Below are 246,569 nucleotides of genomic sequence, written 5' to 3' on the forward strand. Positions count from 1 at the left end.
CTTAGTGGCACACATGCACCCGATACATATAGAAAATGTTGAAATCATTTGTTTCGTTTGAGTTTGTGTTTTGTGTGGTTTTATTTTTTATACTTGTGAACCCGTGTGTGCTCCCCCCACCCCCACCTCGGTAGCTGCCAGTGTGAAAGATGACGACACAGCCAGAAGAGAAGATGAAAGAGAAAACGACGATAGAAACAGTGTTGGGGTCCTCATTTGTTGTTGAGCAAGAAAGTGCATTGTGGTAAATGCACAAAAGAGGGAAGGAAAGGGGGAATAATGAGAGCGAGGAAGAAGGAAGAGGAGAAAATTCGGAAGAGTAACTGAGAATAAAAGAAGGTGTGAGAGAGAGAGAGAGAAAGAGGGAAGAAAAAGAGAAAGTAGAAACGAAAAAGAAAAATGTTTACGAAAAAGAGAGAAGATAATTGAAAGAGAGAGTGGGAGGAAGAGAGAGAGGGAGAGAGGGAGAGAGATAATAAAACAAAGGGTGAGAGTGAGAAAAGGGGGAGAGTAGAAACGAAAAGGCGAAAATATGAACGACAGAGAGAATAAGAGAAAGAAAGATAGGGATTGTGAGAGAGGTGTGGCTAAAAAAAAGTGGAAGAAATGAGTAGAAAAAAGGGGAAAATATTATTGCCAATCTTAGTTGAATGTGAAAATGAGAAGATAATTTGTCTTTTGAACACAATTCCGATGCTGTAACACACGTAGAATATGTCAAATATTCCCGATAAGCTCAACTGAGCCCACAACCTGTTGTTGTTGTTGTCTATCATCGCATAAGAAACCTGATCGCCCGATTGACCATTAACAGAATTGAATTGATGTAGAATGAGCACGGGTAACGGATCACACAATCGGCACAAATATTAATAACAATGAAAACTCTTGGATTACCTTAAGGAATATTATAAAGGTCAATAAACTACTCCAATTCTCTCCCTTGCCCCCATCTCTCTCTCTCTCTCTCTCTCTCTCTCTCTCTCACTCTCTCTCTCTTGTTCATATCACCCTCTCCCTATTTTTTTCTCTTTCTCCTCACTTTCTCTCTCTTACATTGTTCATCTCATCCTCTCCCTCCCCTTCTCTCTCTCTTTCAGACGCATTGTTCATATCACCTTCTCCCTATTTTCCTCTCTTTCTCTTCTCTTTCTCTCTCTCTTACATTGTTCACATCAACCTTTCTCTATTTCTATCTCTCTCCCCCCTCTCTCTCTCTTTCATACACGTTGTTCATATCATCCTTTCCCTATTTTTCTCTCTTTCACCTCTCTTTCTCTCTCTTACGTTGTTCATATCACCCTCTCCCTATTTTTAACTCTTCCCCCCCTCTCTCTCTCTCTTACACATTGTTAACTTTATTATAATTTTATATAATCTTGCCTACGATCGTATGAAATTATGGGAACACAAAACCTTTACAATTGTAATGTTTTGGCATTTTCTGAACTCTCAAAGCGCCGCCCTACAGAGCAGTTTCAAAACTAAATCTTTAGACATTAAGGATCCCAGACCAAAGAAGATAGATTCAATGATGCAATAAAAATAAAAAAATAAAAACATTCGTTTATTTTCTTAATATTAAGTTTGTGCAACTATTTAATGCTACATAGAGAAATCAACATCGCAATAATTAATTCTGAGTAAGTTTTAATTTTAACATTTATGAAAATCCTTTTCAACCGCCAAGTTTACAAAGCCTATATTTGAAACTAAAGCGAATACTGGCAAATGGAGGTTGTAGTCCGAAAATTGCCGCGAAGTTCGTTGGAGCAGACTAAAATAAAGGGGATTCACTAACGACACAAAAAAACAGGATATAGAAAAAAATATTAATTATTAAAACAATAAAATTTACAAGTTTTGCAAAACTTATTGTGTTTGCGGCTTTAGAGAAAGTCCAACTATAAAGTTCTTTTACGTCCAAAGAATTAGACGGCTCTTGTAATGTTCGTATAGGCACAAAATTTTAGGAAAGGAATTTTCCTACCTGTTGCTTCATGGACGAGCTGTGGTTAAAAGAGGAAGAGACTATTGTTCTAAAAGCGAACCCGATAAACGGGGGTCCTTGATTGGTTAATTAGACAGACCCTATTTTTAGATTGTTAGTGTATTAAGGGGAGGTAAGTGAGAATGATAACCCCCTTTTTTTTATAAAACACCAGAAAAATAAAAATGTTTATAGTACAACACATGTCTGGATAAAATAGTTGAGTGAATACTAGTCCCAAGTCAAAATATTCATAGAGTTAATATACGCATATTTGAGTATTTGACAATGTGACATTGTGTATGTGTGTGCGTTTACCTTTATTCCTGTTAGTGCATGTATAAATGTGTGCAAGTTAATAACTTAATAAAGCTGGATATGTGAGTCACTGAGTTCTTACATATTGCCGCCCTGGCCCTAAAAGGCACAGAGTGGTTTATAAAGAATACAATCTTTGATTGCTTTTGTTTGGCCAGCTGGTAAAGTCTGTTCTATTCTGACTATTTGCCTCCTCGCTTTATATGAGTTTCCAGCTCTGCACCAGCTTATTATTTTAACATGTAGGTGTTACTTTTTAGGGTGTGGAAAGATTTCCATTGGTTGAAAATATTTTTGAGTTCACAAATCCAATGTCAAGACTTCCTTGCTTTGAGAAGTGAGGAGAAAAACGAATTCCAACAAAATGAAGAAGGAAAGAGTATAAGCATTTGCATTTTAACGTTCGTGGGAATCACTTCACGATTAAGTTCTCACAAGATGTCCTGCTGGTTTGATAAGCTGACAACGATATGAGGATATGACATGAGTCTTGTTTTCGAGTGAGAGGAACGATGGTTTTTCAAATCAGTCTCCCCATTGAAGTTAGGTGAACGGGACACACAAAAATTATCTGAGCTGAATGTTTGCGATGCCTCTGTCCATCTGTATGTAAACTCATTTCTCAAGTTAGAAAACTAAGTAAGTAAATAATTAATTAATCATACAGTCTCTCTCTCCTAAGTTCATTCTCTCAAATAACACCTTGAAGAAAACTTAGAAGGTATTCCTTGTGTCATTTATGAATGAAAAGTTTATTTCGCCTAAGTTAAACAGAAGACGGTCACAGCAATTCATTCAGCAACACAGCAACAATAACAATGGAAGAAGCGATGATGTAGAGAATAGGTATGTATTAAATTATTATAAAAAAGACTTTATTCTATTCAGGTACTTGATTGCTCATCGGTGAGAAAAGTAACATCATAATTATTGTTTGATGGAAACACAGGATGAGCAATTTCCTGTTTATAAAAATGTAACATGTACGATCTTCGCATTTGTTACAATATTTTTGACATTATACAAAAGTATGTCCCCATAAATTTGGGCGATTCTAGTTATGATTATAACCAATCAGATGTAAAACAACTTTATAAAATAGAGAAAATCTTGAATTCTGAAGTGATATCTTTTCATCTGAAAACGAGAAGACCACTATGTTTTCTGCTGATCACGACTCGAGTAATTCTTTGCCTCAAATTTAAGCTGCCATTCCTTTTTGGGTGGAACTACATTTTTCAGATGCAAGAACAATTTTATAAAATAGAGTGAATCACTAATTCTGAAGTGATATTTTCCAAGAATAATTTTACACTCAAGAGCATTAATGAAAATATAAATGACTGGCAGGCCGCCCAGCGTTGCCCAGTCATAAAATTCATGTAAATATGATATTTTGATTTATGCAGATTTCATATTTATTATTAAAGAGTCAATTCTCTATTGATTATTATATTGTACCTAATATATAATAGTGATTTAAAAAGTTAAAAAAAAGTTTTTTTAAATATGATTTCAATGCCATCAGTTAGAATCAATATCAAAACATAAGTGCTCCAACCTGAGTCATTAACGATTGAGCCTTTTGTCAGATGGATAAGAAATCGTTAAAAATGAACCGACTTTAACATATAAATGTATATATTTGCGCATGCATAGATAAGCACTTTAAGTTGACTTACGTCTGTCAAGTCGCAGTTTTTTTTTTTTTCAATTTTAACCCCTTAGCAGCAATTTTTACAAATTGAATTTGTTCCACAGGCTCATATTCCATCTATATCAAGTTTCAAGTCTGTAGACTAAAAAGTGAAAGAGGAGTTTGGTAGAGACCGTTCATCGGATAGACAAACACGATCATATATATATATATATATATATATATATATATATAGTCATCCACATACAGTACTGTTTCGCTGTTTCACAGCTCATCAGTGTGGCTAGACAGGCAACTACCTCAAGTCAGGATTGAAACTCAATCGTCTGTATGGCAGTCAAGGCTCCTAACCATTACACTATTGGCGACTGCTGAACGAGTAGTGAATTTAACGATGTTTTGATATCGTCCGAAATACCTCCGCTCGATTTGTTTACACAAAGAGCGTCGCTTATAAGCTAATGGTAATTCGTGTATCACTTCTCAATATGCTCAACTCAAGGTGAGGAGCATTATAGTCATCCACATACAGTACTGTTTCGCTGTTTCACAGCTCATCAGTGTGGCTAGACAGACAACTACCTCAAGCCAGGATATATATATATATATATATATATATATATATATATATATATATATATGATCGTGTCTGTCTGTCTGATGAACGATCTCTACCTAACTCCTCTTTCAATTATATATATATATATATATATATATATATATATATATATATATATATATATATATATATATCTTATTAATATTTTTAACCCAAAAATTTTAATATATTAAAATATATTAAAATTCAGTAATGTTGATATATACTAATAAAAATTAAAGTCAGTTAATCGCCTCAATTATATAAGCTTCATGATTATCGGTTTGTATAATCGAGTATGCAGATATCATTTTAAAAAATCAAGGGATTAAAATTTTAAAAATGAGAACATCATATTATGTATTTTCATTTTGTTACAATTGTTTCATGACCATTCGGACAATTTCAAACATTATGTCATTCAAATATATTCCAAAACAGTCACTCTTCAGACGGCGAAATACACTATAATATTTTCACAAAATCTAAATCAAAATTGTCCGAATGGTCATGAAACAATTGTAACAAATATGAAAATACACAATATGATACTCTCATTTTTTATTTTTATTGTCTTGATATATATATATATATATATATATATATATATATATATATATATATATACTGGTTTTATTAATTGGGTTCCTAGATGTAAATCCAATGAAACTCACATGATTACTAAAAAGTGCTGAAGGCAGGACAGAGCTGGCCTATAGTCTGTTTATTATGCCAACATTATTGGTTACATATATGCATACATGTTTCAGTGGAGTCCCATTTCAGGGACAACACTTGATCAGACCAAAACCAGCAAATTCTCGCATTGCTACAAATATAATTTGCTTATTTCTTTCTATCCTCTGATGAGAAGAATGGCAAGAATAGCATTCTTTGAAACTCCGTGGAATAAGGACTTTGGAAATTGTTTTTTTTTTTTAGTATTCAGTCGAACAATAAATTTAATTGTAAATTTCTACTTACAGTTTAAATTTTTTTTACTCTTATAATAAGCTGTACTCCTGACACTGAGATAAGCCGACCTCTTAGCTGCAGAATTCTTGTCTGATATCCAGGCCCTGTGCAAAGAGTGCATCCGGTCTAAAATACCCTGAATTTCAATGTCATTTTCGTCGAACCAATCCTGATGTTTCCTCTTGGAAAGTCCTAGTACTTCACTTGAACATCCATAGATGGCATCCCGCAATTTCTTCCAGGACTCTTCAATATCATTGTTTATCACAATTTCGTTTAACTTCGCATCTAACTTAGAAGATAATTCTTCTTTCTTTTCAGTGTTCAGTTCTTCCATATTCAATGGCTTTGGCATCTTAATTGTATACCTTCTGCCCTTAGGTTATAGTTTCAGTGATGTCTTGCATCGAATCAGGGTGTGATCCGACAGCCAACATGAAATGAACGACTCAAAAGAATATCTCTCCTGTTTCTTTTCCGGGTTATAACAAAGTCAATAAGATGTCAATGTTTGGACCTTGGGTGCATCCATGTGCTTTTACAACGATTTGGCTGCTGAAACATAGTATTTGTAATGAAGAGTCAATGTTCACTACAAAATGACAACAAGCGAATTCCATTGTCATTTATTTTTCCCATACCATGAGCCCCAATCACATTTCCCCATGTCTCCCTGTCCGAGCCTACCCTGGCATTGAAATCTCCCATCAGTAAGATCTTGTCATGAAAGCTTACGTTTCTTATTATGTCACCAAGCTTTTCGTAGAAGTTTGTGGCTTCTACCTCTTCTGCATTCAGAGTTGGTGCAGAGCAACTTACCAGTGTCAGTCCCGTTCCAGCTGTGAGTATCATTCTAAGGGTCATTAAACGATCGTCACTGCTCCGAGGAAGAGCCTTCAGAGAGTAAGCAATATTTGATTTTATTGCAAAGCCAACACCGGAACTATGCCTCTCCCCCTCTTTCTGACCTGACCAAAAGAACGTGTAACCTGCGCCAATTTCTTTCAATTCACCTAATCCAAAAAGATGTGTTTTAGACAAGGCAGCAATGTCAATGTTGTATTGTTTCAGTACTTTTGCAACTAGCGCCATCTTCCTATCGAAAGAATCATCACTATCAAGCAATGTTCTTACATTCCGCGTTCCAAAATTGAACGCATACTTTGTATTTTGAATTGAGTTTCTGTTTCGACTGCACAATTGGATAGCCAGTCAACGGCAGCAAGATGACAAGCTTTTGTGTGAACAAGCTTTTTTTAGGGCTCTTTTTATCACCCCCTCCCTATCTAGGGAAAGCAGTGCTACATCTAGAAAAGATCTGCTTTGCCACATAGTAGAGAACACGAACTGTGCAATTGTTCACAAATTTTTACACAAGAACGGCCATCACCTACTATGCCGCCAACTGTGCAAAGTACCGACTAAAGGCCTCCAGTGCTATCCTCCACCTGCCTCTACTACCAGCACCCCATCGCCAGTGGACTTCGCCTGATGGAACTTTTTGCTTACCTTTTTGGATGTTGTAAGAAAGCAGAGTGAGCAAACTCATGGCTACCCACACAATGATTTGATTTAAGTGGTAATGGCTTGTGTAGAACCATTCACACTTTTTGAAACAGCCGATAACATCAGTTGGTGCAAAATATACCATTGAACTAATAAACAGCTCCATCTCCGGCTTTGTAATAGAGTTTTCGATTACTTAGGTAAACTGTGAACCAGACTTAAGAACCACTACCTGCCCATGAAGTGAGATATTGTGCACCAGACACCAACCTGGATGCACATATATATGTATATACACACATACACATACACACACATACACATATATACACATGCATATAAGTGCATGTGAAGCTAGTTGGCCGTTGACCCTAGGAGGGTTCATCCGCCCTTTGTAAGGTCTTGTTTTTGATCCTTCTGGGAGACTAGCCACCCTCCTCACCAGGCAAGCTAGTGGGAGAACCAGTTTAGTCGCCGGTTACCCGACCATGCAGCAGGTAGTACTGAGTTACATGGTACCAGTAGCACATTACGTGACCTGACAGATTACATTATATATATATATATATATATATATATATATATATATATGAATACTGGTATTTATATTAGATTAAAGTTTACCATTACTTATATCAGGTAAACACTGCATCTCCTTTGATTTCATTATTCTATATATATATATATATATATATATATATATTAGTAGAAATAGGATAGCTAGAAGTGTTATACATCGCGTTTGTTGATTAAAATATGGGATAATATTTCTTTTTTTTACTTTTATAAACAAAGCATATTGTCACTGAAGTGTAAAGACTACTGTGATAGAAGACAGATTTAATGGTGGCAACGTAGCTGGGGAATTCAGCAGCAAGATGTTTGTTTACATTTTAACTTAGGCATGCTGATATTGTCATGGAAACAGAAAACAGAAAAAGAAATTCCAAAAGCAAGTGGTCTGAAAAATGAGGCTGTCAAAATAGCAAGTTTATCTGGGGACTTCTACAGTGAAACGGTGAGATTTTGCTGCTTGTTGCGTGGTTCAGGAGTATTTTCATTACAAGTACATTAAGTTCATCAGAGTATATTCTGTGAAAGTACTTGAAAAAGAAGTTCAGTAATGCAACTCTATGGCGAGGCGACAGGGCTTGGAGCTTGGCATACAGTGTGGGGGGTCTATTCGATAAAACATTATTTGTTGAGAAAGAAAAGCTGGAGGTTGGTTCACCAGCTCAGATGTGGTAACAATACTTGATATATGGGCGAATTGTGGCTTTATATCTATACTAGCAGAGAGACCTGACATTGCCCAGGATTGAATGATGATCAATGAATGCTTTACCCTCCAATATTTTTATTGTCATCGAAACCGGTAAAATCGCCAATTTTTAAATCAAATCGATTGATTGCTTGCTTTAGTTGGGAACCCATCTGCAGTGACCTAGTCCAAAATATATTGTAGTCTACATTGCACTGTAGAGAGCCCACTGTTAATTTTATAAAATTATTTTTATACAAAACGGCTGGAATTAAAGTTTAAAATGCAAAAATCATGGTTCAGTTGTGCTCTAAACAGAAACATTTATTTCAAACATGCCCCTGTCATATAAAAAAAAACCCTATTAATTTTATATGCTTGGCCTTTCTGCATGTGCAGTGATAATGGCTGGAATTTAAGTTTTAAATGCAAAAGTCAAGTATCATGGTTCAGTTGTGCTTTAAACAAAAACATTAATTTTGAACGCACCCCTGACATATCTAAGAACCTACTATTAATTTTATATGCTGGGCGTTTCTGCTTGTGTGGTAATAAAACTTCTTAAATCCACTTGTGATGTTAGGCTCTATAAGTTGTTAGCTTTGGTCAAAATCGGTTGTTCTTTCTTTCATCGGATTTTTTTCAACTATCGATTATCGATACTTATCGAAGACATTCTGATACAAAACTTATATAAAAACACTGCCAGATACATAAAGTATATTTGTGTGAACTTTCATAAAAATCAGCCCAGCCATCCTTGAGTCTATAGGAGTCAAACACACACACACACACACACACACACACACACACACACACACACACACACACACACACACACAGTTCCTTTTATATTATAGTAGAGGTAGGATATTGGCCAATGTGAGAAGTTTTCTAGCATGGTTGAGGGAGCTCACTTTTATTCTTTGCAGCAGACTTGGCAGTATTTTCTATGCATTTGTTCCAATTCATGTCAAGGAGCTAGAATATTTGACTCTTGGGCAGGGTGCTATTAACCATGGTAATTGGCAGTTGAAAAAATATCTTATAGTTTTTAAAGGAAAGCAGTTTTATCTTAGTAGCATTAAATGTTACTATCAATTAATATTCCATTCAACTAGAGACTGGAGGTCATTTCCTAATGATTCGGTGATTGCCTTGAATATGTGTATGTTCCTTTTACTCACATGTCGAGAATAAAGCATAGCGTCATCAAAAATATACCATCTAAGTATAGGAACTAGCAGAGAGACCCAACATTGTCTGAGATTAGATGAGGATCAACGAATGTTCCACACTTCCTAATCTTCAAAATCAGTGAAATCGCCCATTTTTCAAACAAATCGATTGATAGCCTGCTCTAGTTACAGTGAAATGGGAGGAAACGTCACATGCCTCCCCACAGTGACTTAGTTCCCAATACATTGTAGTCTAGATTGCACTGTAGAGAATCTACTGTTGATTTTATAAAATTGTTTTTATATAATCGTTTGACTTAAAGTTTAAAATGCAAAAGTCAAATATAGTGTTCATTTGTACTCTAAACCGAAACATTTATTTCAAACCAGCCCCTGTCATATCAAAGAACCTACTGTTGATTTTCTATGCCAGTCTCTTCTGATTGTGCGGTCATAAAACTTTTCAAATGCACTTTGGATGTTAGGCTGTATAGCACTGTTAACTTTGGTCAAAATTGGACTATTCCTTCTTTAATCAAATTTTTTGCTTATTGATGTTTGATTCTCATTGGAGGCATTTCCATAGAAAACCTATCGAAGAACACTCCCATATACATGAAGTATATTTGTGTGATATATATAAAAATCAGCCAAGCCGTCTTGGAGTCCATAAGGAAAGAACTTACACACGCACAGATATACACATAGACATACACACACAAAGTGGCTTTTATATATAAGTAGAGAGATACACTGAATAGGGAAAGAGAGCAACACAGAAAATGAGTGTATCCTTTCATCTATCAAAGCATTAGGTAGCAGGTATTTCTACCCTTTTCTATTATGTGTCTTTCTGACATTCTCTTTTGCCTCACTACTTTTATTATATTCTATCTATATAATTATAAAACTCAAATGATCTTGTAACGATGTATGTAACCCACTTTCCGGTTTACGACATCCGGTTGCGCATGTGCGCATGACCTGCACACTGAAATATTAACATTATTATTTTGAAATTATTATTTAACATGGGAAGAGTGGGGTTTAAAATAACTTAAACGTAATACAGAAATGAACGATGTAAAAAAAAAAAAAAGAAGCAGATATATCAAAATTTGAATTTAACTATAATAAGTATTATGGTATCTGTTCAGTGCACATTTACCTATAAGTATGGCAAACCACTTATAATTCAGTGACTGTAAATTTTTTTTTTTAAATAATCAATTATAATAAACAGAACGACTCATAGAAATCTTTCTATATTCTTTTTTCATTTTAATATACTTTCATAGAAATGTTTCTGTTATGTCGAAAAAAAAAATACAATTTTCTTTACGTCACAAGTGTCACGCTCATGCATGAATTCCATAGCTAATATAACATACTGACCCAACGGGTCACGGGTAGTCTAGTACTATAAAATATATTTCCTATCCATTGTGACATTTATGCATCCTAAAATCAGCTGTTTGCTCCTAAACTCAAAGTTTTATACATTGGGACCCTACCCCAGAAAGTAGAGATTATATTAACTCGGATAAATTTTGATGAGGGTCACATTAGTACATATTAGGACAATGATGATGTTTGACCATCGCTTGCGAAAGTGACCATGTTCATGTAATTGTTCTGTAGCTTCAAAGATGGCTTGTTAGACTGATTTGAAGTATTTCCCGCATGTTCTACACTTGTGAGATGATTCTGTATCAGAGGTGCTGACTGCTCTGTCTTTTCTAATGTTACCTCTTGTGTTCTTTATTACGTACAGATTCAGCAATTGTAGCCCCTTTGTTGTGGCATGCCAGGAACATCTGTCTTGGGTTAGTTTTTCCCATGACTTAGAATACAAACCGAACTGTTGGAGGGAGACTTTCAGATTGTCCTTGAACCGTTTCTACTGTCCTCCTGCGGGTCTTTTTCCTTTGGACACTTCACTGTAAAGGAGCTGTTTTAAAAGCCTTGAACAAGGCATGCAGCATATATGACCTGCCCAATGCACCTGGCACTTCTGTGACATGGTGTGTACTTACAGAAGATTTGACCGGGCTTAAACCATCTGTGTCTGGTATCTTGTCTTGCCACTTGATTTTCAACAGTCTACGGAGGCAAGTCATATGGAAATGGTTCAGTTTCTTGGCATGTTTGGCATATACAGTCCAAGTTTCACAAGCGTACATGAAGATGGTAAGAATAATGCTCTTCCTTTTACGTTTCTGAATTTTTGAGATGATGGTTGAGTTTTTGTATTATTTGGATTTTCTGAATACTGTTCTCATTTTTAGTGTTATTTTCACAAAAATGAAGCAAAAATCATTACATGCAGAATTAAAAAAAAAACAACGTTACTACAATGAAACAAAAAGTATTAAGTTAAAATTTTAGTTTTAAACTCCTCCTCATCCTCCTCATCCTCATTGTCAAACTTCGGAATCTTTCTGTCAAACTTAATAATCTTTCTGTCAAACTCGATAATCATTCCGTCAAACTCAGGAATTTTTCTGTCAAATTGGATAATCTTTCTGTCAAATTGGATAACCTTTCTGTCAAATTCGGAAATCTTTCTGTCAAACTCAATAATGTTTCTGACAAATTCGATAATCTTTCTGTCAAACTCAATAATGTTTCTGACAAATTCGATAATCTTTGTCAAACTCGGGAATCTTTCTGTAAAACTCAATAATCTTTCTATCAAATTCGATAATCTTTCTATCAAATTCGATAATCTTTCTGTTAAAATCAGGAATTTTTCTGTAAAACTGGGGAATCTTTCTGCCAAACTCGATAATCTTTCTGTCAAACTCGGGAATCTTTCTGCCACATTCGATAATCTTTATATCAAACCCGATCATATTTCTGTCAAACGAGAATATTTCTGTAAATCTCGAGACCCTTTCTGTCAAACTCGATCATCTTTCCGTAAAACTCGATAATCTTTTTGTCAAGCTCGGGAATTTTCTGTCAAACGCGGGAATCTCTCTGTCAAACTCGCTAATCTTTCTGTCAAATTTGAGAATCTTTCTGTAAAACTTGATAATCTTTCTGTCAAACTCGATAATCTTTTTGTTAAGCTCGATAATCTTTCTGTCAATCTCGGGAATTTTTCTGTCAAACTCGATAATCTTTCTGCCAAACTCTAGAATCTTTCTGTTTAACTCGAGAATCTTTCTATTAAACTCGGCAATCTTTCTATCAAAGTCGATAATCTTTCTGTCAAACTCGGGAAATCTTTATGTCAAACTCGAAAATCTTTTAATCAAACTCATGAATTTTTCTGTCAAACTCGATAATCTTTCTGTCAAACTCGATAATCTTTTTTTCAAACTCGGGAATCATTCTGTTAAACTCGATAATCTTTTTAAGCTAGATAATCTTTCTATCAAACTCAGGAATTTTTCTGTCAAACTCGATAATCTTTCTATCAAGATCGATAATATTTCTGTCAAACTTTGGAATCGTTTTAGTTGAATACAGAAATCTGCATAGAATGGAATCTTTTTTTTAAATTTGCTTTTGTTTCGTGACTGGGTAGAAATTCTAAGTAATTAATTGTATTTTGCATGTCGCCCGCACTGAGGATTGGACCTCCAACCTCTAAAAGAGTGTAACTTTACAAATGGATTTTACCAAGTACTTTATCCGCTATGCCACCAGCCTTTGCTTCCTTTTGTTTAAATGTTTAAAATGTTCTGACAAGGATTAAACTATCTTTTACTTCCCTTGTACCAGATTAAGCTGGCCCAAATGTCGGTTATTTTATTGGACATTTTTTATCATGTTAGGCTGGCAAATGACCATTCATTAGTTTTTTACATCATCCGACGAATAATTGAATTCAAAATTAGAATCAGTTTATTTATCAATACAATTCTGTGAGTTGCTTACCAATTTCGCATCTCCTGTTGCGCCATGGCAGAGCAAAATCGAAACATCCTTGCTCTAAATATAGTCCAAAGCTTTTTTTTTTTGTTTTTATTCCAAACTCGAAATTGCTGTGATGCAAATGAATACAAAGTGTAATCAATGAAATAAAGCGGTACACGCCAAGGACGAAAATGATTTTCTTTTGTTTTGGCAGGGTAGGAAAAGAAGGTCCATAAAACTCTGCTTACTGCAGCAGAACTTATAGATCCAAAATTGATCTTAACGTGACTTCCCACCCCGCAACCCATATACGCTGCGGACAACTATTTACTTTATTCTCTTAGAATATTAAAACAAAAAATCATTATATGCAGAATTCCCAAGATTAAATAACGTGGCTACAACCAGGCAACAAGTGTTACGCTCAAATTCTGGTTTTAAACTCCTCCTCCTCCTCCCTGTTGTAAAACTCGGGAATCTTTCTGTCAAACTCGGGAATCTTTCTGTTGAACCCTGGAATCTTTGTACTGAATTCAGGAATCTGCACAGAATTTCGGCCGGAACCCTTTATTTAAATATCTTCGGGGGGGGGGGGGTAGCATGCTCTCGTTTCCATCAGCCATGACTGGGTAGAAGTCCTAAGCAATTTGTAATCGCATTTTGAGTGTTTCAAGATTGAATCTTCCACCTTGTGCAGATTCCCGAGTTTGACAGAAAGATTTTTAGATTTTGATAAGATACACCTGAAGAAGGTCGGAGGTTACATCGGTCGAAACGTTGTGGAAATAACATTCAAGATGAGAACAGTAGTCTGAAAAAGTCTAACTTTTTAATCTCAAAATGTTAGCAGAAGTGAAAAAGAAAGAAAGAAAACGTCTCAAACTGGAAGGTTTAAAAAAAAAAGAAAACAGAAAGAAAAATTATAAATCCAGAAGCAGAAAAGAAAAATAAGAAAAGAAAGTGTTCCATTATGCAAATAAATTCGTGTCTTCCCTTTTTATATTCATCAGCAGACTTTGTATGATGGGACAGATATATATTTACAAATGAATGCACGTTGATCCTTATTATAGAGTGGAGGACATAGGGAAAGAACGCACGTGCTGTAATTTCCCACACTGTCTGCCAACCTCATATCCCTGTGATATCACCGCAGTGTTGAATCCTTTTTACAAGTACTTCCATAGAATGTGATTTGACGAACTTTCTACACTTCTACCCCTTTCCTTAATGAAAATACCACCCCTTCTTTGTAGCGGTCCGTAGCTGTCGGAAAATTTTCTACTGTAATAGCTTCTTTTCTTGTACTATTCGTCTTTGGAATTCTCTTCCTGCTTCCTGTTTCTCTGGTCATACCAACATGCAAAAAATTTGAATACAATTTGAACAAGCATCTTGCTGCACAACTTCTCACTACACTCCAGTCCTCTTTCATAAATCTCACTCCCATAACAATGGCTCCTTACTCTTATATATTGGGATCCTATGCCAGTAAGTATAGATTATGTTAACTAGTATGAATTTTGGTAAGCGTTACATAAGTACATGCCAGGATAACCTAGCGAGAAACAGAAATTAATCACTTGTAGTTAGTGTGATTGAGACGCGGTTCAATAATCAGCTTCCTAGACAAAACACGCCAGAAATGCAGGTGGCGAATGATATGATATAGAGATTACGCCATGTGTTCGAGGAATAGAACAGAATTTCTAGCAGTTAGACTCAGGAAGTGAGAAAGATGACATGCATTCTGAAAATGTAAAGAGAATTTTAGTGAATATTGCCTCAAAACTGTCTGTACGTCGATCATTTTAAGACTTAATAAATAAGAAAATTGTGCGAATTTGCTTTTTTCCATCTTGTATTCAACGTTCTGAGAAGAAAACATAATTGTTTTAAAACGATTGTAATTTAAACGATTAGGTAGAGCGGAAAACGCTCTTTAAAATGATATATAAAGTAAAGGTATTATAATGAAAACTTATTCTAAAATACATCATTTGAAATCGAAATTTTAAATTCTGCAAGAACTTTCTTCTCAACCTAATAAAAAAAACATCAAAACCCAGGGACAACATTTAGTAGACGTGTCCATGGTGTAAACGCGGTATTGTGGTGATTGGAACTAGTTTAATAGAATAGACCGACAGGATAACGCGTGACTTCCATCCCACCCAATTTGGCCTTGTGCCATATTCGTTGTGTAAGTTTTTTCAATATTTTTGTGTAAAATTGTTTGTAATTATTACGCACGAATAAAAAAATAAAATCATTGATTTGTTTGTATCATCCTTCTGCTCAGTACAGGCAGTGGAAGAAGTGAAAGAAAGAAAGAAGTGAAAGAAAGAAAGAGAGAAGTGAAAGAAAGAAAGAAAGAAGGAAAGAAAGAGAAAAGAGGAAGCTAACTAAACGGAAAAAGAAAGGGAGTAGCTTATACGTTAGTAACTTTTTTACATTCGTTCATATTGCATCTTTACTTCAACTACAACAGTATTACCAGCCTTAGCTATTGTGTGGCCTTATGCACAACAGATTGCGCAGGGCCCTGCGTGGGTAGGGATAGAAATAATGACTGAAAATTAAGATTAAAAAAAAAAAAGAATGAGCGCAGGCCCTATGAAAGCGTGGGGCCACTGTGGCCGCATAGGTTGCAGTGGTCTAAGGTCAGCCTTGAGTATTACATTTTGTATAAAATGTTTTTAGCTCAAACAGATTTTGAGGAACATAAGTATTTTAAATGTCAACTAAAGATGATGCTCACGTAATACAACGAAGCTATGAAAACGGCCAAGAGTGCTGCCAATCCCAGATGTATTCTTGTTGACCTTGGGCAGTCCACTCTGTCCAAGGTTGACAAGAATACATTCTATGTAACATTTTAATATTCAACAAGCAGTTTGAATAGTGTCGTTTACTGAACTCCAATCTATGACCCCCCCTTTGCCAAACTTTCGCAAAAAAAAAACACTCGACTAGTTACAACCACTATATATGACTTACCCACCCTCTATCTGTGCCTAAATCTAATCGCAGATTTCTTGAACAAAGCTTCTTTCCCAGAAATGTCTGCCTGTGGAACACTATTCCATTGGCCTGCTTTCCAGTTGAATACAATATGGTCCCCTTCAAATCCAATGTAAACAAGTTCTTGTTGAACCGTCCCCATAAATAATCAAATTCTACCCAATTTACACCATTAACGATACTACACGACCACCTTAAATTCTTTAACTCTTATCCTCAAATGGCTTTCTGACCTTGATAAGTGGTGACTCCCAAGTAAAAGAAAAAATAAACGTAAATGCGTACGTTTCGCCAATGAACAATAAAGTAAGTTAGGTGCATGCTTGCTGGTCTTCCATTGTTTTGATTATTGCTTTTCTATGTGCAAACTGTGATCCCCTCATTGTTGTTGACCCTTGGCCTCCTCTGTTTAGCTAGACGAAAACAACGACTTGTGAATGGAAACACAATTGAGATTCACTGAGGTTTCAAAGGTTCTATTAGAGAGACAGAGAGAGAGAGTTTTTTCACAAGGGAGAGAGACCACTATCTAAATATAACTTGTTTTTCTTAGTCTTAATGATGGTGCCACACGTGCAAAATCTTGAGATAACATTTACGTAGTTTTCTACATCGTTAGGAGCATCTCGTCGGTACTGCTCCTAACGATGGACTGACTAGAAAAGTTATCTCTATGTCATATCAGTTCACACCTGAATTTCTAGTGCGCTTTGTCTGGGGAGCTAACCTTTGACCCTCTGTTTCAATCATGCCACAAACAGCTGGTATATTTCCATTTGCCGCCAGGTTATCCTGACATATATTAATGTAACCCTCACCAAAATGCATACTAGTTAACATAGTCACTACTTACTGCCCTAGGGTCTCAATATATAGTAGGTCCCAGTATATAACATCTGGACTTCTATTACAACTAACATGGAACAGACAGCTGACATAGAAGATTTTAGAAAACTGTAGCTACTTCTGTAATCTTTCACCAGTGGAATAATTAAGAGTAGGTCACAAATGTGACTGAGAAACCTCAAATTAATCAAGCCTGATCTGCATCGCTACAGAACTTTCTTATCAAATTGATGGCAGTCATCTCAACACATACAAAGGTGACAGTCATTAAAATAGTTAGTTATAAGTTATCTCCCTTTCTTAGAAGTCTACAACTGATGTTAGCTCAGAAATAGAAACGATAATTGTCAACGATTTCCCCCACTCTCTATCTGTGCCTAAATCTAAACACAAATTGATGAGTAACATTGGAAGATTATTTTTTTTTAATAAATTTTACCCTCTGAAAAGCAACTGTAGAAATGAAGAAGACGAGAGTCTCATTCTAACATTTAAAAACAGCTTTATTGGTCATCTTCGTTAGTAAGAATAAGGAAACGGGTTAGTTGTTAAAATAGTTTCTGTGTAGAAGCGTTGATGATTATACAGACCTGTTGAAAGAGAAGAGTGTTCAGTGGATATGTGTTGAAGTTATGGTTCATAGCCATGATAGATTATATGTCTCCTAGAAGTTAGTAGTAGAAGCGTGCGTCATGAAAGATTAGAGACAGAATGAGCTTGTGTGCATACTGTATATGGCGATAGCCATGTTGGTTTGTTTGTATTCATGCAAGCCCGAGATCAAAGGGCCCGGGTGAAGTCATGCTAACAGATTGGTGTACTGTCAGCAAGAGCCGAAAAGAGAGAGAGAGAGAGAGAGAGAGAGAGAGAGAGAGAGAGAGAGAGAGAGAGAGAGAGATAGTGTTGTCGGTTTAACATTTTATAAACTCGGTCACGTGACTGAGAGCTAGCTTCTGATTGGACAAGCCAGGAAGAAAGTGTATTTCAAAATCTCCAGCCACGAAAATTTGCTCCGGCTTGTGTTTGTTGCAATTTCGACTGCTACACAACTTCTAAAATATGCAAGATACGAAATATTTAGTAGAGAATTGCTCTACATCAAATTTTAAGTTATATTATGCAATAAAATTTTAATGAAACCTGTGTACATATCCCTGAGTATCAATAATATGTATTTGGTAATTTCCTAAACTAATGAACTTATTATAAATTGTAGAATACATATTCTGGCCAAGATGGTGAGTAGCATAGACACATTATTTTTATTTTTTATTTTTTTGTAAACTTTACAATTCAGGGAGTGGACAACTCCGACCCCCCTTAAAATAAAAAACATTCCTATATATATATTGCTTATACCTGCTGTGGGACAAGTATTGCCTTAGTTTCTTATAAAATACATAATTTATTGAAAAAATGCTGAAAATTTTATTTACACTAAATATTTTCTGCATTTTTATGAATTAAAAAAAAATGTTCAAATTAGCTTTTCAAGATTAGTTTCCAGATTGCTCAACACAAGTCAAAAGCATTCAATAAACACTCTACACCTCCTTTTCACCCAAAAAAGCTGAAGGGGATATCAGCGCTCTAGAGGCCACCTTAGTTGGGTGTTTTTTTATTATTTCATTAAGAAGTTTACAGTGTAACTTATGATGGCAATAACTAGGGCTATGACAACAGAATATTCTTTTCGTTCTTATGACGCTTGAGTATATATCTGACACAGTTAGACACAGTTAATCAACTGAGAACCACATCATTCTATATAAAAGCATGTATGTAATCTTTCACCAGTGGAATAATTAAGAGTAGGTCACAAATGTGACTGAGAAACCTCAAATTAATCAAGCCTGATCTGCATCGCTACAGAAAAGATATCAACGGATACACACTCGAGAGTCAAAACAATGAATATGCTGTTGTCCTAGCCCTAGTAATAACATTTGATTTTAAAATTATTATGCATACACATTAATCTGGTTCAAAGTTAAATTAACTGATTTTAAATTTGAAAACTTGTATTCCTATAAAATACGTCATTTTATTTCTGTACTTTTGAGATAATGATTGGTTATTTGTATTATTTATATTCTTTGGACTACTGCTCTCATCTTGAGTATTATTTTCACAATGTTTTGGCTGATGTAAGCTCCGACCATCTTCAGATGTATCTTGTGGAACTCGAGAATCTTTCTGTTGAACTTAGAAACCTGCACAGAATTTCAAATGGGATCCTTTATTTAATCCACGGGGGTAGCATACTCTCATTCTGGTATCCATGTCCTATGTAATTTCCATCTTGTCGAACTCGGGAATCTTTCTGTGAAACTTGGGAGTTTACATAGAATTTTGAATAGAACTCCTTATTTAATCCAACTGAATTTTACCAAGTACTTTATCCACTATGCCAAGGACCCATAGCATAGTGGATAATGTACTTGGTAAAATTCAGTTGTAAGCTACATTCTTCTGGAAGTTGAATCTTGAGTCGGGCGACCTTAAAAGAAAATTGCAAATTACTTAGGACTTCTACCCATTCATGGCCAACAGAACAAAAGCATGCTATCCTCATGGATTAAATAAAGGGTTCTGTGCGAAATTCCATGCAGATTCATGAGTTTGGCAGAAAGATTTCCGAGTTTGACAGAAAGATTTCCAAGTTCGCCAAGATATATCTGAAGAAGGTTGGAGGTTACATCAACCGAAACGTCATAAAGATAACACTCAAGATGAGAATAGTAGTCTGAAGAATCCAAATAATATAAATTATTCAATAAATGTTAACAATTTTATTAAAATTTCATAATTATTTAATTTTTGGTAATTAAAAAAAAACTGTTTGTTTATAAAGAGTATTCTCCCTTGGTAACATAGTTTTGGGGAGAGTTCAAGAGCCTCTAGCGCCATTTTTTAATCTTAATAGGAGTGGTATTTTGAACTCATCCATGAGGAACTCATTTTATGAATGCACAAAAGTTGTCCAAACAAAACTTATTGATAAAGAGACATAAACAAAGAATTTATATGAACAAGAAAGCTTGAAAATTGTATGTTAAAGAAACGGTCTGGCTCTTTGAGTTTTGGATCTGATGTAGTTGAATTGATATTTTCTGGCTGAGAAATTATGACTCATCATATTGATTGCAATAAGCAACTGAAACGTACAAGGAAAACAGTTGAGTTTCATGAAAGCCGACATCTTGTCAATATTTATATTCTTAAGCATTGTATTTTTTTTGGGGGGGGGTCGTTTTTTTTTTATATGAAACTCATTGGATAATAAACATGGGTGTGAAACAATTGAAATACATTGTTCGGGCAATTAGTTGAGAGATACCAAATTTATTGACTTTTTGTGTAACAATAGTCATTATGATATTCATTGTTAAATGCCGTCATTTTGAAAGGATCTGGGAAGAGATGTGGCTATAAAAAATTGTTTGCTTATGTAAATCTATACTTACAGAACAATGAAGTAAAAACAAAATGCAGAGTATTTAGGTTGCTGTTGCTGCGGCTGCTGTTTGCTTACAGCTGATATTTCATCATCATCATCATCATCATCATCATCATCATCATCATCATCATCATCAGTTTAATGTACGTTTTACATGCTGGCATGTGTTGGGTGGTTTTAAGCATCTGACTTCTAAACTGAACTATTGCTAGTCAGATTTACAATATCCCTCTTTCTCTTAAATCCATTTTTATCACTTCCCCCTCATGCCTTCCTCGGCCTTCCCCTGTGAACTGAACCTGTTATCTTAACTGTTCTACATCTCCCATCCATTCTTTGATTCATATCATCAAAGTGTCCTGTTCTGTACACATTTCTTTACACTGTCTACATTTTATCGTACTTTTAAAGTCATCAAAATTAAGCCTCTTTAAGACTCACATTAGATGTCTATGGTATCATTCTCATATTATTTCCTCCATGCAACGCATGTCCTCAACCCTCACTGGTCAGATTTCAGTTGCATACGTCATCACACTGCATAAAAATGCCTGAGAGACTTATACATAGGTTATGGCCAGTTTTTAATTATGTTAAATAAAATTTCTCTATTTTTAATTAAATATTTTCTTCTAACACTGCATGCATTTGACAAATTTCAGAGCAAATTTCAATCAAGCAAAACTTCAGTTAAACAAAAAAATGAGCACTCTCACGTAAAATCTTTCTATATCAACGTTCAGTTCTCATCATTATACTCGAATTCTGGTTTAAACCCCCCCCCCCTCATCATCATCATGATCATCTGTTTAATGTCTGTTTTACCTTCTAGCATTTACAGATTGACTTCCAAACAAACATATCATTATCCCTCTTTCTCTCAAATCCATAATTATCATTTTCTTCCATGATTCGTTCAATGTGACCAAACCAACAAAATCTCCTATACTGCACACATCTCCTTATATTGTCAATATTTAATCTATAGGATATACCAGTCCTCTATGTATTAATTGATCAGCAGTGTGTGTGAAAACGCACAAGCCCCAAAATTATATCTAAAAAAAAAAATTATATTTTTCTTATAAAACCGTCTCCACCAGAAATACAAAAATGTAAAAAATAGTGGTCATATTATTCTGCTTTCAACTACGTCCGCCGTTCATCAAAAGCACTTGAAGTCACCTTTGGTGCCCAAAGTTTTAAAAAAAAATCACTGTTTTTGAGCTTTTACTAAGTAGTTACAGACCAGGATTTTTAACAGTCAACCAATTTAACAAACAAACAAAAAATGGACAGTGCTTACTATTATGTTCAACTTCTGGGGCCTTTCAAGCTAACCACAATGATAACCTCACACACAACTGTGCCGGTTGTTGTTGTTGTGTTTGTTGTTGTTTACTTCAAGCTGATGCTTCATCATCATCATCATCATCATCATCATCATCATCATCATCATCATCATCAGCTTAATGTCCATTTTACATGATAGCGTGTTGGGCGGTTTTAAACAATTTAAAACACTGACAGAAAATAAATAATAACACTTTTAACCCTCATAACTTTTCTTAATGTAAACTTTCTACAATGAGGACTAAAAAAAAAACAATTACTCATATAAGATAAGTTGACTGCTTTCATGTGTTCTTTATATAGACGTAAGGGGCAGGTAACTCACTGGTACTTCCTGTATTGACCTTGATAACCCTTATCCTCGAAATGCTTTTGATAGATAACTCCTGGGTACTATTTCGACATGGAACTAGATAACTGTTTTATGGTTTACCTATACAAGTATGAAAAAGTGATTGAACTAGATGTGCCGTGTGAGTTAAAAGGGAGAATTGTGTGTGTGTGTGTGGTGGGGTGTTGTGATCTTAAAGAGCTGAAACGAAATAAGACAACAAAGAGATAGTTAACAAGACTATGTATTTACAGAAAATACAAAAGTAATGGTCATTTGTGCAGTTTACGAACCATGCTGAAATAATAACATCATTATTTGGAAATCCATTCTTAACATGGAGAAAAAGGCTTTGTTAACTGTTGTGTACTTTCACTTAACAATTTAATAAACAAAAAATACTGTAAAAACTGAATTTTATCTTAAAAATCCTATCTAAAAAATAGCACGGTTCATAAGCTGCATAAGTACCATTTGATATGTTGCTAGAGACTGCTTCTATGTTTTCATAGGGACTCCTGTGATTAAAAATTAGTACAAACCTGATTTTTGTACAGTATACAGTGTACGCATCGAGCAAGAAGATTAAAGAAAAACAAAAATGGCTGTTGCGTTTACTTATAGGCTGGCGATGCATATGAAAGGCAGACAGTTTCAATAAAAAAAAGCCTGTTGATCAGAGAAGGGCATTCCTTTTGGCAGAAGTGTTTTGTTAGATGTGTATTAAAATTTTATACCAAAAATTGTGAAGAAGAAGAATAGTTAACATAAATTGTTGGGATACCGCAGAATATTTTACTGCAATTTCTAGTGTCTGGAAGAGTTCATGTAGGGGTGATGCACCATAACAGGTGTGAACAGCATATCAATCCTATGTGGGTTTATTTAGTGTTGAAACAGTACACTTATTGTTGATTTCTAATTGTATATGACTAATAGAACACAAGTTGCTATTTTTCCCAGAGCTGGCGGGGGAAATTGCCGTCTATCAGCAGTTTAGTGCATAAGTCACGTGGATTGGGGATTATTTGGAGATTTGGAGGAGGAATTATTTTGAGTACAAAATCGAATTCACGATCAAGTGGGAAATGACCTCTTTTCTTTCCTACAGCTATTATTTCAGAGAATAGACGTTGTTAGTCTTTCTCTACTCTATTGTTATTTCCATAGTAAGTGCTCGACTGAGCTCCAATATCTGTAAAACATTCCTAGCAAGAACTCATCTAGCTACCACCACTACAAAAACTATTCCATTCTCCTTCAGCGTGCCTAAAATCAAACAGAATTTCCATGAACAGAGTTTCTTTTCAAGAAATTCTCGCCTGTTGAACACATTACAACTGGACTGCTTTCCTGCAGGCTACAACATGGTCGCCTTCTAATCCAATGTCAACAAATACTTGTCAAGCTGTCTTTTCATAAAGTAAAATTTAATCCATTCCATCAATCCTTTTCAATCTCATTAGCCTTTATCCTCGAGTGGCTTTTGGCCTTGGTAAGTGTTGACTCATTAGTATAAAGAAAACAACAAAAACTAACTTGAAGTAACAGTTTTCACTAATTCACATTATTTGGATCTTTCGAATCGCACGGACCCATGATGTAACGGATAAAGTACTTGGTAAAATGCAGTCGTAAGTGACACTCTTCCAGAAGTTAAAGCTTCATTTCTCAGTGTAGGCTATATGAAGAATACAATTGCAAATTACTGCTGGAACTTGAGCATGCTACCCCTGTGGACTAAATAAAGCGTTTTGCTTGAAATTCCATAGATTCCCGAGTTTGACAGAAAGATTCCAAAGTTTAATAAAATACACCTGAAGAAACGTTGTGAAAATAACAAGATGAGAACAGTAGTCTAAATAATTCAAATTATCAATCCCCATCTCAAAAATTCAGAAACAATTTTTACCTAAGTGACCAGATTCGGTATTAAATAACCTAAAAACAGTTGATATGCTATATAAAAAGAAATACATTTATATTATATGTAATACTAGCCTGGGTGCCCAGCGTTGCCCGGGTGCTTGTAGGTGTGTGTTGAACAAAAAAAAAAAAAAAAAAGAAAGAAAGAAAAGAAAAAGTTGTAGTAGGCAGGCAGGCAGGCTCGAACCTGTGACGCGAAGGCGGAAAAGAAAGTGGGGGTGTGTGTAAGGATGTTGGTTGAGCAACAAAAAAAAAAATGAAGAAAAAAGAAGTAGTAGACGGCCAGGCTCGAACCCATACCGTGAAGGAGGAAAAGAAAGTGAAAAAAAAAAACGTGACGCGTTAGCTGTTGCACCCATCGCAAAACCAGAAGTGACGTCGCTTTAAATTAAGGCTAGACAATGGAAAAGAGGCGATGACTTTCGAAAATATCGGCGAAAAAAGTGACCCTTCTCTGTAGAAAAGTGCCCAGTTAAGGGTGAAGGAATTAATGTTTTTAATCAATTTTTCGATATTTGTTGTCCGAAGGGTCGAGTTTCAAACTGATACAGATCTTGTGAAAATCCGTCGCCTCTGTCGAAAGTTTTTGAGAGACAGGCAAACATACATACATTTAAACAGACAGGTGCGATTTATATTATAGACTAGCGAGGGGTACCCGGCGTTGCCCGGGTGTTTGGAGGTGTGTGGGGGGGGGGTTAAAAAAAAAGTAAGTATAAGGATCGAACCCGAACCGTTGAGGCAAAGTTGTAAATTAAAGTGTGAAAAAAAAAACATGCGACGTTAACCATTGCCCCACTGCGAGATGCTAATGGAAACACGTTTGAATTTATTTAATTACTTGGATTTGGCAGGTTCCCGTTTTCATGAGTTAATGAGGTCAAGTTTGACTGCGGGATAGTATTCATTTACTGCGGAACGCTTTTTTTATTTTTATTTTCCCAAGATGTTATAGGAAAAAGACTAACACATATGCGGCGAGTGACAAATGTTGAATATTTATCTTCCCGAAATCGAGCAAATTAAATAGACAGGCGTGCTTCGTTGTTAACTGTGAGATATTACGATTTATATGTGATATAAAAAGTTTTTAAAAGTTGTGAAGCGACCGACCGCTTCTCTGAAAAAGCCTTTTGTAGACATACAGAAAAAGCGAACACACATACATACATACATACATACATTTTCGCTTTTATATTTATAGATAAGCATATTCTATTCATATATTTAGCCTGGTGATTTACTGTAGGAATGAAACATGGACATTTCTGTGTAGTTTGTTTCATATTATTATTGAGCACTGTTGTACTGTGAAAATATATACAAAGTATATTATGTCACTTGATAATATTATGTGTATATACCTGAAATAGCAATGGATATAGGATTTGTATTAATTCCTGACCACAGACAAAACATTTCTTTCAAATTTTAAATGCATTTCTGTCAACATTAAATTAAAATTGCTTTCATACTGCAGAAAAATGTAAGCCGACAAGCGCTATCGTAACTGAAATAAATAAAAATACACACACACACACACACACACACACACAAAATAAAACGATTCAATTTTATAACGTCAAGAGGTTTACGAAAGGAAAATACTATATCAAGTGATTGTGCAACTTGACCTCAACTAAATGCTAACCACATACACACATCAGTCGATTGAAGAGGTTACCTGCCCTTTACAAAGGTGACCTTTCTTTCTTTTTTTCGTCAACACACCAGACGCTGGCTTGTACAAGAATGAAAGACTTTAAACAGACATAACATATTATATCCAGGAATGTGCCAAATATATGTAGCACAATCAGGTTGATACACCGGTTCTTATTAGATGACCGAAGTTAAGCAGTGTTGAGCCTAATCAGTGTTAGGTGGGTGACCATTCGGAAAACCAGGTGCTGTATGTATACCACCTCCCTACAATAACTGCACAAACCTAACGTTGCCATCTTCCCTGACGGGGATATACAAGTGATTAGGAAGCACTTGTGAATTTCGTATACCCATGATACTTCCTCCTTCGGAGAAAGCTAATTCAACCCACCCAGGGTGAGTGCCGCTGTTATACCCAGGAATGGATTACAATTCAAAAGTATAACTTTTATTTTAATTATACATGAACGGGGCTAGGAGGTGAGGGGGATCTTTTTGGGGGTGGGGGGATTTATTTGGCTTTAGTTTTGTATGTCTGTTTAACAGCATATCAATCCTATGTGTGTTTATTTAGTGTTGAAGCAGTATATTTATTGTCGATTATTAATTGTATATGATTAATAGAACACAAGTTGCTATTTTGCCCACAGCTGGAAGGGGAAATTGCCGTTTGTCAACAGTTTAGTACATAAGACCTCAATAGACTTGAAAAGATTTGAAGTTGATCAACCAATTCTATACACTGTGATGACACCAAATAAGCAAATCATAAAAAGCGGCATCTTCTTATACACTGATGATGCAAAGTGATGCTGGTGGATCAATTGTTACATAATCATCGACAAAATTCCATTCTGAGTGTTGTGTCCACCTTACAGATAATAATAAACTCTTCCACTTATTATAAAGACCAGGAGAATATGTGGAGCAACTTTACTATAGTATGCCGTCCAAACCAATCGTGTATTTTCGAACAAAGGCATTTCAGGTAAAAACATTATTACGTACTTATGTGCTATGGCAAAATCCAAAAATTATGAAAAATAGTAGAAGATATGCTAGAGATGATTTTTGGAAAACAAAAAAAAAACGTGCAGTATATTGAGAAGAAGCAAGATGACGACATGAAAAACAGTGTCATCGGATTCTGTGCAAAGCAACTTAAACGATAGAATGCAGTTATCACCCCCTGATTTTGATCTTCTAAAAGGTTAATTTACAGTGAAAAATCACAAATTTTGTTTTTACTTATAATTATTTTTCTACTGGAGCATTTTTCGTAATTTTTAAAATTTATACTAATTTCGATATGACATGTAAGTATGCAATAATATTTTTCTCTGAAATGCGTTTTTTGAAGACACACCGTAGTAAAGTTGCACTGAATATATCTCTTGGCATTAGCACTCAAATCATGCCGCTTTTATTTTTTTTAGATCATGAGGAAGTTACTTTGAAATACAAACAAGTGATTGAAACTTTTAAGAAAAGGCAAAAACCAATGACAAACTGAACCACAAGTAGAATTCGCAAATATGAAGTTGGTCCGAATACACCAGCTTCTATTAGGTTGGTGCAAAAAATGTTGTTTTCTATGTTCAACTACATATAAAAAACAACATTATTTTTGCACCAACCTAATAACATTTCAGTTTCTTTGTTCGTAGTCCATTGTGTTTGAAGAAGACTTTTCGTTTTGGCAACTCATCTGGGTTTTTGCAGGTAGCTACTCAACCCCAGGCTGGAAGCCCAGGATCTGGCACAGTAGGGGCACTAAAAGTCTGTAGTTTGTATCACTCTTGTTGATGCTCTGTGGTGCTGACCTTTGGCAGCAACGAACTTCTGGTGACAAACATTCTCAAAGGTGACAGTAGTTTTGTGGACAATGGTTACCAGTTTGATCGGTCACTGTCACAGTCTTCCAATTCTTTTGGTCCAAGTTCACACAAGTGTAAATTGGTTTTGTGTCCTTGTAGCATTTTGTTAGCTGACTATAGGTTCTCTTTCCTTTCTGCAGATCTTTGTACAACAAGCGTCTTCCATAGCATTAAGCCCCTAGAGGGGCATAGGCCATCCACAACGTTTATAGATTATTTTATAGCATGGAGTTCTTTTTTGGGGGTGAGAGTGCTGGCCCCACGCCTAACTTTCTCAGAAGGTACATACAAATGGCCACCCATTTGGTACTGGCCAGGCTCAATATTGCTTAACTTTGGTGATCTGGCGAGAACCGGTGTGTCAACGTGATTGTACCGTACAACAAGCATCTTGGCATGCGGTATTCTTCCATATGGATAACATGACCTACCCACCGTAGTTGGGCCCTGGTGAACATACACTCTATGTTTGATGATTTGGCTTGGTCTAGAACCTGAAGATTAGTAATGTGATCCGGCCAGCAGATTCTAAAGACAGAACGTAGAGCATGCATGTGGGATTTCTCCAATTTTTTTTATGTATTTATGGTACAGCTGTCGGAAATTTATCTTACTTCCAGATAAATTCGACGCGAAAGTAACTAGCCTGAAAAAAATAAAAATAAAAGCATGGAATAAAAAGGGGGAGGGTAAAGAATAAAATATAAAGGTCTTGTTTTAAAACGAAAAAGAGATTTTATTCACAATAAAATTAGTTGCAAATTTTTCCCTTTGCGGGCATTAAATTAAAAAAACGCCAAGGTGACATATAATGAAAAAAAATAACACTAGTTCTTATAATGAAGATGTCGTATCCATGAATGAATACAATAATAAGATTCAAAATAGTAGTTCCTAATCTCACTCATATGTAATAAATTTTAGGAGCGTACTCACAAATTGAAAGCTAGTCAGGAACGTGCCTTTTTCTTTTTTTTTTTTTCGTTTAAAGTCCTTTTAGAATTTTCTCTCCTCCACTTGCGAGCAAACCGCAGACAAGCAGATGGATTTCAGAAGCATGCCGCGTCGCATGTCCAGGGTATTCTTGCCGGGTTTTCTGTAGATAGTTTTCAGAAGCATGCCTCATCGCATGCCCGGTGTATTCTTGCCGGGTTTTCTTCTTTGAAAGAGGCTCCAAAATTCCTTGTTTGCGCCGGGCAATGAACACGCATCCACTCTCCACGCCGCTGGAACCAAAAAAAAGACCGAAATTCGTGCTGGGCTCATGACGTCATCAAGGACCTAGCATTTCCCTTTTCTTCAAATTAAAGGGAGTTTCATACAAACCCAAAATGTACGAAACTTAAGACTCATAAAAGATACGGAATACAAAACATCAAATACAAGAACCAGATAAAAAATAATAAATGTAAACGGGGGGGGGGTACACTATTATTGATACAAAAAAAAATTCCAACACAGCATCCAAATCTCACATTCATAGGAGAGGGAGAGAAGGACAACTGCATTGTACACTTTCAGTTTCTTTTATTCTACCCAATGCTTATAAGTACAATAAAAAAAAGGAAATTGAGCAGTGTTCAACTCTTTTTCCACAAACTGAGCAACTTTTTTTCCAATTCCTTTGGTCCAAGTTCATACCACTGTAAATTGGTCTTGTGTCCTTGTAGCGTTCTTGTTTGGCTGATCATGGTTTCTCTTTCCTTTCTGAAGTTCTCCATACAACAAGTGCCTTGGCATGCACTATTCTTCCATGTTTGATGATTTGGCTTGGAATTTCCTGGCATGAACGCCTAAATAGTAATACCAAATTAACTGATAAACGAAATGGAATTAGGATGCTATTCAGAAACTAATGGATGATATTACTAAGGAAACACAGACCTTAAATCTAATTGTAAAAGATTGGAATAAAGATTGTTCTATGACGTCCACAGCCTCAAGCGGAAGTTTCCAAACCTTATTGCGATAAACTCTAGGAGTAAACGATTCTCAGACCCCTATGGAGTTAAGGTTTGGGAGGGAAATGTTTTGATGCCACCCTAAAGATAACAATAGACTCTTCCACTTGCTATAAATACTGGGAGAATATATCTATAGCAGACGAAAATTGCAGAGGCGAAACCTCTTACTTATTACTACTGACTACAACATGTGTACACTGAACTATTCTCTTCTGCAACAAGCCTGTGTAAGATTCAAGAACACTCTAAGCTACTAATCCGTTTCTCTCATATATTCTTATACACATTACTAACAAAGATGACAAATGAAGTTGCTTTTAAATGTTAAAATAAGACATCCTTTCTTTGTCTTCATATTTAACTAAATATCTCTCAGCGCTAGCTCCAGTTATGCACGAATTATGCACACTTGACAGTCGGACTGATGTATACCCACATGCTTTGTTTGTTGTATTTGCTTTTTTGTTCAAAATATTTTGTTTCCACTAATTCAGTAATTAGTTATGTCTTTCTTCCGGACCCTTACAGGACCACAACAGTAATGTGTTTTATAGGCGGGAAGCGCTTGCAAAGATGGAACTTTAGTCTAATGTCAGGCATTCAGAGAAAGAAAGGATTTTTTTTTCTCATTGAGGTAAAAAATGATTTCTCACTGTGAATGTCTTATGAAGATGAACCAAAAATTAGAGCTCAATTGAGCAACTTCCATGGTAATAATATAGAATAGAGAGAGACTCGCAACATATTTCTTTGCATTCTGTTAATATCAAATGCTTCAAATTAAACATTCAGTTCAAAATGGGGAAATTCATAAAAATACCCACAGCACTAATTTCTTGTGCAAAAAAAAAAAAAAAAAAAAATAGAAAGAACGTTGGAAACTGCAAAAGAATGTCAAAGAAATTAATGACAAAATATACTAAACCTACCTGGATAATCAATTTTCATTGATCTGTCACACTTAAGTTTGAAATAGTATTTTCGCTAGTCTGTCATACTTGCATATGTAATGACATTTTCGTTGGTCTGTCACACTTAAATTTGAAATAGCATTTCCATTAGTCTGTCCCACTTAAATTTGAAATAGCATTTTCGCTGGTTAGTCACACTTTAGTTTGTAATAGCATTTTCGTTAATCTGTTACACTTCAGTTTGAAATAGCATTTTCGTTAGTCTGTCACACTTAAATTTGTAATAGCATTTTTGTTAGTCTGCTACACTTAAATTTGTAATAGCATTTTTGTTAGTCTGTTACACTTAAATTTGTAATAGCATTTTTGTTAGTCTGTTACACTTAAATTTGTAATAGCATTTTTGTTAGTCTGTTACACCTAAATTTGTAATAGCATTTTCGTTAGTCTGTTACACTTAAATTTGTAATAGCATTTTTGTTAGTCTGTTACACTTAAATTTGTAATCGCATTTTTGTTTGTCGGTTACACTTCAGTTTGAAATAGCATTTTCGTTAGTCTGTCACACTTAAATTTGTAATAACATTTTCGTTAGTCTGTTACACTTAAGTTTGAAATAGCATTCTCACTAATCTTTCACACTTAAGTCCGTTACGCTTAAGATTTTAAAAAGATTTGTCTTGGTCTATCACCCTTAAGTTTGCATTAGCCTCTTTATTGCTAAACAGCAGACTTAATGGACAAATCTTAAGAAGGTTTCTGTTCATAGCTAAAATACCCTTGAAAATAAAAGAATCCACTCATTGAAGACGATTTTGACGAAATTCTTCTTCTTCTTCTTCTTCTTCTTCTTCTTCTCTCTCGCTCTCTCTCTCTCTCTCTCTCTCTCTCTCTCTTTTCCTCTCTTGTTCTCTCTCTCAAGCGTGTTGTTTTCTATGGTTATCTGAGAATAAATGTCCTTCGTGCTGTCCTGATGGGAATGACGACGCTTAAAAGGATTCCTGTGAGAGACATTTGATAACATTTGCCAGAGATGAAAATATAAAAACAAGTATGACACAAAAATGACACAATCAAGCCGAATGCTCATAAAAACATAACTGCAGAGTCAATCTCTCCTGAAGAATACAATGCAATGCTCCAGACAAATCATGAGGCCACTTGATGTAAGGAGCCCCCCCCCCCCAAAAAAAAAGAATATTACTTCAAGGTCAAAAACTTGCCAATGATCAGTGTTAGATGGATAAATTCCGACCTAGAAAACAACAGTTCTTCCCCCTTTGTCAGAAAAATCGCTCATGGAATATGAAAACTAAAAGACAAAATAAAAGAAGCGAGAATTAGAAGGGTGTCGAAAATAAATCCAAGGTTCACTTTCTACTTTCCTGGAATGTGATTATTGGTGAGAAAACAGAGGTGAACAATTTTCTTTCATGCAGTCAAAATCTAATTTATAAAACTCACTATGTCTGCCTGTCTGTCACCATTTTTTTCAAACTGCATCTCCTCCGAGATACAAAGTCGCAGAGTGGCATAAGGTGGATCAAATAATGGCATTCTTGTGGACTGTTTTTATGGTTTTTTAGCCAATAAAAATAACTGTTAAGGAGTCAAAATTAAAGGAAATTGAAGCTTGGCAGGCATAAGTTGACTGGAAGTTCTCTTGTATGCATGCACAAATATATAGTTATATGTTAGTTCATTTTTAGCTGTTTCTTCTCCAACTGATGATAGCTCAAATGGTAATGACTAAGGCCGGAGTGCTATATGTTTGCGTTTCGGTTTCGATTCTAGCTGATGGTGTTGGGGGTAGGACGGTCTGCCGTGTGTTAGACGATCCCGACCCCATGTATATATGGTGAATGGATGTATTTAATGGTAGAGGAATTGAAAAGACTAAAGGTCGCATAATGAAGACGAAAATATGCTGTTAAATATCAACGAAACAAATGCAATTTATTTGCATAAATATACAGTGATAGGAAGTGATAGGAGTGATAGGAAGATGAGTAACGTTACTTGCGGTTGACTGGCTAGTCAGGACGCGGTGGTGGTTCATGGCTCCACCGGAGAGGTGTTTGTCACATGTTGACTGTTTGAGCGTTCAGCAGAAAAGAGGGTGAAATATGAGAAACAGGAAGTGACGTAGCTAGGTCGCTCTTCTGAGTTAAAGGGTGACGATAATCGAGTTAGGCTGAGAGTGTTCAACTCCCACAATACTCCCTTCCTAGTTAGCTGGAAGCTAGAGAAAAGAAAATTGGAGAAAAAGCATGCATATATATGTTTGCGTGTGTGTCCACTGTATAGAGAACGAGGAAGAATTTTTTTATTTATTAAGTAGAAGGGTGTAAAGATAGAGTTGCGACGTTAAAGAATATCAGGAAAAAAGTGTTCAAACTTGTACAACTGTGGAATCGGGATCGTCTAACACACGGCAGACCGTCCTACCCCCAACAAGTGGTAGACTCCCAACGTGATCTTTCTTCAAATGGTGACTTAACGAACATTCTCATAAAAGTTTAACAATCAACGTTCCAAAAACATTTTTAAAACATCCTCACTGTCGCAATGAAACATACCGTTATATCGTTGAATAATCAGCGAAATATACTCAAAAAAGAAAGAAAAAACAAAACAAAAAACACAATTTAAAAAAAAAGGAGAAAAAACTTTTTCGTTGCATTTTCAATGTTATCGTCTAAAACACTGCAGACCCTGTCCCCAACAATGGTATCAAAGTCATATATTTATTTTTACTTTTGAAATTACTATTATATGTTAGGTACAATATAATATGTAATAATCGATAGAGAAATGACTATAATAATAAATACGAAATCTGCATGAATTAAAATATCATATTAAAGCATATTTTATGACCGGGCAACGCCAGCTGCCTCCTTCTAGGTGGTCATCAAGCAACAGAGATAGCTTGCAACATAAACCAAGCATTATTTTCTTCCGAAACTACTAAAAAAATAATTTGATAATTGTCATAGCTACTAATTGTTGTGCATTGCAAATAAGTCCCTTGCTAAAAAGCAAGAAAATAAATAAATAAATAAAATAAATGAATAAATAAAAAAATAAAAAGCATAAGATACCGATGTAAGAATAGTGACTGCACTGATGAACTTGGTATTTTCATTGTTCTTTATTCATATTTTTATGGATAAAAAAGACAACTTACTAATTGCTATAGTTACTAATTGGTAGGTTTTGCCACGAAGGCAATTACATAAACAGATAGTGATAAAAGGATGTGTTTGCAACATTAATAAACTTATTTTTCTTGCCTTTATTCGACTCAGTCTGTGACCATCTATATTTTAATTCAATAAGCCAGATATCTCTCAGGACAGCACACATGGTCAGAGTGATAGTCAGTGAGATAGTAACAACGTTACAAGGAGAAAAAAAAAAAGCAAAAATATCAGCAGTCATGTCAAATTGTCTCTCTAAAGTCGTGGTTCCCAACCAGTGAGCCGGGAAACATTCATGTGCCACCGAATGATTACTGGTGTACCGTGAAGAGATGATAGCTAGAAGCGATTTAGTTTTATTTTGTTTAATAAATATATTTAATTTCTTAATCATGATGACACCATTGAATTTAAAATTATAAATTTCTGGATTTTTTTTTTTTTTTTTTTTTTTACAAAGGAGGCATCACTTATCAAGGTTCAAACACCACTCGAGGATACGGTTAATGAGTGTACAGTAATCAATGGGACAATATCATAGTAATCGTTAGTAGTGGAAATTTGGTAACTTAGATTACTTAAGGGGACGGCTCATCAAGAACTTGTTTACATTGGACTTGAAGACGACCATATTGAAGTCAGCTGGAAAGCAGACAAATGGAAGAGAGTGTGCAGTTCTAAGAAAGTAGCTTTGTTTGTAGAATCCATGTTTTAGGTTTAGGCACAGATGAAGTGTGGGGGAAATTATTAATAGTGGTTTCAGAAAGACAAGTGTTTTGGGGAAAGTTTAGCAAGGGGAGACCATAGAGTGGAGCTCAGTCGAGCACGTTACATTAATCTAAACATTTTAGCGCATACTAATTGATCAGATTTTTTATGGTTTATATTTTTTTATTATGTGAGATGGACATGTGCCCCTGTAGTTGCAGCAAGAGACTTTTAAGCTGGTGTTGAGATGGCGGGGTTTTGTTAATCTCATGACAGACGAAATGAACAGTTAGAAAAAAACAAGAAGCATGTTTGGAAAGTAATGGAAATAAATGCCTTTTGCTAAAATAGAAAGACAAATCGAGTTGGATTTGTTCGAACATATTTTTTTCCTCACATACACACACCCACATGTACGCACGCACATATGCACAGAGACGTACATATATTCACGTTCATGTATATACACTCACATTCATGTGCATGCACACACACGCTAACATACACATGTATGCACACATATGCACACATGTACACACACATGGGAAATGTCACTGCCCCTGAAAGGAAATCCAGACATGCGTAGTCAGAACACTGACCTCGGTATAAAAGTCAACAACACCATTCAACATCCACTTTTTTTTCCCTTTTACTTTGGTTCATCAACCAAACAAGTTCGCGTCCACAGCTCTTGGCTTGAAGACTTTTCCACGTGGCCGAGTACTACCATGTATGCGTGGCTTTACTGCAGTCAACCCCCTCTCTCTTTCTTTTTCTACATGCTGGACTGCCATTTCTTGTTCCTCTACTTCATTCCTTTTTTTCCACGCGTGTAGTTGTCAACGACTGAATGAACACGCGTTCCACCTAAACCCTTTATTTTCGACAGAAAATAAACAACATGTTTATTTTATTCAGCAATTGAGTTTTTTTTCCTTCTTTCCATTCATTTCATTATTTTCTTTTGTAGCGAGTTAGGATTATTATATCCTGGTCCGCAACAGATTTTAATTTATTTCCTTCTTTTCTTTGTTTGTAGCTGTGACGGTACCCACGTTACAGAATTACTGATTAGCCTATTGTTCACCACAAATTCCCCCAAATCACCAAACACAACTAGTATAGTGTAATTGGTGTTACGTGTTAATACACACATCCTTGTCCCTTTCCTTACTACATCCCCTTGTCTGTGTAACTCTCCTCATAGGAAGAAGTTCACTTTCTGTATGACGAGTTAATAAAGATAGTCAATACTAGCTCCACATCGTTTTCATTCCATAATGACATCTACACAAGTAACAACTGGGATGTTCTTCATGCTCACACACATACACACACACACACACGCACACACACACACACACACACTTCGTTTATGGAACTACTAGTCATATTTCTGTGGTCGCAGTGGTGATGTGTCAGCCAAATTTTCTATCTCCTTCTCTCTGTTATTATAAACCTTCTTCCCATTTTCAATAACCGTTTGTAAACTTTGTTAATAAACAAAAGCACAACCAACTCTCTTCGGAGATTTTATTTTTCCTTATAGTACGATGGCCATTCCAAAAGTAATGCCTCCTATTTTTTATTTTGCCCGAATGGATCAGAAGGGATTACAAATTTCATTGTTAAGATGACTGAACTTATGCATTCATGACTTGAATGTTTCACCTTTCTTTTTTTCCCGAACACATCCTGTATTTTTCTCTCCTTTCTTTTCCTTCTTCTCACGCACAATTCCTAATTTTCATACGCGCGTTTTTCAGCTACTGCTGCTGCTAATCGCCCTGCAAACCAGCCATCCTGCGCTGCCGCCGACATCTTCCCATGCGTTCTTATCCACTATGTTACATGACAACTACCAAGATTTATAATTGTCGTCCACCAAAACGGGTTTCACCTCTTTATATGGTTTTGCAACCAAACCAGAATAGAAACCATTAAATAAAACTTTACTTTAATAATTAATAAAAATAATACTTTACTTTAATAATTCATAAAAATAAAACTTTACTTTAATAATTCATAAAAATAATACTTTACTTTAATAATTCATAAAAATAAAACTTTAATTTAGTAATTCATAAAAATAAAACTTTACTTTAATAATAATAATTCATAAAAATAAAAATAATAGTTTACTTTAATAATTCATAAAATAAAACTTTACTTTAATAATTCATAAAAATAAAACTTTAATTTAGTAATTCATAAAAATAAAACTTTACTTTAATAATAATAATTCATAAAAATAAAAATAATAGTTTACTTTAATAATTCATAAAATAAAACTTTACTTTAATAATTCATAAAAATAAAACTTTAGCATTTCATAAAAGTAAAACTTTACTTTAATAATTCATAAAAATAAAACTTTACTTAAATAATTCATAAAAATAATACTCTACTTTACTAATTCATAAAAATAAAACTTTACTTTAGTAATTCATAAAAGTAAAACTGAAAATAAATATATGAAATCGGGATATGCATTTTTTTTTTAACAAAAGCATTTATTATCACTTATTTTTCTGTCTCAACACACTTAAAAGTCTCTCGCCATCTTCTATCTTTCCATTTATACACTTTTATTCTCTGGCCTCATGCCAGCTGTAGCCAGCCATTTCTTGCCTTCGTTTTACACGTCCATTTTATTCAATGTCACACTTTGCTTCTCCACCGATTTTTTTTCTTTCCCGAACACATCCTGTATTTTTCTCTCCTTTCTTTTCCTTCTTCTCACGCACAATTCCTAATTTTCATACGCGCGTTTTTCAGCGACTGCTGCTGCTAATCGCCCTGCAAACCAGCCATCCTGCGCTGCCGCCGACATCTTCCCATGCATTCTTATCCACTATGTTACATGACAACTACCAAGATTTATAATTGTCGTCCGCCAAAATGAGTTTCACCTCTTTATATGGTTTTGCAACCAAACCAGAATAGAAACCATTAAGAATGATCAACCACATTTCATATTTTTACTTTTGTGCAAGCCTTTTCTAATCTCACACAAAAACATGCATTCACATCTCAAGCTATATTACTTGTCATATACATACGCACACACAAACATACGCACCCACACCCACACACATACATATATTCACGTTCGCGTACATACACTCACATTCATGTGTATACACACACACATTAACATACACACATGTACTCACATACACGCATGCATGGACAACGTCACTTTCCGTTTCAAAGAAGAGCATTGCCAAGGCTGCTGCAAGGAAGGTTGGCTCCCTCTACCGTGCTAGAAAACTACTTACGCCTGCCAGTATCCTATACCTCTATAAGGCAACCATTCGCCCATGTATGGAGTACTGTTGTCACATCTGGGCTGGTGCATCTGCTGCTTGTCTCTCGCTCCTGGACAGGGTTCAAAAAAGAGTCGCAAACCTGATAGGTCCTGAACTGTCATCTGGGCTTCAACCTCTGTCCCATCGACGAGATGTTGCATCCCTCTGCCTGTTCTACAAATACTTTAATGGTGAATGCTCTGACGAACTGCAAACACTTGTACCTCCCCGACGTAACTACCCCCGACAAACCCGACAAGCTACTAAGTCTCATCCCTTTACAGTGGAGATCCCTAGGTGCAAGAAAGCCTTTTACTCCAATAGTTTCTTCCCCAGAACTGCGGGTCTTTGGAACTCCCTTCCGGGATTCTGCTTTCCCAACTGCAATGATATGCAGAAGTTCAAGTGTAATGTTAACAAACATCTTTCTACTCTTCTCCCTTCATAATGACCCCGCTAATTAATTCCCTAATAGTAGCCCCCTGCTTCAAAGTGGCACTGTGCCTTGTTTGGGGTGAAAATTGAATAAAAAAAAAAAAAAAAAAAAAAAAAAAGGAAATCCACACATGTGAAAAAGACCACCGGAAACACCTATAAAAGCAAGCTGTTTCCAGCCCTTTTTTCCAACTCGCTTTCCCATGTGAGTGGTCGGCGCACCAGTCACCGCCGTTTCAGCAGACGCACGTGCATGCCTCACGCCACTTGCTACTATGTGGGACAAAAAGCCAACAGACAGTACGTACACCTTATACGCTTTCTCTCTCCATAAACTGGATTGACATTCTCACTCTTTCTCTCTCTATCTACTACTTGCGCCAGAGAACACAACCGCGTAGCTGACTGCTAACATGGCGCACAGTTTAACTGATGTCAACCCTCTATCTTTTTCTTTGTCTACACGCTGGACTATCATTCCCATTTTCCACTACATCACTCACTTCTCTTCCCACACGCAAACAAACGATAGTGACCTGAACGTGAGATGAACACACATTTCCTTTTTCCTTCTATACTACCAATCCCGCAACAAACGATGGTTACACCCGCACGGACATGTTATATCTAAAACACATGTTATATCGAAAACATTCATTCTTTCAACAGTAAATAAACGACACGTTTATCTATTGCAGCAATTGAGTCTTTGTTTCCTTTATTCCATTCGTTTCATTATTTTTCTTTTGTAACGGGATTAGGATTTATATATCCTAGTCCTCTACAAACAATGATGACCCCGTTATTTTAAAATGAAATGGATGAATTTGAACGAAACACTCATACACACACAGACTCTCTCTCTCTACAACAATAAACTTTCCCTCTCACCAGTTAACAGCGAGAGACGCACGCCAAACTGAACACGTGTTGTACCCTTTTCTTTTACTTGTTTCTTCACAAAATAAATCCTAGTTCGTTTAATTCAATTTAACACATACTTTGTCTCTTTCTCAATTCAATTCGTTTTCCCTATTTTTCACCACCACCACAAATTGGTGACACCCAAACGCGAGAGGAACACACATTTCCTTCTATACCCTAGACTGCTACAAAATGGTGACACTCGAACGCCAGAGGAACACGCATTTCCTCCTATGCCACAAGTCTCACAACAAACTGGCAACCACGACAAGATGTGAAACGAACAAGCATGGCGACCCTACCTTTTTGAAATTAATTGTTTTGAGCGAGACGCGCGTTTTATTTGATAAAGAAAAAAACGAACATTTCAACAAAGAAAAAGAACCTCAACGAACTACAATGATGAAACCCCTCGTCAGACTCGGAAGAAAAATAAACATGGAGCTGTCGACTTCATACAGAATTTAAAAAAAAAATTCGAGCTTGACAAACATTTTTCACGGTTTCCTGATATTACCCTGCAACAAACGCGAGGAGCTAAATCACATAGGCGTATACAAATTCTCTCCTGCACATCAGACACAACAACAAAGAAACAATTACAGGACATCCCTATCAACACATAGGAAGAAGTTGAATCAACAATACGCGTTGAGATGCACCACGCACACTGATAAACTCACAACTTGGAAGTTTCGTTGATAGCCGGCAACCGGACACTATCGTTCAACACGAACGAATGCACAACAAACGCTCGTACAGACAATGTACACACACTACCGCAGACTCACGTGTGAAGACAACGGAAACTGGAAACCCGTTCGACATTAACGAATGTGCAACTAGCGCTCGTCCAAACAATGTATACACACTCTACCGCAGATTCACTTGCGAAGATACTGTCAACTTGACACACGATGTCAATAACGAAACAAAAATTTTCCTTCCAAACGAACAATTGACTTCACTATCCAAGCAACTCGTTGCACATGTCAACACAACAAAAACCAAACAAACAAATATCACCCTAAAAAAAGAGTAAATGCCTTTCCATGCGTAAGTAAATACTTTTTTTACGAACACACTCCGTTTTTGACGTTTTGTTTTAAACAACCACATCAACAGCAAAAAACAGGACGAAAAGTCAATTGCCGAAAACATTACTTACAAAGATATATATATATATATATATATATATATATATATATATATACACTGCATATATTTTATTTTCCTAAGAAGGGGAGTATTGCGCGAGCCTTTTCTAGTCTCACACAAAAACATGCATTCACATCTCAAGCTATATTACTTGTCATATACATACGCACACACAAACATACGCGCCCATGTCCACACACGTACATATATTCACGTTTGTGTACATACACTCACATTCATGTGTATACACACGCACGCTAACGTACACACATGAACTCACATACATGCACGCATGGACAACGTCACTTCCCCTTTCAAAGGAAATCCACACATGCACAAAAGACCACCGGAAACACCTATAAAAGCAAGAGACAAGCTGTTTCCAGCTCTTTTTTCCAACTCGCTTTCCCATGTGAGTGGTCGGCGCACCAGCCACCGCCGTTTCGCCAGGCGCAGGGACGCGCGTGCCTCACACCACTTGCTACTATGTGGGACAAAAAGCTAACAGATCGTACGTACATTTTATATGCTTTCTCTCTCCATGAACTGGATTGACATTCTCATTCTTTCTCTCTCTATCTACTACTTGCGCCAGAGAACACAACCGCGTAGCTGACTGCTAACATGGCGCACAGTTTAACTGATGTCAACCCTCCATCTTTTTCTTTGTCTACACGCTGGACTATCATTCCCATTTTCCACTACATCACTCACTTCTCTTCCCACGCGCAAACAAACGATAGTGACCTGAACGTGAGATGAACACATATTTCCTTTTTCCTTCTATACTACCAATCCCGCAACAAACGATGGTTACACCCGCACGGACATGTTATATCTAAAACACATGTTATGTCTAAAACATTCATTCTTTCAACAGTAAATAAACGACACGTTTATCTATTGCAGCAATTGAGTCTTTGTTTCCTTCATTCAATTTCGTTTCATTATTTTTCTTTTGTAACGGGATTAGGATTTATATATCCTAGTCCTCTACACTCTCCATCGGATTGGCAAAGAACTGAAGAAACATGCAATAGAGGCAGTCATATTATTCATCGGTCTCTGCAAGGTTTTTGACTCCATCAAACTTGATAGAATTATAGAAATATTTCTGGCCTATGGAATTCCGCTTGATGTTGTAAATGCAATCCATGTGATGTTTTTATTTTTATTTTTTTACAAGGAAGTCACCACTTATCAAGGCCCGGAGGCCACTCAGGGATAAGGGTTATTGCGTGTACAGTAATCAATGGGATAATATCATAGTAATCGTTAGTAATGGAGATTTGATAAAGTGTCTTACTTAAGGGGGCAGTTTATCAGGAATTTGCTTATGTTGGACTTGAAGACTTTCTTAGAACTGCACGCCTGTGGAACTCTGTTCCGTCTGCCTGCTTCCAACCGGACTACAACTTGGATGTCTTCAAGTCCAATGTTAACAAATTCCTAATGAACCGCCCCCTTAAGTAAACACTTCATCAAATCTCTACACTAACGTAATGTACTTGCAATAACCCTTATCCCTGAGTGGCTTCCGGGCCTTGATAAGTGGTGATCACTGTGTAAAAAAAAAAAAAAAAGTTATAGTCAGGTGGGAAGCAGGCAAATGGAAGAGAGTTCCACAGGCGTGCACTTCTAAGAAAGAAGCTTTGTTCATGGAATCTACGTTTTGATTTAGGCACAGATAAAGAGTGGGGAAAATTACTGGCAGTGGTTTCAGCTAGACAGGTATTTTTTGTGAAAGATTGCTGAGGGGGATCAGAGATTGGAGCTCAGACGAGAACTTCCCATGGAAATAACGATAAAACAACGACAGGCTCGCAATGTCCCTTTTGTGGGAGAGAGGTTGCAGGGAAGAGAAAGAGCATTCCACACTAGGCTACGAAGTCTATTTTGTACTCTGTCAAGGCAGGATAGGCTGTTTTTAGCAGCTTCTGCCCAGATATGGCAGCAGTACTCCATCTTTTATATAGGTAGAGAATTGCATCAGCAGTGAGATATGATATCTACTGGAGTGGTAGAAGGGTCCCACCATTTTTCCTTGGCAACAGATTTGATGTACGTGTTCCATTTCAGATCAGGAGTAAAGGTCAATCCCAGAAGCTTGTCAAAACATGAGGCCTCCCCAAGACGAGAGCCATCCATTTCAATTGATGCCAGATGGGGATCAGAGCGTTGATGATGTACAGCAATATTTCTGCTGTAGTTATTTTAACAGTGTTGTTACTTTTCAAATGGATCGAGCTTTGTGTGTAGAGACTCGTAAATTAATCAAAACTTTGATACAAACTTTTTTAGGTAAAAGAAAAAATTGTTTGTTTCATACAGTTTTACATGCAATTCGCATTTGTCAATCTTTAGCTTTTTCAAATTTCAGCTCTTCAAGTCTTTTAGCTACAATCCGCTGAGTTACCGTAATTCTTCTCTAAGATCAACAGGTCGGCCGGCTCGCTTCCGAAGGGGTAGGAGGAGAAGGCATTGGGTTGCCAGTTGAGTGTAACTTTTGAATTGCCACAATTTTTTCTTTTTCCTTTTCTTTTCCTCCTCCCTTTTCCTTTGATCTGGATGTATTTCATTCTGTGACATCACACTCACACCTAAATACTGACGCGACATTCGCTTGGCACGTGAGTCATCAATATGATGGAGCCCGCAATTATGTTACATTATCCCTCTGCCTGTTCTACAAGTATTTCAATGGTGAATGCTCTGACGAACTACAAGCACTTGTACCCCCTCAACGTAAATACCTCCGACAAACCTGACAAGCAACTGAATCCCACCCCTACACAGTAGAGATCCCTAGGTATAAGAAACCCTTCTACTCCAATAGCTTTTTTCCCCAGAACTGCTAGACTTTGGAACTCTCTCCCAGGATTCTGCTTTCCCAACTATACTGACATGCAGAAGTTTAAGTGCAATGTGAACAGACATCTTGCTGCTCATTTCCCTGCAACTTATGTCCCTGATAGTAGCCCCCTACTTCAAAGTGACACTGTGCCTTGTTTGGGGTGAAAATTGAATAAAAGAAAAAAGAGACTGATGCGTCCAAGATTATTAATGTTCTTTTAAAGAGATCCTTTTGCACTGTTTCTATTCATCATTGTACTTGATTATTGCACTTTCCATGCGAATCTGCAGTAATGATGCTCATACACTCAAACGTTGTCATAGCAGTTGACTTCCTGCTGAGGTTCTGGTCGATTTGGATTAAGCTGATGACATCGCGTTGCTTAAAGATTTCATTAATTCTGCTTAAGATCTGAACCGAGTGAAAAAGGCCTGTCAAGATGTAAAACTTTTTCTGAACGCACTGAAAACAAAATATATGCACCCGTTTACCTCCTTTGAGTGACGTCCTCGACTTTGGTCGTTCCTGAGTTCTGCAGTCTCTGACCACAAAATGCAGCCGATTATATTGTGTCAAGAATTCAGCAAGGCAATCTGGCACTGCCCCGTCCTCTCTCACTCACTCTCTCTATGTTTCAGTTCTCTCCTCTCCCTGTATCCAATTATTACATTATCTGTCTGTCTGTCTGTCTGTCTGTCTGTCTGTCATTAAAATGGAATTTGTTTTAGTGCCCACAATCCATGTGCGCAGCTTGTCCAACCAAAGACCTACCTTTAAAATGTTGACTTTTAAGAATATATAGGGGAAATCCGGCCCACTACGAACGAATATCACCTTTAAATTTATTATCGATAAGTAATTTTTTTAGTATTGATGCATTCAGTGTGCAATGTTATTTTCTAATATTTTGAATTGTCCACCATGTTCATTAAAAAGGAAGTTGTTTATGATGCGTGCGCAAATGCTGTTTGAGTTTTGCAGCAGACGACAAATGCACTATTTTTACTGAATACCTGTAATTGAAGAAAGTTCCCTCAAAAAGAATTCAACTAGCTTGCTCTTAACATTTTTTTATTTCTCTTGAAGAAGAAACATTTTTTTTAATTTGTTGAAGAAGGAAATATTTTTTTTTATTGAAGAAGAAAGTATCGTCCCTGAATTTATTCCGTATTCAAAAAGTTTTATTTTATTTTATTTTTCCATTAGCACATGCGTACAACCTGCAGTTTCTCTTAGCTGCTAAAGTAAGAAGAAAAAAAATGTCTGTAAGGCAAAACTACTACAGGAAAACATGAGATAATGAATTTTGTTGTATCTTTCAAACTAGTTGCTGGTGATAAATTTAAAGGCGATATTCGTTCATAGTGGGCTGGATTACCTCTACATATCCTTAAAAGTCAACATTCTAAAGGTAGGTCTTTGGTTGGACAAGTAGCACACATTGACCGTTTTCACAAACTCTGGATAAAATGTCAGTCAACGTTGTCTTCTTACCCCAGGTGACCTATACCAGTTTCAACGTCAGTTATCTTGCTTGTTAATCGAATTTCTTTATTCATATGACTAGCGGGGGTGGTGGGCGCCTGGCTTTGCCCAGCCATAAAAAACGCTTAAATATGATATTTTAATTTGTTCAGATTTCGTATATATTATTATAGAATCGTGATTTTAAAAGAAAAAGAAAAAAAAGTAGAATTGCAATTGAAAGCAAAACTGTAGCATTCAAAGGTGGTGACGTTACCACTGTAACGACGTGACATGTATATGAACTGATTATAAATAATATAATGATTTTCAATTTTGACCCCTTTTTTTTTCCTTAAAAACTATTTTAATCGGCTAAAGACCAATAAAAGAATGGTCCATAAAAATCCAATCATTTGAGGCCCCTAGCGCCGCTCTGCAACTTTTAGTTTCAGAAGAGATAGAGTTTGAAAATATGGAGACAGACAGACAGACAGACAGACAGACAGACAGTGAGTTTTATAAATTAGATGAGAAAAAATAATTATTTTCATTCGCACTTGAGTTAGCTTTTTGCCAATTAAATTACAAGTTTAACATCAACACCTTTTTCAATTTTGCATTTCATTGATAGTGTCATGTATATTTCATTAATAGTGTCATGTATATTTCATTAATAGTGTCATGTATATTTCATTAATAGTGTCATGTATATGCATCTTAATTTATTTAAAGAGACAAAGTTGTTTTCATTTAGATGTCTCTGGAATCGAATGCGTTGCAGGGTATGATTACAAAAAATTTGAAGGTTCTATTTATAGACAGGGGTGATAACTGATCAATCAAATGGAGCCGTGCTCTGCTAATAACCAATCAGAAACACAAATCACTCCATAAAACATACCTGATATTTTAGCATTCCGGCACATATTTTTTCATTTTCACGTGAGAAAGAACTTTGCTCTTCATCTAAAGACTTCTTCGAATTGGTTACCTACTGGAAACACTATTCTTTGTCTGCAAGCTTTTACAATTCAAAGCTTCCTTGGGTTGAATGACTGCCATTTTGTTTAGAACAACATTTCTATTCGCTTCTAAATCTAAAATGGTTCATCACTGCAAAATGTGGAAGCTTCTAGTTAAGGATTAAACCAAAACAAAAGTCTTCTGTATTACACACCACATTTTGTTTCTGAATTTTTGAGATGAGGATTGGTTATTTGTATTATTTGGATTCTTCAAACTATTGTTGATGTAACCTCTGACCTTCTTCAGGTGTATTTTGTCGAACTTGAGAATCTATCTGTTAAACTTTAGAATCTATTCAGAATTTTGAACGACAGATTCCCAAAGTCAACAGAAAGATTCCCAAGTCTGCAGCTTACTTAGGACTTCAACCCCATCCTGATTAATGGTACAAGAGCATGCTACCCGCGTGGATAAAATAAAGGGTTCCATTTGAAATTCTATGCAAATTCCTGAGTTTGACAGAAAGATTTCCGAAATTGGCAAGACATACCCGAAGAAGGTGGGAGTTTACATCAACCAAAACGTTGTGAAAATAACACTCAAGATGAGAACAGAAATCCAAATAATACGAATAATCAATCCTCATCTAAAAATTCAGAAACACAATGCAGTGTGTAGAAAATGGCTAGATGGTACATATATCAGAATGTAGTTTATAACATCTCTTGGAAAAGTCATCCCAGAAGCAAGTCAATGTATGATACCTTACCTTGTGGTTCAGCAGTTTTGAGGAGGAGACAATTAGCGCTTACATGATATGATACCCATCATGATGAATTTGTAGTAAGATTCCTACTCTCGTCTCCAGATGAAAACATAGCAAGAGAGGAACTGGTTTGTCAGGAACTGATTTGCTGTTGACAATGGCCAATCAAGAATATGTCTGCTGGCATTGGATGACTCAAGAAGAAAATATGTTAGACAGCTTTAAGAAACTGACTTCCAAATTACCCTATCTTTGAACAGGTCTTTACCCCTCTTTCTCTCAAGTTCATTTTTTATCACTTTCTCCTATTCCTTGGCCTTTCCATCGGGACTAGATCTGCTACCTCAACTGTTCTACATCTACTAACCCAAGAACTCTCATCCAACCCATTCTTTCTTTCTTACTGATAGAATGTTCGGATGGATTGATGGTGGAGTTATCCCCTACCAATTACAATAATGGAAAAAGCATTAACCTCAACACCACTAAAGAGACCAACTCCCTTATGAGCTGACCCTGCTATCTCAACTGTTCTACATCTACTAACCCAAGAACTCTCATTCATTCTTCCAATATGGTCAGACAATCGAATACACTTCTCCCTATACTGTCCAAATTTAGTCTTCCTCTGAAGTCATAAAAACTCTTGTCACACGTCCATCATTCTCATGTCATTGCTCCATGCACCACATGTCCTCAACTCTCACTGGCCAGGTTTCATTTCCATACATCATCACACTATTACACATACCTGATAGACTCTTCCCTTGATCGACAGATGTAACGCTCTGCTGGTTAGTAATGACAAAAGTTCCCTGAAATTGCTTCCTCTATTCTTAACTCTTGCAATCACACCAGGACCTGTTCCTCTCTGTGCTTGAATGGTGCCACCAAAGTAACAAAACTTCTGAAAAACCTCAAGAATTTTTCCATCTAGATATGCTTTTTCCATATATGAATTCTCATCTCCATTGCCATCGTCTTACACTTCTTGTATTATTCTCTCTTAACCTACCAGTAATGCCACTGCACTTTTTATGTATAAAAACAGTATCACAAAAGAAATGAGCACTAACTACCTATGCACAAACTTTCCCAGTCCTGGATATGACCTTAAACTATATCCGATGGTGAGGCCCCAGCTTGTGGGCTTTGGGGAGTGTGGAGCCACCCTTTAATTGTCATTTCTCCCAGGTCCACTCTGATCTGTGGTAGTACCTGTTAGGTTCCCAACTATGGGTTAAATGGAAACCGACTTAAAAAAAACAAATATACTTTATTAAAAAATTGTTCTTCAAAATCACTGGATTCGGCATTAAATAACCTGAAAAGGGTTGATATGCCGTAAAACAAAAATAAACAAACTTTCCTCTTCAATACTAAAACCATTGATCATCACTTTCATAGTTTCATATGTTTACTTCCTGTAACTCCAAGGTTTTAACTTAAAAAGTTGATCTTCTATTGTTTCATAGGCAAGTACTAAATCAGCACACACGCACACACACACACACACACACACACACACACACACGCGCGCACACACGCACACAGTATCTTTTCTAGACAACCTGTACGAAACTCCCCAGACAAAAACAAAAAAATAACTTTAACATAATTTAAAATTTCTGCGTTTCTTCAAACGCAAAAAAACTTTTCTTGCTTGAGTTCAAACACAATTTTGTGTTTCCCAATCAGCCGTTAACAGAGAATGGGAAAAATGGTCCATGATTGATTGGTTAGGTTTTATTTACTGCTCAAGTGGTTAAATGCAGGGTGAGCGGCATTTCTGGAGAGCCAGTAAGAATTTCTGAGCAGCCCTGTTGGCATTCACCAGTAGAGAATGCCTCAGGCGATTAGTAAAAATCTAACATCTTCTTCAAAATTAATTTATTATTATTATTATTATTATTATTATTATTATTATTATTATTATTATTATTATTTATAAATTTGCCACTGATCTAGAATCTGATCCACAATTGTGTCCTCATTTTTTTGGAGTAAATGATAAGCTGATGGAAAAGTAGACAGAAAACCCAATGCAATTAGCCAGTCAGTAATCAGCTGTCAGCAAATGACAAAGTTGTTTTCATTAATAGGAAAAAAAAGATACTTTTTACTATTCTTAAAAAAAAATGTTTTTGATCATAGTTGTTTCCATGTTTTCGTCTTAAAAAATAAAACTTATTTCTTTCAGACATTTGTTGAAAAAAATATTTTTTTTAGATTTTTCAGATTACTGTTTTCATCTTGAATGTCATTTTCACAACGTTTCGATCGATGTAACCTCCAACCTTCTTCAAAGATTCTTGAAGGTTCAATTCTCAGTGTTGGAGACCAAAAAGTACAATTGCAAATTACTTAGGACCTTTATCCAGTCATGGCTGATGGAACGAGTGCATTCTAACTCCATGAAGTAAATAAAGGGTTTCATTCGAAATTCCATCCAGATTCCGACAGAAACATTCCTGAGTTCGTCAAAATACACCTGAAGAAGGTTAGAGGTTACATCGATCGAAACGTTGTGAAAATAACACTCAACGTTAGAACAGTAGTGTCATGAATCCAAATAATACAAGTAACCAATCATCGTCTCAAAAATTCAGAAACAAAAATGAAAATATTTTTCATAGAATTAAACTTATGGTAAATATTATCTTCTTGTGTTAAAGTTTTGTTTTCAGCATTTGGAATTAATCGTCTGCCAATATTCATGCCGGCTTTTTCCAGATGTTTGCCATAAACTAACAGAAGATTTCAGCACGACCTTGAATCAGGTTCTCGATCAGTAATCTAAATGGTAAAGATTCAGAGAACAAAAGAGTGAATGGGTGATAAGTGTTGGCTTAATGAATTCCATTGTAATTTATAGAATTGACAATGCCAAATTCAAATCCTACTGAATTTTGTACGGTTATTTTTGCATCATTATTTATGTCAATTTTGGGCATCTCAATTTTAAATTAACTTCTCACTTAAACCTTCAAAAAACTAAAAACCTTTCTTTATTTTTGCACAGAAAATTTACACTCTTATTATAACTCGCAAAAATATGCGAGCAGGGATCACATATTTTTTTGTTAGTATATCATTATCAGCTCCCTAAAAAAGGTAGAAAGTAATCCCTGGGAAGATGGTATCGTGATAATAAAACAGATACTACACTACCTTTAACCCTCCCCTAAAAACCAGGAAGAGGTAATGCATGGAAGGATGGTAACATGATGAAAGAACATATACAACATTACACCCCAAAAGAAGAGGTAATCCTTAGAAAAATGGTATCATTATAAAAGGACACACCCAACACTATACCCACACCAATAAAAAAAAAAAACAGGAGAAGGTAATCCCTAGGATAGTACCAGGATTAATGAATATATATTACACTGTTTTCCTCACCTACTCAAAGGAGGAAGTAATGCTTGAGATCATAACAATAGAATAGATACTACACTGTATCTCCTTCAAAAAAGATGAGGTAATGCTTAGGAGGATGGCATTATGACAATAGAACCTCCCCACACACACACACTGAATTAAGCAATAAAAAATAGTGCAATAAAATGAATAGTATAGTTTTAGATTTCAGACAGATATAAAATCTCTACCATCAAAACCTAAAGACAGTGAGAAATCAAAACCTAAAGACAGTAAGTCAAATACGATAACCATTTGGCCAATGAGACACACTCTTTAAAAGTGTTGTCAAACCGACTTATACTTAACATAAGGAATATGTAATGTGAACCATTCACTATTGTGCAATCGTGAAATAGTTAGCTAATAGAGAAAAATCCGACGACACCCAGGTACTAATTTTTCAATTTTGATCCCTTAGCAGCCGTTTTTCCAGATGAAAACCTATTGAAAAGTTTTCCACGTGTATGAATAACCTAGACACCAAATTTCAAGTCTGTAGATTAAAATTCGTTGAGTATATAGGTTGAGAAGTGTTCTCACACACACACACACACGCACACACACACACACATACATTTTCACTTTTATAGATATAAAGATTAATCAGATTCTGTTTTCATTTATTTTTAACTCACCAGTCACCACTAAAAGCAACTCGAGGATAAGGATTCCCATTGGGAAAGGTATGAATCCTTCTCTCACATATGGGGAAAATGTGCTCAATACATAATGCACATTGAATTGTTTCATATGCATCCTCTTTTTTAGCATTAGTTCGCCTCAGAAGGGTTGATATGCCGTAACACAGACATACTAAAAAAAGTGGCCTAAAGAAAGAAAGAAAGAAAGAAGAAGGAGAAGAAGAAGAAGAAGAAGAAGAAGAAGAAGAAGAAGAAGAAGAAGAAGAAGTAGTGAAAAAAAACGACGGCAATAAAATGGAACGCTAATCATAAGAATGCATGGAAAAAAAGGAAGACATTTCATTATACGACGTATGACTATCGTTTAGACTATCATTCAGAAGAAATGAAAAAAAAAATGCAAAAGAAATAAATAAAAAGTATCATAGTTTGACACAAGAAAAGGCTGTGGTAGTGATGGGAGGGGGGGTAGAGGGATTGTTCTCATATTCCAAGATCAAACATGGAGGATCCACACACTCTTTTACATTTATTCAATAATCAATCTTTTAAAACATAAATCTCTGTCCTGCTGTCTGCATGGCAACCATTCTGGTCACAATATTTACAAGTGAAGCCATTGGAGCCTGCAGTGGCACGTATCAGTCGTCGGCTCCCTATAAGAATCTCTCCTGTTCTGGTGTCCATGGCAACAGTGACGTAAGCCACTCGTACGTTCTATGACGTCATGCAAAATTGTCTCTTTCCCTTGAATCCCCAACCCACCCTAGATGTTATCGTCAATACAACTAAAATAAGAAAAAGGAAAAGAAATGAAGAGAAAGAAAAGACACTTCCGATTTAAAGGGGACATAACCCAATTTATATGTGCACTGTATTATTTCCCTTGTTTTTTTTTTTAGCATTTTTATTTTTTTTTTAAGTCATTCTGGCATGTATGGCCGAAGTAGTGTAATCACTAATGCATCTCCTTTCCCTCCCCAAGCATATAAACTTTTTGGGATGATTTAATGTCAAAAGATAATAGTTCATTGTATACGATTGTTTGAACACAAGTTGATGAGAACTTAGATGGTCATATTCAATGCTAGTAAGACAAAGCTGCTCTCCTTAATAATTACAAGAAACCTCTCCAACCACCAATATCTATAACAAATAACACCCTAGCCGAGAATTCTTCATTCAAACACTTCAGCTTAACATTCACGGGTAATATGGACTTGAACAAATACATTGAGGACATTGCAAAGTTTGCTGCCAAGAAGTGGGTTCCCTCTATCATGCTAGAAGACTACTCACACCTGAGAGTATCCTGTACCTCTACAAGGCCACCATTCACCCATGCATGGAGTATTGTTGTCACATCTGGGCTAGTGCATCTTCCACTAGTCTCTCCCTCTTGGATAGGGTCCAAAAACTAGTTTTTAATCTAATAGGTCCCACTTTGCCAACTAAGCCCCATCCCTTGTCTCATCGCCGCAATGTTGCATCTCTGTGCCTGTTTTACAAGTATTTTAATGGAATGTGCTCTGATGAACTCATTACACTTGTGCCCCCTCAATGTACATATCCCTGACAAACCCACTTAGCAACAAAATCACACAACTTCACAGTTGACGTCCCTAAATGCCAGAAAGCTTTCAACTCTAATAGTTTCTTCCTTCAAACAGCTAGACTTTGGAATTCCCTTATTGCTACCTGTTTCCCTGACTGTACTGATATGCAAAAGTTTAAATGTAATGTAAACCAACATCTTGTTAATCTTTCCTAGGCATGGTCTCAAATAGTAACCCTTTACATCCAAGTGGCGATATGCCTTGTAAGGGGGTTAATGTGAAAAAAAAAAAAAAAGTGGAGAAAGTTTATTTAGATAGCAAGTTATTGGGGTTGTTCAGAAGTTTTGTTACTTTGGTGATATCATTTGAGCACAAAGTGGGGAATAGGTACTAGTGTGATTGCATGAATTTGGAGTCGATGGATAAAGTTCAGAGAACTTCTGTCATTACTAATTAGCAGAGTGTTACCATTGTGAGTGTCTTATTAGGCATGTGTGTACAATGTAGTAATAATATATGGAATTGACACCTGGCTAGTAAAGGTTGAAGAAATGCGTTGCATGGAGAGAAATGATATAGGAATGATACGATGAATGTGTAATGCATGTTTTAAAGTTAGGCTTAAAACTGATGAGTTTGTAAAGGATTACGGACTTTTGTGAAAGTAATATCGCCTGAAGAAGTCTCTAGTTACTTGTAACTGGCTGACTGAAACATGCTCATGAATCAGTAGCAACATATACAATATATGTAAAGCAAATATAATGTGTATATATATATATATATATATATATATATATATATATATTATTAAATCCCCGAAACAGTGTTTCATGGTAAACAACTGATGATCCCTTGAAAAATAAATTATTGATACTATAGTAAATTCGAGAGCGAGTTGATGCAGTGATTGCAGGTGATTAAATAACATACTGACTGGATAGTTTTCTAACGAATAATAAAAAATATTTTTTTGTATAGTTTTAAAGGTTGAAAACTTCAAAGACTATATATATATATATATATATATATATATATATATATATATATATATATACTAGCAGAAGTACCCGTCGTTGACTGGGTTCAGAAACAGCCTACAGAAAATGGACTGTGATTGATGAAAGTATGATAGGTTATGAAAAGAAGGGGGTTGTAAAGAAATAGGTTTTGATACTCAAAAATTTTACCTTAAGCAAAATATGATGAAAGTAAAGATAATTTTTGCGAAAATATATTTTTCATATCAACTTTGTTTCCATTCGTAGCCAAGAGTGACTAATAAAATGATGTTTTCTTACAAAAAGAAAATGTTATATATATAATAATATAAATATACAAGAAATAGATGTTACCATAGTCAATAAAAGTTACTTTTATGGTAGAAAAGTTCATTGGTTTGTATTTTTAAGTAGTTTGTAAAAAAAAATTTTTTTTTTAATTCATGAACCGGTTTTAAAAAAAAATCAAAATGGCAGCAACTTTGAAATGGAGAACCCCGTTTTCAATTTGAAGGAGGGGCACCTGAGCATTCTGTGTTAACAATTTAAGAGAGTTCTGTCAACGTAAGGAATATTTATAAATATATTTTAATGTTTTCCGTTATTTTGTGCTTGAGGAATATTCAATTATGGCATGCGTAGTTTATATAAAAATTCTATTAAGTAGTTATCGCCTTAAATTTTGTTTTAATTTCAGTTCGCTGAAATTATTTTAAGTAAAGAGCATTAAAAACTATTTCGAAACAAAAAAAAAACATGAACTGAACTTTTATTGACTATGGTAACATTTATTTCTTGTATATTTATTTTTTCAGGTAGTCGTTTGTTGGCTTTTCTGCTAAACACTCTTACTAAATAATATTGACGAAATATCGAAAAACAAAGAAACAAAAACAATTTTGAAAAATAATGAAACTTTACTTACTTTAGTAAAATAATCCGAAACAGCAAAATGGGATATTAAAAAAGTAAACACATAATTACTTTAGTTTGTTAAAGCAAAGAATCGATATAAATATGAATAAGAAGAAAATGGCGGCCTTTTCAAGCAGAACAGCTTCGTTTCAGTTTTACAGTATTGAACGGTGTAGTATTGTGCCGTCGGATTCAGGGTTGTACTATTGTAATGTAAAGAACACGCAGAAAGGGTTGTAATCAACTGAATTCCTTCTAGTACACTGACAAAAAAAAAGCTTAAACAGATATATAAATAAAAATAAAAAGATTATGTAAATGTTTTTAAAAAGACACGTAATCACGTAAACAGGATTTTTTCCTTCTTTTGACACAATAGTAAAAGTAACGTTCTTATTTTTTATTATTTATCTATTTATCTATTTTCGAAAGAGTGCCACGTGCAAGTGGAGAAGGAAAAAAAACAGAGTTATGCAAAATTTGTGTCGAGAATTGTCAAAAGTTCCAACTTTTTTTTTGGCTTTCACTTTAATAAGAACGTGAATTTATGAGGTGAATTTATTCGACACAGTATGATTCAACGCAAAAAAATAAATAAAAGCTAACGTGAATTAAGATTAAAGTTCAGGTGTTATTGTGGACCCTCACCCCTTTTAAAAAACCTTGTTAAACTTTGTGACATATTTACATTCTATGGAGGTCAGGCGTGAATGAACACTCAATGATTTTATTATACCATATTTCTTGAAACTGAAACATAATTATCAAAGTATACTTACGCAAATAGATATGAAAAGTCTTTGTTAAAGTTTGTACCATATTTCCATGGAGCACAGGCGCGAACGCAGACCCCACAATTTTATTATACCATCCCTATTTAAGTTAAAACATACTTATCAAAGTATTATTATGTACATCTATATCAAAAACCGTTGTAAACGTTTTTTTTTTTTCATTTTTTATTTCCATACTTTGGGGGCCAGGCAGACCCCACAATTTTTATGAACCACCGTTCTGCCAGATCAAACATACCCATTCCTGATCCTCGATACATCTTCTATCATTGTATGTAATCAGTTTTTTAAAATAGTCAACTATATAGTAGCCTATTCGTGACCACACACACACACACACACACACACACACACACACACACACACACACAGACGTTCAGCTTTATATTATATATATATATATAGTGTTATAATAGAATAATTCCAGAGGAAATCCGGGTATGAGAGCTAAATGTGGTAAACAGAGCAATAATATAAAAACATATATATATATATATATATATATATATATATATATATATATATAATAGAAAAATCTTATTATCAAAAATTAATTTAAATTTTCAAAAAAAACATTACAAACCTGTAAAGAAGGTATACAGAATTTTTAATTATCCGACAAGGAATACAAATAAACTTGAAAGACCTTATTCCGCGGAGTTTCAAAAAATGCAATTTTTCTCATCAGAGGAAAGAGGTTTGCAAAATATACAGTAAATTTTACAAGTTAATGCATTAAATGAAACTACAAATATGAATTGAGTTATCATGTTGCCACACCAGTTCCCATCAGATCACCAAAGTTAAGCTATGTTGAGCCTGGTTAGTACTAAAATGGGTGACCATTTGGGAATTCCAGGTGCTGTATGTGCTCTCCGTTTTTCTCAGCATTGTTTCCAGTTAGTCTTGGGCCTCTTCTTGCCACTGGACTCAAGCAGTGCCAATTCAGGAGAGGTGTGGTTGGAGATTGCACAACCCTTGCCTCACAATTACATGCACAGCTACCCTTACATGAGTGACCATTGTCTCTTGAGATTGAATGGAGGCATCGATATGTGTGTGTGTGTGTGTGTGTGTGTGTGTGTGTGTGTGTGTGTGTGTGTGTTAAACCTAGCCGGTGATGTTTGAGGAAATACATTGCACAGAGATGGTATAAAAACGATGGATCTAAAATTTAAGTTTTACAGGCAGGCTTAGATCTGGTGACCTCAGAGGAAGATTAAATTTGGACAGTATAAAGAAATGTGTGTAGAATAGAAAACTTTGTTATGATGATCACATTAAAAGAATGAATGAGAGTTTATGAGTAGATGTGGAACAGTTGTGCTTTAGTTGACAGGAGGATGCCAAAGTAAATGTACAAGGAAGTGATGAAGATGAATTTTAAAGAAGGATAAATAAAGACCTGGCCAGAGATAGTTTTGTTTGTAAGTTGATTTCTTAAAAACATCCAATACATGCCAGTGTGTAAAACAGACATTAAATTGATGAAGAAGACGAAGAAGAAGAAGAAGAAGTTGCTATTTCATGTGAGTTCATAAATAGATACTGCACTATCGCCAAGTTCCAATCTCTGTCCCATCATTGCAATATTGCATCCCTAATGCTGTTTTACAAGGACTTTAATGGAATGTGCAGTGATGAACTCATAGCACTTGTACCCTGCTTGATGTACATACTCCTGACTAACCCGACAAGCAGCAAAATCTCCCCCCTTGACCGTTAAGGTGCCTGAATATTGTATTATAATGATGGGTTACGAGCCAAATGAGGGCCATTAATGAAAAATTAACCTGCAGAAGTTTAAATGTAATGTGGACATCTCGCTACTCAACTCCCTACAGTTCCTTGTTAGACACAGCCCCTTACGTTCAAATGACAATATGCCTTGTTTGAGGTGAAAAAAAAGAGTAAAAAAACAAAAAATAACTTTCTCAACAATACTAGTGCATAAGTTAGCACAATGGATCTGACAAAATCTGAACACAGCATCGCACATTTCATAATCCTTCACATTAAACCAATCACATACATTTACCCTCCCCCTAAGTTCAACCTCTCATCACCGGTGAGGGTAATGTTGTAATGTCCCAGTTATGCCGACTGGAACTCCATTTCTTTGTAGAACCACTCAGCATATTAGCTTGGCACCAAATGGTATAGGATTGTAATTCAGCTAACAAGTCTCTCGTGCCTCTGCATGTAGTGTGATACTATCAACGCCTCCCCCCAAGTGTTAGGAAATAAACAAAAGAGAGGTAAAAAATATAACAAAAAAAAAGAAATAAGTTTATCAGCAAAACAAAAGTATAGGAAGTTGTTCCCCAAGGCACACAAAAGGAAGCTAAAATAGGATTGTTAATCAAGGTGTGACAGATAAAAGACCAGACAACTGTACAGATTAGCATAAATTGTTTTCATTGTTGTAACTTTGACATTGATAAAGTCACTATTTTTACTTGTCTCTCTGCAAGGGAAAAGTTAAACAAGATCTCATTTTTAATGTGCACGGAAGATCCAGCTTCCTCAAACAGGACTACTTTGGACTGGGGTGAAAAATAAAAATTTACTCAATCTATGATACTATGGATGCCCTCCCCCTCTGAGGAAAAAAGTGTTATGAATTAACAAAAAGAGGAGAAAACAAAAAAACGGGAAATAAATTTATCAGCAAAACAAAAGCATAGGAAGTTGTTCACCTAGGCATACAAAGGAATACTATAGTATAATTATTAATCAAGTGTGACAGTGATTTGAGACAAAAGTACTAGACAATAGAGGTCAATATATTTAAAATTAGTTTAGGAGTGGCAATGAGTTTTGGGACAATTTATGGACAGTCTTGGGTTTGCACCGGTTGAGGATAGTTTTGAGTTAAGGACAGTTTCCAGTTAGACACAGTTAAACACAGGTCGTGGCTCAGAACAACTTGATATGAATTGGCATCAACCAATGACAAAGAAGTCCTGACAGACTTTAGCCCTTAGAGATTGTTTCCCTTGATGGTGTCACACATGCATGCAGAGCCCAACTGACATCCACAGAATGAGCTTCCTATCTTCTCTTTTGGGTTATCTTATTTTTTTATACTTGTGAACTCATATGCACCTGCTCAGCAACCACCAATATGAGAGACAACAACACAGCCAGAGGAGAAAATGAAATAAAAGAAGATTACAAATACAGTGTTGGGGGTCGGCATTTGCTGTAGAGAGAGGAAGCATAAATGGCCCCGCAGTATCACTTTAATAAATTAAAATGAATCGTAATGATTTATTTTTAACAATTAGTTGGAATACTATTGTCTCAACTGATGATCTCATTAGCACTTATCTTCGAGTGGCTTTTGGGCCTTAAATAGCAGTGATGCATTAATAAAAAAATAAAAAAAGTAAATTTGATGCCTGTCAATAATGAAAATTAGGAATATTATCTCCATATATAATAAAATGACTGCAGAAATTCCCTCTGGACCAAAGTATCATAGGTTTGCAACAACAGATGCCACATACAAATTTAATACAATAGCCACTATCTTATGTAGCTTTTGAACACCTTTGTAGACACATTCAATCACAATAATAAAATATTACATTACATCCTAGGAGCAACACCATCACAATCGCAACATGGTTAGAGGAAGGTGTACCTATTTTTCTGTCTAAATATTTAGTCCTACCACTGACACCAGTCAACACAGAGAAGAAGTCTACACATTCCACAGATTCTATGCTTACACTGTCCATAACTGGTTCATACAAACACAAATATACCATTAACTTTCCTGCAGTAGAATCCAAAAATAATAAAATCCGCTGCCTTTGATTGGTTGCCCGTTAATTTTCTTATTCTGGCATTAGATCATTCTAAACGAACACTTCAGAACATTACAATATGGCATCGCTGGGACAAATATTGATTCTCACAGCATCAATTTCAGTTAATAGACACTTAATTTCCAGTATATAACAACAGTAAATGAATCTTCCACCTCTTTTACATAACTAATAACTGTTTAGCTTCTCTGCTAAGACTAAAACATACACAAACATATGTATAGTATCTAGTAGTAAATGTATCTTTTACATTCTTCTTTTTTTCTTTCTTTCTTTGTGTTCGTTGCTGTCAAATGTAAACAATCCCGTTTTTCTGTGAGTCTTGCTCTATAAGCCCAATGAACAACGAAAGCTGCTGGATTATACAGAGCAAACGGAAGTCAATAAAAAGATGAATAAAAAAAGAAAGAAAATAAAACAAACAACCTACAGTAATAATTTCATAAATTTTACTGCTTTTATTTATTTTTTTATTGGCAACTGTCTTTATTTTTTTTTTTATAAATGGTTTGTTTCTTTGAATTATTGAACAAATATATTTTTTGTTTTGTTTGTGTGTGGAAAGTTATTTTGGTATTTTTTACAACGTAACCCAGCGTCGTTTAGCCTCTAAAAAAAAGAAACGATAATCTATTTCTTTCTTTACTGCCTAATACATTTAAATGGCCTTTATAAAGGTGTGTTTTTACGACCTACCCCAGTATAGTATAAACCTTCCAACCCCCCATGTTAGGAACGGCTTTCGAAATAAACACCTCCAACTTCCTCATGTTAAGAACGGCTTCCGAGGTTTGGTGTGTTTATTCCGAAAGCTGCTCTTAACATGGGGAGGTTGGGGATGTCTATACTACACTGGAGTAGATCGTAAAAGTATCCTTTTTACTTCTTTTTTTTCTTCTTCCAATTTTTAGCCGTCTGCTTGCTCATGTCTCTTTTTGTTCACTTGGTATAATATTGGATTTAAACTGCAGAAGTACCCATTAACTAATTTATTAGGATAAAACTTTCTTTTCTGATTCTGATCGCCTACAGGCAGAGGACGATGTTTACACAAAACATATATGCCGCGGTTTGATGAATAATGTTCACTTATGTTTTTTATTTATATATTATTACTTTTCCTCTTTGAACATTCATTATATTCTTTTTGGATTTATGCATTTATGCACACTGAAATAATCATGTAATTATTTACAAACCCGTTAAAAACGTGGGGAAGGGATAATGTTTTGCAACTATTGCATACTTTCACCTAACAAATTAATAACAGCTGCTGTAAAAAAATAAAACACTTCTCTACAGGACGCACTAGTGCTAAAAAACAAATACAAACATAGCAACCGCTCAAAAACAGAAATTTAACTACTGGTAACCTTAAAATTATCCTAATGTTTCATAAATAATGGTAACTTATTTGGAACAATTCATCATGTAAACATACATGCATATATAGGATGTATTTTCAGGACCCTTGCAGATAAATTAAAGGGGGTCACCAATTTATAAAACGGGTTACCAACTTACATCCCACAATAAAGAAATAAAAATAAATTCAGGAAAAGACGACACTCAATAAACAACACGGAATTGCTGAGTTTATAGGATGCAAGTCAGCAGGGTAACCGATCAATAGGATGTATTTTCGGGACACTTAAAGATAAATGAAACGGGGTTGCTAATTTATAGAAAGGGTTACCAACTCACATCTCGTAATAAAGAAATAAAAATAAATTCAGGAAAAGACGACATTTAATAAACAACATGGAATCGCTGAGTTTATACAAAATAGATAACATTTATTCACATGACAGCAGTATTAAAATAAAGTGTTCAACATAAGTGTTTTCTTGTGTTTGAACGTGTTAAATGAATGATTATTGGTGTGCGGATTTTGTGTGCATGACACAAGGCTTGGAAGTACTGATTTTTATGATAGGTATGCCGCACAAGGGCTTGGAGTCAATATTGCTTATTTCTTGGAAACAATCCATAATCCATATAAGTGAATATGTATGTGTGTGCGCATGTGTGTGTAGTTGTATTGTAAGAACAGTGGTTTGTGATATGGAAAGGAGGTTTGAGTCCTCGCTTGATGTGGTGAATTCCACAGTTGGCATTATGGTTAGTCTGTGTCTTGCGTGAAATAATGACGGATGTTTTAACATCTCACGAAGACAGAGTTTCCTCAACATGTTCTGCACTTTAAAAAAGAGAAACTGGTTTTATTTTGGCCGGTGAATGGCTTTATAGTGGCCGCCTATTGCTTCGGGACTGATCAAAGGAGTGTAACATAGTTCCTTTTTTTATGTATGCATGTGGTTGCATCACAATGTCGTGTTCTTATGCGTTATGCATAGGCGTTTCAAAGCGGTGATCGCTGTTCAACATTCCTGCCTGTCATTTATTCCAGCCATACGTAGCGGGTCACTACAACACTCCTCTCCTAGACGAGGTCGATAATAAGGAGAAGAATAAAAATACTACAAGTATTTCACTGGGTTTATATGTTTACCGGATTTGGTGGAAGTTTTAACACTAGGTAGCATGGTATCGTTAGGCTTAGCTGACCCTGTTTGGAGAGTATATCTTGGTTGGTGGCAGTCCAAAAGAAAAGTGATGTCACCAACTTTTGTGTTCCACAGTTGCCCGGTAAGATAAATGGTGCAATTTTCAAGGAAATGAGCTGCCTGTGTTTCAGAGGTACATTATGACATTCGTGTTCATGTGGAGTATACTGAGGAGCAGAGCAGTAGCTAAGCAGAATGTCATAGGTTATGTAATTCCTTGTCATTTTGTGGTCTGCTACGAACTGTTGGAGACCAGTGCTATTGATGGCTTGAATGGCATCAATATGCGTGCGTGTGTCGTATTGACATTGCATAAAAATGCAACGTACTTGTAAGAAGCTCCCTCATGCATACGTGAAAATGTATCAGGATTGCTTAGGAATCCATGGTGCTTGTAATGAGCAGTTCTGAAGGTGTCGTGCACGGTTGGAAATTCTGCATGTGCTAACAAACTCCTATCTCAGAGTGTCATGTATGGTTGACCCAGAGGTGTGGCGGGGGGGGGGGCGTCATTAAATTCCACACGTGCCAAAAATGACGGTATTTCCAATATGGCCTGTGTGGCCGTGGTTGATGTGAGAGCATCTGTCTCCATTGTGTCATGAGTTTCATGGGAGATTCAATGTTGAACAGGCGTTGATAATCACTGCTGGCAACAATGTAGATAAAATCCCATTGGGTGAATTGTCCAACGTGCTGGCTACAGAACTGCTAACCTGTAGGAGGAACCTTGTATGACGCTAATTTGCTGGAATCAAGGCTACCAGTTTGTTAGAAGGGTCGAGGTTTCGTGCGCCACCAATTCACTGTAGTCAGAATCCAGTTCGTAGGGAAACTGTGTTTTGTTTAATTTTTGATTTCTGAGCGATAATTGGCATAAATCGCTACTTTATTGAGACCAGTGTCACCAGTTTGTAAAGAGGTCCATGGTTGTGCGTGTCATCATTTTATTGAAGTCGAAGTCACCAGTCTGTACTATTTTATTAGAAAACTGGAAAAGAAAGATTACTTTTGTTCTTTTTTTTCCTTTCAGAATCTGTTTGCTTCATTTTGTAACATTGTCTTCAGCTCATACGTTAATTTTTTTTTGAATGACGTGATCCACAATTTAAAAAATTTTCTTTTTTTTACAAAACTCATAATAAGAAATTTTATGAGAACCACAAAAGGTTGCATGTTGCTATTTTATCAGTGATGTTATTTGAAATATTCGATCCGTATTTTGCATGAACACTCATCAGATTCTGAATTCACAGCAAGGTGATCAACATATAGGAGGAGTGCCGAGGCTGCGTGTTGCTTTTGTAGTCAGGGTTCACCAACTTATAGTCTGGATCACCAACTTATAGGATGCAAGTTGGCAGGGTAACCAATCTATAGGATGTATTTTTGGGACCCTTAAAGATAAATTTAACTGGGCCGCTAATTTATAGAAAGAGTTATCAACTTACATCTCACAATAAAGAAATAAAAATAAATTCAGGAAAAGACAGCACTTTGTAAAGAATATTGTAGTAGTTCTTGCTGAATGTGATGAATTTCCACAGTGGGTATAATGACTCATCGGTATCCCGTGTGAAATCATGACAGATGTTTTAACGTCTCACGAAGACAGAGTTTCCTCGACACGTGTTGCACTTGGTAATTCGGAGAGAAACTGGCTTGATTTTGGCAGGTAACTGGCTTTATAATGGCTGCCTATTGCTTCAGAAATGATCACCGTATTCATGCGCGAGTGAGCATATCATAGTAACATAGTTCCTTTTCTTTTATGTATGCATGTGATCGCATCACAACGTCATGTTCTTACGCATTATGCGTAGGCGTTTCAAAGCGGTGATCACTGTGAAATGTTCCTGCCTGTCATTTATTCCGGCCGTATGTAGCAGGTCACTACACATAAGTCAAAAATAATATACATACCGTCTTTTAACACTCGAGCATTGCAAAAACATATAAAATAAAATCAACTCCTAAACATGATGCAATTCTGCTAAAAAAGCATATATAACATCTTTGAAGTCTTGATAATCGCTCAAAATTTATTAAATTAAATACTGTAACCCTTAAAATTGTACTACAGCAAGATCTAACAAATGTTTGAGAATTATTGGTATTTTTAATACGCATCGCTAACTCTTTCCTTGCACACACGGAACTAACATTAAAGTCTTGATAATCGCTCAACAATAGAAAATTAACTATTGGTACCCGTAAAATAATTTTTTTAGGGTCGTTGGACGGGGGGGGGGTAGTGGCGTGTCGGTATTTTGTGCATATTTACATTCCCAAACCAATGCTGTGTTTACATTTTGAGAGTGTTCCGTCCGTGCAAGGAAAGTCTGCCCATCAACGACTACTCTTATAAGCCTATCAGAGAGAAATGATTTAATAATTGAGAGTACATTTCCAGCTATTCCATAGCTAGAAATCTTGTGAAGTAAACCTCTATGCTATACCCTATCAAAAGCTGTTGATATGACAGGAGCTATTGCTCTAGAAACGAAGCCCTTGTCGAGATATTTACTAATCCTGCGTAATATAACACAGCATTGGTTTGGAAATAAATATGCACAAAATACTGACATGACAAACTCCCCCCCCCCAAAAAAAAAATTCTTTTATGGGTACCAATATATAATTTTCGATTTTTGAGTGATTATCATGATTTTAATGATGCTGTACTTTTATTTGCATTTTTTTTATTCCCGTTGACGATTAAATTAAATTTTATATTCTTGATCAATTACCTAGGCTTAAAAGTTGTGATTAATCATGTCGACACTTTCTTTTTAGAATTGATTAAACGGTTTTAAATAAGTTAAAATACAAAAAGATTATGCAGGTAGGTTTCAACATACATTTTATTGGCAACAAAAACACTTATTTGTAATATATTTGTTTTTTTTTACCACTTTTACTTTCTGTGGAGTATTTTAGTATTTAGAAAATGTGCTAGAGCTACTTTTAGAAAAAAATGCGTGCAATATACCGAGAAGAAAAACGATGGCTGACTTGAAAGATACTGTCATAGGTAGAAAGCAGTTATATACCTCTGTTTTTGCTCAATTTAAAGAGTTATTAAATACTTTCTTTAGAATCAGCCAGTATCTGCAAGTTATTGCCTAAAACCAACACTAATCACCAGTAACAAACAGTGCTGACAATCACAGACAGTAGCTTCCACTAGCTGCTACTGGAAAACAATGGCCGACAGTCAAAGTCAGATTATTTCATTTGAGCCACGCTTTTTTTTTTTTTTTTTTCACAGTGATCACCACTTATCAAGGCCCGTAAGCCACTCAGGGATAAGGGTTATTGCAAGTACATTACGTTAGTGTGGAGATTTGATGAAGTGTTTACTTAAGGGGGCGGTTCATTAGGAATTTGTTAACGTTGGACTTGAAGACATCCAAGTTATAGTCCGGTGGGAAGCAGGCAGACGGAACAGAGTTCCACAGGCGTGCAGTTCTAAGAAAGAAGCTTTGTTCATGGAATCCGCGTTTTGATTTAGGCACAGATATAGAGTGGGGGAAATTTTTCACAGTAGATTCAGCTAGACGGGTGTTTTTCGTGAAAGATTGGCGAGGGGGGACCAGAGATTGGAGTTCAGATGAGCACCTGCCATGGAAATAACGATAAAACAAGGACAGGCTCGCAACGTCTCTTCTGTGGGAGAGAGGTTGCAGGGTAGAGAAAAGGGCATCCCCCACTAAGCCACGAAGTCTATTTTGTACTCTGTCAAGGCAGGATAGGCTGTTTTTAGCAGCTCCTGCCCAGATATGGCAACAGTATTCCATCCTTGGACGTACTTGGCTTTTATATAGATAGAGAATTGCATCAGTAGTGAGATATCTTCTGGAGCGGTAGAAGGATCCCACCATCTTTCCAGCGACCATGGCAACAGACTTGATGTACGTGTTCCATTTCAGATCAGGAGTAAAGGTCAAACCCAGAAGCTTGTCAAAACATGGGGCCTCACCCAGACGAGAGCCATCCATCACAATTGATGCCAGATGGGGATCAGAGCGTTGATGATGTAAGGATAGGAGTTTTGTTTTGGATGCATTAAAGGTAACCAGCCACATCTTCCCCCACTGAACCACGCGCTCGAGATCAGAGGAGAGAGAATCAGAGAGAACTTTGTCATTTACAGCCTTTGGTTGCTGTAGATGGTCGTGTCATCAGCATAGATGTCAATGAATCATTTAAATATGTGTTTAGGGAGGTCATTGATGTAGATCAGGAAGAGAGTTGGGCCCAGGATTGACCCCTGAGGGACTCCAGCATTTATATTGCAGGCCTCCGATTTTTGTCCATCTACCACTACTCTTATGAGCCTATCGGAGAGAAATGATTTAATGATTGAGAAAACATTGCCAGTTATACCGTAGCTGGAAATCTTGTGAAGTAGACCCTTATGCCATACCTTGTCGAAGGCCTTTGATATGTCAAGAGATTCACTAATCCTGTGGGATATAACCGTCAGCACATCTGTGGTAGATCTTGCAGAACGGAAACCATGTTGCATGTCACTAAGAAGGTTATTTCTACTGAGATGGTTAACTATTTCTCTATTTAATATGGATTCCAGCAACTTACTCATAACACACAGGAGACTTATAGGTCTGTATTGAGAGGGAGATGACTTATCACCTGAATTCTTAAATACAGGGCAAACTGATGAGGTCTTCCAGGGAGTCGGAAAGCACTTCTCCTTAAGGCAGCGCTTAAATAGTTTCGTAAGTATGGGAGCAAGTTCTGGTTGAAGCTTTTTTAACACTATAATTGGGATGCCATCAGGGCCAGTTGCTTTACTGGAATCTAGGTTCTTGATTAGCTTGGCGACCTCCTGCACGGATATTTGTATGTTACCTAGCTTATTCTGTGTTATAGGAAGAAATATGGGGAGTTGATGGCCTTTGTCGCATAGGGTAGAATTAGCTGCAAAGTTCTTTGCAAATAGTTTGGCCTTGTCTGACGCTGACGAGATGACCTCTGGTCCATTGATAATGGTTGGGATAGAACACACACTTCTGTTCAGGATCCTATTTGTTATTTGCCCAAACTGGTGGGAACCAAGCCGCTGATCAGCTACCTTGGATTTAACAGACTGGGCATATAGCTCTCTTGCATTTTTTATTACTCTTTTACAGTGGTTGCTGGCAGACCTGAAAGACGCTGCCAGTGTCTACTATTTTTTAGGAACGGCAGTGGCCACCAACAACAACTGTAGTTTAATTTGTTTTCAAGGGGAGTGCTTTAATGATTCAATTCTGGATCTATTATACTTCCACCAGGCAACGCCGGTTAACGGGTCCTGCTAGTTTAAAATATAAAAAAGACCATTGTTATGAATGAGAACCAGGTTATCAATAGAATTTTCCACACAGTTTACGTAAAATGCAGAAAAGTGAGGAAATGCTGAGTAAATGAAATCACAGCAACCAACGCTATTTAAGAAAACATTTATTTGCTTTTATTGGTTTTATTATATACTAGCGGGGGTACCCGGCATTGCCCGGGTGTTTGGAGGTGTGTGTGTGTAAGAGGGGGGTACAGAAAAGTAATAATCCTGTTTAAATATTATAAAAAAAACGATGTTAAACTTATTTAAAAACTCGGACCCCCTCCCCCCCCCAAAAAAAAACAGCAAACAAGCGTAAAACTTCCTTTAAAAAAAAAATGGGAAAACAAAAATAATGAAAAAAAAATGATGAACGTGGCGGAAAAACAAAAACAAAAAAAAAACGCAGAGAAAAGCGGGGAAAAAAATGGCATAAATAACCCTTCGATTAGGTTAAGTCCATGGTGCATTTCACCCAGTAGAAAGCATAGGACGAAAAGGAACGTTAAAAATCCATTCCAGTTTTTTTAAGCAACTACAAAAGGAAATAAAACGGAAATGATGTTTGTGGTGTGTTTCGCCCAATAGAAAGCATAGAACGGAAAGGCACTGTAAAATTCCATTCCAGTTTTTTTAATCAACTACGAAGTAAAGAAAACCCAAACCTGTGTTACTTCGTAACTGTCCTTTGTGAACGATGCTGAATATGGTGTAAGTGGTGGTGAGGGAAGGAGGAATTAATTAAAGAGAAAAGATTTTACTACTTTCATTGAGTTTAACCGATTTTGGCAGTGAGCTCTCAGCAGAAAAAATATAGGAATCTATGATTATCGAGTAAGTGGAGGGTTAATATGCCTATAACACACCTCAGATATTGTGCTGCAGTTTGTGCATATTACATTTGCATGAAATGTCTTGATTTTTAATCCTATTAAGGTAAAAATCACAGGGGGAAAATGAGTTCATTTTATATATATAGGGATAAAAAATCAAATATTTATCTTGATTTGGACAAAAAATCATAAAAAGAAAAAAAGCTTATAAAACTTTTCAAAATATTTTGTTTGCTATCATTTTTTTTTTTTTTTTACATAGGAGTCACTACTTATTAAGGCTCGGAGGTCACTCAAGGACAAAGGTTAGTGAGTGTACAGTAGTTAATGGGATAATATTGTAGTAATCATTAGTAGTGGAAGTTTGGTAAATTGGATTACTTAAAGGGACGGTTCAACAAAAATTTGTTCATGTTGGACTTAAAGACAATCAAATTGTAATCAGCTGGAAAGCAGATAAACAGAAGCGAGTTCCACAAGCATGCAGTTCTAAGAAAGAAGCTTTGTTCATGGAATCTACGTTTAGATTTAGGCACAGATAAAGAGTGGGGAAACTAATTGACAGTGTTTTCAGCTAGACGAGTGTTTTTGTGAAAGTTTGGCAAGTGGGGGAATCATAGATTGAAACAGACGAGCACTTGCCATGAAAATAACAATAAAGCAGAGACAGGCTCACAACATCTCTTCTGTAGGAAAGAGGTTGCAGGGAAGAGAAAAGCCCCCCCCCCCCAACTTGGCTACAGAGTCTATTTTGAACTCTGTCAAGGCAGGATAAGATCTTTCTAGCCGCTCCTGCCCAGATGTGGCAACAGTACTCTATCCTTAGATGTACCTGGCTTTTATATAGGTAGAGAATTGCATCAATAGTGAGATATCTACTGGAGCAGTAGAAGGATCCCACCATTTCTCCAGCGACCTTGGCAACAGATTTGATGTATGTGTTCGATTTTAGATCAAGAGTAAAGGTCAAGCCCAGAAGCTTGTCAAAACATGGAGCCCCGCCTCCCCCCCAAGACGAAAGTCATTCATTTCAATTGATGTCAGACGGGGATCAGAAAGTTGATGATTTTGATAGAAGCTTGGTTTTGGATAAATTAAAAGTAACCAGCCACCTCTTTCTCCATTGTACCACATGCTCAAGATCAGAGGAGAGAGAATCAGAAAGAACCCCCGCAGCGATTATGAAGATCTCCAGCATTGCCTCCATGAAGTCTGAAGATGGACACTGGACTGGGACCTGAGTTTAAACGTCGCCAAGTGGAGCCATATGGCAGTAGGCCGGCATACCCCAACCTCTCCATTCCCCCTTGACTTCCAACCAGATGACTGGCTGATAGAGTCCGTCAGTCAAGCCAAGGATATTGGAGTGATTGTGCATTCCATATATTCACCCTCTGAACACTACATCACTGCTGCTAACAAGGCCAGGGGTGTCTTGTTCCTTATGCACCACTCTTTTGGCTGTCTTACTCCCTCCATCTACACCTCCCTTGTGCACCCGATTCTTGAATACAGTATTCAGGCCACATCCTCCTATTATGTGAAGGACATCCAACGTCTCGAACGGGTTAAGATCCTGGCAATGAGAATGGTGGATGGCCTCAGACGTCTATCCTATGAGCAACGTTTAAGGGCTCTAAATTTTTTTTCTCTTGAGCACAGGAGGCTTCGAGGTGATCTGTTCTTCACCCATGCCCTGGACTGCGGGCTCCATGGACATGCAAAAAAGGTCTACCTCTTACAGTTCCGGAGATTCTGATGCCAAGCAGCGTTCTCAGTTTGAGTGGTATCTCCATGGAACCAACCCAAGGCAGCCTTAGACAGATGCTGGTCGGACCTCCACGGTTTTCCTCTTGTACAGTTTCTCTTTGTACATAGCCCCCCCCCCCCTAAATTCTCACTGACTTTTTCCCCTTGTAAATGGCAATCGCTTTTGCGTTTATTCTTTGCCAAATAATTGAATGAATAAATCCTCAAGTGTCTTAAGTTTCTCTATACAAGAGTTTGTCAGGACAATCTGTTATGAAAGTAAACCCTGATTAGATATTCAAAATTGCATAGTATTCACAGCACAAATTATATATCCTCACTATAGCCAATCTACACTAGCTTTTATGAGGAATGGTGCACCTTTACAAAGCTAGATACTCCACCAGACTAGATGAATTCTTGAACTGAAATCCAGTAAGAGCAAGAGACCACAAGAAAGATATCCTATAACATATTAGTAAACATAGAATAATGGTCAACTGGGAAGAAGAAAATTATCTTCCCAACTTTTTTACTGCCTCAATGTTTAAGATGTAAAGGAGAACTTTAATGGAACATTCGAATATTTATGTGTCTCGCATAGAGATCAAGTGTTAGTCCCAGGAAAGGGTCCCCTTGATTTCTGAGAATTTTGACTGAAGCAAAATGAAACCGAGAGAATATATATATATATATATATATATATATATATATATATATAAGTATTGTGGTTCAGTTGTGCTCTAAGAATACATTAAGGCTTCCTTCAGTCTTGATAGACTATGATACCCACTGTAAGGGTGCCTGCACGTGAAATCTTTTTGTGGCAAGAGTTGTGCAATCTCCAACCATACATAATGCATACATACACATACATACATATGCATATGCAGAACTTGAATGCCTACTGACAGATCTAATCTCCTCGGTATGACCAACCTACACTGGCTTTTATAAGGAACGGTATACCTTATCCAAGTGTTGTTACCTTAAGTAACCGTTTGAAGCTGGATACTCCACCAGACCAGATGAATTCTTGTCCTAGAATCCAGTAAGAGCAAGAGACCACAAGAAAGATATCCTATAACATATTAGTAAACATAGCATAATGGTCAACTGGGAAGAAGAAAATTATCTTCCCAACTTTTTTACTGCCTCAGTGTTTAAGATGTAAATTAAAATATTTATGTGTCTCGCATAGAGATCAAACGTCAGCCCCAGAAAGTAGGAACCTTGATTTCTGAGAACTTCAAATGAAGTATAATGAATAGGGCTGTGACAACAGCATATTCTTTTCATTGTTTTGACTCTTAAGTATATATCCGTTAATATCTTATATGTTTTTATATGGATGGACGTGGTTCTCGGTTGATTAAGTGTGTCTGTGTCGGATATATACCCAAGAGTCAAAAGAATGAAAACAATATTCCGTTGTCACAACCCTAATAATGAAACATCCAAGCTATATATATATTAATACACTCCTCATCAAAAATTTAAGACCACTTTAAAATCTTTAAAAAGAAACCTATTTTTTAAGGATAGATTTTAAACTCCTCCCACTAAAGATTACCAATACTACAACATAAAAGGTTGTGGGGGAAAAAACTACATTTGTAAATTGTTTTTTTAGTTCAGTTAAAGATTAGCAATCACTGCGTAAAGGTGTCACCATGCCTAAAGCAAACAAACTTATCGAAGTTGAGCGTGCTTGAATTCTACATTTCCATAAGCAAGGTTTATCACAGCAGATGATAACAGCTAAGGTAAATCGCAGTAAAACTGTGATTTGCAACTTTCTAAAAAACTGTGAGAATTATGAAAAAGCAAAATCCATTAATATCCCCCCCTCCCCAATTTCTCCTGCATTGAGCAGGAGAATAAGACAGATTGTTGTGAAAGACAGGAGACTTTCTTCTAGTCAAATTAAGGCAGTCATAGATGCTGATTACAGTCCAGTAGCCATCAGACAACACTTATGACAGAAAGGCATGGTAAATAAAAAAAACGTAAACAAATTCCTCGCCTGCTTCCATGTCACAAGGTGGACTGCTTATGGTTTGGTTGTGAATATCAAACATGGGATGTTGAGAAGTGGAAGAAAGTCCTATTTTCTGATGAGAACAAATTCAATCTAGATGATCCTGATGGCTTCCAACAATATTGGCATAACGAAAACGTCTCCTGAAATTCTCTCCACACGTCATAATGGTGGAGGGTCCCTAATGGTATAGGGATGCCTTTTCTTACAGAGGGACAATAGAGCTCCAGGTAGTGCAGGGTCATCAGACAGCGGCTGGTTATGTTAGCATGCTACAGAAAGCATTGTTGATGACGGAGGGCCATCGTTTATGTGGAGAGGGATGGTTATTCTAACAGGATAATACTGCAATCAATGGTGCACAACAGACCTTGAGCTTTCTGTAAGAAAATGGGACCCATCTCTTGGGACATCTTGCATGTTCATCAGACTTGAACCCAATTGAAAATGTTTGGGGATGGATGACAAAAGATGTTCATTGAAATGACAAACAATATTCAACAAAAATGAACTTTGTGATGCCATCTTCAGAAGCTGAAGCAACATCCCCCACACCTTAATGGAAACACATATTTCTAGCATGCCCCAAAGAATTTTTAATGTCATCAAAACCAGTGGAGATAGAACTCATTAAATTTGGTTGTTGAATGTTTTCATACACTTTTCGTAGAATTTATACCCCTGGTCTTATAATTTTGATCAAGTGCCTAAAATGCCTAATTTATAAAAAAAAATTTTAATTTCTGAATGAAATGTTTGGAATGTAGCCCCCCCCCAAAAAAAAAAAACCTTTTAGGTTGTAGTATTGGTAACTTTAAGTGGGAGGAGTTTAAAATCTATCTTTAAAAAAGGTTTCTTTTTAAAGATTTTTAAGTGGTCTTAAATTTTTGATCAGGAGTGTTTTTGAAGTTTTCAATATAGACTCCAAGTCCGTGCATATGTCTCTCTGAGTCCTTATGGAAAAGTGAGAGATAACCAGGCATGTTAAAGTGGTTAGAGGGGATGGAGGAGTGTAGGTTAGTTTCACTTAGCGCTAAGATATCCGGGTGTTTGCTAGGAGAAATAATTCAACATCATCTTAGTTAGTTCTAAGCCCATGGATATTCATGAATGCAAGCCTCAATGGAGGAGGCAAATTGGTCTTGTTTGAGTTTAAGCCTGGTTTAATCGAAATTTTTGATTGAACTGCTATTTTATTTTATTTAATAGTTTCAGGTTTAGGGCGAGTAGGGCTAGACAAAGTGGTTGTGCAGAATACCAAACATTCAACAGACTATTGTTAAGAAGCTACCAATTTCTATCCTCGCCTCTCTGCCTTTGTGCAATCACACTGAAATATTCTAAGTATTCTAAGATCTGACACTTGGCATTTTTAAAGTGGTTTTGAGACAGCGAAAGCACAATGAAATGCCTCCATTTAGTTAATCATTTCTGCAGCTCTTGATTATTTCCTTATTTTCTGTAATCACAGAACCTGTCTAACGCAGACCAGTAGTCAAATCAGTACTGATTTCCAAGTCTTCCAGATCTCATTTTAGTGCAACTTGATTGTGCCATCCAACTCGATGCACTGACATGATAATTTGATTTGAGGACGTGCTTCTTCCCTCAAACTGGGTTCTATTTTCTTAAACCTTTGAAAATGTCGCATCACTAAGTTTCATTATCCACCTCATCTTCTCAATTCACTCCTTCTTTTTCATATAGTTGACATCGTTCTAAGCCATCCAGCCAGAGTAATGGCCTATGAACTTTCTGTAGGGAGAAAACGGCTTACATTTGTATTATTATTAGAATCGTTTGAGATGAGTAATTTGTATATTTATTTATTTGTGGACTGTTATCTTCATCTTTATAGTTGTTGCTTCACAACATTTCAGTCAACTATTCCTCTGGCCTGCGTTAGATGGTTAACCATAACGGAATAAGAATGCCGAGTTTCTTAACTGTATCCTCAGAAATTACTGCCTTTCCACCATGTTTTCCAGGTGAGCATTGAAGGAAGCGGTTTCAATCCTACTCATATTTAAGAGGATAAGTTGGCCAAAACATGGTGAGATGACAACAACTATGGAAGGCAGTGAAACAACTATGAAGATGAAGATGAAAGTTTGTAAATAAATAAATAAAAGCTTACACACTTTCCTTACATTTAAAATATTAAATTTTCTGAATGTTATATCTTCTCCCATTTTAATGCAACTTTGTGGCATCCAATATGGTATATTGATATGGTAATAATTCATCATATGCTTCTTCTAGCATAATACCAGCAATCTCTACACGTATACCCAATTTACATTTGTTGATTTTTAATTCTACCTTATCCATTTGACAATGGATCTCAACACTAAGTTTTATCAGACGTGTCACAAAAATCGTGAATCTCACGGATGATATATCATTTTGTATTTTTTTTCTTTATTCATGAGTTGTATGCAATGTAGAGAACTATCAATATGCAGTCGAAGATTCTATACATGGCATTATGCCCAGTTCTGATCTTTCGACTTATAACACTATTTTAATTGTTCTAATTCTGTTCAAATTCCTAAAGGTTTAGAGATAGTAGAGATATATATATACAATCGCCTGACTATTATAGAAAAGGAATTTTGTGTCTGTGTGTATGTGAGTTTGTTTCTTATAAACTCGAAGATGGTTGGGACGATTTTTATGAAATTTCACACAAATGTACTTTATGTGCATGGCAGTGTTCTTAGATTTTGTATTAGAAGGTCTTCAATAAGTATCAATAAAAAAAAAAAAAAAAAAAAAAAAAAAAAAAAAATCCAATGAAAGAAGGAACCGGCGATTTTGACCAAAGTTAACACCTTACACAGCCTAACATCACAAGTGCATGTGAGAAGTTTTAACACACAAGCCAAAAGGCCAAACATAAAATCAAGAGTAGGTTCTTTCATATGACAGGAGTGCATTCAAAATGAATGTTTCTGTTTAGAGAACAATTGAACATAATACTTGACTTTTGCATTTTTAACTTTAATTCAAGCCATTATACAGGGTGACCCCCCCCCAAAAAAAAAACAAAAGCTAAATGGAGGCCATCTAGAACATATGCTGTAAAACAGAGAAAAAAAAAAAAGGCCAAAGACCCTAGTGTTTTGATGTGATGTTTTGAATATAATAAACTAGTTATGACCAAAGTTTCATTTCATTCGAACAAAACACTAAGAAACGGGGCCTAATTAGGGTTGGAGCCCTTTTTTTTTTTTTTGAGTTACCCTGTATATTTAAAATAAAAAAATAAAATCAACAGTAGGTTCTCTGCAATATATTGTGGACTAAGTCACTACAGGGAAGCATGTGAAACTTCCTCCCAATGCACCGCGATGGATCTCCAACTAGAGCAGGCAAACAATCGATTTGATTGAAAAATGGGCGATTTCAATGACAATAAAAATATGAGTGTTAAACATTTGTTGATCATTAAATCCTGGACAACAGCTAGTGTGTGTATATGTGTATCTAGATGAGAATTAGAAGCTTAATCCAAAGGAAAAGAGGAAAGGAATACTCCAACTAGTGGATAGCAGTTAATTCAAGTTAGTGAAAGGCATGATATAGTTGGAAAAATTTTACATACATACTGTTTCGTTGTATCAACTCATCAGTGCGGCTAGACTAGCACCTTTCTCTAGCCGAGGAATGAACCTACAACCATCGTGTTGATAGTCGGCAGGTCTAACCTCCGGCCTATGGGATTGGTGCTTGCAAATGACCTTATCAAGTGTCTGTTTAAATAGACACTCACCCACTGTTTGAGCTGCTTGTTAATGTCAATTAAGCAGCAGGTGAGATACATTTACACAGTTATTCACTGTGTTTTTTTTTTTTTTTTAAACAAAGGAGTCACTACTTAGCAAGGCCTGGAGGCCACTTGAAGATAAGGGTTAATGAGTGTACAGTGGTCAAAGGGAATTTCTTAGTCATCATTAGTAGTGGAAATTTGGTAAATTGGATTACTAAAGGGATGGCTCATCAAAAATTTGTTCACGGACTTGAAGACAAACATATTGTAGTCAGTTGTAAAGCAGGAAAACGAAACAGAGTTCCACAGGCGTGCAGTTCTAAGAAAGAATCTTTGTTCATGGAATGTACGTTTAGGTTTAGGCACAGATAAAGAGTGAGGGTAATTATTGATAGTAGTTTCAGATAGACAAGTGTTTTTCGTGAAAGTCAGGCCAGGGGGACCATAGATTGGAGCTCAGATGAGCACTTGTCATGAAAATAACGTTAAAACAGAGACAGGCTCACAACATTTCTTCTGTGGGAAAGAGGAAAGGGCATTCTCCACTACGAGGCTACAAAGTCTATTTGGAACTGTCAAGGCAGGATAAAGTCTTTCTAGTAGCTCCTGCCCAGATGTGGCAACAGTACTCCATCCTTGGACGCACTTGGCTCTTATACATGTAAAGAATTGCATCAGCAGTGAGATATCTACTGGAACGGTAGAACGATCCCACCAATTTTCCAGCAGCTCTGGCAACCGATTTGGTGCATGTGTTTCATTTCAGATCAGGAGTAAAGGTCAAGCCCAGAAGTTTGCCAAAACATGAAGCCTCCTCAAGATGAGAACCATTCATTTCAATTGATGCCAGCGGGGGACCAGAGCATTGATGATGGAAAAATAGAAGATTGGTCTTAGATGTATTAAAATTAACCAGCCACCTCTCTCCCCACTGCACCACGTTCACAATTTTATATGACTAGCACATCAATCTCGAGGCTTGGAAACATTCATCATCAGCTGTAACCCTTAGTCTTGAACATAAAGTTAATAGAATGTTTTGTCAAATTAGAAAATTTTTACCTCAAGAACTGAAATAAAAATCCCTAAACATTATATATATATTAGTATTACACTCATCTACATTAAGTTCATATCTTTCACCAGAGATAAATTCATACGTGTTAAAGCTTGTAAATAACAGATCACTAACATGATTTACATGTAAATAATCCTGTCACCTATGCAATAATATATTTCATGTTCACATGTATATTATTATCTTTCACACATTAAAAAAATTGTCCAATCAGCAAAGATGAAGATTAATCTAATATTGCTAAAACAAATAATTGTGACTTTACCCATTTTAAAATGAATTGTTCCAAAATCATGTGGCAAATTAATAAAAATTATGTCCCATTGATTAAAACAGTACAATTCTAAATTCATTTCAAAAAAATAAAAAATATTTGCTTTATTGATTTGAAAAATATTTAACAATTTTTACCATTAATATAAATAAGCAAAAAAAATAAAATAATTAAATTGCTACACTCACTCACTATTCAAGTTTATCATCTAGGTTTCCTTCAACAGTTGTTATGCTAAGTTTTCAGTGATCATGACTGTGAGGATTGACTGTGTCCATATTCCACTGTTTTTTATGGTTTTGCCTGATGGGTTTCTTTCTGTCTTTTTAGAGTACCCGGCTTTCTTTTTGCTGTCCAGTCTTACAGCCCTGCAAGTTAATTCAACATGCCAAACCAACAAAGACAGTTTGCCCTTATTAGCACAGCAAGTTTTGCGACAGTTAATTTCTTGAGTAGAACGTCTGGCTTTACATAACTATTATTTAAACTAATGATATTTGTATTATTTAAAGAATGACAGTTATTTGTACAGAAAGGCATTTTTTCTACCCAGAGATATATATTTTAAAAGAAATAATAGGTTCTTATTCAGAATTCTCCCTATATTAAAACAAAAATAAAAATTCTGTATGATATATGTATCAATGATGAAATAAAAACATATTCCAAAAGTCACATAAATTGATCAAAATAAGAAAATATTTTATGAGTATCTAAGGAGTGACACTCTTGCTGCCAGTTAAAAACAATCTCGAGAAACAAAGGGAGATAACAATTCATACTTGATAGATTTATGCTATCATACCAACAAGTTTCCATTAATTGCTTAAAAATGATTTTCTTTATAAAAAAAAAATAAAACTCCCTAATCAATTTACATGATTTTTGATAGATTGATTTTTTTTTTTGTTTTGTCATGGGTAAGTACACAAAATTTTTCTGCATTTTAATTTTTTTTTTAATAGTGAAGGAATTCTGGACAATGACTAAAGTATTTTTAGCAGGTGAAAGGTGGAGTGTTTTTATTTTTCATGTAAGTAAATTGTATACATCTGAGAAAACCTTTTGCAATAATATCTTAAGAAAAGAAATGAGAAAGTTGAAGTGATAACAAACTCGATGCTTAACATAAATAAAATATTTAATGCTTAATCTGTAGACATCGGTTTTCGTTTCTTTTTATTTCTTGGTTTTTTAGCATCTCCAAATATTTCTGCATATTTTCTCTTCTGGTATCTGGAAAGAAGAAAATATTTTGGATTTCATCTCAAAGCAAATGATGTAAATATGAGGAAAAAAATTCATTGAAGATGGTTTTTGTCATGATTTCATTTTAGGCAGGCAGTAAACAAAATGCACAAAACAAATAAGTAAAAAATAAAAATGTGGCACTTTATTATTACGATTGGTAGAATAAAACAGCATTTGAAGCAAATATATTACTAATGTCATGCTTTTATTTTAAAAACAAAGTAAAAAGTGGCACCTAGAGAAAAAAAAATTGCATGCTAAAATTTTCTGCTTCAAGGGCAACAATTCAAGTCCTTGTTAAATTATTTAAATTAAAAAAAAAAAAAATGTTGGCACTTTATGACCCTACAGTAAATTATGTATATGGGAGTCAGTTGCATCTTTTGAAAGTAAGTTAAATTTTAAAATTCTACAAAAACAATAATGCTGTATAATTTTAAAAAATTAATTTCACGCCAACCATACAGTATACATCAGACTTTAATGCAATCGTCAACGGGATCGGACATAACTTTTCTCTTCTAGAATCCACCATACCCTAACTTAACTATGATTGAATGCTACCAAAACTTAGGGAAAAAAAAGAAGTTTCATTTAATAAATAATTATACAGCATTACTTGGCTTTCTAAAATTACAAAAAGAAAAAAAATTACTTCCATTTGCCATCATTAAGCATGCAATTTAAATAATTTTTTTTTTTTTCATAAATATGAATATTATTTAATGATGGCTCAGTATTTCACATTTGGGCAGTCATCAAACCATGTGATCTATTATTGTAGATCAGAGTTTCAAGTTATATCAAAACTGAATTATATTTTCTTTATTTCTTACATATAGAAACTCATAAATTCAAGCATATGAAACAGACTATGTTAAGATATAAAATATTAAAAAGTTGATAAATAAATGAAAGTGCAAAGATATAGTGAAATAAAAAATTATGGTATCGTTTGAATTTTTTAAATAGTTTTTTTCTTCGATATTTATTCTAATCAATAATCTCATTTTGACAATTGAAGAAATTTAATGTCTATAAAATCATAACAAATGGAAGAAATTTAAAAATAAGAAATTAAAATTCAAAAAGAGATAAAAAAAAAAATGTTCCATGTTAAGAAATCCCATTACGAAGAATTTACTCAGATTCCAACAGTCAAATAAAAGGTCATGAATTTAGAAGAAAATTCTCACAAATTAAAAGATTTACCTCTTAAGGTCAGCATCAGCCATAACCTCATCCAACAAAGTGGCTTTTCTTTGTTTCTTAGGAATTCGAGCATGGTAGAAATCAGCAGAACTTTCAACAACTTTACCCATCTGTAGAAAAAAATGAAAAAAAAAAAAAAATTTTTTACATCAGTTTAAGTCTGTCAAGTTTATAGTTATGAAAACTAAAATATTCTTTTTGTATGATGAAAATACTGCTTTCTCTGTTCACGCTTCAGTTGCATTTTCATTACTAACATACAAATTGAATGAGCATATCTTTTGGAGATGTCAATTTAACTCTGCTTCATAGTATCAATGCTTGAAAGCAAAAATTTTAGCAGTTAAACGGCCAGAGAGTGAGACCAGATGGAAGTTGAAAATCATGTGATTTCCAAAATTTCAAGCAAAGAAGACGTGTTTAGAAGGAGCAGGAAGAACAGCAGTGCACATCGGTGACTAATGTAGTAAAACAGAGTTAAAGAAGGAAGAAATCGATTTTTCGATATTTTTCCATTAATTTTTGTTAATTTTAATTGTAAATTTCTATTTTGCAGATCATTATTATTATAGCATATAATAAGTGGAAAAAATTAATCCTAAAAATGGTAAGACCACATCTTGGCGAGGATATAAAAAACGAAATTACAGGATTAAGGCAGTCCAAAATGACTTCCAAACAGATTTGATATTTAAAAAAAAGAAAATGTGAAAACATCTTTCTGTGAATGGGTCAAAGGTTTAAAGTTAAATGCTTGGTAAAAGGGAAATCTGGATCTGGTTGCCCTAGAGCATTCACTTTGAAGGACGACCACAGGCTTAAATTAACCGTTTTGAAGGATCAAAAGAAAACTTATGTTGACCATAGCAAAGAATTCAAAACAGGGGCTGGAAATTCTCTTTCTACATATATATTTAGATTAATGAAAGAAATAGGATTTCCCTCTAAAAGGTGTGCAAAGAAGCTATTTTTATCTAAGAACATCAAGGATTGAAAGATCTTTTTATCAGGTTATGGCAAGAAAGATACAGACTGGTTCAGGAATGTTTTCTGGTTAGATGAATCAAGATTTTATCTTGTTAGTGATACTCCAGAACGGTGCAATCGAAGACCTGGAGAAAGATTTTCGCCAAGTTGCATAAAATCGACAGTTAAACACAGGAATGGAAGGATAATGGTATGAGGAACTTTTACTGCAGCAGTTGGGGAACTTATTAGATGTGAGAAGTCAATCAATGCAAAGGAATACATTTGAATGTTAGAAACAGGACTGTTATCAAGTATCCAGAAGCTGGGAATATCCTAGAACATTATTTTTCAACATGATAATGCCCCTGCACACACTGCTAAAGTTACAAAAATGGTTTTCTGATAATTCAATTAATGATATTTTGGCCAGGTCCAAGCTCAGATTTAAATCCAATCGAGAATATTTGGTCCATAATATCTTGTGCATGGGCTGGAAGAACTTTTGAGAAAAATGACAAACTGGAAAGCTGAGCAAAGCGAATGGAATAGCATCTCCTCTTCAGTGTTCCACTTTAGTTGAGAGCATGTTTAAAAGAATTGATCTTTTAAAGAAATCAAAAGGGAATGCGATTCCATCCTAAGCATTTATTAAAGTAAATGTCTTGTTCTGTGTTATTAGTATCGTTTAAGTTTCCTTGTCAATATAGCTTTTAGTGCAATAAAATGTATAAAATTTGTTTGGCCCATTTTTTTTTTTTTTGCTCACGAGTGTGTGTGTGTATGTATGTATGTACATATATATATATATATAAATAAATAATGAGCACTGATCATGAAAACACTTTGGATATGTCAAGATGGTTCTACTAAAATAGTGTTTTGGATTTTAAAATAAGACTAAGTCCTCAAAATACTATCATTTTGTTTAAAAAAGGAAAATCCTTTCACATGCTTTAGTAAATAATAATCTGCAGGATATATTTGAAGAGTTTTCACGAAAGTAATGATAAAAATGTTAAAGCTATAAAACGACCATTTTGCATCAGATTTTTTTTACTCCTGCAGTGTTTGAAAGCTTGGTACCACCTCCCTATGAGGAATTTCATTATGAAATTTAGAAAACAATTGGGGGAAAAAAATAAAAATAAACAAATCTCACTTGTTATCAGGATATGAAATAAACTGACCCAGTAGTTTTTTGGGGCTTTTTGCCGTCTTAAAAATAAAACTTTGACATGATGGATTTTGAACATTTTTTTTTCTACCAACAAATAAGTAAAATAATGTTTTTATTTTTATGCGTTCAAATGGAAATTCTATGTTTTTGGTACCAGCAGTTTTTAATTAAGGCTCTCCTAGAAAATTTTAACCTGTTTTCAGTGAAAACAAACAATTTGAATAGTGGCGCTCATAATTATAAGCTGGTAAGCAGCAGCAGGTGTTGACTGCTACTTTAAAGCAACAAGTTTGGTGAACTGTGTTTATTTTGAAAAGAATTTTTTTTTTAATTAATGTAATTTGTGATTTTTTTTTATAAAATTTATTTCAAGAAATATTGGTTTTCAAATATATATAATTTTCAAAGTTTAATTTTAGTAATAAATGACTTCATAACTGAAAAAAAAATAAATAAATAAAAAAAAAAAATTAAAAAAAAAAATAAAAAATAAATAAATAAAAAAAAAAAATAAATAAAAAAAAAATAAATTAAAAAAAAAATAAATAAAAAAATAAATTTTTTTTTTTAATTATATATATGTGTGTGTGTGTGTATATATATATATATATATATATAAGATTCTACTCTTTTAGGCAATTATGTGTGAATACCCTAAAAAATTAGTTGCAAAAAAAAATTTAGAATTTAAAGAAAGGTATCATTTTAACATAAATTTAATGTACAGCAATCCCCTATTTCCAGGCCATTCTTGCCTTTTAATGCAGTTAATACTCCAAATTCTTTTGATATTTTTTCCATTTGAAAGTTAGTGTGTGTATATATATATATATATATATATATATATATATATATAAATTACATTACTATAAATCTAGGCACAAGCCCACCAACTAGAAGTGGCTCCCTTAAACCAGTCATAATTAACCTTAAAATTAGAGTGACAAGTTTCACCTCCAAAAAATCTCCTTCAACCCTACCACTAACCCCAATTCTGAATGGTACCCACTTCAAAATAAAACTCTTCCATAACTATCACTAACTCTAAATGGCTTTTACTCTTATACTTTCATAAACATTATTATATAAATCAAAAACTTATTTTTAAAATAAAATTAAAAAAAACATTTTTATAAACATATTTCTCATAAAACTTCAAATAAAATAAAAAACTTTTTTGTTATTACAAGTGCAAATAAAGACTTATTTTTATCTGTATTATTTTAATTTTTATTGTATATTTTTCAATAACATTTTTTTCACATATCTGACTAACAAAAAAAACAAAAAAAAACTAGGAAGATTTATTTCCCATACGAAAAAAGAAATGGTTAACTGCCCTAAAATGTTAGAATGGTTCTAAAATTTAGGATTAGTTTACATGAAATGTTTATATTTATATATATATATATTTTTTTTTTTTTTTAAAAGGGGGGATAATCATATATTTGGGGAAGACAAGTAGGGGCAATTTAGCTGGTGTTAATCTACAATAATACCAAAGAAATATTGCAATATATTAATTTTGAAGTCCTAGTATTATATTTTAATTTCTTGTACACAAAATGCATTAAAATCAAACTTTTGATTTCTCCAACTTTTTTAAAATGAATACATAATTTTTATGGTATTGCAACATATTTGTGTATTTACTGCAAATTACAGTGCTTGAGCATCTATGTTACTGCGCTATTTTTTTAATAGTATTTTCAAGTTAAATTCTATTTTAAATGATATTTTTGTAAAATTTTAAGGTTACAAGTACAGAATAGTTACAAAACAGCTTCCCATCCCCATGTTAAGAATGTGTTTTTAAATAACATTGTTTCAGTGTAGTAACAGATATACAAGTACCAAAATTACTTGGATTGGCTGTTGTTTTATGGCATATCAACCCTTTTCAGGTTAATGCTAAATTCAGTGATTTTGAAGAAAATTTTTTTTAATAGAGTATATTCGTTTTTTTCAAGTTGGTCTCTATTTAACTCATAGTTGGGACACTAACAGGTACTACCACTCCGGGTCAGAGTGGACCTGGGAGCAATAGCAATTAAAGGGTGGCTCCACATTCCACAATCAAAATTACTTGGAAACCATTTCTAGAGATTTTCAGTGCCATATTCAGATTCCTTGCATAAAAATACACTTCTAAGCACAAATTTCATTGCTTTGTTTTAACAAAGATATAACATTTTCATACTGAAAAAGTGGTGCAAAAAAAAAAAAAAAAAAAAAAAAAAAGTGACAAAACACATATGGTCTTAAAGAGGGAAAAATATCCAAACATATGAGACACAAAAATAATAATTTCCTTATTTTAATCATATTTTAAAAATTTAAAGATTCTTTCTCGGATCAAGCTCTTTCTATGTATGCCATTATTGAGACATTTTAAGTAATTTCAATTATTTCATGTGTATTGCTGATTTATACGCACTCAGTTGCAGTATAACATATATAAGAGGCTGTCATACTTTTTTTTTTTTTTTGTTAGTTTAAGCTTAAATGGTAATTTCTCCAAACAGTTTATCACACTAAGCCTGAATGGGTATATTTTAATATTTTTTATTCGTAAAGAAAATTATAGCAAAATCAATCATCAACTTTAGATATCTATACTTCAATGAATTTTTGTGTATTAATATTCATATTACAAACCCCTTTTTTCTATTTATTTAAAAAGAAAATACAACTGTCATAAATAGGTTGTGGAATTGCATTCATATGCAAAAAGATCTAGCTAATTTGCATATACTTTTAAACATTCATTTTAATTAATTCCATATTAGTTTTTTATCATCTTTAGTTAAGTATTACATGTAATTATATTCATGCAGATATTCTACATAGTTTATACTTGTATAAAAAGGTTATAGTAAACACAAACCTCTTTCTGTACATTTTTACACATGTGTATATATATTTGTTTAAAAAATTTTGCCTACCAAACTGTCAGTTTTTGGTCTGCAAGCATGGAACTTAATATGCTAACTTTATATTTGGAAAAATCGGTTGAAAAGCGTGAAAATGAAAAAATGGAATTTGCCAGGCGAAGGTCGAACGACAGCATTACGAATATGCATGCGTAATGTAATAGCTGTTGGTTCATGTTTAATTTTTAGCCTTGGAGCAAATAGGTCTTCATAGCTCAGGCATTAATGTCAAAGGAAAAAAGTAAATCGTAAGTTAAGCATTTTAGTTTCGATTCTCTGTGATGGCTCACAAGTCTTTTTAACATTTTAAATCATTACTATATATTGTGTCTAATACAATATAAATATGAAATCTGCATTAATCAAAATACTATATTTAAGAATATTTTACAACTAGGCAAGGCTGGGCGGCCTGCTAGCATTATATATATATATATATATATATATATATACTAGCATGTTTCCCAGTTGTACAATACACTTAAATGTTACATTTATTTCATGCAGATTTTGTATTTATTATTATTATGGAGCAAATTCTTTATTGATTATTATATTGTACTTAATATATAGTTGTAATTTCAAAAGTAAAAAAAAAATAAAAACATGACAGGTGCCATCAAGAATCAAGACCAAAACATATCGCTCTCCAGCCTAATCTGTTCACGTACAACCTAAATCTATACGTATACAAAACTGCAAAAACTTTTAATTAGCGAATGTGCATAAATAAATGGATGTATTCAGCTTATGCCAGGCCAAGGTCAATGTTTTGTTTTTCAATTCTGATCTGTTAGCTATTTTTACCAGATAAAAAACCAAGTCAAATTTTTTCCACAGGTTCAAACCCCTATTAAGTTTCAAGTCTGTAGACCAAAAATTGACAGTAGTTTGATAGAGACCATTTTGCATACACAAAAAGAAGACCACTTTTATGGAAAGAAGTTCTTCAGTTCTAGTCGACTTAAAGATAAACAAACTGACAATACAATCATGTGTGCAGTTGTTCGTTGATTCTGTGGCGTATTTTGCAATAATTAATGTAATCAATTGTATCAATAGGTGTCAATGGTTCTACACAAACCATTACCAATTTAAACAACTCATTGTGTGGGTAGTCCATGAACTTACTCTGCTTTCTGAGAAAAAAAAAAAAAAAATAGGCAAGCCAATGTTTCAATTTAATCCATGTAGAATGTGAATAGGAACTGCGCCTGCACAACCTGTCACTTGTGAGTCATATAGCTTGGTTTGTAGAAGCAAGACTGGCCTTGTGTCACATGTGATACAAACATTGGAAGCAGATCACAACAGGGTGCATTTATGGTCCTCATGTGTCTAACATGGCCAGAGTCCATCATATAAGATGAAGGAAAAGTAACTGATGCTGAATAATTCCCATTATTACATTATTTGTTTCTTTAATATTTGATAAATAAAAAAAACCCAGAAATTATTCCTTTATGTATAAATGTTCTAAACTCCATAGATTCAAGAATAACTTCTAATATATTTTGAACATTCGAGGATTCAATATATAATGTAAATTTTTTTAGTAGTCAGTTAAATTTTCATTTATTAATTCTCGATCTAGAATATTCAGCATTCCTTTACAGATAGGATTTGTTTGATATTTTTGATACTCATATTTTCACTAAAGTTTCTATTAAAATTTGACCTTTATAAAATTTAAAATGTAGTTAAAAAAATAGAAGTGCTACAAAAAAAAAAAAAAAAAAAAAAAAAAAAAAAAAAAAAAATGAGAAATGCTACAAACCTGGAAAAATTTGGGGAATTTTTGCCGATCATTACTCTTGTAAAAATTCTTACGATCCAAAATCTCTCTCAGCCGAAGAATTGATAATTGGTTTTTAACATCCTTTGTTAACTCTGGGGCTTTCATGTTGAACCATTTGCTACTGCATACCTGGTCTCTGTGTTTCTGAAAATAAATTAACATTTCACTATATTAGACATTATAAACGATGATCCTATTAAATACATGCATAATTGCTCATGAGTACAAAAAATAAACAACAAGCAAACACAATTTTCAGATGAAAGTTATGAAGTTTTAAAGTTTGACTATTTAATAAAAAACAAAAATAAACTAAATAAAAATGATTACAAAATGTAAAATTAGAAAAAACAATTTCCACAAACAAAACAAACAGCCATACCTTATTTCTTTTCTTTTTTTGTCTTTCTGTAAGAATTTCAGATGCTGGATCAGGAGCAGGTTTCACTTTGTCAAACAACTGTAACAAATAAAAAATAAGTTAAAAGCAAGCAAATAATTCTGGCATTATTTGGTTCATTTAATGGCAAGTCAATCATCTATATATTAATATGATAACGTGCGTGTTATTTTATGTCACACTTGTACCTGGGTTGTTTAATTATTATGTACTTCCATTTCTTGTAATAATTTTACCAAGAATTCCTCATAAGTTTTTTTTTTTTTTTTTTTTTTCCACAGTGGTCACCATTTATCAAGGCCCGGAAGCCACTCAGGGATAAGGGTTATTGCAAGTACATTACGTTAGTGTGGAGATTTGATGAAGTGTTTACTTAAGGGAGCGGTTCATTAGGAATTTGTTAAGGTTGGACTTGAACACATCCAAGTTGTAGTCAGGTGGGAAGCAGGCAGACGGAACAGAGTTCCACAGGCGGGCAGTTCTAAGAAAGAAGCTTTGTTCATGGAATCCACGTTTTGATTTAGGCACAGATAAAGAGTGGGGGAAATTTTTCACAGTGGATTCAGCTAGACGGGTGTTTTTCATGAAAGATTGGTGAGGGGGGGGGGCAGAGATTGGAGTTCAGACGAGCACCTGCCATGGAAATAACGATAAAACAAGGATTGGCATGCAACGTCTCTTCTATGGGAGAGAGGTTGCAGGGTAGAGAAAAGGGGATCCCCCACTAAGCCACGAAGTCTATTTTGTACTCTGTCAAGGCAGGATAGGCTGTTTTTAGCAGCTCCTGCCCAGATATGGCAGCAGTATTCCATCCATCAGCTAATGGCATTCCAATAATCTATTTTTTTTCAAATAATTTTTATCAAAAATTCTTTAGAAGCTTTGGTTTCAGTTTTAGCTGATGACACCTTAGTGATCTACTTTTTTTCTAAATAATTTTATCAAGAATTCTTCATAAGTTTTGGAGTAGGTTATAGCGGAAAAAAGTAAAGTATATAATATATATATATATATATATATATACACATACACACAAGTTTAGGATTCTGTTTAGATTTAAGCTGATGAACCCAAGTCATATAGATATATTTTTTATTTTTGAAATCGCAACTTTATAATATACAAAAATCAATAGAACATTTACTCTATATATGAAATGTGTAAGAATTAAAATATCATATTTAAGCATATTTTACGACCTGGCTATACCGAGTGTCCCTGCTAGCTTGAATAAATATTTTTGCAGTTTTAACGAAATATCTATAATATTCATTTTTTTCATTTTCTTCCTTTGAAGATTGTAATGCTGAGTATGTGGCAGCCAAACCAGCTGCCAATATTGCCCCGCTTTTCATTGAAACTGCTATATTTTCTTATTAAAAGAGTTTCTTAGAGTCTTATTAGAGTGAGTCTTATTACAAGTGATGTTGTTGAGAGAGAGAGAGAGAGAGAGAGAGATTGTTCGTGTTATAAAGAGATTCATATTTATAAAATGTTCATTAGTTAGATGTGTTGATGGAAGATGCAGAGTTCACATTGTCAATATGAGATGTCGAGACGTGTATGTAAAGACATTTTAAGACACATGATATACAAGACATAACAATTTTCACTTTACCTTTTGGTAGAATTACAACACAAAGACGACGTTTATAAAAACACAGGATGAGTTTATTTCTTCTCATGACCGGCCGTGGTTTTCTCATCAAGAATTCAAGGCTTCACATATTAAGTTTCAAAAGTGACCGTCTCGCTTCTAGACGTTCGAATGTCCATGTCTGGACTGTCGTCCTCAGACTCTCTCCATCTCTCCCTCAGTTTTTTCTCCTTAACTCTTAAAGTTTTCTAACTATATCTAGAACTTCCCATTTTCCATGACGTCATACACATGTTAAAACATGTGTCTTCTTTCACGTGTTCTGGACATGCATGTCCAAAACTTTTTCCTTTGTTTACAAAAGGAATTTTAACCTATATTCTCAGTAACCTATATTTCCAATATGTTAAAAACATGTTTATTAAATTATCTTGTATAGTTGTATACCTCAATTGAATTTTCATAACAAAATTGACAACGCACATTCTTTTCTTGAAACTATTTTATCTCTAAGCTAAACAATGGTTTGTTTTACATTCCATTTTCTAATTCTCTCTCGTAATCTATTTCTAAACCTAATTTACGAGGTTCGAATTTCGTCTATTGTATTTCATTTTAACTAAATCTCTATTTTTATACTTACATGAAAAGGGGACAGCCCTTATCATGTAACAAAACCAACCGAGAGCTCTTTTTAGTATCCTCGCTGTTCCCTTCTTCATTTATGCTGAATATCTACAGAATGCCAACATCAATATATTACATATGAATCAGTCCCCTGTGGAATTTCCACAGGTCCCACTAGTTTTTGATTAAAGTTTTTATGCTTCAAGTTCCTAATATTTTCAAACAGTCAGATTAATTTTGAACTTATTGTCTAAGCATATATATATATATATATATATAGCAAGTAAATGTCCTTCAAATGATCAATTGTATTTAATATATAGATGGGACTCTAACATGTCAAAATGAATCCAAATGTAATGACTACTAAGGGTGATAACTCTTGAATGCTATTTTCAGATGAACTGACAATGTCTACTTTTAAGTAGAGATGATCAGATATCACTCAACATACAATAAATTCTGCATAAAGTGGCAGGCACTAGAAATAGCTGAGATTCTACAGATTCCAACTTTTGATACTTAAATGCACTAAAAGTAGTAGAAAACAAATCTAGTTTACACCATCTTGAAAATAATACCTTTTCATATTATCAAACTTTGATTAACTTTTGATGCTATTAATCACAGCTAGCACTTAAAATTCATTGCGTAATCTCACCCATGAGAATTATTTATTTATATATATCTCGCTCCTTAACAAGGTTCAAAAGAGAGTCGGAAACCTGATAGGCCCTGAACTGGCATCTAAGCTTCAGCCTCTGTCCCATCGACGAAATGTTGCATCTCTCTGCCTTTTCTACAAGTATTTTAGTGGTGAATGCTCTGATGAACTGCAATCACTTGTGCCCCCACGACGTGAGCACCCTCGACAAACCCGACAAGCTGCTAAATCCCATCCCCACACTGTAGAGATCCCTAGATGTAAAAGATCTTTTTACTCCAATAGTTTCTTCCCCAGAACTGCTAGACTCTGGAATTCCATTCCAGGTCCCTGCTTCCCCAACAGTACTGCCGTGCAGAAGTTCAAGTGTAACGTGAACCGACATCTTGCTGCCCAAATCCCTACATAGTACCCCAGTAGTTGTTGCCCCTGATAGTAGCCCCCTACACCAAAGTGGCAATTTGCCTTGTTTGGGGTGAAAATGTAATAAAAAAAAAAATAAATAAAAAAATAGATGTGGTGACTTTGAAGAATAAAAATTGTTAAATGTTATTATATGCAGTTTAATGCCTTTTTCACATGCTGTCATGATGGATTGCTTTTAGAAATTGAAAAAAAAAAATTGTCAAGGAAATAATTTTCTTTTCTACTGACTTGCCTAATTTTTTTTTTTTTTTTTTTTTTTTTTTTAAAAGTATTTTAAAGCACTTTTATTTACATTTTTTTTTTTTGTTGTTGTTGCCTTTGGAGTCTTGCAAATCTAACAAATTCAACAGTGCTGGATTTACTCAATGTGAAACGTCCATGTAATGTAATTAACAACTCCAAAGTTTCACAAAAATACAGCTAATAATTTAATCTGTCAAAAATTTAATTTTCAACCGATCTGTATAGTTTTATTAGTTGTATTTTCGCTTAATTTTTATATTTTTGGCGATTATCAGGATTTCAAATCGAGTGCCATGTTGAATAAGTCATGTTTAGTTTGTTGGGTTTACAAGAATTTGAAGGCAACAAGAAAAAAAAAAAAGATGTAAACAAAATCACTTTAAAATACTTTTAAAAACAAACAAAAAAAAACACACACACAAGAAAATTATCCAGGTAGGTAGCAAAATAACTTTTATACTACTTGTACAGCTTATGGACTGTGCTGAAATAATGTTAAGAAACCCATTTTTAACAGTTCTGTACTTACACTTAATTTAATAAGCCAAAAATTACTGTAAAAATCAAATTTAACTTAAATACTATCAAAAAAGAAGAAAAAAAAAAAGCATGGTTCGTAAACTGCACAAGCGCCATTTTTATTGCTTTAAGGGAGGTTACTATTTTACTAAGAATTGTAAGAAATTTTTTTTCAACTACTTTATTTAATGTAACAACGTTTTATAACATTAATAAAATAAATGTAAAATGCAACGATATTTTAATTTTCTTAAAACATTCGAGTAATAGTAAAAAAAATTCTCTTTCAACTACTTAAAATAGAGTTACTTTCTTTAGGACAATAAGTTAAAAGTCCGAATAACCACATTTATTTGTTGACTTTTTGTTAATTATTATTGAAAATCGAAGACTTTTGTTGTTGCGTTGTTTGTCTAATAAGATTAAAACGATTTCATTTACCTTGTTGATATCAGTTTTGTACTTTTTGGCCAATAGTTTATCAAGATGAGTTTCAATACTAGTACTTAGGGTGTACTGGGGATTTCTGAAAAAAGAAAAAATGCGGAAGTATTAAATTAAAAAGCTTAAATATACATGACAGATTCACAAGCATATCTCCATAACTATTTAGTACTCTTATTATTGGCATTCATGCAGTATATAGTTAAGAACCGATAAATCAAAATATGTAACAATTAACTTTTACAAAACGCAAGAAAATTTTTTGCTTCTTCTATGAAATTTGAATAGAACTTTTTTTTTTTTTGATAGTAGTGGTGGTGGGATTTAGCAGAGTCAATAGTGTCCCAGTGGGACACTATTGACTCTGTCCCACCAGTCCAAAAATTAAAAAAAAACAGACAAAAATCCACCCGATAAATGTCAATGTGACACTTTTTTCCAGAAGAGAATTTGGGATGCTGAAACCAACGTAACCTCAAAAAATTATACTTTTATTTAAAAAAAAAAAAGGTTATCCTTTACGGAGATGGTCCCGACGTCCGCCTCGTTCTGAGTTCGGGGAGAGGCCGTCTGACGTAGGCGGTGTCGAGGCAGAAAATTACCCTAACCCTAAAATATGCGATATGTCACAAACAGATGCTTTTACAAATATTGTGAAACAAATCACAGAATTTTACAGGGTTAACTAACCACGTGGAACTATTCTAATGATGTGGACTGTTTTTTTTTTGTTTTTTTTAAATTCTAATTATTTATTTGAACTGTTTTTTTTTTGTAAAATTCTAGTTATTTGAACTGTTTTTGTAAAATTCTAGTTATTTGAACTGTTTATTTTGTAAAATTCTAGTTATTTGAACTGTTTATTTTGTAAAATTCTAGTTATTTGAACTGTTTATTTTGTAAAATTCTAGTTATTTGAACTGTTTATTTTGTAAAATTCTAGTTATTTGAACTGTTTATTTTGTAAAATTCTAGTTATTTGAACTGTTTATTTTGTAAAATTCTAGTTATTTGAACTGTTTATTTTGTAAAATTCTAGTTATTTGAACTGTTTATTTTGTAAAATTCTAGTTATTTGAACTGTTTATTTTGTAAAATTCTAGTTATTTGAACTGTTTATTTTGTAAAATTCTAGTTATTTGAACTGTTTATTTTGTAAAATTCTAATTATTTGAACTGTTTATTTTGTAAAATTCTAGTTATTTGAACTGTTTATTTTGTAAAATTCTAATTATTTGAACTGTTTATTTTGTAAAATTCTAATTATTTGAACTGTTTATTTTGTAAAATTCTAATTATTTGAACTGTTTATTTTGTAAAATTCTAATTATTTGAACTGTTTATTTTGTAAAATTCTAATTATTTGAACTGTTTATTTTGTAAAATTCTAATTATTTGAACTGTTTATTTTGTAAAATTCTAATTATTTGAACTGTTTAAAATAAAAATTCTAATTATTGGAACGGTTTTTTTTCTCCTTAAGTTAACAACTGGGCACTTTATTGAAGGGGTTATTTTCTGCCTCGACACCGCCTACGTCAGACGGCCTCTCCCCGAGCTCAGAACGTTGCAGACGTTGGGACCATCTCGGTAAACGTTATCAAAAAAAAAAAAAAAAAAAAAAAGTTAAGGTGTTTGAGAGAGAGAGAGAGAGAGAGAGAGAGAGAGAGAGAGAATGCAGTTATTCATAGACATCGTTTCTAAAAATCCAATATGAATAACCATGTGTTTTCATCACTTAAAAAAAAAATTAGTTAAAATGACTAAACTTACTAAACTACTTAAATTCGAACTTCGTATTAAGTTTTTTTTTTTTTCAAACTAGATTTAAAGCCTTTAATTTGCGACCATAATAAACCATGTTTTATTTACTCATGTTTGGCGATAACATTCAGGAATAATACATTTTACAATCACTTTCCACACTTTAGAAAGTGCTGAAGTCGACAGATTTTTTTTAACATGTGGTTTTAAGCAAAAAGAACAGTACTTAATTGTCATATCGAAAATAGTAATAAAGGTGTTATAAATAATAAACTAGACAAAATACTATTAAAAAAAACACCGAATATATGTCAGCTTATGTCACGGTAACATATATTGAGCGAATTTCGAACAGTATATTGTCTAGTTTATTATTTATAACACCTTTTCCCAAACTTACCGAGTTAAAGAGAGAATCGGGCGCCATTTTGAATTTTCCAATACATCGGGAAACACTGTATGCTTTTAGAGCTGAATAAACATGTTACATTGAATAAAAACACGAAAAATATACCCAGTTTGGTAGAAAAGTAACTTATCTTGCCTTTGATAACATTTATTTGTTATATATTTGTTTTTTGACAACTTTTTCGAATCCATATGCACAGTAATACAAACCCAAAATCTTTAATAAAACAAGGATGAAAATTTAAAGCTGCGTTTACAAATTCCTCTACAACTATCGTCGGATTTTCATTTTTTGTATGTTAAAAAAACTAGATGTTGGTGTTATTAATATTATAAGGTTACAGTTAAAAAAAAAAAAAAAAAGAAAAAAAAGATCGCCACAGCTTTAAAAGGTTCAAATAAAATAAAAAGGTCTATTTACGCGTCTTTCTTGTCTTTTCCTTTTTTCGACAGTTTTGTTTTTTCTGTTTTCTTGTTTTCAGGCCGACCAAACGTCCAACTTGGCATCGTCCCATCTTCATCATCATCATCGTCGCTAGAGATTTCTTCTTTTGGATCACCATCCGATTCATCCTTCACTTCAGAATTCAATTTTAAGTTCTTGTTACCGACATGATCGAGCACAAATAACTCATTCGAAGAAACATTGTGTAACTCATTAAATTCTTCAGAATTCTCCATATCAAATTCATCTTGGTAAATATCCGTTCCGTTGGGATTATCTGTACGAGACCGGGAAGTTGTTAATTTTTTAACTGAGGAAGTGAATTCTTTTTCCGCCATCGTATTCATTATGGGATCATAACTTTCAGAATTTAATTTACCGTTTGTGTTTCCATTAGCTGGAAAGTTTACCGATAAGTTCTCACGTGGAGAGGTTTTCATAGTAAGCGCTTTACAATCTCTTTATAACAGAGAAGGACATCAAAGGGAGATAATTCTGGTGTTTTTTTTGTTTTTTCCTTTTTTTTTTTTTTAATGAAGAACTATAAATAGGGGAGATAATAATTTAATTATTTAACCCAATCTTGTCACGAAATAAACGTCCCCGTGCTATGCCTATTTACTTGCCTCTCCACAAGGTCGGTTTTTAATATGGGGAAAATCCAGCTCCTCCAAAACGGGCACTCTGGGTAGGACCAAAAATAAACATTGTCTCAATCTTTTTTTTTTTTTTTTTTACATAGGCGTCACCACTTATCAAGGCCGAAAGGCCACTCAAGGATAAGGGTTACAGAGTGTAGAGTAGTCAAAAGGACAATATAGTAACCGATAGTAATGGAAGTTCGGTAAATTTGTTAACTTAAGTGGAATGGCTCATCAGAAACTTGTTCACGTTGGACTTGAAGACAACCATATTATAGACAGCTGGAAAGCAGGAAAACGGAAAACAATTCCACAGGCGTGCAGTTCTAAGAAAGAAGCTTTGATCATGGAATCTATGTTTAGGTTTAGGCACAGATAAAGAGTGGGGAAAATTATTGATAATGTTTTCAGCTAGTCTAGTGTTTCTTGTGAAAGTTTGGCGAGGGGGGACCATAGATTGAAGCTCAGTCGAACACTTTCCATGAAAATAACGATAAAGCAGAGACAAACTCGCAACATTTCATCTGTGAGATAGAGGTTGCAGCAAAGAGAAAAGGACATCTCCTATCAGGCCACGAAGTCTATTTTGAACCCTATCAAGGCAGGACAAGTCTTTTCTAGCAGCTCCTGCCCATATGTGGCAACAGTATTCCATCCTTGGACGTATCTGGCTCTTATATAGATAGAGAATTGAATCAGCAGTGAGATATCTACTGGATCGATAGAAGGATCCGACCATTTTTCCAGCGGCCTTGGCAACAGATTTGATGTACGTATTCCATTCCAGATCAGGAGTAAAGGTCAAGCCCAGAAGCCTGTCAAAACTTGAGGCCTCCCCAAGACGAGAACCATTCATTTTAATTGATGCCAGATGGGGATCAGAACGTTGATGATGTAAAGATAGAAGCTTGGTTTTAGATGCATTAAAAGTAACCAGCCACTCCTTTCCCCATTGTACAACGTGATCAAGATCAGAGGAGAGAGAATCGGAGAGAACTTGGTCGTTTACTGTCTTAGATGTGCTACCATAGATGGTAGTGTCGTCAGAAAAAATGTCTACGAATGATGTAAGGATGTGATTTGGAAGATCATTAATGTAGATCAGGAAAAGAGTTGGGCCCAGGATGAACCCCTGAGGGACTCCAGCATTAATACTGTGAGCTTCTGATTTTTGCCCATCAACTACTACTCTTATGAAGCTATCAGAGAGAAATGATTTAATAATTGAGAAGACATTTCCAGCTATACCATAGCTGGAGGTCTTGTGAAGTAAACCTTCATGCCATACCCTATCAAAGGCCTTTGATATGTCAAGAGCAATTGCCCTAGAAAGGTTGCCTCTGTCGAGAGATTCGCTAATCCAATGAGATATAACTGTAAGCACATCTGCTGTAGATCTAGCAGAACAGAAACCATATTGTGTGTCACTAAGAAGGTTATTTTAGTTGAGATGGTTGATTACTTCTGTATTTAACACAGATTCCAGCAACTTACTCATGACGCACAGGAGACTTATTGACCTGTACTGAGAGGGGGATGAACAATCACCTGAATTCTTAAATACAGGGCATACTGATGAGATTTTCCAGGGTGATGGGAAGTAATTCTCCTTAAAACAACGTTTAAACAGTTTTGTAAGTATGGGTGCTAGTTCTGGTTGAAGTTTTTTGATTGCTATAATTGGAATACCGTCAGGGCCGGTTGCTTGACTGGAATCAAGGTTTTTGATTAGCTTGGCAACATCACGTACAGATATTTGTATATCACATAGTGTGTTTTCTGATACAGGAGGAAATATTGGGGGTTGGCGGCCTTGGTCGCAAAGGGTAGAATTGGCTGCAAAGTTCTTGGCAAAGAGTTTGGCTTTGTCTGATGCTGACGAGATTAACTCAGGTCCATTGATGATAGTTGGGATAGAGCACACGCTTCTGTTCAGGATTCTGTTTGCAATTTGCCAAAACTGGTGGGAACCAAGCCGCTGCTCAGCTACTTTGGACTTGACGGACTGAGCATACAACTCTCTTGCGTTCTTTATTACTTTCTTACAATGGTTGCTGGCAGTCCTGAAAGTGGCTTTAGTTTCCATACATCTATTACGTTGGAAGCAGTGGAAAAAGTGATTTCTGTGTGCAATAGCAGCAGTACATTCTGGAGAAAACCATGGCTGGCTGTTAGGTTTTTGCTGGAACTTTTTCGAGGGTATGAAATTGTCTATACCTACAATTAACCATTCCGTCAGGTTTGATACTATAGACGACACATCCTTTTTAAACATGGAACGCAGAGGAAGATCCGATATAAATGTATGGAAACTTTCCCAGTCAGCCATAGTGTATCGATATACTGTACGATGGAGAGGTACGTCTGAGGACTTATTACATTTCATTTTTATCTTAATTGATATAACTGAGTGGTCGGAAGATCCAAGAAGAGACGGAACGGAAACTGAACATAGTTCAGGGCAAGTTGTGAGAAAAAGGTCTAGGAGACTTGCATACTGGCCGTCACGGTGAGTTTGTGAACAATCTGAGTGAGGTCATAAGCAATGGAGAAATCATGACAGAATCTCCCCTCATCATCGGTCTTGTTTGAGTGGGTCAACCATTCCACATTGTGAACATTGAAGTTTCCACATATGTGAATGTTAGCTGAAGGATATGCTGATAGAACTTGGTCAATTTTCTCAGATATGCTTTTAAAGATAGTAACTCCGCTGTTATGGGGGCGATAGAGAGTAAATATAAATGCCGTAGTGTGAGCTAGTGCTACTCGGAAGCACATATAGGGTAAGTTAGGATCTTCTCTGGAGATGTCTCTACCACATGGAAAGCCATCTTTTATATAGGCACATATTCCATGCCCATGGCGATCTTAGGGGTCAGATTTGGAAGTTAGGTTAGAGTATCCTTTAATTACGAACTCATTTAGGGAAATAGTCTGCCCAATTCCAGTTTCGCTTAAAAATAAAAGGTCTGGTTTAGTCTCCTGTAATTGGGCTTCAACCTCTAGAAGGTTAGAACGTAGACCCCTGATGTTGGAGAAGGAGACATGGTAGTGGAGGTCTACGTTGGAAGTTTCAGATCTGGGTTTAATCGTGTATTTTTTATTGAAACTTGTCATGGTGGAATTTTGGAGTTTGTGGACTAGGTCGTCAGATTTGCTTAGAGCAGGACAGAGAGGGGAAACAAAGAGAGAAAAGTAACGAATTTTTTTTTTTTTTGTAGCACATGATAAGGTAAAGCCGTAACAATTACCCACTAGTATGGCATCGAGAGGCCCCACCAGAGACTACTGCATGGTCCAGAATCCATTCACCAAATGGCAATACAGCAGCCCCAGTACTTTGCGCCTGCTGATAGGACAGCCTCCTTAGTGGTTAATCCAAGGTTCAGGTCCCTGACTATCAGGCGGATAACGTCAGCCCAGATAAAACGTTTACCTTCAGCACCCTTACTAGTGACATGGTTACAAGGATAGACATAGAACAGAAAATTTCCGCCATCTCTGTCGACTGTTCACGCAAAATACTGCCAACCTAAAAGAGTTTCTCCTCCACTCACCGAGGACAGAAAAGGTGAACTGTAGCATCAGAACAGATACTACACTATGATCTTCGTGCAATGTTTTTGTTGTGATTGAGCATCATTCATGATGATTTTGTTAGCTTTCGTTTCCCTGACATCTTTCTATGAAAGACATGGGGGGGGTATGTTTAGACAACAAACACAAAAAGTGGTAAAGAAATAAATATATAATCAATAAATGTTACCAAAGGTAAGCTACTTCTACTACTTGGATAAGGTTTTGGTGTTTTAACTGATTTTAAAGTCTGTTTTAAGCGTGAAACGTAAGTTGTGTTAAGCGGTTAAGTTAAAACGAAAGCAAACCTGGCGCCATGGTGCTCTTGCCTCTGGAGTCCCGAGAATCGGTCAAAAACTCGAAAAAAAATAAAATAAATAAAATAAAATATTGACAGAAATCCACCGAATAAATATCACTGTGATATTTATTTGGTGAATTTCTGTCTGTATTTTAACCATCAAGGGAAAAGTTATGACAAAACTTTCCTCCATCATCAGTTTTGTTGGAGTAGAGTAGTCATTCTACATTGTGAACACGAAAGTCACTGCAGAGCTAAATGTTGACAAAAGGATAAATAAACAGAATCTTGTCAATTTTTTTTCAAAGATTCACTCAATGATAGTAACTTTATCATTGTGGGGATGATGAAGGAAAATAATCAAAGGTGTTGTGAACGAGAGCAACATGAAATGCTGAATAAAGAGCAACTCAAGGTCTTCATTTAAGGTGTTCTTACGATATGCAATAGAGTTGGTATCCTAAACACAAATTTATATCTCTGCAGAAATTATTTCCAATATGTCTGACAAAGGGCATTTTTGCGTAGCTTGTTGTTAACTTGAAAACCTTGATAAAATAAAGAAACTCTCAAAGAAGAAAAGAAAGAAAGAAAACAAACTTGAGAAAGATAATTTTTACTGGGAAGATTGTCCAAGAAAGGGAGGGAGGTTAAAGAAACGAATTTAGTAACTTGCTGGCTGCCAAGATATGTCCATCCGGCTTATAAGGAATAGTCCTCATAAAGTAACAGTTTTCAAAAGGATAGAAATAGAGGGAGAGTTCAAATAAAATTCTTTCTACTACTGTTTGTTTTTAGAAGAGTTCTTTGTGTTACAATAGTATCCTCATTCCAAAGACATTTACAGCATATTTCCTTTTTTTATGGGTAATCTCACTGTGTTTTTTTAAGCACCGCATGTTTTTTCTTTTTTAATTTCTGTGCATGAATTCGCTCATGCTCGAGTAAAGTACATTCACCAAATGAACAAGTTTTTTCTGTCATCAGGGAAGAAAACAACTGAATTAATCCAACCAGTCCTCACTTTTATAGTGGTAACTACAAGAGATCAGTCTTTCATGTATTTCGAACAATCCTCTTCTCAAGAGGATCAGAAAGATAAGTTTCCAGGTTCCAGCAGAATTTCTAAAGTCTTTTTTTCTTGTTGCTTAGAAAACTTCTTGAGATGAATTTTTGATGCCTCATTCCATAATTATCCCTTCCAAGATAATTAAATATTCATGTCTTCCTTGCTGTAATTCAGATTTTCAATTAATTTTTTATGGCTTAGTTATGACAGAGTTGTTGAGTCTTTCTGATCTCTTTTTCCTTGCCCAAGACTTAGAAAAAATATCTGGTAACTTAAGCATATTTAACCCGTCTTTCATCTAAGACATACTTTCAGTAACTCATTCTTTCCAATTCAAATCTTTCCCTGTTGAGTGGGAAAACAAGTGACTCGTCCACTCAGTGAGCTGAACGGGATTACGTGTTGTTGAAGAGGAAGAAATAGAATAACTCGGAGTAAGGGAGGAAAGAAGAAAGAAGAATAAGAGAAAAAAGAAAAATGAAGAAAGGGTGAAAATAAAATTTCTACATCTCTGGTGATCTTCAAGGCTGTGTTAAGACGTTGTGCCAGAATATCTTGGAATCTTATTGAAGTCATTGACAGAAATTGCCAGTGCTAGTTTCATTCAGGTTTGATTTCATACAAATGAAATTTAAATTGTCAAATAGAAAATTATCTTACGTTTGTGAATTTTTTAGATGAGGATTGATAATTTGTATTTGGATTTTTTGGACTACTGTTCTCATCTTGAGTGTTACTTTCACAATGTTTCGGTCGGTGCAACCTCTGACCTTCTTCATGGCATAATGGATAAAGTTCTTGGTAAAACTGTGAATTAGGACTTCTACTCGGTCATGGCTGATGGAATGAGAGCATGCTGAGGTTCTGCTCAAAATTCCGTGCAGATTTCTGAGTTTTTGTCAGAAAGATTACTGAATTCAACAAGATACACCTGAAGACGGTTGAATTAAAAAAAAACATGGGACTCCCTCAACAGCATTAATTAATGATATTGCACACAAGAGACCACCGTGAATTGGCTTTACATGAACCTTTCTGTAGCCACTAGTTGAAGAAATGCTTTGAACATGCTCCTGGCTTGCCAATCCTACAGGACATCCTATGAAATTTCATGATATTTGCATATTAGTTTTGATAAATGACATTTTATTAATTAACTATTACTTGCTATTGTTGAATACATTTTAATTATAAGAAACTGAAAATATTTTTTATAAACTGTAAAACACTTTTTTTTATAAGAATAAAAGTATCTATTTCATCATGGCCACTATATCTGAAATCAGAAATTGTGAAACAGTGTTATTAAAAAAAATCACCAGGAATGATGCAAAATAATCAACAGAAAAAAGGGGTAGAAAAAGAAACAACAAAAGCAACCACAAATAAACAGGGATGTCGTTAACATTTAAATATAGCAATATACACACAATCAAGTGAAAAAAATGTTGTTGGCTTGCACAAAATTTAAATATTAATATTAATGAATAATAAATTGTATTTTCATTATAATTTATTAAAAAAAAAAAATTTTCATTGAAACTATTTTTGTAAAAAGATATTTTTGTAGGAGTAATATTTTCATTAGAACTATTTTTGTAAAAAGAAGATTTTTATTAAAAATATTTTTGTAAAAAAACTATTTTCGTTAGAACTATTCTTGTAAAAATGAAATTTCCATTAAAATCTTTTTGTAAAAATATATTTTCATTGGAACTATTTTTGTAAAAAGTAAATTTTCATTAAAAATATTTTTTTACAAAAATATTTTTATTTGAACTATTTTTGTAAAAAAATATCTTAATTAGAATTATTTTTGTAAAAAATATATTTTCATTAGAACTATTTTTGTAAAAAATATATTTTCATTAGAACTATTTTTGTAAAAAATATATTTTCATTAGAACTATTTTTGTAAAAAATATATTTTCATTATAACTATTTTTGAAAAAATATATTTTCATTAGAACTATTTTGTAAAAATAAAATTTTCATTACAATTATTTTTGTAAAAATAATATTTTCATTGGAACTATCTTTGTAAAAAAAATATTTTCATTAGAACTAGTTTTGTAAAAAAAATATTTTCATTAGAACTGTTTTTGTAAAAATAAAATTTTCATTAGAGTTATTTTTGTAAAAATAATATTTTCATTAAAACTATTTTTGTAAAAAAAATATTTTCATTAGAACTATTTTTGTAAAAAAATATTTTCATTAGAACTATTTTTGTAAAAAAATTTAAATGTTAACGACATCCCTCATGCAACCTACTTACTCCATATCTCACTGATCGTACCACAACTAACCAAATTAGCCACTTGTTAATTGTCAAGTTTTCCGGGGGAACAGAAACTGGTACCAACTTTAGTCCTGATCACTTAATGAGATAGGTAAAAAAAACATCTTCATCTCACAAAGCTATAAAATATAATGTATACTGAATGAAACCATAGTAATAATAATGAAAAAAAAAATTATTAATGTATACTGAATGAAACCATAATAACAATGAAAAAAATGTATACTGAATCAAACCATAGTAATAACAATGAAAAAAAAAACATGTATGCTGAATGAAACCATAATAATAACAATGAAAAATAAAAGTATACTGAATGAAACCATAATAATAACAATGAAAAAAATATATAATGTATACTGAATGAAACCATAAAAATAACAATGAAAAAAATGTATACTGAATGAAACCATAATAATAACAATGAAGAAAAAAATAATGTATACTAAATGAAACCATAATAATAACGATGAAAAAAATGTATACTGAATGAAACCATAATAACAATGAAAAAAATATATATATATACTGAATGAAACCATAATAATAAAAAAAATGTATACTGAATGAAACCATAATAATAACAATGAAAAAACAAAATAAATTGTATACTAAATGAAACCATAATAATAACAATGAAAGAAAAATATAATGTATACTGAATGAAACCATAATAATAACAATGGAAAAAATGTAAAATGTATACTGAATGAAACCATAATAAAAACAATTAAAAAAATTATGTATACTGAATGAAACCATAATAATTACAATGAAAAAATAAAATTTATACTGAATAAAACCATAATAATAACAATGAAAAAAAAAATAATGTATACTGAATGAAACCATAATAATAATAATGAAAAAATTTAATGTATACTAAATGAAACCATAATAATAACAATAAAAAAAATGTATACTGAATGAAACCATAATAATAACAATGAAAAAATAAAAAAATGTATACTGAATGAAACCATAATAATAACAATGAAAAAAATATAAAATGTATACTGAATGAAACCGTAATAAAAACAATGAAAAAAATATAAAATGTATACTGAATGAAACCATAATAAAAACAATGAAAAATCTATACTGAATGAAACCATAATAATAACAATGAAAAAATAAATAAAATGTATACTGAATGAAACCATAATAATTGGAGAAAGGTCAGCTGATGGTCTACTTGTGATGCATGTCTGAAGCTCTGCATAACCTCTTGTTTAGCTCCCCCTTACCGAAACTCTTAAAAAAAAAATATGACGACAGTACAATCTAAAAATAAGCTTAAACCAGGATTAGGGACAAACAAATTCAACTTGCCTCCTCCCTTGAGGCTCTCATTCACAAATATCCGTGGGCTTAGAACTAACTTAGCTGATGTTGAAGCATTTCTCTTAACAAATACCCCGGATATCTTAGCACTAAGTGAGACTAACCTACACTCCTCCATTCCCTCTAACCACTTTAACATACCTGGATATCTCCCACTCTGCCGTAAGGACTCTGACAGACATATGCACGGACTTGGAGTTTACATTCGTAATACCCTTCCCTTGACTAGAGAAACAAACCTAGAAACAGATGATCAAGCCTTTATGTGCTTTAGACTAAACATGCAACACAATATTAGCTAATATTATTTTCTCTACCGCTCTCCCTCGACTCAGGACTGCTCCATAATAAACAAAGTATCTGACAGCATAGACACGGCACTGACCCTCGACACTAGTGCACAAATACATGTATTTGGTGACTTTAATGTCCACCACAAAAACTGGCTTGGATTCTCTACTCACACAGATGCAGCGGGCAGCACAACCCATAGCTTCACTATATCTCACTCCCTATCACAAATTGTTACGTTTCCAACCCGTTTCCCTGACCAGGAAGAACAACACGCATCACTTCTAGATCTGTTTTTGACCACAGTTCCCGATGACTGCATAACGAAGGCTCACAGCCCACTCGGGAACGCTGATCATGCAGTGATAATGGTTGAAATCGCCCTAAACTCTAGAGTCAAAACTGAAGAGCCAGTGCTCAAAACAACGAGATATTATAATAAGGCTGACTGGGAAGCCATCAGGGAACTAATTAGAGATGCTCCATGGAAAAATATTTTCTCTCTCCCTGCTGAACAATGTGCAAACGAGACCACTGACTGGTTCAAAACTGCAATCGAAGCGCATGTTCCCATGCGGAAATTTTATAGTAAGCCCCACTCTCCCCAATGGTTTACGTCGACTTGTGCAACTGCTATTGCTCAAAAGCAGCATGCATACCGTAGGTTTAACCGACATAAGTCCAGTTCAAACAGACTGAAGTATATAGAAGCTAGAAATAACATTAAGAAAGAAATAGCGACAGCTAAGAGAGAATTTACGGAAACCACTAAAAAGCGCATCGAAGCACAAAAACTAGGAACTCGAGACTTCTGGAAAATCTACAACAGTGTAGTAAATAATGGGCAATCAACAATTCCCCCACTAACCAACAATCATGAGGTTGTCTCCTCAGCAACCGACAAGGCTAACATGCTTGCCAGTTGGTTTGCCTCAAACTCCACACTGGACCCTTCCAACCACCCCCTACCTGACTTTCCTATGCGGACAGACGCCACACTAGACGATCTGAAAACCACCCCTGCTCAGGTGTATGCTATCATAAAAAACCTTGACACCTCAAAAGCATGTGGACCCGATCTTATCCCAGCTGTGCTATTAAAAAAGTGCTCAGCCGAAGTAGCTCCAGTTCTCTCCAAACTCTACAACAAATGCCTTAATGAAGCTTGCTTTCCGGGCTGTTGGAAAACTGCTTCTGTTGTACCAGTATTCAAGAATTCTGGCGAAAGGACAGACCCATCAAATTATTGCCCCATTAGCCTCCTCCCACTTTTTGCCAAAATATTTGAAACCATAATTAACCAAGCTCTAGTCCATCATCTTACAGATGCTAAACTACTGACTGACAAACAATATGGATTTAGACAAGCCCGTTCCACAGCAGACATCCTAACTGTGATCTCTGAACGTATATACCATTCACTGGACAAAGCGGGGGAGGGCAGGGCGGTAGCTCTAGATATATCTAAGGCTTTTGACAGAGTATGGCATGAGGGTCTCCTCAGTAAAATCAGATCATACGATATCACTGGTAGAATACTTAACATAATTAAATCATTCTTAAATAAGAGAAAAATCCAGGTTGTCCTCGACGGTCGAACATCTAAACAATATGATATAAATGCGGGGGTGCCCCAGGGATCTATCCTTGGACCTCTATTGTTCCTGATATTCATAAATGACCTCCCCGACAACATTGCCTCTGAGATGGGTATATATGCTGATGACACTACACTCTATGGCAGGCACGACAGGAAGACGAATGAACACATTTCTAAAGAAATGGCAGAAACACTAGAGGAAGACCTCCAATCTGTAGTGGAATGGGGACAAAAGTGGTTGGTCGCGTTCAATGTCGCCAAGACTAAACTAGTTTCATTCAATAATTACAAGAAACCCTCTCTACCACCCATAGCAATGGCCAACGACTCTTTATCTGAGAGTCCATCTTTCAAACTCCTTTGCCTAACGTTCACAGGAAACATGAGTTGAAACAATTACATTGAAGGAGTTGCCAGGGCCGCTGCAAGAAAGGTGGGCTCTCTCTACCGTGCTAGAAAACTACTAACACCCGAAAGTATCCTGTACCTCTATAAGGCCACCATTCGCCCATGTATGGAGTATTGCTGCCACATCTGGGCTGGTGCATCTGCTACTAGTCTCTCGCTCCTTGACAAGGTTCAAAAGAGAGTCGCAAACCTGATAGGCCCTGAACTGGCATCTAAGCTTCAGCCTCTGTCCCATCGATGAAATGTTGCATCCCTCTGCCTTTTCTACAAGTATTTTAGTGGTGAATGCTCTGACGAACTGCAATCACTTGTGCCCCCACGACGTGAACACCCTCGACAAACCCGACAGGCTGCTAAATCCCACCACCACACTGTAGAGATCCCTAGATGTAAAAGATCTTTTTACTCCAATAGTTTCTTCCCCAGAACCGCTAGACTCTGGAATTCCATTCCAGGTCCCTGCTTCCCCAACAGTACTGACGTGCAGAAGTTCAAGTGTAACGTGAACCGACACCTTGCTGCCCAAATCCCTACATAGTACCCCAGTAGTTGTTGCCCCTGATAGTAGCCCCCTACACCAAAGTGGCAATTTGCCTTGTTTGGGGTGAAAATGTAATAAAAAAAAAAAAATAAAAAAATAACAATGAAAAATAAATAAAATATATACTGAATGAAACTATAATAACAATGAAAAAAAATATGTATACTAAATGAAACCATAATAATAACAATGATAAAAATTTTTAATGTATACTGAATGAGAATGTATAGTTAAAAGACTAGAAAATGCATTGAGTCACAGAACTTAGGAATTCGTGATCTCTGGAAAATTTATAATAGTGTGATGAATCAATCAACAATTCCTCAACTATCTAACAACCATGATATTGCTTGCACATCAACTGAGACGGCTGAAATGCTTGCCAGTCTGTTCTCCTCTAATTTCATCTTAGAGCCCTTACATCACCTCCTCCTAAATATTCCTTTTCGGACAAAAGCTACACATGAATATCTGATCATAACACTTTCCCATTTTCTTTTCATAAAAACTTTGACACCTTCAAGGCATGTAAGCCTGTTCTAATCCTTGCTATATTAATAAAAAAAATACCCTGTTGAGTTAGCGCCCAACTTATCCAAACTCTACAACTACCTAACTGCGTTTTACTTTCCTGATAGCTGGAAAATTACCTCCATGGTACCAGTATTCAAGAATTCTAATGAAAGAATTGAACTGCTTAATTATCGACCTATCAGCCTCCTCCCTCTCTTCACTAAAATCTTTGAAGTGTTAATCAATATAGTGCTAGTCAACCACTTTGTAAATGCTAAACATTTTTCTGACCGTCAGTATGGATTTAGGCAATGCTGTTCTGCTGTGGATATCCTAACAATCAGCTCTAAACAAATATACCATGCACTGGACAAGGCAGAGGAGGCTAAGGCAGAAGCTTTTAATATATCCAAGGCATGGATGTCTTCTCGTAAAAATTAAGGTGTATAGTTTTACAAAATCAGATCCTTTTCGAACAAAAGAAAAAATTCAGGTCATCATTGATGGGACTATATCCAAACAATGTTTTGAATTAAAAACTATGTTTAATTTCAGAAGAGTTTCTGAAGTATTAAAATTTTACAGGCAAAGAGCAAAGATCTTTCTTATGTAAACACAAAAAAATTATGTGTGGGAATTCAAAAAGATCCAATATTTTTATGGAGCAATTCCAAGTTTCTGATTAGTTGCCAGCAGAATGTAGCTCCATTGGTCAGTTCCTATTGCCAGTGTCTATAAGTAGAACCTTCAAACTTTTTTAATCATACCCTCATTTAATAAAGAATATTGCAACAATATGACTAATATGGGAGTTTTACAGGGGTTGATCCTTGGACTTTTATTGTTCCTGATATTCATAAACAACCTCCCTGATAAAATTGTGTCCGAGATGGGTATATTTGCTGATGGCAATATGCTCTAGAACAGATATGAGAGGAAACTGAATGAACATGAAGCCAAGACAATGTCTGTAATTTTAGGAAATGGAATAGCAACGTAAATGTGTGGTCTTTCCTTCAATTACAAAGAACCTTCCCATATAGATAATAACAATAACCTTTCCAGCCATTATTACCATAGATAATAACACTTTAGCTGAAAGTTCATCATTCAGATGCCTTGGCCTTACATGTACAGGAAACATGAAATGCTAGACCTTGGAATTCCTTCCTGTTTCCTTCTTTACTGACTGCACTAACACACAAAACTTTAAATGTAATGTGAACAAAAATCTCATTGCTTAACTCTCAACTTAGAGTGTCCTCTTCACAGTGGCAATGTGCCTTGTTTGGTGTGAATATGAATAAAAAACCCGCCAAGTCACAGACTAAGCTTCTCAGATCCAATATTTCGAAACTGAAAAGTAAGCAAACCGATGATTCATCCAATTGGTTCAATGATTTCAAAGTGCTTCAATCAGAAGATGCTACCTTTGATAAGTTTTGGCAAACTGTGAACCTCCAATCATGATGTCCAAGAGGTTTGAACCACCAAGCAAAAGACCAAGATTGGATCTCAAGTCAAACAATTAAATTATTCGCTTCAATTTTTTTAAGACCTTTCTAATAAGAATGCAACTCCAGAATAAGGCTGAATGAATGTGGTTTTCGTTCGAGCTGTGGATACATTGATCAAATCTTCCCTCTAAGATGAATCCTTGAACATCGTTGGTAATTCCAGCAAAGGACAATCATCTGTTTCATTGGTTTTGTTGCGGCATTCGTCTCTGTTGATCATATCCTCTGGAAGATTATGCAAGCAAGTGGTATTCTGTTTAAACCTTTCAGTCTTCTGAAAGTATAATTGCTCAACACAATCTCACATATGCATGTACAGGGGAGTTTTTTTTTTTTTACTGTTTTTCACCTCAAACAGGGCACAGAGTCACTTGGATATAAGAGGCTACTATTTGGGACCGATTCGACAGGGACACTATGCAGGGAGTTGAGCAGTGAGATGTCAGTTTACACTACAATTGAACTTTGGCATGGCTGTACAGTTAAGGAAGCAGGGATCCAGGAGGGAATTTTAAAGTCTAGCAGTTTGGGGAAAGAAACTATTTGAGTAGAAGGCTTTCTGGCATCTATACAATGTAGAGGTGGGATTTTGCTGCTTGTTGGGTTAGTTGAGGATATTTACGTTGAAGGGGTACAAGAGTTTGTCAGAGCACATTCCATTAACGCATGACTTACTTGACTAGCACGTGTGCACGATTCAAAGGGTCGGTTGTGGAACAAAATGAAAGAGAAAGAAAGGAAAAACTAACATGGCGAGACAGTTTGTTTTATGATGAATAATCATGTGACTGTGAATATTTATGCAAATGAAACTGGTCTATAAAATTGGATGTGAAGTGAGCATGAGGCGAGTTGAGAGAAGACGAGTTATGTACTCAGACGTGTGGAAATCAGCTGGAAAGATGGTTGCATTTGGAAGTCAGAAGTTTTGACAAGTGTTGAATTTAATCGAGAAATTGGTGATTTGAAGTGCAGAATGAATAACACTTGAGTTATTTAATTATATGGGCATAAGAGGATAGTATTTGGGACCGACAGGGACACTATGCAGGGGGTTGAGCAGCAAGATGTCAGTTTACACTACAATTGAACTTTGGCATGGCTGTACAGTTAAGAAAGCAGGGACATGGGAGGGAATTTCAAAGTCTAGCAGTGTGAGGGAAGAAACTATTTGAGTAGAAGGCTTCCCAGCATCTAGTATAGGGGTGGGATTTTGCTGTTTGTTGGCTTAGTCGAGGGCATTTATGAAGGCGTACAAGAGTTTGTTGGAGCACATTCCATTAAAGCACTTGTAAAACAGGTAGAGGGATGCACCATTTCGGTAATGGGATGGGTTGGAGTTTGGTAGCTCGGGATCTATTAGATTGGTGACTCCTTTTTCGATCCTGTCTAAGAGTGAGAGACCAGTGGCAGGTGCATCATCCTGCATGATGTGGCAGCAATACTCATGCCTGGGCAAATGGTGGCCTCGTAGAGATATACCATGTTTTTGAGTGCGAGTAACTTTTGGAACGCTTTGAAATATGACCTGATCTTTGCCAACGCTATGTTCTTTCATCCACAGTTTTTCAATCACGCCATTGATGCAGTCACTTCGGATGCCTTAAAAAGTTTCCAGTTTTATTGCCTGATGCAACTTTGCCATCACAAATTTAGATTATACAAATAATATCATGCAGCTCCGTGAAACATTTGCTCGAACCAGTTTTTTTACACCCTCGCTCCAAAAACATAGTTATTATCGTATATTTTCCATCCTTCATTTTCTAATTTGAAACAGTCAACTTAATTGAAATCAAGGGAGATAAGTCAGTTTGTTACGAAATTGGCCGCAATAGAAGTAACCGATAAAACTGCATTTTTCAATAAATTTGAATTCTTTTGTAATCATTTTTCTGCTCTATCATTTTTCGGAATCTCTCTCTCTCTCTCTCTCTCTCTCTCTATATATATATATATATATATATATATATATATTTGTGACTTTGTTTGTCTGTATGTCTGAGGAACAGTCTCTACCAAACTATTCTGTCAATTTTTAGTTTACAGACTTGAAACTTGATTTATAGGGGATTTGGACCTGTGGAACAAATTCAATTTGATCTTTAACAAGTAAAAATTGCTGCTAAGGGGTTGTAGGGGATTTGGTCGACATTCCCCAATACCTGGTATCACAGCCGTGATGTGAGCATAGGTAAATGTTTCCCAACCCCTAACAAAAAATAAAAAGGTGGTCAAAATCAGAATCAAGGCGAAGACAAATATAAAAATTAATAACAATTTTTATTTTAACATAGCAAGAAATAATGAATCATGTTTTTATTGTTGATGTATTTTTTGTGTGTGCCGATTTAACGCATGAGTCAAGAAAGTGATAATGAATAAATCGTTCAAAGTTTGTGAGAATGTAAAAATGTTCTGAAAAGAAATATTTTGGCATAAAGGTAATGTTTGTAACGGTTTGCGTGGTCGCTAGGACTTAATATGTTTTTTCTCTTGAGTCTGATAGAATTTGAATTAAAATATGTAATAAAAAGCAGGAGAGAGAACTCTTTCTCTGACTGAGGCAAAATGTTTTTTTAGATATAAAATATTTCTTTTTTTTTTTTGCCTTTTTAAACGGTATCAAAATCCGTTATATTAGTTCAGTATTGTTAATCCAGTGAGATTTGGATGTTAATATGAGCGATAAAAAGAAGCAAGATGGGAAAATATTCATTCTTGCTGACTCGTACTTCCATGTGAAGAATTTAGATGAGTGATGCGCACAAAGTTATATTGGTTGTTTTACTTCGAACTGTGATAGAGTCCATTGTTCAAAACATGCTGGCTGGCTCAACTAACTGGTTTTGGTGCGCAGTGCCTTTTTTTATAGGCGTCAGACTGGCTCCAGTGAAAGCTGTCAGAAAAATATTTTTGAAATTTGCTTTCTTTGAACGCCGATTGGATGAAAATTCAACACCGCTGTCACGTGGGGTGCTTTCGCCTATGTCCATGTGAAAAGGCTAGGCTTTAGTTTTTATGCTTGCAGAATTTGCATGGATGTAGTTAACAGATGTAAGCGCAACTGGAACACTTCTTGTCCAGCCACTCTAATGTTCGAGTCACTACAGCGTCAAAATTGGAAAAACTTGAACTTGGTAGGCGTAAGTTGACTTAATGCAAAATTGTTGATAGTGGTTGTAGCTAGACGAGTGTTTTATGTGAAAGCTTGGCAAGAGACAAGGTACAGATTGAAGCTCAGACGAGCATTTACCATGAAAAGAACAGGTGACAGGCTAGCAACGTCTCTTCTCTGAGAAAGAGATCACAGGGAAGAGATCACAGGGCATCACCTACCAGGTTTAAAAGCTGGTTTTGGACTTTGTCAAGGGAAGATAGGGTGCTCCGAGCAGCTCTTGCCTAGATGTGGCAACAGTAATAATCCATTTAGGACGTAAAACAACATGGCGGATCAAAACGCAACGTCTTGTTTCCTAATAAAATTTGATGTTCTTAGAATAAAAAAAAAGGCACTTCTGCCTTACACGGACGGCTTCATTGTTAAGGGGCGATAACTCCAATTTCGTCTTGGTCAAATAACACAACAAATAAATAAGATTTTTTTCCGAACACAAAAATATTTGAAAACCAAAACATTGTATAAAACTGTATCAATATATACTTGTAAAAACATTTATTGAAAAGTCTGCGTAAGAAAATATAATTTTAATAAAATAATTTTTAAATTAAAGCAACATTGGACCCCCCCCCCGAAACATATTTTTTTGAATTAAAGTAAACTTGTATTATTTTTCCGAACAATCTAAAATGAAACATTTTTCGAATTAAAACAACATTGGATTTTTTTTTTTCTGAAATATTTTTGGAATTAAAATAAAATTGTCACTGTACAAAATATAGTTTTAATCTTTTGTGGCACTTGTTGAAGAGTTAACAAAAAACAATTTAGATCGAATGAAATGAATGAACTTGGTCGACCTATTGCCACTTTTGAACCAAGTTAAAACTTTACAAGAGATAAATTTCCCGTATTTGTTCGAACACACCTTCCAACGGATTGTTCTTAAATTTCTGTCGCCACATAAACTCCGCTAAGCAGGATTCCACCATGTGTTCGTGGGTTCCACATTCAGCTTTGTTCCGTCTTTTAGAATGCTGCCACATGTTCTCCACATAGTTCGTTGTGGCACTTGTTGAAGGGTCAACTAAGTTATATTTGTGGTTAGCCAGCAAATGGTGGAATCTTTCCGACTCTAAGCTGTCACATGCGCGCCAGCAATCCAACATGATGGTGGTACCTGGTCGCACATATTCTTTGATTATAGGAATCAATGTGGCGGCATCTCTGGATGGTACAGTTACTAAAAATCCCAATTTAGTGGCCGGTTCGTAACCACCAAACACCCACAATTGTCGCCTGACACGTCCTGTGTTGTTTTTCCGCCGAGCAAATAAGCTTCCGTCTATTTCCACGGTGGACCCCTCACCACCAAGAACTTGAGGATGTCGGAGAAAATGCTCAACACAGAGTTCTCTTAGATACATTCGCCAATTGGCAATGGTGTGGTCGGACAAAAATCGGCATTCTCTGCGAACGTCCTTATACGTGGACATCTCATATGCCCACATATAAATAAATATAATGAGCTCCGTTAGAGGAAGTTTAGACCCCGAAAAAAAACTACCTTTCCGCACTGAGACTTTCTTCCAACAAGTCCGGCATCTCCAGCAGAATCCGTCACTGCTACTATTGCTGGTTTGCAATTCCATGATTTGTCCACATTCACACTGCTCTGAGGCCGACAACAATCTATTAGTCTGCAAAAAGTCTATTGTTTTCCGGGGCTCCGACGTCAACAATATAATATCGCGCATATTTAGGGAATTTACATTCATTTTAAGATAAAGTTTACGAAGAATTTCTCTGAAAGTAAGATTTATCGTCCCATGTCATTAGATCGAGAAGCGCCACCTGGCGACAGTTTAATGAAATACAGAAAAAAGGGGCGCCGCCCGTGTAATGCAGAAGTGCCTAATAAAAACTATTCGATCAATTTACGTAATTTTTTTTAATATGACATTTTCATCTGGTGACAAGTACGTATGTGGTAAAGATTATATATATATATATATATATATATATATATATATATATATATATATATATATATATATATATATGTTGTATTCTAAACAAGAACACTGAAAAATATTAAACAGAGAATGAAAGAAGGGAATGATGGACTAATCTCTATCAGAACGCATGAAAGTCAAAACGGAAGTGATGTTAAATAAAGATTAATACAGCACAATATTTTTATAAAAAATTCTTAATAGGCAATGAAAATAATAACAATATAATTTAAAATGGATAAAATTATAGTATTTTTTCTCAGAATAAAATCTATTTAAAAACTAAAACGTATTTGTTTCCATTTTTAATTAAATTCCAACTATTCAGCGGAAGTTGAGTGCTGTACTGTCGTGTGTTGTCGTGTCAGGTGAAAAAATATAAGTAAAAAGTGGCGTCGTCTTTTTACCTTCTACACGCAATATGGCAGATGTCGAAGCACCCGCGACATCTCGGAAAAATAAAATAGCTGCGGCAAGAAAAAAGGTAAATGCCTTTTTCTTTAGTTTCTTTTTAAGTTCACCAAAACACAAATTGTACGCGTTGTTAGGGCCCGGCGATAAAGAAAATGCCCGATTCCGTTTTTTAAAAAATAAACAAAAAGATGAAAAGTTATATATATATATATATATATATATATATATATATATATATATATATATCATGTCCTGTTATCTTATTTTATTTATATTTTAACTTTGGTGCTAGTGCAGAGAGTAATCCCCGCAATTTTTTAAAAATCGTATTTCCAAGTTTAATTAAAGTTTTATGATTTTTTTTTATTCAATTGTAAGGTTGAAGTATAGAATAGGTACAAAACGCCTTCTCCTCCCCATGTTAAGAATGGCTTTTTAAATAATAACATTATTTACGTCCGGATCACTCTGCACTAGTACCATAACTTTTCCCATGTTAGTTTTACTATCCTTCATTCCTTTACTTGATTATACAGTTTATATTTAATTATTTTCCCCACAGTGAAAAACACACACCGCAGTCGCAGTCCGCACACACTAAGACGGTAATCAACAGGAGATCGTAGCCTCGAGTTTCGCCCTCCTTTGGTCTCCTTAGTAGGACTTAATTAGAAAGGGGTGGGGATTTTAATATAGCACATTCTATTGAAGATTGTCTTGCTGTATGTGGATTACGGTGTGTCTGACAATAGAAAACAATTATATGTATAGATAGTAATAAGTTATGAAAGTCTGGCAGTTAAGCTACACACAATTTTCCTCATGAGGATTCGTCAGGCTATTGAAACCCGGAAAATTCTGTGTAGCTTAATTGCCATATGTAACTTGCTATCTAGCTCTACTCCTGTATTTACTGAAGTAAATACTGAGAATAGGCATAAAATTTTATGTAGCTACATGAAATAATCTTGCACACATTCAATTTTGTAGTGTAAATGTTTTAATTCCTTGTTGTTCTGGGATATACGGAGATACGACGTGAATGTTTCGTACCATAATCGCTAATTTATTTACATGTTTAACAAAATTTAAGGTGCAGAATAGTTAACAAAGCCCCTCCGTCCTCAAAGTTTCATGTTTTTATGGGCCTTTTCCCATAATCTAATACTGATTATTAAATAAACTTTATTTCGAATCTTTCAAAACTTATAAATAATTATATCAGTTTTTACTAATATTTTAACGCGTATTTAGCAGAGAAGGTACCGTACTTTCTAATTTTTTTTTTAATATATTAGTTTTTCGGTATCTTTTGTTTCTTAAATTGTTAGATGAAAGTACAGAATGGTTATAACCCCCCCCCAAAGTTAAGAATGGGTTTCTAAATGTTATTTCAACACGGCACCTTAATTGTTTTTTTTTTTCTATGTATATTTCATGTAAAATAATCACCTATCGATTCCTGATCACTCATTTCTTGAACGCACACAAAGTGTAGGGTAGAACAGAACGGGTAACAATCTTTTGCTATTTCAAAACTGACCGCCATTCTGTACCAACCATGTGGTTCAGAATTGGGTGATCATTTTAGATTAAATCTATGTAGTAAAGTGATTCTCCGTTTTAAAGTCTCTAGTTACTAGTTTCTCTATGAGGGCAGAATTAGACTCAAAATGGATTTTTTTTTTAATTTGAGGAAAATGCATCTTTCTCCAAAACGGCACTCTAAATTGAGACCGATAAAATGCCTCAGCTCAGAAAGATTTCTCATTCGTTCAAAACAGGCCCCCATATCCGTGAAACTCAACATTTAAAAAGTAAAGCTTTAGTTGGTCCTCTAGCACGTTTTGACTGAAATCAATTATGACTTTTAATTTCAGAACTATGCTTATATACGATTAATGACACGACTTAACGCAGGTCGTATTATAATCACATTGACACACCGGTTGCCGTCAGATCACCCGAGTTACACAATGTTGAAATTGATTTTAGTGGTTTTAATGAAAATTTGAGACTACCAAGAGTGATGTAAAATTTGTGATCGTACAAGCCGGCTACCATATCGAAACTATAACGAACATTTCTGGATCTTTTGTTGTGCGGAAACGACAGATTAAAAGAAAAAATGTTAAATAATAATGACTCTTAATAATCTGAGTCTCGTTCCACTACCCCCCCCCCCTCACCACCACTATCACCGGGTCGGGTGGCCGACATACGCATTACGGAAACAAGAAGCAAACTAACCCCACCCCCTCAGGAAAATTAAAAACATTTTTTTCTTTCGCTGAAATTTGTCTTTATTCAGCAAAAAAGAATTGTTGGCGGTTACAAATGAAATCTGATCGTTTCTTTTCACCACATCCACCAACTATTGCAGAATAATCAGTTTAAAAAAATTTTTTTTTTCAAACTAAAACTTTTTCTTTTCTTAAAAACGTACAAAAAAAATTAATGTTCATTGTTTGTAAAGCGACACGGACCGTGCTGAAATAACGTTACTTAAAAACCCATACTTAACATAGGGAGGGTAGAATTCTATATTTCCACCTAAAAATTTCATAAAACGAAAAATACCGGTAGGTACTCATGCAGAGTGATCCGTGCTGAAATAATAAGGTTATTATTTAAAAAGCCATTCTTAACATGGGGAGGGGAGGGTGTTTTGTACCTATTCTGTACTTTAACCTTACAATTGAATAAAAAAACATAATAAAACTTTAATTAAACGTCGAACTACGATTTAAAAATAGCGCGGATCGCTCTCTTCATTAGCACCAAAATACCATATAAATGAATTTAACTTTAAATTCTATCTAAAACTAGTACGATCCGTATTCTATATAAATTACTATACTTTCTATAAAAGCAAAAATTACTACTATATTGCCCCCCCTCTCTTCCTACCCTTAGAGAAAGTTAGAAAAATAAGGGCATAATTGAAGACCACCACCAGTACCACCACCACCAAAAATTTTATTAAGTGATTACATGTAAACAGCCTTAAAACATTGCAGTAAAAATAAATCAAAATATGGCGAACGTTTAGGAAATTGATCCCTACCTCTGAATTCCACAACTTACACTTTTTTCTTTTTTCACGTTAATCTCATCGATTACAAACTTTCAGATAAAAAAAAAAAAAAAAAAATTATGACTTTTATCGTCGGAGATTAGTTTTCAATTATAACGTTCTACTAAATTGAACATACTTTGTGACCATCCATCCATCACCGAGAAAAATATTGCGACTCTTTCACGAGTCCAGTGTTTATTCCTGTCTACAAAAAAAGAATGAGGTTAGGAAGGGAACTTTCTTGAACCCCCTTTCACTCCCCTCTCTCTCGTCTATCTTATCTATTTCATCCGTGTCGTCTCGCTTGAAAGAGTCCCAACAATGGACCTTTTGCAAAATTTTACGGAAAATGTGTTACATTAAAGTTAGGCACGTTGAATTGTCAGAAGTTTTTACTCGTAACTTCCCCTCCCCTCAAATAGTGTTAGAAACCCACCCAATAAATGTCATTGTAACATGTACTGGGTAGGTTTCTAACAAGATTTTGTTTTTTTCTTATTTTGAAGTGATTATTAAGTCTTCAAAGACATCGCGGCCGCCTTTTATTGTTTTGTTCACCGGCAGCCTTCAGCATTCCTCGTTTTTTGAACTGAATAAACATTTTACATTAAATAAAAACACTAAAAACTTATCCAGTCAGGTAGAAAAGTAACTTGCTTTTGATATTTATTTGTTTTATATATATATATATATATATATATATATATATATATATATATATATATATATATATTATATTAAGTAATGTGATTTATAATTTAAAAATTAAAAAAAAAATTTTTAAATTTAAAAATCAAATTTTAATTAAATTAAAAATCAGTTTCATAAGAAGGAACAACAACAAAGTCAATTATCTGTACGATCGTTTCGGAAATCAGTGCTTTTTATTTGTGGTATACATGAAGTCACGTAGAACAATTATACATAGTTTTTTTGGTAAGCACGGTCTCCTCATCAGCAAATTTAGGAGGATTTCTATTGAATTTAACAGACACCAAAAATAAACCTAGCATTAAAAGTAAGGCAGATGAATCTGAAAAATTGAAATAAAAGGTTTGGATTTAAAATTTATAAGAAAATTAGTATAGGTTAGAGATAGAAATGAGTAGAAAAAATATATATTTTTTGAATTTACATAATAAATTTGGTTTAAAAATATATAGAGATAGTTACCTTTTAGTTTTTCTTTTTTTGAAATCAGGAACTGTATTTAAAGTAGTAATTTAGATGTTTGCTATAGCTTTTTATTTTATTGAATGATGAATTTTAAAAGGGCGACGCTCGTGCAGTAAATTGTTTCCGTTAGCGTATTTTGATTTAAAGACGCTACAGTTAATATATATAGAGAGAATATTTATTTTGCAATTATTCTCCAAATATACAAGAACCTATCAACAGCCATAACTCAACTACCAGATTAAATAATAACACCAACTTAAATCAATCTACCGATCAATTACTAATCAACCCACCACATTATAATCCAACAATAGACCTAACGGAAAATAATCATAATAATCAAGAGGTAATATATATTGGTTCCACATCTGGCCCAATAAAACATAGAATTTCAACGCACAAACATTCTTTTAAAAATAACTTTCTATCAAACCAAACTACTCTATCCAACTATATTTGGCAACTAAAAAATAGCAATATTTCTTTCAACTTAAAATGGCAAATAATTGAGACTTGCAAATCATATAAACCAGGAGATAAATTTTGTACACTATGTACAAAAGAAACCCTAAAAATTTTAAAATATGAAGATATAAAAAGCACAACCAAACTAGTAAATTCAAGACATGAGCTTCTAACATGTAATCATAAACGTTGGTTTAAATTTAATAAATATAAACCACCTTAAATCATTAAAAATTACTCATTAGTAAAAATAGATTACAATTTTTTTTTTTTTTTTTTTTTTTAATAAATTAAGTTAGACTAATTACCGCCCTTAGACCCGTAAATCAAATAATAAATAAAGCCAATAACACATGACAATTATCTCTCCTTAAAAACTTGCAAAATAAATATTCTCTCTATATATATTAACTGTAGCGTCTTTAAATCTAAATACGCTAACGGAAACAATTTACTGCACGAGCGTCGCTCTTTTAAAATTCATCATTCAATAAAATAAAAAGCTATAGCAAACATCTAAATTACTACTTTAAATACAGTTCCTGATTTCAAAAACAGAAAAACTAAAAGGTAACTATATCTATATATTTTTAAATCAAATTTATTATGTAAATTCAAAAAATATATATTTTTTCTACTCATTTCTATCTCTAACCTATACTAATTTTCTTATAAATTTTAAATCCAAACCTTTTATTTCAATTTTTCAGATTCATCTGCCTTACTTTTAATGCTAGGTTTATTTTTGGTGTCTGTTAAATTCAATAGAAATCCTCCTAAATTTGCTGATGAGGAGACCGTGCTTACCAAAAAAACTATGTATAATTGTTCTACGTGACTTCATGTATACCACAAATAAAAAGCACTGATTTCCGAAACGATCGTACAGATAATTGACTTTGTTGTTGTTCCTTCTTATGAAACTGATTTTTAATTTAATTAAAATTTGATTTTTAAATTTTAAAAAATTTTTGTAAATTTTTAAATTATAAATCACATTACTTAATATTGAATTAGCTCTAGGACATTTAACTATCGAGCTTATTATATATCTAAATTACAACGAGCATTTCCTGTATTTTAATTAAACTAGTAATTTCACTATTACATTAAAATACACTTAGCTCTTTAGACTATTATTCTAATCTCCTTTAAATTTATATATATATATATATATATATATATTTATTTGACAACTTTTTCGAATCTGTGTATAGTAAAACAAACCCCTTTAGGGAAAGATAGCGTTTTTAAGGATATGAAACCAATTTACAAACATCTGGTGGTTATTTTTCTTAATTGGAGATCAAGGGTTACCTGAGATTAATTTTGTGTGTTTTGGCGGGGATACTTAATTTTTTTTTTTTTCTGAAAAACAAAAAACGAAACATGCTAAGTAATGATTGTCCTTGTGTATCTTATCGTGTTGAAATATTATTTAAAAAGTCATTCTTAACATAGGATGTTTTGTACTTTCAACTCACAGTTTAATAAACAAATATACTGTAAAAATTAAATTTAACTTGAAAATACTATTAAAAAATAGCGTAGTAACATAGATGCATAAGTTTAATCAAGTGTGGGTGGGGGATTGCACTATCCTGCTTCACATGATCAATTAGTGTAATCAGACTGTCTCTGATCCCTAAATGCAGGGGCTAACCCTAAGTCCTCGTGACTACACTCTTCATCTAGTGATTGAGCCTTTAAAATGTAATCAGACACTTACTTGTTGCTGATCATCAGAGCGATAGTTCCAGCAACAAGTAATAACAAGCATAAAACGCGCACAACCCTAAGTCTATATGGCAATACCTTTAACATGCTGACTGACCGCTTGTCAGATGCTGCGGTTGAGTTCTTTGTGGTACTCTGGTAAATGGCTGGTATGTCACTTCGGTACTTGTACAGTTTAATCAAGACATTCAAAAATGAAAATATTGAAGAAAAGATTATATTGTATGTATTCGTTATGGAACAAAGTTCTCCGAAAAAAAATTTCACTTAATTTCACCAAGTAGTTTTTATTTTACAGCGAAAAAACAATTTATGATACCGAGCAAAAGGTTCGATTTTTAGGAAGAAAAGCTAGTAATAAAGATGGGGAGGGAGTGTCGGCGCTTTAACTGGAGTTATCTTCCTGTGGCATGTTCAACAAATTTCATAATGGCTGACTTCAACGTGCCCTCATAAAAATGTGTTTTTCTGCTGTAAAATAAAAACTACTTCATCAAATTAAATGAATTTTTTTTTTTTATGGAGATCTTCAGTCCAAAACGGATACATACAATATAACCTTTTTTCGATATTTTCATTTTTGAATGTCTTGATTAAACTGTACAAGTACCATCACTTCTCTCTATGCAATGTGGGCTAGTTGTGGTGTCGGCACTGTAAATAACTGTATTTTCAAATCAAAGCAATTCAGTAATCAATAACTCAAATTATTTTCTTATAAGAATAATTATTCATGAAATATTTTAGGTACACTTTCTACAAAGGAAAGTTAAACTATTCGGGTTCTTAACGGTTTCAAGATGCAGGATTTCTTCAACATGGGTTTCTTCAGATGGTTTCTCAGTCAGTGGAGGAGAGAAGAGTTTTTCCACTTAGTTCTTTTGGGGAGGTATCCAGCTTTTGCAAAATGATGGAAAATTAAATTTACTATTGTTTGGTAACAGTTATTTGTTGTATATTTGTTTCTTTGCCTCTTTTTTCTGTTACCACATTTTTGCTAACAAAACCTATTAGTTTTCTCTTTTTTTTTTTTTTTTTGCTAAAACAAAATCTTTTGGCAATAATATTTTTTTAATTGATAAAAAGCTATTTATTACATGTCCATTTTTTTTCAACATGAAAAAATAGACAAGATTTATTATCCCCTCGAAAAGCACGCACACAAAATTTACTTTAAAAAAAAAAAAATTTATATGAATACTCTATCAAATTGGTACCTCACCCCAATGCTAGGTCATGAGATTATGTATATATTGTGGTGACTGACGAAAAAAAAGCGTATCTGCTCATGAAATTAATCGACTGCTACATATAATAAAACATAAGACAAAAAGACAGATTTGCTTTATTACCATCTGGACTTGAGGTGTTAATCATGCGTTAAGAAAAAGCATGGGTTAAATTTAATTTCATTCCTGTTTAAATCGATTTCAAAATCAGGTTTTAGTCTTTATCGCAGAAACATTTGCATAAATATTGTTACACATTTTTGTGTGGTACATTGTCCCACATTGAAATTCATGTCAGCATTAAAAGTCATAAAAAAACATGCAAAAAACATATGGAAATTTCTATGATTTGGCGCAGTACATCCATCGGGTACTGGCCAGGCTCATCATTGCTTAACTTCAGTGATCTGGTGAGAACCGGTGTGTCAACGTGATTGTGCTGTATTGTAGCCATCTGAAAAAAAAAAAATAAAGTAGAATCTTCTGAGGGGAAAACAGGATTGTAAGGGATAGAATTTAACCAGAATAACAGTTTGAATAATGTTAATAAGAATTGTGTTAGGATTAGTAGGAAAAAATGAAATTAATTTACATTGAAATAACATTTCATTGTTTGATACAAAAATGTTGAGAGAATATTCCTTTGCTTTGTTGTATACTTTTAATTTTAAAGGCAGTTTAAAGGTTTCAAAATCACTTTTACCCTAAGAGCCATTATTTTTAATCTATTATATTATTTTTTACAAAATCTTTAATAATGTGAAAAAAAAAAAGATGACCGTAACCGTCTATATTCGAAAATGAATTTGGTGCTGAGATAAATCGACCTTATAGCTGTTAATATTAGACAAATTTAGTAAAGTTCACTAACAAAGGTGACCATATCAAATGAAACTCTGGTTTCTGAAACAGAAAACGGGGGGGAAAAAACAACAATATTTACTGATTTATTTGCATAGTATTTTTTGTATGTTTTACAATCTACAGAGATTCAAAAAAGTTGTAAAAATTCAAATACATAGCAAATAAATGTGTTCAAATGTAAGATAAGTTACTCTTCTACATATCAAAGTTTTTAGTGGTTTTACTCACTTGAAAACGTTTATTTGGTATAAAAAAACAGTGTCGGGCATTAGGTGAGAACAAGAAAAATGGCCACAAATTGACGCCTAAATATTTAAAATTTTGATAATGACTTAAAAATAAAAAAAATCATACAAAATACTGTTAAAAACCCACCCAATATGTCACGGTAACATTTGGTGGTTTCTAACAGTATTTTGTATGTTTTTTTTTTTTTAATTCGAGTAGAAAGTTATTTATAGTTAAAAGTAATTTTTATGAAAAATTGGGTAAAATTGCATTTTTCTTAGATGTTATAAAGTAAACACTGAATAGTTCACACACAGTGGACATAACTTGGAATGCAAAATTTAGATTACATCGTAATGGCTTCAGACATTTGTAGCCTAAAGCGATAGAATTTTTTTTTTTTTTTACTAAAAACACAATAGCAGTTGTTCTACTTGATGAATTTTCATAATTTCTGGATATATTACTATTTTCCACATAACAAATATGTAATATTTTTGCTTAAAACAATATATTTAAAAAAATTATCTATCGACTCTATCTTAACAAGCACCCTACATTTTATCTTTACCGAGCCAATATGAACAGTCATGGTGGGGGGGGGGGGCTGCTTTTAAATTTTTGAATAATATAAAATGATTTTTGTCTGAAATTAAAGTTTATAAATCAAAGTCAAGTATTATTATTCAAGTGTGTTCACATGAAAAGCGCTGTTGAGCTATCAATGAACCTGCTTTTCTAAGTAAATTGATTTTTGTCTGATCACAAAAGAACCGAGTTTTCCAATCAAAAGAATAAAAATCTCATGTGAAAATCAGAATAACTACTGAAGAGCAACAAGGAAGTAGGAAGTAGCATTTATAGTCTTGGCGCTTTTGTAACAGATTAAATGGAATTTGAAATATCTTAAAGCTTTATTTTTTGTGACTTAATTATTATAAAATGATAACTTTGTCTCTGCCTCCCTCCCTTTTTTTTTCATGATAAAGAATAACTCTAAAGCTTTAATTATATACATTTCTTTTCTGCAACAAAATCAGCTGATGTACTGACCGACAAAACACAAAATTTTATCCTTTGCCCCCACGGTGTGAACGGCAAAATGTTTTTTCTTCATGCTATTCCACCAAAAACCAAGAAATATATGGGGAAATTAAGAGTGTGGTGCTCTGTACTGTATAAATATAATGTAAAATTATCACTGTTTCTGACCAAAAAGCATTATTAATCACCCATTTCTTCACCATATAGTGTAGTGCGGAATGGGTAACCACTTTTAATGGTGGCTATTTTGGAAATATAAAAATGGTTGCTTATTTTGCCCTATGCTATGTGGTCTAGAAGTGGCTTAAGTCTGGTTTGCTTTTGCATCTGCTCCTAGTACATGGAAACTAATATTATTCCATAGTGACTAAAATGGTGACCCCCATTAGACATACTTTGTGGGCACCCAGCAACACTAAAAACAGGGTCAGACAGAGGGAAGATGAACTCCATGGCAGCCAATGGCTATCTGTACCGATGGAACGTAGTGGATTTTGAATTTACTTTTTTGGTAACCTGATAACTCTCAAATTTTCTCCTTTTGTTTTCACATTCCATGAGCGACGTTCCTGACAAAAGCTGACTAATATCCTCAATGTATTTGTTCAAATATAGACTGGAACAAATACATTGACGACATTGCAAAGGCTGCAGCAAAGAAGGTAGGTTCCCTCTATCGAGCTAGAAGACTACACACCTGAGAGTATCCTGTACCTCTACAAGGCCACCATTCGCATACCATGCATGGAGTATTGTTGCTGCATCTGGGCTGGTGCATCTACCACTAGCTTCTCCCTATTGGATGGGGTTCAAAAAAGAGTTTTTAATCTAATAGGCCCCACTTTGTCAACTAATCTCCACTCCCTGTCCCATCACTGCAATGTTGCATCACTGTGCCTATTTTAAAAATATTTTAATGGAATGTGCTCTGATGAACTCATTGCACTTGTGCCCCCTTGACGTACATATCTCTGACAAATCTGCTTAGCAACAAAATCTCCCCCCCCCGCATTCACTGTTGAAGTTCTTAAATGCCAGAAAGCTTTCTACTGTAATAGTTTCTTCCCTTGAACAGCTAGACTTTGGAATTCCCTTTCTGCTTCCCTGACTGCACTGATATGCAGAAGTTTAAATGTAACATAAACCAACATCTTGTTAATCTTTCTTATGCATGGTCCCAATTAGTAGCCCCTTGCATCCAAGTAGCAATATACCTTGTTAGAGGTGACCGTGAGTAAAAAGGAAAAAAAAATTGCTGTTTTCTGGTGTGGTTGTCATTTTGAGTAGGTGGTATGTGGAGGTTTTCAATCCTCTCACAGTATTCATAATCATTCAACTACCAATCTATCCATCGCATTAACCTTTATCCTCGAGTGTTTTTTAGCCTTGATAAATTGTTAGTAAAATAATAAAAAAAAAGGCCAATCATTTTGCATTATATATAATACAAAAAAATCTGACTCTAAAGTATGAATAAAAAAAATGCATTTCATCGTAATTCTAAGGTTTTGATGTTATTGTATAAAAAAAGAATCTTTATTTTTCTCATGAAAATATGGGGGAAAAGGATAAAATTTGATCCCAAAATATATACAATTGCTTTTGACTATGTAAAAACATGTAACTGCAGTTTGTCCATGCTGTGACAATGCTAAGGATGTAACGATTATAATGACGTAACATGGTACAATGATGTAACAATTACAAAAATGTAATAACGATTATAATAATTTAATCTGACTAAATTGTCTGATAAGATGATTAAATTATTGGAAGTAGTTTGACTAATAACAGCTGCACTGCTTAAAAAATTAATTTTGTCACATTTTGATTTTTGTTGTAAATTTTCGAAATGTGTACTTTTTTTTTTTATTACAATGGATTATTTTCAGCTGTTTCTTATTAAAGAATATATTCTCTCTCTCTCTCTCTCTCTCACTTCATGTCTCTTGATTCAACTGAACCATTACACCCGCATGTACTCAGGACTTTACAGCGCCCTTCAAAATGGAGCCAAAGAGAAAAGGCCTCCTTTTTACATTCTGCTGGAGTGAAGCATGAACAACTCCACTTGTGGCTTAAGAGTGCTTTTTTTTTCCTCAAAGGAGTCGCCACGTATCAAGGCCTGGGGGCCACTCGAGGATAAGAGTTAATAAGCATACAGTGGTCAATGGGACAATGTCGTAATAATTGTTAGTAGTGGAAATTTGGTAAATTGAATTACTTAAGGGGGACGGCCCATCAAGAACTTGTTTACGTTGGACTTGAAGACAACCATATTATAAGCTGGAAAGCAGGCAAAAGGAAGAGTTCCACAGGTGTACAGTTCTAAGAAAGAAACTTTGTTCATGGAATCTACGATTAGGTTTAGGCACAGATAAAGAGTGGGGGAAATTATTGATAGTTTTCTCGTGAAAGTTTAGCGAAGGGGGACCATAGATTGGAGCTCAGACGAGCACTTGCCATAAAAATAACGATAAAACAGAGACAGGCTTGTAATGTTTCTTCTGTGAGAAAGAGGTTGCAGGGAAGAGAAAAGGGATTCCTCCAGTAGGCGATGAAGTCTGTTTTGAATTCTGTCAAGGCAGGATAAGATCTTTCTAGCAGCTCCTGTCCAGATGTGGCAACAGTACTCCATCCTTGGACATACCTGGCTCTTATATAGATAGAGAATTGCATTAGCAGTGATCGATCTACTAGATCGATAGAAGGATCCCATCATTTTCCCAGCGACCTAGCAACAGATTTGATGCACATGTTCCATTTCAGATCAGGAGTAAGTCTTCCTAGGAGCTTGTCAAAATATAGAGCCTCCTCAAGATGAGAGCCATTCAGTTGAATTGATGCCAGATGGGGATCAGAATGTTGATGATTTAAAGACAGAAGCTTGGTTTTAGATGCATCAAAGGTAACCAGCCATTTCTTTCCCTATTCTACCACATGCCCAAGATCAGAGGAGAGAGAATCGGGGAGAACTTGGTCATTGACGGTCTTTGATGTACTGCCATAAATGATAGTGTCGTCAGCATAAATGTCTATGAATGATCTAAAGATGTGATTTGGAAAATCATTGATGTAGATTAGGAAGAGAGTTGGGTCCAGGATGGAACCCTGAGAGACTCCAACATTAATACTGAGCTTCTGATTTTTGCCCATCAACAACTACTCTTATGAACCTATCAGAGAGAAATGATTTAATAATTGAGAAGACATTTCCAGCTTTTTTTTTTTTTTTTACACAGTGATCACCACTTATCAAGGCCCGGAAGCCACTCAGGGATAAGGGTTATTGCAAGTACATTACGTTAGTGAGGAGATTTGATGAAGTGTTTAATTAAGGGGGCGGTTCATTAGGAATTTGTTAACATTGGACTTGAAGACATCCAAGTTGTAGTCCGGAGGGAAGCAGGCAGATGGAACAGAGTTCCACAGGCGTGCAGTTCTAAGAAAGAAGCTTTGTTCATGGAATCCGCGTTTTGATTTAGGCTATACCGTAACTGGAGATCTTGTGAAGTAGGCCTTTATGCCATACTCTATCAAAGGCCTTTAATATGTCAAGAGCAATTATCCTAGAAAGGAAGCCTCCATCAAGAGATTTGCTAATCCTATGAGATATAATCGTAAGTATGTCTGCTGTAGATCTAGCAGAACGGAAACCATATTGACTATCACTAAGAAGTTTATTTTTGCTGAGGTGGTAGACTACTTATCTATTTAACAGATTCCAGCAATTTACTCATGACACACAAGAGACTTATTGGTCTGTACTGAGGGAGATGACTGATCACCTGAATTCTTAGATACAGGGCATACTGATGAGGTTTTCCAGGGTGTTGGGAAGCAATTCTCCTTAAGACAATGCTTAAACAGTAAACTTGTAAATATGGGAGCTAGTTCTGGTTGAAGCTTTTTTAGCACTATAATTGAAATATCGTCAGGACCAGTTGCTCTACTGGAATCAAGGTTAGGTTAGCAACTTCATGCACAGATATTTATATATCGCACAGAGTATTTTCTGATACAGGAGGGAATACTGGGGGTTGGCGGCCTTGGTCGCATAGGGTAGAATTAGCTGCAAAGTTCTTGGCAAAGAGTTTAGCTTTGTCTCATTCTGACGAGATTACCTCGGGTCGATTGGGGATAGTTGGGATGGAGCACACGCTTCTGTTCAGGATCTTGTTTGCTATTTACCAAAACTGGTGGGAACCAAGCCACTTCTCAGTTACTTTGGACGACGGACTGAGCATATAACTCTCCTTGCTCCTGGACTATTTTGAAATTTTTTTTTTTTTTCAATCATTGAACAATGAAAACGAAAATTTGATCTAATCTTTATTTTTTATTTTATTTTTTTAACTGCAGTACATGAGGCGGATGTAGAGAGAGAGGCAGGTTTATATAGGGGGATGGGGGAAGAAAACATGAAATTCTCAGATTTTTCTATCAAAATAAACATAATTCCTCACATTTGGTGCCTACATTTCTGACAGCTCATAGTTTTAAGAAAACTGGCAACAGTCTTGAAAAAGTCTGTAGAAAAGTTTTTGAAAGTATTTCTTTAAAGATTTTAACTTTTTTGTATTTATAACAAGTATTGTTTGTTGAATGAATAAATATGCCAAATGTTTTTTTTAATTATTAACAATTTATTTTTGTCCAATTTTGCTATTATTATTATTCATTCAGTAGGAGTTCTCATACAGGTTATTGTCAGCGATTCCTAACCGACAACAACCAGTGGTGTTCCCTGGAATCTGGGTGATAAATCTCCCCAGAGTTCCAGTACTGTCCACCGTTTTTGGTATTTTGGTAAGCTTTGCAAATAAATTTTCATCATCGCAATAGCTGCCTGCCATTGACATCTTGCTGGCAATGACCATTAATCTTCACTGGAATTTGAGTGGCAATATGCCTCACCATCGTCCCAGTCCTCTTCGCATGCAACCAGTGGAGGCCTCTCCCACAGTCTTTTCATGCTCCTCAACCTTTCCTGATTTGGTGTGGGGCTAGGCGATGCGGACGCTACAATATTTAGCGGGTAGGAGGATTAACTTATGATTTTGCGGTTTCAGTTTTCTTGGTTCTATGTGAGGTTCTTCTGTCTTTTTATTTCAATTCAAAGAAAATTATTATAAATAAATCTTTAAGTTACCTATTTACTTATCTCCCCAAAAGGGTAGTTAGACAAGTTTTTAATGTGAGGAAAATCGGCTCATCAAAAAGGACTCTCTGAATTAGGGCAAAAATATTGTCTCAGTCTAGAAGGATTTCTACATTGATGAGAACAGAAAAGATGAAATGTACTATCAGAACAGATGCTACACTTTGTTGCTATCCCAAAAGACTAAAGGTAATAACTAAATAAATGTTATTTTATAAAAAATGACTTTTATTGTACTGTCAACTATATGACTGAGGAGAACCAGTGTGTTACACCCCACATCTGGAGAAAATTTTTGAACTCTGTGTCAATATACTTAGGGTCACCATTATAGTTCAACTCCTCATACACCAGACGCAACAAATAGATTACAGGAAATGTCTACCAGTGTCTTTCCATTGACTTTGTGTGCTTTCAGTGCCTATACACAAATCCACCCACTAAATCTGTCCACAACAGTCACATATGCATGCGATCCACGTTCAAAATAGTCACTACATATGTGTTGGAGCGGGTATTCTAGTGATTTGGTCAGGTGGATTTGATGGCACATGTTTCACACAATCAAGGCAATTGTCCCTGTAATTTTTGATACACTAATTGAGACCAGGCCAATACACACACATTTATATGAAACGTCATGCCAGAGACACCCTGACTGGTGGCATGTAGATTATGAAGGACAACTTTGCGCAATGCTTGCGGGATTACAAGGCGCTGATCTAAGAGAGCAATGCCATGGAAGGTGGTAAGCCGATGCTGGACTGTCTAATATTCTCAGAGGTGACCCCCCCCCCAACACGATTCTGTTTATCAGGGAGCCAGTTTGGATGAGAGAAATCTGGTCTTGATAATTGCGGTCTGCCTGTGCTACACTGGTCACATAAAAAGTGATACTACTCAATTTGCTCAAGACTGAAACACTGGCCATCTCAAGTTTGGCACATTCTCCAGAATTGGTACAAAAGGAAGGCATGCTGGTTTGGCTGGTGGAACACGAGATGGCTGGACTGCTCTGACAACGGTTGGTGCCTGCATTAGATGGGCATAGCTACTTGGCAATATCTTAACTTTCTTACACCCTTCCCTACTGAAGTACAAGCGATCAACCTTGTCAGAAAAAGAGGGTTTGCGTGGTGAGATGAACCTCAACATTGAACTCGGCAGTGATCCACCTCTTTACACATTAAGGCAGATCTGCTAAGGGTTAACACACTTTTGAAGCAAGGAACCAACTGGAGTTTATTGAGCCCTATTTGTCTCCACTGTTTTAGGCTAACCAAGCATGTTTGCACCACTATCAGGAAAAATGTCCAGAACAGCAGATTGTTATCCAATTATATCTGGTCAAACTGAGGCCTTGATTCCACAGATAATGGAAAAGGCAGTGTAGAGGTCAGTGTCTCTATCAAGCTGGACACGAGCTATCAGACTATTGCTCTCTGACATTTGTGGAGATCTGCATACATTACTGGAGCAGTTTGGTTTCCTGCACACAGAACAAGTCTTACCCCAGGTGGGGCAATGTGTATAGCAAGGAAGGTGGGGCGGCCAAATATACCATGGGCAATACTACCATACTCTTGACAGGATTGTGGTAATTTGAGTTGTCGAGACTTGTTTCTGCGATAGCTGGATACTGGTCTAATAGCACAAATATCAGATAACTGGCTAAGCTGAGACTGATCTCTGAGCACTGCTTCAAAGGCTTCTGTATGCTTGACAACATCTTCGATGGTTGGCAACTGACTAGCCTTAGCCAAAATATCTTTTTGGGGAGTTGCATTGTTAAGCCCATGGATAAACTGGTCCTTGATGTTGATTGGAGACGTGTCAAAATGGCATCTAGGACAAGCGAATTCATAATCCACCGCAAGTGATCACATACAAACTAAAAAGACCTTCAAAGGTTTATTTTCAGTTTGAGTGAGCTTGCCAAAATTCATGTGATGAACAGCAAAGTTGATGTGTACCATAACCAAGGATTCAATTGCCTCAAGGATTTCATCTTCTGACATGCTGAAAAACACTGGATATTAACTAATGATACTGTTCTGTACAGAATCCTCACAACTGTATAGGAAGTTCTAAATCTGTGTTGGGGCTATGTTAGTAATGTTCTTGTACATTCCCGAATCAATGACAAACTTTCAGAACTGAGGATCGGTCATGTTCGCCACGACAGTAGAGAGTTTGATTGAGACAGCGGGAGGTTTGAAACTTGTAGAACTGACGACGACGAATGGCTCTATCTTTGGAGAATAGGTTTGGGCAAGAGCGAAGATAGCAAGTCTGTCACCAAGAACATGAATACCGAGACTGTCTAAATGGGCATCAGTTAGTGTTTGAACGCTTTTCTCTGTAAAACGGTTTTTCATGAAGGTTTGTGCTTGAGTACAGTCAGGGTCTGGGATATCAGCCTCAGTAAAGAATTATTTCCATTCAGCATCGCAGTACAAAGTATTTTCTGGGGGAACTCTCAGGAATACATAGACAAAGAAGGTTCCTTGGACTGGCTCAAAGGAGGAGCCCTCCACCACAATCAGGAAAGGGTTATGATGACTGCTCAAGACCAGGGATTAATGCCCAATGCATTCAAGAAGATGGTAGGTATCAGTAATGACAACAGATGGAGGTTCTGCCATACAGAATTGGAAAGTGTGAGTCATCTGATATCAAGTTGCAAGGTTCTTTTAGGGCACGGCTACTGTACAGTGAGACATGGAGTATGCAAGTATCTCCACTGGACCATCTGTAAAAAATTAAACATCCAGTGTAGCAGCAAGTCCTGGGAACATCAACCTGAAAGAACAGTTGAAAATGACTTATATGCCATACATTTTGGTCATGTAATCCCTACAGCCACCTACCTTGAAAATGCTGCTGTGAAACCTGACATAGTTATATGGAATAAGTCAGAAAGAGTGGCAACCTTGGTTGAAGTGAATGTCCCTAATGATGGTGGTCTGAACAGAGCTGAAAGAGAGAAACAGACCAAATATCAAAGTCTCATGTATGATATGAAAAGAAACTGGAATCTTAGGGAGATATCAATCTATATATTATTATAGGTGCCACAGGGCTTATGAAAAAGAACCTGAAGTCCTACTTAACTAATATTCCTGGTGAACCAAGTGCAAAAGACAATTGCACTTAAGGGAACAGCGAGGCTACTAAAAAGAGCTCTCAGTTGGTTTTAATGAAAAGCGGGGCAATGTTGGCAGCTGGTTTGGCTGCCCGATACCCTGCATTACAATCTTCAAAGGAAGAAAATTAAAAAAAAAAAAAATGTAAAAAGATTTAGTGAACTGTCATCTCATCTAGCACCATTTTCTAAATGATGCACTTGGTGGAAGAACAACATAAGCACCACTTTCTGTATGTAGTTTTTTTGCTTGTAATTTCCTATTTTCCAGAATGATTTGAATATTAACGCAAACTTTTTCGGACCACCTATTTTTATGAAACATTTTGCTTGCAATGCATTTTGAAGAATTACTGACAAATTCTTCTCCACTATTTCACTTTCGTTTTGCTGTTTCTCTTTCCCACTGGTCAACCTTTCTTGTTCTCTTTCTTAAAGTCCTATTTGAAGGAGCTTACAAAATTAATTGTTTTAGATGTTTGACTTTATTGAACAACAATGATGTTAATGCTCGCTGATTTGCAAGTCTGGAAAAATCAAACATAATTAAGTAAAGAATTTTAAGAAAATCTATGATCTTAAGTATCCACATTTCAACAGACATCAAATATTCAAACATTTATTTGCATATAAATACTTTGAATTCAGCAATGATATTTTGTGATTAGATTCTCCTCGATATTTTACATGGCTTGCGAGAAAAATGTCAAAATTTCAACTTTTGGCGCTTACCTCGTTCTTTCACCGAACACATATTGATCGTTTTACTATTCTGTTGAAGCATTAAAATTTCTTTGGCTTTATCATAAAGATTTTAATACAATTTGATATAAACGATGTCAACTCGACTTTTGAAAGCTGTGAACATAGTTATTAATTTGGTCAAATGCTTTTTCATAGTCAAAAAGACAAAACAAAATAGTATATGGTGCTCATTAGCTTTTTTTTTTTTTTAGTTGGCTTAGAATTTGAATGTAATCCTTGAAGAAAATTCAAGTTGAAAACAAGATTGTTTTTTGGGTAGGTTTTACTTGCATCTTTTTGGCAATTTGGTAGAATAGTTTATAAGCAACTAAAAGTAGACATAATGACCTGTAGTTCTTAATGTCTTTCAAGCTTCCATTCTTGTGAGGATGGTAACTGATGCATTAATATAATATATATTTTTTCTTTTTTTTTTTTTACATAAGAGTCACCACTTATCAAGGCCTGGAAGCCACTTGGAGATAAGGATTAACGAGTGTACGGAAGTGAATGGGACAATAATCGCAGAAATTGTTAGAAATTTGGTAAATTGGATTATTTAAGGGGATGGCTCATTAAGAGCTTGTTTACATTGAACTTGAAGAGGACCATATTGTAGTCAGCTGGAAAGCAGACAAATGGGACAGAGTTTCATAGCCATGCAGTTCTAAGAAAGAAGCCATGTTCATGGAATTCACGTTTAGGTTTAGGCACAGATAAAGAGTTGGGGAAATTATTGATAGTGGTTTCAACTAGACGAGTGCTTTTCATGAAAATTTGGCAATGGGGGACTGTAGATTGGAGCTCAGATGAGCACTTGCTATGAAAATAACGCTAAAGCAGAGCCAGGCTCATAACGTCTCTTCTGTGAGAAAGAGGTTGCAGGAAAGAGAATAGGGCATCCCCCACTAGGTTACGAAGTCTATTTTGAAGACGGCACAAGCTGCTTCTAGCGGCTCCTGCCCAGATGGGGCAACAGTACTCCATCCTAGGATATATTTGGCTCTTAAAGATAGAGAATTGCATTGGCAGTGAGACATCTACTGGAGCAGTAGAATGATCCCACCATTTTTCCAGCGACTTTGGCAATGGATTTGATGTACATGTTCCATTTCATATCAGAAGTAAAGGCCAGACCTAGAAGCTTGTTAAAACCTTGCGCTTTGCCAAGATGAGAGCCATTCATTTCAGTTAATGCTAGGCGAGGGTCATAGCATTGATGATGTAAAGACAGAAGCTTGGTTTTAACTTAATATAACAGTGGAGACGATAAAATCTCGTGTGTACAACTGATTCTTGTAGTTTTACTTCGGGTGTTTTTAATTTGTTAATCAGTTCCAGTTGGGAGTTTTGTGCTTTGTGGTTCGTCTTTAAATTTTGGTTTCGATTTTTGCTTAATTTTGTATTGATTTTTGTAAATATTTTTGAACATTAGTTTTAGTAATTTTTGCTATTGTATTTTTGTGTTAATCAATAATTAATAGTAAATAAAATGTGTAAGTCAAGTAAACAAAAAACAAAACGTGTGATAATTGGTCGCACAATTTTCTTAATATAAACATTTTATGCATTCAAAGTAGTTGAATGTTGTAAATACATTTTCTAACGCTAAAAAAGAAATATTTTATAAAAGCATAAAATCACGCAAAATTCAAAATTTTACCCAAAGTAGTCGATTTTATTATTTATTTATTTTTTTTTTAAAGATTTATAAAAAATAAAATCTGAACTGTATATAAAATTTAAAATTGCTTTAATCATTTACAATCAATAAAAAATTGTATTAAAAAAATTCTTGTCAAAATAAGTTTCATTTTAACTTAAAGTTAATACAATGGAGACGTTTTGTTTTTGTTTCAAACATGAAATTGTTATTAGAGTTGATTCCAGGAAAAAAAACTATGAAAATGTAAATTATTGCATTTAAAATTTATATTAGAGGTGCCAAACTTTAAATTAAAATTACTTACAGAAAAATATTTTTATGATACAAATGTGATTTATTCCAAAGATTAATTTTTGTCATTTAGGATTTTAATACAATTTTGGGCATATAACTCTGCGGCTCGCACATTCTATGCATTAAATTAAGCTGTATCTTACAAAAAACATTGAATATTGTCTTCCAAGTGGTCTATTGTCTGGTTTATCAGTGTAGACATGGGGCTTTATATATATTTACAAAGAAAATAATCTAATGAGGTTAAATCACTCGAAAGGTCCATTGCCATGAAATTATTCGTTCATCGAATGTTTCAGTGAATTGATTATATCATTTGCAATTTTCAAACATTGCTCTGGTACCAATATCTTCATGATGATTTGCCAAACTAAGCTGAACTCAAAATAATCGATAGTTGCCAAATCTGCGGCAAACTTTAAATTGACAATTCTATTGAGTTGTCGATTTAAAATTTACCACCTTTTAAAAAACAGACCCTGTGTGTGCATATATATATATATATATATATATATATATATATAATGTTTGAAGGCAAAGGCATTCATTTTATTAACCCTGAAAATTAACATGTTCTTGTTCAAGGTCATAAATGTTTTTTTTTATCTCATGACAGACATTTTTTTTTCTTTTCTCAATAAGAACATTGTAAAGCAGCACAAGATTATTTGCTGACATTTTTTACATTTTTGTTGTAATTTGAATGAATGACATATGTATTTTGTGGTTGAAAGTCACCCCTCCCCCCACTCTTCTAAAAATACTTTTAAATGCATCCTTGCATCGCTTTGTCCATCAAGTGGTCAATCCATCAGATGGTTACATTTGAAATCATTTATAGTTTCATTATTATCTTTGATCAATATTATTGAGTAATTGTGCTTTTAAAACACGAATGATTATTAAGATGCATTCAATTTGCATGGAATACTATTTGAAAGTTGAGCATGATGATTCAGGGGGAAAATGCTATTTCAAACTTTAGTGTGACAGCCAGACAAAAATGCTATTTATAAGTTGTGTAGCGGCTCAGGGGTGGGGGAAATGCTATTTGAATGTGTGAGCGTGATGGCATGGATCGGGGTGGGGGAATGGTATTTGAAAGTTTAGGTGCTCACTCAGGGCAAAAATGCTATTTCAAAGTTGATTCTGATTACTCGTGAGGGGGGGGATGCTATTTAAAAGTTGAGTTTAATGGCTTGATGAAAATGGTATTTCAAACTTAAGTGTGACTGCTAGACAAAAATGCTATTTTAAACCTTTGAATGTGATGAACAGAGCCTCTCTTGTAGATGTTTGGATGCATCCACAAATTATCTTTTTGTACCCCCCCCTTCAAACTTCTTTTCTTGCTGACCAGACTTCACATAATTTATAAAACCATTTTCTGCTCTATTCTTTCATCTAATACTTCAACTGGATTTCCCCTTAAATTTTAATTGAACATTTTGGCTCATACGTAGAAACAACAAAGTTGAAGGCATTATTATTTTGTATTATTGACAAAACTTTTTAATTTATCGTTCAGTCAGTCACACTAAAATCGTTTACAATAAATCTTAATATATTAAAAACTACCATGCTATACTTTAGACATTGCAATCGTATTAGTTCTGAATGTGTTTAGCATTTTGGTTGGATTGATTTGAGAGTTTTGAAGTTATTTAAAAAAAAAAAAAAAAATTGATTTCCGTTGACTTTTTTTATGGTTCTGAATTTTTTAGATGAGGATTGATAATTCATATTTGAATTATTTGAATTACTGTTCTCATCTTAAATGTTAGTTTCACAACATTTTTTTTTTTTTACAATGGCATCACCACTTATCAAGGCCAAGAGGCCACTCGAGGATAAGGGTTAAAGAGTGTACAGTAGAAATTGGACAATATAGTAATCGTTAGTAATGGAAATTCATTAAATTTAACAAGTGAAACGGCTCATCAAGAACTTGTTTACGTTAGACTTGAAGACAACCATATTGTAGTCAGCTGGAAAGCAGGAAAACGGAAAAATTCCACAGGCATGCAGTTCTAAGAAAGAAGCTTTGTTCATGGAATCTACGTTTAGGTTTAGGCACAGACAACGAGTTGGGGGAATTATTGATAGTGTTTTCAGCTAGACGAGTGTTTCTTGTGAAAGTTTTGCAAGGGGGGGATCATAGACTGAAGCTCAGTCGAACACTTTCCATGAAAATAATGATACAGCAGAGACAAACTCGCAACATCTCTTCTGTGAGATAGAGGTTGCAGGGAAGAGAAAAGGATATCTCCTATGAAGCTACGAAGTCTATTTTGAACTCTATCAAGGCCGAACAAGTCCTTTCTAGCAGCTCCTGCCCAGATGTGGCAACAGTATTCCATCCTTGGATGTACCTGGCTCTTATATAGATAGAGAATTGCATCAGCAGTGAGATATCTACTGGATTGATAGAAGGAGCCCACCATTTTTCCAGCGGCCTTGGCAACAGATTTGATGCACCTGTTCCATTTAAGATCAGGAGTAAAGGTCAAGCCCAGAAGCTTGTCAAAACTTGGTCTCCTCAAGACGAGAGCTATTCATTTCAACTGATACGAGATGGGGAACAGCACGTTGATGATGTAAAGATAGAAGCTTGGTTTTAGATGCATTAAAAGTAACCAGCCACTCCTTTTCCGATTGTACCACGTGTTCAAGATCAGAGGAGAGAGAATCGGAGAGAACTTGGTCGTTTACTGGCTTAGATGTGCTACCCTAGATGGTAGTGTCATCAGCATAAATGTCTACAAATGATGTAAGGATGTGATTTGGAACATCATTAATGTAGATCAGGAAAAGAGTTCGGTCCAGGATGAACCCCTGAGGAACTCCAGCATTAATACTGTGAGCTTCTGATTTTTGCCCATCAGCTACTACTCTTATGATCTTGTCAGAAAGAAATGATTTAATAATTGAGAAGACATTTCCAGCTATACCATAGCTAGAGATCTTGTGAAGTAAACCTTCATGCCATACCCTATCAAAGGCCTTTGATATGTCAAGAGCAATTGCCCTAGAAAGGTTGCCTCTGTCGAGAGATTCACTAATCCAATGAGATATAACTGTAAGCACATCTGCTGTAGATCTAGCAGAACGGAAACCATATTGTGTGTCACTAAGAAGGTTATTTTTGCTGAGATGGTTAATTACTTCTCTATTTAACTGATTCCAGCAACTTACTCATGACGCACAGGAGACTTATTGGCCTTTACTGAGAAGGGGATGAGCGATCACCAGAATTCTTAAATACAGGGCATTGATGAGATTTTCCAGGGTGATGGGAAGCAATTCTCCTTAAGACAACGTTTAAACAGTTTTGTAAGTATGGGCGCTAGTTCTGGTTGAAGTTATTTGAGTGCTATAATTGGAATACTGTCAGGGCCGGTTGCTTTACTGGAATCAAGATTTTTGATTAGCTTGGCAACATCATGTACAGATATATGTATATCACATAGTGTGTTTTCTGATACAGGAGGAAATATTGGGGGTTGGTGGCCTTGGTCGCATAGGGTAGAATTAGATGCAAAGTTCTTGGCAAAGAGTTTGGCTTTGTCTGATGCTGACGAAATTACCTCAGGTCCATTGATGATAGTTGGGATAGAGCACGCACTTCTGTTCAGGATTCTGTTTGCTATTTACCAAAGCCGCTGCTCAGCTCCTTTTGATTTGACGGACTGAGCAAAGAACTCTCTTGCGTTCATTATTACTTTCTTACAATGGTTGCTGGCAGTCCTGAAAGTGGCTTTAGTTTCCATACATCTATTACGTTGGAAGCAGTGGAAAAAGTGATTTCTGTGCGCAATGGCTGCAGCACATTCTGGAGAGAACCATGGCTAGCTGTTAGGTTTTTGCTGGAACTTTTTTGAGGGTATGAAACAGTCTATACCTACAATTAACCATTCCGTCAGATCTGATACTATAGAGGACACATCCTTTTTAAACATGGAACACAGAGGTAGATCTGATATAAATGTACGGAAGCTATCTCAGTCAGCCATAGTGTATCGATATACTGTACGATGGAGAGGTACGTCTGGGGACTTATTATATTTCATTTTTATCTTAATTGATACAACAGAGTGGTCAGAAGATCCAAGAGGAGACTGAACAGAAACTGAACATAGTTCAGGGCAATTTATGAGAAAAAGGTCTAGTAGACTCGCATACTGGCTGTCATTGTCGGGCACACGGGTGGGTTCATGAACAATCTGAGTGAGGTCATAAGCAATAGAGAAATCATGACAGAACCTCCCCTCATCATCGGTCTTGTTTGAGTGGGTCAACCATTCCACGTTGTGAACATTGAAATCTCCACATAGTTGAATGTTAGCTGAAGGATAAGCAGATAGGACTTTGTCAATTTTCTCAGATATGCTTTTAAAGATAGTAACTCTGCTGTTGTGGGGGCGATAGAGAGTAAATATAAATGACGTAGTGTGAGCAAGTGCAACCCGGAAGCACATATAGGGTAAGTTAGGATCTTCTCTGGAGATGTCCCTACCACATGGAAAGCCATCTTTAATATAGGCACATATTCCATGCCCACTGCGATATTGGGGGTCAGATTTAGAAGTTAAGTTAGAGTATCCTTTAATTACGAACTCATCTAGGGAAATAGTCTGTCCAATGCCAGTTTCGCTTAAAAATAAAAGGTCAGTTTAGTTTCCTGTAATTGGGTTTCAACCTCTGGAAGGTTAGAACGTAGATCCCTGATGTTGGTGAAGGAGATATGGTGGTGGGGGTTTGTGTTGGAAGTTGGAGATCCGGGTTTAATCGTGTATTTTTTCTTTAAACTTGTTACGATGGAATTTTGGAATTTGTTGACTAGGTCGTCAGATTTGCTTAGAGCAGGACAGAGAAGGGAAACTAAGAGAGGAAAAGACATGAAGAAATTTTTTTTTTTTTTGTAGAACTTAAGGTAAAGCCGTAACAATTACCCACTAATATGGCATAGAGAGGCCCCACTAGAAGCTACTGCATGGTCTAGAATCCATTCACCAAATGGCAATACAGCAGCCCCAGTACTTTGCGCCTGCTGATAGGACAGCCTCTTTAGTGGTTAATCCAAGGTTCGGGTCCTTGACTATCAGGCGGATAACGTCAGCCCAGATAAAACGTTTACCTCCAGCACCCTTACTAGTGACATGGCTATAAGGATAGACATAGAAACGGAAAATTTCCACCACATCTGCCAACTGTTAGCGCAAAATACTGCCAACCTAGAATACAGCTTTTTCTTCTCCCTTTGTCAGAAAAATCACTCATTAAAAAATGAGGACTGAGGGACAAATAAAGAGAAGCGAGAGTAACAGGAGCTGCCGGTAACGCATCCACAATACGTTTTCTACTCTCCATTAACCTCTGACCTTCTTCAGGTGCATCTTGTCAAACTTGGGAAACTTTCTGTCAAACTTGAAAATTTGCATGAAATTTTGAGTGAACCCTTTGTTTAGTCCACATGGGTAACATGTTCTTGTTCTGTCAGCCATGACTGGGTAGAAGTTCTAAGTAATTCGCAATTATATTTTGAGTTTTGTCTGCACTGAGAATTGAACTTTTAACATTCAGATGAGTAACTTTACAACTGAATTTTACCAATGCAGAGTTCAACAAGATACACCTGAAGAAGGTCGGAGGTTACATCGATCAAAATTTTGTGAAAATAACACTATATATGGAAACAGTAGTCCAAAGAATCTAAAAAATACGAATCGGCTTTTTAAAATTCTTTTGAGTGTGTCTCTCTAAATTCCAACCCAATTTGTTTCTGTGTCGGTCTTTATTGAGTTTCTCTAATTTATTTTTCCTTCAATATTGTTTCCTTTAAAGTAAAAATTCTTTCTAACCATCTTTGCACTCAGATCGTTGCAGCCAAACTGCTTCTCTTTTTATTTTATTGACGCCTTCCTTTTGCCAATTCGTTTCATTAGGGCAATATTTTTCAGTCACTAGAAACGACAAAAAGTAGGTTAAGAAGAACAAACAATTACAGCAAGTTTTCGTTAGGGTAGTGTAAGGTAAGAGATAGGTGGGATTCGTTAAAAACTATAGAAAAGCACATTTGAAAAGAAAAAGAAAAACCTTTCGTTGAAGAAAAGGCATTCAGAATATTTAACCTTTTTTTTTTCACTTGAGGAGTTGTGGGGGAGGGGGGTCATCTCTTATCAAGGCCCGGAATAAGGGTTAAATGCTAGGTAAATGATTAGACAATATGATTAGTAATAGTGGAAGTGGGATCAGGCTAGATTATTTAAGAGGACGGTTTAACAGAATCTTATATTAAATTTGAAAGTGACCATGCTGTATTCAGCTAGAAAGCACCCACACAGTATTGTTCCACAGACTGACACTTCTAAGAAAGCCTGAAAGTACTTCTTTTAAACTCCTCGGCCTAACGTTTACAGGGAATATGAACTGGAATAGATACATTGAGAGCATTGCCAAGGCTGCTGCAAGGAAGGTTGGCTCCCTCTACCGTGCTAGAAAACTACTTACACCTGACAGTATCCTATACCTCTATAAGGCAACCATTCGCCCATGTATGGAGTACTGTTGTCACATCTGGGCTGGTGCATCTGCTGCTTGTCTCTCGCTCCTGGACAGGGTTCAAAAGAGAGTCGCCAACCTGATAGGTCCTGAACTGTCATCTAGGCTTCAGCCTCTGTCCCATCGACGAGATGTTGCATCCCTCTACCTGTTCTACAAATACTTTAATGGTGAATGCTCTGACGAACTGCAAACACTTGTACCTCCCCGACGTAACTATCCCCGACAAACCCGACAAGCTACTAAGTCTCATCCCTTTATAGTAGAGATCCCTAGGTGCAAGAAAGCCTTTTACTCCAATAGTTTCTTCCCCAGAACTGCGGGTCTTTGGAACTCCCTTCCGGGATTCTGCTTTCCCAACTGCAATGATATGCAGAAGTTCAAGTGTAATGTTAACAAACATCTTTCTACTCATCTCCCTTCATAATGACCCCGCTAATTAAGTCCCTAATAGTAGCCCCCTGCTTCAAAGTGGCACTGTGCCTTGTTTGGGGTGAAAATTGAATAAAAAAAAAAAAAAAAAATGCAACATGTAAAGCTCCCTATCAACCTGATTATAAATTAAAAAAAAAAAAAATGAATTTGCTCAATTTGTAGCTGGGAGCAGGGGAGTGGAATTGTTTGTAATTTAATCTAAAATTATTCTATTTTTTACATTTCTTTACCATTCTTTAAAGTTCTTCCCTCAAAAATGTCTTGATTCACAAAATTATAACAAAGAAATTTTAAAACCATTACTATATAAGTTTTAGAGCAGTGTTCAGTTCGTTATGTGAGTTTAATGTTCTCCTGCATGAAACTTTGTACTTCTATGAAATGTGCACCTATGAACTTACTGCACTTGCATTCAACATAAACTGGATTGTTTTGGCTAAAGAATGTTAAAAAAAAATCTAGTCCGTGAAATGAGTTTCTAACCTAATAAATCTTAAACAGTTTATGTAGCTCCAACCCCTGTCCCATCACCGCAATATTGCATCCATATGCTTGTTTTATAGGTATTTCCATGGATGGTGTATCAATAAACTCATTGCCCTTGCATTCAACATAAATATCCTTGGCAAACCCAATTAGCAGCAAAATCCCACCCCTCACTGTAGAAATTCTCAGTTTCTGGAAAACTTTCTACTGTAATAACTTCATTCCTTCGACTACTTCTCTTTGGAATTCCCTCTCTGCTCCCATTTTTTTAAAACTATCGACATACAGAAATGTAAATGTAATGTGAACAAACATTTTTCTAAAGCACGCTGCCCCCCCCCCCATACACACACACTGGCACATTTCTTAGCATTCTAAATTTTCTAGAAAACTATTTTTTAAAACATTCATAGATGGTGATTGTGATGAGGGATTTTTGTGTTGATTATGAGGTAGTTTCCTCTTTACCCTAGAGAGGAACTAGGATGTACCCTGCTGAAGTTAAACTTGATTGAATAGGTCAAGTTCATTATCACTAATCCAAAAAGTATGTTACCCCCCCTCCCTCCTCCCTCCTTAATAAAATGTAAGGAAACTATTGATCATGGAGAAAGGTTTCTGTTGAACCAGAATGTATGCACCTGGACCCTTTTTTATAATAACCTGTTGTGCTTACTTTTGAAGAGACATTTGGTTATTGTAATAAAAACCAAGGAAGATGTGTATATAGAAGGGATGGGTTTGTATAAATAAAGACAACGTTTGTGTTGAAATGACAATGATTATATGTCAGTTTCAGATGACAAACTTAAGACCAATGCATGACACAGTTGTAATAGTATTAAGATGGTGTGGCTTTATCATCCAATTTCATGTAATATGTATTACTTAGAGATTTAACCTAGTTACCTGTCCCATTACTGGTTGCAAAAAGTATGAGCCAAACTCAATGAATGAATTCATATAGTTTTCTGTCCTCCTCTCTCACTCTCTCATCTCTCTTTCCCCTTCCCTCTCTCTCACACCCTCTCTTTCTCTCTCTCTCCCTTTCCCTTTTTTATTTAAACTTCTAAGACCTTAAGTTAAATCTAAATCATTAGGTTTGATATTTGTATCAATTAAATTATTTGTTTATTACATGCTACTGCAGTTTTTAGATTTTAAATAAACGGATAGTTAAATGTTAAGAGATAAAAATTAGCTTTTAATGAATTTTATATTGAATTAATGTTTCCTAGTTTGTTGCATGATGAGAAATTTAAAAGTAACATCAACCAACTATAATCAGCCCTGGTTTAATGATGCTTGCAAAAAAGCTATTAGGCTATGCGCTGCATTAAGAAAATTCAACAACCAACCAACTACTCGGAATTTTAACAACTTTAAAATATGCAGAGCTAAAGCACGCCGAACAATAAAAGAAGCCAGATGGGAATCATAGAAGAACTTTATGTCCAATAGAAAACCGTATGGAATATGATACGGAAAATATCAGGAAAAAACACTGGTTCCCCTCTCAACCACCTCTGTAGTAACAATAAAAAACTAACCCCCCCCCCCAAAAGGACATGGCCAATATGCTTGGAGATACTATTGCAAATAATTCATCATCCAAAAATTACAATAAAAAATTGCAGACGTTTGTTTGTTTATTTTTCTGATTCCCATTTGGAATCAGAAAAATAAACAAACTGGAGTTGAAAAGTAATAATCAAGAAGAATACAACAAACCTTTTACCATTCATGAACTAAAAAAAGCCAATAACACGGCTGAGGGACCAAATGAGATAACATATGAATTCCTAAAACAACTAATAGATCAACCATTAAAGTATTTGCTTTCCATTCTTAATGACATTTGGATCAATGGCAATCTTCCAGCTATATGGAAACAAGACACAGTCATTCCCATACCAAAACCAGGAAAGGATGCATCTGACCCCATCCAATTATCACCCCATAGTACTAACAAGCTGTGTGTGCAAGACAATGATGAGAATTGTAAACACTAGACTAATTTGATTTCTTTAAACTAATAAAATAATAATCAACTTTCAATACAGCTTCCGAAAACATCAGAGCATTACAGATCATGTAATACAATTGGAAACTTTTATCAGAAATGCATTTATACAAAAAAAAACATGACTACTATTTTCTTTGATCTTGAAAAGGCTTATGATACCACGGTGGTATAGTATCATGAAAGATCTCAAAGAAGCTGGACTGAAAGGAAGACTACCCATCTTCATCAATAACTTCACCAATAATAGACTATTTAATGTCTGTGTAGGAACATGCCTCTTGAACATCAAGGAACAGGAAACGGGAGGGCCACAGGGAAGTTTTTTGTCTGTAACATTATTTAACCTAAAAATTAACAACATAGTTGGATGCATAAACCAAGGTGTGGATTGTTCACTATATGTCAATGATTTTTAAATTGCATACAGCTCAAGGCATATCCACATAATTGAACTTCAACAATACATTGATAAAATAAAAAAAATGGACACCTGAGAATGGATTCAAATTTTCCACTAACAAAACAAACTGCATGCACCTTTGTCAGCTTAGAAAACTGCACCCAGATCCTTTTTTAAAACTTGATGATACCCAGATTCCTGTTGGAGATGAACATAAATTCTTAGGGCTAATATTAGACAAAAGACTTACCTTCATCCTTCACATCAAACACCTAAAACATGAATGTAATAAAAGTCTCCAGCTAATGCGGGTCATTGCCCACACAGATTGGGGAGCAGACAGACAAACCCTATTGAAATTATATAGATCACAAGTACGATCAAAACTAAATTAAGAACCCCCATTATCAATTTGACACAACAAGTCATACAATACTTGACTAAAATCCTGCCTACAAGTGTATTGCAAACCCACTACTAGATTGCTCTCTTTTGATAGGAAAAAGTCACAGCCAACAAATCCAGCCCATAACTGCATCTTCAATACCAAAACCTATTTGACTAAAAAGTAAAAGCTATAAAACCTTTTGATCTTCGCATGAAACCATTAGAGGAAGACACAGTTACCTAAATGCTAAGGAGGGAAACATTATTCCGGAAACCCAGTGAGTGAAACTGACGTCTTTGCCACAGGTATTAGGCTTTAGTCAATGCGGCCCTGGTTATGAATCTTGCTAGGTCTAGTCATGTTGATAAGACATACACAGCCTACCACATCTCTGGGGATTATATTTTATAAATATTTACATTCCTATATAGTGATATCACACTGGTTAAAGGAACAATGTTTCTCTCCTAGCATTTAGGTAAATGCTTCCCTGTAAAAGGATATTTGAATATGTTCAATTATGAATATTGTAAAAAAAACAAAATAAAACTATAAATGAAAAAATCAAACAAACAAAAAACACCATTAATAATACCTCTATTAATGTATATCGGATCACAACGTATTTTTCATGAAATTTTTTTTTTTTTTTTTTTTTTTTGCTTGACTTTCCATCTTGCAATGTCTTTTTTTTCTTCTTCTATTGATCCTTTTCCTAAATACCCACGAATCCGTCCTCTACTGTAATATAATTCTGCGTAATGTGTAAACATTGGTGACAGATGTGAAGAAAGTTTATAGATAACCTACATAAAAGAATGTACATTCAGTGTCATTTGTCAAAGCAAACGAAAGAGAAATGGCAGTGATTGTTAGCCACAATTCAATAAATGTCAACGTTATGGCCATACCATGCCGTTCAGATTAATGGAGTTGCAATGATAAACAGTGCTTGACCACCGACTATGATCAAGGATAGAAGAGGAGGAGAACGAGGAGGTTTGTTCACATCTGTTGCTCTGGACAATCGGTAGTCTTTTAGTTTACAAACATTTCTCTTTCCTTCACATAACCTGCACAAGTTATCAGGACAAATTATCATTTTGATTTGTCATTGCCTTCTAGGAAACAAAATCAATTGTATAACATTTGACAATTCTCAGAGATTCCATTTGCTATTTTTTTTTTTATCCACTCCACAACAGAAAAGCATTTTTTTTTTTTTTTAAATCGTTCACTTTTTGTTGATTCATATTCACGAATGCAACACCCTGTTCATATTGCCATCTTTTAAGAAAATGGCCAATAAGAGAAGATATTCATTCTCGCATTGAATATTATCACCATTATTTCCTTTTATCCTTCTCCAATCCAACTTAGAAAAGTTGCACATATAAAACTTAAACAAATAATACGTTTTTGAATTTTTGAGATGAGAATTGCTTATTTGGCTTCCTCGCACTACTGTTCTCATTTTAAGTGTCATTTTTACTTTTCGGTCAATGTATCCTCTAACCTTATTCAGGTGTATCTTGTCGAACTCGATATGGAATTTTGAATGGAACCCTTTATTTAAACTACGGAGATAGCATGTTCTTGTTCCATTAGACATGTTTGAGTAGACGTCTTAAGTAATTTATTTTAAGTGTTGTCTGCACTAAAGATTGAACCTTCAACCTACAGTAAAATGTAACTTACAACTGAATTTTACAAAGTACTTTATCTACTATGTCACAGGTCTTTGCAGTTCAACAGAAAATTTCTGGAGTTCAATATGATGCACCTGAAGAAGGTTGGAGGTTACATCAACCAAAATGTGAAAATAACACTCAAGATGAGAATAGTAGTCAGAAAAATTCAAATAAAATGAATTATCAAATAAAAGTGAAAATCTATAAATATAAAAGCGAAAATGTATGTATGTATGTATGTATGTATGTATGTATGTATGTATGTATGTATGTATGTATGTATGTATGTTCGCTTTTCCTCGATGTCCACGAAAGGCTTCTTTCAAACAAGCGCTTGCTCACTTCATAACTTTTTAAAACTTTTTATATCATCTATAAATTGTAATATCTATGAATTATTCACGGAGCTCGCCTCTCTATTTAATTTTATTCACTTTTAAACCTTAATTATTCCACATTTCCTGCATCGGCACGCGTTACATTCGCTTTTCGGTATAAAAAAAGCGAACCTCGACTCTAATCACACGCCCAGAGCCAGTTTGGTCAATGTCGACTTCGTCATATCAGACTCTAGCTTTCATTTCGCTCCTTGTGAGAGGCTTTTTAAAAAGAAACAAACCCATTTATTCAAAACTGTCCCGCACAAAATAACTGCTGAATACCTATCGCCGTCACGTCAATCAAAAACGCACACCTGTTTTTTTTTAAAATACTTTACTATTTTCCAACTGTGCGCCGTCAACGCTTCGACTTTTTTTCACATACCCCGAAAAACACACGGGCAACGCCGGGTACTCCTCGTACCATTCGGTTTTCGGTATAAAAAAAAGCGAAACTCGACTCTAATCACAGGCCCAGAGCCAGTGAACGTTTGGTCAATGTCGACTTCGTTATATCAGACGGGAGAGCGGGTTTTTAAAAACAAACAAACCGATTTATTGACCTCATTAAAAACTGTCCCGCACAGAATTCTAACTGCTGAATACCTATCGCCGTCACGTCAATCAAAAACGCGCACCTGTTTTATTTTTTCACACTTTACTATTTTTCAACTGTGCGTCGTAAAAGCTTCGTTTTTTTTTTTTCACAGGCACCTGTTTTTTTTCACACACACCTACAAACACCCGGGCAATGCCGGGTACCCCTCGCTAGTCTATATATATAAAAGCGAAAATGTATGTGTGTATGTACGCTTTTTCCCGATGTCCACAAAAGGCTTCTTTCAGAAAAGCGCTTGCTCGGTTCACAATTTCTTAAAACTTTTTATATCATCTATAAATTGTAATATCTCAGAGTTACCCACGGAGCTTGCCTGTCTATTTAATTTTATTGACTTTCAAACGTTAATTATTCCACATTTCCCCGCATCGGCACGCGTTACATTCGGTTTTCGGTATAAAAAAAAGCGAAACTCAACTCTAATCACAGGCCGAAAGCCAGTTGCTAAGTAACGTTTGTTCAATGTCGACTTCATCATATCAGACTGTAGTTTTCATTTCATTCCTCCTAATAAACAGGGAGCGGGTTTTTAAAAACAAACAACCCGATTTATTCAAAACTGTCCCACACAAAATCGTAACTGCTGAATACCTATCGCCGTCACGTCAATCAAAAACGCGCACCTGTTTTCTTTTTAAACACTTTACTATTTTCCAACTGCGCGTCGTGAAGGCTTCGGGTTTTTTTCACATAACCCGAAAAACACCCGGGCAACGCCGGGTACCCCTCGCTAGTGTATCTAATATAAACGCAATAAATTTAAAGTGGAAATTAACACTTAATTGAAGTGGGTTCATTTTGCATCAGATTTTGTTTTTCTGCAACATTCACTGCAAACCTCAATAACATCACAACAGCCATTATTGGCACAAAAACAGAACTTGAGATAAAGGGAAAAAGTTTGGCGCTTCTACACTATTAGGACGAAATTTTGGAAATCATAATATTGAATTTCACATGAAAACAATGGTATTTACGAGCTACGGGGAAAATGAATGCCGATGCTCAAAATGTATAAACATTTTGACCCCTCCCTTTACTTAAAAATTCACCAAAAATCAGGAAATTAACCAATTTTAATGAAATTTTCAGTATTTATCAAATTATTATTGTGGAATATAATGAACTAATTATTTTTATTTAAATCTTAGTGGAAATGTATTATTTTGTTTAAACAAAAAATACCTTTAATAAAGTTATGGTTTTCAGTAGTAAATAAAAAAAACACAATTTATTTTTGCTTTTTTTTAATATAAATAAAGCATCATAATTTGTAACAATAATAAAAAATTTTTTTACAGGAACATTACGAAAAAAGCCCCTAAAGTCTGTATTAATGAATTCGATATAACTCGAAGAAAAATTAATTTTTTGAACTATCGATATTACCATTGAATTAAGCATTGTTTATTTAATATTTTCACCCAAAAAAATTATAATAGCAAAAATATTTCTACTTTTTTTTTTTTTTTTTTTTTTTTTTTAAATTACAGATTTCGCCTATGCAAGATTTTAATAATTTCCTTGCTTGCAAGAATGAAACTTTCGGCGATAATTTTTATATAATCTCTAACAATAATTAAAAAAAAAAAATTAATTTAAAAACAGGAACATAAAAAATAATTTAAAAATGATAAAAATTGGTACAAACGTTCAGAATAGGAATGTACGGATGCATGTCTGGGGGAAAAAAAAAGAAAGAAATCTGACATCTCTACCTCCTTTTACTATCATGACTTCATTTTGAAACAACGTTTTGATTGGCTGTAATTTTGGGATTTTGTATAATCGTGTTTACAAACCTTTATTTGTTGCATTTTTGGCGAACGGTAGAATACTTGCTTTTTGAGGGATAATTAAGTTATTTTTTTTGCACAAACAAATTTTTTTAATTTAATTCAATATCATAGGACTTTACTAATTATCTTTGAAATAGACCCAGAAAACTAATATTTATCTTTTTTAAAGGATTTTTACAAGGAATTTATTTAACTTCAAAATTTAGCTGAATTGGTTAGCTCACCATGAAAACATTTTTCATAACTTTTTTTTTCACGTGTACAAATATATTTTTTCCTTTTAGGAAATGAACTTTAGTCTATAATCTTTCAAATACAATCAAAAAGTAACCGGAAACCTACAAAAAAAAATTATGATAAATCGGCTTTCAAAACTAGGTCCCTCTATCTTTATCCACCCGTTTTTGCCCGTATCTAGTATCTACGTATTTCTTATATTTTTAAGATGGTTATATCCAAAAATTATGAAAATCGATAAGGCTGAAAATTATTTATTAAAGAAAATAAAAATAGAATTTTATGAAAATGATCAGAAGACACAGGAGAGTGCAAAAGGGAGGTAATTTTCCATTTTGGTTTAAACAAGATGCCGGTAATTTTTTATTTGCTAACACAAAGTTGTTTTGTTTAATAATTCAGTAATATTCAGGTAATTTCGACTGCATAATTTGGAAGCTATCATTGTAACTTGTTTGACAAAAAAAATTCAGTTGAAACTATTGTTTTTATTTGAAAACTCCATTTATCAACTACAAAATCTCGTCCCAATTCTGTAGAAGCGCCTAAAGTTTTTCTCAAAATATTCCCACTTTCACAAATACAATTCTAATTAGTGATGGAACAATTCCAATATTTTTTCCTGTTTCCAATACAATTACCGATTCTTTTCTAAATTCCTGATTCTATTATTGATTCTTTTTTAAATTCCTTATTCTGATAAAATTACTGATTCTTTTCTAAATTCCTGAATCTGATTCTGTTAAACTCTAAATATTTAGCTATAGATTTTTTTAAAATTTCCACATTACTGTAAAAACCCATGTAATATGTACATATATGTATTTTTTACAAATGAAAATACATTTGTGGGAGCGACTCGTAGATTTTTATTTCACTGGTAGTTGAAATTAATATGTATGTATTATTTTATCATTAATGTGAACAATGGAAAATTACATTGTAAATAAAAACAAAGAATGATTAATAATTTTGGAATCGAAAATGAAGTTCAAATTTTTTCCAATTAATCGTCTCAAATACTAATTCTAACAAAGTGAAAACTGGAAGGAAGTAAGATTAATATAAAACAATTGTATTTTATTTTCTTTATTCTTTCTTTGCAACCGAGCATATTTTTATTGTCTATAAATTGTCTTTATAAATATTTAATTTTATTTATTTTACAAATAGCCATGTGCACGTAATCCAGAAGCGAGAGATAAAAGGTTTCGAATAACGGTACTTATGCAATATAAGAACCGTGCTATTGTAGGAATTGTCTGGGCAGTTTACAGAAAGTGCTTGAAGATGTCAAACAAAAGTTTCTTGATTTTTTTTTTTTTTTTTTTTTTTCCAAATCTTAGCCAATTTTTCAATGAAAAATATATTTCTATCAGTATGAAGCTAATTTAATGAAAAATTTATTGAAAAATGAAAACAATATTCTTGGATAATTTTTAGAAAATTAAAATTAAAAAATAAAAAGGTAAGTTTCATGAATAAATTCTTTCTTGAATAGCAATGTTACTGTTTTTGTTTTAATTGGAATTAAATTTTTTCTCGTTTTCCAGCTAAAACAATTCAAAGAAAAAGGTAAAATTTCCAGCAATCAGTCCAATTCTGATAATCGTTCATCGTCGACCAGATCAAGTGTCAGTCCTTCTTCCAATCCGTCCATTACTGAAGAGAAACCATCTATTCAGGTGAGACCCTCTTTTTGTACACATCTGTGAATTACCCCATTTTTTTTCAGACTTCTTTAAATCTTTCATCCTCATTTTGCTTTCAAATTAAATGATTCTACATTTTTCCTCAAATTTATTGATCATCTATGATTTTTCGGCTAATATTCCGCATTCTCTTTTTTGTTATTGTAAATCACTGGTTGCTAAACTTTTCCAGGCAGGTATGCATCCAAGCTTTCAAATAGATTGTTAGCACATACGCATACACATGTGAATGCACTACTTTCGTTATATTTGTTATGCTTTAAATTATAATGTGAATAAACATCTTGCTGCTCAACTCCTCACAATCCGCTGTCAGACACGATCCCAAATAGCATCACCTTACATTCTAAGTGGCAATATACCTTTGGGGTGAAAAAAAATACAAAAATGTATTTCACAACTAAAACCAATTCTATTGAACCAATGTTGTTTAGATGTTTTAGTTGTGGTTGTAAGTTTAGCTCTACCATTAATGTAAGATCGGTATCACACGTTATCCTCCTGACTACTTGTATACAGGATTTATATAGAAGTGAACGTTTGATTACCAACAGTTGTTACTTGCACACCTTCAGTGTAATAATAAAGCAATGATCAGATGAATATGTAATGTTGAGTCAGATCAGCTCCTGTATATCAACTCTGATACTATGTTGACGAGGCTGAACATACCAAGGCTTAATGAACTGATGACCAATTTGCTATGTTGGTTTGGTCATGCTGTGAAAGATTGTCTATAGTTTTTCTCCGATAATCCCTATTTTAGTCACGTAAATTTGTTCGATATACAAGTCGTGTTCGTGTTCAACAAAATGTTTGCTTGTTCTCAAAACAGAAAAAAAGAGGAAAAAGGGTTGGATTCAGAATTCTTAACAGTCAGCGTTCTATTTCTTCACCTTCATCGTCGTAATTCTCTTTTCACCATCTTCCCAACTGAAAGCAACCTCATGTGCACGAGATCAAATATCATTGCCATGGAATAAAAAAGTCTTTTTATACTGCCGCTTCAAAAAATGATAGCGCCTAAATTTGCATTTATCTTATTTTTCATATCGGATGGGTTTCAGGTTTGAATGCCACACGCCAACCGTTGGTATTTATTGCTGTGGTTCTCCACACCATTATTACATGTTGATAAGACGGCTCCAAATGTTGATTGGATGACCCTAAAAAACTTGAATGCAAACCATTAATAAGGATCTTTGATAGTAGACTTTGAACAAATCAGTCCTCAAAACTGCTTAAGACTGAGATTGTAAGAATATGTCAAATCTGTGATCAAGAGAAATAAGATAAAATTGATCGTCATCAATAATAAAAAAAACCATTAACATCTGATCAGTAAAGTTCATTTTATTCAGTTATTAATAGAATGCATGTCGATCATCTTCACAACATCCGATTGTAATTCACTAAAAAGTATCCATGTTTATATTCAATCTATTTCTTTGCTTTAAGCCAGTCAATTGCGCTAATGAGCAATCCTACTATAATATTCAAAAGTGATGATGTACATTCCAATTTATTCACTCCAAAAAAAGCGTATTGCCACTTGGAATGTAACCGACTACTATGGGGAGTTGAGTAGCAAGATGTTTGTTTACATTACGTTTAAATTTCTACAGATTAGTACAGTCAGAAAAGCAAGAAACAGGGATGGAATTACAAACTTTAGCAGTCTGAAGGAAGAAACTATACAGTAAAAATGTTTCCGGCATCTCGAGACCTCCACAGTTAAGAGCTGGGATTTTGCTGCTTGTTTCTTAATATCGGACATATGATTTTCTTTGAACTTTGTCCGACGTGCGATGTTATTTTATATGTGAAAACTTATTCCTTTTCCGTTTCTTCACTATTGACATCTACAATGGGGTTGATCATTCAGTCTGGGATATTTTAAGCAGCGAAAGATCCTGAAATCTTTCGGATATGTCACGTTGCAACTTGCTCAACAGAATTGAAGATATATCAGATGTTGGTATGAACAATACTACTGTGCAACTGCAAGATTTGTCGCTGCTCAAAGATTTACACTTTTTTACATGTATTATATTACACTAAGCATTCAACTCTTCAATCAAATCCGAAACCACAGCATCTGTGCCAGATTTAATAGCACCAACATCATAGACACTCTTCTGAAAACGAGACTTCATTAGTTTGAACGCATTCTTAGATGGTTTGAGAAGACATTCATATGCAAGTTGGTGGCTCCCAACTGTAATCGCTGGCTGGAGGAAGCATGAAGATAGATTGAAGACGTGGATTAAAATGCAGAAGACCGACATGGAATTGGTAGCTGACCCCTGCGTTTATGGTATTCATTGTTGAACTGGGAATAACCAAAGATACAGCTGCCAATCAACAATGTGGATGGACCACATTGACATAGTGAACTTACTTTGAACTGGCTTGAGTGAATGCCGTTACAAGTACCCAAGTATTTTCAACACACACGAAACTTACTGTGTACACTTTTTCTCTAGTACAGAGATGTTTAGAAACTGATAGGATTCATTGCAGGCTTGCTTTTGTTTTGAATAATTGTAACTTGGATAGAAACATGGAGATAGCTGATTTGAATTTAATAATTTAATCATTTCTTTGCAATTGCAAATTAATTTCATCAGAGAACAAAATTTTGAAATTCAACAACTTTTTCAAAGAATGAATAAAACAGTCTCGGGCAATTTCCATTTTATATTGAGAGCCATCTAACCTGTATATTATCCAGTTACCCAAAATATGCTTCAATAGTGTATTGAACAATGCTGTCAGCAATGTTTTCCTTGAATCTTGAGAAGTGTCAGGTCTCATGAACATTATACTTTTTCCTCAAGGGGACTCAATCAGGATAGGTAATCTCTGAACCACTAGCCCAAATGCTATCATTGCAGAGCTGACAGAAATTGAAAGTGTGCGTCTCGATTATGTTATAAAGTGATAAAAGCTCAGTGATTTGTGTAGTCTTCCCCTTAAATATTTTGCTTCCGAATATTGTCTGTGAACTACAGAGTACACAGTAAGCACTTGGCTTGTTCCTTATATTTCCAAAGTTTTTCCATTTCTGAAAATTTTCTCTGGAATTGACTGAAAATATGCAAATGTTTTTGCCTACTTTATTAGACTACATTTTCATTAATTTTTAAAAAAATCTGAAAAGCTTCATGCTTTCATTTGAAAATATTTTCTTACACAGTTGACACCTGTTGATTGCAATTCCACATTTTTTATATTTCACACGATACTACAGACACTTTTTCCTGTTTCCATCATACTTTTTTTCCCCTCAAGAAAAATCAATCAATAGTAAATATTTTTTCAAGTGATAAGCTTCATTGTCAGTGGTTATCACCTTTTAAGTATTAATGAAATCCTAGCAAGATACTTTTGCAATTCTACAATTGTTTTTTTTTTTTTTTTTATCTATAATTTTATATTAAGAATAATATTACTCCTAAGAAATTGTAGGATTTTTTTTGTGAAGGTTGAGAAAGAAATGGTAAAGGACAGCTAACATGTGACCTTTCTCCAGTGCTTGTATGAAGATGGTTTCCTTATGATCTGAGTTTTGAAAAAAGCACCAAGTTGTAGTTTGTCTTCTGAAACAACTATAAATTGTTAATGTATGTATGTGAAAGATGACAGCAGAAACTGCCATGTTGGGAAGCTGTTTGTTAATTGGTATATTCTACTCTATTCTGCAATGTGAAAATTTTTTTACAGAATGTGTTGACAGAATGTTGGACCAAATTTGGACCAAATTTAGCGTGTGTGATTCTAAATAAAATAGTGAAGAATATGAGTAAAGAAAACTGTAATAAAAAAAAATAATACAAAAAGCTTACTGATGTTGGCAGTTATTGGTTATTATCTCTACTAGCATGGGTGCCTGGCATTGCCCGGATGTTTGGAGGTGTATGTTGAGCAAAAAAAAATAAAAAAGTGGTAGTAGGAAGGCAGGCTCGAACCCGTACCACAAAGGAGGAAAAGAACGAGAGAAAAAGTGAAGTCTTTGCTGTTATGGCCACCACCAAACCGGAAGTGACATATGTTTAAATTAAGGCTAGACAATTGAAAAGAGGGGATGACTTTCAAAAATATTGTCGAAAAAAGCGACCCTCGCCTCCCTGTAGAAAAGTGCTCAGTTGAGGGTGAAGAAATTAATGTTTTTAGCCAATTTTTTGGTATTTGTCGTCTGAAGGGTCAAGCTTCAAAACGATACTGATCTTGTGAAAATCCGTCGCCTCTATTGAAAGTTTTGGACAGACATGCAAACGTACATGTATATATTGGTAGCTCAAATTTTCAACCCAAACTGATTAAAAAGCTTGCCCTATCTCTGAATACTCTATGTAAAATTTCAAATGTTTAGACCAGAAATTGTCTGAGTAATTTGGTAGAGACTGCGGAGGTCAATTTAAAAAATTTTTTTACCCCTATTATGACCTCTTAACATATATTGTTTTGCGCTCAAATCAAGTTATTAAGTTAGATCCATGTCCAAGAAACCTATATCTAAAATTTCAATTTTTTATACCCAAAATTGGGGGGAGGAGTTTGGAAGAGTTCTCAAAGTTCAAATCGTTGAACTTTGACCCCTTAACAGCCAAATTTCTGGCCGAAAACCGATTACAAAGATTTTCCCAAATCTCAGTACCCTGTATATCAAATTTCGAGTCTGTAAACTGAAAATTGAGTTATTGCGTAAGGAAATGTACACACATACACACACACTTTCACTTTTATAGATATATAGATTTTATTGGAATGTACGAAGGATCTACTTTACTTTATCATATAAATTGTAACAGATTTTAAAAATGTCAGCTAAACATTTAAATAAAATGAACGCTACTTTAAAAAATATTTAAAATTGTAACAATTAAGTGTTTATTAAAATGACATTGAAATAAAATTAAAAATTGTAGAATGTAAGTTTTTAAAATTTGACTTAAAACAATTCTAAAATTGGTAAAGTTGAAATTTTGTTACTTTGGTAATTTTTAGTGATTATTTTTTTTTTTCATCTTGATCAAATTATCATTTTTTAAATTGAATGTTAAAGGTGATAACTTTTCTACAACGATGACTAAGCTTATTGTAAAGATGATACTGATGCTGCTTTCTAATGTGACTGGCTAGTATGTGGTAGCAGGTCTGTGCTGTGATGAGGGTTATCACCTCCCTCCAATTGTCAGTTTGTTTAATGTTGTGATGACGAAAGCGTTAAAAATTAAATGTTGAGTGAGTCGCAAAAAATAGGTTCATACATTGGGTAACAATTGTGGACAAGCAAACCAGCAAACGTTTCGATTTTTGACTTTGGACAATATAAACTACTCTTACTCCACCTTGTTACTCCTTAATATCCCGTTTTCCTTCTCCCTAATGTGTATTGCCCACTTGAGGCACTAATGCTATAAATGATTCTTAACTTTATTGCTTGTATTAAGATTTAGGACTCTCAACAAAAGTGAATTAAAACAACTGTACATGTTATAAATATCAAGTGCTATTGCAGATTCTGCTGAAGCCTGTACAAAACCTATTGAGCAAGCGTATTTTTTTTTAGCTTCTCTGAAAAGAAAAGGTTTTTCATAAAACCCTATCCGACATTGCTTGGAGATCATATCTTGAAAAATGTAAACAAAAAAAAAATCAAAATGTTTACTTTGAAAGTGAATGATCTTCTGCATTAATGAAACTCTAAAATTATTTTTATCGATTTAAAAAAAATATTTTTATCTCTAGCTAAATTAAAATACTTTTGGGTAGGTATGAATAGTTTATAAATAGTTGTTTTCACCCTCTTCATTGCAACTGTTATGTAGACAGTCTGCATTGTTGTCTGACTCAACTTTAAAACCTGTCTGCATCATGTGATCCTTAAACTTTTATAAAATATTTGCCAATTGTCTTATATTAATACTTGTTACTGTAAATCGTGGCTATCAGAAGCCTGGAGCAATCTTGAGAATCCTGCATCTAAAAAGTGCAGTTTTAATCTACTGCTACAATGTTTGAATGTAGTTTCCTCGGGGGGGGGGATAAGCACTTCAGCCTACTATAGAAAATTTTCAGTTGCCGTGGTCTTAATATAGTTATATCCTTTTTTTAAAACTTTCATTTTTTTTTTTTTTTCTGTATAAACAAGTAGAATATTATTTGATCTCATCTTCTATACTGGTTGGATTTTTGTTTTTTTTTGCTGTACAAGTAAATAAGATATTTGTTCCCATCTTCTATACACTGGATTGTTATTTAATTTTTCCTCTTAATTTCATTGAATAATTTCTTCCTGAATTTACTCTAATGACTCTCTTTTGCTGTTTCTTTTTCCATATTTTTGTATGAAGAGTGTAATTGTTCAAGTGAATATTTTTCATACAAAAACCTATTTAAGATTTGAATATAAAAAAAAATGTTCTAATTGGAGGTGGATGACTGGATTCTCTACATTAAAATACAACCTTTTATCTAACTTTACCCTTGTAAGAAAGCAAGTAAAAACAGCGTCTATTTTGCGAAGGATTTGTTTCTTTCAATATAGAAGAAACATGAGATCAAATAATATTGCATTTGTTATTGTACAGCAAAAACAAATTGAAAAAAAAGAAAAAAAAAAAGGGTCATAACCAGTATAAGTATAAGCAGTCGAAAAGGCCCACTACAGCAGATCAGAATGCTAATAGCTGGCATAAAAAACCTGCATTAAAATGTTGCAGAATTACAATTTTTGACTTTAGCATGTTTGAGGTTGCTATGGCAGTCAAAATTTAAATATTTTATTTTTGTACTAATCCATTTTTAGAAATGTTTTAGTTTTTCTAAGTTGATTTGCATTAAAGATTGAGCACATGTGTTGGTTATTGGATCAAAATGTTTCTATGTAAAGAAATAAATTATTTAATTCACTGAAAAAAAAAAAAATGATTCTCGTTAGTAATTGAACAAAATCATAATTAAAATTTTTTTTTTTTTTTTTTTTTTTTTTTTAGGACCCACCATCTCCAGAAGTTGTCAATTTTCATGTGGAACAAAGGTAAGTTACTTTTGAACTTAATCTTTTCCTTGGTCTGAAAAAAACTTGAGTTTTATTATCGGACAGGAATGAAAAGTTTTTATAATAAGCATTAGTTTGTTCCCATCTTAGCTGTGATTTGAAAGCAATTTTGCTGATGACAAAAGTAAATAAATGACTAAATAAATAAATAGAATAACAATAATCAGAAGAATATCGATTCCAGGATGATAAAATTAATTTTTAAAACAATTTTGAACCACTTTTATGTCCCTTTACAAAGATCAAAATCTATATAATGATTAGGGCTATGACAATAGAATATTCTTTTCATTATTTTGACTCTCAGGTATATATCAGTTAATATCTTATGTTTTTAGATAGTGATGTGGTTCTCCATTGATTAACTGTATCTGATATATACTTGAAAGTCCAAACAATAAGAATATTCTCTTGTCGTAGCCCTAATAATGATATGTCTAGAATGCTTATGTAAATTTTTTATCAAAATACATTACATAATTTTGATTCTGGAAAGTGTCTAAAGTTTAAGGGTTCATAATAAAAAAATGAAATTATTGTTTAATTGGTGTCTAATGACCATGAATCAAATTCCATGCAAATAATTTTCAAATTAGAGGTTGATTGTATTATGCTAACTAAAACTTTTCAATATGTTTCCAAAGAAACTGAAATTTGAGGAATATTTATTAATTGATGTCAATACCTATTATAAAATTTCTCAAAACTCTGAGGTATCTGTATTTTCATAAAGGATTTCTGCCTCCTTTTATATCTTTTAATAAAACAAAATTAAATATACTGGTGCTACCAGATCAGGCTGTCTGAAGATATTGGCTTCTTGAGACGAAATGCACTTAACATTGATGCATTTTGTTTTTTTACTTCCTTTTGCAAAATTTAATTATGTTCTCCAAAGCCAAAAACAACCTTTTCTTCCTTTTCCTTTTTCCCATTTCTCTTACTATCTACCTCGCTTCCTGACTGGTTTCCTAACTTAAAATGCACCAAACATTAATACTGTAACCCTTTTCCTTCTTCCACTGCAAAACTCAATCATGTTCTGCAGGGTAGGGAATAAAAATGATAAAATCCACTATAAAACAACCAAACCAAACACTAAAAACTAGTGATTGAAGATACAAAGAGCTTTAAGAATAAAAACCTTCTACAAAATAATTGAATGCAACATTTCCAAAATAACTGGATTCGGCATTAAATAACCCAAAAAGGGTTGATATGCCATAAATAAAACAACCTGAGATTGCATTCATCTTTCTTGTCTTACACTCAGAATTCAAATTTACATATGTTAAGACCTAAAACTGCATCGTTTGTTCATTTTCACCAGGATTTAATATCCTCTAGGAACTTTTGGGGGTAAATGGGGAGCGGGGAAAATGCTGAACTTGTTCATTTTTTTTATGCCTCGTTCACTGTACACTCACGGGGGACCATGCATGCTTCACTTGTTTTATTTTTGCTTTTTGAGGGATTTTGTAGTTTTAAGACAATATCTTTGTATTAATAAAACAATCAGGCAAGATGGTGTGTGTATCACCTATATGTCACTGTGATAACTACACATTGAATTTTTTTCAATTTACTATTAATCAAATATCTATTGAAATTAAAAAAAAATAATAATGGGAAACTAAAATAAAAAAATTAAAAATGTAAACTTGATTTTAGTATGAAATACTGAGTAAATGCAGTCATTTTGTAATATTTATATATATATCTTATTTGTTTTGAGATAATCTTCACTCTTGATTAATTTGATGCATTTTTTTGTAATCCTCTTTTTTAATCTTATTCTTTCAAAATAAAATCTAATGGCATTTCATTGTCCTTTGTTGTTACCAGCAGACCAACAGCTTCAACAGAATCTCTTCATCAATTATCACAGCATATCAATGATCTTCTGAATGAAGTAAGTTTTTAATTTTATTTAACAATGGTCTAATTTGTTGTTGATAATGGCTTCATTATTTGGTTCATTCATACAATGGTGAAAAAATGTTTTTCTTTTGATTTAAGAGTAAAAATAAAACTTAAATCCTCGTCAGAAATTACTTCTGAATTTTGCACAGCCATTAAGAAATTATGCCATTGATGGAAATGGTGTTGACTTTGTAGGTTTCAAAATTCAAAAGATTTAAATTAATGGATAAAACATAGTTTCTAATTATTTTCCAATGTTGCCACTATTATATAAATGAACCTATGTCATTTGTTTTTTCTTTATAAATTTCTCAATATTTCTCCATTCTTAGAATTTTCATATCAATAGAAATTTTATAAAATACTTCTTCCTTTTCGTTTCCACCAATCCATCTTTTTTCAGTCCTTTTTACTTTGTTACTATCAAACCCAACATCCTATCCATTAAGTTTTCTCCCACCCCTCCCCCAATAATCCTGGATATTGTGCAAAACTACATCCAGTGTTCAAGTCATTCTTTAGGCATCATTATTGCCAGCTCCACTCTGTTAAATAAAATATATTGCTTATGCACTAATTATTCAAAAAATATGTCTTACAAAACATAGTACTTATGAAGTATAATGACCTTGTTCTTATCAGAATCATCTGGACAATTTACAGAAAATGTTGGAAGGTGGTGAACAAATTTTTTTTTATTTTTCACAAATGCTGGACAATTCTTTCAATAAAAAAAATATATTTTTGTTAGTATGAAACTGAGTTAATAAAAAAATATTGAAAATTATTTCAATGAAAAATGAAAACAATAGTGAATAGTTGGTCAACTTTTTAAAAAAACTTTTAGAAAATTAAAATCAAGAAGAAAGGAACATTAATTGTAAGGTAAGTTTCATGAATAAATATTTATTTTTTTTTTAATAAACAACTGATAGCAAAAAAAATTCAACATTTTTCTTTTTATAATTTTTATTTGTTCAAATCAAGATAAATATTCAGATTTTGAAAAATAATAAACCACTGATAGTAAACAAATGTTTTCATTTTTTTTGTATTAAGGTTAAAGTGCTGAGCGTTTCGTCACCTGTCAATCTGCATAAACCACCCAAATGATATGTCCTTATACTGCATAAGTACCAAGTCTTTTACCAAAATGACTGGATTCATCATTAAATAACCTGAAAAGGGTTGATATGCTGTAAACTAACGAACTAACTTCATAGAATGAATTTATATTGACAAGAACATTGTTATGCACTAGATGACAAACTTTCCATCAATCACAAGACCTAATTAGAAAGCTACTCCGCTATGATATTGATTTCCTGACATATACAACATATGATAATTCTGAAGTGAAAAAAAAAAAGAAACTTGACAGTCAGTTGAATATATAGCTTTTTATTGCTATTAAAGTGAATATTGAACTCATGTTTGCGTACCATCTATGTCCGGCACCAATAGAATCAGATGGAATTGCAATTGTGTTTGAATAAGCTAAAAATTATCGAGTCTTGTCTGCAGCGATACATAACCTTTTCAAATTGATAAAAGCTGACTCAACCCATCCTACATAACCACTACAAGAAGCGACTTTATACTTTGCATCTGAACACTAATTTGTAACTGTTGGGCCAGCGTTATCTCTTTTAGAGATATATTTTTTGGTTTTAACAGGAGTAGGTGCTTCTGGCGCAAGAGTTGGTAAATCTTATTCTACTTAGTTGGTGAGGAAGTGAAAATGAAACTTTATTTGGTCTGACTTCCAAAATGCATGGACATCTGTCCACTGCTCTGTTTATTAGCATGCCTTTCAAACTTTAATAGACTTGTTCGTCTCTTGTCGCGGACCATTGTTAAAGAATCAGACATTTTTGTAAAATATTCTTTGTCGTCACTGCTGTTGAAATTGAGTGTAATTAAAATTTACATATTCCATACACTCACACGTTGCCCTACTTTCTTGCCCCTGCAAACGTGTTATTGTAATGAGATACTGGTACTCTTTATTCAGGAGTGATTTCCTTGTGTACTCTCAATGTATTACATGCTTTTTTACTTTTCGTCTATGTTTGTCAATTCCTGTTGATAGCTTAAATGTTATTGCGTCTATTTTTTTTTTTTTTTCTGCTATTCATTTCTCTTCTGATGCACATCTGTTATCAGTGATAACACCCACCAATAATGGCTACCATCTGTATGGAAAGGAAACATTCCTAACACATGATCAGCTAAAATAAATGATGTAGTTGAAATATGAAATATTCCTTTTCATACAACCATTCGAAAACTATTACTTTCATTTTAAAAAATTTTCTCTTTACAAAATTATATAGAAAAGAATTTAAAATTATCTCCTTTGCAACAGATTGCTTTTAATTTTTAACATTTCTATTTCTTCAGTCGAGTGCTGCCATCAATGGAGAAATTCCTGTGGCAAAATCCAGCATTTCTCAATTGGAAGTAAGTATATCTCAACCATCATTAATCCACCTGAAGTGATGATCATAACATTTGATATTGCCAAGATTTTTGCAAAGAACATTGCGGCAAATTTTCACCCTTTGCAATTAGCTCCCCCCCTTCCTGGCAGAAAAAAGCTAAGATATCCGACTAACTGTCTATGATGTTGCTAAACTTATTAAGAACCTTAATGTCAACAAGGTAACTTGTCTCGATAATATTTTATTCATAGTATTCAAGAAAATGTAACCAGAAATCTCTTATTCTTACGAAGCTCTTTCATCATCACTTAAAGGAGAAATGCTTCCTACCACCTTGAAATACTTCATTGATCTGCCTGGTATTTAAAAATATTGAAAACTGGTCCTCTGCAGTCCAGTTCACACCAAGGAGTCTCCTGTGCATTATGCTTAAATTTGTAATAAATCAAGAAGTTGTCGACCACCTCAATCAAAACAATGCAGATTTTGTTCTGCAAAAGTTACAACTGATGTGCTAACTGATATCGCACATGATTGGTGAATCTATCAATGAGGGCGGAGATTTCATTTCTAGGGCGATATCTCTTGATATATCAGAGGTCTTAGCATTTGGCACAAAGGTCAGTTTCACCAGCTTATGAACTATAGAATATTAGGAAATGTCTTCTCAATCATCAAATCCTTTCTCTTTGGTAGTTCTATAAAAGTAATTGTTGATGGACAAAAGTCTGAAGCATAAAAAGCATCAATGTCTTAAGGATCCATTCATCAATGATCTTCCAAATTATAATCTGAATTCATTTCTTGATATCTACGCACAGCACCACTATCTATGGCAACACTCACGACCAAGATCTTTTTGATGCTCTTCAGACTTGAAGCATCTAGTACAATGGGGAAAAAGTGGTTTGTTACTTTTTTTTTTTTTACACAGGAATCACCACTTATCAAGGCCCGGAGGCCACTCGAGGATAAGGATTAATAGGTATACATTAGTCAATGTGATTATAGCGTAGTGAACATAAGTAGTGAGAATTTTGTAAATTGGATTACTTAGGGGAACGGTTCATCAAGAACTTGTTTATGTTGGACTTGAAGACAATCAGATTGTAGTCAGCTGGAAAGCAGGAAATCAGAAGAGTTCCACAGGCATGCAGTTCTAAGAAGCTTTGTTCATGGAATCTAGATTTAGGTTTAGGCACAGATAAGGAATGTGGGAAATTATTGATAGTTGTTTTGGCCAGACGAGTGTTTTTCGTGAAAGTTTGGCAAAGGGGGGGGGGACCATAGATTGAAGCTCAGATGAGCACTTGCCATGAAAATAATGATAAAGCAGAGACAGGCTCGCAACATCTTTTCTGTGGGAAATAGGTTGCAGGAAAGAGAAAAGGGCATCCCCACTAAGCTATGAACTCTATTTTGAACTCTGTCAAGGCAGGATAAGCTGCTTCTAGCAGCTCCCATCCAGATGTGGTAACAGTACTCCATCGTTGGCTGTACCGGGCTTTTATATAGGTAGAGAATTGCATCAGGAGTGAGATATCTACTGGAGTGGTAGAAGGATCCCACCATTTTTCCAGCGACCTTGGCAATGGATTTGATATACGTGCTCCATTTCAGGTCAGGAGTAAAGGTCAAGCCCAGAAGGTTGTAAAAACAAGACTAGAGCCATTTATTTCAATTGATGCCAGATTGGCATCAAAGCGTTGATGATGTAGAGATAGAAGCTTCGTTTTAACGCCTCCAAAACTTTGCTCTTTCCACCACTAACCATGCTTGGATTCTTACTTCTTCCCAGTCGAAATGGTTCTGTTAAGGAAATCCCCTTTTGATAAACTTGTTGGACTGACTTTCACCAAATACATCTTAAGACAACTAAGTACTGTTGTCATGGGAAGGTGTTACTCAGAGCACTGTTTGTTTCCTCTCTTGACAGAGTACAAAATTTACTCTACAATTTAGAGAGAGATTTTCTTTTCTCATCCATTCAGTTTCTTTTGCATAGAAAAGATGTTGCAAAACTCTCTCTTCTGTATCCTTATGTTCATGATAGGTGCTCGATTGAGTTCCAAAACCTGGCTCCTCCTCTGTAAAACATTTATAATAAGAACTCGTCTAGTTATAACCACAGCAATGAACTTTTCTTTCTCTCTCTCTGTTGTCGGCTGGAAGGGTTTGGAAGAAAGACATAACTTGATATTTAATGGAAACAAAATATATTGACCAAAAAAGTAAATACAACAAATAAAGAGAAGTGGTTATACGTCAGTCCACATAACACATCAACAGACATATTCTCTCGATCTTTATAATAAGCAGAATATTTCATTGTTATCTGTAAGGTGGTCACTACAACACTCATCAAAAATCTAACAAAACTTCCATGAACAAAATTTCTTTTCTAGAACATCCTGTCTGTAAAACAAGATACTACGACCCTGTTTTTTACCTGACTATAACATGGTTGTCTTCAAGTCTAATGTGAACAAATACTTGTTGCACATCTTCATAAACAATCAATACTCTGTATGTAATGTTTAGATCATTTCACCCATTGTTTGTTTGTCTTGTGGAGGCGATCATAACTGACAATATGTTTAAATTCTGCTCTCAAGTGGCTCTTGAGCCTTGATAGGTGATAACCCTTTAATAATAAAAAAAATGGACATTTTTTTCTTTTTATACTAATAAGTCACTGCTAATTAAAACTTAATGAGCTTGTCAGTTGGCGATGAACAACATTACGAGAGGATTGGAAACGATGGGTGAAGTGGTAAAAATTTGATTATTTAATTTAAGTGGCCGGCTTAACAAGAATTTGTTTACATTGCACGACTATGTTGTACTTTACTAGGAAGCAGTCTTGTGCTATTGTATTCCAGAGATTGAAAGTTCAGGGAAATTTTATTTTGTTTTAGGTACACATAAAGAAATGAACATTCTTGAAAGTGGTTGATGCTTGATGAGTTTTTGAGAGTAAAGAAAGATTAGTAAGGTCTCTTTTGTAAGAAAAGAGTATGCTCCTCCTCCCCACTAGATTTCAAAGTCGATTCTGTACTAGGTTAAGGCAAAAGAGTGCTCTGATTGATACCTCTCTAGATGTGACAAAAGTACTCTGTCTTAGGACTACCTGACTTTGGATTGCGTCAAGAATGACATGCTTTCTGGAGTAGTTGAAAGATCTGACCATTCTTCCTGTGACTTGAAAAACCTGAAATGAAACTTCTGCACTAATCCTAAGCCAGGTTTAACTGGCTTTCTCCAACTGAGGAAGTTTCATGGGAGTATGAAATTCTCAAGCAGTCCCCAGTTGCATATATATCCCTGTTAGGGGAGATGACGATGTTAGGTTTTTGAAACTCTTGCAGAGAAGTGTCAACGTCCCCCTGCAACAGCGCCTGATATTCCTAAATTGGTTGCCCTTCTTGCATCTTGGCAATTGATAATAAAATTTTATATCCAACTTTTACTTTTTACATATTGTTTCATTTTTTTTTATTTTGAACTTATTGCTTACTATGAATGTGTAGCTATATTTTACAGAAAAGTCATTTTTCTGTTAACATTCAGAACTTTCATGCTATATATTTAGTATATTTTATGTTTTTCTACAGCAGTTCTTAAAACAAATATTGATTTTGTGAAATATTAAATTTGAAAATAAAATTATAAAGAAAATCTTAGAGACATCAGACATAACTTAAAAATTTGTTTTTTCATCTGATCGAATGCTTGATTCCAATTATAGAGTAACACATAGTCACGGTCATGCTAACACAGAAATTGCGATTATTATTATTGCACTTATTTTGTTTTTCTGTAGTAAAAGAATGTAAATTTCTTTTGTAATGTTTACCTTTTTCTAAATACGATTTTCTATTTTGATTTGTCTTTGTTTGGTTTTAAATAATTTTGTGCATATTGATCATTAAATGATGCCCTCTCCAAAAAGACATCTAAAATAATTTTTATTATAGTGCATATTTAAGAATATTTTTTTTATTTCTTGTTATATTGTACACCTTTGTCAATTCAAAATTACCATTCCTTTGTATTGCTGTTAGCACTTTTCTGAATATTCTAAAAATATATAAACTGTTAATTTATTACAAGAATTGTGACTTTTTTTAATTTTTTACTTTCTTTCATAGAAACGGAATCGGGAATTGGCTGCTTTATTGGCCAAACACACGGAAGTAAACGAGCAACTTCATGCGCAAGTGCAACAATTGGTGAGCGGCTATTTTGAAGCAACCCATTTTTGTGTTGCCTTTTTATTTTCTATTCTTATTCTGCCAGTTTAAGTGCCCTCTCTCAAAAACACACTCTCCTTACTCTTATAGCTAGTGGTGGGACGATGAATCTGAATCGCTAATAAGAATCGTGTATTTTGGGGGGAATCGGAATCGGATCGTTAAAAATATCTTAGATTTACGATTCTTTCATTACGATTCTCTTCTATGTTTAAGTTGAACTGTTTGTTTTAAGTGAGATTAATTATTTAAACAATAAAAGGTTTAATAGAACAATGCGGTAAGTGAATTTAATTTTTTTTTTCCTTTTAGAAATTTACATTTCATTAAGATATTCTGCAAATGAAGCAATTAAACATTTCTTTTGGAATTTCTTTGCGCAACAAAAACAAAAAAAAAATGTCAGAAACAGCATTAAGGCGGAGGCGATTTTGAAAGTTCAATAAATTTTTATTTAACACTAGAAATAAACAATTACCAAAAATTTACTTTTTTATAAAGAAATAAAGAAGTAAATTAAAACATTAAATAAGAATAAACATTAAAAGACGATAAGTATATAATTATATGATAGGAATATATAATTATATGATAGGAATATATAATTATATGATAGGAATATATAATTATATGATAGGAATATATAATTATATGATAGAAATATATAATTATATAATAGAAATATATAATTATATAATAGAAATATATAATTATATAATAGAAATATATAATTATATAATAGAAATATATAATTATAAAATAAAAATATATCATAAAATAAAAATATATCATTATATAATAAAAATATATAATTATATAATAAAAATAAATAATTATAATAATAGAAATAATTATATAATAAAAATAAATAATTATATAATGATAGAAATAATTATATAATAAAAATAAATAATTATATAATAAAAATAAATAATTATATAATAAAAATAAATAATTATATAATAAAAATAAATAATTATATAATAAAAATAAATAATTATATAATAAAAATAAATAAGTATATAATAATAGAAATAATTATATAATAAAAATAAATAAGTATATAATAAATAGAAATAATTATATAATAAAAATAAATAATTATATAATAAAAATAAATAATTATATAATAGTAATAAATATATACTAGAAATAAATAATTATATAATAGAAATATAGAAATAAAACCAATGGTAAATGTTACCTTACACTGCAACAGAACACCGACCACTCAAATTTGTTTTTGTTAGGGGTATTCGAGGTCGCTAACAACGAGTCTTATAATTAAATCCGCTGTAAACCTGTTTGCATGGTATGAGCCTCTAGACCTTGGGACTATTTTGTGCCATTTCACCGCTTTCGTATTGTTTTTCTTACATGATATGTTCATGTACGAACGGGCGTAGTGGGGTGTCTTATCATAGCACATAAGAATCTTTAAGCGGTCAATCAAATTAAAAAAACAAATTTTTTTTTTTTTTTTTTTTTTTCTTACGTAGTTTTAATGCTTTTTAATTGATCTAAAAAAAAAAAATCATTTCACGAGCAGTTTACAAAAACATAACCACTAAACATATTTTTATGTTTTTTTAATTAACCTTTTTCCTTAAATAACGCGCGGACTCCCCCCCCCCCCACCAATGTAAACAGAATTTTTGTGAAATGGTAAATGTCGGCGCGTTACTTACGGAAAAACAGTTAATTAATTAAACTGCAGAAGCACCTGGTAATGGAATAGCCCCCCTCCCCCCAAAAAGAACGAAAAACATAAAAATGTGTTTGTTGATTATGTTTTTGCAAACTGCTCATGAAAACTTTATTTTTTGACCAATTAAAAAGCATTAAAAACTACGTAAGACAAAAAAAAAAAAAATGAACCACACTTTTTTTTCTCCGCTTTCTTAATAGAAAGATTCCTACGCGATGTGATAAGACACTTCACTACACGCGTTTGCACACGAAGGTATCATGTAAGAAAAACACTACCGAAGGCGGTGAAATGGCACAAAATAGTCCCAAGGTCTAGGGGTTCATACCATGCAAACAGTAAATTTACGGCAGGTTATTATTATCAGATTCATTGTCAGCGACCTCAAATACTTTAAAAAAAAAAAAAAAAAATTAGAATGGTCGGTGTTCTATTGTAGCATAAGGTAATATTTAACAAATCAATTTATTTAGATTTAAAAAATAACATTGTTTAAAATATTTTTAAAAAGTCAAATAAATAGGAGTAATTTGAGACGAATATAAAAGGCTAAAAGTTTAATCAAAGATTTTGTTATTTTAAAATTTCATTTAGAAATAAGAATATTCTAGAAAGTGGAATAAAAATCAGTTAGCGATTAAAGCTGCAAAAAAAAAAGTTAAATTTTAAAGAGTTATCGAAGATAAAGAGAAAATAAAACAAAAAATGAATATCAAAAGATAGAACATGTTATTCCCCTTGAAATTTGATGTTATTGTATTTTTGTTGAATTAATCATGACTGACTTTTTCTTTATATTTTTTAATATATAAAATAACTCCTGAAATTGATTGTTATTAATTTCATGGTGCATGTTTAATTCATGGTTAAAATATTTGTTTTGACTTTTATCTTCAATGAAAGAAATTTTATGAAAAAAAATCAAATCGTTTTCGAAATTCCCTTAATTATATTTCCACTTTTTCGCTGTACCAAATTTTTTCGATACACAAAAACTTTTGATTATATAATGGTATATTTCAAAACAACAATTCCACGGGAACCGGAATCCTACTTGGAATCGTTAATCAACATTCTTCTGGAATCGAAAGCGGAAAAAATTTAGGAATCGTCGCAACACTACTTATAGCTATATTGTGTTGATATGTAGTATATTGTTGCTCCGCTTAAAAAATCGATGACAAACATTTGTGTATAAAAAATGATGGTATGGTTTTATTGTTTGACTTACAATAAATTGTTAGAGTGAGAGTCAAATAGGTTTGAAATGCATAAACCGGAATTAATATAGACAAAACCTCTGATCACTATCAAGTCATTTTTCTCAGAACACCAATTGTACCCACGCATGCTGTGTCATGTGATTTTAGACATGTCGCCTAAAGAAGCTAGTTTTTTTGGTTTTAACATATTCCTTATGCAACTTTCTATAATCATGCCTCTTTCCAGTTGCATATTTTTTATTAACTGGATATATTTATTTCTTTTTTATGCAGATGGCTTCTTTGTTTTTGCTATAGCTACTGGATGTAATTCTTATACAGATGGCATTCTTGTTTTTGCTATAGCCACTGGATATAATTCTTCTACTTATACAGGTGGCATCGTTGTTTTGCTATAACCACTGGATGTAATTTTTCTGCTTATATAGGTGGCATCGTTGTTTTGCTATAGCCACTGGATGTAATAAATCTGGCATCCCCATTTTGTTGCTGCCACCAAATGTAACTCTTCCACTTATACAGGTAGTATCTCTGCCCTGTTGTAGCTGCACAATATAATATTCTGTTTATTACACTAGTAGTGTGATCAGTAAAATTATTTTGACAAATATCCAACAGAAACACTGGTTCTAGTACATTGTTTTCTATTATACATTTTACATTGTTAAATAATGTTGAGCCTGGTCAGTACTTAGATGAGTAACCATTTGGAAGTACCAAGTGCTGTCAGTTTAAAAGAAGTTTCTGTAAAATTGCTTTCTCTAATATCCTTAGGATGTATATATATGAATCCATCTCTCATCCATATGACTATGGATGAAATAGTAGGACAAACTAGATGTTCAAGACTAGCAATTGATCCAAGTAAAGCGGACTTTTGAAATAACATCAGTCCTTCCTTTTTATTTATTTAAAAAAAATTATTTTTGATAATTAATTCACTTTAATTTAATAGGAAAAAAGAAATTAAATGTTTAAATGTGTACTGAATAAAAGATATAAGTTTAAAATAACTGTACAATTGTTTTTTTTTTTCTCAGAGAAGTCAGTCTCAAAATTTACGAGAAGAATTGGATGGAGAAAGGCAAACATTTGAAGACAAACAGAAAAGAGATGTTGGTTCATTAAAAGAACAATTGCAGGTTGGTTGTTCATTTCCTACCACATTATTTCATTTATAAATTATAAATAATTATTTTTTTATACCTAAAGACACTAGCGTTTCATGCTTACACAATCCACAATGCAGGAGATCGCAATCAACGCTGGTTGATGGATTTGAACTGTAACGAAACCACCTTTGACTTCATTAGCAAGGAACATACCTCAGGGCCATCATTCATTGCCACAGAATTAAGAGAAATTTTTAACATTAATGAGACTTAATGATCTAATGATCAAGTCTTCTGCAATGTGCATCCTTTCAAATAAAAAAATCGTATTAATGCTCAACTCTCAAAAGGTTCCATTTAACACCTGAGTTAGTTCAAACATGTGTAAATCAGAAACCACAATTAATCCAGAATTTACCACATCAACTATAGAAACAAATCATTGCACATGTAAAATTTCAGCTAGATCAAAAAGTGGGCCAGGGGCATTACTTATTGAACGCCTCTCATATGTGTGTTTGTGTTTGTGTGTGTGTGTGTGTATATATATATATATATATATATATATATATATATAAGTGGCTTATTCTAAAGTTTGAGGGGAACTGATATATATTTCCATTAAGTGAAATTTCTGATCATTTTTACTCAAATTGGTGAAAATTTTCTCATTAGCTCAAAATTGTGTATAAAAGTATTATTTTGAAAGCATTATTTGTACTTATATATTAATCTTATTTTATTTTCATTAAAGGTTCACATTCAAACAATAGGAATTTTAGTTGCTGAAAAAACAGAACTCCAATCAAAAATCAATCAATTACAAAAAATATCTGATCAAAGGTTGGGTAAGTTGATTTTTTTTTTGTAAATTCAGTGAATGTTTTTTTTAATTGAAAAACTTAAAATCTACCAAATTTGTTTTTTTTTTTCTAATCATTAATCAAATAAATTGAATGGAATGGAAATTAATTGGATGAAATATTTTATCTTTTTGAGGTTGTACAAATAATTCTTTAACATATTACATTTTTAGAATTTGTAAGTTTGAATGCAATATTTTGATGCTATTTGCATGCAACACCTGCAAAATGGCCGCTTATATTAGCTCTTTTTAAAGATGTTTCTTTTAGATAAGTGTTATACAATAATACCAAACATTTATCCAAAAAAAGATTTCTTCCTAGTAAAGATTCTGCAGACTGTTGTAGCGCGACCATTGTTGCTAGTATTGACAAAATAGGTTGAGGCTAGAGATGTTTTAGATGCATTCTTCACTCCCTTCCTGTCTAAGTTTTTGTTAAAGAACTTAAATACCTCTTTTCCATGATTTTACAATGGTACAAAGTCGAAAGTGTTTAAATACAAAAAAAAAGAAAAACTAATAAAAAAGGATAAAGTTTGATTAATACATCTAAAATTATGACCAAGCACTTGAAAATAGGGTGTGTATGAATACTTATAAGAGTTTTTTTATTTTAAAAATTAAAAAAATCACATTTCTCAAAGATTTTTGAGGATATATTAGATTGTAAACAATATCTATTTAATTTCTATCCTTCTAAATAACCTATTTTTTTTCCATCTATCAATAAGCTTTTAATGCTATGTTCATAAAATTTCATTGTGTGTTTATATGAGATTGACCTCAACAATTACATACCCCAACGTTTGTATGCTATGATTTTCTTCATTTTCTGTTCTGGTTTTGGCTGTGTCTTATTAATTGTTGAGTTCACATGCACAGGTTTACAAAAACAAAACTATGCAAAAAAACATCTTTGGAAAAGAGAGAAGTCATCTTTGGATATGTTGTGTATGAGCCACTTGTTATATCTGTATGTGTGCCTACTCCTAAATATATTGATTTATGACCAGAAATCCTGATCTTTGTCTTAGAGTGACTAACAAACAGAAATGACTTGCCCTCTCAACCACTCCCACTTGATTACTCATTTTACTTTCGGTTGCTTTTATTTTTTATTTTAGTTTTTTTTGTGAATCATTTCTTCACATTTTCCAGGGTTTTGGCTCTGGTATAGTAGGGACAATCCATAGTATCACAATTTTTTTTCTTTTTGTGAAGCGTGAGGTCTGCTGTCATCCTGATGAAGAATAAAAGTAGATCTCACATTTTACAAAAGATCAAATTTTGTTTCCTGGAAAATTTTTCTATAGCCCACCATCTGGACCTTGCACCAAATGATTATCTATTAGAACTTTAAAAATTTGTTAGAGTTAATTGAGACTTCAAAAGAAATCATAAACAAATTATTGTCTTTATTTATTTCAAGTTCAAAACCTACAGAATTTTCTGAACATGATATTTAAAAAGCTTATCGATAGGTGGAAAGAGGTCAAAGAACGGAGATTACATTAACAATTAAATTGATATTTTGATACAGTTTTTTAATGTTTACTTGAGTCTTAAAAAATTAGTATAACTTTCGTTGCAACCTGATACTTGTTACATTATTACATTTCTAAATTTTTTTAGATAAAGATAGATTGTTTGTGTTTGGATTCTTCGGACTACTGTTCTCATCTTGTGTTATTTTCACAATGTTTCGGTAAATGTTATCTCCGACCTTCTTGTCAAACTTTGGAATTTGCATGGCATTACAAATGGAACCTTTTATTTAATCCATGAAGTAGCATGCTCTTGTTCCATTAGTCACAACTAGATAGAAGAAGTTCTAAGTAATTTGCAATTGTATTTTTGAATATTCCTCGTACTGAAAATTAAACCTTCAATCTCCAGAAGAGTGTAACTTTACAACTCCATTTTATCCATGCCACAGGTTTTTGCAGTTGCATCATATTCTAAGAATGAAGATTTTGCTCTATGTGAGGTTTTATCTTTTATTTAAAATCTTCAATAAAACATGAATCAATGTGTAAAAATATTCAATTTAAACCGAGCAACAAATACATAAGCAAAACGACTTCATTTTTCATTATTGTAAACTCAAGTTTTAGGATCTGAATATTTTTACTTTCAGACGAAATTGAAGATATGAATAGTCGTGTTCGAGTTTCGAAACAACGGATAACGGAATTGGAACGAAGCATGACATCATTAAATACTTCGAGTCAACAATATGAAAAGGTAAGGCCTGGAATGTTCTGTGGAATAAGCAGCATTTTACGCTTGAAAAATTGAAAATGATTTCTGTAACAAATGTTTCTATTTTTAATCTCGTCATTCCATATCAAATTAAAAACCTGATCAACACGAATTGTTGAAATCCTGCATTTTAAAAAAGAAAATTTTTCTTACTTCGCAAAGTCAAAGGATTCCAGAGATATAACCCTCTGATCTTTGTCAAAAAATATTTGACAAAGTTTAAAAATCAATATTTAATAAATTACTGTGCTGTTTAATCCTGTTAGCAGGTAAATTATTTCTGGATAAATGTTTAATTTGAGAATTAAATATTTTGATGAAGCGAAATCTTTCAGTGGAATCTGACGGAAGAAAAGGAAAGTTTGATCAGCTTCTGTTACCAAAGCTATAAAATTATTGTGTCAACTCCTATGTGTTAGAATGATATAGCAAACTTGAAAAACAAAAAAAATATGAGACATCCATTTATTTTGTAGAAGTATCTTCTCTCGATATCTCGTGTCTTTCTTAGAAAAAACAACAAAAGAAACTCAATCAATATATCAGATATGATAAAAAAATTTAAGGCATTAACGTATTTTCTTTTCTTATTTTTAATGTTTTCTTATTTTTTAAATTTTGGGATTAACCCTTTGACCTGAGTTATGGAGATAATTAAAAATTGTTAATTTTAGATGGCGGCATACTGAATGTAAGCAATGGACATTTGCAATCTGGAGGTATCTGGCATCTACCCAGATACTGAACTGAACAAGGCATGTTTGAATCAATTCCCACATTACTTATGCTGTTTTTCGTTTATTTACGACTGAACGAATTAGTTTAACCAGATCATAAAGGGTTAAAATGTATGTAGCAATTAAGATAGAATGCAAAACAAATATCTTTTTTTTTATAAACCAAACAGAAATACATTAGACTTAAAAAACAAACAAAAAAAAAGCCTTAGAAAAAAATAGTTTATTTTTCCTAGAAAAATTATGAAGCTAAAAGGGAGAATTATCTTAAGGGACAAACAAAGTGTAGTATCTGTTCTGATACTACACTTGGTCTTTTCTATATTTGATCAATGAAGAAGAATCCTTCTAAACTGAAATAATTTTCATTTTTTGTCGCAATTTAGAGATCTCTTTTTTTGTGAGCTTTTCTCCACATTAAAAACCAAGTTTGTGTTTAACTCTGCCATTGTCGGAAAGAACGGACTCTCTGACAAAATTGACATCATATAAGTAAGCAAATAGACAAGTTTATAATATTTGTTAGAGTCAACAGATAATTACATCAATTTTGTTAATGAGTACTTACTTGCCTTCGAGAGCTGGGTTAAACGCAGCAAATAAAAAAAAAAAATGGTGACTTTCTTTCTACATGATAAGCAACAGGAATGCACAGATGAGTACAGACTTTGACTAGATATTAGAAGATGGCTGCATTGTTTATTCATTTGTTTCATTTTTGTCATCAAGTTTAAAAAAAAAAATTAAATCGAATAGGCATGTATTTATTGTCGAGGTTTTATTTTGTATCATTGTTTACATGTTCCTTTCACCCTGAATATGTAGGATAAAATATTGTCTTTTCTTTATGCAAATATTTAAATAAACAAAAAAAAACAACAAAAAACAACAACCCCAAAATTTAAAAAATGTAATCTTATTTCGAAGAAAGGTGTAATACTCTGGTTTATGTTGATACTACCATCACTACTACTACTTCCATTACACTGATGCACACATGGAAAAAGAAGTTAAAAAATTTGTTTTCTTACCTATTTAATTTTGGTTTAGCATTTTGTGTGTAAATATTAAAAAAATCAAATAAAATCTCCAAATTTATTCAAAACATCTTATAAAAAAAATGACCAAACCTCTATAAAAAAAAGTATCTTACCCATGTAAAACTGAGGAGTAATATCTTGCAATAATAGACTTGACTACTTCATTTCATTAAATAATAAAAACATAGCTATTTCAATGTGGGCAAATCCCCCCCTCCCCCCCCAAAAAAAAAGAAAAAAGAAAATGGGCAATCTGGATTGGAACAAAAATACAAAATTGCTCCAAACTAGAAGAATATGCTTACTTCTTCGTGTGCAAGGGAGATAACTTAACATTGTATTTATTGAAAAGTTCTTACCTTTGTAATATTACTTGAAAAATTGAAGATTTGAATTAGGAAAACAAAAACAATATATTCTATTTTGATAATTTTCTAAAAATTTCTAATTTCCTCTGCAATCATTATTTTCGTTTCAATGTCAGTTTTACATGCTGCAGGTGTTCGAGAAATGCTGGCCCGCACATTTTTTCTAGTTGCATAAAGTTTCAGAGTATGTAAATTTTAAGCTAAGGAAATAACAATTTAAGCTTGTTATTAACCTCATAAACGTTGTTTTGTGGACAAAAGTTTTATTCTTTTCAATATTGATGCCAATATTTTTTCGTTTCAATACATTTTTATTCAATCAAATGAAATATTTGTTTAAAGGGATTAGTGATAAGTAAACTAAAACTTGCGCCCCTCCCACTCTCTTTAAATTTTATCATTCTGAAAATTTTTATTTTCAGACTATATAGAATGTTAGATTATATAATTATATACTTATCGTCCTTTAATGTTTATTCTTATTTAATGTCTTAATTTATCATTTTATTTCTTTATAAAAAAGTAAATTTTTGGTAATTGTTTATTTCTATTGTTAAATAAGTCATTCATTGAACTTTCGAAATCACCTCCGCCTTACTGCTGTTTCTGACAACCTTTTTATTTTTATCTTTTGTTAGGGGTTGGGAAACATTTACCTATGCTCATATTACGATTGTGATACCAGGAAGGTTTTATTTATTTATTCTTTTAGAGGGTGTATATGTATGTGTGCAGGATTGAGGTTGTTTGCTATATGTGTATAATGTTAAATGATACCTTTTTATCTTACAATAAAAGACTTGACTACTTGTTTTTTTTTATTTAATGAAATTAACTTTCCTATTTTTTTTTTTTTTTCAATTCAAAAAGAATTTAATATATTATTCAATTTATGTATACAACAAAATAATGGCCCCAGAATGAATACTATGCCTAATTAATATTGGATGTTAATCAATGATGGTATTCATCCTGCGATCTATTACTTTGTTGTATATATAAATTGAATAGCATATTAAAATAAAGTAACAATGACAATGGTGTAAATTATACAAGGCATTATTTAATGATGAATAAAATTTGAAAATAAAACCTTGAAAACTTGAAGGATTTGTGATCTAGATAATGACCAAGCGTCGATTACACACACACACCCACTCTCTCTCCATTATAATATTTATTTATTCATTTGATTATTAAATAAATATTAAATAAAGAAGTCAAGTTATCCTCATAACAATAGCTATAATTTCATCTTTTATAGATGTTATTTATCTAGTTTGAATTAAATTATTTAAAAAAATCTTTGATTTTTTTTTCTTTTTTTTTTTTTTTTTCAGACAAGTAAGGAATATGCTAAAGATATTGACCGTTTAAAATTGGAATTATATAAATCAAAGTAAGTTTTTTTTACTTAATTTTTCTGTCATTGTTTTTCTCTTTTTGAAAAGAACTTGCTCTTTTGATTATACATCATCTTTGACAACCAATAATAAAAAAAAATGGTGCATCGTAGTCACTAGTTTCCAACAATAGTTGTTGAAATGAGTTATCTTCCCTTTAAGAATTTGGAGATGTAGAATATGTGTCCAACTGGAGACATGGTTATACACCATCAAAGTTGATGTTGAACAAAACTCTGGTCCATAGGTCTCTGGTGTTCATCATTGGTCCCGGGACTAACTTCCTGTTACTGTACTATCTTGGCTGCTGCAGATTGTTGTGCGTGATCTGTGTTCATCCAGGATGCTGTGGTTTCTATGGGAGGAGTCGATTCAACCCATACTGGGTGAAAGTCAATCCGGATATGTTTAGAGCTAAGTAGTGACTAGCTATTTAAGCTTGTGTTTGGGAAATTTGGAACCAAATCCATAAACAAATAAAAACAAATCAATCGCAAGACTGTGTATCTCCGGCTGACGACATAGAGATGTGCCAAAGTCTTATCTGGACCTTACTTCTTCATATTGTATGACTTATTCCTAAAAGTTATGCCACTGAAACATTGATAACTCAAAAACTATATTTGATCAGGCTGAAATGTTGCCTGGGGATTACTATTATAAGAAAGCATCAGATCCATACATCAAATTTTGAAAAATTGGAAGTTGAAATTTCTGTCAACATTTTCATCATAACTGAATTTGTAAAGGTCAAGGCTCAATGTCATATAGGATGCAGAACTTCATCAGTGATAATATGAGCAAAATAGCAAGTCTTTGATAAACAAAACCAAAATCATTGCCAAAAGTGATTTTCACCTTTTCCATGATTTTAATCTTTGACTTAGATATGCCAAAGTTAAATCAATTCTAAATTAAACAATGATCAATATTTTGCGGATACTTAGTTGTACAAAATCAAAGATAGTGATGTATAAATTTGACCGAAAACATAACCTTCTTGGTAGAGGTAAAAATGTTTGTAACAATGAACAATAACAAGTTGCACGAATGTGTGATATGAAGATTGCTCATCTGAGATTTGATATAAAATTGATTAAAAGACCCGGAGAAACGATTTAGAATTGTGAACAGTGTTTACAGATTTGTCTTAAATGTAAAATGGGCATTTGTATTTCATTTAAATTTGACAAGACTGACATCATCAGAATTACCTATACTTAGGAACTCCTGTGTCTTATGACACATGAAGCAGTCAAAGTATCTGATCATTTTTGCTACCATGAGAAAACGCTACCTAAAATCCAACAATATGAAAGACATATTTAAAAACACCTGCACAGACAACATTCTCATTTCTGAGAGAGATTAAACTATATCTAAAAATATAATATCAAGCCCTTCCAAAAGACTTTCAATTAAAACAGATAAGCTTGTTTCCATCCAAAAAAAAAACAAAACAAAAAAAATTAAACAAACAAACACACTGAAACAAATAAATAAAACAAATCAAAACGATCTTCAGCATTAAATGATCCAACGAAGATCGATATGCTGGTTAAATGAAGCAAGCAAGCAACCAACCTGATCATTTTTGATCTGAAGCCAGATCTACAGTGTTCCGCAAGCTTCTTCCTGTTGGTTATTGCAGTCTCTGAATTTTTCGTTGGTAGTTCAATTGCTCTATTTAATCCGAGAATCGCCCATAGAAAATTGAAAGATTTTATCTAATTTTTAAAGTTGAAAGAGATAAAAAAAAAAAAATCCTGGATATCATACTGGCAAAACAGCTTGTTTAATGCTACAACCTAAGAGACACATTTCTAACTAGATTTATCAATAACATTAACATTTGTATACTTATAGAGTTGAGCTATTTGTTGTATAGATAGTGACATTAAATTACCAGCTTTATATTCACAGTAAGAACAGCTTTCCAATATATTGATTATGCATAATCAGTTAAATATCCAAAAGTGAAATAATTTGTATATTGCTTTGTCAGAAAGGCATCTCATAAATTAACTATTTTTGTTGTTTTCTTATTTGATAATTGGTTTCATTTTGCTATAACACAGTGGCTCCCAAATTTTTTTCATTGCAACACAATTGAACTCTTTAAATTTTCGCGGCACACCTATCACAAAAAAATGAATATTTAAATACATATTTAACAATGCTCATCAATGTCTATTATAGAAAATTCAAAATATAAAAAAATTTAAACAAATAATTTATTATACATTTTATTTCTTTTTTAATATTTAAGCATGAATATCAGGTCAGTAATAATGTGTGAATTAGTATTTATTAATACAGACAATTCTGTTTCTAATGATATGAAAGCTGTTTTCTGCCTATGATAACTTGTAACTTCTACATAACCTATTTGTGGCACACCAATGTACCATGACATAGTGATTGGGAATCTCTGCCATTTTGAAGGATCGTTTGTTTGTCGTCGGTTTGTGATTTTCTAAGAGGTTCACCTTTCCAGGATTTGCATCTCACCCTTTGAGAAGGGGTTAGTTTATTGCTAATTGTCTGAGGCATCCCTATTGAGGAATACTGACAGGGCTACCGAGGCAATTTTTGTTCGGCCAGAGCATTCTTGCTTTAGAGAACTGGTTTTAAATCCTTTTCTGACTTACTGTCACGTCTTCCTGTTGTAAGAGGGAGATAAATACTAAGGAACATTTATTTCAACAAGTCAGATTAATGTTTCCCATGATTTTTATGTTTTTTTTTCTCTCTTCACTTTTTTTTCACTCATTTACATTTATAAGAAATATGAATTGTTAAAAAGAAATTCCATTTTAATTAAATTCTTTTCAGTCAAACTACAGAAGAATTACGACAACAAACATCTGAACTTACTGAGAAATTGAACTCTAAGGTAAGAATGAATTTAATATTTTTCAGTCTATTAATTTTTTTTTTTGTGTGTGTTTGGAAACTGTATTTTTGTTTTCTTTTTCAAGAATAAAAAAAATTTAGGTGCTTCAGCACTATGAGGACGAAATTTCAAAAATCATAATGCTGAATTTCACATGAAAACAATGGAATCTATGTATTCCTCATATTTTTAAGATGATTTTATCCAAAAATTATGGAAATCGGTAAAGTAGAAAATTATTTATTAAAGAAAATAGAATTTGATGAAAACAATCGTAAAACACAGAATTCGAAAGGGAGGTAATTTCAACTGCATAATTTGGGAAGCTACCATTGTAACTTATTAGAATTAACAATAAAAATCAGTTGATCATTGTTTTTTTGTTTTTTTTTTAATCTGAAAACTCCATTTATTGACTATAAAATCTCATCCCAATTCTGTAGAAGTGCCAAAATTTAGGTTATATGGTTTTTGTCTGTGAGAGGTTTAAAGAATTTAATTAAAAGTTATAAAAATTAAATTAAAACCTATTTTCTTGGATTAAATTTAGAATTTCATTAAACCATGCTAGTAAAAATTATTTAAAATATATATATATTTTTACTTTTGTTCAGTGATAAATCCATTTATTTACATTTTTAATGTTTCAATATTAATATGTCATCACTAAGCCACTTAAAATTAAGTATGGAAGACCATAACTACTAAAATTCAAGAAATGATTTTTCATACTTTGAGGCAGATTATATTTGATGGTGCAGACCTATAGGAATATAATTTTGACTAGAACAACTAGAATGAGGACAGTAGTCTGAATTGTGTAAATAATAATTTTTTATTTCTGATGACAAGAGTAAAATCAAAATGAAGAAATGTTCATATTTTATGGTTGTGGCGCTCAGCGTCATGGATAACGAAATAGAAAAAAAATAACATTTTTCTTTGAAAATTTCTCTGGTTTTCTAAATATCCTCAGTCATGTTCCTTTTTGACTTCTACCTTTCCTCAACTGCTTCCATCCTCTATCTTTGACAACTGGTTCAAGATAATAAAGTCCTCATGCTGACTGTTAACCTAGTTTCAGTATTGTTTTTTTTTTTTTTTTAACAACTATCAATAAGAATGACAGAAAGTATCTCCTCCCCTCCCATGTACTAATTCAGTCCCTTCTTACATAATCAAGTCAGGATTACACTGAATCCGATGATATAAGATTTGAATGTATATCTTGTGTAGTTTCTGACTCTTAGCTGGACACGCATACAGAATTAGGACTTTATATAATAGAAGATAATTTTATCCTAAACAAAATTATGGTAAGGCGTTACATAAAAATTTTTTATTTTCAATTTGTAATTTTGCTTACGCTTCTCCATTTAAATTCAAATCTGAAGTGGTTATTTTCAATCCATTTTTGCCTTCTATAAAAACAGGAATTCTCTCTTTTCTCTTGATTTTTTTATTTTTTGATAATTACAATTTTTCTCTTATTTCTATCTAGATTTCAGAATGTTTGGCTCAAGATCAAAACTTTGAAGAACTGAAAAAAAAATTGGAAATGTCCGAGTTGTATGCACAACAGGTAAGCATTTTTATGACCCTATTCTTTCATCTTGTTCTATGTTCATCTCTCCCTTTCTAATATATATATATATATATATATGTGTGTGTGTGTATATTTGAATGGGATTAAAGAAATATTGAAGAATTCTTTAAATGGAGACTTATCAAGATATAAAAAGCTCAACATGTATGGTAGAGCTTAAGTATATGAAGAAAATTATCGACACTACAAAATATATACTGGTACATATGAATTTATCAATTCAGTAAGGAAAACCTTGATGGGAGGAGCATTAGGCTTTGAAATGCCTTGGTATGAAGAGCATTTATAAGTGTTTTTTCTTAATTGAACTGACAAATAAATTCATATACACAAGTATATTTTTTATATTGTTGATAATTTTTTGCAAATGTGTATGAGTGATGGGACAATTCTAATAGTTTTCTCGATTCCGATACAATTATGATTCCATACTAAATTACTGATTCTGATACAATTACTGATTCTGATTCTTTATGAATCTCTAAATATTTAACTATGAAGTTATTTTTTTTCTCAAATGCAAAAACACACTTGTGGGGAATAATCTGTCGATGTTAGTTTCACTAGTTATTTAAAATCAATAAATATTTATTTTATCATTACTACCAGCAGTGGAAGATTTTGCTTTCGACAAAATCAAATAAAGACAAAAGAATCGTTTTTGGCATCGGAAAATAAGCACAAACTTTTCTGATTAATCATCCCAACAATAATGTATATATATGTGTATAAATAAAATATTGACTTTTCAAAGTCAAACTGAAATAGCATTCCGCCGGATGTATCGTTACAGGATTCGAACCAGCCCACTTTTTTTAGTTTCTTCCTCCAACCATTTTATTGATACAAATAGATTTTACATCATGTCAGTTTCCTTCCTGAAAAAAAAAGAAGCTTATTTTGGCCAAGAAAAGCTTTTGAATGGATTTCTTTTTTCTTACATAAAGAATAAAGGGAGACAATTTCTTCTGTTCATTATAGTGAAAAATAGATTTCTTTCTAAAGAGTAGCTTCCCTTAGAAGTATTTCTTAGCAATTCCTTGTTTGGTAATTGTACAGTTTAGTCAAGACATTAAAAATGAAAATATCTAAAGGTTATATTGCACGTATCCGTTATGGAACGAAGTTCTCCGAAAAAAACATTTTCACTTAATTTCATCAAGTAGTTTTTGTTTTAAAGCAAAAAAAACAATTTGTTATGATACTGCGCAAAAGGTTTGATTTTTAGGAAGAAAAGCTAGAATTAAAGATGGGGAGGGAGTATCGGCGCTTTACATGGAGTTCTCTCCCCATGGTGTGTTCAGCGAATTTTACAATGGCTGACTTCAACGCGCTCTTATAAGAACGTGTTTTTCCGCTGTAAAAAAAAAACTACTCGATCAAATTAAATGAAATTTTTTTTCGGAGATCTTCAGTCCAAAACAAATGCGTACAATATAACCTTTTTTTCGATATTTTCATTTTTTTAATGTCTTGACTAAACTGTACAAGTACCCCTTGTTTATTAAAAGACTAGCACAGATACCTGCACTTTGCGTGGGATTTTGCTCTACTTTACTGTGCTGTTAAGGTCAGGACTTTGTTGTACAGTCGGGTACCCAACCGTCCAGCAAACTTGAGAGGTATCCGACCATACAGCAAAGTCGAAAGGTTAAAGTCTTGACCTTGAACAATAGTGTGCACCATCCCTAGGTCAGAGACCATGATCATGTCAGATTTGGTCATGATCGGTCCAGTGATGAGGGCTGTAGGAGAGGACATATATAAGCTATAATCTTGAGCGTTACCTTGAAAAATGGTGTGCACTATCCCTAGATTGGGGACCATCATCATGCCAGGTTTGGTCATGATCGGTCCAGTGGTGATGGCTGTAGGAGAGTTGTACACACAGACACACACGAACATTACTACTTTATTTATATAGATTAAAAGTTATTTTTTCAAGTTATCCATTAATTTTATAAATAGATACAAATAATTTCCATAATAAAAGTAATTATAGTTTTAAAACAATTTAGTTCACTTACTAATAAAATAATTCTGTGATAATTACATTTTATATTGAAAATTTTATTTAAAAAAAAACTAATACATTGGTAAAAATAAAGCATAGCTTAAAAAATTGTGAAACGAAAATAAAACTAGAGACATTGAAATGGTGGCAGATAGGGATATTTATGTAGAAAAAAAGAAATTGAAAAATTGATAACCTCAAAATATAAACGAAAGATTCAAATAGAAAACATTTATCTTATTAATATTTTGTTCCTTTTATTAACAGAACTTTATCAAAATGCTTAAGATGTATTTTTGGCACTGTTTTACAATCGTTCACTGTGCAGAGAGAGATGCTTCTCTTTTACTAGGAGATTCGTTCACTTTTTCATCTCTTAATTAAGGACGCTCGATGCAACAGTATTTTTTATTAAATCAAAACATTAAAAAAAAGAAAGTTGCAACGAATTTTTTTAAAGTTGATAACATTAATAATACAAAATGTAATCTTTACGCGATTATTACCAACGAACCAATGCTATTTTCAAGAGATGAAAACATGGTATGTAAAAAGAAAGAAGGTGTGGGTGGGGCATGAATAACAATGTAGAATAATAAAAAAAAAATTAAAAAAAAAAGTTTTACACCTTTCTTTAAAAATGTTACTCTCTCTACCTACTGTTTAAATACAATCAATGGGAAAAAGAACCTTTTAATTTTGTTTTTGAACTCAATATCAGTAAGAATGAAAACAAGTCTTTTCACTTCCACCCATGTACTAAATTGATCCCTAATGACTAAATGAAATAAATATTACACTATTAAAATGAGATCAAGTAAGTTATTGTTTGCTCAGTTTTTTATCCTCTCCCTCTTCCCCATAAATTAATAAACTTTGCTGAGAAATGTGAAAATGCATTGAATGCATTAACCTCCCTGGATTTTACAGGATTACATAATAGAGATATGGATGATCAATTATTTATATACTGATAATTTATGAAAGGCTAATAACAATGTTGAAATATACAGGATTGTAAGAAGAAATACTGAATAACAGGGCTAATTTTTTTTTTTTTTTTTTTTTTGAAATAAACAAAAATGTATATATTTGTATAAAGCCTAATTTACTTCCAAATTTCTGCCTCAGTCTAGAACGATTTCTCTTTTAAAAAAATATAAAAAACCAACATAGGTAGTTTTAATGAAAAATCTTTGCATATCATCTGCTTATAATTTCAATGGCAAAGGTACAAATACTTATTTACAATTTATTATACATGCACGTTTTATGTATTATTATTCATCGGACTACTGTTCTCATCTTCAGTGATTTTTCACAACGTTTCGGTCGATATAACCTCTGACTTTCTTCAGGTGTATCTTGTTGGAATTTGAACAGAATTTTGAGCAAATTCAACCTTTATTTACTTCATGGGAGTAACGTGCTCTTGTTCCATCAGCCGTGACTGGATAGAGGTCCTAAGTAATTTGCAAATGTATTTTTCAATCGCTGAGGATTGAACCTTCAACCTTCAGGAAAATATAATTTTTACAATTGATTTTTTCTAGTACTCTAACCACTGTGCCATGTGTCCTTGTGGACAATTCTAGTACGAATTTTAGGAGCCTTAAACCTATTTTTATTTCTAGTTGTAAATATCACCATTTATTACTAATTATTTCTATATATTAATGTATATCTATCTCTATACTTATTACTTGTATATATTTATATATTCCCGAGGTCGACAAGATACACGTGAAGGTCTGCGGTTATATCGACCAAAACGTTATTAAAATCACACTCAAGATGAGAACAGTAGTCCGATGAATAATAATACAAATAAACAATCATCATCTAAAAAAAATTCAGAAATGTCACGCACGTATTATTAAAAATATTTTTTGTGAATATACAATAGTAAAACTTTTTTAATAAAACTCCGTGATGGAAAATTTATAAAAAGTGTATTGCTCTGTTTATGATTTAACCACAAGTAAAAGTTTAAAAATCTGGTGTTACTGAAAAAAAAAATGTCTATTTGACCGATGCTCATTTTGAGGTGCTTGAAATCCATATGAGCCAAAAGATAATGATGGTTCTTTTGTGTCGGCCAATTTGCATCACTTCATGAATACCCTTGCAAAAACTATTAATCCATCTCTTCCCTCTAGCTTTAGGTGAAATAATAGGATAGACTAGATTTCCAAGATTTGATAAAGCTGCTAATTTAAAACTGACGTGACACTTGTCACCAGGTAGGTCTTTATCATATGGCATATATTGTGTCTCTGAATAGTTACCACTTACTTGGCGTAGAGAGTAGGTTGTATTTTTTGACAATGAAAACAAAAAAATGTATGGAGTCATTTGATAATTTTAGACTATTTGTAATCAAGAGACTAACCATCTAAAATGTTAGTAAATAGAATAACATTTCTTTTCAATGAAAGTAAATTTAAAATATCTAAAACATGTTTTTTTTATTTTATTATTTTTCCATATAGAATTTAATGTCAACATGTATTCCTAAAAAAAATTTATTTTTAAAATATGTGAAAAAAATTCTTTTAGTTTGCAAACATATTCTGCCAAGCCCCATTTTAAAAAAATAAAACTCAGAGTTTTGGCATTATTACAAATAAAACTGAACTTGGAGTTTATTTTTTATTCAAGTCTCTATTCAAATGTGTGTGCAATGTAATAAGAATAACAAAGTAATAACAAACTCATAACTTCTAAAATAATGATGATTTTATAAAAGTATGTTTCTCAAATTCACTTCATCAAATATCAAAGAAATAATTTAAAAAAGTAAAAGGGAAGAGGATAACTTAGTATCTATTTTTATTTGGATGTTTTTAAATGATTTTTTTAAAAAACTTTTTCCATTCCTAGTGAAATGTTGTCAAATACTTGAGTAGCTTAATGTTTCATGTTGAGCATATTGGGGAGCGAAATAACAAACTACTACTAGCCTATAAAGCAATGCTCTTTGTGTAAACAAATAGAGCTTAGGCGTTTGGACAATGTTTAAACATTGTAATTTTGCATACACATCTTAACTGCAGCGAAATAGTGTAATGGTTAGAAGTGCTGATTGGGCAGTCAAGTTTCAATCCTGGCTTGAGGTAGTTGCTAGTCACACAGAACAGCTGTGATACAGCAAAACAGTCTGTTTGTGGATCACACACACACACACACACACACACACACACATGTATGTTGTGTACCTCTACATCTGGGTCTATATAATTTGTATGGTGTGTATGTAACTATGATATGGCTGTTGATAATCTGTCTTTATGTGTGTATATATGTGTATACAGTCATGAGTGTGTGTGTGTGTCACATACATACAATCTATAAGGAAATCTTAAGACATGTATCTTTTCTCCTTTCTTGGGTCGATGTCCCCCATGGCATTGCCTTCAATCTGGAAATCAAATCATGCATGCTCCCAAAACACAACTTGTTTATTATTATTTGTAGACATTCTTAATTCAGGATCTTCCTCATTACTAGGAGGGCTTCTGCATCACTGAATTAATTCAGGTCTTTTCTGTTTCCTCATCCTGACTGCAAGACTCTTGTTTTTTTTTTTTTTTTTTTTTTTTTTTTTATTACATTTTCACCCCAAACAAGGCAAATTGCCACTTTGGTGTAGGGGGCTACTGTCAGGGGCAACAACTACTGGGGTACTATGTAGGGATTTGGGCAGCAAGGTGTCGGTTCACGTTACACTTGAACTTCTGCACGTCAGTACTGTTGGAGAAGCAGGGACCTGGAATGGAATTCCAGAGTCTAGCGGTTCTGGGGAAGAAACTATTGGAGTAAAAAGATCTTTTACATCTAGGGATCTCTACAGTGTGGGGGTGGGATTTAGCAGCCTGTCGGGTTTGTCGAGGGTGCTCACGTCGTGGGGGCACAAGTGATTGCAGTTCGTCAGAGCATTCACCACTAAAGTACTTGTAGAAAAGGCAGAGGGAGGCAACATTTCGTCGATGGGACAGAGGCTGAAGCTTAGATGCTAGTTCAGTGCCTATCAGGTTTGCGACTCTCTTTTGAACCTTGTCAAGGAGCGAGAGACTAGTAGCAGATGCACCAGCCCAGATGTGGCAGCAATACTCCATACATGGGCGAATGGTGGCCTTATAGAGGTACAGGATACTTTCGGGTGTTAGTAGTTTTCTAGCACGGTAGAGAGAGCCCACCTTTCTTGCAGCGGCCCTGGCAATGCCTTCAATGTAATTGTTCCAACTCATGTTTCCTGTGAACGTTAGGCCAAGGAGTTTGAAAGATGGACTCTCAGATAAAGAGTTGTTGGCCATTGCTATGGGTGGTAGAGAGGGTTTCTTGTAATTATTGAATGAAACTAATTTAGTCTTGGCAGCATTGAACGCGACCAACCACTTTTGTCCCCATTCCACTACAGATTGGAGGTCTTCCTCTAATGTTTCTGCCATTTCTTTAGAAATGTGTTCATTCGTCTTCCTGTCGTGCCTGCCATAGAGTGTAGTGTCATCAGCATATATACCCATCTCAGAGGCAATGTTGTCGGGGAGGTCATTTATGAATATCAGGAACAATAGAGGTCCAAGGATAGAACCCTGAGGCACCCCCGCATTTATATCATATTGTTTAGATGTACGACCGTCGAGGACAACCTGGATTTTTCTCTTATCTAAGAAGGATTTAATTATGTTAAGTATTCTACCAGTGATACTGTATGATCTGATTTTACTGAGGAGACCCTCATGCCATACCCTGTCAAAAGCCTTAGATATATCTAGAGCTACCGTTCTGCCCTCCCCTGCTTTGTCCAGTGAATGGTATATACGTTCAGAGATCACAGTTAGGATGTCTGCTGTGGAACGGGCTTGTCTAAATCCATATTGTTTGTCAGTCAGTAGTTTAGCATCTGTAAGATGATGGACTAGAGCATGGTTAATTATGGTCTCAAATATTTTGGCAAAAAGTGGGAGGAGGCTAATGGGGCGATAATTTGATGGGTCTGTCCTTTCGCCAGAATTCTTGAATACTGGTACAACAGAAGCAGTTTTCTAACAGCCCGGAAAGCAAGCTTCATTAAGGCATTTGTTGTAGAGTTTGGAGAGAACTGGAGCTACTTCGGCTGAGCACTTTTTTAATAGCACAGCTGGGATAAGATCAGGTCCACATGCTTTTGAGGTGTCAAGGTTTTTTATGATAGCATGCACCTGAGCAGGGGTGGTTTTCAGATCGTCTAGTGTGGCGTCTGTCCGCATAGGAAAGTCAGGTAGGGGGTGGTTGGAAGGGTCCAGTGTGGAGTTTGAGGCAAACCGACTGGCAAGCATGTTAGCCTTGTCAGTTGCTGAGGAGACAACCTCGTGATTGTTGGTTAGTGGGGGAATTGTTGATTGCCCGTTATTTACTACACTGTTGTAGATTTTGGCTCTGACTCTAGTCTGACTGAAAACTCGCGTGTCCCCTTCCTTATGTATTCAAATGTGATGTGGGGATGGCAAATTCCGTCAACACAACATGCACTGACTTGCACTCGTGATCCCTGCTAGCATGTAGGTGCAGCATGTCCATCAATCGAAGTGGCAAAATTCACCTTTCATCTTTATTTACAAAGCCATTTGGTGGAAGTGACATCCGACATATTTTTAGTTACAGATGACCAAAATTGTATAGATTGAACCTTTTGTTAGAAGTTTTATTCAAACAGTCTTTGAATTTAATGGACTTTTTTTTTTTTTTTTTTTAAATTTATGAACTGTTTTCTTCTTTTTATCGAACAAAAATAGAACTTTTATAATGAAATATATATTATGGGCTATTTTCCAAACATCGAAAATTTAAACTTAAAGTTAGTTTCATTTAGAAAAAAAAAAAACAGGTGTTTTTTCTTTTTGAGATATTTTTTCTCTCCATTTATCACTTTGAAATTTTATGAGATTTTTGTAATGTGACTTAAGTTTTTGAAATAGATGGCAATCTTGCGGTTAAGCCTCATTAATTTTAAAATTTCGATATCGACGTTTACCTAACTTTATGTTACGTTATTGACACACAACATATATGCATACTTATATTAAGCAACGTTGAGCCTGGTCAGTACTAAAATGGGTGATCATTTGGGAATACCAGGTGCCGTATATGCTCTCTGCTTATCTTGGCATTGTTTCCAGTTGTGATGGATTTCTCCTTACCACTGGAATCAAATAGTTCCAACTCAGGAGAGTAGTGGTTAGAGATTGCATAACTCTTATTTCATAATTAAGCCCATGTCATCCATCATCACCCAGGATGAACAAATGGTCCTCGCTGTTCTGACGGATGAACATCCACACTTAAAAGATTATATATATTATGTATATTTTTTGTTTTGACTGTTTTCTGTTTGTCCTTGAAATAAAGATTTAAATTCTGATAGCATTTGTTTAGATTGCAATTTGATCTTTTCGTATCTTATTTCTATTTTTCTGATAAATCACTCCTTTCACCCCACTTCACTTTTGTAGTTAAGCAGCCAAAGTGACCAAGAATCTGTGAAACTTCTGGAAACTCTTCAAGCAGAAAAAGAAGAATTAACAAACAAAGTTTTACATGTAAGTAATTTACATACTTATATATTTTTCTCGTTGCTGTTTTATCTTTGGTTTTGTTTTCATCACTAGCAGAGTTACCCAATCTTCAGCTGAAATTTATATGAGACTAGTGGGAGGGAGCGCCCGGCGTTGCCCAGTCATTAAAAAAAAAATTGTGATAGCGCAGTGGGAAGAAATTGTGACAACAGGACGGGGGAGGGGTGGCCTGGTCATAAAGAAAAAAAAATTGTGGCAGTTGATGAGAGAGGGCAGTTGCCCTGTTATAAAAGGCGCTTAAATATGATGAATTGTGATAGTGGGTGAGGTGGGGCAAGAATGGAACAACGAGAGTGGGGAGGGGGCGTCCGGCGTTAGAAAAAAAAAAAAATTGTGTGTGTGTGTGTGTGTGTGGGGGGGAACAAATAAAAAAAATCAGGTGTTATCAGCCAGAAGCCAAAATTTTGTAAGCAAAAAAAAAAAAAGTGTGCCGGGTGCGAACTGCTATAACTGAAGTTAGTAACCCTTTTACTGGTTTAACTACAATTATGCATATGCTATGAAATCGCAAATTATAGTTATTTCAAATGAAAGAAGATATCAATGATTAGCGCATGTGCTGTTCATGTTATAAACTTAGTTTCATTAAAAAGTCGTCGAAACATTTCACTCTGCAATTTATCAGCTTCTTTTTTGTTAATGTTTTTTGCGTTGGTTTTAGCGTCCAAAATTGTATGAATTAAAGAAGTTTTAAAAAAAAATGAAAATGAAAGTTTTTTTTTTGTAATTAAAGAATCGTAATTGGATTGGAATTTTTGTTTATTTTAAGTAAAAATTTAACCCTTAGTTGATTTAAACCACTGATAAAAAAAAATTGAAATAAGAAAATTGTTTTTTTGTTTTAATATAATTGGCCGTTGAAATTCCCAAACAACCCTGTTTGAATGCAAAAAAAAAAAAAAAATAAACAAAAAAGACAACCTGGTAGGCATGCAGAAAGCTCAAAACTAATGGTTATGAGATAACCTCCTAATCCACTGGGTCACAGCGCTGATCATGAATTCACATTAATTCTTGTATTTAAACTAATTCAATGGTTGATGCATGTGCAGTTGCTGAAATTGTTTAGAAAGAGATGATTTTAGGTGACTTTGCTTAAAATGCAATTTCTTCACAAAATAATTGACTATTTTTTCTAATTTTTACATATTATTTGTCTGAGAGATCACTCTTTCTAACGATGCTGAGTTGGTGCGTGTATGAAAAAATGTTTAGCAAACAAACATGCACACACACATAAAACACAGACATTCCCCCCTTTATATAATAGATCTATTCACAAACTAAAAACATCTTCATGAAATACTTTATAAACTTAAAGATATTTTGCTTCATGATTTTGGTATATATAACAATAGTATTTGATAAGCATATGAAAATACCTGTTTTGTTGTTGTTTTTTTTTTTAAATGCTATATCACTTGTGAAAACTGTTTGAACTTCAATTATCTGCAAAAAAATGATACTTGATTTTAAAATGAAAATTAAGAAAAAAATTTTTTGAAGTAATTATTTTAATCTGAAATATTTTTTAATTTATTTTTAATATTAAATGTAAAAGTGTGCTTATTGATGAAAAGAAGAGATAACCAAAGAAACTAAATAAAATTTAATCGTTTCAAAAAAAAAAAAATACTTTGAATTAAAAATCATTAGATTTTAACTTTTTCGGACTACAACAGATGTCCTGCATGTTTCATTGTTGGTTCTTATTGAGTCATACAATTCACATTCTCACACTGCAAGTCATCTAACAAAGATACAACATGAAACTGATCAACACTTACAATGCAACTGTTACGTTTATGGATGAAACTGTGAGATAGCGATTGCGACTCCAACGCTGTTTCCATGGTCTTCTCCTTCATCCTCTCTTCTTGTTTTGGCCATATTGTCATCTCTCATGAATTGGTGATTGCCGAGAAGCACGCTGGTTCACAAGTATAAAAATGAAACCAAACACAAATTCTGATGCATTTTGCAAATATCAGTTGCACTGAATGTGTGGGTGTATGACACCATCAACCCTACATAATCTGTCCAGGCATCCTTGTCACTGGTTGACGTTCACTCATCTCAATCTGCTCTGAGTAGATTGACCTGCACTCAACTGTGTACTGTCTCTGTGATAAACTGTTACAGAACTCATTGTCACTCCTAAAACTGCCCGTAAACTAACTCTAAATATATTGACCTATATTATCTGGTCCTTTTGTTCCAGTTGCTGCCACACCTTGATTAACAATACTATTTGGTAAACAACTTTCTCTACCTTATTCTGCTGATAAACTTATTTCCTCTGTTTTTGTTAATTTTTTTTTCTTTTTGTTTTTACTTCCTTATATTTGGAGGACATTGATAGTATCACATAGCATTGATAAAAAAATAGTTGATAAAGGAAATTTCTTTCCTAACACTGTGCTGTAAATTAGAGTTTTTGATGGAATTGGTGCTTAAACATCCAAAAATTTTTTAAATTTGTGAAAGTCAGTTTTTGAAGAAGTGAGTTTGTTCAGGATCCAATATTAGAAAAGCTTTTCTTTTATAATTGTTTTTTACCGATTGTAGAGAAATGCAATTCAGCATTTACCATTTTATTTTAACCCCCTTATTTTGGTGGGAATGTCTGACCTAATCTCTACACTTAATTGAATTTGTACCTTACACTTTTACCTAATACAGGTGAGCCTCATCCCTATCCCCATTCTGTATATGATTAACAATTCTTTTTCGATAGGCTGGTCTCAACTGCAATATAATGACAATTCTAGCTCTTAAAAACATAGATGAAAAGAATGTTTTTTAAATTTAAACAATAATTTCTGTATCAACTCTCTAGCTAGTTTACATCTCTTTTTTTAAATGTACATTTCATATAAACTGTTCTTAAAATTATTGCCCTGAATATTTTGCTATCAACTTGGTCATCTCTATCAACCATAATTCTCCAACCTTGTTTCTCATCATTGCAACCCAGGTGGGTATAATCCTTCGATCAAAATAATTTTGTCAAAATAATTCTACACTCAAGATTCTCTGTAAGGGACAAACTTTTTCATTCACGTTTTATTTCTAATCCATCTGTCATGTCCAGTGATATTTCATTTAAAAAATTTTCTAATTTGAACTTGATGTTTCACGTGTTTCTTTACTATTCGTAACAATTAAAAACAATTTCATGCATTTACACATCACGCTAAAATAAGTAAAATAACTAAAAATGATAAAGTAGATCGATTACAAATAAAAATCAATTTTATTATAAACTAGCAGTTCAGCTCGGCTTTGCTTTCACTCTATGTACTGTTCATAACTTTATGTGCATATGTATGTATTAAAAAGTGTGAATATTTACGGTAATGCCTTTCTATATAATAGGTTTCCTTAACTACTATAGAGAAAAGTTGGTAGAGACCGCAGAGGTCAAATGTTTTTTTTACTTTGACCACTTAACATTTATTGTTTTGGGCTCAAATCAAATTAAAAAGTTTGATCCATGTCCAAGTAACCTACATCTAAAATTTTAAGTGTTTCGACCCAAAATTTTCAGAGGAGTTTCGTAGAGTCTGCAAAGGTCAACTCTTTCAACTTTGACCTCTTGGCCGCCAATTTTTCGCCTCAAAACTGATTTAAAAAGCTTGCTGCATGTCTGAATGTCAAATTTCAAATGTTTAGACCAAAAATTGACTGAGTAGTTTGCTAGAGACCGCAAGGGTCAAATCTTTTGAACTTTGACCCCCTTGGCAGTCAAATTTTTGGTCAAAAACTGATTAAAAAGCTTGCCCTATGTCTGAATACCTTTTTATGTAAAATTTCAAATATTTAAACCAAAAATTGGCTGAGTAATTTGGTAGAGACCGCAAAGGTCAAATTTAAAAAAAACTTTGACCCAATTTTGACCTCTTAACATTTATTGTTTTGGGCTCAAATCAAATTAAAAAGTTTGACCCATGTCCAAGTAACTTACATTTAAAATTTCAAGTGTTAAGACCCAAAATCGTTGAACTTTGACCCCTTAACAGCCAAATTTCTGGCTAAAAAAACGATTAAAAAGATTTTCCCAAATCTCAATACCTCTTATATTAAGTCTCGAGTCTGTACACCGAAAATTGGCAGAGTAGCTTGGTAGGGAAATGTACACACACGCACACACAATTTCGCTTTTATAGATATATAGATTGTAGTTTTATATTACACTAGTGGGGGGTACCCGGCGTTGCCTGGGTGTTTAGAGGGGTGTTTGCTTTGGGGTAATCAAAACATAAGAATAAGCGAAGTAAATATTTTTACATATTAAATAGTAAATTATTAAATATTTTATATTAAAAAAAAAATGTTAAAACTTTAAAAAATCGAAAAAAGCACCAAAACAAACTAACGTGAGGCAAACGAACGATGTTAAATGTAAAAATCGGAAAAACAAAAAAATAAAATGCGAATGTGATGGAAAAAGAAAACAGAAAAACGAACGTTAAAACTTCTTTAAAAAAGCTGAAAAATAAAAAAAAAAACCAAAAAAATAGAACGTGAAAAATGGCTTAAATAACCGTTTCAATATTAAACCTTTAAAAATCGAAAAAAAAAAAAAGAAGACATCTCACACTACGATTCGAACCCAAAACCTTTAGATAATGAGGCCGTGCTCTAATGAACTGAGCTAAGATGACGTTGACAAAATTAGGTTGTTTTTTTTTTTAATATTTAAACTAAATCATGTTCCGATGTCATTTGCGCATGCGTAGAAGCGAACTTGTCATTGTGACACTTACGTCACCCGCGCGTCGTCCAGTGGTGGAATGACCCCGGTTGTTGGTTCTGGTGTTTCCTCGGCGATGATGTCAACGGCCGGTTTCCTGAAACAGACTTGTCATGCAAAACAATTGAAAGGACCAAGTCAATAAGCGTTTCTTTTTGTTTAAACTTCTTTGTATTCAATCAGGATACAATCGCAGTTAGCTGTTTAGTTAGGGACTGGCCACTTGTTAACTGCGAGGTTTTCTCTTCTCTCTTCGACAGAAAACTCAATTATCTACGTGACAGGGTCAATCGATGAGGGAATCTTCGTTCGTCGGACCCAAGGAAGCAAAGCTCTCTCTCTAACTCTAACTGTCAATCTCTCAAGGCTCGCTGCTTATATTGTGGGAGCGTGGACTGGGTCTCTTCCCGTTTCAGGTCGTTGGCCAATCAGAATTAAGGGATCACTGTCCGTCAAATCTTCGCCAGGCGGCCTATACCCAAAAAAGGAGCTGTCTTTCTTTCTCTGTTGGCATTCGGGTGTTCTCTAATGGAACTTGACAGGTCATAAAAACAGAGATGCCCAACTTAATTATTTTTGAGAGGACATAAAAACAGCTGAATCCGATTTCACAAAGGCCACGCGTCTTTTCAATAGGGTCACTTATCGCCCCGCTGTTCGTCGACTGTTTGCTTTGTACATCGGAATTTCATTGGTATCCTCGCCACCCACGGGCTGTCAATGCCAATTTAACGTCATCACGTTCTCCCACCATAAGCTATGATCTTATCTTTTTTTCTCTGTCTTTCTTTCTCTTCCTTTCGTCGTTTACAGCTGCCTTTTTTCCCTTTTTCCACGGGTTCACCGCTACTCTTGGCCTTTTGGTCAGGATCAAAGTGCAGCATCTGTTCTTCGGATGCCGCACTTCCATTTCTTGTTCTCTTTCGGTGGAGGAGAAATCCTTCACGACTGGGACAATTCTTTTTTTTGTACCCTTGAGCGTCTCTCATCATGAGAGGACGGTTTTTGCTGACCCCTCCCTGTAGAAAACTGATGATTTTAGGATGAAGGAATTAATGTTTTTGGCCAATTTTTCAATATTTGTCGGGCAAAGGATCGAGCTTTAAAATGATACCAATCTCGTGAAAATCCGTGACCCATGTCGAAAGTTTTTGCGAGACATACAAACACACACACATACCTACATACATACACACATTTTCGCTTTTATATATATAGATTGTTCGTATTTACTTGTTTAAATGAAAAATTGACTTATCTCCCCTGCTTCATGGGAATTTCCATACTTCTATTATGTCAATAGCGGATCGAAAAAATATAAGACTTTATTTTTAATAAAGATTCTATGCAATCTTCTACTCGATAATTTTTTTCTAATTTTTTAGTTATTTTATTAATTTCATCTTGGCATTGCATGTAAGTAAATTGGCCAAATTGTTTTTACTTGAAATATCATTTTTAATTTTTTTTTACATGGAAGTCACCACTTATCAAGGGCCGGAGGCCACTCGGGGATAAGGGTTATTGCTTGTACAGTAATCAATGGGACAATATCAAATTTTAATTATAACTAATAGTAAAACGTCTTTTGGGTTTGTATTACAATCCACAGATGTATGAAAAAGTGGTAAAAAAATAAAAAATATTACAAATGTTATCAAAAGCAAAATAAGTTACTCTTCTACCTACCTAGAAAAGTTTTTTGTGGTTTTACTCATTTTCAAACGTTTAATCGGTTCAAAAGTCATACAGTGTGTATCGATATATGTGAAAAAGACAAATGGCGACTAGCTACCTGTTAAATACGTGAAGTTTAGAAAAATGAGTTAAAACTAAAAAATTATACAAAGTACTGTTAGAAACCCACCCAATATATGTTACCATGGCATATATTGGGTGGATTTCTAACAGTATTTTGTATAATTTTTTAGTTCTAACTCATTTTTCCAAGCTTTACGTATTTAAAAGTTAGCTCATCGCTATTTATCTTCACATATATCAATAAAACATTGTATGATTTTCAACTGATTAAATGTTTTAAAGTGAGTAAAACCACTAAAAATTTTTCCGGATATGTAAAAGAGTAACTTATTTTGCCTTTGATAACATTTATTTATTTTTAAAAAAAATTCTTTGACCACATTTTCATACATTAATGGATTGTAATATAAACCTTTTTTCTTTTCTTTTTTTTACATGGAGTTCACCACATATCAAGGCCCAATGGCCACTTGGGGATAAGGGTTATTGTGTGTACAGCAATCAAAGGGATAGTGTAGTAATAGTATTGGAGAATTGATAAGGTGTCATTACTTAAGGGGGCGGTTCATCAGGAATTTGTTTGTGTTGGACTTGAAGACATCCAGGTTGAAGTCGGGAGGGAAACAGGCAAGCGGAACAGCGTTCCACAGGCGTGCAGTTCTAAGAAAGAAGCTTTGTTCATGGAATCTATGTTTTGATTTAGGCACAGATAAGGAGTGGGGAAAATTATTGACGGTGGTTTCAGCTAGTTGGGTGTTTTTTGAAAAAGATTGGCGAGGGGGGGACCAGAGAATGGAACTCAGACGAGCACTTGCCATGGAAATAACGATAGAACAACGACAGGTTCGCTACGTCTCTTCTGTGGGAAAGAGGTTGCAGTCTTTCTTTTGTTTGTTTGAATGAAACTTGTATTGGTTTGGTTAATTTCAACTCCAGCAAACATGATTCGATAGTCATTTTGATAAATATTATTTTTCTTGTTCATATTTTGATTATTAAATGATCTTAGTGAGCTATGTATCACACACTGTCATAAGACTGATTAGAAGTTTTGTTTATTCGATTTGTTCAATAGCATGTACTAGTTGGTAAATATGTTAACACAAATAGCATGTACTAGTTGGTAAATATGTTAACACAAATAGCATGTACTAGTTGGTAAATATGTTAACACAAATAGCATGTACTAGTTAGTAAATATGTTAACACAAATAGCATGTACTAGTTGGTAAATATGTTAACACAAATAGCATGTACTAGTTGGTAAATATGTTAACACAAATAGCATGTACTAGTTGGTAAATATGTTAACACAAATAGCATGTACTAGTTGGTAAATATGTTAACACAAAATCTTTAACTTTTTTTAAAAAATTAAATCAACATTTTTTAAATTCTTTGATTTCAGAAAGAAATCTGCATAAAAGAATTCATTGTAAAAAAATTAAAGTTATTTTTTTAAAAATAAATCTATATCTATATATATATAAAAGCAAAAATGTATGTATGTGTATGTTTGTGTGTCTGTTAAAAACTTTCAACAGACAGAACAAAAATTCACAAGTTTGGTCTCATATGAAAACCCCATCCTTCGCCCGACAAATATCGAAAAATTGGCCAAAAACGTTCATTTTTTTCACCTGTAAATCAACACTTTTCTACAGGGGGAGGGTCAGTAAAAACTGTCTTCTCATGACGAGATCAATTCTACGCATGCGTCAGACGACGTCATGACCTGATTTAGTTTAAATATTTGAAGAACTGACACAATTTCATGTATGTCGTGTTAGCTCAGTTGGTTAGAGCGTTGGTTTATTATCTAAACGTTTTGGGTTTGAATCCTGGTGTGAGATTTTTTATTTTTATTTATTTTTTTTTTTTTTTAAATTTTAATATTGAAGCAGTGTTATTTAAGCCATTTTTCACGTAACGTTCGTTTTTTTTTTGTTTTTTTTTTTTTACTTCGCTTATTCTTAGGTTTTCATTAACACCCCCACCCCGACCAACCATACACACCCAAAAACACCCGGGTACTCACCGATTTTTAAAATTTTAATATCGAAACAGGCTTGTTTAAGCCATTTTCACATGTTTTTTTTTTTTTTTTTTGTTTTTAGTTTTAACGTTCGTTTTTCTTTTTTGTTTTTGTTTTTTCGATTTTTACATTTGACATCGTTTGCTTTACGTTAGTTTTTTATGTTTTTTTTTTCGATGTTTTGATCATGTGATATATGTATATTTCTACACACATAACGGAATACATTAATCATCATATGCTTTATAGAATGAAACAATTTTTTATAAAAAAAACTTTAAACAAAGTCTTGTTTTATTTTATTTAAAACTTTATTAATTTTACTAAATGTCAACAAAAGAACAGTATTTATCGAATTGTGGATGAAACTTATTTCAACATATCTCTGAAAAGGGTTGATATGAAAATAACCAACGTCAAGTCAAATGATGTGAATCCTCAGAGCAAATGTGATTGAAAATATCTTTGCAAAAAGAACATTTTAGAACAAGGTTTTTCTAGGTTTTATAGTTTTTCTTTGTTTTTTAAAAGGAAACTATTCTCTTTAAGATGTGTTTCTTTTATCTCTCTTCCTCTGTTTAGTTTTCAAATTTTTCCACTTTTCCTATTTCTCCCCCCATTTCCTCCATTTTCCTCTCTTTTCTTCTCTTTTCCTCTCTCTTTTCTTTTTTCCTCTCTCTTTTCCTCTCTCTTTTCCTCCATTTTCCTCTCTCTTTTCCTCCATTTTCCTCTCTCTTTTCCTCCATTTTCCTCTCTCTTTTCCTCCATTTTCCTCTCTCTTTTCCTCCGTTTGCCTCTTTTCCTCCATTTTCCATTACACAAGATACTCATACACTTCTTTTCCCCCTTTCTCTTCTTTTCCCCCTTTCTCTTCTTTTCCCCCTTTCTCTTCTTTTCCCCCTTTCTCTTCTTTTTCCCCTTTCTCTTCTTTTTCCCCTTTCTCTTCTTTTTCCCCTTTCTCTTCTTTTTCCCCTTTCTCTTCTTTTTCCCCTTTCTCTTCTTTCCCCCCTTTCTCTTCTTTTCCCCCTTTCTCTTCTTTTCTTCCCCCTCTTTCGTTCCACCCTTCCTTCTTTTATCCTGCTTTCCTTTTTTCATCTCTCCCTCTACTCGTTGTTTCTCTTTTTTCATTTCCATTTTTAATCTTTTCAAGAAAGATTGGAGATTTTTTCTGTTTAGCCCCCCCCCTCAAAAAAAAAAAACGAAGAAAAGAAAAATTCTCATATAATCTTTTTTGTCTTTAGTTTTATTATTAATGTTTTTCTACTAAGAGAAATCTTCATTGTTTCTATTTACTTGCCTCCCCACGGGAGCAGAGTTAGACACCAATGTCGGCTTTTAATGTGGGGAAAGGAACAAAAATAAAAATTTTCTCGATCGTGAAGGATTTCTCCTTCATTAACCGAGAACAAAAAATTGAAGTGTAGCATCAGAACAGATACTACACGCTAATTTTAAGAACTGGTGTTTATGCTTCAGTTTCTATAAACTCGCAAACTAAGGGAAATAACTCTCGTCGTTTGAGATGAGTAATTTCCCCTTTGTTGTTGTTGTTAAGTGCCGTTAATGGCGTTACTAGAATAGATTGCGCTTGTGTTTTATCAAGCTGTTTTCTTTAACACCGCTCATGTTAAAAAACGATATTGCTGCGAGGTAACGGTTTTTTTCTACTCTATCCTACCATCTTTTATTTGGACTGTCGTTAGTTTCCTTCCACCTAAAACGCGTAACAGGAATTGCCAACAAGTTGAGAAGGCAAGTGTTATTAGTCGAGGTGGCACTTTGCCAGCTGTGATATGATTAACAAACCACATCATCTATTCACGACTTGTTTAACATTTTTTTTTATATTTAGCGAAACTAAAATACCAAGCACATTTCCCAACACGCCCTCTTCCTTTTAGTTCTTTGATACGACAGAGGCGCGTTTGGGAATTCAATTTTTTTTTTTTCGTTATGGACATATAGATCAATGAAGGATGTTTTATAACACAAACCAAAAAAGTAGTCAAGAAACAAATGTTACCAAAGGCAAGATTTATAACTTTTCTACCTATCTGGATAAATCTTTGGTGTTTTAACCTATTTTAAAGCGTTTATTAAGTTTGAAACTCGAGTAGTGTCCAATGCTTAAGTAAAAATGACAACAAAGATGGCGGACATGAAACTGCCACCTTGGAAGTCTCGAAAATCACTCAAAATTCGAAAATAAAACAGTATTGATAGAAATTCACTCAATAAATGTCACGGTGGTATTTATTTGGTGGATTTCTGCCATTATTTTTATTTATTTTTGACTTTTGAGTGATTCTTGACTCCAAATTTGGCAACCTTATGTCCGTCATCGTTTTAACAGGCGTTTCATGCATAATAAACGCTTTAAAATAAGTTAAAACACTAAAAAGAGTAACCGATTTTGCGTTTTGTAACATTTATTATATATTTGTTTCTTGATCACTTTTTCGTTTTTTTGTAAAAAGTGCGAAAAAATTCAGTCACTTTTATGTCTCATTTACATTCTACATTTGAATGTAAAGTTCTGAGCAGTTATCCTGAATAAAGTCCCAATTTATTTACCTTTTTTAGAAGTAGATAATTCTAGTCTTTCATCGTTAATGGAATAGATGCAAGCATCGCAGAGGAGTGATTCTCATGTTGCAACTGTTGTGAGAAATGTTTAAAATACTAATCGTTAAAATCATCCATTAGAAACTCTGTTGTTTTTCCACAAAAAAATTTGGACCTTATTCTGAATGATTGCTAACTTTTCGCTTAGTTGTGAGAAGACTGGAAATACTTTGTTCAATTAATGTTTATAATTCATGGTCATAAACTATCAAAGATATATTTTGAATGTGCCACTGTTGTATAAAAGACCTTTTTTTGTTAATCTTTTTTTTTTTTTTTTAAATTAATAACAGTTAAACTTTGGAAATTTCCAAATCAAATTTTCATTTCCTTTCTCCCATATTTTAGATAGTCTATTTATATCCCCCACCTCCACCCCATAAGGGAAAAGTTAGACATAAGGTCACTTTAGATGGAGTAAAAAACATATATTTTTTTATATATAAAATGCAAGCTGTAAAAGTTATTGATTATTTTTACTCGGCCAGCAGCAGATTGCCGACTGACTACGTGGTTGTTTTGTCATCAGTGTCACCTTTTACACTTTTAAGTCAACTTTTCTTTCTGTCTTTTTTTATGGCAACAGATTTCACGCGTTCACTGATTCTGCATTTGTTTCAAAAAACAAAAACAAAAAAATACAGATCCCCCCTTCCACTTCTTGCCTTTTCCTCTTTTTTAATATATTTTTTTCTTATCTTATATTGAGGTCAAGCTCATCAATCATTTTTAGTTTATCTTTTTTATTAACAGAAAGAAAAAAAGCAACAAAACTAAAGATTGTCAGGTTCTTTGATACAATAGTGGATGCAGCTGGAAATTATTCTTCATCTTTGGTTTAGGAGCATCATTGAACCATAGTATTTGACATTCTACTTTACTTTCTCCATCTGTCAATTTAAAGGCCTTCTACTTGTACCCTGTACAGATAGGGTATGGCAGACAATATTGTCTTCATAAAATCTGGTAATGAGTTACAACGGCCCAAAAACATAAAATGAAAATGAGGTTTAAAATAGAAGATGTTTATTTACATTGTTACATTTTATTTTTGTAATTAGTAACAATTTTCTTTTGTGTCTATCTAATTGTTAATGTGGAATTTTATTTAAAAACTTTAGTAAAACTTTTAGAAATTGCACACTAAAAAAACCTTGATACATTGAATCTTACTTTTTCAGTAAAATTGATCGGATAACTTGAAATAGCATAAATACTTTTGATTAAATAAGCAATTGTTTTACCAAATTTTTTAATGTTTTTGAAATTTTGAGATGAGGATTGATAATTTGCAAGGACCTGTGGTATAGTGGATAAAGTACTTGGTAAAATTCCATTGTATATTACTCTTCTGTACAGGCAACACTCAAAAATACAATTGTGAATTGCTTAAGACTTTTATCCAGTTATGGCTAACAAGAGTGAGAGTATGCTATCTTCATGGATTAGATAAACGGTTCCCTTCAATATTCTGTGCAGATTCCAAGTTCAGTAAAATACACTTGTGCTAGGCCAGAGGTTACATCAACTGAAACGTGAAAATAAACCCAAAGATGAAAACAATAATCCAAATTTATTTTTGCTTTCAGCACTATTTTGAAATCATCATAGCGTATTACTTCATCTTGAGGTCCATTGATTAGAAGTGTTTAAGGCATCCTTTGGGTTTGTGTCGGACATGCTTCGCTTAGCAGACAGTTTGTGAGGATATATGAGATAGTGAATTTAGTTATTAATTGAATCACATAAAACTAAAATTAAGTAAAGCAATTTTTTTTTCTTACCTCGGAAAAAAAAAAATTTGAAAGTAATGCAGTTTACAATATTAAATAGTAAATTTGCTGTTATTCTGGGATACTAGTGAAAGGGTGGAGACCATTTAAGAAACTAAAAGATTTTATAAGTTATTCTTTTTTTAATAGAATTTAAAAACTGATGATTATCTTTGGATTGTTCATTGGTATTACAGAATATTTGAAAGTGCATCTTATTGATTTAAATAATAGTAACCTGTTTTGATGGTAATATGAGTGTGATATATAAAAAAAGTATTTATTTCTTAAGGAGATTGAAAATTATAGAAGCTATTTACATCCGATAATTTTATAGAGATTAAAATTAAACATTTACAGTAAAATTATAAAACCTGACAGTCAAGTATTATGGTTTAGGTTTCTAAACAAAGAGAGAATTAAATTTTTGAATGTGACACCCTTGTCTATCAAAAAACCAAAATCCAAACAAAAAATAAAAAATCTGTTAATATTATTAGATATACTAATAAAAACACATTACTTTAATTTCTAGCATCTCCTTTCTAATATACGAGGGGCGTACAATAAGTAATGCCCCTGACCCACTTCCCATAGCAGTAGAGCAACGAAACTTGGCACAGTTATTAGTCTTTATCTACATAGGAACCACTCAAAGTTATGTATTTCTCCCATCGTTTGATGCAGCTCTGGAAATCGTTTTTGTAGAACACCCCAGGTTGGTCCTCCAATCACGACGTGACTTCAGAAATCAAGGCTGCATCATCTGGGAAACGCTTTCCTTTCAAAAGCAACTTCATGGCTGGGAAGAGGTGAAAGTCAGAGGGTGCAAGGTCAGGAGAGTAGGGAGGATGGGGGAGGATTTCATAACCACACGCCGTGCTTCTGATCTGGCGACATGGGAGTTGTGGACCGGAGCGTTGTCCTGCAGGAGGAGGGTACCTTTGCTGATCTTGCCCCACCTCTTGATTTTCATAGCTTCCCTTAATTTCCTCAAAAGTGAAGCATAATAGGCTCCTGTAATTGTGGTACCATTTGCCAGGAAATCTGTCATCACTACTCCGTCCTGATCCCAGAAGACTGTGAGCATGACCTTGCCAGCGGAGGGCTGCACCCTTGCCTTCTTTGGAGGTGGTGAGTCCAAGTGCTTCCACTGCATTGACTGGGCTTTGGTCTCTGGATCATAGTGATGGACCCAGGTTTTATCCTGTGTAATCAGTCTTTTGAAAAACTTTGTCTCCTCTTCTTGGCACATCTCCAAATTCATCCTCGAGCACTCAACGCATTCTCGCTTCTGGAATGGTTTGAGCAACCTAGGAATCCATCTGGCAGACATCTTATGCAAATGGTCATGAATGATAGTTTCTACAGACCCTGTACTAATCTTGACATCTTGGGCTATTTGGCGAATAGTAATGCTCCGATCTTCCAAAATGGCAGCCTCAGCTTGACCGACAGATGCCTCATCAATGGCAGAAGGGGGATGGCGATCAGGTCTGGGAGCTGTTTCCACAAACTTCCGGCCATGTTTGAATTCACGATGCCAGCGTTTTACAAGGTCATATGATGGGGCATTATCACCATAAGTCATTTCATCAAAAGTCTCCTGTGGTGTGCGTCCTTTTAAATACAAAAACTGAATCACTGCTCGACATTCAACGGGCTCCATTTCACACCTGACTCAGTTCAAACACCTGTAAAACAGAAACCACAATTAGTTCAGAGCTGTAATTTGCCTGTAACCTGTAGATATATAAATCATTGCACATGCAAAACTTTAGCTAGATCAGACAACTGGAAGTGGTTCAGGGGCATTACTTATTGCACGCCTCTCGTATAAAATCATCTTGTCAGAATCCTTTTGTTGTCGATCGGTTAAAATCTAAAAACTATGTTTTATTCTGATTTATCAGTTTGTCTTGAAATAGTTTGCTCTTAAGAACCAAAAATTGTCATTGTTTCTAAATTTTTAAGATGAGGATTGATGATTTGTATTATTTGGACTACCGTTCTCAGCTTGGGTATTATTTATATAACGTTTCAGTTGATATAACCTCCAACCTTTTTCAGGTGTATCTTGTCAAACTCTGGAATCTGCCAGTATCTGAATAAAGTCTTTCAGTTCTAAATTTCATTCTTTGAGGGGTTGAAAGTTCAACCATCAGTGTGAGTGACATTCAAAATACAAGTTGTGACTGATGGAAGGGTTAAATAAAAGGTTCTCTTTAAAATTCCATGCAGATTTTGGAGTTTTCAATAAAATATTTTATTTAGTTTGAATTTTCTTTTTGTTGAGCAACTATTTTTAAAATTAAGAGAGTAAATTTGAATTTCTTTCGACAATTTGTTTTGTAAGAGATATGTTTTTCAACAGCATTTTTCTTATATATACTTCAGTAATTCATAAACAAATTTCTAAATCAAAAGACATGCACACACATTGTCTCTGTGTGTTCTCACAATTGTAAACATTACCTAACTTGGATAAGGCTGAAGGGTGATCAATGCTATTTATCTTTATATAGAAATTTCGGAGACATTTGCAAGGTAGTAAACGTGTGAAACTTTTACAAATTATAATACTTTGGCACAAAGTATAAAATCAACATTTCGTAGGATGTGGGAAAGATTATAAAATAAAACTCTGGTAAACGAAAAACCAAAACACAGTATAGCTAAACAACAATAAAAGTGATTCAATACTGAGGGGGAGGAGGACAGCTAGTTTCTTGTAATCCTTTCTAAATGTGATTAAAACAATTTTCTTTAACAGCTTCTATTCCAATATATGGATTTCTTACAACATGATTCAAACAAAGATATGTAAAAAAATATATATCAATAATAAAAACATACTTTTAGTCTTTTTTTTTCATTGCACATTTCAATGAATTGCGATTGTCTTGATGAATCCCTCACTCTTATGTGTGGCTTCAACAAGAACAGAAAATTAATCTCAAACTCTGGTTTAAACAGCAACTTGAATACAATGCATCATTTCAACAAACTAGGAAATAATTTTTATAAATCATTACTATAAAAGATATGAATTAAAATATTTAATAAACTAATAAATTTCCCTATGTGGACTGAAACCACACTAGATATAAAAGTCACCTCTTCGTGATATCATAAAAAACTCAAGGTGTGTGGGCCTGATCTCATCCCTTCTATCCCTGCAATTAAGAAATGCTCACCTGAGCTAGCCCCTGTGCTTTTCAAGCTCTACAATAAATGCCTTGCTGAATCTTGCTTCCCTGGAAGCTGGAAGATGGCCACTGTAGTACCAGTGTACAAGGATTCTGGTGAAAGGACTGACCCTCTTAATTATCGCCGTCTTCTTATTAGTCTCCTCCCCCTATTCACTAAAATATTTGAGACCTTAATTAATCAAGCACTAGTCCACCACCTCACAAAATCAAATCTCTCTGACAAACAATATGGATTTAGGCATTTACCATGAACTGGATAAGGCAGACAAAGCCAGGGCTGTAGCATTGTTATATCTAAGGCCTTTGACAGTCTGGTATAAAGGGCTGATCAGGAAAATTAAATGTTACAGTATAACTGGATATATACTAAATATAATTAGATCCTTAGATAATAGGACCATCCAAATTTTCATTGATGGATGTACGTCCAAGCAGCATAATATTAATGCAGGAGTGCCTTTGGTCTATCCTTGGACCACTATTATTCTTGATGTTCATAAACGTCTTCCTTGATAATATTGTGTCTGAGATATGTATACTTACTGATGATACAACACTATAACATGCACGAGGGAAGAACAGATATACATAAATCTAAGACAATGACAGAATCGTTAAAAAATTACCCCCAACTGCCGATATCCATGACAAATAACACCCTAAGAATTTTTCTTTCAAACTCCTCAGCCTAACATTTGCAGGCAATATGAACTGGAACAAATAGAGGACATTGCAAAGGCTGCTGCAAGGAAAGTGGGTTCCCTCTATTGAGCTAGAAAATTACTCACACCTGAGAGTATCCTGTACCTCTACAAGGCCACCATTCACCCATGCATGGAGTATTGTTGCCACATCTGGGCTAGTGCACGTACCACTAGCCTCTCCCTCTCTGATAGGATCCAAAACAGAGTTTTCAATCTAATAGGCCCCACTTTTTCAACTAAACCCCAAACTCTGTCCCATCCCGCAATCTTGCATCTCTGTGCCTGTTCTAAAAATATTTTAATGGAATGTGCTCTGATGAACTCATTGTACTTGTTCCCCCTTGATGTACATATCCATGACAAACCCGCTTAGCAATAAAATCTCCCCCCTTCACTGTTGAGGTCCCTAAACGCCAGAAAGTTTTCTATTCTAATAGTTTTTCCCCTTGAACAGCTAGACTTCGGAATTCCCTTCCTGCTATCTGCTTCCTCGTCTGTACTGATATGCAGAAGTTTAAATGTAATGTAAACCAACATCTAATCAATGTTTCCTATGCATGGTCCCAAATAGTAGTCCCTTACGTTCAAGTGGCAATATGCCTTGTTAGAGGTGAACGTAAGTAAAAAAACAAAAAAAATTCCAGTTTGAGGACAAACATTGCATAGAGAGAAATGCTATAGGAATGATGTAGTGGGAGTCTTAAGGACAGGCGTAGTTCTGATGACTTCAGAAGATGATTAAATATGAACAGTATAGGAGATTATATATTTTATTGGAATTCTTTGAGATGAGTAATTTGTGTATTTATTTGCAGACTTTTTGCTGTTTCACCACATTTCGACCAACTTATCCTCTTGCCTTGGATTTAGAAGACCAAAAAATCCAACCTTGATCACCCTGCGGAGCAGTAGATAGAGGCGTTTAATCTCTACAGTTTCAGGTGAACATTGTCTGAAGATAGCAGTTTCAATCCTACCCAAAGCAGGCCAGAGGTTTACTTGGCCAAAACGTGGTGAGACCATAACAACTATGATGATGAGAATAACAGTCCACAAATAGATAGTATGGGAGATGTTTGAAGAAAAAGACTTTGATAGTATTGCCACATTTGAAGCATGACTAAGTTGAGGTAATAAATTCAGTCCACAGGAGAAGGAAAACATGGGAAAAAATGATAAAGATGGACTTGAGAGAAAGAGGGTTAAATAGAGACTTGGTCAGAGAGAAGTTTTTAAGTCAATTTCTTAAAGCCGGACAATGCATGGCAGCATGTAAAACAGACTTTAAATCAAATATGATGAATCTAGAAGGATTTCATCTGCACTGAACGAGGACAGAATAGATTAAGTAGCATCAGAATAGATACTGCACTTTGCTTGTAGCAAAAAGGTTAAGAGTTAAACCAAACAAATATTTGTAAGAATATTCGGGTTTGTGTTATCAGCTTCGATATGATAGCTTCTAATTCCTAATCAGAAAATTGCTGCAAAAAATGGATTGTATCACATTTTATATTTAAAATCATCGCTTGTGTTTATTTCTGATTCATTTTCCTCTTTCTGTGTTTCAGTATCAAGAATCATTCCAGAGTGTGACAGATGAACGCAATCAATTGTCAGAACAATATCAACAATATATTGAACAACTTCAGCAACAAAACCAATCATTAACAGGACAGGTTAGAACAAGAAGTGTTTCTACTCTATTAATCTCTAACCCCCTCTCTTACCCCTCTCTCTTTTTTACAAACACACTTTTATCCCTTTCTCTCTTTCTTACACTTTCCCCTCTCTTTCTTACACTTTCCCCTCTCTTTCTTACACTTTCCCCTCTCTCTCTTACACTTTCCCCTCTCTCTCTTACACTTTCCCCTCTCTCTCTCTTACACTTTCCCCTCTCTCTCTTACACTTTCCACTCTCTCTCTTACACTTTCCCCTCTCTCTCTTACACTTTCCCTCTCTCTCTTACACTTTCCCCTCTCTCTCTTACACTTTCCCCTCTCTCTCTTACACTTTCCCCTCTCTCTCTTACACTTTCCCTCTCTCTCTTACACTTTCCCTCTCTCTCTTACACTTTCCCTCTCTCTCTTACACTTTCCCCTCTCTCTCTTACACTTTCCCCTCTCTCTCTTACACTTTCCCCTCTCTCTCTTACACTTTCCCCTCTCTCTCTTACACTTTCCCCTCTCTCTCTTACACTTTCCCCTCTCTCTCTTACACTTTCCCCTCTCTCTCTTACACTTTCCCCTCTCTCTCTTACACTTTCCCCTCTCTCTCTTACACTTTCCCCTCTCTCTCTTACACTTTCCCCTCTCTCTCTTACACTTTCCCCTCTCTCTCTTACACTTTCCCCTCTCTCTCTTACACTTTCCCCTCTCTCTCTTACACTTTCCCCTCTCTCTCTTACACTTTCCCCTCTCTCTCTTACACTTTCCCCTCTCTCTCTTACACTTTCCCCTCTCTCTCTTACACTTTCCCCTCTCTCTCTTACACTTTCCCCTCTCTCTCTCTTACACTTTCCCTCTCTCTCTCTTACACTTTCCCCTCTCTCTCTTACACTTTCCCCTCTCTCTCTTACACTTTCCCCTCTCTCTCTTACACTTTCCCCTCTCTCTCTTACACTTTCCCCTCTCTCTCTTACACTTTCCCCTCTCTCTCTTACACTTTCCCCTCTCTCTCTTACACTTTCCCCTCTCTCTCTTACACTTTCCCCTCTCTCTCTTACACTTTCCCCTCTCTCTCTCTTACACTTTCCCCTCTCTCTCTCTTACACTTTCCCCTCTCTCTCTTACACTTTCCCCTCTCTCTCTTACACTTTCCCTCTCTCTCTTACACTTTCCCTCTCTCTCTTACACTTTCCCTCTCTCTCTTACACTTTCCCTCTCTCTCTTACACTTTCCCTCTCTCTCTTACACTTTCCCTCTCTCTCTTACACTTTCCCTCTCTCTCTTACACTTTTCCTCTCTCTCTCTCTCTCTTACACTTTTCCTCTCTCTCTCTCTCTCTCTCTCTTACACTTTTCCTCTCTCTCTCTCTCTCTCTCTCTTACACTTTTCCTCTCTCTCTCTCTCTTACACTTTTCCTCTCTCTCTCTCTCTTACACTTTTCCTCTCTCTCTCTCTCTCTCTCTTGTACTTTTCCTCTCTCTCTCTCACTCTTGCACTTTTCCTCTCTCTCTCTTGCACTGTTCCTCTCTCTCTCTCTCTCTTACACTTTCCCTCTCTCTCTCTCTCTTACACTTTCCCTCTCTCTCTCTCTTTTACACTTTCCCCCTCTCTCTCTCTCTTTTACACTTCCCTCTCTCTCTCTCTTATACTTTCCCTCTCTCTCTCTCTTACACTTTCCCTCTCTCTCTCTCTTACACTTTCCCTCTATCTCTCTCTCTCTCTCTCTCTTACACTTTCCCTCTCTCTCTCTCTTACACTTTCCCTCTCTCTCTCTTACACTTTCCCTCTCTCTCTTACACTTTCCCTCTCTCTCTCTCTTACACTTTCCCTCTCTCTCTCTCTCTTACACTTTCCCTCTCTCTCTTACACTTTCCCTCTCTCTCTCTCTTACACTTTCCCGCTCTCTCACTCTTACACTTTCCCTCTCTCTCTCTCGTACACTTTCCCTCTCTCTCTCTCTTATACTTTCCCTCTCTCTCTCTCTTATACTTTCCCTCTCTTTCTCTCTTACACTTTCCCTCTCTCTCTCTCTTACACTTTCCCTCTCTCTCTCTCTTACACTTTCCCTCTCTCTCTCTCTTACACTTTCCTTCTCTCTCTCTTACACTTTCCCTCTCTCTCTCTCTTACACTTTCCCTCTCTCTCTCTTACACTTTCCCTCTCTCTCTCTCTTACACTTTCCCTCTCTCTCTCTCTTACACTTTCCCTCTCTCTCTCTCTTACACTTTCCCTCTCTCTCTCTCTTACACTTTCCCCTCTCTCTCTCTCTTACACTTTCCCCTCTCTCTCTCTCTCTCTTACACTTTCCCCTCTCTCTCTCTCTCTCTTACACTTCCCCCCCCCTCTCTCTCTCTCTCTTACACTTCCCCCCCCCTCTCTCTCTCTCTCTTACACTTTCCCCCTCTTACATTTTACTCCCTCCCTCTCCCTCTTACACTTTACTCCCTCCCTCTCCCTCTTACACTTTACTCCCTCCCTCTCCCTCTTACACTTTACTCCCTCCCTATCCCTCTTACACTTTACTCCCTCCCTATCCCTCCTACACTTTACTCCCTCCCTCTCCCTCTTACACTTTACTCCCTCCCTCTTCCTCTTACATTTTACTCCCTCCCTCTCACTCTTACACTTTACTCCCTCCCTCTCACACTTACACTTTACTCCCTCCCTCTCACACTTTACTCTCTCATTCTCACACTATACTCTCTCCCTCTCACACTTTACTCTCTCCCTCTCACACTTTACTCTCTCCCTCTCACACTTTACTCTCTCCCTCTTACACTTTACTCTCTCCCTCTTACACTTTACTCCCTCCCTCTCTCTCACTTTACTCCCTCCCTCTCTCTCACTTTACTCCCTCCCTTTCTCTCACTTACACTTTCCTCCCTCTCTCTCACTTACACTTTCCTCCCTCTCTCTCTCTGACTTTCCCCCCGTCTGTCTCTTTGTCTCCCACTCTCCTTCTCTCTCTTACCGTCTGTCTCTTACAATCTTTTAAAATCAATCTATCATGATATCTCTCTCTTTCTCTTTTTATATATATATATATATATATATATATATATAAAATCACCCTTTATGCCCATCATCCTCGAATACAGCTGGTGACTCCCCCCTCAAAAAAAAAAACATTAATAATACTAATAATTATGCCATTATTCTGCTTTTCATGGTCAAAATTTTAAACTGTTTATCAAACATTGAGATTTTTGTCCTTTTGCAATTTTATCGTTCTCTTTTCTTAATAGAAAAAAATATCAAAATATGTCCTGCCTTATTCTGCTAACAGTTTCGTATTATATCTGGCATTTTCTGCACCCCCCTCCCCCTTCCCAAATATTATCCTACAATGTTTTTTAAAAATAAAAAAATTCACCCAAAACCTCATTACAAAGGCTGACACTTTGGTCAAATAATTAATAACACGAACTTGACTAGTTTCTTGATATTTTCCTGTTTTGCCCTTTGAAATACAAAGTGCAACTATTTTTGTTTTTTTATAGAAAGTCGAACAATTTGTTAAAAAAAAAATAAATTAATCCACATTTTTGTTTTTTGTATTGAATCTGTTAGCTTTGTAGCCCCCTCCACCCAACATCTGATTCAAGTTCATTGCATTTTACATTGACGAAATATTGTAAATAAAATCTAAAAAAACATCATTTAGTTAGATTGGAATAAGTCAAAAACCAAAATTAAAAAAAAAATAAAAAAAACGCAAACTGACCTATTTAATACAATAAAAAATGATTTGTAAGTGCATTTGAGAAATCCATAACCAAACAAAAATGGATCCAGTCTTCAAATGCAACATCTATTGAATCGATGTGTTCAACAATGGAAATTCTCTTTCAAACTTAAACATGACAGACAGAACCTCTTATAAAAATGTATGGACTTACTTGGTAGAATGTGTGTCCATTTGGTGCTGTCTACTGGTTTGAATAATATGATCACAGAAAGATCATAAAGTTTTCATCATATTCAGTTTAATGTCTACATGTTAGCATGTGTTCAACAGCTTTTAGAAATTGGCCATCATGGCATTATCTCAACAAACTAGGAAATAATATTTGTAATCCATTACTACCTCCACTTACATATAAAAAGCACTTTGTAAGTTCATTCCCTATGCACTCCAAAACAGCTGGGTCGATTTTTATGAAATTTCACACAAGTATATTTTGTATCTGGGAGTGTTCTCAGATAGTTTTTTTTTTATCGGAATGCCTCTGATGAGTATCAGAAATCTATAATCGAAAAATCTGATTAAAGAAGGAACATTCAAATTTTGAAGAAAGTTAACATCTTATAAAGCCTTATATCACAAGCACATTTAAGTTTTATCACTGCATACTTGACTTTTGGATTTTCAACTTTAATTCAAGCTATTATGTATAAAAATAATTTTATAAAATCAACAGTAGGTTCTCTAAAGTGCAATGTAGACTACAATGTATTATAGAATAAGTTACTACGGGAAGGCACGTGAAATTTCCTCCCAGTGCACTGCAGTGAGTCCCCAACTAGAAAAGGCAATCAATCGATTGGATTAAAAAATGGACGATTTCATGGATTTTGATGACAATAAAAGTATGGTGGGGAACATTCGTTGATTCTCACTCAATCCCAGGCAACAACAGATCTCCCATAAAAGTAATTTCGTCAGAATCACCGTAATTGACGACCATGACACCTTCAGTTTTTAGTAGTTGATCTTTTCAAGCCAGTGCTGGGAACAAGAACTTTGCCTGTTTTAATAATTCGTAAGATTCCACCAGCAAGGTTGGTTGACTTTGACTAGGATTCATAATATCGCCACAACATGAGTCACAACTTAAGAGTTAATTAACCCTCTATGACCTGAATTATGATGTAGATGATTAAAAATATTTATTAATTTTAATTAGTTTAAAGAGTAATGATACTATGATTGTCTTCAAACTGGAAAAAAGTATATTTCATTAAAAAATACTGAACTAATATGTACAAGCGTGTTTGAATCAATTTCCCACTTTATTTATGCCATTATATTCATTTATTTACGACTCAACGAATTAGTTCAAGCAGGTCATAAAGGTTTAAGTGAGTTTTGCCTTTGTGGTGGGGCATCCTGAGCCTGGCATTGTCACATTTAAAGATTCAAGTCAAACTTTACACTGATTGAAAATAACACATTGAATGATTAGTATCAGTTCATAAAACATCCATAGAATATAATGTAATGTCTTCTGAAGTAAAATGTAAAATAAAAAATCTTTATTTTTTGTAGGTAACTTCTTTGACTGGAGAACGAGAATCCTTACTTAGCAAACAACATGAACAGGAAACGGAAATGGGTTCTCTTCGCAAACAATTAGGTTTGTCTTTTTTTGTTCTCGTCTTTTTCAAATTTTTTTACTGTTATGTGAGCACATATGTAGACATTTTTATTCAAATTTCATCTTGTGTTTACAACGTTTTGGCAGATGTAAACTTTTTTTTAGAAGCATCATTTTGTAACTTGGATACCATCCAGTCAAACTTGGGAATCTTTGTCAAAATTAACATTTCTACCTGATCATGACTGATAGAATGAGAACAATCTATTCCTGTGGGTTAAATAAGGGGTTCAGTTTGAAATTCCATGAAAATTCTCAAGTTCGGAAAGATGCACCTGAAGAAAATCAGATCTTATATTAGCTTCTTCATTTTGTATGAATTAGATCAGGCTGTATGAAGATGCTGATTTCCTGACTTGAAATTCACCAAACATTATTTTATTTCTTTTCCCTTTATAAAACTCAATCATAAACAACCAAACCAAACCAAACACCATGAATAAGTATTAAGAGATATAAAAAAGTTGAAGCTTCAAAACCTTTTTGAAAATTATTGGATTTAGCATTAAATAACTCAAAAAGAGTTGATATGCATTAAAACAAAACAACAAACAACTATTATACGAGTTGGATAATTCTATTGTTGGCATTCATTTCCCTGATATCTTTCTAGTTAGAATTACGTTATACAAAAACACCTAACACTTGCAGGAGAAATCACATGAAGGTTGCCAACATCCTAAGTGAAAGTTTTTCTGTGTAATGAACTAGATTTTAACTGGACACACCAGTCCATGTCATTAAGCACACAAAAATTAAAATAGTCTCAGTCTGGAAGAATTTCTCAGGTGAGAGGAAAATTGACAAAATGATGTAAAAAAAAAAAAAAAGTTTGTAAATAAAACTATGTATTTGATCCACAGTGCTGGATTCAGGTTTTACTTTGGATTTATTGGTTAATCATGCACTGATACTGTTGGGAAATTTCTAAGTCTACAATTTTCCCCTACAGCTATGAGTAAAATAGCAAATTTACAGTAGGTATTGTGTCGACGTTAAATAACCTAAAAAAAAAGTTGATATGATGTAAAACAAAAATAGTTAAAAAAGCTAATTATACTTAATGACAGTTTTTGTGTTGATTAACTTAATTCAAGATACAAAAAAAGAGTTTCTTTTTTTGTATGTTGTCATTAACATGACTATTTAAGTCTCATAAAAGCCCCTCAAGCTTTGTGTAAAATAGTGGTCTGGATTTCAACTAATAACATTGTTAATAGGTATTCTGTTTCGGTATTAAATGACCCCAAAAAAGAGGTTGATATGTTGTAAAACAATCCAAATCAAATCTAAAATATGGCTGACAATTGTTCGAAATTAACTTTCCTTAAACATCTTTGCTTCTTTGTTTTATTAGCAAACTATTTTTAATTCCAGAAGAGGCAGAGAGTCAGTCTGCAACCAATTCCACAGCGAGTTTGCAGCTGGAGATTGAAAAATTGCATTCGGATTATGAAGAACTCTCTAAAAGGCACGAGGCTCAGATCAGAGACAATGCACAAATGAGCCGGTAAGAAACGCACACATTTTTCTTCTCTTTATCTTTCCCATTCGGTTGCGTGATTTATCTGATGGATTGAATATGCAAAATGAAAATTCTTTTTGATCTTTTGTTTGATTATGCAAAAATGCATTAAGTATATAATTTTAATAGTTTATTCCAAAGTTTCTGAAGTCCAATAACATGATTTCACAATAAATGACATTGCAATTTGTGTTAAATGAATTGTATATAAAATCTATCAGTTTGTAATATTAAATAATCCCAAAAGGGTTGATTTGTTGTAAAACAAACAAACCTACATTTTCTTCTATTTTATAGTTTATAGTTTTTTCAATAAATCAAAATTATTAACCCATTTTTCCAATTAAAATGTTTGTGCTTTTGAATAAAAATTTGATATTTGTGTAAATAGCAAAAATGTTAAAATTGAATAATGGAGGTTTGAGTTTTGGTATATTTCAACTGTTATGTTGTCGTATCATAAAATGAGTGTTTGTTGTATTGTGTCTCTCTCTCTATCCATTCTCTAACACAACAAGAAAACGTCACTGAATCTTTACTTTTTTTGTCTTTCTATAATGTTCACTGCAAAACTAGTTTGGCATTTTATAAAAAAACACTATGCAATGTGGTCGCCTTGATGAAGTAAAGTTCTCTTGTTCATTATTAAATGGTGAAACTTTTCTCCTCCCACTCTGCTATAAGCTTTCCAATAGTCTGACCGTATATAATATGACAGAATATAATCTTTTAGGAAAGATGGTGTAAACATTCCTATTTAGAACCGTGACAAGGAAACCCTCCTTCTCTGCAGGGTCATAGCCACCAAACCCGCAGAATGGCTTGAGAAGTCATCTGAAATTGCATTTACAATGGTTAAATAATGACTCCTCAATTTTGACAGTATGCCCCGGGTCACCAATCTGTCAGGGATGTCTTAGGAAACAATTCTAGCATATATCACGTAGGAAGTTTTTCCAGTCCGCAGTGGTATGCCCAAACCCCACCCCACATTCTATCAAGGGATTTTTCTAATTTGCCATCTCGTAGGCCCACAGGTAGATAAATTTTAGCACTGTTGAGATTTTCAGTTTGGCATTCTGGAAAAACGTGCCAGTCCTTATTGACATCCATTGTCAGCATTTCGTCCTGGTACACCTCCAGCCACATCCATCCTTAATGGTGATGATGCACCTCTCTGTTTTTTACCACACACTGATTCGCTGATCAGCGGCTTACGTTAGATTACAGTCAAACCCGAGCACATGACGTCATGTTCTGAGCAAAGTCAAGTGGACGGTTAGTTACATCTAGCTCAAATTCTACACAAGTACTTAAATTTATTTTAAGCAATAAAAACAGTAAATAGTCATTTGAATTGACCATGCTTGCGGCTCTGGGGGTTTTACTTCAGCATCCAAAATCGAGTCTAGATCATTCTTGTAAACCTTCTTTCTGTTGATTGTAGTATGAAGTTGGTCCTGTGCAATTCTAGAAGGTTCACCCTCCAAAGCTTTACCTTCTCTGTTTGAGAAGGAATTTATTGCTAATCATCTGAGGTGCCCCTACCGAGCAATACTGACGGAGCTGCCCAAGCACTTTTTTGCAGGTCAGAATGGTCTTCCTTGGGAGCACTGAATTTTCAATTTCACTTTTTGACCCTTGTGTTGCATTTCTCATTGTGGGAAAGAAATAAACACCATACAAAGTATTATACAACAAAGGAAATAATCGAGGTCCTTTTTGACGTTTTTACAAATATTTTTATTAGGGTGTGGAGGTTATTTCCCTTTATGTGTAATACAGATTTCATTTCTGCCTTGTATCAGTTATTTACGTTGGTCATATTAAAAAAAATAACTTGACAAGATGTTTTATCACCATTTTGTGTGTCTGATTTAAATTACTATAATTTTCAAAAATTCTTTTGGTGCTTCTATTTTTATTAAATAAGGTAAAAAATTTCAAGTAAAACAGATGGTACCTATGTAATTGTGTCGTAAACAGTAACATATCCAAAAATTACGGAAAATGATAGGTAGAAAATTAATCACTCATGAAAAGACATTTGTAAAGTCTAGTTAGTGATTTGGTTTCAAAATCTTTCGATTCGAATTGGAGAATTAACAGGAGAGGTAATTAAGTTTTCAATTTCTAGGAAATCTAATCCCAAAATTCCATCAGTTATTTTTATAAAAAAAATAAATTCAAACAGTTAAAAAAAAGTCCTTTTTAAAAACTTCACAAATTCTGTAGATTTGTTTTTTGCTTTCTTAATGAATTCTGTCTGCTATACATCGTGTTTCAACTAAGTTACTTCCCCTTTCCTTATGTCACGTGACTCAATATGTCCACCTAAGCGTGTAACCTTATCAAACTATTTTTACTCTGATCAGAACCGTTTTTCACAAATAATTAATTTTCTACCTCATCGTTTTCTGTAATTTTTGAATATGTTACTATTTGCAACATAATTACATAGGTACCATTTATTTTACTTGAAATTCAGTATTTTTTGCTTATTTAAATATAGAAGCACTTTTTTTTTCTTTTTTTTTTTTTAAGTATGAAAGCATATTTTTGTTAGGATTCTCTGAAATTATTTCGTAAATGAATTGTGAATTTCTATGAAGTGTGTGCATAATTTAAACTAATCTTTTTTTTCTTTGTAGATTACTTGAAGAAAAAGAGGATAAGATTATGGAACTTGATTTTAAGATTGCACAACTCGGCCAAGAGGCAGGCGATAAAGCTCAGCTATTGGAAAACATTCAGAGTGACAAAACAGCTTTGAGTCGAGCACTCACACAAAACAAAGATCTCAAACATCAATTAGCAGAATTGCAAAATGGATTTGTTAAAATGGTAAAAAAAAAAATCTTTTTCCTTCCATTTTTTTTTTCTACGTTTGGAAGTTTAAACAATTTTTTTCATATACTTTTAATTCTGTAAATCCTCCCTTGAAAAAAAGAAGAAAAAATTGTATGATATACATACCCATCAAGAAATTAATCCTATTCTAAAAATTATGTAAATTCATCAAGCAGTTTTATTTTTCATAAAGAAAATAATTTTTAAGCGATTATTATGAGAATTTGTAAACATTACAACATAAATCTCACAAGTTTAGAATTATTGAGTTACCTTCCACTTTTCTTTTTTTTTTTTTTTTTTCGTAATGATGAATAAGATGGTCACTTTTCTGATATGCATAAAATTTTATTTTCGTATTTAAAAATAAAACAACTAAATGTATGTGATTTTTTGAATATGATGTTTTTGTTTCATCACAGGTACATAGATTGTACAAATTTTTCTTTATTTTTGTTTTTTAAATATCGGGGAAATCCTGGAGATAATCAGAACCAAATTTATGACAATCTTGTGGCACCATTTTGAAAACAGTCTGAAGGAACAAGCGAGAAAACTCCAACTAATTCAAACTTGTCAGATTTTAGAAAGCCATTCTTAACATGGGGAGGGAGGCAGACATTGGGAAAACTACAATTCGCTTATCTTTATAAAAATAAAACTACTTGATCAATTTGTGATTTTTTTTGTGTACAACATTTTCATTCTGTCATGGGTATGTACATCATGCAGAAATTTATTTTTGGTTTTCTATATGGGGTGGAGAAATTCTGGATAAACACCTGAAATTCTATTAAAGAATTGAGAGAATTAAGATGTGTCCATTCAATCAAAATTTAACGAAGAAATTGCATATGGCAAACTGATTGAAGAAAGTTTCTTATAGAAATTCTTAAACATTTTTTAAATAAAATGCATTTATTCAATCTTCATGTTTAACAGTGAAAAATATGATTTCAAATTGAAATATGACAGGCCAACCAACAGACAAAAAACCCTGTCTTAGAGTTTCTTAGTGGTTGGCATCTCAAAAGAATGACATTTTATGACTTTGAACCATATTATTTTAATAATTTAGTGCTTGTTTAAATTCTTGCCATGAAAAAAAAAAAAAAAAGAAAATCTGATGTTTTCACAAAAAGAAAATATCAAACATGATAAAGTTTTTATTTTTAAAGAAGAAAATCAAATTTTGTAGCTAAATGAACATCGCTGATATTATGGCACCATTTTAAAAACAGGCTGAAGGAACAAGGGAAATAACTCCTAATTAATTCAAACTTGCAAGATTTTAGAAAGCCATTCTTAACATGGGAGAGGTGTAAAACTCTTTGTTTAAAAACAACTTTGTTAAGAATGAAACTACTTGATTAATTTGATTTTTGGTATACAATATTTTCTTTCTGTACAGGCACGTACATCAAACATTTTTTATTTTTGTTTTTCATAGGATGGGGAAAATTCTGGACAAGCGCCATTAATTATTTAACTCTAATCAATATATCATTGTCATGCAAAACGGCCGTTAAACCAAATATTATGATGTCATTTTAAACAAGCAACATAAAAGTAGAAACTCAACAAGGAGAGATAACTCTACTTTAATTTGAAATTTACTAATTTTATCCACGAAACTAAATCATTTTCGATCGGTTTAAAATTTATGTATTAAACCATCTTGTTTGTGTTTACTCTAGTCTTTTCTTAATTAATGTTGCCTCTCGTTAATATAAATATTTTTATAATCAGTCATGTCTTCAAACAAAAATGTTAATTGAAAAGTTTAACCAAATCTATATTATAAAAGAACATCTTAGCACCTCCCACCTCTATGTCTGTTTCTTGCGATTGTCACTGTCACATTATTTTACTTACTATTAACAGATTTATTGAAATAAAAAAGAATTGGTTAGCGTAATGTATTAAAATAGTGTTTAAAAAAAGAAATGATTTAAGGTAATGAAATGAGGTGAGGTAAAAAATTTACTGTTTAAGAAAATGAGAGAATTCAAATGCATAATTAATATTCACTTTATTGTCCTTTAGTCCTGGATATGACCTAAAACTATATCCGATGGTGAGGCCCCACCTTGTGGGCCTTGGGAAGTGTGGAGCTCCCCTTTAATTGCCATTGCTCCCAGGTCCACTCTGACCCGGAGTGGTAGTACCTGTTAAAAAACAAATATACTCCATTAAAAATCGTTCCTCAAAATAACTAGATTCGGCATTAAATAACCTAAAAAAGGTTGATATGCCGTAAAACAAAAACAACCAACCAACCTTTATTGTCCTTTGCTCACACAGAACAAAAAGTATGTAGACAGTTCTCCCTCCCTGCATTAGTCATGTAATCAGCACTACTCTTCTATCTTATTCCTTGCTGACTTAATACCTGTGAATCTTATTCCTTATTTATCAAATTAAAAAAAAAACCAAAAAATTTAAAGTATATTTCATTGAATTATCTTTTCAAACATGTAAATAAATTAAGAGTAATGACAATAATGAAATTATAAAAATAAAGAGTTCTAGACAATGCTGGGTAGATACAGCTATTTTCATATAAATTCAATGAGTCTTCACTCTATATAAAGCTCAGTGTCTGTGTATGATTTATGTATTTCCTATAGAAAGAAAGTTTAGAATCTACATAATATTTAAAGTTTGCTATTCCAAATTAACTGGAAAAGACAACAGAAGTGTTCCTAAATCTCTAGGTACATTCCTAAGCAAAGTTAGGAGGATACAACCTCTTAAAATTTTAAATATATGCTATTTTTATAAAATTTAAATTTTGTATAAAATTTTAAGAGTATGGCAGTGGTCTAAAATCTCTGTTACCCTCTATGTTCCAAATATCTACGCGACCTCCACCTTTAAATAACCCATGGAAGCGGAACCTCATTAAAATTATATTCAATTTTCATGAAATGCAAGCCATATATGTATAAGACACTAATTCGGAAATTTTTCCAATATTTTAGCTTTTTCTGATTATATTAGAGAGTAAAACAAGAAAAGGTTGCCAATAAAAACAAAGGAATAGTGATCCTCATTCAATCCCGAGCAAAATTGGGTTTTCCTGCTAGTTATCAATATAAATCACACAAAATGTCCTTAACTTCTTTGATCATAGTTTTTTTTTTTTGCTATCAGTTATTATTCCAAAAATTAATATTCATGAAGTTTACCTTACAGTGAATATCTTTTTCTTGATTTTAATTTTATAAAAGTTTCATAAATAATTATTCCAGAGTATTGTTTTCATTTTGAAAATAATTATATAAGAAAATTTTCATTTTTCAATTAATTTTTCATAGAATTAGCTTTGTACTGATAGAAATAATTTGATGATAGAAATAATATAGTTTTTATTGAAAAAATTGGCCAGGGTTTGCGTAAAAAGAAATCAAAACTTTTGTTCAGCATCTTCCAATGTTTTCCGTAAATGATAGCATGGTTCTTATACTGCATCAGTACCAAATACTGTTTCACAATAAATCTTTTTAAATTGTACAAAAACTGAAGTTCTAAAAAGAGTAAAATGCAGTAAACTTTCCTTTTTCTTTTCATTATTCGATACTTGGTAAGATAGTTAACAAATCGATTTTTTTAAAACTATGTTGTTTTAAACAAAAACAACAGTAATTACTTCATTGTCATGTTGAAAATAGTAATATATCCAAAAATTAACAAAATTCAAAAAAAAGAAAATTATTTATAGTTAAAAGTAATTTTTACAGAAAATTAGTGGAAATTGCATTTTCTCCTAGATGTAAACACCTTGAAGATTGCGAATACAGAGACCATACTTATCTCCCTTTTCAACACTTTAATGGCGGACATTTTTTTGAAGACTATAACGATGGACCTTTTTTTTTTTTTACTAAAAACACAATTGCAGGTGTCCTACTTGATGAATTTTCATAATTTTTGGATCTGATACTATTTTCGACATGACAATTAAGTACGTTTTTGCTTAAAACAACATATTTTAAAAAGATTGATCTGTTGACTCTATTTTAACAAGCACCCACAATATTTTCAGATTTTTTTATTCACCTTTACATGCATTTTTTTTTTTTTTTTTTTTCAGAGTAACGACAGTATGGAATTGATGACCAAATTACAAACTGAAGAGTACCGATCCCATGAATTGGCTCAACGTTTAGGCCAACAGGAAGATGAACTGAAAGATATGCGTGATGCAGTAAGTACCTGCCATTTTTTTTTCCTGTCAAATATTAGTTTTGTAAGATTTTTTTTTTATACTTTACTATTCAGTTGAAAATCACGTTTCAAGTAAAAACAACTTGATAGACTTGCGTGTCATGCGGAAATATTCTCACCAAAAATTGGGAAAAAATATAGAGTAGAAAATTGCGTAGAAATTATTAAAAATGAACATTGGTTTTATATTTTCTTGATCTGCCATCGATAACAATACTAGAAGTTCCTGTAAAGTAGGAGAGATAAGTCATTCTTTCATTTAAGCAAGTAAAGATAAATGACGTAATATAAAACTACAATTTAGTAAAAAAAATGATTTTTACTTGATTTTTTGGTACTCCTGCAGTATTTTACCCACCGATTTCACGATCTTAGCCGAGCGTTGACGAACGCTTTCGGCGTTAACGCCGACGAAAGCCGAGAATTCGGAGCTACGGTGCAAGAAGAACGCTAAAAGTATGTGAATAGCAACAACATTACAAGGAAAAGATATTACACACACACACAACAAAATGGATAAAATTAATACAAAAAATTTGGATAAAATAAATCACAAACACTTACCGTAAGTTTTTTTAAAGTAAAATAAATTTATTTTGTTGAATATTTTTTTTTTTTTTTGGTTCATTTTGTTTTCCGATAGCTTTTTTTTTTGGGGGGGGGGGGTAAGCAACAGTAATAAACACTTCAATGTTTTTTTTTTTTTGTGTTTTTAACAAAACGTTATTAAACAGTAACAACAATGTTTTTTTGTTTTTTTTTTCAGTAATGTTTGTAGGGGGGGACAACAATTACTGTTTATCTTTAGTTTCGACTGGAAGATTTTCTACTGACTGTAGAGAGGCAAAGTAGGGAGCAAAGGGTTTTCAGAGGATGTGGAAAGAAGCTCCTTCCCAAACCGGGTAGCCTTCCGCGATTTGATTTATTATGGAGACAAAAGAAGGGTTGTGTCCAAATTTTTGTCTCCACATAAATTCGCATAAATATGTTTCCAACAGCTCCCGTTTTTTTTTTTTTTTTTTTTTATCGCTAAATTAAATAGCTGAAATGAAAGGCTGTGTATTTTTACTTTGAACAATAAAATAACTGAAATGAAACGCTATGTGTGTAATTTCAATGAAAATTATTCGTCTGCTGCGCGTTCGTTTGAAGCGCCCTGATTGGCTGATAGAGTATCGTACCGCTCGCCATGTTCCGGCGTTTTCCGACGGATGTCGATCAACGCTCGGCTAAGATCGTGAAATCGGTGGGTAAAATACTGCAGGAGTACCGATTTTTTTTCTAAGTTTTGATTATTCCACATATTTCAGCATTACAAGTAAGTACCTCCAAAGTGGTTTTACCTGAATTGCAATTTTCAATTGTGATGAATAGTAAAGAAAGACCGATTTAAAAAAAAAAAAATTTTTTTATCTGCATAACTTTGCGATGGATTGTGATGGAATGATATGAGTTAATGATATTAAAAAATCTGAAACATTTTTATTTCATTGAAAATTTTTGTTATTGGTCTGTTTGAGAAACACCATTTAATTTATTGATGAGGATGCAAATGCTTTCTACTTTTTTAGTTGATGTCTCGTGATTCACAATTGACGGAGATTAAAAAAAATGCTGATTCTGTACAGAAGGAGAATTATCAGCAGGAGCAAATTCAGGATAGACTTCGGCATTATGAATCCCAAGCACAGTTGGTTGAGACTTTGCAGCGAGAACTCACTGCTTCGCAGGTAATGTACCCCTTCCAACCTTCGGACACAAATTTCTCATAATTATTTTTGTGCTTAATTATTAAAATTCTTAACAAGAATCTTTTTGCATAAAAAAATTTTGGTTCTGATCCAGAATCTCTACGTTGAAAAAAAAAAAATCTTTACAATGAAATGAAAATATCCTGAACAGAAGCGTGCGTTCTATCCCAACCATTATCAATGGTCCAGAGGTCATCTCGTCAGCATCTGACAAGGCCAAACTATTTGCCAAGAACTTTGCAGCAAATTCTACCCTATGCGACAAAGGCCATCAACTCCCTGTATTTCCTCCTACAACACGCTAAGTAACATACAAATATCTGTGCGTGAGGTCGCCAAGCTAATCAAGAACCTTGATTCCAGTAAAGCAACTGGCCCTGACGGTATTCCAATTATAGTATTAAAAAAGCTACAACCGGAAATTGACCCCATACTTAGGAAACTGTTTAAGCGTTGCCTTAAGGAGAAGTGCTTTCCAACACCCTGGAAAACCTCATCAGTATGCCCTGTATTTAAGAATTCAGGTGATAAGTCATCTCCCTCTCAATACAGACCAATAAGTCTCCTGAGTGTCATCAGTAAGTAGTCAACCACCTCAGCAGAAATAACCTTCTTATTGACACGCAATATGGTTTCCGTTCTGCTAGATCTACAGCAGATGTGCTAACTGTTATATCTCGTAGAATTAGCGAATCTCTCGACAAAGGCTTCACTTCTAGGGCAATTGCTCTTGACATATCAAAGGCCTCCGATAAGGTATGGCATAAAGGCCTACTTCACAAGATTTCCAGCTACGGTATAACTGGAAATGTTTTCTCTGTCATTAAATCATTTCTCTCTGATAGGCTCAGTAGAGTAGTGGTTGATGAGCAGAAATCAGAGGCCCACATTATTAATGCTGGAATCCCTCAGGGGTCCATCCTGGGCCCAACTCTCTTCTTGATCTACATCAATGATCTCCCAAAACACATACTAAAATCATTCGTTGACATCTATGCTGATGACACGACTATCTATGGCAACACATCCAAGGCCGTAAATGGCAACAATCTCTCTGATTCTCTCTCCTCAGATCTTGAGCGCGTGGTTTAGTGAGGGAAGAGGTGGCTAGTTACCTTTAATGCATCTAAGACCAAGCTCCTATCATTACATCATAAATGCTCTGATCCCCATCTGGCATGTATTGTAATGAATGGCTCTCGTCTAGGGGAGGCCCCATGTTTTGATAAGCTTCTGGGTTTGACCTTTACTCTTGATCTGAAATGGAACACATACATCAAGTCTCTGGCCAAGGTCGCTGGGAAAATGGTGGGATCCTTCTACCGCTCCAGACGATATCTCACTACTGATGCAATTCTCTATCTATATAAAAGCCAAGTACGTCCAAGGATGGAGTACTGCTGCAATATCTGGGCAGGAGCTGCTAAAAATAGTCTATCCTGCCTTGACAGAGTACAAAAAAGACTTTGTGGCTTGGTGGGGGATGACCTTTTCTCTTTCCTGCAACCTCTCTCCCACAGAAGGGACGTTGCGAGCCTGTCTCTGTTCTATCGTTATTTCCATGGCAAGTGCTCATCTGAGCTCCATTCTCTGGTCCCTCCCCCGCCAATCTTTCACGAAAACACCCGACTAGCTGAAACAATTGCCCAAAATTTTCCCCACTATTTATCCATGCCTAAATCAAAACGTAGATTCCATGAACAAAGCTTCTTTCTTAGAAGTGCACGGCTGTGGAACTCTCTGCCACTTGACTGTCCCCCCACCCCCAAATTCAACTTGGATGTCTTCAAGTCCAACACATACAAATTCCTGATGAACTGCCCCCTTAAGTAATGACAACTATCAAATCCCCAATACTAACTATTACTATGATACTATCCCACTGATTAGTGTACACACAATGACCCTTATCCCCGAGTGGCTCCTGGGCCTTGATAAGAGGTGACCCTCATGTAAAAAAAAAAATAAAAAAAATCATATTCCAAAAATGACGTAAATTGATAAAGTAGGTTTATTTTTATGAAAAAAAAATCATTTTAAAGTGATTAATGGGAATCCATAGGAATTACAATGTAAATCCAGTAAGTATAAATTATTGTTAAGTTGGTTTTTGAGATTTTCTTTCAAAACGGTGGATGAGACCGTCATTGCTTGGATGCTCATAAAATTTAATTTTCTCATTTAAAAATAAAACTGCTTCATCAATTTACGTAATTTTTGGAATATGATATTTTTGTTTCATCACATGTCATCATATAGATTTTTTTCATGAATTTTATTTTTTTAATGTAGGGAGAATGTCTGTAATTATGATTTTTGTCTTTTGTCTGTAATTTTGATAAAATCAATGAATGAAAACAATGTCTTTAATTTCTCAAAATGTAAATTTAAAAAAAAAATCAGTTTTGGTGCTTGTTAAGATATGATCGACAGATTTTTAAAAAAAAATGTTGTTTTAAGCAAAAACAATATTACGTATTTAATTGTTATCCCAAAAATAGTAACATATCCAAAAAATTATGAAAATTGAGTAGAAAGTTATTTATAGTTCTGTCATTTTTACAGAAAATTGGGTAAAATCACATTTTTCTTAGATGTTATAAAGTAGAAAATTAGTCTACACACGGGGACATAACTACTTTGATTACTTCTTCATGGCTGCAATATTTGTTTATAGTGATAGACATTTTTTTTTTTTTTTTTTACTAAAAACACAATAGCACTTGTTCTACTCGAAGCACCAAAGTTTTTGCTGTAAACTTTTTTCTTTTTTCTTCCTTTCATCGAAAATAGTCTCTAAGCCTTTGACCACACTTGTTTATTAGTTTTTATCCCTTTCTTCACTCCTAATAAATCTTTGGTTTCACTTTCTAAGCTGTTGTGCTCTAACCCACTTCTAAAGATTTATTCTTTACAAATTTACAAATTTTTCAGGATATGATGGAAGCACTCACAACCCAAAATTCTGAGTTGCGAAATATGTTGGTGAAATCGCAAGGAAATAAGGATGTTTACGATACCACGCCCACAGACGAGAGGGACCACATTGTGAGTGTTTACGTTTCTCGCTTTGCAACAATTTTAATTTTCCTATCTTGTCTCTGTCTCTCCTGACACATTTCTATTTTTTATTCCAGATGGATTCACTTCAAGCAACAATCCGTCAATTAGAGGCTGAACGGAACCAACTAATGGAAAACCTGAAAAATCAAAGGAATTTTTCCGATGATTTGACTGTCAAAGTTGCCGACTTGCAGGAACAGGTCAGCATGTCGAGTAAGTAGATTTTCTTCTCTTTCACTGCATATCAACTTCTTTCTTTTTTTATCGAGCGAGTTAACTTTAATGACACTAGTATTAACAAGCAAGCTACGATTATAGTAATTGTGAATGTGCTACAGTGGTCGGGAAGGGGAGAGGTGGCGACTGCATTCTTGTCCATCGTGGCTCTGTTCAGTAAAAACCCTCCTCTCCATTTCTGTTTTCCGTATTGGAATGTGACGTCCTCAATTTCTGACGAGAACCTTTTATCTCTAAAATATCTAAAATTCATATAAAAAGTGGAAGGAATTTCTGTTTCTGAATTTTTGAGATGAGGATTGATTCTTTGGATTCTTTGGACCCGTGGCATAGTGGATAATGTACTTGATAAAATTTAGTTGTAAAGTTATGCTATTCTGGGGTTAAAGGTTCAATCTTCAGTACAGATGATACTCAAAATACAGGGTGTGCCAAAAGTTTTGGGCACATTTCAAGTCCTGTTTTTGACATTGAATATCTCGAGAATTATTAAGGATATAAAAATGCATCTGGTATTTTCAGAAACCTTGTAATCTCAAGTTTTTCATGGAATTTTCAAAGATGTTCAATGTGACCATCATTGGTCACATGACATCAAACCGAGAGTTCATTTCTTGCCATACGCGTCTCAGCATTTCGTTGTCAATGGGTGAAACAGCTTCTGTTATTCGGGCCTTTAGCTCATCCACAACTCTTGGAATGGGAGGCATATAGACCAAATCCCAAATCCTCACAAAAAATTGCAGGGTGTGAGATCTGGAAATCTGGGAGGCACGTTAAACAAATGTCCATGATTCATTTTTTTTCAAATTCAAGCAAAACACCTTTTCTGGTTGAGTGAACGCCATTAATGGATCTGAAAAGAAATGAAAAAAATCTTACAGAAAACTGAATGCATTTAATTTAAAATGACACCACTTACGTTTTACCATGTTCATTTTACTACAGTCATAGTTAAGCAGATATGAGGACTTGAAATGTGTGCAAGATTTTTGGAACACCTTGTACAATTGCCGATTACTTAAATCATGGCTGACAGAATGAGAGCATGCTACTTCCTGGATTAAATAAAGCATTCTGTTTGAAATTCCATGCAGATTCCTGAATTTGATAAGACTGTAAAGCAACTGGCTCTGACGGCATTCCAATTATAAAAAGTTAAAAAAGCTTCAACCAGAACTTCCCCCATACTTACGAAACTGTTTAAGCGTTGCCTTAAGGAGAAGTGCTTTCCGACTCCCTGGAAAACCTCATCAGTTTGCCCTGTATTTAAGAATTCAGGTGATAAGTCATCTCCCTCTCAGTACAGACCAATAAGTCTCCTGTGTGCCATGAGTAAGTTGCTGGAATCCATATTAAATAGAGAAATAGTCAACCACCTCAACAGAAATAACCTCCTTAGTGACATGCAATATGGTTTCCGTTCTGCAAGATCTACTGCAGATGTGCTAACGGTTATATCTCATAGGATTAGCGAATCTCTTGACAAAGGCTTCCTTTCTAAGGCAATTGCTCTTGACATATCAAAGGCCTTTGATAAGGTATGGCATAAAGGCCTACATCACAAGATTTCCAGCTACGGTATTTCTCTCTGATAGGCTCATAAGAGTAGTGGTCGATGGACAAAAATCAGAGGCCTGCAGTATTAATGCTAGAGTCCCTCAGGGGTCCATCCTGGGCCCAACTCTCTTCCTGATCTACATCAATGATCTCCCTAAACACATACTTAAATCATTCGTTGATATCTCTGCTGATGACATGACCATCTACGGCAACACATCAAAGGCTGTAAATGACAAAGTTCTCTCTGATTCTCTCTCTGATCTCGAGTGCGTGGTACAGTGGGGGAAGACGTGGCTGGTTACCTTTAATGCATCTAAAACCAAACTCCTATCTTTACATCATCAACACTCTGATCCCCATCTGGCATCAATTGAAATGGATGTCTCTCATCTAGGAGAAGCCCCATGTTTTGACAAGCTTCTGGGTTTGACCTTTACTCCTGATCTGAAATGAAACACGTACATCAAGTCTGTTGCCAAGGTCGCTGGAAAGATGGTGGGATCCTTCTACTGCTCCAGAAGATATCTCACTACTGATGCAATTCTCTATCTATATAAAAGTCAAGTACGTCCAAGAATGGAGTACTGTTGCCATATCTGGGCAGGAGCTTCTAAAAACAGCCTATCCTGCCTTGACAGAGTACAAAATAGACTTCATGGCTTAGTGGGGGATGCCCTTTTCTGTTCCCTGCAACCTCTCTCCCACAGAAGAGACATTGCGAGCCTATCTTTGTTTTATCATTATTTCCATGGCAGGTGCTTGTCTGAGCTCCAATCTCTTGTCCACCCTCGTCAATCTTTTACGAAAAACACCTGACTAGCTGAAACCACTGTCAAAAATTTTCCCCACTCTTTATCTGTGCCTAAATCAAAACGTAGATTCCATGAACAAAGCTTCTTTCTTAGAACTGCACGCCTGTGGAACTCTGTTTTGTCTGCCTGCTTCCCACATGACTAAAACTTGGGTGTCTTCAAGTCCAATGTAAACAAATTCCTGATGAACCGCCCCCTTAAGTAGACACTTTATTAAATCTCCACACTAACGTACTGTACATGCAATAACCCTTATCCCTGAGTGGCTTCCGGGCCTTGATAAGTGGTGACCACCTTATATAAAAAAAAAAATAAATAAAAGACTGAAATGTTGTGAAAATAACACTCAAAAAATGAGAAGAGTAGTCCAAAGAATCCAAATAATACAAATGGAACTAATTTGATGCCAAAAATTAAATTCCTTTTTGTTTTCCAACTAAAATAATTTGCATATATCTAAAATATCAAAACCATATTTAGCAATTTCTGGTTTTAAAGAAAAATAAAAATCGTCAAAGATATTTGCTATTAAAATCATAAAAACAATGATTTTTCTATATAAAATAAAACCTACTTTATTAATTGATGTCTTTTTTTTTTTTTTTTTTTAATATGACATCTTTGTTCTGTGTATATGAAAGATTTTTTTTCAATTTAGTCTTTGAAAATAGGTTTAATTCTAAATAATCACTAGATCTACTATGCCAAGTTCAAATTCTTGTGTTCCTATTGTGGCTGTACCCCCCCCTCCATTTTTTTTTTATTTTTAAAAATTTGTTTGTTACCTTTTCTTGATATTGCTATAAACCACTTTTTCTCTTTGTAGCAAACCCTGAAGAAAATATTGTAAGTCGTACAGAATTTGAAAAACTCAAGAAAACAATGGACTTGATTCAGGTAATAGTTATCTCCCTTTAATTTGTACCGCTATATAATGTTTACATGTTCATTTCCTTAAATGTGTTTATGCTTGTCTGTCAAACTAAAGCAGTCGTTGCCAACCACTGTACCGTGGCACATTAGCATGCCATAGAATGCTTACTGGTGTGTTGTGAAGAGGTTGTAAGTTGAAGTTACAAGTTATTACAGGTGGAAAAAAGTTTTCCTAATTTTCTAAGCAATGTTGTTGGTATTAATATATACTAGACTACCTGTGACCGGTTGGGTCGGTATGTTATATTAGCTATGGAATTCATGTATGAGTGTGACACTTGTGACGTAAAGAAAATAGTTTTTTTTTTTTTTCATAGCAGAAACATTTCTATGCAAGTATATTAAAATGAAAAAATCACAGACAGATCACTCAAACATGGAAAAATAAAAATCCTCCCTATTCGTGTAAAGTTACCTATTTTTTCGAATTATTGCTCAAAAATCGAAAATTAAACATGATTTTCCTACGAATCAGACGCCGCCGAAAGTCATTTAGCAGCAAAAACGTGCATGAACCTACCGATGAGAAATATAAGAATGAAAAACCCATTTTGGAATCCTTCAACCAAGTTATAGAAACTTAAAATCTAAAAAAAAATAATTAATAAAACCTAAAGCAAAAGAATAAAACCTAAATAAATAAAATAAGATAAAACTAATGTTGAAACAAATTAGTAAATGTGTCAACAAATTCACCATTCTCACACAACTATTTTGTATCTAGAAATGTAAACATAAAGAAGGAAGGAAGGAAAAGGGACGGATAGAGAGTAGTAGTAGTTTTGGCTTTACTACAATTGTTCTTATATTTGTCAACGGGTTGAAGTTGTTTAGTTGTAAGAAAATAGCGACAGTATAGTTGTAATAAAGAATAGTTGCAAAACACCCCCACTCTTTCCATGTTAAATAATAATTTCGAAATAACGTTAATATTTCAGTGCACAGGTCAAAATCTGCAAAAGAAGCGATTTGTGTTTATTTGTTTACGTTGTTATGCGTTCATGTTTATGCGTGCATGCGCAATCAGATGTCGTAAACTGGAAAGTGGGTTACATCACTTGTTACAAGGTCATTTGAGTTTTATAATTAGATATTAACACATTACTTGCATGATATTGATGCTTAAATGATGAAAATAAAATGTTATATAAATTGTTTAGATTGTCAGATATTTTGAATTTTCCTTCTCCAATTTGTGTTGTGAGCAGCTAAACATTGCCTAATGAAGTAATGGTTTTAAGTTAGATGACACCTTACTACTGACCTTAACCTTGATTTCAAACAGAACTTTATTATTTTATTGCAAAAAAGACTTTATGAGTAGAAAATATAGATTTTTTGTGATAGGTGTCTTGTAAGAATTTAAAGAACTCAATAGTGTGATGTCATGCAAAAAAGTTTGGGAACCAATGCACTAATGAATATCATTTGTAGATTTGTTCAATGTCTCTATAAGAGGTAATAATGTTCACCTTGATCCAACACGCTTAATTTTGAAATAGCATTTTCATCATTAAACGTAAAGAATATTACTTTTTATTTTCTTTTTAATTTTTGAATTTCTTCATTTTCTAGTTTCTTTCCTTTCTTTGTTGCTAAATTTTTTTTTTTTTTTTTTAGGAGAAATACACGAGGGCGATGCGAGACAAAGCCGATTTGTCTGATAAGGCTGATCAACTTGAACATTTGGTCTTACAACTTCAGGGAGAAACCGATACAATAGGTTCGTATCATTTTGTTGATTTCCTTTGAAAAAGCTTCTTTCATTTAGTTTTATTTGTGTTTTTATAGTCATCTAGTCTCATTTCAACTTTTGATAAAGCAAATTTGTAAATAAATATACAAATATTTATAATCTCACAGAATATATAATTGTCCAAAATTCCACCTGTTTTAATCATATCGTCAATTTTTATCCTATTTTAATCTCACACACACATATATATATATATATATATATATTCATATATGTATATATATTCAACTTATTTTATTGTTGGGTTTACTACCATATTTTTTGCTTTATCAAAGAATCATCCTGTCTCCACTTGGACTTCATAAATGTCTGATGGAGCCTCTGTTTAAAAAAATCTATTCTTAACAAAGAAAAAAGTGCAAATATAAAAAAGTCAAATAAGTGAAAATCACTCCAAAATCAAAATAGAGCATTTTTTCATTTTTAAATTATTTTTATTTATTTTTTTTACAATTTGATGCACAAAATAACCTGAACAGCAATGATCTTTTCACTCTTGCATTTCTATCACCAGCTTTCTTTGTACATTGATCCGTTGGTTGATCACACTTCAATTTTTCAGCATATTCATTTTTGATACGGATTAATTGGCATTATTTTTTTAAAGTTTAATTTGAAAATTTTATAAAGTAATGCTGCATAATTTTTTATTAAATGAAAATGATTTTATTAAATGAAAAATCATTTTTTTAAAAATTTATTTAACGGAGACTTTCTGTGGCATTAATCTTTTAATAAAGACTAGCATGGGTACCCGGCATTGCCCAGGTGTGGAGAGTTGGTATAATAAGGCTATTGAGCAATCCAGCCCTAAAAAAAGAAATGTTTCAATCAAGATAACAGTAAGTGCTCGTACAAAAAAAAAAAAAAAAAAATTAGCTGCATTAGCCAGGCTGGAACCTGTTGATGGTCAGAGAATTAATGTTTTTGGCCAATTTTTGGATATTTGTCGTCAAAAAGGTTGATCTTTCTAACAATACCAATTTTATCGGTGTTCGTTGCATGTGTCGAAAGTTTTTGGCAGACATACAAACACACAAATAACACACACACGCACACACACACTAACGCACATTTTGCCTTCTATATAATAGAAGACTTTATTTTGTCATTTTCCTCATTTTGTTGGTGTTTAGGATGCATGCCAACCATACAAACATGACATCTGACTTGGATACAAACATCAACAAGACTGAGCATACAATTTTTCTCCTCTAGCATTCATTCTCCAATAAACTGAGAAAAAGAAAAAAATGACAAAGTAATAAAATCTTTGATAAGAGTGGATACCATTGAAAGACTCAGAAAAAAAAAGTTCAAAAATAATTTTTCATTAAAAAAAAATAAAATGATACAGTATTTCTTGGTTTTCTAAAATGTTCACATTTACATAATTTTTGGTGATTAAATTGAACAACTGATTTAATTGTTTCTCCATTGAAATCCTAAATTATTTCTTCAATAAGAAACATTAATGAATGAATATTAACTGATATTACCTGAATCTAAAAAACATAAAATGGATTTTTCTAATGAACCGAAAGCAATTAATAGTTGATCTTCATGTTTTTTCAGTTCTTGTTCAGAATTTTTCCTATGCTAAACAAAGGAGAAATTTTTATAATGTACATACACGCCTATGGCAAAGCAAAAATATCATATTCATAAAATCATGTAAATTAAGTAGTTTTATTTTTATAAAGAAAATCATGGTTTAAGCGATTAATAGGAATTTGTAGACATTACGACAAATGTTGCAAATTTTGAATTATTGAGTTATCTCCCTTGCGTTTTTATAGATTTTTCAAAATAGTGGATGAGACGGTCACTTGTTCAGTATTCCTAAAATTTGATTTTCCTTAAAAATAAAACTACTTGTCCAATTTATGTGATTTTGGAATATGTTTTTGTTTTATGGGTTTGTACATCATACAGATTTTTCTTTTGTTTTGAATACGGGATTAATTTTGGACAAGAGCATTTTTCGTTTTCATGTGTTCACATCGTCAGTTTGAAGTGGCATTTTTATGGGCTAACACAAAATTTGAATCTTAAGAATGGTTCTGTTCTTTTTATTACCGAAATATCTCTCAGACATGAAAAGAATAACTGACGTTACTTATATTTGTTCAATTTTGTTTTTTCAGGAGAATACATTTCTCTTTATCATCACCAACGAGCCTTATTACAGCAACGGGAGTTTCAAAAGAACGATTATATTTCTCGACTTGCAAAAGACCGGGAAGATTTGCAGGTTTGTTTAGCATTGCCATTTGCTATTGTCTCTCCTTTGTATTGAAACCTTGATTTTTCAGAGATTCTAGTGATAGGAAGCATTCATTTTAGTAATCAACAATAAATAGCTCGAGTTGTGGCATTAACAGACATTACTAAGTAGTATTTATTGCCAGACAGTAATCCATTATATTTCAGAAGTAGATTAGTTATTCCACAACACTTAAAGATTCCCTTGATTTCTTTCATTGACTTTTGATAAACAAAATAAAAAACAAAAAAGAAGCAAACTTTCATTCTCTTTCTCCATTTAATGTCATCTTTCCTTTGTCTTATAGTCAGGCGACGTTTAATATTTAGCAAACTCTTTCTCCAGTCCTCACTTGCTGTTCAACTGGTCAGCTGTCTCCAGTCTTGTCCAATTACTTACTTTCTTGGCTGACCAATTTTCTTGCAATTCAGAACATCCATGCTTTTGTGTCAGTTTATCTAAGAGGAAGAGCAAGTCACATGATCATAAGATGTAACCGATTTGTTCTTAGAATAATATGTTGGGTAAATGTGCTTTCAGCAAATTGTGTTGGTTTCGTATTATTTGGATTCTTTGAACTACTGTTTTCATCTTTGGTGTTATTTTCACAACGTTTCGGTCGATGTAATCTTCAACCTTCCTCAGGTGTATATTGTTGAACTCCGAAATCTGCATGGGATTTCGAATGGAACCCTTCATTTAATCCACAGTGATAGCATGCTCTCATTCTGTCAGCCATGACTGGGTAGAAATCCTAAGCAATTCGCAGTTGTATTTTGAGTGTTGCTTGCACTAAAGATTCAACTTTTAACCTTCAACAGAGTGTTACTTTATAACTGAATTTTACCAAATTTCATAACATGGAAAATACAAATGATAGCTTGAGTTCCAATTTACTTGCCTTTCCACGAGGGCAAAGTTAGACACAAGGCTGATTTTTAATGTGTGTGTGTGGGGGGGGGGGAGGGGGGGATCAAGTTCTTCAAAAAAGGGACACTGGATTCCAAATAAAAAAACTCAGTTCATGAAGATCTTCTCTTCACCGACCGAAGACACAACAAATTTCGAAAGTTGAGAATAGTTGTAGTTTTTTTGAATCGCACATAACTATGCGAGTCTGATTTTCACAAATCTTTGTAGATAAGGAATTAAATGTTGATAAAAACTTTTTAGTAATTGTTTTGTTGCCTTCAAACTTTGTCTGGATTTATTCAGGAGGGGGAGAAGTCATTAAAACTTTCATTTTGGCATAGATTTGGTCTAAGCATGGCTAGTGTCAACCATTTTTTTTTTTTTTTGTAAAGATTGAAAAAAAAAAAACAAAAAAAACTGAACAAACGTTTTATTTCTCTCTCTTGCATAAAAAAAATGGCAGTTATTTTTCTGTATTTACCTAGCATTGCTAGAGTCATTTCACTTAAATTTTTGTTTATTTGTATTTTTTTTTTAGTAATAATTAAATTTTCAAAGTTCTAATTAGAACTTTGAAAATTTAATTATTACTATATTGCTTGATCTCTGTTTACTTGCCTCTGCATGAGGGAAGAGTTGGACACAAGGTCAGTTTTTAACATGGAAAAATCTAGCTGCTCAAAAAGGTACAATCTGGATTGGGATAAAAATAAGTGCATCAGTCTAGATGGATTTCTCTTTTACTGACTGAGGACACAACAGTTGGAGTGTAGTATCAAAGCAGATACTATACTTTGATCTTAACAAAATTGTCATTAAATTATCAATTAAATCAACTTCTAAAACGGTAACTAATTGTTTTTACAGTAATGTTGTAATATCTATTTGAAAAATTATTAAATGTAAATAGCTTTTAAAATTTTCAATCTTGATACATTGCTCACAATTTTAATGCCAGAAATGACTGTTCAGTAGTTTAAATGCTTTCAAATTTTGAAGAATCATAAAGTCATTCATTTTCTTTAAAGAAAAGATAAGAATGGTTAATTTGTTTATGAAAAAATTAGAAATACATTTTGGTGAAATTAAATTTATAATGAAATAATTAAAAAAAAATTTACTTCATTACATTTTTAGGTTATAGTCAGCTGGCATACTTCCTAACTTCCGGTGTGACTGCTACCAGAATTGGTGACAAGGCAAATCAATTCCTTCACATTTATTGTTCTTTAGTATTTCTATTGTGAAGTGATTTATTGAAATAAAATTTAAAAAAGAAATTATTGAAAAGTATACAATAAAAAAATAACAAAATTATACAAAAAAATTAAAAAACATTATTGAAATGTACACAATAAAAATTAACAAAATTCTACAAATAAAAACGCAATTCATCTTTATTTGCGCTTTTAATAACAAAATTAAAAAATAAGTTAATTTATTTATTTGAAATTTTATAAGAATGTTTATGAACTTATAAAAATAAGTTGTTTTTTTTTTAATTTAAAAAATAAGTTTTTTTATTTGAATTTATATAATAAATATATGTTAATTGAAGTATAAAAATTAAAGTATAAAAATAATGGAAAAATGTAAAAAAAAAAAAGAATACATACACAGGGGAGATATAGATGTGAAAAGTGAAGGAACTGATTTGCCTTGTCACCGCTTTAGGTAGCGCTATGACAGAAGTTAAGTATGTTAGCTGACTATAACCAATCTTTAATTTCAATAAATACTTCTAATAAAAAAAAAAATCAATTCATGTGTAAGTCATGTAGAGATGAGAAAAAAAACATACCCATGAAGTTGTCGCATAATTTATCGATAATCCATACATTTGAATGTTAAAAATCAGTTGCAAATTGTTTATCAATTTGTGGCCGCTTTTCCCTCTATCAAGAATAGAGAGTTGGACCTTAAAAATATTTCAAAGTAATCAAAACGTACTTTAATGGTGAAAACTGTATGAAAAATATAGTTTTCACAAGTCATTTTTATCCCTGTTAAATTTCTTCCCATTAGTGGGTCTTAAAATACTAAAAAATATCTACCTCTTTATAGAATTTGCAGCAAGTTTGATTAAAATGAAAGACTAAAGATTCTCTGAAAGTGTGCATGGAGCAATGTTGATATTCTCTTAAAACCCTTTAACATTTGAAATGTTTAATCCCAAAATACTTAAAATTGTTTTCTCTCTCTCTCTCTCTCTCTCTCTATATATATATATATATATAATGAACTCATTTTCCCCTATGATTTTAACCTTAATAGGATTAAAAATCAAGACATTTAATGCAAATGTAATATGCACAAACTGCAGCACAATATCTGAGGTGTGTTATAGGCATATTATCTCTCCACTTCCTCGATAATTGTAGATTCCTATATTTTTTCTGTTGAGTTTACTGCCACAATCGGTTAAAATCAATGGAAGTAGTAAAATCTTTCCTCTCTAATTAATTCCTCCTTCCCCCGCCACCACTTACACTGTTTCCGGGATTGTTCACAAGAGACAGTTACGAAGGAACACCAGTTTGGGTTTTCTTTGCTTCGTAGTTGCTTAAAAAAACTGGAATGGAATTTTAACGTTCCTTTTAGTTCTATGCTTTCTACTGGGTGATGCCATTTTTTTTTTTCGCTTTATTTCGTTTTGTAGTTGCTTAAAAAAAATGGGATGGAATCTTAACATTCCTTTTTGTTCTATGCTTTCTACTGGGTGAAACGCACCATGGACTTAATCGAAGGGTTATTTATGCCATTTTTTTTTTTTTTTTTTTTTCGCTTTTTGCTGTGTTTTTTGTTTTTCCGAACATGTTCATTTTCTTCCCTTATTTTTGCTTTTTCCGATTTCTTTTTTAAAGAAGTTTAACATTTGTTTGCTGTTTATTTGTTTTGTTTTGGTTTTTCTGATTTTTTTTAAAGAAGTTTAACTTTTTTTTAAAAAAATATTTAAACAGGGTTATTACTTCGCTTATACTTTACTTTACCCCCCCCCCCTCCTTACACACACACGTACCTCCAAACACCCGGGCAACACCGGGTACCTCCGCTAGTTATAGATAAAATAGTTATCCATGGATTCGTGTTTTGCGGCTTGCTGTACTGAGGTTTGATCCTACAACCACTGTTTGTGATTGTTACACTATGAAGTCTTGGCTGAAATTACATGCTATTTTATTGTCTTTAATTTATGTTAAGTTTTTTGTTTTTATCTGGCGATAATTACATTTAGGTATGATTTACTCCCCTCTAAATGTAGGCCGACTAGAATGTAAGGGAGATAACTTAAAAAATAAAAAGTCATACCGAAATGGAGTTATCAGAAAAAACAAAATCTTGACAAAGAACTTGACACACACATATAATATGGACAATTGATTTCGATGTATGATTTTCACACAGCAACTAAGTCATCTGAAACCCACACAAATGATTTGTTTATAGTGTGAAGGTTTTGTGTAAAACCATTTATACTTTTTGGGACAACTGATAAACTCAGTCGTGCAAATGTGTACAATGGACAATAGCCCTCTTTTAATTTTCCTTCTAGATGTATGTCTTAGTGAAGACTGATGGTGCATTTATCTCAGTGGTTTTTACACATGCCCCCAGTTATTAAACCTGGAAATTTCTGTCTTGGTGCAATACATTCAGGTTGCTTTACTTCGATGATCTAATTAAAATCAGTGTGTCAACCTGATTCTGATTCTCCCTCTTATATGGATGAGAGCGATATAGTGAAACCTGAAAATGCAACTTTCATGATTAAATTTCTAGATTGAGAAGTGTTGATTTTGTGGAGTTAATCCCTACTAGAGGGCCTTAGAAATAGATAAAAAATTGGTACAACTTAGAATTTAAATAACAGTGTGTCAACCTGATTCTGATTCTCCCTCTTATATGGATGAGAGCGATATAGTGAAACCTGAAAATGCAACTTTCATGATTAAATTTCTAGATTGAGAAGTGTTGATTTTGTGGAGTTAATCCCTACTAGAGGGCCTTAGAAATAGATAAAAAATTGGTACAACTTAGAATTTAAATAACAAGAACCCAAGTTTTCCCAGCTGGGCAAACTTGAGTCCTTGTACTGGAAAAATATCCAGTAAATAAAACCTTGTTTAGTAAATCGTTATTTTTTTGCATTTCCATGCATCAAACATCCGCTGGGTCATAAGCTCCATACACCAAACATCCGCTGAGTCATAAGCTTCATTTCGGTACCGTACTTGCCTGGGTGGGTTGTCTGTAGGCTTAGATAAACCACGTCACACACACACACACAGACAGACATTAGGAAAATTTATAATATTTTGTAATTTTTAGTAGACAGCATTTCTCATCTGAATGAAGATGAAATGATTGCATGTTTATTGAAAATTGTAAATTTTTGTGTTTCAGGGCAAACTGTCAAAACTGCAAGGTCTTGTGGTTCAAATGTTTGGTGAACGAGGCGTTGATGCCAAGAGTGTCCTTGCTCAGACCAATGCATATCACATGTACCACAATTGTCATGAGGAAGAGAAAGCAGGGCATGAAGATCCGCATTTCCCTGCTCCAATGGTTAACGGAGAAGGGAAATATCCAGAAGGTGCGTTCTAAACTATTTTCCTTTTTTCAAATCTCGGTCTTTGGCAACAGCCAAACAAATTCTGGCAGAACAAAACTAGAGATGGCTTCTCAAAATCTTGTCTGAAAAGTCATGTTCACTATCATGAAAGATAAAAATGACTTTACTTTCATTTCTTTCTAATTATTTTATCTTTTTTTTTTCTGCACTTTTTCTCCTCTTTTTAATCCTCCCTCATTTTTTTCTTCACCTTTTTTGTCCCTTTTTTTAACCCGTTTTTATTTCTCATCTTTTCTTTATTCCTTTCTCTTGTTTTCTTTTTCTCTCTCTCCCTCCTTTCTCTCTTTTTTCTCTCCTTGTTTTTCTTTCTCAATTTGTGCTCTCTTCTCTCTCTCCTGTTACCCTTGCGCTCTCCCTCTTTCTCTTTGCGCTTGGTATTGCAAGACTCATTTCTACAAGTTCATACATTATCAAACAAATAGAATTTAAGCAAATTTCACAATCATTTTTAAGAGGGTTCCAACACTTTTGGTGAGAAGTTGATGAATTTTATCTTTTCTTCAAAGTAATGATGCAATAAGCAGAACTATTATAAATTTTAAAATTAAATTATTTGCTGTCCTATTTATAGGACAGTGGAATCTAATATATAATTACTACATGTTCTTTAAGGTTTTATATAGCGTTCATTTTAGTCAATGAGAATGACCTCAGAGTAATTATGCAGTAAGCAGTACTATTATATATTATCTTATAAATGTTAAAATTAAATTATTCGCTATCCTATTTATAGGACAATGTTATCTAATGTGTTAATTCATTGAAAGTAGTTACAAAAGCAATAACCTCATATACCTCCTCCTTCTAAATGCGTTACAAACTGACTGTGATCATATTTTGAGTGTTTATGATTAACTTACATTGACAGTCTTGCCAAATAATGTTAAGCAACGTTGATCCTGGTTAGTACTTAGATGGGTTAGAATATTCCTTAAATCAATTTTTGTACTTTTTTTAAACTTAGAAGAGTTTTATATTTTTTTTGTTGTGGTTTTAACACTTGTATTTTTTTTTCATTGCAAAACTTTTAACACTTGTATTTTTTTTTCATTGCAAAACTTTTTTTTTTCATTTTCTTTTCATTCTTCAGACTGGCCAGATTACAGCAGTTCCAACTCCTCTGAAAGCCTTGTGGAAGCCATTGTTGGTGGTGAAACCACACTGGAAGGCGATGAACAAACGACGGATCTGCCTCCCCCTCCGCCGCCACCTGATTCGTTGACTGAGCAACAACAACAGTTGAACACTTCCTCCTCTTCCTCTGTACCTCCTCCTCCCACCACCATTGACAATGAAATCCCCCTGCACATGGAGAACAACCAGACGGCCAAAAGGATCATGGACTTGTTCTCCGAGATTGACAGCAATTTGTGTGATACTGTTCCTTTCAACCGTAAATTCCTGCCCTGCAAATACTGTAAAGGTAGTGTGAAGGACTTGTAGAAAGAAAGAAAGGATTGGGGTGGGGGTTATCTATTTATAGATGTATATTGTATATACAGACATGCATACTCACATATATGTAATGGAGCTATTGTCAGCTATTATATATAAAAATTTAAAAACAAATCTATTCAGAAACTCTAATCATATTTTATATGCAAACCTTTATGGAAATTTGTTGACAATAAAATGTTAATAAAGTTGAAACTTTTTTTGTTTTGGGGTTTGAATGTCCCCACGGACATGTAACTCCCCCACTCCTTACAAAAAGGAATACCATTCAGTTTTATTACTCCTAACCCTAGCCTGTTGATATTGATGGTATTATGAACAAATTCCAAAATGTAGGCACCATTGTTTTCACTGTGATGATGATTGGTGATATCAGCATCATTGTTATGAGCAACAAAGTAGAAGGCATGAAACCACACTTTCCATTGTAAAATCTTATTTAAGTCTTGAAGAAGAGTTAATGTCACTGTGATATCCAACAATGTCGGATTTCGTTTTTTTTTTGGGGGGGGGGGTTCTTTTTCTTTTTTTCCTTTTTTTTTTTTTTTTTTTTAAATGGTTTTGCTCAAAATGTCAACTTTTTGTCACATTGTTGAAAACACAATCGCAAGCTTAAAAGTTTGTTTTATATAACTATGGGAAGATGAAAAATGCCATTCATTTTGAAATTGAAAAATTCAGTGCCTTGAAGAAATCTTATTCCTCAAGAAGGAGAAAAAAAATTCTTTAAGCTTTTGTTAACAATAACAACAACAACAACAACAAAAAAGACCCTTTATAAACTCTGAATTTCAGAAAGCAACTCAACATCCGGTTATTCTTGATGACATTTGTTTTTTGTTTTTTTTTTTAGATTTTTGTTGGAAGGATGAATCCATATTTAACTTTTTTTTTTGATGAGGGGAACATTATACTTGCTTGCTAACAATCATAGTCTCCCCCTATCTCCTCCTATCCCTCATCATACTCCCACTCTTTTCCATATCTCCTCTTTTTCCCTATCTCTTTATTCCCCATCCCCTATGCCATTATATCCCCCATCACCCCTATCCACCCTCTCTTCACTATCTCTTTTCCCTTACACCCCCCCCCCATATCCTCCCGATCTACCCTGATCCCATATCCACCCTCCTCTCTGTCTAAACATTAGAAAAGAAGTTTTTTCTCTATTAACCCTTGATCCTTACCTTTGTTGAATCCAACAAGATATTTCTCCAATTTATGTGTTCAAACAAAATGTTTTTCAAACTGATCCTGACAGACAAAACCTCTTATAGGGATACTTGGACACGTCTAAGATGGATTCTAATAAAATACAAAATGCAAATAATAGCAATCTACTTTTTTTCTTTTTAATGCATTTTAGTTTTCCAAAGTATGTATGTGTTTTTACTCCCACCCCTGAACCCAATATTACTATTTAATCTGGAAGTAGGCAGTGGATGATAGTTAGTCTCTTTTTTTTTTTTTTTTTTTCTCTCTCAATTTCTGTTTCTCTCCTAACAATTAAAAAATATTCATATTGCTTTTTTTTTTGTTTCCCACACACACACACACACAGACAGAGTGAATGTTTTGCCTTCGTCTTAGAAACAAAAAGAATGATAAAATATAAAATTCAAATGTAAATCCATCTTTGTTGTTGTATATATGTACATTATTGTTTTTTTTTTGTTTTTTGAATGAAATAAATTTCTTGAAATGTCTATGAAAAGAAAAAGTTGATTTCTCTTTCTGACAATTGAACTAATAATCTTTCGATTCATTTTTTAAAAAGTTTTTTATTTCTTTTATTTTCTATTTTTAGAACATTCGGTTATTATCCAGAATCCACCCTATATTAAAAAATTAAAAAAATCTGTATGATGTACATACTCATGACAGAACAAGAATGTCTTATTCCAAAAATGACAATAAATTCAAGTAGTTTTATTTTTAACTTAGAGAAAATCAAACTTTATGAGTAAGCAAAAAGGGACTCTCTTGACTCGCCATCTTAAAGAAATAAGGGTAAATAACTCTACAATAATTTAAACTTGCGAGATCAACTGTGTAATGCTTATGCTTTCCTATTAATCATTTAAAATCATTTAAAAATGATTTTCTTCATAAAATAAAACTACTTGATTAATTTATGCGATTTTTGGAATATGACTTTTTCATTCTGTCACAGGTACATACAATTATAAAGATGTTTTCTGTATTTTTTGTTTTTTAATATGAGATAATTCTGGACAACTACTGAGTACGTTTTTTAGATTCATCTGATGAAATATTTACTAGATTTTAATCTGTTAAATATTTAATCATAATTTGTAAAATTATATGCATAGGATGTTCATAAGTTATGTGGGAATTTTTAATTCACAAGCAGTTCCCAACTGCAAGCATATCCACTGAGGATAGTGCAATCCAAACATAGCTTAGTTATAGTACCAAAGCCAACACTTTTTTACACCCATTCAACTTTGTGAAACCAGATGCCTCGACCAGGATGCATGGTGGGGGTGGGGGTGTGGTTGACCAGCAGAGTTGATAAGTTTTGCACAGCCTAAATGAACCACTTTACAAGGCAAACAGAAGCTCAATCCCACTGTCCGGCTCGGGCAATACCAACCTGTAGACATGTTAATCTATTATATAAAGGGCAAATGTCTATGTCCACTAAAAACTTTTGTCATCTGCATCATAAAGGCATGAACATGGCATCGTTAGAACACGGCATCTCTCGGACAAAAAATAGAAAAATTGGAAAAATCATTGTTTATTTTGTGTAGAAATGTCGGTTTGTTTGAAATTGGTGTGGGGGGGGGGAGATAAAAACCTTGCTTTTGACACATCGTTCTGTTCTTTTGTTTTAAATAGCTAAATTTGCGATATTATAACATCTATGTCTTCATGGGCCTATTGATAAAAGCATTCGTCTAAATTATGCGAGTTCATGCTTGGCATGCATCATTTTTTCTTTTGTTTTTTTTCTGTTTTTTTGCTTACAAAATTTTGCTTTTGGTTTTGCTTCTGGCTAATGACATCCAAGTCCTACTTTTTTACAAAAAAAATGTATAGGGGATTTTTTAATGTTTCTATTTATTTGTCTCCCCATGTGGTTATGGCCAGACCCAGGATCGGTTCCTAGTGTGGGGAAGATCTTGTTCTCCAGAGGGGAGGGACCAATTAGAGGGGTATAGGTATGGGAGGGGGATGATAGAAGGGATGATAGTTGTCTCAGTCATGAGGGATTTCTCCTCCACTGACTGAGGAGGGAGCGAGGTGTTGGAACAGATATATTATGGTTCTAGGTGTTTCCTAGTGTTGTTGGTTTCGAGGTTAAGTAGGGTTGGTATTGTTCAGTGCGTTGTATTAGAGATAGGGGTGTTATGTCTGTGTGTGGTTGTATGCGGGCGCGTGTGTGTGTTTTAATGTGTCGGTTCTGATTTATGTGGGTGTGTATATGTATATGGATGTGCATGTGAGTGTGCCTTGCATTTCATGTTTTTGTGTGTTGATATTAGGGTCTGTTCAATTCAGGAGTGAATCTTGTGATGAAGTTTTTTTCCTGTGTAAGTAAATAAAAATAATTGTCTGTTTGGAAGATTGGCATTATTTTGAAGCTGTTTCCACTGCATGTGTGTACGTGTTTTGAAACCTAGAGGTGTCTGTTATCTACAATTTTGATGGTGCTCTTATGTAAGGCCACTCTATTGCTGAAATTTTTTGTGGCACCTATGTAGGATTTGTTGCATGCTGTGCATCTTAGTGCATATACTACATTTCTGGAGGTGCAATTTAGATCCTTTTTCATTTTGAATGTTTGTGTTAGGTTTTTGAATGTGTATGTGTTACCTTCTATTATTATGTCACATACTCCACATCGCGGTTTGTTGCATTTTGTAACTCCTTTTGTAGTGTGTGGAACGAGTTTTGAGGAAGTTAGGATGTGTTTTAAGTTTTTGGGTTGGCGTTTGCTTTATATATATATATATATATATATATGAACAAACAGTTAATAAAATGTTAAAAATATATATATATATATATGTGTGCTTTCTTAGAGTCTCATGTCATCAAAAGGAGTCAGGGGTGAAGTTCAGCTGTATGGAGAATCAGGTTGGTTGGGTGTGGATTTATTTATTTATTTGTTTTTTAGATGGAGTAGGTAGGGTTGGGGGTTGAGGAGTTAATTTTGGGACCAAAGTGGAATATAGATGTTATCTTCATCAAATAAATAAATAAATCCACACCCAACCAACCTTGTTCTCCACACAGCTGAACTTCACCCCCTGACTCCCTTTTTTACAAAAAACCTTTTTTGCTGAAAGTTGATTTTCATTTTTCATTAAGAATTCCGCTTTTTAAAATAAGCGTTGTTGCCTGAAGAGGTCTTTAGTTACTAAACACTAGAAGACCAAAACATGCTCATGACTGTGTAGCAACACATTACTGCTTATGTAAAGACAAATTGAAAGTGTGTGTGTGTATATATATATATATATATATATAATATATATACTTTTGTATGTGCAAATTTAGTAGTAAGACTCCTATCAAAAATACTTTAAGAACAATATTCCCTAAATTTTAAACCTTTAGTGTTGAGACTAAAATCCGTAAGCGCAGCTATAATTTTTTTTTTTACTTGAGGATTATCACTTATCAAGGCCAGGAGGACACTGAAGGATAAAAGCTAATAAGTGTTAGATAAGA

At 33.9% G+C, this 246,569-nt stretch overlaps 3 protein-coding genes and 1 pseudogene across 4 annotated transcripts; 2 read left to right on the top strand and 2 right to left on the bottom strand.

The window, feature by feature from the left end:
* Nucleotides 1-55,585: 55,585 nt before the first annotated feature.
* LOC145241734 (5S ribosomal RNA) lies at nt 55,586-55,703 on the top strand (annotated as a pseudogene).
* Nucleotides 55,704-77,452: 21,749 nt separating this feature from the next.
* On the bottom strand, nt 77,453-93,713 carry LOC145241311 (uncharacterized). Its single transcript, XM_080104120.1, has 6 exons — nt 93,183-93,713; nt 90,587-90,671; nt 86,052-86,129; nt 85,649-85,813; nt 78,793-78,902; nt 77,453-77,565 (listed from the first exon to the last, which is right to left on the bottom strand). The coding sequence occupies exons 1-6, from the start codon at nt 93,644-93,646 to the stop codon at nt 77,478-77,480; spliced, it is 990 nt and encodes a 329-aa protein (XP_079960246.1). The 5' UTR covers nt 93,647-93,713; the 3' UTR covers nt 77,453-77,477.
* Nucleotides 93,714-111,323: 17,610 nt separating this feature from the next.
* On the bottom strand, nt 111,324-112,190 carry LOC145241682 (male abnormal protein mab-31-like). Its single transcript, XM_080104809.1, has one exon. The coding sequence runs from the start codon at nt 112,188-112,190 to the stop codon at nt 111,324-111,326; it is 867 nt and encodes a 288-aa protein (XP_079960935.1).
* A 586-nt stretch (nt 112,191-112,776) lies between these two features.
* Nucleotides 112,777-242,060, top strand: LOC145241312 (golgin subfamily A member 2-like). 2 transcript variants are annotated; one of them, XM_080104121.1, is made up of 26 exons: nt 112,777-112,932; nt 150,273-150,404; nt 157,433-157,476; nt 159,343-159,409; nt 161,824-161,883; nt 166,016-166,096; nt 170,089-170,190; nt 170,915-171,008; nt 173,163-173,269; nt 176,773-176,831; nt 179,671-179,731; nt 181,233-181,313; nt 189,846-189,932; nt 208,405-208,512; nt 213,771-213,858; nt 215,257-215,389; nt 218,056-218,248; nt 222,351-222,464; nt 224,056-224,214; nt 227,170-227,283; nt 227,373-227,511; nt 230,737-230,807; nt 232,464-232,566; nt 234,747-234,853; nt 240,182-240,371; nt 241,501-242,060. In XM_080104121.1, exons 1-26 carry the CDS (start codon nt 112,870-112,872, stop codon nt 241,851-241,853), a joined length of 2,910 nt encoding a protein of 969 aa, XP_079960247.1. In that variant the 5' UTR covers nt 112,777-112,869; the 3' UTR covers nt 241,854-242,060. The 2 variants fall into 2 exon arrangements, with proteins under 2 accessions (XP_079960247.1, XP_079960248.1); XM_080104122.1 differs by having other exon boundaries at nt 112,796-112,932; nt 159,346-159,409.
* Nucleotides 242,061-246,569: the final 4,509 nt, after the last annotated feature.

The sequence above is a fragment of the Euprymna scolopes genome, chromosome 20, assembly GCF_053919585.1.
Source record: "Euprymna scolopes isolate OS-2025 chromosome 20, ASM5391958v1, whole genome shotgun sequence".
Lineage (NCBI taxonomy): Eukaryota > Metazoa > Mollusca > Cephalopoda > Sepiida > Sepiolidae > Euprymna > Euprymna scolopes.

Coding starts and splice junctions, on each gene's coding strand:
- LOC145241311 (XM_080104120.1), bottom strand. CDS start 93,646: ATGAAAACCTCTCCACGTGAGAACTTATCGGTAAACTTTCCAGCTAAT. Junction 90,672..93,182: donor GGAAAAGACAAGAAAGACGC/GTAAATAGACCT, acceptor TTCTTTTTTCAG/AAATCCCCAGTACACCCTAA. Junction 86,130..90,586: donor ACAAAACTGATATCAACAAG/GTAAATGAAATC, acceptor TATTTGTTACAG/TTGTTTGACAAAGTGAAACC.
- LOC145241682 (XM_080104809.1), bottom strand. CDS start 112,190: ATGCGCGATATTATATTGTTGACGTCGGAGCCCCGGAAAACAATAGAC.
- LOC145241312 (XM_080104121.1), top strand. CDS start 112,870: ATGGCAGATGTCGAAGCACCCGCGACATCTCGGAAAAATAAAATAGCT. Junction 179,732..181,232: donor CTGAGAAATTGAACTCTAAG/GTAAGAATGAAT, acceptor ATTTCTATCTAG/ATTTCAGAATGTTTGGCTCA. Junction 232,567..234,746: donor GGGAGAAACCGATACAATAG/GTTCGTATCATT, acceptor TTGTTTTTTCAG/GAGAATACATTTCTCTTTAT.